Source organism: Glycine soja, chromosome 9, assembly GCF_004193775.1.
Source record: "Glycine soja cultivar W05 chromosome 9, ASM419377v2, whole genome shotgun sequence".
Classification (NCBI taxonomy): domain Eukaryota; kingdom Viridiplantae; phylum Streptophyta; class Magnoliopsida; order Fabales; family Fabaceae; genus Glycine; species Glycine soja.
In genome coordinates this window covers 36,887,351-37,122,947 of record NC_041010.1, presented here as the reverse complement: position 1 = coordinate 37,122,947, position 235,597 = coordinate 36,887,351, and the positions used below count along the sequence as shown (strand labels likewise).

The following is a 235,597-nucleotide window of genomic DNA, read 5'->3' as shown; positions in this document are numbered from 1 at the left end:
TGTTTAAATAAAAGTACAAGTTTGAAATGATGAATCAAGATTAAAGATCCACCATGCACAGTAGAAAATTTGTATTATATCTATTGCAGAACATTGCTGATGATTAGTGGAAAATACCCCATCAGTGGAAAGTAATTTGATTTATTCGTAATTTACTTATTTTGATAATTTAGCCATTCTTACTAAAGGGCCCTACTTTGGCCATGGTTCATTTGGCTTGATTTTGGAGCTACCCAAAGTGGTATGAAAGTGCTTTCATTTTCAATTTTCACTGTCCTTCAGTGAAGATTCGATAATGGCGAGTAAAAGCGATTAGGATTATGAACTATTAAGAAGGATTTTTTTTTTTCAGGTTTTCTATTTTGCCTTCTAATTATACTTAGAGTCAACACAATTCTTAATAATTAATTCAATTTTACACATTTTGCAAGGTGTTTTTATGTGGTGTGGTGGTAAAAGGAGAAGGGGAGGAGGAAATGGTGTTTTATAGACAATTCTTAATAATTAATTCAATTTTACATATTTTATATTCCCTTTGTAACAAATCTTTCAAAAAGTCACTCTCACCTTAGTGAAAGAATTTTGTTAACGTGAGGTGTGTCAACTTTGTATTAAGCAATAACAATTGCAATTCCAATTTTATGCTCTTTGTTACTTAATTTTCATAAAAAAAAATTATGGATGAGGTGAATATAGCTTCATCCTGTTGTCGTTTTTTATAATTGACCTACTTTCACAATAAGCTTCATCTTCTTTTCGAATTTCTTACTTTCATTCCTTCCAAGTTTAGCCTAATGAATTAGGCAAAAGAAAATGATGATATTACCTATCCTAAGGTTTCTTTATTAATCGAATTACAGGACTAAAGTTTGTTTTGTTTGGTTGTGGATCTAAAACTTTACATATTTTTTTTATCCGTAAAAATTAATCATAATACCAAAGTATTTAAAATATTCACACACTTTATTAAATTAATTAAGATAGATTGCATATATTTATTTATAACCAGATTCAAATATAATTATTCACTCATAAAAAATTGTCAGTCTTGTCAGAGATAATATTGCTTAAACATGTGTATAAGTTAAATGTAAGGGGTCAGAATTTTATTAAAAGTTCTACAATAAATTTGTGAACGAGATAAACCCATTGTTTGTTTTATAAATTGAAATTACACCACATTAATAAAAAGAAAATGAAGTTGCACCATCTTGCTCTTGCAGGTAAGAAGCGTTTCTCGTGTATAGTATGATGTCATGAAAAACTATACACGGAAGCAATTATTTATATGTCTTCCTTAATTTGCATGCATGCAACTGAATAATAAGTTTAAGAAAAATTGTAACATCATTAAAAATTCAAAGTATATAGCTCATTAGTTTTTCCAGTTTAGTAGAGAGTTTTAACTATTTTAAGTAAATTAATTTTGAAAATATAAAGTAACAATGCTAATTATTAGTGCAAAATCTTTTTCTTGATAAATAATCTTGTTTTAAATATGTTTTTTTTTCTCTACCAAATTTGTAAAATTTATTTTCAATCCGTAATATTTTATTTAAAACATTTTTCTCCTTAATAATTTTTTCTTATTTTTATCCCTGCTTAGACAACATTTTGAAAAGTCTAATAAAATTATTTAAATAACATTTAAAATACCAAAAAAGAATAATAAATTTATTAAAGAATAAATAATTAAAATAAATTTATTAGAGAAAAAAATAAAATTAAATTTGTTATCAAGAAACTAAAAAATATACTTAAGACAATAATAATCTTTAAAAAGTAATGTCATGATTTATCCATTTAATTATCATTAGCGTCCAGTGCTCATTCCAATGCAACTGGAGCAGCCAAACAGTGTAAGTGGATCCCACAACTGATCATTACCATTACGTGTTTCCTTTCTTCACCACTCAACATGATTCTTCTGACCCACCCAACCTAAATGTTCAGATGCATCGTAACTCACACTTTTCATCCACGTGGCTAATATTCATTGGCCCACACTCTCACCTGTTGTTGGATCGGGCAACACCATGTGCTGCTTCCACGTGTCCCGCAACCCCTGTCGTTTCGTCTAACTACTCTTGTCGTTTAATTGTGGTGTTTCAACGGCAGCACGTGCGAGTCAAGGCCTCATTAGTGAAAAATGATACACGTGCATCCACGTGGAAGACCCAGCAGCGTTGGTCGGTGTGGACATGGATTATGATTGGGATTTTGGGACCAACATACCGTGACCAAACAGGAATATCAAAAAGATTGTTGCAATAATATATGTCTTCTTTCTTTTACTACAATATTTTTCATATATTGTTGCTTAAAAGAAATATTAAAAATTAAATATTAGTGTGGATATTTTACATCGATAATACGGTTACAAAAAATAATATTTTGTTGTTTTATTATTATTATTATAACAAAATATCTAAATCAATCAACGTAGAGATATTTTTTTGTTTTTATAAGAAAAAAAGGGTGAGAAAGGATTTGTATTTCAAAAGCAATGATTTGGCACCCATTTCATAGATATTTGTTGTTAGCACGTCCTTATACTATTGAGATCTCAAAGAGATGTTATGTGATGCGGAATATAACCTGAATAGGGATATTATATAATATATATAATTTTCACGTACTTTGTAAACTTCAAACTCAAGACATTTTATTTAGAAACGTTTTTGTACGTGCCAGTATTTTTCCATCAGTTGTTTCCTTATTCTTGTTAATCGATAAGGTTGATTACTTTAATGTATATTTTATGCATGATTATATATTATGTCTTAATATTGGTCCCAGCTAGTGATAAGAAATTTGATTTCCTTTATTTAATGTCTTAGGTTCAAATATTATAAACGAAAAAAAAAAAAGCCTTGAGAAAACTGTCTCTTTAATTTTGTCTTTTTAAATAAGTTCACCTGACTCTATTCAAATAATAGTGACTATTTAAACCCACATAAACACAATCTTAACAGTAAGACAATACGGCTGTCAAAAAATAAAGTAAGACAAACGATGAAAGTTAAGCCCTTCAGCCTTTGGAAACATGTTCTTAATGACCAAAGCATGACACTAATACAATTTTTTTCAATTGATTTTTACACAACTTTTAACATTTAAAGGAAGTGATGTTATTTAATTTAGGTATTTGGCACATGGATAAACTAGCATGTCAAAAAATATTATTTGTTTTATTTTATTAAATTTATTTATTTTCAATGAAATTAAGAATTATTTTATTTTTTAAACCGAAGATATGTTTTATTCTATTGCTAAAATATTTTAAACATACAATGAAGTTCATATATATATTCCATCCTACTCTAGCACATCAAGCAAATGCTATTTTAATTCATCTTTATCTAGACCTACATACGTTCAAGCTTTCCTTTACTTAATTTGGTCACGTACCAAACCGATACATTGTTATTTAATTTAATTTGATTACTATTTATTAGTTTGGTGTCATCGTCATTAGGATCTTAGACTCTCCATAATACATTAATTAAGTATCCTTACAAGCTAAGTCGGTTATGATACTAATTCTCAGAATTTAATTACGTTTAAAATTGTTCGCCTCTTCCCAATGGTATATTCTGCTGGGATTAAACTAGTTTCTCACGCAAATTTAATTTGGTTACTATGCATAACCGAACTTGCACGCTGAAATGGAAACTGTTGAATAAATGGTAAACAAATAGATTGGTCCCTCTTGATATTCGTCAAAGAGAAATATTAATCGAAACCAACATATTGTACATAATCCCAATGTGGATAACCATATTCATATTCACACTACCTATATAAAGGTATTGAGAGAAAATCAAACATGCATGCATGTATCCCTCCCAATATATATAACATTTCTATATATCCCACAACCGAGTACATAAATATAAATTTCTTTGACACCAGACCCTTTGTCCTGCGCCTCTTGCTCCGTTTGTACCCTGCAAATATTAAAAATAGCAGCAGCAGTTCATTACAGGTCCCTCAATGCAGCATATAAAAAAAATATCAAATATTTCATCAACACTTATTATTATTACTATTATTCCTATCTTTTTCCTTCATAATTACATCATTTATCATAATTATATTTTCTGCTATATATCCTTTGTAATTCTTCCTCTTCGTGTATCATTTAGTGTTAGCTAGGTGTTAATAAATTATTCTCCTTAATTAGTATAATCACCAATTCACCATGCATGGTGAATGTTAAAATGAAAAGTTGATCCCCAATAAAATAACATCTGCATTTTAGTCTATCTTACCTCAAACTCTTCTTATACGTACTCTTTAGCTTTCTCCATTTGGTATATGACAAGTTAGTAGGTTAGTTTGACTAGATTTTTTTTTTTTGCTGACGGGGTAAGTTTTACTAGATAATGACAAGTAATATATGAATATGAATAAATAAATAAATAAAAATTAAGATTATAAAATAATAAATAAAATGAGAAGTAACAATGCAAATTAAATTAAACATAAATCTCAAACTTTTAGGAATTTGGGATTAAAATTAAAAAAAAGGTCGCAATCCATAAATTTGGGGAGTACAATTATAACATATCAAAGTAACGAATTAGACAGACCTATCAAACTTATTTTACTAATTAATCAGTGTAATTTGTGGTCTTACTCTGAGCAAGAGTATGCATCATACACTTTCCAATATGCTAACGACTGACGACAAGTAGCCAACATGGAGATTATTCTCTCAAAGCCTTTCTTCTTGCACGTCATTTTCCATATAGAATTACGACAACATTCAAGTTTGTACAGATCAAACAAAGTATAAATTGACACTTTTACGCATATTATATTTATCACTCATTCACTCTTCATCATTTATTGATTTTGATTTATGACACATCACTATTTAGAGAGAGAAAAATATAGGTATATATCATAAAACTTATGATATATAGATAAAAAGGAAATGATATATAAAAATAGAAGAATTGGCAAAATGTTTAAAATAAATAGTAATTAATATATCATTACTCGTTTGAAATTAACATTGTTTTCAAAACTGGAATGTGTGAAATATAGCTTCTCCGATCGAAAGGTGAGGAGTGGCAAAGTGAAAACCGGAACAAAAATGAGACACCAATGCTTACTATCGAAGTAACGTGCATGTTACATTGCCACACGGGGTATTGTTTGCCAAAAACAAAAAGGCTTTTCACTTTCAGTTGTATGTGCATTTTTTAAAAGCTATACACTAGTGAATAGTGATGACTGATGAGTCATAATATTCTGTATGTATATAATATACATATCATACACTTAAACGAAAAAAATACATATACATATATAATATCACATTTACAGTTTATTTGGGGTGATTATTAGTTTTAAATTTTTAAAATTTAAAACTAATTTTTAGTTTCTAATTAATTTGAGGTTTTTTTATTTCTCATTTTAAAAACATAGTGTCGTCACCTCTTATGATTTTTCTTTAAAAAGTTACAAAAACTTGTGAGACTCTTTACATAAAGTTATGATAAATGGACAAAGAGCAAGAGTATAATATAATAGAATAGAATTTTTTTTTTGGAACATGATCAAACATGAAAAAAAAACTAAATTTAATTTGTGATGAAATTAAAAATTCAAGTCCAACAATTCATTGCGTAAGTTCAACTTGTGTACTCGAGGCTATAGTGAGTTAAACTAAAAAAATCCACATATTAATTTAATTTCAGAGTCAAGCTTGACTTGTATTAATTTTTTATGGATTAAACATAGATTAAACCATAATTAAATTAGGATAAAAAGCTCACATTCAAATCATGACAAAATTTAAGCATTAAGTCTTATATTTCATAAGACGAATTCCAAATTAACTACAATAATGAATACATATTTGCAAAATTATGGCAAATTGATGTTTTCTCAATTATTCTTAAATGATTTTTTATGTGTAAGAAGTGTGCTTAAAGATAAGTGTACCTTACACAATAATATTAAATTTAAAATCTGGATATCGTACCCAACAAGAAATTAGTGTTGGTTTCCAAAAAATTAAATTCTACAAGTAGTTCAAGTGAATCTAATGCAAATGAGTTTTGTAGCCATAAAAAGTAGTAACAAAAAGCGAAAAGTTTAAGTGTGAGATTTAAGAAATAGAAAGACCTAAGGTTATAACTTCAAATATACCTTCAAGTTTTCCCCAAATTCTACTTTAATTGAACCCTAGATTAATCTTCAGCGGCTAATCATTGTCTAAAATTACTAACATGTATTGATCATCACCTAATGTAAGTCTTGTGTGTTAAACTCAGTCAGATTGAGTTTAAAAGGCTTTGATTTAATATGTGCTCAAAATTTAAAGTCTAACTCTTACATTTCAGCGAGCAAATTCAAGTCAGGTTTATCACAAGTTCAATGTAGGTCATTGGCTATAACATAGGTAGGTCATAGTGGGTTTAGATGAAAATAAACCATATTTAATTTAGACTTCTAAAATAATACTCAAGCTTGTGAAAACTCGACCATATTTTATTGTGCAGGGGTTGAAACAAGCTAGTTCATCGTATCCATTTTGTCACATTTAGCAAAGACTAAATATTAGAGATAAAAAAAGACTAGGTGAAAGTGAAAAAAAAAAAAAGATGAAAGAAAGTATCTAAAGAGACAAAGCAATTTTTGAAAACATTAAATCAGAACTAGAAAACATTTTTTTCCTAAATTTTGAAAAATGAGTTAAAATATTTTTAAAATCAATCTAAAAATCATTTCAACTCCTTCCTATCCAAACATTTCAAAATGAGTTAACTCTTGTTGTACTGTTAGCGACCTCATGTTACTTTTTTCCAATTTTATTCATATTTTTTTTTTCTTTCTGGATTGTTCTTATTGTATTTGTCTTTGTGGATGGAAATCCTCCTTTGCACACATTTGGACCTTAAAATTCAAGTTGGGGTGTCAATGAATTGATTTTGCTTTTTTAAAGGTCAAACATCAAATTTCATGATTTTTTTATTATTATAAAAGTTTCAATTTTGTTCTCTCATTTTGACGTTTAATAATTAGTCCAATGTTGGGACACAACACTAGAGATTGAAGCATATCCATTTTCATGGAGAAAATTCATATATTAGTTTTGTGCAATAACTTAAATTCCAATTCATGCATTTTCTCCTAGAACCATTGCATAAGCCACAGGTGTTTAGCTCAAAACCACACTTATCCCAACAATTTTAAAATTCTACCTTAATTCATCTCAATTTTCTTCTTCTTTGTTTCATTCATTTTTATTTCTTTCTTGCTAACTATTTCAATAAACAAATATCCAAAACAAAATGAAAGGTTTTGGGAAGAAGGATGACAAAAGGTTATAATCCTCAAACTTGTTTATGTTATGACCGTTTAAAGGCCGCAAGTGTACAATTAATTATTAATTAATTAATATCGTTTCTTTTTTGTGAATAAGGGATAATGCCCCAAGAAATTTATTAGAGACTTCCTCAAATGGAGACCAAAGCAATATTTGTCGTAACAAGAGCAAAAATAAAATTTGGCATTACATAAAAAAGTCTCCCACTATGCTGTATAATTAATACCATTTCTATGAATTTGATTGCGACCAGAAAAAATAGCACACCAATTCTATTCTAGTCGCGGCATATATATAACTTGCGAGAACTCGTAATAATAATAGTAATTATGCTATGGATATGTACCTTCTATTACATAAAAAAATTTAATTGAAATGTAGTAATTAGAATTTTATTAGAATATATTAACACTATAAAATTGTTTCACATTGTAATCTATTCAAAATGAAACTCAACTTTAGGATGTATTGGATTAAGATTTTAAAGGATTTTAAAAAACTTTTTTTCTATAAAAATATCTGATGATATTCCATCAAAACTTTTAAATGATATATAAAAATATTGTAATATTCAATCAAGATTAATAGAATATTTTAAGAAGTATAATAAAATTTGATGGTTTCAATTGAGATTTTTGACAATTTAAAAAAAATCTTATGATGTTAAAAATATATAAATTCCAATACATTTTTTTAGGATGAATTTTGATATATTTTATGTGACTTTTTAATAGAAAGTATAAATATCGCACGTACCAAACAATCTCAAAAAAATTTGAGACTTTTGTGGATTTTTTTTCCTGTTTATGCTACATTCTTCTTTCTCTCACCACACATCCCTTTCCCTCTATTGTTGCGATTTCTGAATGAACCAATAGAAACTATTGTTGTTTACTGAGAGTAACTTTGTTTTGACACAGTGAATTGCACTTACATGATGGACATCGGTTTTTCACAGTTTATACATTTCATCCTCTTTTATGCAAATTTAACATCAATTATAATATCTTCATTCAAATCCTAAATTTTCATGCTATTACATTTTATGCGGTCTTAGTTTTTGGGATGATGTTGTTGGGCGAATGCAATATCAGGATAATGCTATTAGGGGATTTTATGATATTGAAATTTTTTTATGAGATTGTATTATGTTTTAGACTTGGAAGGATTGGGTATATGCTTATGTTTTGATACGGGTGCCAATTGGAGGTGGTTCTGCTTTGTATTACAATGCTGCATATCTTGTGCTGTATTGGTTTCGGTTAATAATATTAATTTTGCTTAAAAAAATTCTAATTTTTTTTAATGACCCTCTAATTTTGAATATTTTTTAAAAGAAAATTAATAAAACTCTTTCAAATCTTACAAATTAATAAAATACTTTCAAATGTTTTAAATTCTCAACATATAAATCCATTAAAATATAAATTTAAAACTATAAAATCCTAATTATAAAACTCTTTTAAAAAAATCTGATAAGTTATAATATTCTTCAATAATCTTTTAAAATTTCTAAAACTTTTTATGTCAAAATATTTTTTTAAAATTCTAATCCAATACACCCTTTAATGATTTTATCCAATTCAAATATAATTATCTTTTGTGAAAATCACCTTTAATTTCGTATAATAAAATTAATCTCAAGCTTAGGAACTTACTCCAAATCGAAAGTCCGAAGCTTGGCCTAAGGGAGAGGAGAAGGTAGTTTATTCTTTATTAGCTAATTAGCTAGCTTCGCCTTCCTTCACACAAATAATGCTAGTTAGCCCTAAAAAAAAAAGGAGGTGTGGCAATAGCCCCAAAGAGGACATAATGAGGAGGCAATCGAAAATTTAAGCAGGATCCAAGGGAGATATGTGTGGACTCCCTCGTCCCCTCCCTCATGACTTTAATAGATCATTATACCACACTAGCATAATTTCATTGCACCATTTATTGTTCTCCTTACCTTATGGGTTCAGTAATATTACCTTAAAGCAACAACAAATTTTGAGAATGGTTTAAACGTTGGGGTAAATATATAACTTGGGTAACAAGCTAGTGACCCAAATATAGTGGTTTGTATATCTTAAATAAAAGGTTTATAGTTCAAATTTTGATTAATCTTTGAGTATGAAATACTTATTGTATGTCTATAATTTCTGACAAAGATTAATCATTCATTTTAGTAAAGATGATTTCATATTAATATCATAGTTAGACAAAAAAAATATATAACTTGGGTGGTGTACCTAAAAATGAGGACAATTTTTAACTTTTTGAAGGAAAAGCAAAGTAAAATGGAGTAAAAAAAAGTTTGAGCGCTGGAGCAGGTGATACTTTTTTTTATTATGTTTTTTTTTATCATTTGAAATGAAACTCATTTTTATTTTGATGGATAAAACCAATATTTTTTGTTGTTGTGAAAGTTATTATTTGTTAGAAGTTAGATATTTAAATATTTATAAAAGAAGACTTTTTTTCAACCCCTTTAATAGAATTCCAAATCCATTCCTAGATTTTACATATTTTTTGGTTAGACGTATTTAGAAAAAAAATAGGATTGAAGAAAATAGAGAGGATGAGTTTATCTTTTTATGGTTTTGATGAGTGGAAATGAAGAGGAATGAGAATAAAATTTATGAGACCCAATGAAAAATTAATATTCACACTAATGAACCACATGGTGGGAAGGAGGAAATACTGTCTTGATTAATTTTTGGGTTTTAAATATTTAAAAATAATTTTTTTAATAATGCAGAATAAAAAATAATTTACACTAAAAAAAAACTACTGTAATAGCAAGTTCGTATTTCTTAAGTTAAATTTTATTTTTTATAATTCGTGTATTCTTTTTAGGCTCTTTTCCATGCATTCAAATAAGTGATATTTCCATATTTTTTTTCATTTCCCTTTTTATCCATTTAAATAACATATTTTCATTCCATTTCTCTTCCATTTTTATCATTTTTATTTTTTTATTTTTTATTTAAGTATTAAATAAACAATTACATTAAATACTCGACAAGCATTATATCTAAAACATAATCACGCAATCTCTACAAAAAAAAAGAAAAGAATAAGAGTGTATGCTTGAACATCTAATAAAAGATAGATGAGAATTTAAATAAAATAAGCATGTAATGTTTAAACATTTAATTATAAAATAAGACAAATTTCACTCATATTTTTAAAAATAAATTATTAACTCAACTTTATTAATAAACACATCTTATATTCTCGTATTTTATTTATTTCCATCTATCTAACCTAATAATAACATATCAGCATTTCAGCTCTATCTTATCTTAGCTTCAACTTACATGCCATTTATTTTATGCTAACGAAGCATTAATATCAAGGCCCACTTGTGAGTCAACTGATGTAACTTGCAAGTTTATTTGAGTTACTTTATATATATTTTTCCATAATATTTTTCTATTGATTCTGTTATTACTTTATATAGAAAAGGTGTTAAATATTTTTTTTTTGACAAAAAATATTTATTTTCTTATTTATGAAGTAGAAAGATTAATTAAAAACATTATAAAAAATATAAAAGTGTTTAATTTATTTATATCTTTGGGGGAAAACCTCAGACAGCCACCAGCAACCCATTGTTTTTGCCTCGATGGTAGCAGTTATCAACTGCCAATTGTTTTAATATTTTAAAACAGTTTACAACTCCAAAAGATAGTAGTATTGTTTAGTCAATATTTAAAAGTAATCAATAATTTGAATTTTATAAATAATATAAAATAATGAAAATTTTCAAATATCTATATACTATACAGGGGATAAATAAATCGACCTAATGCCATTTCATTTTCCAACAATAGTTTGTGTGTCTCTATCTACGAGTCTATGTTAGAAGCAACGCATAACGCATATGTACGCATATAAAATAACATATACCAACATACTATAAAATAAAACACGGCAATGCTCCTATATGTTAATATTGTTCAATAATTAAAATCAAAATCCAAATACATTTTCTACTTTTGTTTTCACGGAAGGTTCTCTCTATCTGTCTCTGTTGCTCTCTTTGAAGCAAAAGTTATTGAGTCCCATTCCTTTGAAATTTTGGTTGTGCGATCTTCATCTTCACCTTCAGGGTGGTTGTGCTTCTGGGAACCTTTCAAAATCTCTGCTTTCTTGGATTTTGAGTTGAATTGAATTGCACTCTTGTGCTTTCCATTAACTTCCTCAGCTTCTTCAATTTGCCACCACTGTGCTGTTAATGGTAAAAGACCAATTAACATGTATTGAGGGTTTGGTTTTGTGGCTGATTCTGTTTGTCCTTTTTTGTTGGAAGTGATAAGTTGAAGGTTGGGAAGAGTGAGGAGAAGAAAATATGATTGCAACTTTGGAAATTGTTCTTAAAAAATGTCTCTTTTTTTTTTTTTGTGGGGGGTTGGTATCATTTTAGATTATCCCAATTGGGAAAATCAGGCCAACCAAGTTCAAGTTTGGTATTTGGGTGAAATTTGGAAATGGGTTTTTGGATATTTCATAATTTTGTGGGGATTTTCATCAAATCAATGGACCATTTTTCTCATTTGTTTCAGAAAGTTTTGAGCTTTTATTTTCGAGTTATCTTATCCATTTATGGAACATTGCCAAGTTTCTGAAGATGCTAACAGAGACACGTTGTTTCATGATTTGTTGGAACGAGGAATTAGAGATGAAATGATGATGAATGAATGCAAATATTCCTTTGTGTTTCTGCAATTGTTGCTTGTTCAGTTGTTTTTGGTTTTCTTTGGAGACCCTTTACTCACAAGAGTTTCAGCTGTTTTTTTCTCTTGAAATGTAGAATCCAATAAAAGCTTTCACTTGATGCTACTTTACCTTTAAGTGTTGTCACCGTGTAAGCATAGTGCAACCTTTTGAAGCCTTTTCTCTTGTTGTCACATTTAAACGTTGACAAGGGCACCCCTTGTCATGTCTCATGCTGTTCTTGTGATGCTGTCACTTTTAGCTCTATTTCTTTCTCAAACTCAACTCTCTACCTGTGAATTTTTTTTGCAGAGAATTCCAGAACTTTTGACTTGACCAGTCAACGGCCAGGGCAAAGGACAAGGTTCGTTGGTTAGATTAGTCTTTGGTGCTTATTTTTAGTTAAGGATTAAGATTATGAAGTTTTTTTTTTTTTGGCTTATTTAAGAAGTGGATAACAAAGAAGGAATCATTAATACTGCTGAAAACAAACCAAAAAAGGTATAAAAATAAGGCTACTGAATAAAATATTGTCAATTTTAAAATATTGTGGACAATCCCATTACATGTTAAATGTAATGGTGCTCGTGAGTAACCTACTACCACTTTTTTTGTTGGTTGGCAACTTGCCATTTAATTAGTCAGGTTAATGTCTTTTTTAGTGTTAATCTCTCAGCTTCCTTGCAAGTGTTCTCTAGAACTTTGATATAATGAATAAACATTTTTGTCATTGCCATGTATCCCCTCCCTAGCACTTTATTTCTAAGTTTGCACTGCTTGATGTCTTAGACAATAGAAACTCACTATACTCACTGAAATTGAGAATTTTGGGGTGATTCTCTTTATCTTATTTGTACCAGCATTCAGCAGATACAGTGAGCCTTTAGATATGGGCTGCGTGGTGTCAACTACGAAGGACTCTGGTGGAAATAGAAGGAGGCCAGGGAGTATTGGTGAAGTTTCAGTATATGTTCCTGGTTTGAGGATTCCTAAGCCTGTTGATTTTGCTCAATCACTTGGCAATTATTTGTCCAAGAATATAGTGGAACACCTGTCTGCTCTTAGAATGCGCATAGTTATAATGGCTGGTCAAGAAGGTCCTACAATTACAAGAACAAAAAGAAAAACTCAGCATGGTTTGTTTTAACAACAACAAAATTATTTTATGATGAATAAGTTACTCTAATTTATTGATGCATTAGCATCCTTTGATTTCTTCTGCAGGAGGTTCAATGCTGGCTGATCTTCTGCAGGCTCTTGAAGATTACTTGCCTGTTGTTCTGGGATTAGTTAAGGATGGTAAAGCTTGTGTTAGTCCATTTGTATATGATGTATGCTCTCTGCAAGACAACTATTGATTATTATTGCCTATGTTTATGGTGCAGGAAGCCATTTACAATATAAAGTACAATTTACTTGGGTGAATCAAGAGGATGACAAAGAGGTAATCAGATTTTCTTTTTAAAATCCATACATGTTTCTGGATTTGATGTGAAAGTTACTTTCTATCCTGAAGAATGCTGATTAATTTGTTCCCACAACTTCCATGATTTATCGTATGCCATGATTGGCACTCTTCACAGGAAACAACCATGTCTAATGCTTGGTATGAGGTGTTGTCAGTTTTGCATTTGATGGCAATGCTATCACTATCACAGGCTAACTTGTTACTGCTTCCAAGATCATCATCCTCTGATGGTCATCTGCCAAAAGTATCAGAAGGTTGGTATAAAATTTTGGTGTATGTCAACAAATTTGTTGCCCCATCCCTGAATCTCTCTTATTGCTTAATATATCAAACTGAAAAAAATACATTGGAATAGATTAGTTTAGACTTCAAGAACATTTCATATGTGAAGTTAATACTTTTGATATCGACTAACAGAAAGCAGACGAACCTCTGTTGATATTTTCCTTAAGGCTGCTGGGTATTTGGATTGTGCAGTCAAACATGTTCTTCCGCAGTTGCCTTTGGAACTCAGGTTTGTACATTTCTAATGTATGCTATTAATTGAATGTTGCACTTTTTTTTATGTACTCTAAGTGGCTTTCTTCATTCTTTTGATGTTTGTTACTTTGGTTCTGATCTTAGGAGAAATTTACCCGTAGACCTAGCAGAAGGAGTTCTTCGAGCACTCTGTCTACAAGCATTAGGACAGGTATTAATGTTTCTTTAATATGGGCACACTAATTGAAGTGTCTTTTGTCTACTTGTTCGTCAATGGCTAAAGATGTGTTATGGTATTCAATTAGGTGACTTAGCTTTGCCAGGGTATGTTTATGAATCTATCTCAATTGTATGCTTATGGTTTCTTTAGTATTAAAGTCCAGAGGACTGGATTACCTGGTAATAATGCTTATGATTCTTTAGTATTTTTTTATTAATGGAGAAAACAACTTTGTTCTCTCAACCCTAAAAAATATTTGGGATATACATCAAGTTGTCCTTCCAATCCTATAATTGTATTTATTTTCTTAAGAAAATGCAGGTTTTTAGCTTTCTTGGTCAATCAGATTCTACATAGGTTTCTTCTTTAAGAAAACACAGAAATTGTTTGAATAAGTAAGCAATTTTTTTTATTGCATGTTGAATATATGAATCTGAGAACAATGCATTTGACTTTCAAGTCTCTTATTACTTGCCTTTGTCCTCATAATAAAAGAAAGGACTGGATTGATAAGGGTAAAAATCTTACATTTGTTATTTTGGTATTTACAATGTATTTATTCATTTCATTGTGGGGGAAGTCAAAGTTATGAAGGGTTTAAAAAAGGGGAGCTTGTCTGATGCTTGTGGTCCTTTTTCTCAACCCATCATACGTAAATTCCTATGGATTTTATTTCAAGTAATGTAATGTGTTGTGTCACTTTTAGAATTTGTGTGATGGAATATATCTGTATGGTGAATCTTCCTGGGAGAAAAGTTCTGTGATACCGATATTGAATGGAAGCTTGGAGAAGGAAAATGTTCAATATATAGATACCTTTACTCTCTGTCAAATCTATTTGGATGTATATGCTTATTTCTTCCCTATTTTTTTTATTATCAGGGTATAGATATACAACTTGGAATGGCAATTGATAGTACCAAAGCCACTCTTGCAGTTAAGCGTAGGCTTGCATGTGAGATGGTGAAATGCTGGCAGCAGGTCTGATAACTTGTTTTGTATGGTATCTATACTTGACTGTTTTACTATTTATGTCACTGGGAATTGCTCCTTTTTATTTATTTATTTATTTGTGGTTGTATCTAACAATCCTTTCAGGATAACTCATTTCTCTTGGGATCTGTATTGTATTGATAACAGTTTTTTCCTATGACAAGTCTTTGTCTTTATTCTATATGGTCTATTTATGTGGTGTGCATTAGTAATTTAACATGGGTGCTTTTGATCAGCATACATTGAGTTGATTACATTGTTTTTTTACAGGCTCAAGATAACATTATGAATCTTCCATTAGCAAATGGTTGGGGTGAAAAACATTGTCTTTTTGTGAAATGGAAATATGTTGAAGCAAAGGTATGCCCTTTTCTCCCTAGTTATTTACTTCTATATAGTTATATGAGTGGAGATCAATTTTCTGGTTTATTGATTACCTTAAGCAAATAATAGAGATGAAAGTATAAATTGGTTCGAATAATTGATTTTCCTCTACAACTTCAAGATGAAATATGGAGTTTGTGCGCAAATTTGAGAAGCTGAGGGGATTGAATCTTTATGTCTTATGAGACCAATTTTAGCTGGAACTGGCTAAAGGGATATTTGATTGATTGTTCAAAACAGATAGGTGTTTTTGGTAATGGCTGTAGTCTGATGAAACATTTGCCATGCTGCTGCTAATTTTGAGATAGATGAGGATGATTAAATCTAAATCTTCTACTAAAGCTTTTACTATTTCTATCAACCAAGCCCAAATGCCTTTCATATTCTTGAACCATAATATTGTATCATGTTGTTGCATCTTACATTATAATTATAATTTTTTTTTATCGGCAAATGCTAGTTGTTAGTTTGTTAATTTTTGTTAGCGGGGGGATTCGAACCTGCAACCTATCCCTCCCTTCCTTTAGAATTATTTCATTATATTTTTCAGCACCATTTTATGGTTACATAATATACATGATGAGTTGCCACTCGGGAAGAAATAATATAAGTAATGATTTTCTTTTTTTGTCTACTATGAACTTCTCAAAATTTCCCCTTAATTTTTTTTTTGGGGAGGGAGGGGGGGGGGGGGGGGGGAATGCATAATGCATATTCAGATTTAAATTTTAGTCTATTGAGAGCTCATTTTGGGATTTTTTTTTTGTTGGAAGAAAATGTCATTGATTGGCTAACAGGTTGTGTCTTGGTTAATAAAATGCTTAACCAAAAGATTTAATGGTCTTTGTTTCTGGTTCTAGATTCTTATGCTATTTTGATGTAGACTTTCTTAGTGGTGAGAAACAGTGTGATTTGGATATATGAGATAAGGTATCTGCATGGTAGTTGTGGTGTGGTTGTAAATGCTCAAGTAATTTGATGTTTTTTCTTAATTTTTTTGTTTGTAATAATTGTATTTGATGGCATAAGCACCATAGGTACATATGTCTATATGTTTTCTTCTGCTTTCATCATATTCATATATAGTTTGGGAATGAGGATAGGGGATGCATTCTGCAGAAGCAAGTGATACGAAGTTGTGATATTTTTGTTCTAATGATTTACTAGGCTGCAGCATATTATTATCATGGTTTGATTCTTGATGAGGGAAATACAGAAAAATCTCATGGGATGGCTGTAGCTGCTTTGCAAGCAGCAGATGAGTATTACAAAGAAAGTAAGAAGTTGTGTGAGGCATTCAACGCAGCATCTCCATTGTCAAGGTTATCCTTTGTCTTCCTTTTTACACACTTTTATGTTTTTATTATTTTATATGTGCTCAGAAAACAGGGTTTAGCCTTCTTTAAGAACTTGCTGTACCAACAGTTAGATGTAATGTACATGTTTTCTAAATAATATAATATCATTATTAGTTGTGGTTATCTGCTGGAGCTGGGACTGGTCGTGTGATGTTTGGTTTCATGTTTTCTAAATAATATAATTCTATCTTCTTGAAATTCAGATAAATGTGAGTTAAGTTTCTAGTTTTTTGAGGCTATTCCTGGAAAAACCTTGTGTGTAGCATCCTTGTGATCTTTGCTTTCTTCTAGTATCTTGTACCTTCGAGAATTTGTTCCTTAGTTTCACCTCCGGATTACCCTTATAATGATAATTTAAGTGAAAATCGGTAAATATGCTTTAATCTCCCTTTGGATGTTGAGGATCACAACGAGAATGTGTTAATGTATGTATGGGTGACAGGATTACAATATTTTAGCAATATCTTATTGTATACTTATTTTAGGTAAAATATGTTTTAACTTTTAAATATGACTAAATTTGGTTTTTAGTCCTCTAATTTTTTCTTGTTAGATTTGATTCTTATAAATTTTAAAATTTTAGAAAATGGTTCCTATTCCCGGTGATGTGACATGTATCTCGACATACCACTTCACATGCCACCGCAAAATGGTCGCTGATGTAGCATGCCTAGATGCATGTCATGTCACTACTAGATGATGATATGGACCATTTTAAGAATTTCTCAAATTTACGAGGATTAAAACTAGCAATTTTTTTAGGGGAATTAAAACTAAATTCAGTCATACTAGAACTAAAAATGTGTTTAAGTCTTTATTTTAATAAACTTCATAGAAAATTATTGTGATTGTCAAAGAAGTATAAATCACTCCCTATTTCCTTGAAATTTAATAGCATGCCTGAGAAGGTAGAATAGTTTTAGCATATTCTAACATGTGGTGTGGTGACATAATATGCGATTATGATCTATCATTTCCTACTGTACTCCCACTTTCTTCCTTTTCCTCTTTTACTTTTTAAGAGAGAGAGAGTGATAAGTAGATTTTTTTTTTAAAATACTTTCAACTCTCCTTGTGGCCTTCGTTATTGTTTTTGAAAAACATTTATCAGCTATGGTTTATGCCTTCAACCTAGTTCATTGAGAATTATCATGACCATGGCTTTGACATATCATTTTATTTTCTATCTCTTCAAGAAGAATAATACTATTGGTGGTAATCTGCTGTATTATGGCCCATCTAACTGGCAGTCATTGGTTGCAGAAATCCCCCACCTTGGGGGACCGTGAAATATCTCTCTGAAAAAATTCCTAAGGATACTTCAAGCAAGGTGCGAATAAACCGCGATTTGTACTCTTATGAAAGGTAAACTTTCCAAAATGCACGAATAACTTGTTACTTAACTGTAATTGCTTAATTATTCTTGGTTAATGAAAAGTAGTATGATGACCAACAAAACCATATTGTGCTTTTCTTTTTATTATTACAGGATCATGGAGACAGCACCAACATTGCCTGATTTTTCATTGGCCTTGAAACCAGATGAATATCAACTTCCTCAAGTGGACTCATCTTGGAGAACAGAGAACATAAAAGTGGGACAAACTGATCCTAACCATCTCAAGGGTGACAAGTGATAAAATACAATGAATTTGCACACCTCAAAGAAATGTTGGTCTACCTGAAAAATATCAGCCAAAGGGTGTTTTTCCAATTCTTGTTAATAGAAAAAACAAATTAGTTTATTTGAACTCTTTTTCTACCTTCTGCATTTACTTTTTTTTTTTTTTTTACTTCATATATTAATTTCCTCCTTTCGCCTATAATATTTGTAAGACGCCCAGCAAATAGAGGTTCAATGTAAATTGTCCTCGGGGGAAAAGAAAGGGTCTCCTTGCCAATACCTGAATAACATCAATATAAAATTGCTATTTCATTTCATTGTAACCAAGTTTGTGTAAGGATCGTGTGTAAATGAATTGTGTGCATTGGAGAGAGAATTTTTATATTCTTTGCTATAGTATCATTTATTTTTAGTACAAGAGAAAATGAAATTTTTGCTATCCTAGGAGCAAGGTAGATTAAAAAACCGAACCATTAGGTGCGACATAATAAGATGTCATTGTTGTGGCAAAATGTCATTGATGCCATGCAATAGAAGGTAAAAAAAAAAAAACCCATTAAAAATGTCAAGTTAATTTAATAATATAGAGGATTAATCTATAACTATTAATGATGAAAATGATCTCATTTGGTGTTCATATTTTATTGGACAATTTTACTCTCAAACTACGTAAATTTCAAAATTTTCTTTTAACCTACATTAATTTTTCACTACTTTTATATATTCTGTCATTTTTTATTAACTATATTTAACTTTTTTTATTATTTAAAAAATATAGAAAGACACGGATTGTCTCTCTTTTCCTAGTTTAAAATAAAAGAAATCAGATGACTTAAAAGGTAAAAAAAAAATGTTTTATAGTACAAGAGCTATATACTTAGGGTCTAAAAGGTCTTAAAAAAACCCAACATTGGTCATTTTTATGAGTACGCATAAAAAAATAAACTTATGTATTCGGGTTAATTCAACCCATTTGGGCAGATCGATGAGTAGCCATCGTATTAGGTCTTTTCTTTTTGCAACATTTTTTTTCCCTCAATACACCCACCTTTTATTGCAATATTCAAAACACCAAAATTAATCCTTCCCCCTTTTTAAAACAAAAATCCTTCTCCTTCCCTCTCCCTTCCCCATAAGCGCCATTCTCAGCACCATGAATTTGTTTGCTCCCTGAACTATGGAAGAAGATCATTGAAACACAAACTAGGTAAGAAACATATTTGTATTTTTTAGTTGGATCATGTTTGTTTAGATGATTAGTTAGGATCAACTTTCATTTTAATCCTGGAAATTCTCACATTAATTATTAATCTCTGAAATAAAAAAATTAAAATAAGTCCTTGTATTATTTCAGTCCTTAAACAATCAAAGATTGACATTGTATTTATATGAGTGAAAATGATCTATTTAGTGGGAGAATTTATTTTCAATTTTCATGCAAAATTCCATTAAACCAAGATAGACATGAGCTGAGAATGAAATTAGTCTTTAATCTAGCCCGTTATCTTTGACCTAAAACTAAAAAAAAAAAATCAGTCCTTAAACTAATATTATCAAGTCACAACTTTTTTATATTTAAACAATACTGAGTTACGAATTTTTGAAGATCATGTAATAATAATAGGGGGGAAATTGGTCATAAAAGAAGTTTTTTTTTGGTAAATAGTCACTTTTGTCTCTGAATGTGTATTTCGTTGATAAATGCGTCCCTGAAAGATAAAAATACAAAATTTAGTCTTCGAAAGTGTAAAAAGTGCAACAAATATATCCAGTCTTTAACTTTCATTCGTCACCGTTAATGAAATAGCATACATGGCACAAATGGACGAATTTATTACTGAAATGATTGTCAATGTGGTCATGTTGCTTAAATTGGACAAAAATGTCAATAAGATATCATTTTTGGACATAAATGTTAGTAATTTTTTGTTGGACGAAAATGCCAATATTTTTTTAATAGAGAAAAATGTCAATCATTTGTTTTTGGACCTAAATGTCAGTACCATTCGATCAAAATGTCAATAAATTACTATTATTGAATGAAAATATCAATAATTTTTTATTAGACCTAAATATCAGTATGTTTCTATTGGACTAATTTGTTAGATCTAAAATTTTGTTTCATTTAAGGTTAAAATATAATTTTAGGATAAATTTTCGCCATTTTTTATACTTACAAACATAACATTACAATAATCACTTAAGAAATTATACTGGCAAATATAATTTAAAACAAACATAATAATAACTATAATATTGATCATCAACTATAATTTGTCTGTCATGATAAAAATTATCCAAAATAAGCATTCTACTAATTTACCAAAATAAACACTATAATAGTATACCAATCTTTATAATTTTTTTCAAATTATAACAATTAGTCACAATCTATTATAAATAAAAGATAAATATATCTCATATTTTACTTCAATCTTGATTATTTTATTAAGGGTGGCGAACGGAAGTCAACGCCTGCATATATTTATCGCACTTTTTACACTTTTGGGAGACTGAATTTTGTATTTTCATCTTTCAGGGATACATTTGTCAGCGAATTACACATTCAGAGATAAAACTGACTACTTACCCTATTCGAAGTTGGAAAGACTAGAAGTCAAAAAAATATTATATAACAAATATGTTCTTATGGTGACAATTAGAGATAACCGTAATCATCTTAGTATCAAATTCATTCCTATGTGTCACGTAAAATTTTATTATGTTAACGATCAAATATATTTATCATACTTTTTACATTTTTGATGGAGTGAATAAGTATTTTGGTCTCTATCTTTATATTCATTTTGCAAATTAATCCTTATCTTTTTTAAATGTAAAAAATAGTTCCTATACATAACGTTGTTAAATTTGAAAGTAACTCCTTAAACCGAGAACCAATAATTAGGTAGCAGCAAACCGAGCATACCATGTCACCATGACTATTTCTATCCCCGATTTCAAGCTTCACCAGAGTAGGCATGATGCTAAAACCCCAATCTGGATCGTCAAACATAACTAAAAACTCAGAGAAAGACATCATTGAAGTGTTCGAATCTCCACAAACCTCCATTAATTCACTAACCCCTTGGCTAGGAAGATAAACTGCCCTTAACAACTTGATGTATAAAGTGACATCAAATTTCCTAATATTAGCACCATCTTCGTTCATAGGACGCCACAAAAGTGCATCAAAGGCAACCCTTTTGAGTCTATCCGGAGGACCGCCACAAATAGGAGCAAGAATAGCAAAAAACATTCCCAGATCCAGCCTGCCTGAACCATTCTCATCCAAAACAGAAAGAATCCTCTCGTTTATGGCTTTTACAACCCCTTGAAAAGTCTCAGGCTTCAAAAAATGAGTAATCTGTGAAGAATTTCTTCCAAACTCGGCTTCCGGATGGACTTTTTAGGAACTCCACTACCAGAATCGGACACCGGCACATCACGCTCGCTCATCTCCTTCTTCAAAAGCTCCACGCTGCAACGACTCACCGAGCAACCCTTTGAAGCGCTCTGATTTGCAAGGCAGTGGCTAGCAAATGAGATGTTGCATCATGCAACTCAACCCTATTCGTCATTTTCAATGCTTCTTTCAAAGCTCTTTTGGCCTCTTCAGTCTCCCCAGCTCCTAGCAGCAACACCGCCTTGTTCAGCTGGGCTCGCCAATGGTTTGGCCACACAGCCAAAACCCTAGTATACATTTCAGAAGCCCTCTGAAACCTACCTAGGTCCATGTACAACCCACCTAAATTATAAAGCACATCAACATGACCAGGCTTCAAATCAATAGCCTTCTGAAACACCTCAATCGCCCCCTCATCCTCACCCATGGCATGCAACACCGAGGCCAAATCACAATGCGCATTAGCATAATCTGGCTTCATGAATATCGCCTCCTCCAATGCCTTCACCGCGGCCCTATACTCCCCAACACCAAAAAGAGAACTACCTAAGAGCTTCAAAGCTCTAAAATGTGTGGGACAAAGAATCACAGCCTCCCTATAATACTCAGAGGCACTCAAAACCAGTCCTTCACCCTCGAGTGCGATGTCGAGGTTGACATAAATCTGGGGTAGCAAGTAAGCCCATTGGTTCCCTCCAGCCTCAGCAGACTCAAGAGCCAAGAGGAACTCCTCCTTGGCTATGAAGCACTAACACCGACACGGACACCGGACACGACACGGACACGGACACGTAGACACCTGTAATGTCCAAAATATAGAACGTAGTACGGGTGTCGTGTTGGTGTCGGATACTGACACGGACGCGTGTCGGACACCGGACACGGCAAAAGGCTGAAGTGTCCGTGCTTCATAACTCCTTGGCCTCCTTGTACCTGCCAAGAATATACAAATAGTTCCCTGTTCTAAAATGAGGCCTCACATCCACAGGCTGCAACTCACAAGCCTTCTACCTATCTTATCATAATTTTTCAATTCAGTCTAAAAGACTTATCAAATAGATTTAGACTAAGACTTGTCATATATATATATATATATCACTAACAGTGAAAATTAGATTTTAACAATAGAGATTTATTTGTATAACAAACATAAAGATAAAGACTATTTTTTAAAATTAATTTGCAAAATGAGTATAAAATAAGGATCAAAATATTTATTCACTCATTTTGATATATTTATCAATGAATTACAAATTTAAAAACAAAAATGATTATGAGTATTTACGTAAGTTTTTTTCTTTGAAGGTCATCAAAGAAGTTGAGATAACAAAAAATGGAAAGGGTACTCACAAAAATGGAAAAACATTGAATTGACACTAGGGTTTCAAAAGGGGAACATTATCGAATCACGAAGAATCTCCAAAACTGAATAAGAAATGGGAAATTGGAGGTAATGGGTTTGCAATTAAAGAACAAAGTCGATTCCTTGGAAGCAAAACAGAGCAACAACAGAATGGAGGAGGAATAGAGGGTTGCACAAGTGGAATTGGCGAAGTAGAGGTGCAAGTGCGTCATTGATGCTATTAACAGTTTACCTTGTTCCACCAACATCATTGTCTCGTGCAGGCGAACCCTCCTCAAGTTGGCACGTGCTGAGCTCACTTTCCTCTCTCACCCCCCTTCTTCTTCTTCCGTGCCCCTCAGGTTACTCTTGTTCAATGTTGTGACATGTTTTTGTTTATAATCATGTTTTTAAATTACGTTGTTTTGATTGGTGGATATTCCTGTTGTGTGTCACTCTTTGAGTTGTCACTTGTCAGATATGGTTGTTAACTATGACCTATTTAATGGATTTGGATCCTCTGATGATGCTGAGTAACATGATATATCATAGTTATATTGGAGACAGAAAGACACAGTTTTTATTGAGGATGGACTTACCATGATTAATTATAGGACCCAATCATTATATTTAATAAAGTTGCATTTTTCTCCTTTTAACATTATGAGGTGATCTAAATTCCCACTTTAAATAAATTGCGGTCAAGTTTTTCTGGTTGTAAAAAATCTTAACATTGGAAAGTGGACAAATGTGGCTGATGTAGCCACACTTGTGATTGTGATTTGTATAGAGACCCCAAAAACCTTGACATTGCAGCTGCAATTAGGCCTTGATTTTAAAATTTGTGCCCTTGCTAAGATCATCCATTTAGAGTGTCATGAATTTACCTAATAATACTGTGTTGGCAAGAGTGCATCATAGCATTCTTCATGAAACATTTACCAGTAGTACCTATTACATTGTCTATGACTGGAAGAGTTTATTCCAACATTACTCTGATGTTGTGACTTTGTTTAACTGTATTTATTATTAAGAATTTAATCTAAATAGAGAAAAGAAAACATGCATGCCTTGTTGTGTTTGGGCCATATTTTCATCTTTAATATGAGTACTATTGGTTAGATGTAACTATTGATGTTTTGTACATTACATTACAATTTATGAACATTTCTATCTTTGAGATGAACATACCAATGTCAACATCCATCAGCCTTTCATAACTGGAGTTTCTCGAGTTTGCAAGTCAATCCCGCTCTCACGTTCAGTTAGCAGTGAGGAGAGATGTTGTTCTTCTCTTAAACACATCCATGTTGATGTGGTTTGTACCCTCAACAGGAAGCCTGTCTGGATTATAGTATCTGATAGAAATCCAGAGTACATCTCTTGCGATTGATGCTGTAAAAGTAAGGGTTTAAAGCTACGCATTGAAGAAGTCCTTGCTGCTGCCCTGTCTAACTTAACATTAAGACCTTCCTCAGTTATTCTTTTCTTTGCCAATGGGCTTGCAACCTACATTTACAACAAACTTTGAGACGAGTTTGGGGCATCTGAAATTGGGTTGGATTTCTTAGTTTTCAGTTCTGACATGTTAGAAGAAACTGAAGGTGACTGGATAAATGTTATTGCAAGATCATACAGAAATGCATGTCTTTGAAATCAACCCTGCTGATGGCAAGGATGTTGAGGGTACAAATTCTGGATGTAGTGTTCAAGGTTCAACTGTGGACTCTTCCCAATTAGAGCCTTCAGTAGGAAAAGCTGAAACTCAACCACAACTATTGGAAGAAAATGCCAGAAGTGGGGACTCCTTTCATCTTGAGCTTTCAGCAGATGAAACTGAAACTCTAGCACAGCCTACTGAAGAGAATATCAGAACAAACTTGGGCAATATGTTCTGTTCCATTCTTATGAAACTATGTTCAATGGCGAATAAAACTTCTGAATCTGCTAATCCTGGGAATCTTTTAGTTGAGACTGATCTGGTAAATTTTGATACAACATCTTTGATAGCTCTTGTATCAGGAATTAGTAATGGTGGAACAGAGAAACTTTTGGCCACTCCAGAGAGTGACATGAGGCAGCGGTTTAAGGGAAACTACGATTTTGTGATTGGTCAAGTAAGTTCTCTTATTGGGACTTTTGCCACATGCTTTGTGTATCTAACCTTTTGCATGCTTACACTCATTTGGTGGTAAAACATTTGATGAACAAGAACAATAATTTCATGTAGTTTTCATAAATTATTCTGATTGTTGTCAGCATCAACTGAACTGATTAAAGCTTTCGTCTATCTTTTGATAGATAATGTCTGAAATTCAAAACCCAATCCATATGGAATTTGGTAGAATCCTTTGTGGAAGAATGGCCTAATTTGTGAGAGTGTTCTTATGGAATTTAAGGAGTTAGTATCAATGTGTGGAGGGCCCAATGAGAAACTGAGAGCTGACAGGTTGATAAATTGTCTCAAGTGAGTTTAATCTATGTTTATCTGCAAAAAGAAAGAAAATTATTTTGTTGTTGCTAGGTTGTTAACTATGCTAAATAATCAGTTTTAGGAAATCAATTGGATGATGTTTTACTAAACTTATGCAGTTCCATTTAATGAATTTCTTTTACTGAATCTTGTATTTATATAGACGCTTGAATCAAGTGTCTGTTGATGCTATTTCTTGTCGTATTGTCAATGCCTCAAGTACTATTTGCAACATTTTGCACTGACAAGCTGGAGTATCATGACAGGGTTGTTCTTGATACTCCCTCAGAACGCATGATGGACCTCCCAACAACTAGGAAGCTGGCATTGAAAAACAAGGTTGTCTTTGGCATCGGTGACCATTGGCATGCCCCAACTTTAACCACAAATATGGCATTTGTCAGAGCTGTTTCACAGACGGGGATGTCCCTTTCTACCTTTGAACATAGACCAAGGGCCTTACCTGGTGATTAGTTGTTACATACTTTCATGAAAACAAATCTTGAGGCATTCATTTAACACACCACAAAATCAGGTACTAGAATCTATTTTCAATTAAAAGTGTTTGCCACATCTAATCATGAAAAATCTATTACATAAACAAATAAACAAATCTGTCTGGCGGCTGGTGAGTGTCTGCTTTGTTGAATGAAGGTGTAATGACAGTAATTTGGAAAAGATGAACATTATTCCTAGTAGTCAGTAGAGTAACTGCATGTTTCTGATTATGTACAAGGGTCCCTTTACTAGATGATGTTTCTCTCTTTCTGATTAGTATTTATTAAAGTTTTAGACTCCCAATGCTAGATGGCAATATTAAATTATTAATTTGTTAATGGATATATTACCATGGATAGAAGTTTGTGTCATCAATGAGCTACTTCACCTGAGTGTCACTGTGTTCAGTTTGCATATTCTGAACCTTTCCATAATCTGGCCACTATGATATTTATTGGATTGATGATCTGAAAATGTATGCTATGTGGAAGATTCAAATCCTATGGGCTACAACTTTTTTTATTTGTTGCTTCAATCATCATATATTTTACCTTACTTTTAGCAGTGTCAGTGTCAATGTAACTTGCCAGATGGTCTCTTCACATATAATTCATGATTCAACCAGGTCCAATAGAATTCCTCCTCTGAAATCCCTTATCCTCAGCCTGTCGATTGAATAATTAGGAAGTTTTAAAGGAGTCCTGCAGTTGCTGCCAATATAGTGACCAGGAAGACAAGCAACCGTAGTGTTCAACACATGCACTTGCAAATGCAGCCTTTTTGGCAGTGTTGAGTGTATTGCTAGCATAGCATGCAGTAATGGAGGATGGTACTGCACCTGCACTGTACTACCTTTTCTGATCTTGAGGAACCTGATTGAGCCCTTCTCTAAGAGGCATATACAGTGGTGGCGGTGGTGCTTCTACCTCCACATTATGGACCTGAAGTCTCTGATGTTCTGCCATGAATACAGTCAAAATTAGTGCTCTTGCTATCTCATCGTTTGTGATGGTCACACCTTCTGTGTTTAGTTCAAATGAGAATAATGTAATGTCCCTTCTCCAAGCACTGCTTCTTTATTTGACTTGTCAAGTGTGGAAATAATTTTTGGGAGGTGGGTTGAGTGAGGTTACCTTCCTCATTTATGAGAATAATTATTTTTTTTTCTTTCTTTCATCTGTTTGATATTTTTTTTGCTTTCATCTCTTTATGAGAATAAAGTTGATTTTCAAGTCAATATGTGATATTAAATTGAGACCAAGTAGATATCAATAACTCTTAAAAACACTGAAGAGTTCTGTAACTAATAAATAGGAAAAAGAAATAAGAGTACTAAAAAATATTGAAAATTGAGAAAATAGTAACGTAGTATTTATTATAAACTGAATTATTGTAGGCTGGAAGGAAAATAGACGGTGGCAAAGAAATAGCACTAAAAATATTTTTGAAAAATAAATACGGCATTCTTTTTATCATTAATATGGCATCTTTTTAGTACAACACAGAATGAGTTCTAACTGTATTGTATAAAAATAAGATCTTTGTAGTCTATAACAAGCACTTTGATGACATAATTAGGGATCTTCTACCCTTTTTCCCATAGAATTCTAGTTCCTAGCCTTCCCTTGAAAAAAAGAAAAGAGAAGTTCACAACAAGTAATAATAGTTTTGTACAATTGAGTTTGTGGTTGTTTTAGCTTAATTAGTGTTCTCAAGTTTGAATTTGGTTAAGTAATTGTGTTAAATACTTGGAAAGTGAATTTTGTCACATTCAAGTCGAACATCTCAAATTCTTAAGTTGTGGAAAAAAGAATCAAAAGTCTGGCAAGAAAAGAAAACTAAATCAAGATGGCAAAATAACTAAAGCACATTTTCCCTTCATTGGAAGTTGAACGCACCTGACTCTCACCCTAGAAGACCTATTCAAACCAAAAAGGAGTATTCTCAACAACTAAGAGGAAAATCAAATCATGGAAATCACATTACAAATTCTCACGAAAATCTCATTAGCATGCAATCCTGTATTTGTATAAAAGGAATATACGATGTTAAATCACTTTTCTTTCATTCATTCAATCCATTATCATAACTTTTGGCAATGCAAAAATCTTTAGTTAAAGAGAGCAGTGATTAGTTGCCTGCAATGGAAACCAATGCTGCCGGAGCAACTAGCAATAGCTTGTATGGGGATTTTGAACATTAAATCAAATGGCTTACAAAGGAAGGTCAACGACTCTTGAGGAGATTGCTAACTTTGCTCATCATTTATTGTCTCACCTCGACTATCTAATTGTTCAAAGTTATAATCATAATCAGATAATCCCTTCTTAACAGCACCTTCTGTATCAATGATCTTGTGTTTATTAAATTTCAGTAAATCAGTTTCTGGTTTTTCACTTATGTGCATATATGGTATCAGCACTGGATTGGGTACCTTCTTTGGTTGTCTACCTGTTTTTTGCTTGATCTCATAGTATTCTTGCCTTCCCTATCTCTCTTGCCATTTTCTCCTCTGCATTTCATTCATAAATTGTGTGGTCTGTTGGCTTTGGCTTGTTTATTTCTTAGGCTTCTTACCCTTAATGTTTGCATACTGTCATTGTCTCCCTTATTGGACTCACCTATATTTTAACCCTATTAGCTTGGTAATAAGTCCATTTCAGCATAGAATAACAAAGTTAATCATAGCTCAAGCAAAAAATAAATGACACAAGATTCTATATCCACATCAAAACCCAAGCTTGTCATTGTTGGAATTCTGAATCTTAACACACTAGAAGAGAAGTTCGATGAAACAATTGCCTTCATTACTAATACCCATTTTCATACTTCCTTAAACAATTTCACAGCCTATTGGGATTATTATTAAGTTAGAGACACTCTTTCAAATTATGAAGTCATAATAATTTACTAACATACTACATAAATCAAAATTTATGATAGTATTTTCTTACTACTAGTAATTCACATCTAATGATATTCATTCAGTTTCTCTAACAGAAGCAAATTTATTCTTCAAGAAAAAAAAATGAATCATGTTTCCCAATTAAGCACTCTAGTTCTAATACTTCTTTTCTTTTGTTACATTTATACAGATCACAATAATAAGGGCAATCAAAATCAGTTACTGTGATGTAGCAAGCCACAAGATAATTTACCTTTGACACTAATTGTGCCCCTTATATACTTTGACTCCATTGAATTTGAATCCAACTTCACAATATCATACAATGCCCACTGCCCAGCTCAATAGATGTGACCATAAAACTATACATTGTTGCTGTTGCACAGATACTGTCTGTGAAAGTTCCATGTCCACAAACCTAGCCTCTTTTAGCAACTGGTGGTTTGTGATTCCAAACTTTCTAGATCATCATCTGATTTTCTCTTGCTATAAGGATCAGTGAATTGAACATCCTCCATGCTATTTTCCTGTTTGAATATATGGATTCCAATTTTTACAGGGTGGATATAGGTATCTAAACCACATGGACCTGTAACCTTCAGATGGTTCCAGTCATTTTCGACAGGCACCTCATAGGGACTATTTCTGAATTTTATCTCTCGTAGATCAGAAAGATATGCATGGTGCATTCCTATCAGGTAATGGTGACTATAAGAGGAACATTCATTGCCATTGATGAACACCATGGGACGAAAAATTTGGTCTTACATAGGTGCAACAAGAAGACAAAGAACCTTGTCAGGGAACTTATTGCGAAACCAGAAAGAAATTGAAGGTCCCCCCTGCTTTGCTGATTGAACCACTCTGGAATCCTATCTCCTGGCAAACAAAACACAGTGTTTCCTGCCTCATGCAGTTCCTGTTAGCCATAGAGAATTCATGAGTTTACCAAAGTTAAGTACACTGTATATTATTAAATAAAATACACTTCAAACGAGATAAAACCTGATTTAGGAACATGCTTATACTTGAGGAAGTCAATGATTTACAGTTTATTGCAAAGAAATGCTTTAAGTTTGGTGGAATCCCTCTAATTTCTCGAAGATGCTTGCAATCACACACATCAAGTATCCTTAAAAATTGACATTCTTTGATGCATTCAGGAAGGATTGTGAAATTATTCTCAGCTATATATAATTCCTTCACATGAGCAAACCACGTGAAATCTATTGAAAAAAAATCATCATCCAGGTTGCAACTTAAGGTGCTAAGCTGTTTTACTTTTGAAGATACTATTGATCCCATTTTACCTTCATCCTCTTCCTGTTTTAACCATTTCCACCCTTTCAATCCCGTAGCGGAAGTATTAGTCAGTTCTGGCATCATGATAATGCTACTTGGCACCTTAACCATTGCACTGCTTGAAAAAGATAGTCGGTAATTTTGGAAGTCCGGTAAGATTTTGAAATGAAAATGGAATTTCTTTTATGGAGGATTTCAACAAATAAAGTTCCCTTATGTTTTCCATCTTTCCTAATACTTCTGGAAAACTCTCAAGACTGTAACAAAATGAAAGATCAAGTTTTTCAAGAGAGGTCAACTTGATAGGTGGAAAACTCCCAAGTTTTTTGCATCTAAAAGCACTCAATATTTTAAGTTTATCCAGAAAACCGATTGAATCGTGAACTGTAATTAAATTCAGACAACGTTCAAATGAAAATTCCTCCAAATTTGGGAGACCAGATACGTTAGGTATCTGTGTTAAGCATTTACACAGATCAAATTCAAAATTCTTAGATCCACGAACTTCTGCAAATACAGAAAAAAAAAAGGAAAAAGAAAGAAATAAGAACAGAATGAATAATCTAAAGTCAATTTATTAAATCACAAGATGAGGAAAATGTACTCTTTAAGCTTGCCTCAGCTATGGGGTAACTTGCATATGGTAAGTTTTTTTGGATGAAAATCAGATGGTAAACAATGTGAAGGATATTTCCACCTTTCTAGTACTCTCAAACTATTTGGAAGATATTTGGGACCTTTGGAAAAATTACCATTTCTAATAATAAGTGTTTTGAGGTTTTTCATTTGAAGACCTTTCTATTCCATTCTATTATTTCTTCTTTGTCAAATCCCGGTAAATCCAGACATGATTTCAATTTCACTAGTTCCCTGTTAATCCAAAAGGCGTGAATCAACCACCAACACAACACAAGTATATGTAAGACTTCAACACACATTTTTATTAGAGAATTTACTTATTATAAAGAAAAACAACAACTATGATTTGAACATATGATAGTAAAACAAGATAAATCAAGATATGAAACCAAATCACTCATTAGTCTCACCCACCTTGTTGACTTCCAAAACTTGAATTATATCTTCCGGTAACCATAGTCTACTGCGCTTCCCTGGCTCTTTTGGTGATTCCTGCCTCACAATTTCTTTACCCATCTGCTCAATCAAGTCATGTAATGTAACTCTACCATACCAACTAAGAGATTTTTCAACCAACACTCCAATATGATATTTCATGCAATCAACATAATGAGCACAAAGTATATCTTCAACCTCTGTCAAGGCATATCTATTAAAGCAACAAGCAATGTTAAGAAAAACATTCTTCTATTCTTCCTCCAAAGCATCAAAACTTACTTTAAGTATCTAAGATTTTATTATTAGGAATTCTTTTAAACTGTTTGATAGCAGATTTCCATTCTTCATGTTTTTTCCAAACAAGTTGGACCCAAAGCCAACGTAAGGCCAGAAGCATAAATTACTACATCATTCAATACCTCTTTATAACTTGGATCAACTTTTTTTGTTTCAAAAGCTTTCCATGTAATTCAATACCTTCACCTCATATGTTCTTTTAACCCCATGAAATGCTAGCAGTTGTTTGTCCGGAGAGGTGATGATGACTCTACTACCTGGACCAAACCAATCAGGTTTTCCAACAATAGCCTGTAGTTGTTTGTGCTTGTCAACATCATCTAGAATCCAGAGTACCTTCATTGAAGCTCCTTGTTCTACACTTGCTAAGTTGGCTTCCTTCCCTCCAAGTATTTCCCAAAGAAGGATGTTTTGAAGATGTTGTAACCCATGCTTGTTTGATTTTTCTCTCACATTTTGAAGAAAACACAACCCATCACAATGGTGAGCAATCAAATTATAAACTGCTAGAGCAAGTGTTGATTTTCCTATCCCACAATTCCGTCGATCCCTATCATGTGGACACAATCATCAGATCAAACATCCGAAAGCTTCTTTACTTCTAGTACTCGTGACTCTAGTCCAACTGGGTAACCTGCAACAGGTAAAGGAGCATGATTAATCTTGCTGGAGACCAACTCAACAATCCTCCCAATAAACTCGTATTCATATCCATCTCTGTTTCAAACAGAACAATTTTTAACAAGTAAAACTAATAGCCTCGTATCCGTGTTTGATACCGATGTTGCCATGGTTAACCAGCATTTCTTTTTCTCTTTAAATTTTAACATCAAATCATTAGACAATTGAAACTAAATCAAACAAAAAATGATGAAGTAAAAGATTAGTAAGCTGTGGTACCCGTGTTTGAAATGAAAACCAGACAAGTTAGCTACTTGATGCAGAGCCTTCTTCCAATTCTCCAACTTCTCCATGTTGTGGTTGAACCTTTCCTGATGCTTAGTCAATGCTTCTTCATAACTACCTTTCTGGTGCAGACATCAGAAGGATCCACGTTATAAAAAACTGGCAAAACCAACAGATTTTTCCTCTTAAAGCACTCAAGAACGTAGGCAAGTTCATCTAAGAAAAATGAGAAAGAAGCATAATTTATAGAGAGCACAGTGATGGCAATCCTGGACTCTTGAATTGCCTTCAGAAGTGCTGGTGTTATTTTCTCTCCGCTCTGAAGCTCCTCATCATCAATGAAAGTTAGATTCCCCTGTCATCAAGAGCTTTGTAGAGATTGCCAGTATAACCATGTCGTGTGTCTGAGCCTCTGAAGCCGAGGAAAACATCATAATTGAAGGAAGAGGCACATGATCGCAAAGCCAGGACGAGAAGAAAGTCTAGTATGATTTTTTTGGTAATGTGAAAGTCTACTATAATTCTGGATAGAGTGTTAGGTCACCAAAACTTGGATGAGGTTTCATTTGTTTTTTTTTCTGGCCTGCATAAAAGAAAACGATGCAATTAAGTTTGATGGTGCAATCAATAACAACAAAATATTTTGCTCAACCTCTAAAATGACCTCCCCTCTGTCAGAAATAATAATTAGAACATGAAGGAAAGTGAGTTTGTGTTAGAACTTAGTAGATAAAGTGTGTTAATTAATATGCATTATTTTCGTGTAATCACTAAGTATTTGAAGGGTTGTTCACATTATGCTCATTTATTGTGTTAACTGAAGAATCATGTTAATGACTATAAGTTGATCTCCAGTCTCTGTATTTTCTAACACCCTCGGAGTGGAATGTATATGCGTTTTGGATCCACTGACGATTTTGTATAATAAAATACCAACAGTGGATGATGCTGTATCACTTTTGGGTTTTTGAAATTAAACCAATTGGATTTGTTGATCATATCACTAGCATCAAGAAACCTTTCACGAATATATATAAAATAATTAATCTCCTTGATATTAGTTGTTCTTCTAACATGATTCTTTATCCCGATTTTGTAATTTTAATAAACTTTAATCAATGAAAGAGTGTGCGTCGAAAATATGTTGTTAGCACTTCTCATATTCATTTTTATTCTATAAATTAAAATTCTCAATTTAGAAAACACTCTTTTCTCTCCATCAATCAGACATTTTCAATATTTTTCTTTGAAAGATACATTTCACACTCTATTTTGTAATGTGCAAGATGTAACACCTTCTATCCTCATATACATATTTTATTTTAAGTACAAAATTATATAAAATGAGATTTTATTTAAGTATAAAAGAATTCATGTAGATAAAAGGTTTTTGGAGTAAAGCATGAGATAAAGTCTCACGTCGCATAAAAGTGTAAAGGTTAAGTACCATATAGAGCGTGGTGTCAGATTTTCTTATATGATAGTTCGTGGTCCACATTATTTATTCTATTTTTTTTCTTTATTTTATTATTTTATAAAAATGACTCTATTTTATTCCTTATCAAATGAATAAATAAAACATATTTTTTTAGTTTCCTTCAAACCATTATTTTAATTCTTGATTTATTTAATTATAAAAACCTCATTATTTTTTTAAAACTCTATTTATTTTTAAATAAAATATCTTTTAATTTATTATACGAAAAATAGGTAACATATCTGTCTACCATTTCAAATTAACTTTGTTTGTCTTTATATATATAATTTGATTTTCTTAACTATTTATTTGTTTTAATGTAAATATAGCTTTACATAACAATTTAAATTTTTTACCCTAAATTTATTTATATCATTAAACATATTTTTATTATAAATTTTAATTATATAAAAATAAATATTTATTACTTGCTATGCAAGACTATAATATACTCCATTAGTTATTTCACGAAAGTACTAACAACTAGTATAATAATACTTTTTGAATTAAACTAATGAGTTTATTGAATTAGCGTCAGCCTATTGTTAACAACTCAAGCTTAGTATACGACAAATGTGACGAGAGATCGTTGCCTTCAATCATTATTAGGCACCAATTTTTCAGCAAGGGCTAAAGTGTATTGCTAGGTAGAAATTGACTGTGTACAGCTATAACGTCAGATTCTTTAGCATATGACAATTTTTATAGTTGAGCAAAGACAAAAATTAGCATAGCATATTATTACTATTAGCATGATCAATATTTTGTCCTTTACAAGATGCAACTCTCACCAATGTTCAATGATAACTAGGCAAAGTAGTTTCTTCATTCTCCAGGGCATTGATTTCTTCAACAACTTTCTCTTAGAAAGAAAAAAAAAAAAGAAGAAAAAGAAGCCGCATGCATTATCTTGGCATGTGGATAACACAACGCAGACACTCCCCTTCCTTCATGAGATTGAAAGCTTTGTTAATGTCATCAAATGACAAATTGTGTGTTATGTAGTCATCAATCTGGATTTCCTGCATATTAATCATAATAATTGTACATTTTTCTTTTGTGCTAAAATCGCTGCTTGAAGGTATGCGTCTCCAATATCAAACTAAAGAAACATAATCCATGAGGAAAAAAACATATTAAGCAAGAAAATAATTCTAATAAGCAATTTAAGCTGCATTCCCAATTCCTTCCTCTGCCCCCGCCCTCTCAAAAACATCTCTTTCACAGACTTTTGACTGACTTTATAATGAAAAACAAGATTAAGTCACAAATACCAGCTATATATAGACATAACATAGCACATCACATCCCATGCTCAACTTTGTAAGCAAAGTTTTTTTTTTTTCTTGTAATAATGATAACATGAGAGAGAGAATTTTCTCAGGGTAATGCTACAACTCGCAAAAACTCATTTTTGAACCATTTGATTTACCTTTCTATCTATGGTGTCAGTTCAAAATTCAAAGCATATTTTCTGCACAAATCAACATGAAATCTAATAGTTCTTCACATTTGTTGTCTTCTCTCCTAAGTGTTTGTTCATGTAACATTACTAAATTTCTATCTTCTCTTTAGAGTTATTCTAATCACTGGCCGATAATGAACATAATTATCTTTGCGACAAAATGACATTTTTCAAATAGTCATAGAGAACCATTTATGCAGAAGGTAGACATTGCTACGTTTCAGCTTAGAGTAAAAATATATAAAGTAGTCATGTTCAGATAAGAGGAAGTATTTTGGGTACTGTTGCAGTTACCTTGTTGAGATACTTCTCTACTAATGAAGGAAGATCAGATTTAGGTTTCCATCCTCCAAATAGAGATCCTTTCAATGTTCTTCCCATTAGGAGTAGCCCATAATGAGCAGACATCTCAGGCTTCACCTTTGGCACACCAAGTGTTACAGTCAAACCCCATCCCTGTGTGAAACAAGGAAAGATAGAATGAAATTCAAGTATAATGAATAAAAGCTTTTAAATGTCAACACAAAAAATTATAGGTTTATAGAGTATTACATCACAGCATGACTGCAATGCAGTGGTTATCATATCAGTGTCACCTACACATTCAAACGAGAAATCTGCCCCACCATCAGTAATGCGCTTAATAACCTGGAAATTTTCAACATATATAAATGCTTGTTAACTTGGTATGACTTCAAAACTTTTTCTTTGTGTACATACTCACAGTTTTTGTGCTTAAGTAAAATCATATTTAACTAAATTAACATTAACAATAAATTTATGAATCACACATGTAATATTTGATCTAGCAGCATACTCTGGAAAGTCATCATCCATCAATTACAGTTACATACAATATTCTCCATAAAATAAAGTATGAAAAGTTAAATCAAATGTTTCGTAATGAGAAGATCAACCCACCTGAGCTATAGGTTCTTTGTAGGAATTCGGATCAACAACTTCAGTAACCCCAAAAGCTTTGGCTGTGGTAACAACCAACAAGACAACAATAAGTAAATCAAGGGAATAATTAAATATAAATTAAGAGTAACTTGGGAAACTGAATGTAGTACCATTTTCACACTTCTGTGGATTGTTGTCCACACCAATTATTCGAGATGCACCTCTTAGTTTGGAAGCTTGAGCAACCTAATTTAAAGGAAAGTTAATTACAATTTGGAAAATATTATCACTCATCTGTTGAGAAGCCAAGATAGATACAATTGCTTAGTCCTTGTACTTACAGATAGGCCAACAGTTCCAAGACCAAAAATCACCACAGTTGATCCTTTTGACACATCAGCAACATTCCATGCTGCACCAAGACCTAGTGTTGAAATGCAATGAGTCCCATAATCAACAAAAAATGAATAATATATCAATAACATCAAACACTAAATGGGATCTACGGCTTTGACACTGGTAACAAAAGTTCATACTAAATTCATGAGGTATAAGAAAGGGGAGAAAAATAAGTCCAGCATCTGTGTTATGCCCTATAAATTCATCAAATGCCACTTAGAACTAACAATTGCTTCAATTGCATCCAATCTTTACCTATGCCAGTCAATGGCTCTGACATCATCAAATCTAATATTAAAACATTTTACTCTATCTGGTGTTTCCTTGCCAATCATTTCTGGACCTGCTTTGGTTAATAATCCGGAAATCCAGTACTGAGTTTTGGATCATCACACATTGAGTTATAGTTTTTCCGGAAGTCCAGAAGCAGTAACAAGTCATCAATTAGCAACTCTAAACATGCTATTAAAAATCATCTTTACCACAAATTATTGGGATCAAAGTCATTCATTAGCAAACTACAAGATATTAAAGCAAATAATGCAAAACAAAAATAGATAAGGACATTTTGCAGGGTAAACCTATGTGGCAAGCATCTATGAGCCAGGTCATAAAACACTTATATGCCCTAAAATCAGTTTAAACTGTAAAGAATAGTAGAACTTTGAAAATCAATCAGCCTCAAATACGCAACAGGATTTGTCAAAATGCAAAACAACAAAAAAGAAAATCATTTTCATTTTAAGTTTTAACTAATTTAAGAGATAATCAGACCAATTCACTTGGTGGCCTGCAGCTGAGAGGATTACTTGTGATGATTTTACAATTATATATATTCCCTTTGTTTATTTGCCGAGGCCATACTGTTCCTTTGACACTCAAACTGATGAACACAGAGACAGAAATCATGCCTCCTCTAACCATTCATGGGAAATAACAAGAAACAAAAAGATTCAGACAGCTTAATGGCCATTAACCTGTTACTATCTCAAGTAATTTAAGTACATGGTTTTAAGTTTACAATGTTGATTACTGAAACTCCATTGATCTATTCCCTATTTTTAGAACTAATAATAAACAGTTGAAACGTTTACCTGCAGCAACCCCACAGCTCAGAAGACATATTTTCTCAAGAGGTGCAAGGGGGCTGACTTTCACAGCACATCCAGAATGGACTACTGTATATTCACTGAAACTTGAAACTGCACAATAATGGTAAACAGGCTTCCCTTTTAATGAGAAGCGTGTCTTCTGATCACTATGCATTAAACCCCTCCTTTCCAATCCCAAAATTTGGCAAGTGTTACTTTTTCCAGATGTGCACTGCCTGCATGACATGCATTCTCCAATGAATACTGTTAGCACATGGTCCCCCTCTTTGAATTCAGTCACTCCCTGTCCCACACTCTCAACAATCCTGCAAAAATATACCAAATATTCAATATCTACTGAGCAAATTACACCTTATGCAATGATTTAGCTAAAGTAGTGTCCTTGATGCAACAATGTATCACATTCCCATGCATAGTTTATACTTCACTCTCAGCTGATCATTGTCACTATAACTCAACTTGGCATATCAGTATTTGATCAAATTCTCATACTACCCAATTGGGTAACTCTTAAAAATACAAAAATTCTTTTTAAGAAATTCAACGAAAATAACCTAAGGATCACTAGTGATTCAATGTTGTCTTAGTCCAAAAGTACAAACTAAGAGTAGATTACCCTGATGCTTCGTGGCCAAATATGCGAGGAAATATGGCCTGCAAAAAAGCACCTTGCATTAATTGCTTAACTCCATCCAGTCATAAACTCTTAACAGAAAATACAATAATCATGATAGAAAGAAATATTCGTGACTAGACTAATCCACCACACCAGCAGCCATCATTAGCTTTTTATAAAACAGTAGCCATACTCTCGAGAACGCAACATTTAATTCAAGATTTATTAGTAAAACAATAATCAATCACATTAAACATCAAATGTTGATACTTGATAGGTATACATTGCCTAAGATCTTAGTATTGAATTACATCTCATAGAGAGTGGTTGCTGGTCACTTGTTACCCAACATATGATTCAAAAAGATCCATGGAAAGTTTTATGAAGCAAATTCTCCATTAAAGACATGATAACAAGTCAAGACTTACATGAGATTCCCAAGCGGAGAGATCACTGCGACAGAGAGAGGTGGAGACAACCTTAATCCTAATCTCCATTGGTTGGGGAGGACTCACTTCTACTTCCTCCATCACCAATGCTTCCCCAGCTCTCCATGCCACTGCAGCTGCACCATGTTCCACATGCAATTAACAAAAGCTATACGAATTAATATCCCATGTTCATCATAAAAAAATGGACAGACAGAGATATCAAAACAAGAAAATGAAAAAGGAAAAGGGTGACTGAGTTTACCTTTGCAGGTAATGACTTGAGGGGAAGACATGTTGATGAGTGAAAGAAGAATTGCAAAGTGGAAAAGAAAAGAGTGGAAGAGAACTCGAAATGGTAGTTGGTGATTGCGGTGGTTGTGGTAGGTAGAGTCTGTCAAGACACGGAGTTAGTTGGTATACTTTGGTAGGATTAAGAATGTCGTAGTAATAATGTGGATGTGGCTACTTTCGCAGCTTGCCAATGGACTGAATTTTCAAGTTTTGAGTTAAATTAATGAAAATTAGCAAAGTATTTACCGGTTTTATTTTTGGCTAAATTGTAATTTGATTCCATAATTTTCTAAATCCAGGATTAATGTAGTAACCCTGATTTTTAATTGTAAAATTTTGTTCTTCTACTGTTATATATTGACGACTTTGGTTCATCTGTTATATTATTACCTCATTATTGTGATTATTAAAATTAATAAGTTAGTTATAAATCAATTTTTTGACAAAGTAATTATAAATTAATTAAAAATTATTAATTATTAAAAAATTAATTTATAATTAATAGTGTAACTGTTAATAATTCTTCAAAATAAAATAAAAAAATAATGAAATTAGGGAAATTTAGTAATGATAAATAAATAAAAAGCTTGTGAAATTTATTAAAGTTGGGTGCAGTTTTTCCACACTCTGGCATATGAGCATATCCCTTGGATTTTGCTTATAATTTTGTTACAGCTGCTGGGGCCAAAAAAAGTTTAATCATTTTTTTAGGTACGGATCCCTAAAAACACTTTCTTTTTTGTGATTCTTTTATTATTTAACTACATAATAAATGTATTTTCGACTTTTATTTTCTTTAGTTGGTGGTCTCACTCGTTAACATTTATCAAATACTAAAAAAATAGTGCATGATTTAAATATTGTTTTTCAAACGCATCCTAAAAAGCCATTAACACAGCTTAGCTAAGTCTTGGTGAACAGAGTTCCAATTCCCAGCCAAAACTTCAGCATTCTATCCTATTAAAATGCACAATATCGCAAATTTTTGTTTGGAAGTCATCAAACCAAACCAAACTGACATGGACAGAAAATAACAAAATACTTGAGGGCTAACAAAGAAAGTATAGTTAAATTCTTGATGAATCATTTCTTCAGTAGAACATAACGAACAACACGATTGCTGCAATTATCAGGGTGCCAGAGCTTTTGATCCAAGCGGCCGATAGTGAAATTATCCGTTGCAGCTTCTAAGAAATACTCAAGAATGGCATCTGAAATCAGAAAACACCATTCAGTATTATGCTATGAATTGTGGTTCCAAAAAGGAAGAAAAAGGAATGCCATTCTTTACCATTTCGGAGTTCTCCCGCCAAAAAAATTGTTGTATTAGGTCCAGAGAGCTGCACAAGGGTCTCTAGCAGATCCAAAACATCCCCCTCACTGTACACTACATCAGATCCTAGCACTGAAAACAAGACATCATGTATTGAATCAATAAGCAATGCTAGCAAAGTATCATGTGAGACACAGGTAATTCAAACATTTAACAAGGCATACAAATCAACGGAAGAACAAGATACAATTAGCTAAAAGTCTATGATTTGAATGATGACTGTAATCACAATTCACAGCAACACAAATGACTGACATGTAAAAAGTTTTCTGATGCCTGTGGTTGAGTCTTGTTAGCTCTTAGATGTGAGAAGGCATTGGGGGAGAGAACTATTACCGAAATCCGGTGTGGGGTCAATGAGTTATGAGTTCTGAGTCAGGATCTTCTCCCCATGTGAGTTCAGTGGAGGTTACAGAACCCGTAGAGAAAAACAATGACCTCACCATCCAAAAGGCCTGCAATGTAACTAAGGAGGACAAAATAAGAAAGGTGCATCATAGAATGAGTGAGAACAAACTAAAATATAATTCCTAGCCATTTTTGCTAGACAACTTAGTTTGGATAAACTTTTGAACAAACACTTAAAGAAAAAGAAAACAAGAAGAATCAAGGAGGTAAAATGAATCAAACTTCTCCCGTGAGATAAAATCAACTTATACACAACTAATGGAGTAGCAAGATGAGGGCTCATAAAAAAATTTAGGCGAAAAAGTAGCTTTTAACCTGTGGGAGGAGAAATTTGATTGTTATTATCTCCTTCATTCATTTTATTTTCTTCTCCAGTAAGGACAAGTCGAGAATTCAAACTGTCTCTTGGTCGTAAATGCAAAAGCAAAGCTCTACTCTACTAGTTCATTAAATCCATAGGGTAAAAGCAAAAAATAATCAAGAAATTATGGACAAACTATAGCCACTTGGCATGAACAGATCAACTAGAATGAGATTGCAATTTTACTAACCCAACCCATCCACAACCAGATCCCAATTCAACAATATTGTTTCCCTGGAAAACAAGCATCCCTGAGTCAACAGAATGCTCTAGAAACTTCCCCAATACAACTCCACTGTCCCACCTCACTCCTCCAGTAACTCCAGGCGTCCCCTTAAATCAAAAGTCTAACTATGAACTGAATTCAACAATATCCAATTCATGGTATGATGGCCATTTCACCATTAAATCTGAAAACTAAAAACCAACAATTAGAAAAGGCACAAGATAAAGCAGAAGCAGTCTGAGCACTAATGTGAATTATCCATGTCAACAGAACCATTATACATAAACGATAAAAAAAAAAGCACAGAATCACACGTCTCTATCCCTCAATCACCAAAACATGCAAAAACAAATAAAACACAGCAACAAACATTACAGTTAGTCACTAATTTGAGTTAGTTTCTTCTATTAGCTGAGTTTCGTTCCTATACAACAAGTGTACATCATCCAAGATACTCCAGACACTACATATATAAATGATTACTCAATAAGTGAAATTGATCATTTTCCCCAAATTCAGAGCTTCAATAACACATGTCATGAACAAGGGCTGTTGCAAGCTTCTAACTTTAAGCAAAAACAATCAGCATCATGGTATTTTATGAAAAGGGTAATCACGTTGGGGCTAAACTCACAACCGGGTCATCAAGTTATAGCCCAAACAAGACAAGCATGATCAAAATCAAAGCTTTAATCAATAAATAACCTTTAACTAAAACAGTGAGAGAGATACCAAGGAAGAAGGGGATTGAAGAATGAAGAGAGTGGCCACAAGAGTCGAGCGAAAGTTGATAGGAAGCTTGAGAGACAAAGGCATTGGGTTTGGAAAGTGTGGGCTGCTGAATGCCCCAAAGCAGCATGGTCTCCTCCGCAGCAGATTCCTCTCAACCAACCATGGACCGAACCTCACCATCGTAAGGACCCAACTTCACCATTGGTGCCACTCGTTGTTGTTGGCCATGGTGTCCTCGCTCTCTCTGTCTCTCGGATTCAATTGGGTTTTTAATTTGGGTTTAATAATCAATTTCCTTCCCAAATTATTTTAAAATTTTCAATTTCATCCTTAAAATATTAAAAAGTTTAATTTAGTGTGTTTAAAATTGAATTAATTTGATCTCTTCCATTAAATTGGCATTGGCATTGAGGGCGTTAAGGTTTCCGGCGGTTTCATTTGCAAATAGTGTGAACTAAAAACCGCCACTAATTTTCTCTTTTTTTTCCTTTCAACCCTCCTTCCATAGTCCTCTCGCTCTTGCGCTCTCTTCCGCGCGACCATCACCAAGGCCCAAATACGCACCGCCGCGGAACCTCGGAGGGACTCCGGCACCGCCACGCTACCATGTGCCCTCCCTACCACCATCAGTGAGCCCCATCGATCCACCACCGACCTGAATTCGTTAGGTTGAAATTCGTTTATCCGATCCATACTGGAGAGCGCGGGCGTCGACGTGTGGGCAGCTAAAAACCACCCCCTCGGTTAGATATCGATCCAGTCTTGGATAAATGTAAAGGGTATGTTATGTAACTTCTGTGTAACCACCCCGATACATTGATATAGCACTAGGATTTGGAACAAATCGAATGACTAAAAATGAAGAACAGAATCCCAAACAAAAAGAGATTCTGATATGATTGATGAAGAATGCAGAGGATTACAAGCTATGAAGCACGAACACCCCGGTGTCCGGTCTCCGTGTCATGCTTCATAAATATGACACGTGACACACTCAGACTGCTAACTAATTCCATCAGCTTTCTACTATCATCTAATTTGCAATCCAATTATAGATTACAGTAATGATCCTGCATCATACATGCTTGGAGATCTCAAGATAGCCATTACATCAGTTACAAAAAATTGACTCCATAATATCACTACCCAATTGAATGCAGTTAAATGTATATAACCTAGTGCTTGACCCAAGGAGACAAATTACATTTTCACACTTGACTGCTTCTAAGCTAGGTCTCTGAAACCCTAGGTACGATCTAATTACAGGATTACACCCCAATCACTTGCCAACCCTAACACACACATCCCTTTCCTTTTCCAATTGCAACTTGCAAAACCTATTTTCCATTTCTGCTGCCAAACACCTCCCTCCCTTCTCCTTATCTTCTTCCAACTTTTTCCCTTTTGTGTGCCTTTGCCTAGCGACCATAACTCATCCCTGTCGTTGAAGACATCGTTGCATGTAAGTTGTTTTGCCTCATTTTTTTTTCATTGTCTCAATTAACCAATCTGGAACACGAGTTGTCCAAAAGAGATGTTTCATGAATGTAATAGGTATTCTAGACATGTATTCCTATATACTTATAATATGAAAATGTACTTCAAAATATCTATTCAAGAATATTACATTCCAAAACAGAAGTATTTCAAAATGCATTTTTTGATTGCGAATAATATTTTAAAATTGAAATTTCAACATAATTAAATTGGATTTGTTACTAGGATTGTGTTAAATTTTTTAGATAATGCACTGTGGTGGGGAGGGTGGGTTTGAGGGAGGTACTGTGTGTAGAACTTTAATGGAGGTTGGTGTGGAGGTTCCAAGTTTAGGGGAAACAAGGTTTAGAGAAACTTACAAAAAGAAAGTGTGATCTTGGAATATTTCAAAATTAGGAGCTGTAGGAAGTAACAGCCTGAATCGAGCCCTTGTGTTTTCTTTTTTGCTCAGCCAAAAAGAGTATTGATTCATTAAGGCAATTGCTATTTCTCACTTTCTCTCTTTGCTTATCCACTTATCTCATCGATTTGTTTTCTAAAGATAACCTCTTCTGAAAAGAATGCACTCCCTGATGGAAGTCTCGTGTCCCTAATGGAAGGCAACGAGAAGAGACAAATCAGTGTACGAAAGGACCAAACTTATTGGCATGAGAAAGATCCTCTTTTTCTACAAAGGAAGAGCCCCTAATGGACCAAAATCTGATGATGTAATAATAATGATTTTGACTTACCGTAAGAATTATGATAGAACAGTTACATGTATTTTTTTTAATAAATTATCATTTTAAATTTTCTATTCAAAACAATTGATGATGTCTCTCAAACTTATGACGGGAGTTAATGGATTGACAATGTCTTATTATGTCACCAAATAGTTGTTGTATAATAGTAGAGATAAAATCTAAAGCAAAAAATATCTTTTAAAGAATTAAAATAAAAAATATTAAATTTTATAAGAACTAAAGGGTTATTTAATTTCAATTTTTTTTAAAAAACAAAATAATAAAAGGTTATTTAAGCTCAATTTAAAAATAGAATTTGATTGGACTTGTTTTTACTAGGTTTTTTATGATTTAAAATGCACCCAAAAGTAATTATTTAAGAGAGTCCAAAAAATAATATTTAACAATGGGTTATAATTTTATATTTTAACATCATACAACACTAACAAAGTCCCAACAGGCTTTTGTTGTTTCAAATTTTTAAAGAGTGACTTACAATTGTGTAAATTTTAATGAATTTTAATTAATAAAAAAAAGTATGTTAGAGAGTGACGTCCAAACACTCCTCAAAATATAATTTGATGTATTTTGATTATTCTATTATAAGATAATATAAGCTCAAATAATTGTTCATAATCTAAAATATATTTATCTATATACAATTATTACTTCAATAATTATTAATAAATTTTATTAAAAATAGGTTTTTAAATAATTTATCATACACAAGAAAATTCAAATAAACTACAATATATTTTAAACCTACTTTGATTTTTTTTTAATTCTAACTACTACGATAATAATAATCATGGATTAGACCATTCTTTTTATTAATTCTGTTGTAAAGGTTAGACCGTTGCGAATATATATGTGTGAATACTAGTTTAGCTGAGTTCCCCTAATTAAACTTTACAACATTTTAGTTCATTATTATTTTTTATTCCATTTTGTCCCAAAAGGAAAATTGTACCAACTACCAAGTAAGGTATCTATTTAAACATCATATATTTACTAAATCAAAAAATTAAATTAGTTAGTATTCAAATAATTTTTTAATTAAAATTTGCAAATGTACTTTTAATTCAATATGCTAATATTCAAAAAATAAAATAAAAATTGAAATTTATTATTAAATAAATATACAACAAATAAATTACATAAATACAATTCAATTATTTATATACAGTAGAACTTGTATGGACAAATCTAAAATTAAACAAAAAAGTAATAAATAAATATTATATTGAGGTATTTATTTATTTATTGAGGTAATAAATTTTTTTATTCCATTTTATCCCAAAATGTACCAAGTAAGATATTTTAAAAAAAGGATAAATTACTATTTTGGTCTCTAAACATGTAAATCAATGATAATTTTATAAAAAAAAGTTTTATGTCTCCTTTATAAAAGTGAAATATATTGCCAATTAAAATACAAAAAAGTTCAAACATCTACAAAAGGTGCACAAAAGGTCGGACATGCAGAAAAAATCCACGCTCGCTGATTCATGGATAAGCCGAAATTGGCAAAGGAAGCAGCCGCCATGTTCCCTTCCCTATATATAAGACTCCAGTCTAAATAATTTGTAGCAGACAACGTTAGAGCTCGCAACTCATGACAGAGTGGGAAACTATGCTGTTGGTATGTAGGACAACCATCCTGCACAAAACTAATAGCTTTCGGCGAGTCTGACTCCACAACTATTTTACCAAAATCATACTGCCTTGCAATCTTAATACCATGATAAACACCCCAAATTTCAGCTTCATCAATTGAGCAATAATGTTCCATATCGAGCTTAACTGAAAACCCAAGCACGAATCTACCACTGTAGTCTCTGAATATACCTCCACATGCTGCAGTTTTAGAACAAGGATCGATGGCACCATCCATGTTTAGCTTCAGCCAAGGATCAACTGGGGGCCTCCACTTGAAAAGGTGATCACTACTACATGGCTGAGTATGATCCCTCATCATTAACTTGTGAGAAGGATCGGCTCTGATAAAATCTTCATAACGAATTATGATCATCATGATCATATAAATGGGCGAAGAAGCCTTTGGATCGAGCAGATCAATCTCGTTTCGAGATTCCCATATCACTTCCACTGCAAACCAGAACATAGTTGCCCAACCAACTGAAAAAGATAAATTTCTTTCCAGCCACAGTGTTACCTCATCAATATTAAAAAACGTCACTTCTAACTCCAAAGGTAACACACTTCTCCAAACGGCAGCCACCTTTGGACAATCACGAAGAGCATGCAGACATGTCTCCTCCAACGCGTCGCAGCTCAGACAAGAGGTGTTTACAGAGTTATGCCTATATCTCCTCTCAGCATTAGTACTTAAAGCTCCATCTGCAATGTTCCTCAAAAGAATTTTAATTTTTTCAGGACCAACCCAACTCCATAACCTGCAATACAATAAGACAGGTATTTTTTTTTATTAATTATATGAGCCACAACACCGCATATGAAACTTGCTTGTCCACATACCTATGATTTTTAACAAGTTGCTGTGATTCAGAACTGTTGAGAACATGGTCTAATTTTCTCTTTCTATAAGGATCGTCCAATCGAATGTCGTCCATGCTGCGTTCCTCGTCCATGAATATATGGATTCCGGTTGCTTTAACGAGTGAGGTCTCTATCAAACCTACATATGTAACCTCCACATGGTTCCATTCCTTTTCTAAAGCCACTTCAAACATATCATCAATGATACATACCCAACTTAGATCAAAGAGATATGTATGATCCAATTCCAGCATCGGATATTTAGTGTCAATTGGTTCGTACTTAAATTCTTGAAGTTTGCCATTGATGAACACCATGGGAGCGGGATAACCCATTAGATCCCAGAAATCCAGTGGTGTAATAATAAGACAAAGAACTCTGTCAGGGAACTCGTTACGAAACCAAAAAGAAGTTGAAGGCCCCCTGCTTTGCTGATTAAACCACTTTGGAATTGTTGCTCCCGTAAAGCAAAAGTCAATTTTTTCAGCGTACAGTTCCTTTTGTCAAAATTCGTAAAGAATTTATAAGTTTACTAACATTAAGTACAATATATATATATATATATATATATATATATATATTAAAAAACAAGACAATACCTTATTTAAGAACATGCTTGAACTCGAGGAAGACAAAGATATACAGTTTATTGCCTGGAGGGATGTTAATTTTGGTGGAACCCCTCTAATTTCCTGAAGATACTTGCAATTACTCACAAGAAGATAGCGTAACAATTTAAATTCTTTTATGCATTCAGGAAGGAATGTGAAATTATTGCCGGCTAGGCATAAAGTTTCCACATGAGCAAACTGTGTGAAACCTGTTGAAAAAAAATCATCATACAGGTCGCAATACTGGACATCAAATTCACCGATCTTTAATGATAATATCGAGCCCATGTTTTCTTCACCCTCTTCTGAGTTTACCCATTGCCACCCCTTGCAATTTTGAGCACTAAATTTATTCAGGTTAAACATCGTGAAAATGCTACTTTGTAACTGAAAATTTCTAAATGATAAGTTTAAATATTGCAGTCCAATAAGATTTTGAAATGAAACTGGTAATTCTTTTATGGGAAGGTCATTCAAAACAAGTCCCCGTATGTTTTCCATCTCTCCTAATATTTCTGGAAAATTCTCAAGACTGTAACAATATGAAAGTTGAAGGTTTTCAAGAGAGGTCAAGTTGAGAGGTGGAAATGTCCTCAGCTTGCTGCAACCTTCGGCACTCAATATTTTAAGTTTATTCAGAAAACCAATTGAGTCGTGAACTGTAATTAAATTGTCACATCGTTCAAATGAAAGTTCCTCCAAACTTGGGAGATGAGATACGTCAGGTATCTGTGATAAAAATTTGCACTTGTCAAACTTCAAAACCTTTATATTCCTGAACTTCTGCAAAGAAAATAAGGGGAAAAAAATAAGAACTAAATGAATAAATTTAAAGTGAATTAATTAACTATCAAGATGAGGAAAAAACTCCTCAAACTTGCCTTCTGTGAGCCATGGAATCCAATTGACGTAAAGCAACCGTCAGGTAACTTGCACACGACAAGTTTGTTTGAATTAAAATTAGACGGTAAACAATTTGAAGGATACCGGTGCCATTCCAGTGCAATCAAACTGTCTGGAAAATAATTGGGACCTTTGGAAAATTTTACATTTCTAATAATAAGTATTTTAAGATTTTTCATCTTTTTGAAGGCATTTCCGTCCCATTCTACTATAGCTTCTTTCTCGGATGAGGAGAAATCCAGACATATTATTTCAATTTTACTGGTTCCCTGTTAATGCAAGAAAGACAGGAATCAACCACAATACAAGCTATATGTAAGACATCAATTCACCTGTTTAGACAGATTTACAAATTATCACGAAAAAGTTTACTATTATGTAAAAATATGATAGACAAAACAAAATCAAGAAAGCAAAGCAACCATCCATGATTCTCACTTACGGAGTTGTCTTCTAAAACTTGAATTATATCTTTTGATAACCATAATCTCTTGCGCTTCCCTGGCTCTTTCGGGGATTCTTGCTGGTCAATTCGTCTGCCCATGTCCTGAATCAAGTCATGCATGTTAATTATACCATTCCATTTAACCACTATGAGAGATTTTTCAACCAACACCCCAATATGATATTTCATGCAATCATCATAAAAAGCGTGAAGTATAACTTCAGCCTCTGTTAATTTACATCCTTTGAAGCAACAAGCAAGGTCAAGAAAAACACTTTTCTCTTCTTCCTCCAAAGCATCAAAGCTTACTTTAAGTATTTCTAAAATTTCTTTTTTGGGAATTCTTTTGTATTTTTTTAAAGCAGATTCCCATTCTTTTATACTTTTTGTAAACAAGTTAGAACCTATTACTTCCAAAGCCAGTGGAAGGCCAGAAGCATAAGTTACTGCACGTTGCAAGACCTCCACGTAATTTGGATCAGCTTTTTCCTTTTTAAAAGCTTTCCATGTAAGTAACTGAAGAGCATCGTTCTCATCCAATTCCTTCACCTCATATGTTGTAATAACTTGATGAGGTGCTAGCAATTGTTTGTCCCGAGTTGTGATGATGATTTTGCTGCCGGGACCAAACCAATCTGGTCTACCAACAATTGCCTGTAATTGCTCGTGCTTGTCAACATCGTCTAGAATCAAGATAACCTTCTTTCCCTTAAGCCTAGACTGTATCATTGAAATTCCTTGTTGCTTACTTGTTAGGTTGATGTCCTTCTCTCCTAGTATTTTTGAAAGAAGGATTCTTTGGAGGTGTTCTAACCCATCCTTGTTTGATTTTTCTCTCACATTTTCAAGAAAACAAAAACCGTCAAACTTCTCATCAATTATTAAATTATTATAGACAGCTCGAGCAAGTGCTGATTTTCCTACCCCACCCATTCCGTGAAACCCTATCATGTGGACACCATCATCAGATCCAATATCCAAAAGCTTCCTTACTTGCCGCACTTGCCACTCTAGTCCAACTGGGTAATCCGCAACATGTAAACAAGCAGGATTAATTTCCCTAGAGACCTGCTCAACAATCTTCTCAATAAACTTGTATTCATATCCTTCTCTGTTTCAGACAAAACAAGTTTTAACAAGTTAAACGAAAAGCCTTTTGCATGTATCCGTGTCTTAATACATATATTGTCAAGTTTAACAATCATTTCTTTTCTCTTTAGATTTAACGTCAAATAACCAGACAAGTAAAAGTTAGTCCAACAGAAAATATAAAGTGAAATAGATTGGTTTGGTTGGGTACCCATCTTTGAAATGGTAGCCAGACAAGTTAGCTACTTGATGCAGAGCCATCTTCCATTTCTGCAACTTCTCCTTCTCAGCTTTGAACCTCTCCTCATGCTTAGCCAATGCCTCTTCATAACTACCATTCTGGTGACGTACGTGAGAAGGATCTACCTTATAAAAAACCGGCAAAACCAACCGACCTTTCCCCATAAGGCACTCAAGTATAGTTGCAAGTTCATGTAAACAAAATGATGAAGAAGCATAGTTAATAGAGAGCACAATGATGGCAATCTTAGACTCTTGAATTGCCTTCACAAGTGCTGGTGTTATTTCCTCTCCTCTTTGAAGACCCTCATCATCGATGAAAGTGTGGATTCCCTTGCTATGAAGAGCGCTGTAGAGATGGCCAGTAAAACCATGACGTGTGTCTTCCCCTCTGAAGCTGAGGAATACATCGTAGCTCAAGGAAGAGGAACGTGATTGCAAAGCCATGATAAGAAAACTTGGTATGATTGTGGATGGCTGCTTGTTGGGTCTCCAAAATCAAACTTAGAAGCAAATAAATATGAAATTGTTGAAGTTTTTCGCGGGCATGGTGTACATCTGGCCGATGCTGACTGAAACTTTTGGAAATTAAATACTCCTTTTTTCTCTCATAATAGGTTAATTGTTAAGCGGATGATGAACATCAGAGTTTCCGCGGAAGCTTCATATGTTTATGTTTTCTGGTCATTCACACCTTATTATTACTATGCAGTTACCGATCGACCAGAAACAGCAAGGAAGCTACCAAGTTCTTCATTATTCTGAAACAATATTCCGTCAATGCCGCGTGTGATATATTCTTGTTTAACAAGCTCTTGTCTTGGTATTTCTTTAATAAAAAAAGGAAAGTCTTTTGAACTCTTGGAAACTGAAAAGCATATTATCACATCTCCAAACACTATGACTTCAATCAAATTGAGAAAATAAATATTTGATTTTGATTAAGACTTAAAGTTTTAGGATTGTTATAATTTTAGTTTTTTAGTTAATTTAAAATCTTTCCGTTTTTAATTTATAGATCAATTATTTTTTTTAGTTTTAATAATTTTTATATTTTTTCGTATTATATATGAATTCCAGTGTTATTCTTATATTATATCTTAAAATAGTTTCAATTATGTTTAAAATAAAATATGTTTTCGTATTGTCTCTCATAATAGGTTAATTGTTACGCGGATGATGCACATCAGAGTTTCCGGTGAAGCTTCATATGTTTATGTTTTCTGGCCTGCTTAAAATAAAATAAGGCAATTAAGTTTGACAAGTAATCAATAACAATCAAATATTTTGCTCAACCTTGCAAATATGGTACCCTCATAATGGGATGTATTCGCCTTTTTGGATCCAGTGGAGACAGGGTGAGGCTATCTTCTTCAATTTAATATAGAATAGTTATATTTAAACACCCAATATTTTTAAACATCTATTCTATATTCATCATTTCTCTCTTCTTTACGTCACATCATATTTATTAGTTATTATTTTTCTCTTTTTATTTCTTTCATTACATATATAATATAAAGGTGTGAGCCACTCGATTTAGATTATGTTTGGTCAAATTCATGATCCAACTTAATCAAATTTAAACGATTAGTTTAAATCACTTTTTTAGGAGAAAAAAATGAAATTCAACTCAAACTAATTTGTCTAAACGGTTTGGGCTGAGTTAGCACATAAAAATATTTTATTCTATCTATTTTTTTATGTAATATTTTTTATAAGTTAATTTTTTTATTAAATAAATTATACACAATTATTTCTTGTTATACTTTTATTAAAAAAAATTATAATGCTATCACACTTCAATCCACTCTATAGACTTTTATCTATTTATTTGTCCATGCAGATTAGAAATTAAGTATATTATATTCGAGATAAGGAATTTCAATAAATACACCGAGGATGAGTTTCAAACATTTTTTTTTTATCAAAACCAATGAGACATCACGAGACATACTCTTTTATAAATAGATTTGAAATGTTTTTAGAAGCTCATCTGAAGTGGCTTCAATCAAGGGATGTAAGCGGGTCTGCTTGGGTTGGGTTTGATCAAACCCATGACTCAACCAATCAAACTTGAACATTGGTTTGAGTCGATTTTCTAAGAGAAAAAATGAAACTCAACCTAAGCCAGCCTATTTGTAAATAGTTTGAGTTGGATTCAGTCAACGGATCAAAACATTTAATTTTGTCTGTTCTATTTTAAAATGCAATATTTTTTATAAGCTGAAAATTTTATTAAATGAATCAAACACAACCGTTTCTTATTATATTTTTTTATTAAAAAGAAAATTTTGTTATGCTACCACATCTTAGTTGACTCCTGTTTATCTATCTATCTATCTATCCATGGGATTGGGAAATTAAGCATATCATATCCGAGATAAGGAATTTCAATAAATATAGTGAGGATGGATTTCAAATACCCTTTTCTATCAAAAACAATGAAACATTACGAGACCTACTCTTTGTAAATAAATTTAAAATATTTTTAGAAGTCCATTTGAAGTGACTTCAATCAATAAAATTTTTGTGGCTTTCATCCTTACTTAATTCAAGTTAATAAATCTATGTAATCAATAGTCAATAATATTTAATTTTTAAAAAATTTAAAAAGTATATTATATTTTATATATATTAATAAAATAATAATTTAATACAAATTAACTGGCGGATGCTAACTGAAACTTTTGGAAATTAAATACTCCTTTTTTCTCTCATAATAGGTTAATTGTTAAGCGGATGATGAACATTAGAGTTTCCGCTGAAGCTTCATATGTTTATGTTTTCTGGCCATTCACACCTTATTATTACTATGCAGTTACCGATCGACCAGAAACAGCAAAGAAGCTACCAAGTTCTTCATTATTCTGAAACAATATTCCGTCAATGCCGTTTGTGATATTCTTGTTTAACAAGCTCTTGTCTTGGTTTTTCTTTAATAAAAAAGGAAAGTCTTTTGAACTCTTGGAAACTGAAAAGCATATTATTACATCTCCAAACACTATGACTTCAATCAAATTGAGAAAATAAATATTTGATTTTGATTTAGTTTTTTAGTTAATTTTAAAATCTTTCCGTTTTTAATTTATATATAAATCAATTATTTATTTTAGTTTTAATAATTTTTATATTTTTTTCGTATTACATATGCATTCCAGTGTTAGTCTTATATTATATCTTCAAATATTTTCAATTATGTTTAAAATAAAATATGTTTTCGTATTATCTCTCATAATAGGTTAATTGTTACGCGGATGATGCACACCAGAGTTTCCGGTGAAGCTTCATATGTTTATGTTTTCTGGCCTGCTTAAAATAAAATAAGGCAATTAAGTTTGACAAGTAATCAATAACAATCAAATATTTTGCTCAACCTTGCAAATATGATACCCTCGTAATGGGATGTATTCGCCTTTTTTGGATCCACGGGAGACATGTGAGCCACTCGATTTAGATTGTCTTTGGTCAAATTCATCATTCAACTTAATTAAATTTAAATGATTAGTTTAAGTTAATTTTTTAGGAAAAAAAATGAAATTCAACCCAAATTAATTTGTCTAAACGGTTTGGATTGAGTTAACACATAAAAATATTTTATTCTATCTATTTTTTATGTAATATTTTTTATAAGTTAAAATTTTTATTAAATAAATTATACACAATTATTTCTTGTTAGACTTTTATTAAAAAAAATTATAATGCTATCACACCTCAATCCACTCCAGTGACTTTTATCTATCTATTTATCCATGGAGATTAAAAATTAAGTATATTATATCCCAGATAAGGAGTTTCAATAAATACATTGAGGATAAGTTTCAAACACTTTTTTTTTTATCAAAACCAATGAGACATTACGAGACATACTCTCTGTAAATAGATTTGAAATTTTTTTAGAAACTCATCTGAACTGACTTCAATCAAGGGATGTAAGCGGGTCGGCTTGGGTTGGGTATGATCAAACCCATGACTCAACCAATCAAACTTGAACACGTTGGTTTGAGTCGATTTTCTAAGAGAAAAAATGAAACTCAACCTAAGCCAGCCTATTTGTAAACAGTTTGAGTTGGGTTCAATCAACGGGTCAAAATATTTAATTTTATCTGTTCTTTTTTAAAATGCAATATTTTTTATAAGCTAAAAATTTTATTAAATGAATCAAAGACAATCGTTTCTCATTATATTTTTTTATTAAAAAGAAAATTTTGTTATGCTACCTCATCTGAGTTGACTCCTATTTGTCTATCTATCTATCCATGGGATTGAGAAATTAAGCATATCATATTCGAAATAAGGAGTTTCAATAAACATAGTGAGGATGGGTTTCAAATACCCTTTTTTACCAAAAACAATGGGACATTACTCTTTGAAAATAAATTTGAAATATTTTTAGAAGTCCATTTGAAGTGACTTCAATCAATAAAACCCTTGTGGCTTTGATCCTTACTTAATTCAAGTTGATAAATCTATGTAATCAATAGTCAATAATATTTAATTTTTTAAAAGTTTAAAAAGTATATTATATTTTACATATATTAATAAAATAATAATTTAATACAAATTAACTCGTCAATGGGTTTAGATATTAAAACTCGTGTCCCAATCCAAAGCTTAATTGTTTGATTGGTTTGGCTCGAGTTTGACCTAAACATAAAAATTATCCAACCCAAACTATTTGGGTTGGTTTGAGTCAATTCGGGTTCACAATTGACCGCACCCACTTACACCCCTACTTCAATCAATAAAATCCTTATTACTTTGATCCTTACTCAATTCATGTCAATAAGTCTATGTAATCAATAGCTGATATTATTTGATTTTTTAAATTTTTTTAAAAAATATATTATATATTACATATATTAATAATAATAATTTAATATAAATTACCGAGTCAACGAACCAAATCAACATGTCAGTGGATTCATATATTAAAATCCGCGACCCAATCGAAAACTCAAAGGATTTGATAAGTTTGGTTCAAGTCTAATCCAAATACAAAAAAAAAAAAATCAACCCAAATTATTTGAGTTGGTTCGGATCAATTTGGGTTCACAGGTGACTTGCACCCACTTACAAAAATTTATCAAAATAAAAATAATTTTTAATATGAAGATTAACCCAATCCAACCCGTTTTTGATTGAGTCAGGTTGAGTCGGGTATATAAAAAAATTTGTTCAAACCCAACCCAACCCAACCCGAAATTTTTTTTATCGGATTGGGTAATGAATTTAGCTAAACCCGACTCAACCAAACCCATAAACACCCCAAATGAGAGGCTTGTTAACCTAGTGATAATTGATGTGCATAAGCATATTTTGTAATTAAGGCATATAGGAATTATCAATTTTCTCCTATTTTATCGTTTCTTTTTGTGTGAATCATTAAAATTTCAGCATCCTCTAAGTTTTTGAGTATAGGTGCTTAAAATGTTAGATTTATATTGTCTTGATGGTTTTTGTTTTGTAGGAACACAAGTGAAGGATTGGAAGAGAAATTGAGGCCTGGTGATTTTTACTTAGCGCACCAAGCTTGCTTAGTGCGCTGAAGTCGCTTAGCGGGAAGATTCCGCTTAGTGTGAGAAAGTTGGTTGGAGAACTTGAAGTCACGTGAAGATGTACTTAGTGCCTAGTCACTTCGCGCTTAGTACACAACCACGCTTAACGCGAAATTGTGAAAACTTAGACCATAGTGATTTAAGTGAGAAACAAGAGAAAAAAGAGGCATTTGGAAATTTTACGAAGAAAGGAACCCTAGAGCGACTTCAAGGAGAAGAAAACACCATTGGGAGCCAGTGCCCTTCCTCCCCACCCGTCTTCCTTTCATTCCCTTTTTGTATAGTTAAGTCTCTCATGACAATGAGAGGCTAAACCACCTCATTGTTGGGAACTTTCCACCAAAATCTCTTGATGTAATGACTTTTACTATCTATTTAGTGTTATTTCCAGGTTCATTGTATCTTTTTGTGCTTATTTTCATGTATTTGGTTTGATCACCCCCATATATCCCATGTTTAGGGTTTAGGCATTGAAAAATGTTTGCAATCCTTAGAACTGGAAAGAACATCTAAATGTTTCATTGCTAGTGATAGTATGAGGCTATTAAGCTTGTGTAGGCATCTTCATTAGTAATGCAATTTAACTAATATATTTCTTAAGGGATAAAGAAAGAAATTAATGGAATTAAGCTCTCTCATGTGAGGAATCACGGTTAGAGTAAAGAAGTAGGTGTAGGTGATAATTGGGGCAATATTAAATAGAGAAAAATCAATTATATTACATCAAGAGTAATTTTGGTAGGAAAGCCCCAACATATTCAAATTTTGCATTCACGTTCACTCGCCATTCCCAATGTTTGTTTTTCTTACCTGATTGTAGTTAGAATAATGTAGTTCCTTTCAATTTCCTTTAATAACTTAAATTGCAATCATCAAACCTATTCATTAATTGTACAAAAATTGGATATACATCATTTTGAGTACAAACAAAACCCTTGTGGAATCAATACTCAGTCTTATCATTTTAAAATACTACTTGGACGAATTGGTGCACTTGTCAATGAGTTAACACCTAGTAGTTCATATGATGGTCTAAATGGAGTTAATATTCCCTAGAGTATTGATGAAATAAATCAACCAATTGTCAAAATTGAAGATGTAAGGTAGCTTCTACAATAAAAAAAGATAAAACAAAGATGAAGACGAGTTTCCTTAAACTTAAGGATGAAACTCACATGGTTAGAGCATCTACAATGCATAATTATTGATATACGTTGCTTATCATAATTTTGTGGGCCTTACAATTTCATATAGATTTAAGCATTTTAAATCAAAATTCACTCTAATGTTATGATTGCTAAAGTGGGGGCTTAATTTTTTTGTTGTTAACTAAATTAACCAATTTGGAAGATAGGGGTTGTCTGGAAGAAATGTTTTGTGAGTGTAATGGATATTCTAGATATGTATTTTTGAATACTTATTCCAGAATACCCACCACACTTATGGAACACCTCTTCGGGAGTATTATTGGTAATTTAGAAATGTATTCCAAAATACATGTTTCAGAATATTACATTCCAAAACAAAGTTATTCGATAATACATTTTTGGATTGCCAATAATATTCCAAAATTGAAATTTTAAGATAATTAAATTGGATTTGTTATTGGGATTGTGTTCAATTTTTTAGATAATACATTGTGGTGTGGAGGCTTTGAGGGAGGTACTGTGTAGAGCATTAGTGGAGGTTGGTGTGGAGGTTTCAGTTTAGGGGAAACAAGGTTTAGAGAAACTTACAAAAAGAAAGGATGATTTTGGAATATTTCAAAATTAGGAGGTGTAGATAGTAAAACAAGGTGTAGGAAGTAAAAGTCTGAATGGAGACCTTGTGTTTTTTTTTTTCTCAGCCGAAAAGAGTATTCATTAGGACAGTTGCTATTTTCATGGTCTCTCTCTTTGCTTATCCACTCATTTTTTTAATTTGTTTTCCAAAAATATCCTCTTTTAAAAAGAATGCATTCCCTAATGGAGGGTCTCGTGTCCCTAATGGAAGGCGACAAGAAGAGACAAATCAATGTACAAGATGACCAAACACATTGGCAAGACATACCCTCCCTGGAATACTACAAAGGAAGGCCCCTAATGGATCAAAAACTGATGATCTAATAACGATTTTGGCTTATCACGTTATTAAGAATTATGATAAAACAATTATATATACTTTTTTTTTAATAAACCATCATTTTAAGTTTTCTGTTCAAAATAATTGATGACAAAATAGTTAAATTTTGCAGGACTTAAAACAAAACACAAAATATATTTAAAGAACTAAAATAAAATAAAAATATCAAATTTTATAAGGATTATTTAAGCTCTTTTTTTTTTAAACAACAAAAGGATAAAAGGACGTCATTTAAGCTTAATTTGAAAATAGAATTTGATTGGACTTTTACTTCATTTTTTATTTTATTTTTTATGATTTAAAATTCACTCATTTAAGAGAGTCCAATAAATAATATGTTAACAATCGGTTATAATTTTATATTTTAACATCATACAATAGTAACAAAGTCCCAACAGCCTTTTGTTGTTTCAAATTTTTTAAAGAGTCACTTGTAATTTTGTTGCAAGCCTTGGACAGTTCAGTTATTTTTTTTTTGGGAAAAAATATAAATTATATTAAACCCAAAATGATACAATAATAAACGGGACATATCCCGCAGTTAAAGAAAATCAAAAGTCTCCATAATACAAAAAGACATATATCAAGATGTTAAAACAAATGCAACATGTGTCCTTAATTATTATTTTTTATAATTCCATTTTGTCCCAAAGGCAAATTGTACCAACTACAAAGCAAGTTATCTATTTAAACACCGTATATTTACAAAAGGTTTTATGTTAAATTTGTTTATAAAATTGAAACATATGCAGCCTGTTAATATTCATAGAATTTGTTTACAAAAAATTAAATTAGTTAGTATTCAAATAATTTTTTTATTAAAATTTGCAATTGTACTTTTAATTCACATATGCTAATATTCAAAAAATAAAATAAAAATGGAAATATATTATTAAATAAATATACAACAAATAAATTACATAAATACAATTCAATTGTTTATATATAGTACAACTTGTATGGACAAATCTAAAACTAAAGAAAAAAGTAATAAATAAATATTATATTGAGGTATTTATTTATTTAAGATGTATATCCATGCATGTTTCCGATCATTCCGAATGAAAGGTTTGCAAAAGGAGGGAGAAGCACAAAAAATCGATGCAGCCTGGTTCATGGATAAACCGTAGTTGGCAAAGGAATCAGCAGGCTGGTCAGTATGAGTGATTTGTAGCAGAGGTTAGAGCTTGCAACTCATGACACAGAGGGAAACATGAAAGAGTAGGACAACCATCCTGCACAAAACCAATAGCTTTCAGCGAGTCTAACGCCACAACAATTTTACCAAAATCATGTTGCCTTGCAATCTCATCCCTCATTGGAATGTTATGCTGCCTTAGAAATATGACCATAAACACCCTTAATATTATACTGCCTCGCAATCTTCATACCATGATAAACACCCCATATTTCAGCCTCATCATTTGAGGAACATTCCCCAAGCTTAACCCAAAACCCAAGAACAAATCTATCAAGGTAGTCTCTGAATATATCTCCGCAAGAAGCAGTACCAGAAGAGGGATATGCTTGAACTCGAGGAAGACAAGGATATGCAAGCTCTTGCCCTGAATTCTTTTTAAGTTTGGTGGAACCCCTCTAATTTCCTGAAGATGCTCACAATAACTCACATCAAGACTTCTTAAACGTTGAAATTCTTTTATGCATCCAGGAAGGAATGTGAAATTATTGCCCCGTAGACTTAAAGTTTCCACCTGAGCAAGCTGCGTGAAACTTGTTGAAAAGAAATCATTATGCAAGAGGCTACTATTGGCACTAAACTTATCTACCTTTGAAGATACTATTGAGCCTACTTTTTCCACCCCATGCAATATACAGCTTCCAATGAAAACAGTTTAGGCATCATGACAATGAAACTTGGTAACTGAACAACCCCACAATCACCCAGGCATAAACGTTCAAGTCCAATAAGATTTTGAAATGAATCTGTCTATTCTTTTACGTAAAAAAAGGTCAACCAATGCAAGACTTTTTATGTTTTCCATCTCTCCTAATATGAAAGTTTCTCAACACTAACAATATGAAAGCTTAAGGTTTTCAAGAGAGGTCAAGTTGAGAGGTGGAAATGTCCTCAACTTGCTGCAACCTTCTGCACTTGATATTAAAAGTTTATTCAGAAAAACAATTGAGTCGTGAACTGTAATTAAATTGTCACATCGTTCAAATGAAAGTTCCTCCAAATTTGGGAGATCGGATACGTCATGTATCTGTGTTAAAAATTTGCACTTGTCAAACTTCAATGGCTCACAACGTATGTTCCAGTGATAAAATTAGCTTTTTTTAGAATATCCTTTGAAGGAGGGATTAATTGTTCGAGACAAAATCCATTTCTGCAACTTCTCTGGGTCATGCTGGAACCTCCGTTCAAGCTTTGCCAATGCTTCTCAATAACTACCTTTGTGGTGTCTGGCATCAGAAGGATCGACGTTATAAAAGACCGGTATAACCAACAACCCTTTCTTCTGAGCGCAGTGAAGGATGGTGGCAAGTTCATCTAAGCAAAAGGAGGAAGAAGCATAGTTTTTAGAGAGGACAATGATGGCAATTCTGGACTCTTGAATTGCCTTGGGAAGTGCAGGTGTTATTTCGTCTCCTCTCTGAAGCTCCTCATCGTCAATGAAAGAGTGGATTCCTCTGTCATCAAGAGCTTTGTAGAGATTGCCAGTGAAACCATAGTGTGTGTCTTCCCCTCTGAAGCTGAGGAACACATCGTAGCTCAAGGAAGAGGAACATGATCGCAAAGCCATGAGAATAAAACTAAGTATGATTATGGATGGCTTGTTAATTAATTGGGTCTCCAGATTCAAACTTGACTCCTTAAAATATGAAGGTCATAAAAACATACATTAATGCGCGGACCCATCAAAATAACGTTAATTATTGTCAAAAGCAAAATCTCTGTTTTCCTCACTTTCTCAAAAGACAAATCTTTCACTGTGCATGACCGTGAAGAAAGAAGCCTTCCCATCTTAACTTAACCTAGACATATATCCGCCCGATGCACCGGATTATAAATAATTTAAAAAATATTTAAATAAATAATTTGATTCATAAAAAAATTAAAAATATAATTATTAATCATATTTTATATCATTGACGGTTAAATGAGTTTAAAAAAATTATGTATAAATTAAGATAATTTTTATTTATCCATATATTTATAAAAAAAAATAATTTAAAATTGGAGTATGACCACTCAACTAAAGCTGAGTAATGTGAATGTAAAATTAAATGTTATGCATAAATATTATAAAAATAAAGTGAAATTGACATAATAAAATACATAATGTTAAAACACATAATGTGAAATATATATAATGAAAGGAAAATAGTCAACCATAATATTAAAATACATAAAAATTATGCTAATAAAACTCTAAAAATTATTTGTTTAAATAGACTTTTTGTATTTATTTATTTTTGCTGATGACCTATTGTTGAATTTTGTTTTCTTTGATGTACTTCTTTTTAAACTTTGAAATAAGATTGACTCTTTATCATCAGAGGATGTTAGAACAGTTTGTTTATTCGCCTTTCTCCTTAATGAATTTTCTAAGATTGAATAAACTTCATTTGATGATGAAGATGTATTTTTTGACTTCTTGAATGCTTGTGGCTTGGAGCTTTTAATTTGCTTATGACGGATTTTTTTTCCACATTTTTCTTTAATGGACTTTCTTTTTCTTTTGATGATGAAGATGTATCTTTTGACTTGGATAGTTGTAGCTTTGGACTTTGAGTTGTGTCATCTTCTTTATTTGCCTTTTTTCTTAAATGGGTTTGTGAGATTTCATAAACTTCTTCATCAGATGATAAAGATGCACCTTTTGATTTGTTGGAAGATGCAAAATTGTGTTGCTACATTTGGACCTATTATTAGAATTTATGGAATTAAGGAGGTGAAATGGAATTTCATGAAGCAACATATGTAATAAGCATGTGTATACATTAACAAATATGGAGATAAATAAATTAACAAAAATATATAATGAATTTATTTGTTAAAATTAATGTATTTTAAGTTTTTGGGTGATACCTAATCAAGACTATTGTCCTACAAGACAAAGTATAGGGATGATCTACATTAGCTAAAATTACAGGTTTGTTATTACATTAGCTAAAATTTCATTTTTGATGATCTATAGTGTTTATACTCACCTTTATTATGATTCATGTCAATCTCACCAAAGGATAGAAAGTATAGGGAGCAATCATACTCTAGATCACCTTATGCATCAAGAAGCCACAATAGAAGTAAGAGTTATAGCATAAGCAGAAGTTACAGTAGGAGCTTAAGCCAAAGTCCAGGCTATTCTAGGTGATTAACTTGATAACCATGGTGGTGGATGCATGGGAAAATGCTTTAGTTTTCATATATGTATTTTGTTAGAACAAAAACAAAAAGAAAAGAGAAGGAGCATGAATACTAAGTTGCATACAACATGATCAAACATGGTCTAATGTTATGATAGTATTAATACTAATTATAAACAAAGTAACTCCTACACACTTTCGTTACACACTAATCAATTATAGTACATGTTTGAGTCCAAATTAAATTATAGACAACGTTACAAAATAATCATAAATTCACCTTTGACATAGCATATATTCCTAAAGTTACAAAATAATCATAAGTTTATTTTTGCCATAGTAATAAAAGACCAATAGGCTAAACCAACCGTTGAATATCAGCCACTCATGAAGTATCATGCCAAAATATTAAAATTAGATAATGTTAGCAAGCACACCCATGATATTGTATATTCATTTAAAAGTAACATTTATGCAATTTTTGTGTCATGCTAATCATGGTTAGGTTGTCATGGTAAAATATAATATAATGCACATTACCTTTCTATGAAAATAGGGGATAAAAAATTAACACTCAGTTGCTCACTATAGTTAAATAAATAATTTATTTGTATTATTTTTAAAAAAGAATAATTTAAACTATATCAAATAGTTACAAGATGAGAGAAGATTAATTACTTGAAACAGGTGTTCCATCAAATTATTCTCACAACTACTCTCCCTCTTTATGCTTTTGTCGTTGGCTAACCAAATGGTCAAACATCTCCAAAACCTCTGTCACGTTGATCAATTATCTTAATATTGGAAAAAGATTATGATATTTATAACCAACTCCTAGGAGTCTTTTTTTTTTTACCCGTAGGCAATGAACAATTAAGCATATCTTATTTAAGTTAAAATTTATTCATAAATTGTGAAACACATTGTTTAACTATAAAGTTGAGTTAGAAAAAAAGCCCTTGTAGATTGTAGTTGCAAGTTTGTATTAAGAGCATTCTTTTCTAAAAGAGGAAGGCGGATCTTAAGTAACCATGATTGTATAATATCGTTGGAAGAGACAAAGGTGTGTTACTACATTTGGACCTATTATTAGAATTTATGAAACATTTGTCACGTTGGTCAATTATCTTAATATTGAGAAAAAATTGTGATATTCATAACCAACTCCTTGAACTCCTGGAGGTGAAATAAAATTTCATGAAGCAACATATATAATAAGCATGTGTATACATTAACAAATATGGAGATAAATAAATTAACAAAAATATATAATGACTTTATTTGTTAAAATTAGCGTATTTTAATTTTCTGGGTGATACACGTTCAAATGTTGATATGAAGCCTTGAGTTATACCTTTGACTCTTATGCTTATTTTTCTCGAGGACCATGTTTTGTTGTTGTTAACCAAAGACTAACAATATATTTTAAAATGTCACATGTATCTCTAAAGTGAGACAATGTGATTATTTAAATAAAGGAACGTTTCGAAAGACACAAATTCATCAACCTTATTAATTAAGCCTAACAAAAGTTCACTTTCACTTAAAATTATATAAAACACTAATAGTTCAACTTTCACACAAGTGTGTGCGTGTGTGTTTGTGCTTTTGGTTTCCGACTTATAAAATGTCAATATTAAATAAGAGGACATAAATCAAACACTTATGTCTATTAGATTTGAATTTAAATTCCAATTACTAATTTGAATTTGAATTTGATACAAATTACAATTTGCATATGAAGAAATATAAATTGTTTACATACCATCATTTGGATGTACCTCTTTATTAATCTCCTTCTTCTTTCCAAGTTATATTGTGCTTTTACCGTGTCTATTATCTTTTTATATTTTTGTATCTATCTTTTGAATATTTTTTAACAGAATTATTTTTTAAACGGAAAAATCTACCCATCAGCAAAATAAATATATCACAATAGTGAAAATAAAAATCAACAATATCAAAAGTCTTACCTGTTTGTAGAACCAAAACTCAATTTTTGTATATTATAAATAGATTATCTTAATAACAATACAATGTTTGTACATTCCCCCAGAAAAGTTAGTAATTAATTGTTAGAAATAAAAATGAATGAATGTTAACTAAAAAGTAAGCTTGTAATTTTTCATATTAGTAATTAAGAATAATAAACTGTCTGTACATTCCCCCAAACTGTTTGCACTAATGTAGTGTATTAAGAAGAATAAACTGTTTATACATTCCACTAAAATTAATTAATCATATCTAAATACATATTAAGTTGTTGTTTTACTCTAAGTTAGATGCATTTATCATAAAAGCAATATTAAGTAACAGTTAATTGTTTTCCCCCTCAATTGTTACTACACATTTATATAAATATCGTATCAAAATATTAAAATCGACTGCGTAAGCAATTATTTTTTGTGATAAAGTTATTTCCCGTGATAAAATTAGCTTTTTTTAGAATATCCTTTGAAAGAGGGATTAATTGTTCGAGACAAAATCCTCTTCACGTAATCCAACGTATGTTGTTTTGTCAAAATTGGTTTTAAAATAATGTTTGTTTACTTGAAAATAAATTTTAGAAGAAAATTAAATTAAATTATAGAATAAAAAATAAAAAAGTCATACAACTATGAATCAATGATAAAAAAAATTAAGAGATTTTTAAGGTTTAATTACCATTTTAAAAAGTCATAATACCTACTCACTGATAAACATGGTAGTCGGTATGGCTGATCATGTCGATATTGCTGATGTTTCTTTCTCTAGAGGGTTTAAATTTGGGCTTTTACTGTATCAATTTTTTAATAAAAAAAGTCATAATTTAAAGAAAAAACTTACAGGACTATGACTTGTAAGTTTTAATTGTCAATTTATTTTTAGTTCCTAAAATGTAAGGAGTAAAAAGGCTCACAAAAAATTATTCTAATATCTTAAAAAATAAAAGATCAAATTGAATAAAAATACATGAAACAAATAGGTCATTTGGCCTTTTAAAATATTGATTAATTTTTCGCTTAATTAAACTTTTTGTTCCCTCCCCCAAAAGTTTCACAATCTCATAAATTTTGTCCCTCAATTTTTTATTGTTGAGTTTTCCCTCTAAATTAACACAATATTGCAAATTATGCCTTCTCATAGAAAAATTGCCACAATTAAAGGAAAAACTCCACAAAATCGTCTTAATTATGGAAATTTAAAAAATTGTCTTAATTATGGAAATTTAAAAAATTACCGCAAAATTTTTTAATTGTGGCATATATAATAATTATTATAATAATTAATAATAAAAGAAAAAAAAGTGAGGTTTGCCTCAAAATTCGACCACCAATCTTTAGGGTAATGCTATCTATATCTCCCATTTTACTTTTTAAACCTCATATTTTTTTACTTTCTGAAATCCCAAAATTACCCCCACCTTCCCCTCCAAAGCCCACATTTTCCTTTCTTGTACTCTTCCCTTTCTTTCTCTGACCTTTTCCCTTCACCCTTCCTTCTTATTTTCTTCTCCTTAAATCCATCTTGATCTTTTTTCCCCACTTTTCTCTCATCTTATAGAAACTAGTTTCAGACTTTCAGTAATATGAAAAAATTATATTTATATTAAGAAAAATAATTTCTATAATGTAATTTTAATTTTTTTAATACACTATAAAAACTAGTTTCTCTTATATAAATTATATTTTTTATCAGTGGGAAAAGAAAAGGAACAAAAGGCAACAACTACAATATGCAAGAGAAGATGCTGAGAGAATCAACTAACAATAAATCCCTCATTTGAGGAGGGCAGACACTCCACTTAGTTCTTACTTCTTATTTGAATAGATGAAGAACCTCGATGAGCAAGCCAATCCGGACATTTATTGCCATCGGGGTAGACATGCTGCAAGATGAGTTTCCATTGCTTGACCATGAAGGCTTATATTTTTAAAATTACTTTCTGTCAAATATATTTTTGTCAATTTTGTTTTTTTTAAATAGACAGACATGAAAAGTAAGAAGGGGGGTTTAAATAGAAGCTGATCCATAGTGTGTGAGCCCATTGGGTTAGTGGACTAAACAGTCAAACATGACTTAGTTGTCGGATGGTGCTAGGTGCACCCAGTATTTTTTGAAAATACCTAAACTGCCCCGGCGCCTTCTTTCTCATTTTAAAAGCTGTTTTATTTTTTAAAAGCAGCACCAGCCATTTTTGTGCAGTTCTTCTTCTTCGTTTTCTTTCTTCGGTGTGTAGTGCTTCGCCATATTTTCTTCATTTCCTTGCGATTGGTTAGGTTTGGTGAAGGTGCCAATGTTCATTGTTGCGGTGGTTAGTTCGTCGTCGACGACATACGAGATACGCATTTATGCTGAGTGTGCATGAGGTGGTCCGTAAGTCATACAAATCAATTTGATCCGTATGTTGATTTTACTTCTACGAATCAAGTTGATCCGTAGAAGCCTTACAGATCAACGAATCAACTTGATCCGTAACCTGGTTGCCGGCAAAACTACTTACTGATCAACTATTTCCTACTGCGGATCATCTTAATCCTAACCTATACCAACTACAAATGACATAAATCCCTATGCAAATCAATACTATCCTACGAAGTACACTACAAAACTAGAAATGGAAGCACAAACGCAAAAGGGACAATGCGCTTGCCTCGACGTCGATGGAGCAGCACAACAAGAAGAAGAACGCGCAAAGCCCACATGAAGAGCACCATCACCACGCGGCCAACAATGGTGAAGAAGCAAGAACCACGCCGCTAGGAACAGTCGAGGTCGCGAAAGCAAGAACCACGCGCAGAAGGAAGAAGAACACCAACTGAGGTCGCGGAAGGAAGAAGAAGACAAACAGTCCAAGTGTGGAAGAAATTTGTACTATTGAATGTACAAATTTTTTAAAAAATTGACAGGGATATTTAAGTATTTTCCGCTTAAGTGCCAGGTGCACCAAGAAGCAATAATGCTAGGTGCACCTAGCATCGCCCTTACTTGTCCAACACTGAAGGCATAGGGAGAGAGAGTTCTCGAGGAAGAAGAAAAAGAGGTGAAATATAGAGAGTGAAGAAGAAGAAATAGAGGGTTTTGGTGTTTGGTGTTTGAATCGTGAAAATGTTCAGAAACCAGTATGACACGGACGTGACGACATGGAGCCCGGCGGGGAGGCTGTTCCAGGTGGAGTACGCGATGGAGGCGGTGAAGCAGGGCTCGGCGGCGATAGGGCTCCGATCCAAGACCCACGTGGTCCTCGCATGCGTCAACAAGGCTAACTCCGAACTCTCATCGCACCAGAAGAAGATCTTCAAGGTCGACAACCACATCGGCGTCGCCATCGCCGGCCTCACAGCCGACGGCCGCGTCCTCTCCCGCTACATGCGATCCGAGTGCATCAACTATAACTACACCTACGAGTCACCGCTCCCCGTAGGGAGACTCGTCGTTCAGCTCGCCGATAAGGCTCAGGTCACCGCTCTTCCTCAATCAACTCACTCTATTTTCTTCCGCCTAGGGTTTTGTCAAAATAATAATAATATTTTTTTTGCTGACCGACAAATGTTAGTTTTTATTAGCCGCGGATGCGCGACCTCTCCCTTCACCACCACCACTAGACCAACCTTATATCTTCTAATAATAATAATAATAATTAGTCGTCGCCTGCACTTTTGTTAAAATTTCGATTTTTGGTTTATGTGATCGAACTGGTCTGGTTTGTTTGTTCAATTTTTGAAATGAATTATGAAAATGTGAGTTTAATTTTTTTGCTGCTCCACGAATTTCAAATCACAACAGGTGTAGACCGATTGATTTGAGTTTAGTTGTGATAATTGATTTTTTTTATGTAAGGTTTTGAAAAATGTCCGTCACAACAACGTCAAGGTTTTTGGGGTGTTTGAGTGCAATTGTTTGTGACTGCATTTGTATGTGAAATTCTGTGATATCGAGGAACTCAACAGAGCTGCGACTGCGATTTAAAATTGTGGTTGTGGTAGGGTTTACTATTGGGAACAATTGCGGACAAATCCAGTTGATGTGGCTGCAATTGCAGTCAGGAAGACTTAAAAAACCCGGATGTTAAGGCTGCTATTGGTTGCGGAACATTTTTAAAAACTTTTTGATGTGCTACAGATCAGTTTTGGTTCTTTGTACGGGCATTGCAACTGAGTTGTTAAATACACTAGCGAATGTTTGAATATGTGTTTTCATTCTCTAATGTGTGCTGAATTTCTATTCTTTCAAGGTTTTGAGGATGTTCTTGTATTAGAGAAGATGTTGGGTATCCATATGATTTACTGAGCATTGTAGTGAGTTAGACATAGGACGATATAGTGGCGATATAGCATAGTAGTGAAGTGAAGTGATCCTAGGCTGCTACAGAATTCAAACAGCTGAGCGGTTTTCAATTGGGATCGTTGCAGCTGGAATAGCGTCTTTTCACATACTATAGTAGTGCTACCATGATATCAGCTTCAAAACCCCCCATTTTTGCCCCTGAAACAACGTTCTTTAGGATTTTTTTTTGGGTAAAACTGTGGTTTCTCCTCTGTTTTCAAATGCATTTTTTGCTCTAGGAACATAGTAGGATTTGAAACCCTTCTTCCTTGACCATTCCATCAAAAGTTATCCCTGTTCCTTCACTTTACAGGACTAATATGTTTATCATGAATTTCCATAATTTTGGTTTCTTTTTCTGTTTGAGTATTTATGTGTAGTATAAATTATTTAGTTTGTATTATAATTTAACCCACTTCCTGTAATCTTACTATAGCATCTTCATAGCTGGCTGCTATGAGCTGCTACAAGATTGATATATATTAAATAAATGTGCTTCCTCTATTGTGGTGATTGTGGGAGAGGCCTTGGGTCCAATATCTGTTTGAAATTTGAATAGTTCATAGCACTGCCAAGGTTTCTGTTTACTGTGAGAGGAAATCCTGAAGGATGATAATATTTATGTTTACATCTTCCCAAGTTATGTATCTGTGTCGTGGTTGTTACATCATGCAAATCTATGCTGATATCACGAAGTGAAGTGGAACATAGATTATTATGTTAAAGTCAATGTAGCTTGCTTGTCAAATTCCTAGTGAGTAAGGTTGAAGTTATCATATGGTTTGAGTTCATTAAAGAAATAAAAAAATGCATTTTTGACCCAAATTTTTCTTGCTGGGGTTGATGGATCTTTCAGTAGATAGAGATAGAGAGTATGCTGAACAACATTTTTAGGAGTAGTAACCCTCTGCCTCTTTTACTTCTTTAAGGTTCTTTAATATAGTTATTGGAAACTGATATGTTCAGTTCACAATGAACAAAATATTGGATTAGCTAATTTACATTATTTTATGATATACAGTTATACTTGAGTTTTAGTTGTAGAAAGTCGAATGAATGGGGTATGGGAGGCAATGCGTTTGCTTGTATCTGCAGAATTATGTGGCAAAAGAGAATAGCAAGAAAGAATTATCTGCAAATTTTATTAGAACCTAAAAGATCTCATTCTCATCACTATTTTTGATGCAATTTTGAGTTGCAGGTTTGCACCCAGCGGTCATGGAAACGGCCTTATGGAGTTGGACTCCTGGTAGCTGGATTAGATGAATCGGGAGCTCACCTCTATTACAACTGTCCCAGTGGAAACTATTTTGAATATCAGGCTTTTGCTATTGGGTCTCGCTCTCAAGCTGCAAAGACATATTTGGAACGCAGGTTTGAGAATTTTGTGGGCTCTTCACGAGAAGATCTGATCAAAGATGCACTTATTGCAACTAGGGAGTCCTTGCAAGGTGAAAAACTCAGGAGTTCTGTGTGCACAATTGCTGTGGTTGGTGTTGGTGAGCCATTCCACATTTTGGATCAGGAAACTGTTCAACAGTTGATTGATACTTTTGAGATTGTGAAGGAGGAAGAAGCTGCTCCAGCTGAAGAAGAAGCTCAGCCAGCAGCCGAACAGGATGCTCCAACAGATCCAGGTGCTGCTGCTGCAGATCAAGGTGGTGGTGCTGCTGCTGTAGACCAAGGTGGTTCTCCTATGGACATCTGATAATTTAAAATTAAGCACTAGAGGTGTTGAATACCAATATCTAAAGACGAGTAGGTTTCATGTGCCATGGGACAAGATATTTCTTTGATGGATTTTTCTTCTTCTTAATCCTGTTTGTTTTTGCAATTCATCCATGTCTGATCATTGTACACGATTTTATAGCTGTTTGATGAACTTGAATGCATGATTTACAACAATTAATTGAAATTCAGGCTGAAAAAAATGTTGGGCAAACTCTTTAGAGACTAAGGGTTTATATATTGACATTATAAAATAGTTTTATACTATTATTTAATTATAACATATTATATATGATAAATCTGTTATATATTGACATTATATCAAGTCATATCAATGATTACTTGTGGTTGAATAATAATGTATGACCATTAAACTTGAAAGATTTAATTATTTTAAAAGAAAAAAGATTATACATTAATAATGTAAAATTTACATAATTTTACATTGTGATTACATACAAGTAAAATTTACATAATTTTACATTGTGATTACATACAAATAATATATGGGAAGTTTGTTGAAAGTAAGTCAGTCTTAAACCATGTAGAGTTGTTAAACATATAACTTTATGTGCAACGCAATTTCTTAAATTATGAAAATTTATTTATTTATTTCAAATATAATAGGGAGAGGTTCAAGGGAGGATTAACAAGGGAGGTGGATTTTTATGGAAGCCCTTAAAGGTTCTTACAGGGAAGGGAAGGTAACGAGAAAGAGAAGAAAGTAGGATACACCGGGATGGAATTGAATCGTGCATTTGTATTGTATCTTTCGTCACTTAATTTTTTATAAATTGTGTTAAGAGGATAAGCTTGAAACATCGCATGACCATAGTATGAACTTTTTTTTTTAAAAGAGTATGAACTAATATTTTAATATCAAATAAATTGAAGCTATTCTGTTGATTGAAGTTCATCAAGCAATTCCCTTATTCCTTTGGGATATGTTTCATGTTTGGAACTGTAGTTTTAAAGGGAAAAAAAAAAAGAAAGAAAGAAGAGAAGGCCAATTTGATAGTTTAAAAATAAAAGATAAAAATCTTAATAATCATATAATTCTCTTAATTTTAAAACAAAAACTTGCCTTACTCTTCCTATCCTTTTAAAATTTTACTTCCAAGCAAATCTTTAATGGTTAAAGTGTTAAACTATATATTCTTTGTCTATCTATTTCTCTACCCCAAAAAAATACTGGATATAAAATAATTTTGTTGACAAATTCTTTAATTCAAGCCATATCAACATTAATCGATGAATAATTCTAAATCAATTTTCTTACAACATCTTTCTATACAATTTTTTTACTTATAAATAGTGTAATATTGATTGTTGGAAGAACTAAATGTATGTTTCTCCTTAATAATTCATTGGTTAAATTAGTTTTTTTTTTTCTAATTCATTATATTGGTTTAATTATTTTTTTGGTTCAATTTGGTTTTTATCATTCATTTTCGTCTAATTTCCATTAAGTTTGTATTCGCGTATCCACCTAAGGGAAGAATATGTTATTTGTCACATGAATTTCAAGGTTAACATTTTTGATAGAATAAACTACAATGAATAAATTGAACTCTTTTTAAAAATTAGAAGAATAAATTAAATCAAAAAATAAAATAAAAGATTAAATTGAACCAAAATAATAAATTAAAAGAAAAAATTATTTTTTTTGGATAAGCTAGACATGACAATCACAGGAAATAGATTATCACCCGAGTCATAGCTACGGGACACATTTCTCCTTTTTCATAATTACCTCCTAGAACAAAATCAACCCTGTCCCTTTGATAAACCAGTAGATTGTTACAAAAGACACACCCTGGGGTTTGAATATCATTCAGAAAAAGAGAAATAAAATGCCCAAGATTTGTATTTGATCATCTCCAAAGCATAATCCAAATCCCAGGTTTTCCCATCAAAGATGATTCTGTTTCTGATGTTCCACAATGTTTAGACAACCACACACCAAACTGATTTCCACTCCTTGTTTTCCTTCCTTCCCAAACAGCTACAATCATGCTGAAAAAAATGTTTTTGTGGTTCCTTGTGCTGTGCAGTCTCAATACCAAGCCACGAATAGCATTGGCTCCAGACTAACGATGCGAATCTACACGTAAACAACAAGTGTTCCATGTTTTCTTCCATTTCATTACAGAATCTGTTACGATTCCACACTGCTGCAGGTTATCACATGTTGGCAATCTATCAAGTGACAATCTCCAAATGAACTCACCAACATTTTTTGGAATATAAAGCTTCCAAATATGTCGATAGAAAAGATTTTCAACAAGAGAAAGATCAAATGACACAAAATCATATGCCAATTTGACAGAGAAATCCCCTATTGAATCTCTTTTCCACAACACTTTATCGGCCTCATTATGCATCAAGTTGCCACTCCCAAGAGAACCATGCTCAACACCCCACCACTCCAAACACCAAGTCACCTTGTTGTGTAGAATTCAAGTACAATCTTTTATACTTTTTTCCCAATGGCTCATTTCCAACCCACAAATGATGCAAAAAACATAACCTCCTCCCATCACCCCACCTTCCAAGTGATATTATCATTAAACCATGATCGTTCCCTCCTAACCCCACATACATCCATAATATCCCCCCACCAAATGGATTCCATCTGAGATTGCCTCACATTTGGAGAATCAAGCACATTCCCATATTTAGTTTTAAGAACAAGGCCCCATAAAGAGCCACGGTCCACCATGAGCCTACACCTCCATTTGCAACTAAGGTAATGTTGAAATTAACAATATTTTTTATACCCAACCCTCCTAGCTCCTTTGGCCTACCAGCCAGCAACCTCTCATTTTGCTCATGCAATTTTATTCTTCCCTTCCTCCCCACCCCACAAAAATCCCTTTGTAATTTAACTAATTTTTGTGCCACCCCCACCGCAATTTTAAAAAAGGATAAAAAGAAGTGAAGAAAGGATCGAATTTATCAATGTAACCCTCCCAACAAAAGAAAGAGGTTTTTGTCTCCACTTTCCTAGTCTTTTCCTACATTTCTCCACTATTGGTTGTCATGTACTCTTACCTCCTAGAGTTTGCCCCAATTGGTATTCTAAGGTAAACAAAATAAATATCCATACACCCACAATTAAGTAAACAGGCATACCTTTGAAGAGGGGGAATTCAACACCAATCCCTCCTAAGTGACTTTTGCAGAAATTAACTTGTAAACCAGATACTAGTTCAAAGCTCCTCATCATATTTTATGCACGTGATGGGACACTTTTTTTTGTTGAAAAAAGAGCGTATCATATGCAAATTGCAAAAGGGACACTTTTTTTTGTTGAAAAACATTTATTGAAATAATAATAAGTATGTATTAGTAAAACATTAAATATAATGTTTTTAATGAAAAAAATAATTTTGTTCTTTGACTATTATTTTAAAAGATATTAATAAACAAAATCATTAATAAATTTTAAATATTTATATAAAGTGAAGAAAAAGTAAAATTAAAAAGCTAGAATTTATTAATCCTTAGATTGAATTAAATTAATTTTAAATTTAATTTTCTTTAATTGAATTTTGGGTATAACTTTAATTTTTCACTCTACACATTTACTTTAAATAATTAAAATTAAAAAATATTAAAATTATTTTAAAGTTATTTTTTTACATATTTTTATTTTTTAATTAAATATAATGTGAGAAAATTAGATTACTTTTTTTTTTCCTGTTTTTAATGGTTATCCGTTTAATTTTTTTCTTCTCTAGTTGTATGCATTGTTCACTTTCCTTATTTTCCATTGACTAATTTCAAATGTCTCTTTTAAGAATTTTTAATATGCAAAAAAATAAAAATTGAAGCATAAATAAGTTAATAAATATTTCATTATATTTAAAATATTACACATTTGCAATAATACATAACATATTAAAAGAATATATTTCAAATATAAGTATAAATATTTTTATTAGTATTATAATATTTTAAATATGACAATAGTCAAGGTGACACGATTCTTTATTCCAAAATAATTATCTTTTAATGTTGTTTTACACAAAAAATAAATGAAAATGAATAATCATTAATTAATTTTTAGATCTTGTAGTTCATCATTAATATTTAAGAGATACAAGTGAAAAAAAATAATTAACGTTACATTGAAAAATTAAAATTATAATTGCTTTGGAACAATTTTTTTCTTACACGATAATTATAGTGGGACAAATGGAGTAAAAGATTAAATATAAATGTTTGAAGACTTTTCAATGATTTAAATTGGTGTTAAATAATTTAATGTTGAATATAAAATACATTAATTAATGCAATAATAAAGACTTTTCAATGAATAATTAATAATAAATTATATTTCACTTGAGTCACTAAAAAATTAAAGAATTAATAATAAATATTTTATTATAAAGACATAAATAAATAAAAATTTTAACATTTTCCATTTAATTTTTACTTTTTACTCTTTCAACTTATTAGAAAATTCTTTATTATATTTAATTGATTAGAGGTACTTTCTAATTAATTAAATGTATTTAATACATAATATTGAATACAAATCTTGAAAAATGAATAAAAGAAATTTAAAATCTTGACTTTCAAATGTGTACATTGGTTAAATGTTTATTTTTCCTATGGTCCTATATTCAGCTATGCCTGTAAATCCATAATTTGGTCAAAGTTTCTTCTGACAAGATGACATTGGCATTTGATTGTTTTCTCGCCAGTACACCTCCTCCAACCACCGGAAATATCAATGGATCAATTATTTATCTAAAGAAATACTAAATCAAACACGCCATAATTTTTATAATAAACTCAGGCATAAGTATGATTTTACCTAATGAAGAACAGTTAGCCAACAACAGTCTTATCTTTGAAAACTTTACACTTCTCAATTAACAGTAAAGGCCCATTCGAGGTCGTTTTCTGTTTTAAAATTTTAAAAAATCAAAACCAATTTTATTTTATCAGACCACGTTTTTGTTATAAAATTACATTTTAAAACAGAAAATTGAAAACTAGTAACCATCCCGAAGGGACCTGAGAAAATCAAAGTAACCATTGAGTTTGTTATGTTTTAAAATTAAGCTAGGAATGACAAATCCTACTTGCATCAAGCTTAGATATATTCGAGGCTCAAGTATACTTGTGTGTTTCTTCCGTGGAATTTGTTAAGGCTTGCTTGCATTTATTAATTAAACCAGTACACAACTGGAACAATAGCTGCCATTTAGTGGCAAAAGATGAAATGTAAAGAAAGAAAGAAAGAAAAAGGAAACATTGAAGCAAGTAACTTTCTTTCTTTCACTGAGACTATTCATTAGTTATTTGGATATATCAGGCGTGGGAAGATCCTTTATTTGCATTTGTTTGTACATCCAGTGGCAATTCTTCAAAGTGACTTCGCCGCCAGAGAGCGAACAACAGACCTACTATTGCATGCCTATGAAGCACGGATACTCTAGTCCCTTGCTGTGTCCGGTGTCCAACACGTGTCCGTATAAGTGTCCGGTATCCACGTGTCCGTGTTGTGTCCAGTGTTGGTGTCGGTGCTTCATGGCTGCATGCGCCCACTTTGCAGCACTCTTCAAGTGACAGACCTTTGATCACTCCATACAAAAATCCACTTGCAAAAAGATCCCCTGCCCCTGTTGCATCAGTTGCCTTTGCTTCTCCTATTGCCGGGACACGTGCAATCTGACTCGTTTAAAACAAACATAATTCATAATAATGAATAGAGTTAGTACATATTTGGTTTGCAGTTGAAAAAAAAGTACTTTTGTCTCAAAAGTAATTTTTCACCTTGTTTTCAAGCATGCTCTTGATCATTCTAGCACTTATCCTAGAACACTATTCACTTGCTTTTTTCTTTTCTTTTTTTTAGTTAAGAGGGTACAACACTATTCACATGCTTGCTTGCTAAGTGTCATGAATGTAAAACTAAATTACTTTTTAATTTCTTCCTTAGTGATTTTGGATCCCAATCATCACATAAAACTGATATTGTCAAACAACTTTCGGCACTAGACTTGTTCCATGGTTATATATACTATTGTTACTAAAGCAGATTTTGAGTTTGTTATACCAACAAGAAGAAGCTTCACAACTAAATTACTTTCTAGATTTTTTCCCTAGTGATTTTGGATCACAACCATCACATCAACAGATAATGTCAAACAATTTTCTGAACTAGACTTGGTCCATGGTTATATACTATTGTTACTAAAGCAGATTTTGAGAACATCATACCAACAGGAAAGCTTCACTAGTCTAATATTCAGTCTCATATTGGAAGGAAAAAACATCATAACAAGTTCCTACTAGGTAAATTAAATCTATTGTTTGATCTAGTTAATTATGGTTTCCATCTGGAATATTAACAAAAGGGTTCAGAATTTCGAACGGTACCACTTGGCTAATAGACACATCAGAATAACTGTACAAGATATTAAAAAAAATGGAAATTGGGTGTGAAATATATTTCTCACAGATAATTTACACACCTCGTTTCCATATTTAGCAATGCATCCATTAGGACCCAGTGTTACTACGGCCCATTGGCAATATTTGGCAAGAAATTCTACAGCAGTTACTGGATCAGCATTTTGTTCGCCTCTAAATCCATTGTAAAATGACATTATGTATAAAAAACAATCAACAGATTACTTATTAAGTGAAACTAAGACAATGATGAATAACTTGAAATAATTCATACTTTGGTACCAAGCAGGGTTAAGTAAAAAAGACAATTACCGTAGAAGCTCTGTTGCCTCATCCTCATTGGCAAAGCAAAGGTCTATATTCCCAGACTCCAGTATCTTCAGAAGTGGTTGTTTGAAATTCCTAACCATCTTGCCAAAATAAGAACCATATCAGACTAGTACATAATTTACATAACTGATGCAATTATCCAAATATCAACTGATTTGTAGAAGAAGAAAATTTCCCATAATATCGATACTTAATACACAAAAAACTTGCTAGCACAAACACAAAATATGATATCATAGTTCGTAACGCAGGCGAGTTGATTCAGATCATAGTTCTTAAAGCTGAATGTCAAGTTGTGTAGAATACCTCAAAGCTGGCCAAGTCCAAGGAAACAAGAAGACCTTCCTGTTTTGCTAAAAGAATGACTGCTTTAATAACTTCCAAATTAAGTATTGCATATCTTAACACCAACCACTGAAATGTTAACATATCCTTAAACTGCGTTAGCATGCTGGTATAGTACCGACTACCGAATACAAGGCAAATTTACCCTTGTCCTATGATCCGTTTTGGTGGAATATACATGAACAATTAATTCAGTCCTAGAAACCAATGAATATAATCCCTATCATGACAGAAAGAATTAGATGAACATTACAAGAACAAATGAAGCATACGGGAGTAACAGGAAAAAAATAAAAATAAAAAGCAAAATAACCTTGGAGCCTTTAAAATCCTCTTTGGTCAATTCCTCTGCCTGCAAAAAACAGAGTAATTGTCACAAACTCACACTTATTTAACTGTGCCTATTTATGTTCCACCCAAAACATAGTCATGTACCTGAATTTTCACAGCATTAGAGAGACAGGGTCGCATGGTACGGTTTCCCAAGTCATCAACCAAACAAACACACTTTGACAAACATTTAAGTTGTTACATTTCCACTTTTGTGCAAAACATTTATTAATGAAATGAATTTTAGGACAAAACTTAAATACCTTCCTTATAGCTACTTTTAGTACTAATCACCAATTAGAACTTGAAATTTCATTTCTCTAATTTGCATAACAAAGATTTACATTAAACATCAATATAAATTACCGAGATAAAACTTCAATTCTGATTGGAAAACAACCTAGCATTTAGCAACACCAAAAACAGTTAAGAAATTGCGTCTAAATTTTATCGTAATTTTTGTGACATTGAGCAAACCTTTGTTGTGTGTCCTTTCTTCTTCTGAGTCTAGAGAGGTCAACTCCATTGGAGCTCATGTTATGGTCAAATGGTACGTATAATTTGTATTGATTGCAGAAAATAGTGTTTATAACAAACAAGGAACGGTGTTCACAACGAAATCGAAATAACTACAATGTATCAGCAAAAGGAACGAGGTGGAATCAATAACGTAGAGTCAACATTCTGCAACGATACCATCACCAATTCAGAGTAGCACTTGAAGATTAAAGGAGAGCAGAAAGGTTAAGAAAGGGTACAATGAAGAAGGAAAATATCAGGAAGGTCAAAGAAGCAATCGGGAAGAATTTTCACCTTCAACATGACCTAGAATGAGTATTCACGCAACCTTATATTCTCCCTCCTAGCGCGTGTGCTCTTTCTGACCCCCACATGCGGATCATCAACCACATGTCCTTCCTTTGTAACTGACTCGTGCCAATTTTCCCTCCTGCTTCCCACATGTTACATTACCCTCCCCTTTAAAAACAACCTTGTCCTCAAGGTTGAAGTGAGGATAACTTGCCTTAACCCAAGTCACATCCTCCCATGTATCTTCCTCAGGACCAGCAATTTCCCACTAAATTAGCACCTGTTCCACTTGGGAAGAGTCTCTCAATAACACCCTTGAATCCAATACTGCTATGGGTTGAACCATCGGACCACTTTCACCCATTGTTAATGGTAATGGTAAATAAGGCTGCTTTGAGCTACCAATGAACTTCTTCAATACAGAAATGTGAAAAACAGGATGTATACGACCTATTTCAGGCAATTTCAACTTATATGCCACTGTGCCAATTCGATCCACCACTTTAAATGGACCAAAATACTTCATTCCCAATTTCTGATTTTTTTTCTCAATGCAATCGAGTGTTGTCTATAGGGCTGTAATTTAACCAAAGCCAAATCTCCAATTTCTAATTGACAATCCCTTCTTTTTTTATCTTCATTTTGCTTCATATAATTCTGGGCTCGTAAAAGATTAGATTTCAATTGTTGTAACAAAGCATCTCGAGTAATCAAAGAATCTTGCACAGAAACTGGATCTTTCGACAAACATTCATAAGGAATAACAGATGGTGGATCCCTACCAAAAATAGCCTTAAAAGGAGACATACCAATGCTGTGATGAAAGGAAGTGTTGTACCAAAATTGAGCCCAAGGAAGCATCTCAAACTAGGCTTTAGGATGATCAAACAAAAAAAATCTCAAGTACATCTCTAGTGTCTTGTTCAACACCTCCGTTTGGCCATCCGACTGAGGATGATAAGCGAAACTCATAGCCAATGTGGTGCCCTAGGCTTTGAATAATTGGCACCAATAAAAACACGATCTTGATCTGAAACAATGGTCTTAAGAAAGCCATGCATCTTTACTATATTAACAATAAAGGCATTTGCCATAGATTTGCTGGTGAATTCAGCTTTTAATGGTATAAAATGAGCAAATTTAGATAGTCTATCAACAACAACAAGGATAGTAGAATAATCATGTGAAGATGGCAAATGCGTAATAAAGTCCATAGCAATGTCCTCCCAAATTCTTTGAGGAATTGGAAGTGGTTGTAATAAGCCAGCTGGCAGTGCTTGTTCTACCTTGGCTTGTTGGCAAATAATACACTTTCTCACAAAATCCCTTATATCTTGCTACATTTTGGGCCAATAAAATTGTTTACAAATCCTGGAAACTGATTTGGTGACTCCTTCATGACCTCTAATCTTAGAAGCATGAAACTCATGCATAATTTTCTGTTTCAATGCCTCATTCGAAGGAATCATTATCCTGCCTTTCCAAAACAACAAGCCATCATTCACTGTATATTCAGTTCCTGACACAATTTCCTCTATACATTGTTTATAAAGTGCAACCAAAATAGCATCCTCCTTCATTAATGTTGCTACTTAAGTCATCCACACTCCTACTGCTTCAGACCACGCCATAGAAAAACTTATGGACAATGCATCCGCAGGAATATTCTCCCTACCCAGCTTGTACTGAATAACAAAATCATATCCCAAAAATTTGGGTAACCATTGTTGTTGCTCAGGAGTTTGCAACCTTTGCTCTAATAATTCCTTCAAGCTTTTCTGATCAGTACGGATAATGAATTTATGGCCCAATAGGTAGTGTCTGAACTTAGCCAAAGCTTCCGTAATGGCATGAAACTCTCTAATGTAAGTAGATTGTTTTTGCATTATGGATGATAGTTTTTTTGGAAAAATAAGCTATTGGATGTTCACTCTGACTTAATATAGCCCCAATTCCAGTACCTGAAGCATCAGTCTCTAGTACAAAAGGTTCCTTGAAGTTAGGAATGGCTAAGACTGGAGCTGAAGTCATGACTTCCTTCAACTTATTAAGGGCAGTAGTGGCACTTGCAGACCACTTAAACGAGTCCTTCTTTAAAAGATTAGTTAATGGTGCTGCTATTGTAGCATAACCTTTCACAAATCTTCTATAATATCCTGTCAAGCCCAGAAATCCCCTTAATTGCTTAAGAGAATTTGGTAATGGCCAATACAAAATAGCTTGTAATTTTGTTGTCTCCATTGCTACACTAGCTCTTGATAAGTTGTGTCGCAAATAATCAATTTCTCTAACTCCAAAAGCACATTTAGAGAATCTAGCAAACAACTGATGCTGCTTCAAACTGCTCAACACAAATTCCGAATGAGACAAATGATCCTTCCATGAAAGACTAAATATAAGAATATCATCAAAGAATACCAAAACAAATCTTCTTAAAGCACCTTTGAAAATGTCATTCATCAAACTTTGAAAATTGGCTAGGGCATTGGTCAAACCAAATGGCATAACTAGCCATTCATAGTGCCCATGATGTGTTCTAAAAGCGGTTTTGTGTCTATCTTCAGAATTAAGAAGAATCTGATGATAACCGGATCTTAAATCCAGCTTGGAAAAGAAGGCTGCCCGATAAAGTTCATCAATTAATTCATCAACAGTTGGAATTGGAAAGGTGTCCTTGATAGTTATGGCATTAAGTGCTCTATAATCTGTGCATACTCTCCAAGATCCATCTTTTTTTTTTACCAAAAGAATTGGAGATGAAAAAGGACTTTTACTTGGCTGAATAATTCCTTCTTCAAGCTTACCATTCACCAATTTCTCTATTTCCTCCTTCTGGCTATGAGGGTACCCATAAGGTTTGACCTTAACAGGTTGATAACCATCCACTAAGGGAATGGATTGATCATGAGCTCGTGGAGGAGGTAATGACGTAGGAGTTCCAAACACAACACTATAAGAATGCAGAAGTAAGGCCAATTCAGGCTCCGTATCAGTGGGCAACTCCAATAAAGGAAATTGTACAGAATTGGGCTCAATTAATTGCATAGTAAAAATCTCAACAATAACATCTGTATTCAACATCCTCTTGATATGATGTAAATGAGCCTGTCCTGGAATTATATCATTCTCTCCTTGTAAGGTTGTAAATTTTCCATCATACATAAATTTCAATTGTAACTTGTCATAATCAGCTATGTGAGGATCAATAGTTTTCAATCATTTTTTAAGAGAAATGAGTGTATAATCCCAACATGGTTTGTTTATAGCCATCATCATGGTACCCAACACATGTAACTGTGATGTAAAATTCCTTCTTAATTGTGACTTTCTTTTGTTCTTTTTTTGTGTTTTTTTTTTGTGTTTGCAGAGGAAAATGCAAGGCATGAGCAACTATGCATGAGTGAACATAATATGCAAACAATGAAAATAGAATATATGCAGTCAGCAGAAAAAAAGCATGCTAAATGAGGATGTATGATAATGCAATGATTTACGCAAATGAAATGCATGAATATGATAAATAACAAATGTAGGAATGATATGTCCATCACGATGCCATGAAGAGATGCATGATGCGATCAAGGAACAAATCAGAGTAAGTTTGCTATGTGCCCCCCTAATTTAGGAAACTAATGGATAGGATCCAAAAGTCCCCTTCTAGTGACAACTCCCAAGGGTGGTTTCATGTAACTTTTACTGGCTTCTAGAGATATCATCCTCCTAGGTAATACATTGTGGCGATAGGGAATATCAGCGACAATGCATCACTAAAAGAGGAAAACTCTAGATGAGATTTCACTGTCATCAAGCGAGTTGGACACCCAACATGACCACAAATCGACCTCCACTCCTTATGGCTCACATAGACCCGGGTACAGGGCCTAATATCTCAATGTGTGTGCAAGGTGTAGGTGCCATGTGTGTGTTGAAAAAATATTTCTAACTATGAACGTAATCGATAAACAAACACACACCAAACACAACAACATGCCAAAGATTATATACAAATATGGACAAAACAAAAGATAAAAGGGAAAAAGGAAAATAAATAAAGAAGAAGTCATGATAAAAGCATTGCACACTGACTGAATAGCCTAACTCTCTAACACGCCGTTCCCCAGTGGAGTCGCCAACTATCGCAACCTACCCTTCGACGGGAGGGCGACGCAAGACTCAAAGATGCATCTTCTCATGAGGAAAATGCGTGGAGTCGCCACCAACGTTTATTTGAGGGAAAATGTTAGAAAAACCAAAAAGACGAAGGCCTGCCAATTTTGAAAATGAGGGTTCGGGAGTTGTTTACGCACGGGGAAGGTATTAGCACCCCACACGCCCGTCACAAGGGACGACAACCTTTAATCGAGTGTGCAAAACATGACTTCAAAATTATGTATTTTCCATTTTTTGTATTTTTTATGTATTTTCTCTTTTTATATTTTTTATATTTTTTGGGGTAGACAAGGTGCCCTTGCTCCTACATATCCTCAGGTGCGATGAGGAATTCAGGCCTACACAGTTCTTTAAGTCTAAAAATTTGAGTATTACATTGATTTTATGTTTTTTGAAAGATTGATTTAATTATGAGCAAAAGTCATTTAAGGCGTTGGACCTTGAAATGATGTTTTAAACTTTGAAAAGCAGGGAGAGTCGTTAAGACGTTGGTCAGAATCCTCTGCAAAAATGAAAATACAAAACTAGAGGTTTCATGAGGCTTCAAAATGTCGATGCTTCAAAATACACGAAAATACAAAAAAAAAAGTCCCTACTACAAATATTACTCAAAAGGCCCTGAAATATAAGGTTAAAACCCTATACTACTAGGGTACCCTTAACTTGTAGGATAGGGTGCCCTTAATTTGTAGGATACCCTACAAACCTAAAATGACAATATACAAGGCCCAAAAGAAGGAAAACTTATTCTAATATTTCCAAAGAAAAGTGGACCCAACCTTGGTCCATAGGCTTAGAAATCTACCCTAAGGTTCATGAGAACCATAGGGCCTTCTTTAGCCGCTCTAGCCCAATCCTCTTGGAGTATTCTATCCAATACCTTTGAGAGGTAGAATTTCATCATTGGAAGGGGTAGAGAGGTTCTGAACTGAAGAAATAGAGAAAAAAACGTAGAAGGAGAAGGCGAAGGAGAAAAGTAAAGCTGAGGCGTTAGAGAATTGTGGTCGTGGATCAATTCCTTCGTCATTTCTCTTATCAGTCTTGTGCTCTGCGCAATGATTGTTTACTTTTTTCTTAAGGATCGAGTGTAATCTTTGTACCCTTATGTATCCCTCTTGATGTTATATATGTGTTAATCTTTTCTACTCATCTATGCATCAGTAATGTTAGAAAATGATTTATATATGTTAATCTTAATAGGATACTAAGGGTATGAGCGATGAAATCCAATCCTATATTCCTTTATTATTAATTTAAGTCATTTCCATAATTTACTTATCTCCAACGTACTAAATTCCGTAATTTACGTATTTTCCGTTGTCCCCGTGATTCCGTTATTCTCCATATTTTTACTATTTCTTTTACTTTACCATCACAATTTTTGTATTTCCTTCTCAAGTTTCCTGCATCATTGTCAGGGATAGCTGCGCTAAGTCTCAAACTTGCCTACTAATTCTCGTAGGATATTCTTCCTATTCGTAATAGGCGGATATGAAGGATATATCTGACAAATAAACAAAACCAAATAAAAAAATCAATTCACAACCAAACTTCTTTTTGTCAAATACCACTTAACATCGCTTTAAGGTCCAATGCCTTAACGGTTATTTGTTTGCAATTAAAATAAATCTTTCAAAAACATAAAATCAATTCAACATACAAACATTTAGACTTAAAAAACTACGTAAGAGCAATGGCAACACCCTTGTCGATTTGGAAAAAAATATAATAATAAATAAATACAAAAGAATTCACTGCTCTTGGGAAAATAAATAATTTTGAAGTCACGTTTTTATTGCACACTCGATTAAAGGTTGTCGTTCTTTGTGACGGGCGCGTGGGGTGCTAGCACCTTCCGTATATGGAAGCAACTCCCGAACCCCTTCTTTTCAAAATTTGCAATCCTTCTTTTTGGTTTTTCTAATGTTTCCCTCAAATAAGCATTGGTGGCGACTTCCACTCGTTTTCTTCATAGAAGACAAATGGCGACTCCATTGGGAACTGACGTTTAGAGAGTCAAGTCATTTAATCAAGCGTGTGATTTCATCGTGATTTGTTATATTTTTATTTTTTGTTTTCCCTTTTCTTTAATGTGCTTTGCTTTCGTTCATTATTGTTCTCATTTCATTCTTTCATTTTGATCTCGCTTTCTTTATCCATTGCTATGATGTCACATGCATATATGTGGCTGTGTTGTTTGCTTATTGCTTTATGGGTAGAAATGACTGTTATTGAATCCTAAGGTGGACGACACCTGTTGTACTTGTCTAGGAATTTTTATGATTGTTTTGTAGGCGGGGTTCGGTAGTTATTTAGGTTGCTCCATTCACACACTTCACCTACACCTTATCACACACTTTGAGATTATAGGCCCTGTACCCAGGTCTGAGTGAGCCATTAGGGAGTGAAGGTCTAATGAGTGTCACTTTTGGACTCGTTTGACTATCGTAAACCCTCATCTAGAGTTTCCCTCACGAGTAGCGCATTGCCGCTGGTAGGTCATCTACTACCACATATGTTGCTACAAAAGGGGATGCTAGCTCTAGAGGCCGGTAAGATTTGTTTAGAGCTACCCATGCAAAGTGTCATTGAAGGTGAACCCTTAGATCTATGTCGTTAGGCTGCCAAATTAGGGATATAGAGCTTTCTTGTTCTTTGTCTTAAATTTTTCCTGCTCATACGCATTAGGTTCTCTTTCTTTGTATACAATGCATGCCGTATAAGTTAAGATTTTTGCATATCATAGTTAGTCATTCATGTCATATTCATTGCATATCTTATAGCCTCATGTTCGTATGATTCAATGCATTTTGTGCATCTTCCTCACATATATTGCTCATGCCTTGTATGTCCATATATTCTCATGATCATGCAACATTTATCCATGTGTCAAAAACATGGACATCTTTTTGCTTGATGGCGCACATCGGGTTAGCGAATGTTAGCTCATCACCTCTTAAAAAAAGGGGGGAGGGGAAGACCTTTTACAAATATTAAAAATGATGTGCACAATCAAGCGAGGAGTCTTTGTTCCCATCAAAGAGTTCATTAATCATAGCTCTGGCTCATTCATTGCAATCTTTCATTAAAATAAGAAAAGTAACCATTGTAATCAAAAGGAAAGATTGCGCTTTATGGCACCCTTACTAGATGCGTGCCAAGACGAAGATAATGAGTGAAATAGAAGAGGTGCAGGAACAAATGAAGGCCGATATGAAGGCCATGAAGGAACAAATGATAACAATGATGGAGGCGATGATGGCTATAAGGAAGATAATGGAGGTTAACATTGTTGCAGCTGTTGCTACCAGTACTGCTACTAAGAGGGACCCAACTCACCTGCCTATTTTTAAACAAGGAAGTCACCCAGTGACGGATGTGGAAGGTCAAGGAGGTGCGATGGGGGTAGCTTCATATGGGCCTCAGTACACCCAGAGCCACAATAGATCTATTTTTCCACCATATGGCCTGGCTCCTGTTAGTCGTCATTTACGATTAACTTTTGTATAGAAAAGTGTTATAAAATGTTTGTCTTTTCCATAATTTATGGTTCTTTTTGTAGGTTTGTACATATTTTTAGGTTTAGCTTAATTTTGTTTAGTAGAAATGCCCAACATTGTGAATTTAATGTGTTTCAACTTCAATTTCAGGTAAAAAGGATGAAATTTGTGAAGGCTAGCAACTGGTGTCTTGCTAAGCGAGGCTTGTGCGCTTAGCGAGAGTCATGCGCTAAGCGAGGCACTCAACCCGCTTAGCGAGTTGGGAGAATCTGGAGGAGAATCTGAGAAGCATCTATGCGCTCAGCACATCATCAGCTCACTCAACGAGACGTTTGTCTCTTTCTGCGCTAAGCGCGCCCAGTTCACTCAACAGATATTCACTAACTCGCACTAAGCGCGACTTCGAGGACATAAAGCCCTTTTTAAAGCCTGAAGTGAAGGAAAAGAGAGAGCTTGGCAGAGAGCGTGGATTAGAACGTAGAGAGCAAAACAGAGGCACAAAACAGAGCAAGGAAGCCAAAAACCTCAGCTTTCAAGAGGATTTTAGGTTTAGGAGTAATTTCTAGGTTCCTAGAGGTGGAGGAGACATCCTCACCACTGTGTAATCTGTTATTTTCTTCTTAAACCCTCATCTTGTAGCTAAAAGGTGCTGCCTTGTGATGGAAGGCTAAGTATCTCTGTTGGGAAATTCTATTGGAACTTGATGTAAATTCTTAACTATCTATTTAAAGTTATTTTATATGTTCATTGCTTCTATCTGCACTTAATTATTGCATGATTTTGGTCTGATCACCCATTGGTGTGTAAAGTTAGGATTTTTAGCATTGGAAAATATATTAATCCTTAGAACTGGGTAAAACAGGGCTAGATAACTGCATTGCTAGGCATAGAGTGTAGGGTTTTAGTTTTTTATATGCTGTGATTTTAATGTTGTTCGATTAGGCTAAGTTCGACGAGACATCCGAGAATGATGTTTAATTAGAATTAGTCCATTCACACGAGGAATCGGTGTTTGGTATTTCAGTCCTCAGCATAGAACACAGAAATAACATTAAATAGAGAAAAATATTTTAATTACATCAAGCGTTCAATAGAAGGACCTAACATTTTAATCATCTGTTTTCTCGCCCATTTTGATAAGCTTATTTGTAGTTCTTTTAGATTTACAACACATACATCTTTGATTTAATTCTTTTTACATGGCTTTATATCAATGTCTGCTTGTTGAATGAAACTTCACCAAATGACACAAGTTCCCTGAGTTTGATACTCGATTTCTTACCGTTCTATTATTACTTTAACGATTCGGTACACTTTTCGATAAAGTTCGGGACTACCCTAGATCTCGAACAACTCCCAACTATACACCACCCATGATTGTACCGGTGCCTGCCGAGAACATTACTAATCCTATCCCTGTTTGTACTAAGAATCATCCAACTCAACCCAATCAAACTCAAACCTATAACTCCAATTCTAGGGAGGAGGCACAAAAAACTCCCGTAGACCACACGATAATTGGTTTTGGGCCCCATCCAGGATATACCTTTGAAGGGCATGCATTTTTTAGTGTCCCTATGTTGAACGCTCCTAAAGCCTCTCAATAGCACCCGTTATCACAACCCTTGCATTTCATGGGGGGAGAAAGGCCTCCCGCAATATTTAAGAAGGAAAAGGTTAAGCATATGGAGGAGAGGCTACGTGCCAACGAAGGAGGGGGAAGTTAAGGTTTTGTCGACATGTTAGAGCTATGTTTAGTACCCGATGTGACTATTCTCTTGAAGTTCAAGGTTCCAGATTTTGATAAATACAAAGGGGTCGCTTGCCTTAAAAACCACCTAAGGATGTATTGTAGAAGGATGGGGGCTTATGCAAAGGATGAAAAGCTGATGATGCATTTTTTTTAGGAAAGCCTGGCTGGGGCAGCTATTACTTGGTATACTAATTTGGAACCCTCTCAGATTCGCTCTTGGAGGGATTTGATGGATGCTTTCATTAGGCAATACCAATACAACTCTGACATAGCACCAGATAGAATGCAATTGAAAATTCTGCCCAAGAGAGACAGTGAGCCATTCAAAGAATACACTCAAAGGTGGAGAGATTTGGTAGCTCAAGTAGTGCCCCCAATGATGGAGAGATAGATGATAACAATGATAAAAAACACATTGTCGATGTTTTACTATGAGAAAATGGTAGGCTACATGCCTTCGAATTTTGCAAATCTAGTGTTTGCTGGCGAGAGAATTAAAGCAGGTTTAAGGAAAGGGAAATTTAACTATGATGCTTCTGTGAATCCTGGTAATGGGGGACTCGGGAGGAGTGGCGAGAGTAAGAAGGAGGGAGAACCTCATGTGGTGGTTGCAGTTCCCGTGTGGCCAAACTTTCCACCCTTATAGTCCCATGTACTAATATCCTCCCCAGCAATATCATTACTCAGCCAATGTCAGTCTTGCCCATTACCCACCACCCTACCAACCAAGAACACCTAGTCAGCCACAAAGACCACCCCTAAATCGGCCACAACATTCATCCGCAGCACATCCAAGACCAAACATCACCCCTAATACCAACCAAAACATCAATTAGGGAAGGAATTTCCCAGAAAAGAAGCCTGTAGAATTCACCCCAATCCCGATGTCATACGCTAACTTACTCCCTTATCTGCTCAATATTGCAATGGTAGCCATAAACCCAACAAAGATTCATCAACCTCCATTTCCTCGAGGATACAACTCAAATGTGACATGTGCTTATCATGGGGGAGTTCTGGGACATTCCATTGAGCATTGTATGACCCCGAAATATAAGGTGTAAAGTTTGATTGATTTAGGCTGACTGAGATTTGAGGAGGACAGTCACTTGTGAATTCTAACATCGTCAAAAGATACTATGCATGATGTTTGGGGCAATTTGAAGGTGGTTGCTAGATATTTCCAAGGACTCATTAGGATTTTCAAGTTTATGTTATTACTGTAAACAACAGTCACAATGCTATTAGTATGGATGAATTTGATGTTTTTGTCTCTCGTTCTCCCACAATTACATTTTTTCATATTTATTTAACTTTCATTGGAATATAAATGTGCGTTGTTGGTTTGTGTTGCTCAAGTGACTTCTACTCTTGAGTTGATCTCCAAGTCTGCCCAATCAGATAATTGTGTGTTCTACATGTTTGGTAGGGGTGCCATAAGCGTTGAATAAAATTAAACAAACATTTGATTGATCATGCTTCAAATCAATAAATAATAAGTACAAACATTCATGTGACCTCATCTTATCTTTCTTAAAAGTTGTCTTTCTTAAAATGATATGTGAAGAACAAGAGTCATTTGGCTTAATCTGTCAATTGAAAATCCTTTAAATATTTCTTGTCCTTGAAAATTCTTTTTTGAGAACCTGCACAATTTCTTTCATTTGTTCTTTTCTTTCATTGCTTCTTGCTACAAGGTCGTGACAAACGACAACAATAGATGTCTCTGAACCCTATAGTGGGGCAATGACAATATCATGCATAACCTTCAAGCGAACTAGGGGGCAGATAAGAAGTTCTCACCCAGTAGGTCAAAAACTCGAAAGGGCGGCCTAGGAAAAATTTAGGGTAACAATAAAATAAGAGAAGAAAAAAATAATCAGGAGCATGTTTATAAGAGGTTTTGTCCTAAAATCCAAACTCTAAGAGTATCTAGTCAAGATTTGAAATGACACATGGTCGTGTTTCTTCATCTCAAACACTAATTTATCCCTTGATACCCCTTCCGAGCCAAAGTATAATTGTGTTCTTGAAAAAAAAACAAAATTCAGAGTAGAAACCACTGCTAAACTAGAGGGAAGAGCAATGCAAACAACACATGCATGAGGTTTACTAAGCTCTAGGTTGGGCAAGAATGATGTTAAGAGAAAAAAAAAAGCAGGAAGCAAATCTGCCAAATGCGAGCAAAGCAAAAGGAGACAAAAGATCTCCAAATTTTACAAGGAAGACATAAAAGTGTAATAAGGATTAATGTATAAGACAAATGAAGTAAAGCCCATCCCAAAAAGTTGAAATGAATAAAAGTACAAGCAAGACTCTCAAGGTTCTTACTCAATATAACCCTTAAACATTCTCTGAGCCTGTCTGATCCTTTCTTTCGTAGCCCTCTTACCCTTGATCACGTTACATGCCCAATAAAGCCCATGTGGATCAAGGAATGACTAATTTTGTGTTTAATTTTGGATTCTGGAATGGAACCCGTACACGCTTGTGATTGTTAAAAAAATATAAAAATAAAATAAAAAACAATCCTCAAGGTTTTGCACTTGCACATTTGAGAAGGAAACTCATTCGACCAGGAGCTCGTGGAAAATGCCTAAAGACAATTGTGATAGTAGGGTACATCTGATGTTAGTCGCTCATGAAGACTCCTTAGGATTCCTTTTGAATCCAAAGGTGGCCTTTGTTATATAAATTCTTTTGGGATCATCCCATGTCATCAAGTTTCAGTGGGATCGGCAGTCCCATGGCATCACTCTATGATCTTAAATCATGAAAGTTTCACTTGGTCATATACCAAAGTGTAACAATCCATTTCCATCTTTCAATGGTGCACGTGTTCGGTCCCAAAGCCTTATATTTCCTTGTTGTGTAGAATAATTGAAGCTTTTAAACAAAAAGAAAGGGACGAACCCTAGGATCAATATTTCAGTTGATTGATTAAATGTAAAATGGCTTCATTGTCGTCATCCAAAATTGTCAAGTGATTAAGTTAAACAAAATATACACTTTGAGAGAGCCTTCGAAGGGATATGCAAAAGATAGGATGAGGTTGCATGAACTATCACATCTTTCAAAAAAAGGCAGTCAATCTGTGTTTTTCACAAAAAAAAAAAAACAAACAAAAAAAATTACAAAAGAGGGAAAGAATGTCATGAGCATTGCACAGTTTTCATGATTCAAAACCTTTTGCATTGCATTGCTAGATACAAAGCCTACATTTACTGCATTTCAAGACAAAATTTGCACACCTTTGCATTCCAAAACTCATTCTCTATATCAGGCTATAAGTGCATAGATTTCTCTTTATATGTCAGTTTCCCAAATTCAATGTCCTATCTTTTGAGTTTGGGATGAGTGACCTTTTTAAAGAGTCAACCTCTTGCTTTCTTATACAGTTGAGCCCTTGGGTACTATTACCTATTATTGGCATGTTTCAACGTCCTTTGCTTTATGTTTTCACAAGACTCAACTTCCTCACCTTTATGTTTCATAGGACTCAAGGTCCTCGCCTTTATGTTTCACAGGACTCAACGTCCTCTGCCTTTATATTTCACAGGACTCAACGTCCTCTGCCTTTATGTTTCATAGGACTCAACGTCCTCGCCTTTATGTTTCATAGGACTCAACGTCCTCCGACTTTATGTTTCCTTGGACTCAACATCCTCTGTCTTTATGTTTTCATAGGACTTAACATCCTCTGTCTTTATGTTTCCATAGGTCTCAACATCCTCTGTCTTTATGTTTCCAAAGACTTTAATGTCTTCTGTTTTTATGATTTATATGACTTCAATGTCTTATGTTTTTATGCTTTTCAAAGACTTCAATGCCTTCCATTTTTATGTTTTTTAAAGACTTCAATGTCTTCTGTTTTTATGATTTTCAAAGACTTCAATGTCTTCTGTTTTTATGCTTCTTGGAGACTTCAATGTCTTCTATTTTTATGCTTTTTGGAGACTTCAATGTCTTTTGTTCTTATGCTTTTCAAAGACTTCAATGTCTTCTATTTTTTATGCTTTTCAAAGACTTCAATGTCTTCTGTTTTATGCCTTCAAGACTTCAATGTCTTTTATTATTATGATTTACAAGACTTCAATGTCTTCTGCTTTCATGATTTACAAGACTTCAATGTCTTCTATTTTTATGCTTTACAAGACTTTAATGTCTTCTATTTTTATGTTTTACAAGACTTCAATGTCTTCTATTTTTGTGATTTACAAGAATTCAATGTCTTTTGTTTTATGCCTTAGAAGACTTCATGCCTTCTGTTTTCTATGCTTTACATGACTTCAATGTAAATGTTCTCTACTTTTATGCCCTATAGGACTTCAATGTTCTCCATTTTACGTATTTTTTATATAGGACTTCAAGGTCTTTTGTTTGGTGTTATAAGACTTCAATGCACTTCTGTTTTATCAGTTTCACTATTTTGTTTTCTTTGGCGTGCGGCTTTGAATAGCAAGATCGCTCAAATGAAATTAGTGTCATTATTTTACTTATATTTTATTTTCAATAAAAGATAAGTAAAAGAGGGGCAACTATCAGATCTTAATTTCATCCGGGTATAATGCTTTTATCATTCTTGTATGGTGTTTTGATCACTACTAATCAAATTGTGGTGTTTGACACCGATACAGTGTAAGGCCAAGGGGTCGCTTAGGATTTTGATGGTTGTTTGTTAGATCTAAAAACAAAGCCACAAAGAAGGGTAAAATGATCATTTCATAGATTTTTCTAACCCTAAATTCGCTCGGGCTAGCATCCAGCTCGCTTGGGCTAAGAGAAAACTTCATCCCTAAGCAAGCCACTCGCCTGGGCGAGCTGATACCTTCAGACTTAAGCAAGCAGCTCGCTTGGGCGAGCTTCCCCTTCACCTAATGGCTTTTTCTATTAATAACCATGCAGGGGAAGGGGTAGAGAGGTTCAGAATTGAAGAAATAGAGAAAAAAACACAAAAGGAAATGGAGAAGGAGAAAAGTAAAGTCGAGGCGTTGGAGAATTGTGACCGTGGATCACTTCCTTCATCATTTCTCTTATTAGTCTTGTGCTCTGCGCGATGATTGGTTAGTTTTTTCTTAAGGATCGGGTGTAATCTTTGTAGCCTTATGTATCCCTCTTGATATTATATATGTGTTAATATTTTCTACTCATTTATGCATCAGTAATGTTAGAAAACGATTTATATATGTCAATCTTATTAGGATACTAAGGGCATGAGCGATAAAATCCAATCCTATGTTCCTTTTTATTAATTTAAGTCGTTTCCATAATTTACATATTTCCGACATACTAAATTCCATAAGTTACGTATTTTCCATTGTCCTCGTGGTTTCATTATTCTTTGTATTTTTACTATTTCTTTTACTTTACCATCACAATTTTCGTATTTCCTTCTCAAGTTTCTTGCATCATTGTCGGGGATAGCCGCGCTAAGTCTTAAACTTGCCTAGTAAATCTCCTAGGGCACTTTGTTTTCATAGTGCACGACGCTGGGTCCTGGACTCGCCTTGTGCGCTATAGGATATTCTTCCTATTCGTAATAGGTGGATACGAACGATATCCGACCAATAAACAAAACCAAATAAAAAAATTAATTCACAACCAAACTTCTTTTCGTCAAATATCACTTGAGATCGTTTCAAGGTCCAACGCCTTAACGACTCCCTCCGCTTTTCAAAATTTAAACTGACGTTTCAAGGTCCAATGCCTTAACGACTCTTTGTTTGCAATTAAAATAAATCTTTCAAAAACATAAAATCAATTCAACATACAAACATTCAGACTTAAAGAACTGCGTAGGTTTGATTTCTTTATTGCACCTGGGGATACATACGAGCAAGGGCAACACCCTTGTTGATTCAAAAAAAATAATAAATAAATACAAAAGAATTCACTACTCTTGGAAAAATAAATAATTTGGAAGTCATGTTTTTACTGCGCACTCGATTAAAGGTTGTCGTTCTTTGTGACGGGCGCGTGGGGTGTTAGCACCTTTCCTATGTGTAAACAACTCCTGAACCCCTTCTTTTCAAAATTCGCAGATATTCTTTTTGGCTTTTCTAACGCTTCCTCAAATAAGCGTTGGTGACAACTCCCACTCGTTTTCTTCATAGAAGACAAATTTCTCTTTATTTTCTAAATCGTCATCCCGTCGTTACGTAGGTTGCGACATATATGCATTAATCTTTTCTACTATTGGTAATTTCATTTTACTCATAATTCTTAATTCTATTTGATCACTAGTGTCATGAAATTGGATTTTAATTGAGACTGAAAAGTAATCTTAGAATTTGAACTGAATGATTTTACTTTAACGTTACGTTGCTAGGAATAGAGCATAACATTTTGATTGCAAAAAGCACGAGAATATAATTGTAATGCTAGGATATTTACTGCATATATGAAAGGTCGATATTTAGTAAATATTCTTGGGTTCCAAGTGCGAGGAATCGACTTGGGATAACTATGTGTGCATCAGTAATGTTAGAAAATGATTTATATATGTTAATCTTATTGGGATACTAAGGGTATGAACAATGAAATCCAATCCTATGTTTTCTTAAATTAATTCAAGTCGTTATTATTATTTTCGTAATTTACGTGTTTTCGATGCACTAAATTTCATTATTTCCATTTTTTCATAAATCCGTTATTTTTACTTTTCTTTTACTTAAAGTTGTCTTTAGTTAATCAAACCAAAACCAATAACATTTGATTAAATTTGTACATAACTATTAAACTAATAACTTTTGTCCGAATGAATTAAGTAAACTCGAGTCTCTATGGAGACGAACTTTTTATAAATATAAAACCTACAACAACAATTTGTACACTTGCCAAAAGTCTTAACAGAGACGCCAATTAGTAAATGACATAAGATCACATGTAATATGTGACAGGATCATTCCAAATTACACAAAATGGATATGGCATGGGGAATTGTCAGACATGCCTACAGTGTCTCACCCTGAGCCGGTTGATGTAGACATGGGACATCGTATGGAAGACATGATTTGCGATCTTGGGCAAGACAATTTTCTGCAAGCACATTCATCTTTATATGAGAAAATAGAAAATAATTCAAAGAAGCCTTTGTATTTCGAGTGCAGAGATTTCACAAGGTTGTCAACGGTATTAGCTTTGGTCAACTTGAAGGCATGATTTGGGTGGAGTGACAAGAGTTTCAATGAATTGCTTGTGTTATTGAAAAAATATGCTTCCTGAAGAATGCACATTGCTAAAGAAACACTACGAGGCGAAGAAGATTTTATGTCCAGTTGGAATGGAGTAACAAAAAATCCATGCATGCCCTAATGATTGCATTTTGTACAAAAATGAATTTGCAAAAATGCGTAAATACCCCACATATGAGGTATCACGGTACAAAGTGAAGGACGATGAATGTAGTGATGAAGCAACCACAAACGACAGTCGTCCAACAAATGTGTGCATTCCAATAATACCAAGGTTTAAGAGATTGTTTGCTAATAGACATGATGTAGAAAACCTTACATGGCATGCAGATGGCAAAAAAGTGATGGACTACTCTAACATCCGGCTGATTCTTCACAATGGAAAACAATCAATCGTTTGTATCCACATTTTGGGTAGAGGCCAATAAACCTAAGGCTTGGTCTTGCTTCAAACGAAATGAATCCTTTTGGTAACTTAAGCACTAACCATAGCTCATGGCCTGTTTTGCTGGTGATTTACAACCTCCCTCATTGGTTGTTGTTAGTCATTATTTACGACTAACTTTTGTATTGAATAGTTTCATTAAATTAACATCTTCCCCCCAATTTATGGTTCTTTTTGTATGAATTGTACATATTTTTATGTTTAGTTTGATTTTATTCAATAGATACTCCCATTTTGTGAATTAATGTTGATATCACTTTAGTTTCAGGCCAAAAGAAGAGAAGGTCTAGCAGCTGGTGTCTCGCTAAGCGAGGCATATGCGCTTAGCGAGTGACATCCGCTAAGCGAGGCACTCAGCTTGCTTAGCGCGTTGGGAAACCCTAGAAGAGGATCAATCACATATGCCCGCGCCCAGCGCGCCACCAGCTTGCCCAGCGAGTCGTTTGTTCCTTCTCACGCTCAGCGCGCCCAGCTTGCTAAGCCAGAATTCACTAACTCACGCAAGCTCGCTAAGCGAGCCTTTAGAATATGAAACGCCAAGGAGCCTTTAAAACATTGAAGAGGGCGTAAAAAAAGAGAGAGTAAAAAAACAGAGCAAAAGAGGAAGCTAGAACGACAGAGCCTCAGCCTCTAAGAGAGTTTAGGTTAGAGGAGTGATTTTAGGGTTCTAGAGGTTGGAGGAAACATCCTTAACCATTTGTAGCCTTTATCTTTCCTCAAAATCTATCTTTTGTCCTGAAAGTTTCTAACTTGTAATGGAAGGCTAAATCTCTTGTTGGGGAGTTCTGCTGAACCTTTGATGTAATATTCTCTTACTATCTATTTAAAGTTGTTTTTATGTGTTCATTGCTTCTATTTGTACTTATTTCTGTATGCTTGTGGCTTGATCACCCATTTGTATGCATAGTTAGGATTTTTAGTACTGGGAAGTGCTTTAAAGCCTTAGAACTTGATAGAACAGGCTAGAGAACTGTATGTCTGGGGACGGAGTGTAGTGATTTAGTTTCTATTATGTTGTAATCTTAATGCGACTCGTTTAGACTAAGTTTGTTGAGGGATCAATGACGAAGTTTAGATAGAGTTAGGCCCATTCACCCGAGGGATCTTGGTTTGGGTAATTTATTTTCAACATAAGAACACTAAGACAACGTTAAATAGAGAAAAATATTTAGCAACATCAAAGTAAGTTCAGTAGAATAACCCAATGCTTTCACTTGATTGTTTTACTTTTCAACTTTTAGATATTTTAATCCGTAGTTAATTAGACTTTTAGACAAAAACCTTACTCAATATTTACTTGCTTTATACAAATATTTGCTCATTGAACATATATTTTCTGAATGAAACAAGTTCCTTGTGATTCGATACTCAGTTCTTACCATTTTATATTACTTGTGTGACTCAGTACACTTGCTGATTAGCATCGTGGATTATTATCGAAAAAGATTATTCCCGAACAAGTTTTTGCCGCAAAACAGTTGTGCATCAAGCAAAAGTACATTATGCTTTGTATGATGATAACGGGTCCAAGGCAGCCAGGAAATGATATTGATGTGTATCTGACTCATTGATTGAAGAGTTGAGAAAATTGTGGGCAGATAGGATTGATGTGTGGGATTGGAATCTGCAGCAGACCTTCAAGTTGCGTGCAATGGTATTTTTGTACCATTAATCATTTTCTAGCATATGGGAATTTGAGTGGATACAGTGTCAAAGGACATCACACATGTCCTATCCGAGAGAAAAAATATCAGCTTCATCCAATTGAAACATGGAAAGAAGACAATATATATCAGACACTGAAGATTTCTCAAACCATATCACCCGTATCGACGATTGAAGAAAGCTTTTAATGGAAATCAAGAAAATGAAAGTGTGCCAAAACCATTAGTTGGAAAGAAGTTTATGATCAGGTGAAGGACATCGTAACTATCTTTGGGAAGACCCAAAATAAGCCATCATTTGAGACAAACATATGAAAGAAAAGGTCAATATTCTTTGATCTTCCATACTAGTCCAATCTTGATGTTAGACATTGTATAGATGTCATGCATATGGAGAAAAATAATTGTGATAGTTTAATTGACACCCTTCTAAACATTAAAGGCGAGACAAAGGATGGTTTGAAGTGTCATCAAGACTTGGTTGACATAGGTATACGAGAGCAGTTGCATTCAGTATCACAAGGTTGGCGAACGTATCTGCCCCCAGCATGTCACACAATGTCAACAGAAGAGAAGATAAGTTTTTGTGAATGTCTGCAGAGTCTAAAAGTCTCACAAGGATACTCTTCAAATATCAAGAGCCTTGTATTCGTCAATGATCTGAAATTGGTTGGTTTGAAGTCTCATGATTATCATGTGTTAACACAACAATTATTGGCTTGTGTGAGTTGAGTAGGGGTTCACGAAATCTGGAATCTGGCATGGGACAGTAGAGAGAAAATATGTTTGAGGTCTCAATGTTCTTTCTCGGAAGTCTCAATCTCACCCCTCAACAAGACTACAATGCAACTAAGGAAGAAAAATAATAAAGGTGTGTCATAAAATGAGTAAGAAGAACTAAACAATAATTCCTCGCGATTTGATAGACAACCTATACCTAACTTGGATAAAATTTTGAGCAAAACACTACAAAAAAGAATTGAGGTAAAATGAATCAAAATCTCTCTGATAAGATAAAATCAACTTAAACTTATACACTCGTGAAAAAAGAAATGTAATTGATATTATCTCCTTAATTCATTTTATTTTGTTCTCCGATAAGGACTTGTTGAGGAGCTATCCAATCTGTCTCTTATTTTAAAAAAAATGCAAAATCTCAAAGCTCCACTTTCCTATGTTATGGGTGTGAAAGAAATAATACACCAAAAAAATTTTACATAATTCATAGAACTCATACTTCTTACACTTTATTTCAATCTTTAAAAAAATCTTCTATTTCTCTTCTATGTATTAATCTAATCTAAACCAAACATATCCTAAATCCATGAACAAAAGCAAAAACTAATCAAGAAATTATGGACAAGCTATAGCCACTTGGCATGAACATATCAACTTGAATGAGATTGCAATTGTACTAATCCAACTAATCCACAACCAGATCCTAATTCAGCAAAGCATCCCTGAGTCAACAAAATCCTCTAGAACCTTCTCCAATACAATTCCACTATCCCACATCACTGCTTCATTAGTCCAGGTGCCCCCTAGATCAAAAGTCCAAAATGCCCTAAATTCAACAATAGCCAATTAATGGTATGATGGTCATTTTACCAATAAATCTTAAAACTAAAAACCAACTATTAGAAAAGACATAAGCTATAGTAGAAGCTAGAGCACTAATGTGAATTATCTATGTCAACAACAGAACCATTACACATAAATAATAAAAAAAAACAAGAATAGAATCACAAGTCTATATCCCTCAACCACCAAAGCATGCACAAACCAATCAAATACAGCAACAAACATTATAGTTAATCACTAATTTAATGAATAAGTAAGCTTTAACTAATGCAATGAGCGAGATAGCGTACCAAAGTGGAAGGGGATTGAAGAATGGAGAGAGAGTGGCCACAAGAGTCGAGTGAGAGTTGCAAGGAAGCTTGAGAGACAAAGGCTTTGGGTTTGGAAAGTGTGGGTTCCTGAACACCCCAAAGCAGCATGGTCTCCTCTGCAACAGATTCCTCATCACCAACCACCAACCGGACCTCACCACCGTAAGAACCCAACTTGACCATTTGCACCACTACTTCCTCTTCCTCTTCTTCATTGTTGTTGGCCATGGTGTGGTCACTGTGGTATGGTGTCCTGTCACTCTCTGTTTAGGATTCAATTGGGTTTTGTTATGCCCTTGTTAGGTGTTTTGGGGCATTGAAATAATGCCCTTTGTTAATTGTATTGGCAATTGCTTTATGCATCCCAATTTTTGCTTGGTGCACCTCCAAATTTTTTAATATCCCAGTCTTACCCTTTTCCCCTCTCCTCTTACTCACTCTCTTCTTCTATCCATCTCCTCTTCATCGTATCACACTTTCTCATGGTGGCGATGAGTCTAAGCCTGAGGCCGGCGTAGCGTAGGAGCTTGACAAAAGTTTGATGGTCGTCAACGAGAGAGAAGGTTGTGGAAGGGAGACACACAACTACGAAGGAGTCAAAGAGCATGGCCATTGTGAAATGAAAGCTAAGATCGAATTCAGGAATCACAATTCCAGATTTAGTGATTTGGGATACATTTGTTTTTTGGATTACTCAATCCATAATGCATACAAAGTCATTTTAGATTGAGTAATCCAGAATACAAATATATTCCAAATTACTCAATCCAGAATGAAACCATACTTTGAACCTGAATTTGAAGTGTGAGGAGGTTGTGCTAGTGATGTAGAGGCACGGAGGAAAGGATTCGTGATGGTAGCGAGAAGGTGAGGTGAAGTAAAGAGGAAGATAGAGAGAAGAAGAGAGTGAGCGAGGAGAGAAGAATAGGGTGAGGACTTTACAAATTTTGGGGGGTGCACCAAGCACACAATTGGGTGTATAAAGTAATTGTTCCAATCACCCATGGACTTAAGGATTGGAAAAATGTGATATACTTTGTCTTAATGATAAAATAGGATTTGATTGGAGTAATTTTTTTTATTTTAGGTTTGTTTTACTAATTAAAAATCCACTCAAATTTGGTTGAATCTGAATGGAAAGTAAATATTAATGTGAAATGATAATAATATATCATCTCTTTTATTTTTTTTCTAGATCAAATGTATTATTTATGGAAAGTTTTTGTTTGAGCCAAATTTTTTGTCTCGCAATTATATAATTGTGACTCAAATTTGAAATCACTGATTAAGCTAGAATAATCTCATCCGAGTTTATTCATATGTTGGATGGTATACACTATTTTAACCACACTCTTTATTATTAACTAAAATTTATTAAAACTTGTAAGAATAGTGGGACTTACTTTTAATTTAATGAGTTTTATTTATATTTTTTTAATATAATTTTAATAATTTTTTATATTAAAAATTTTAATGTAATTTTTTTAATAATTTAATGTAGAGCATGTCAAAAATGGTGCTGAGACGCTTGTTCATATGTTCTTTGGTTGTAAAAAATCGTGCAGGTTTGGTATCTTTGTTTCAAGGCCTAAATGGGAATTATCTTTTAATTTAAACTTATGTATCAACAAATTGTAAGGCATTTTATCAATCATCAGAGACAAGTTGATTTGCGTTCTTCTACTTTTCAGCACTCTCAGCTTTCTGTTGCGACTTTTCTTTGATGTCTTTCATTTCATTTATAGTTTTTTTTTTGGTTTGACTTTCCTTTCCATACCTATTTTTCAACGGTCAACACATCCTAGAATAACACAAAAGCTTGGAGCTGACTAGTTGAGGATTTGAGTCCATTCGTAAGTAGTTAGTACAGCTGCATAAATAATAGGTAATCATTATATTTGCAAAATCCACCAATTCATTGTTTGCATACCTAATTTACTTCAGTGACAACAGCCTAAAATACAAGCAAAAAATATGTAATATCAAAAGTTTATATTTGAAAGACTAGCTATACATTAATATCTCTTAATTTTAAAGATTTCATCAATATTTTTTATTTATCTCTATTTTTATTTTCTTCCTATCATATCATAAATTTTATTATATTTATAATTTTTTTTCTCTCACTAAATGTTAGATAACATTGTAAGTGTCCATGAAACATTTTCTTAGTCCAATAAGTTGAAGCCTTGTTATTACAAAGAAGAATAATTTTATTGTGTGTGTTTTTTTTATTTGTAAGAGGGTAAAGAAGTATTTTTTTAGGCCCAAATTAAAGTTGCAAGATTAGCAATAATCAAGAATTAAAATGACCAAATTATAGGTTTTATTAAAAGTCGTCTTTTTGGTGTTAAACATAATAAAAAGTTATCTTATTCAGTTATTTGGTGTAAAAATATTTGATGCAAAAAATATTACTAAAGTTTATCAATCATAGTGGGATAGGAATCACAAAGATTGAAAAGTAAAAGGACAACTCAAGTGTTTGGCTTCATATTTATATCAGAGTGAATAATTATTTCTGATAAAAACTCGGATAATATTTAAATAATTTAATCTTAATTTTAATATATTAATCACTTCTACTTATCACTTGATTGCTAAAATGCTTTTTAGATAAAAGTATTTAAATATAAGCTACATTATATCGAATTAACTTTTAACCAAAATAAAAACCATCTAAAAATTAGGTTAACAAATACTCACATAAACATACTAACAAAATGCAATAAAAATTTTCGCTTTTCTCTTTTTAGGAATGAACAATTTACTACTAATTAGCATCTAGCGTAGCTTTTTTTTTCCCCAATGATTCAGCCCAAACATATTTCGTAGTGAATTTTGAATTATTTTAATTTTTAACAAAATATTTATTTCTTGGAATATTTATATAAATATTATGATTATAAATTATTTTAAACATAAAATAAAATAAGCTTAATTGTCATACATTATCGATCAATTAAAAATTATCTTTCGAATAACATAAGTATAAAATTAAAAAAAAAATCATGATGTATGCCAATCTGATTAAATCACAGCGTAAAAACTATTTACATTGTTTATATATTTTAATTAATTTCAAATAAAATTATCTAAATACACTTTCATACTCGGAAATAGTTAGAATAAAATAATATAATGAAGTTTATCCACCCCACTAAGCAGATATATGAGCACGTAGTTTATGATATTTTTATCAGTTGTTTCCAAGTTTGCAACCATCCCAGAATTCAGAGTCAATGCAATTTGGTCGTAAAGAGTATTACCAGTCAAGATCCAACATATATGAACAATTATTTAATGGCATATATTCTACACCGCACGTAGTTCCAACCTTATACAACTGAATTCAGCTGTCATCAACGATTGTCCACTGAAAAAAATTTCAATTTGGATTCTCTAGAGTGAGCAGCGCACTACATAGATTTTTTTCCCCTCAAAATTATAACATTTGATTAAAAAATAAACCGTTAATAGCAAGATACAATACAACAAAGTCTATGCACCAAACTCATCTAAACTTTTTGTAAAAAAAAAAAAAACAACAAAATTCAACACAATTATAGATAGCTATATTCTTTAATATTTGTTCATGGGAATTAGATTTGTAATCGCATATAAAAAAATATTTTCTTAGGCAGAGATGAAATTCACTTTCATAATATCATCTGTATCACAATAGAATTGATATCAATAGGAATACTTTGACATAGAAAAATGAAAAAAAAAAAAAAAAACAAGTGATAAAATATCTATACATGAATATATATAAAAACTTTGTTGATATTATTTAATTTCTTTGGTGTACAATAATGATAAAAATAAGATTTGAACCTTAAACTTCATGCAAACTATCCAAATCTTTTTTTAATAAATCAACCTTTATAATAGTTTATTGATATTTTTTTTTATCTATAAAAATTAAATACGGTGTCAAGAATTTATAACACTTGCATCTCTGGAAATTAGATTCCCATATTACTTTAGTTATAACTCTACATTTTATTTTCTAAATTATATTAATTACATTGATTATAACACCACATTTAACCTATTATATTCTATACAACAATCCTGTGACAACTAATTAACCCACATTTCATTTTCAACACAAAATCCATTGCCTCAAATTGCTGAGAACCTATTTCCCCATCCTAAAATCCTATGTGCTAGAATTTTCACTAACTTGGCATCCTAGGGAATCCAATTTGTTAGTCATTCACTATGATTAGCAACATTCAATCTAGTTTCCTTTTCTGAACTCTTGAGAAGGGGAATAGCATCATAGTAGTGGCCAAATTTCTTCTGATCTCCATAAGCAAATGGTTCTCCTAAGCTTTTCAATATTTGTAGTGCCTCCCTCATGGAAGGCCTACTAGCAGGCAGTGTAGCAGTGCACAAGACCCCAAGTTTGAAAACAGTGCACATTTCATCTGAGTAAATGGCTTCCATGACATCTTTGTCTAGCAATTCTTCAACATTACCTCCAATAAGAACGTGACGCCAAGCCCATTCGGAAAGAGATGAGTGTTGGTCTCCATAATTTGCTTCCTTACCAGTTGTCAGTTCCAATAGGACTACCCCAAAGCTAAACACATCAATCTTTTCACTAACTCGTGTTGTTTGAACATATTCTGCAATTCAAATATGAAGAATCACATTGAGAACAAACTTGTATGCCCTTGGAGAAAAAGGAGTAAACCTCTAGTTCATGCTAAGATTATAAGTATCGCTGTGTTAGTCACTTTAGTTTCTAGCTTTACAAAACCTTCACTTTAGTCTTGAGTTTGCAAAGACAGACTAAAGTGAAAATTTTGTCAAGTCATGAACCAAATATTTCAATCTTATAATTTTAGGGACTAAAACAATGGTTTACAGGCACACACAGAATATAACTAAGCTAGAGCAATATATAATTTGTTAGTTAGGAAGCAAAAAGATTAAGCAAAAGCAAATAAAATTAGGAAACAAAAAAAATTGGCATGTCACTCACCTGGAGCAATATAGCCAAATGAGCCAATCACAGATGACATAGTGTTAAGTTCCCCTGGCTTGATTAACATCTTAGCTAGTCCAAAATCAGCAACTTTTGCATTGAATTGAGTATCCAAAAGGATGTTGCTTGCTTTTATATCTCTATGAACAACAGGTGGTGAACAGTCATGGTGCATGTAGCTCAAACCTTGAGCAATTCCAATGGCTATTTTCAACCTCTTTGGCCAATCAAGGACCACTTTACTGACTGAACCTGACTGAACCTTCTTATGCAGCCAGTTATCTAGGCTGTGATTTTCCAGATACTCATACACAAGGAGCATAGAATCCTCGTTAGAGATACAACACATCAACCTCACAATGTTGGTATGACGAATATTGCTCAGTATTCTAACTTCTGCACGGAAAGAATTCTCGAGCTTCTTGTCTAACTTTTTGTTATTCCAAATCTTTTTCACAGCAACACAGCCTGAACCAACATCAATGCGGTATACTATACCATATCCACCACTACCAATAATGTTTTGTTCTGTCATTGATGAGACAATGCTTGATTCTGTGAAATTAAGCCTCTCAAAGGAAATGAGCTTCCATGAGTTAACCAATCCTTGCTTTCTTTTTCTGTGAAATCTAATAAACAAGAGTGATGCCAAAAGGGCCAGTAACAAGGCTACTACCACCAAACTTATAACCAAACCAAAAGACCAAGATGAGCCTTTGTTTGTTCTTTGAAGGCCAGAATTGCATAAGGTAAGGTTCAGTGCTGGTGTATCAGCACAAAGACCAGAATTGCCCAAAAAGCTACTAGCAAACACAGAATTTTCAAATTCACTTGGAATCCTCCCAGTCAAATGATTAAAAGACAAATTGAGATTGGTGAGTCTAGGGGGTAGAGAAGGAACTAGGCCAGAGAATTCATTTTCTGATAGATCAAGTTGACTAAGGGCAGGTAACTGACCAATTGCATTAGGGATTTGTCCAGAGAGTTGGTTTTGGCTCAAATTTAGAGTTACTAAGGATTTCCATGATATTATATCTGATGGAAGTGCCCCACTGAGTTGGTTCTGATCAAGCAACAAGGTTGTTAACTTAGGAAGAGCCGTTAGCTTCCATGGAATACTTCCATTAAAATTGTTCTTACTTGCATCAAACACTACCAAATTAGTCCATGATGATACTCCACTTGGAATTCCACCAGAAAATTGGTTGTAACTTATCTCAAACCTTGAAATATTCCAAGATAGCCTTTCAGGAAGCACACCAGTGAACTTGTTACGGCTCACCATGAAATTTGTCAAATTGAAAGATGTCCAAAGACCACTAGGAATGTTACCAGAAAACTCATTGTTGTGAACTTTCAAATCCAGTAAACCACTGCAATTTCCTAGTAATTCTGGCAACTCACCACTCAGATTATTGTCATAAACAGACAAGCTAAGTAACATCCCATGATAGCACAAATTCTCTGGTAACTTCCCAGTGAAACCATTAGATGCAATCATAAAGGTTTGAAGCTTTGAGTAACGGCCAAAATCAGGAGGAAGAGTACCTGATAAATTGTTGAAAAACACGCGAAAATCTTTGAGAGCTGGAAGATTGCCAAAGCTTTCTGGTATCACACCTGACAAGCCATTCAAGGACAAACTCAACCATGATAACTGTTGGAGCTTTCCAAAAGCATCAGGTATTTTCCCTGTAAGATTGTTCCTTGCAAGATCAAGATAGACCAAGTTCAATGCCTCAACCACACTTGGTATCTCCCCAGAGAGACTATTTCCATAAAGAAGGAGTGAGGTCAGATTCTTCAGCAAGAACAAACCACTTGGAATTCCTCCAGCTAAGCTATTATTTGACATATCCAGCATCTCCAAGGCCACCATATCTCCAATGCTCTTTGGGATTTCCCCAACCAAATTGGTTCCATACAGATAAAACACCTTCAATTCGTTGAACTTGGTCAAGTTCCAAGGCAACTTCCATTCAGGAAACAAGAAGTTAGAGGACAAGTCCAGGTACTCAAGGTTGGACAAGCCATCAATCTCAGCAGCAACAGTGCCATTCAATAGGCAATACTGAAGCTTAAGTTGTCTCAATTGCTTCAACTTTGCAATACTAGAAGGAACATCACCATGGAAGTTGGTGGAGCCAAGGTTGAGATATTGCAAATTAGCACCCAATTTGTCAATGTCATGAGGAACCTTGCCATCAAAGTTGTTCCTTGAGAGGTCTAGGTACTCCAACTTGGAGCAGTTGTAGAGGGATGTGGGGAATTCACCAGGGATGAAGTTGAAGCTGAAGTCAAGGTGTGTGAGGTTGGTGAGGCCACAGATGAAGGTTGGTATTGTTCTGTTGATGTTGGATTGGGAGAGAGTGAGGGAAGTGACTGAGTTTGTGGTGCATGTGATCTCTGACCAAGAACAGTGAGAGGAAGTTGAATTCCAGTGGGAGAGGAATGGAGGGTCTTGGAGGTATTGCTTTATGTTAAGCAAAACTGCATGTTCTTGATCATACAAAGATTGTGAGCTTGTGTGACCAAGCAAGAAGAACAAGAGAAGAAAAATGCGACATGGAAATTTCTTACATGATTGAGCTATTGGCATTGCCATCTAGTGTGTGCAGAGAGAGAGAGAGAGGGGAATTTTCTGGGTTTGCAGTGTTAGTATGTTAATGTGCTGCAAAGTGCAAAGAGAGGAGAAGGATGATTTTGGTCAGCACTGTTGTGATGAACTTTGAATGTGTACACGGAAAAGTCAAAAATGGTTGGCTTGCTTTGAGACAATTCACACGTTACTGTACCTTATGGGTTATTTTTACATTTTTTTGCCATATTATTATATTTTGAATTCTAATAAGGAATAACTTAAGGATATAAGTTGAAAACTCAATTTCAAATAAACATGTTGTTTAATTATATGCTCCGATCTTACTGTCAAAAAAAGGTATATGTGTCCGGAGGGTCGGACTCTGATCTATAATAATGAAAGTGTGCAATAACATTTGCCCATGGCTCTAATTAAGAGATATCTGAATACCCCCCAAAAAAAGAATATTATTTGAAAATGATGAATAATTATTTTTTTTAAATGTTAAAAGTAAATAAAAAATTTGATGATAGTATACTATTTATAATGTTTTTTTTTATAAAAAGAGCTTCGTATTTTTAATAAAAAGTTATTATTTTTATTTTCGTCTAAAACAATGCCTTATGTTATTTGTTAATAATTTAATTATATATTAAGAAAAAAAATTAGAAAATTAATGTGTCATTCTAATATAAGTTTTATCAAATTTATTATTTAGTGTCACCAAGATAACGTCCTAATTTTATAAACTTTCCGTTAAAAAATTATAAACTTTGGGGAAATTCATTTAATAGTAATAAAATTATAAACTTTGGGGAAATTCATTTAATAGTAATAAAATTATAAGAAGCTTCTACGTAATAGTTATATATGATGTCAAAGTAGCAAGAACAACTTTCGATGATGGTGACGTTGACAAGAACCATCAGGTGTGAAACACAAGTCGATAATTACCAATAAAATAAAAAAATAATGGTATTTGTAGTCCTTAAAAAATAAGTTAATTTTGATTTTATTTTTCAATTTTTAAAATTATTGATTTTATTTTTTTATATTTTCAAATCATTAATTTATGTGCATTGTTAATATAATTTGTTTGGATAAATAACTATTTTAATATTAAATCAGTTTGATATTTTAAGTTGATAACAAATGATAATTTAGTTCTTTGAATTTGAATGATAGAAAATTTTGATTTAATCTTTAAATATATAAAAAAATTACAATAATTTAAAATTAAGTTATATGTCGTATTTTAAGTGATTAATTTAATATTAAGTTATATTTTTTTAAAAGATGAATTTAATAATCTCATAATTATTTGTATAACATAAATAATATGACATTCATATCATTAACATCTGACATCCACACGAGTGTTATCCTACAAATTTTGCATCCATCACTTTTTTTTGGTAAAGGTTTTAGGTTTTTTGGTACAGGTTGCATGCTTCACTTTGAGTGCTATCCAATATTATGAAATAGATTAAACAGATTAACTATAAAATATTTAAAATACTTTTTTTTAATAAATCTTTCATAAATAACTTTACATGTGTGAAAACTAAAAAAAGAAAAATTCACATTAAATTTCTCTAAAACTTTGCCGTAGACCTAGTAATTTCTAGAATTTTTTGTCATCTCTGACAATTTCATAACCTGGCTTCCTCAATGAAAAAGATATTAAGAAAAATGATTTCTTCTTTCAATAATTTAGTTTATCTATTCACCTTGCTTACGAAATTAGCTTCAAGGTTCCAATATCCCCATTAATAAATTTAGGTTAGCTACCGCACGCACAAAACTTTGAATCAAATCCAGCAGACACCAGTAATAGTTCATACGTCACATTATTATTAGGTTATATTACTCTCACACTTTATAAGTTTTAATATTTCTGTTTATATATTTTTTTAAAATTTTCAATGTATATAATTACATTAAAAATTAGGAGAATACTGTATTAAAATAATATATGGTATTATATTATTATTTAAAGTAATAACAGGTTTGTATATATAAAATTAAAAAATGAAAAATATTAAGTAAAATTTGTTAAATCTCAAAAAGTATAAATATAATTTGCCCTTATAATTATCATAATATGATAATCTAGATATCAAAGAACATAGAATTGTTTTAATTATTATTATTTCAAGTTTCTTTTGGCGTTTGGATTGCGTGATGAAATTGTTGGCATCTAGAATGTGACAAATGCTTTCATCTAACACGAAGAGAACATGATAACGGATCGAATAAAAATACTTTGTTTTCCTAAATTGTTTAACACTTGTACAATCAAAATTATTTATATCTAAAAAGGATCGTGAGAACACAACAAAAATTACACAGTAAATAACAAATATAAGAATTTAACGTGGTTTGACATCTTTTAGTCTAGGTCCATGGAACCGTCTCAAAAGTATTTCCTTATTACAAAAATGATTACAAGATTGTAACTCATCTTAAATAGTGTATCACTCCACCGAGTATCTCACTCAATGGTTACAAGAAATAATAACACTTTCACACAAAGACATCTTTCTTTCAACAAAGTGACTTTATTTCACAATCTTTCTTCTCACACACTCTCTTCATGTATGTCTTTTCCACTATTTCTTTTCTCTATTTATATTTATAGTGAAGATTGTCACTAACTATAATAAATAATTTTTCTTGGAAGTTGAAACAAAAACAACTTTTAATGCATCTATTCAAATAAGTTTCATCTAGTAAAATACAATCTTTCACTTTGTATTTAAGCAACCTAAATCTTAATGATAAAAATTCAATTCTCAATATGCATTAAATGCACCTTATCTTTTGGCTTGGAAATCTACAATTATCCCCCTCAAGCCAAAAGAGAAATATCTTTCGATTAATTTAAAAGTGAACAATTTTCCCCTCCAACGAAAGTATCTCCTAACACTTCTACAACATTAGAAAACTTCACTTTCTTCTTCACTTTGCTATCATGGTTCCTCTTCAAGGCTTGTCCATCCAAATATCAAAGGTTACCTTTATTTTTTTGTCCTCACAACACCAAGTGTCTTCTCTTGTATACATTGCATCCCCACTTTGAACCAACATACTTGTACCCTTGTGATGTCATCTCCCCAATAGAAATCATATTGACAACAACAGAAAGTATAAACCTCACATTTGAGAAAGTTTGGATAGCATCATCATGGAGCTTCATCCTCACACTCCCTATGTCTTCAACCTTCATTTTTCCACCATTCCCTAACTTGAAATGGTCGAATTCTCTATCGATTTTCAAAGTATCAAACATCTCTCGATCTCTGCAAATGTGTTTTGAGGCAGCAGAATCCATCACCCATTTTGTTTTAGCAACCTCATCGTTTGTTGCAAAAAACACATCATCTTCATCTTCAACACTTTTTACTATATTAGTTTGGGAGTTTGTTCCATCTTTGTTCATATCTCTTAATTTCTTCAAGTCCTCCTTTATTTGTTTGCACCTCACTTGCACATGACCAGTCTCACCGCAATAGTAACATTGTATGTTACTCATATCTCGTTGCAGACGCGATTGTAATTTTATTCTTCCTCTTAGCCCATCATGTTTCCTTGAATGATTCCTCCCTTGCTCAGACTCCATCACAGCTATTACATGGTGTTCATCATCAACATTTTCAATTCTCATCATTCTCTCATTTTCTCTAAGAGCGGCAGTCACCTCATCCAATTTCAAAATTGATCTTCCCACAAGTAACGTTTGAACCAAAGCTTTGAATGACCTTGGTAGTGAGGCCAACAACAATAGTGTCTGCTCCTCATCAAAGAGTTTATCATCTGTATTCATCAATTGACTTACTAGCTGATTGAACCTGTTGATGTGATCATGAAAATCTCCTCCTATCTCTATTTTGAGTTGATACAACTCCATCTTCAAACAAAGACGATTGGTTAGCGACTTTGGCGCATAGATATTCTCGAGCTTCTCCCATAAGGCCTTCGATGTTGACTCCTTCAACATGTTATGTTTTATCTCGGGAGCAAGGGCTAACCGAATCGTGCTCACAATCCTCCTTTGGATCTTAGTCCACTCGATTTCATTTATAGAAACCGACCTTTTATCTTCTAACGCCTGATCAACATCTTGCTGCACCAAACGGTCTTGAATAGTACTCTGCCAAATCATAAAATTTATTTTTTTTGTCAAACAACGGTATCTCGAACCTTTGTGTGCTCTCGACCATAGCTCTGATACTACTTTTGGGTAACCAACACTCCCACAAACAAAATTACCCACATCCACAAAGGATCGTGAGAGCACAACAAAGATTACATCGTAAAAAAAATAATAACAAACACAAGAATTTAACATGATTTGACATCTCTCGCTTACGTCTACGGAATCGTCTTAAAAGTATTTACTTATCACAAAAATGATTACAAGATTATAATCCATTCTAAATAGTGTATCACTCTATAAATCCAAGTACCCCACTCAATGATTACAATAAATGATAACACTCTTACACAAAGATACTTTTATCTCAACAAAGTGACTTTGTTTCACAACCTCTCTTCTCACACATTCTCTTTTCATGTGTGTCTTCTCCACTAATTCTCTTTTCTATTTATAGTGAAAATTTCCACCAACTATAATAAATAAGTTCTCTTGAAAGTTGAAACAAAAACAACTTCCAATGCATCAATTCAAATAAGTTTCATCTAGTAAAATGAAATCTTTCACTTTACATTTAAGTCACCTAATCTTTAGTAATAAAAATTCAATTCTTAATATGTATTAAATGCATCTTATCTTTTGACTTGAAACTCTACATAAATAAATAGTTACCTAATCTTTACTCTTTTGTTATGTCACACTAAATTAAAGTGCTAGAAAAATAATATTTCAGATAATCTGAACACAATCAAACAATGATGACAATGGAAGTGCATAAAAGTTCCCTAACCTTGTATTTGGACGGAGGGTTTGAAAATTTCTAAGAAATTTAAATATACAACATTTTAATTGTCTTGATTTAAATTCCTTTCATTTTGTAAATATTTTGTTTGGATTAAGTAATTTAATTTCTTGTATTTTAATTTCCTTGTTTGGATAAAGTAATTCAATTTCAATGAAATTCAAATTTTCATTTTTAAATATTTATTTTTTAAAAAAAGTATTGATAGCATCCCCAGCCACAGCCCCTTCTAAACGAAAATCAATTGCACCTGTTGCTTTTCCCACTTCATCTCCACCAGCTTCATCCCCCAATGCTACAACCACAACCCCTCCCGTTTCATGTCTCATGGTAGCATCTCATCCGTCTAAAGCTGCTGCTCTAGCTCCAACAACCACTCCCCCGGTGGCCACACCTCCTGCGACCACTCATTTTGCGGCTACACCTCCTATTGTGACACCTGTGAGCTCGTCGTCAGCGCTAGTTCCGGTGAGTTCTCCACCAGCGCTTGTTCCAGTGAGCTCTCCCCCTGCATTGGCACCGACAACTCCGACACTCGTGGTAGCACCCAACGCTGAGGTTCCCGCTCCCAAGTCGAAGAAGAAGATGAAGAAGAGTAAGAAGCACACTGCACCAGCACCGTCGTCGGCATTGCTTAGCCCTCTCACTCCTCCGATGGAAACTCAAGGATCAAGCCAGGATGCGTCGTCTCCTAAAAAAAAGGTGTGAGAGAGAAAACGAAAGGGCCTATAGTATGGTGTGAGAGGAGAAAAGTTCAAATTCTTACCATTATGGTGGAATTTCAATTCCTATCATTTTAGTCTATTAAAATTCTTTTAAAAAATGATGTCATTTTAAATTTTTTAAAATTCTATATCCAAACAAGTAAATTATGATAAGAGTATTTTAAATTCACTAAAAAAATAAATTGCCTTATTTAAATACCCCATCCAAACACAAAGTCAGAATTTTTCAAAAAGAAAAACTTAACGAATGCAAATATATCAAAATTTAGAATATTCATCAATTATAATAGTCTAATTCCACCAAGCATTTCTATGAAAAAATTTCGAGATAAATGCTAAATCTATCAACTACAAAAATTAATGCGAGCTGACCCATACCATACCTAATTTCTTAAGGCTTCGAAAATGAGAAACACGGTGGGTTGTTAAAGGGAACTATTGTATGCTTTCAATGATCAATTCGTATAAATTTAATAATAAAGGATATTGTCCAAATAAAAGGATAAAGGTTCCAATCAAAGTCCATTCATTTTGCTTTACAAAATTCACTTGAGTTTACGGTGTTCCCATTACTAAATTTATTTTGATAGATTCAACATTTATTAGTTTATTTTTTTTATCCAAAATAATTGAAGACAATCATGATTTACAACAAGTTAACATCATTATTCAACTAAATCTTCTTAACTAAATCCTCTTAACATATTCATTAATTTTTTATATTCATTGTTAAATATAATTAAAAAAAAAAGTAACACGCATTTATGTTCTTGCACATTTTTATCCAAATTATTGCACCATTCAACATTTTTCAATAGTTGAATAAAAAATACTTGTAATTGAAAAAATTATATTTATCTCATCTGAAAGTAAAGACTCAAATCCATGACTTGATAAACTTAAATTTATTCTACTCACTCAACCCTTTAAGACCAGCCTTCTGATTTCCTTTTCATAACATACTTTAGCAATCTAATTGGCAATATCTTAATTAAGGAGGCTTCATCTTTAGACTTTAGCAGGTAGTGTTATGTTTGTTCTATTCCTATACTCCACCATAATAATTTATTTTTATCTTAATCGTTCAAAGAGAAAATGGATCTTAATTAATCTAAAATTTAATTGAAAAATAAATAAAATCTAACTAATAATTATTTTCGTCAATAATTAAATTTAAATAAATATTTAAATAATTTAACTTTAACTTAACATATTAATCACTCACTTTACTGACACACTTATAAGCTGGAATCATGCCCATTAATTACACAAAGTTAATTGGTTAGTGCTAATTTTTTGTCCACATTAATAATGAAAATTGCGTCCCAAAAGAAATCTGTTCTGGCACGGATGTCTTATTTTGTGTGTGTGTATATATATATATATATATATATATATATATATATATATATATATATATATATATATATATATATATATATATATATATATATATATATATATATATATATATATCTTGTTTTCTTTCCTTTGAGAACAAATAAACTTTTGTTTGCTGAATGACAAGAGTTGCTACCAAATCAACATGGATCATGTGAAACAGATGTACACATTTTTTTAAAAATAGACAACATATATTGATACAAATATTAAAATAATTTTATATGAGATCCATAACATAAACATGTACACCCTCCTTTTGTACACACATAAAGAAGTCAGCATAAACAATTAAGTCAGACAATTAATTATTGTCGATCGTATGCAAACTAAGGCTAAATATTAATGAGAAACAAACTCAAAATTACCCAAAAATCTTAATGGTTTCTTTTAACTGGTTTCTGTGTCTGCAGATACTTATAATTTCTTTTAACTGGTTTCTTATGATTGTTGTATGCAGAGTCAAATTTCAAATTTAACGAGAAACAAACTCAAAATTACCCAAAAATCTTATGGTAGAAGTACATATCTTACTTACAAAATTACCCAAAAATCAAACTCAAGTTTTAGCTTTACGAAAAAACAGAAGGCCAACCTAGCAACCACATGTAACACGAAAATTCTCATTCCTCCAAACAATACTTAACATATTTGAACTTTTGACAAATTTAGACATAAACAACATCCAACACGTGACAATTTAGCCATGAATTATAAGGCTAACAAAGAATACATAAAAGCCAGCATTCCCAATTATTCAGAAACACTGAAAAAATGATATAGATTCATTAAAAGAACATTAACTAAAAAAAAAACTCGACCAGATTGTGTTTTAACAGCGCCTATCACGTTAATGAAGACAGCGATGTGAATCTATAATAACAAACACATACAAAGATGTGAGATGATTATAAACCAAACAAACAACATTAATTATTGCTCCCCTTTAGGATGAAATTGGTGACTTAGTAATCCACAACACTTTGGTTTTGTCACGATCTCCATCAGCCGCATTCAAACTCAACTTTCATTATATGCAGCAAAATCTGACAATTTCGTAACTGTGCTCACTTGCTAGAGACAACTTGCTGCCGACTCTGCATTTAGTTTTCTCATGGATTTTGTTTCCTTCCTATATATATATATGAAAGGTTCCATTTTACTTGGTTCTCACAGAATGCATAAAATTGGATATATATATATATATATATATATATATATATATATATATATATATATATATATATATATATATATATATCTTAAATGAAATGAAATATGATGTAAATAAGGATATTTGTTGTTGTTTCAAAATAAGACAATCTCTATTCCTTTTTCTTTCATTTTTGGATAGAAGACAAAAATGGCACGAGACACACAATTTTTTTTTCATTCTTTTGTCTCTTTCAACTAAATAAAAAAGAATGATTAAGAATTTCAGAGTTTTCCTTCCTAGTTCAGTCTACCCTCTCACTTTCATACATACTACTAACCAAAGCCTAATTCTCAACAACGCTGATATTTTAACCAGAAAAAATGTTGATATTTCATGTGACACCATGTATATATTTCTATCTGTTATTTTATTTTATTTTTTTCATGTATAAATGTCTCAAAAGAAAACATGGGGTGAGAGAGGCTCGAACTCTCGACCTCAGGATAACTCAGAAGCTATGAGACCTACGCGCTAGCCAACTGCGCCACCACCCCTTACATGTGTTCGTTCTGCCCTATTTTTTATTTAAATGTCATGTCGATAAAATTCAGTATCAGTGTCTTCCTATTCTCCTTCATTTGAACGAGAATTTATTTAGGAAAGATACTGGTAATTGCCTTTCCTCCTAGTTGTATTACGTATCATTCATCTCTTTTTTAAAATAATTCAACAGTTAAATTTTTATATATTACTAGTGTAAAAAAATTTATATGGTGAACTAATAATTTTATTTTATAGATATGAGTTATAAGATAAGACATTATAATACCCTCATTCTTAAACTCACACTTAAGAAAATCCGTCCCACCCTCATACATGTGTGCATGCATAGAAAATCACTTTATATATTTTTTGAAATTACCACTTACCATGATATTAATGTATAATATCAATTAATAATCATTAATTTTCATGATCATCTTTAATAAAATTTCATTTTTTAATCACATTTTTTATAATCCATAAGATTCGATCCCAATACCTTTCTCTTAAGGGACTGACCACAATTTCATCTTAGACCAACAACCCAATCAATAAGCCTCACACTAAATTAAAAAATAATAATTAAAAAATTATTGCAACTACATTGAAAAATCATTCTTAAATCATTCAAACACAAGGTTAAATTATTCAAACGTAAACCGTAGTCAAACATTAAAAACATAATCATTCTTAAGCATCAATATTTTAATTCGTATACTTGATTAAATCTAACTACAAGAACTAATTCTCCACAAGGAACAGAAAGAAATAACTTTCAAAATTAACACACCATAAGGAGCAGAAAGTTATATTTCACTGGATTAATATTTAATACACACGACAAAGACACTGATTTTGGCCGTAGGAAACTAGGCACTCGCGTTTGTCAATGTTTCTGTTAAAATTTGCATCAAGTTATCTATATATGCTACAAGCCACGACCATAATATTGGGTTCCGAATATGCAATTCCTCCAGGACCAACATCATATTTCAAGAATAAACAAAACTGGCACATTAAAATTAGATGATAGCACATACAAAACTGTTGTATCTTGGATCTGGTTGTAGAGTAATGGACTAATACTTCATTTTCTTTTCCCACCCTTCAAGACTAATCTTCATACAAGGAACTTTTTATACCTTGAACACTACAATTTAATACTTTCTCTAAATAAATCAAGCATTCTGTACTAAAAACTACAACCTACAAAGACAATGATGGAAAGAAGAGATCTACCATCAAACTACAATTACCAAATCATTCATCATCATCAGAACTATCATATGCCAGGCCCAGTAATCCCCCACTGGAGCTTTCAACCTTAGGCTTAGCTTCGGCTTCTTGTGACCCCAATGGAGCATGTTCCTCTGCTTTCTTTGATCCAGACAAAGGTTGCTCCTCCACTTTCTTTGTTCTTGGCAAAGACTGCTCTTTCTCTTTCGAAGGATCGTGATCAGGCTTACGATTTGCATCAGATCTTGGCCGCTTAGGTTTAATCTCAACAACTTTCTTCAGCAAGTCTTGCTGCCTATATCACAAAAAAACAAATACTATGAGCAACACAAGCTAGAAAAAGACAAGGAAATGCATAGAGGGATAAGAGGTATTGGAAGATTTACCTGATCCCACTTTTGGGCTTTGGCTCAACCCGAAATGCCAGTGGTACTGATGCAGGTGAAGAATCTGCTAAACTTGCAGCTCTGTATTCATTGGTTAAGGGGAAACAGAAGAATACATACAACTTAAGCACAAGCAATTGTATCAGAAAAAGTTTACCACTACCATTTAATATAGCTTTCACAAACTATGAAAAGGGGCAAATGAATAAGTTATAAAATTCCTAAATTGCATTTGGATAAATAAACTCTTTATAAGTTAATAGGATCGGAAAACCATATTCAAAATGTAACACCTGTTTAAATTTATTGAATCAAATTTCCAGACTAAAAACAATATTACAATCATAAAGCTTGAAATATATATTTCAGTCATGCTAGAAGAAAGATTCTACTCCTAATCCTACATAATTTCTTCACCAAATGTAAGATGCAAGATTCACAGCATAATTTTTAAAACTGGACCAGAATGGCTAGTTTGATTGGATTGACCATGAACCAGCCTACTGGACAGTCCAATCAAGGTCGAATAACATTAAAAGCCGGCCCTGAACATGTTAAACTGGCTGTGAACTGATCTAACCCTGTGGACTGACATGTGAACCAGCCAGGGTTTGACCAGTAGATTCACTGCAAGCTTAATGGGAGCACAGCTGAAAATATGCAATAGGGTTCAAAATCTGTGCCACACAATTAATGCATCTACCATCATACTAAGCCAGAAGTCACCTGTTAGAGGTACAAGTAAACCATTATATTAATTATATATGCTTAACACATGAAAATAATTTTGGAGATTTTTAGAAAAGGAATAAAACTTGGGCCCCATACATCAGCATGACACTACATACAATTAAACATATTTTTTATACTCAAATCTGTTTATCATAGCACATATTTAAATATTTATACAGAGTAACATTTATTTATTGTCATTTTGTAATCATTAATTTGTCATAAATTATTTCTATTATAGATTTTTTAAATATACTTTCTCATATTTTTACTTATATACTTAACATATATATGTTGTACTTTTTTATATACTATCATACTATAAAACTAACACCCCGGAGGTGCTAAAATGATCCTTGCTATGCAAAGATATGGAGGAGGGGTCATTGTATGCAGCCTTACCCTTGGATATACAAAAAGGCTGTTTCCGGATTCAAACCCATGACCAACCAGTCATCAAGGCGCAACTTTACCGCTATGCCAAGGCTCGCCCTCATATATATACTATCATACTATATTTCAGTTTTTTAAAAATCCTGGTTCAACCCATCCCAAAAACTTAACCAGTTTAGTCAGATCCAGTTACTGATTCACAGTTTCAAGCAGCATTGAGAAAATAAGACTACTCTGATCAAACATTAAGAAAAATACATGCAAGAATGAAGCAAGGTAATTGCAGTAGTAGGACATAAAAATCAGTCAAAATCAACCCAAGATGAAGAAACATGGATTGTTATGTGTCGCAATGACCACAAAAGGATATCTTAAATGCAGCAAATGCCCGTTTTTCAGTGCGACGCAGGAGGCGTTCTGCATCCTCCTCGGCTTCCATTTGCTCTTTGAGATAAAGTAGATCATCACTGTCCAAGGCTGCACATTTAAACTTTAAAAGGGAAGAAAGAAACTAAAGAAGCATGTGAAACGGAAGTGCAAGCAACACACAGACACACAAAAGCAGGGGAAAAAGAACTGTACCGCCTCGTCCATGAAGGTAACCTCCGCGCTCCCCAGCAACCTCTTGCATCTGCTTGCATCAGCCACCCAATACAGGAAGCCAATATCCCTGCCGGGGCATGTTATCAGCAAAATCCCTCAAATTGCACAAAAAATTGCTTGAAAGTTGAAAACGACATACAGAAGAATTACAAAATTCTGCTTTGCAACATTTATTAATCAGGGATGGTGAAGTTCAAAGAAACCACCTACAAAGCTATACAATTACGTACCCAATATGGATTCCTCGCTAAGGTACAAAAGTCCATCCATAACACCAAGTTTCATGCTGAGGTGTTCTGTTCATTACTAGAAATGAAGCAAACTGCTACTTCATTCTTTATTTGTTATCTGTTTAATTTTCTGCTTATTTTACTCAGAACATTATGCAAATTGCATTTACATTCTCATTTTAATATTTTTTTCTTATACTTTTAGATTTCTCTAAATGATATACCATCCCATAGACATAGAAATTTGTCGAATCCTACCTTCTGAAGGAGATATATTAGTTACATTTATCTATGAAAAATCGAGATCCTGTATCATACCATTGCTAGTAACCATAACATGCAGCATAGCTAGAAAGCTTATTCTAAAGTTGCTATCCCACTTTTCATAAAACAATAATAGAACAATCGACAATCAAAGAATAGTCTCATAAATAATCACAGAAACTGTATTTTGGGCATATCGCAAATGCATGACAGCTAATTCCAAAATACCATCAAACATTTTAAAAACAACCCTTAATTATAAGGGTTTCTTACACAAAGGATCATATATTAGATTAGCTAGAACAGCAAAATAAAGTACACTAACAAAAGGGTATCAAATTACATATTATATGAATATTAATATCCACACATAAAAACATAACGGATGGTGAATCAATGCGCTAACCTTTGCAACCATGCGTTGGAAAGTAATGTCTTCATCGTCAATCTTATCTTTCCCCTTGCCCCATTTCTTATCTGCGAAATTGAAACATACCCAGTAATCAAAATCCACGAAAAATCAAAACTTTAAACAACAACAACAACCAATTGAAAAACTTGAGAAAAAAAAAAGAATGGAATGAATAATACCTTTGGGGTCGCTGAGGTTGGTGTATTCACGAACTTCTCTTCCTGCCATGTTCAACACTTTTCTCTCTGTCTCTGCAGAATTTTGTGTACAATGAGTGGAAGCTAAGGAGAGGAGAGAAGGGAAGAGTGAGAGTCTGAATTTCCGATTTGATTCCTTAGCTGCTGCGAGCGAGAGACCCTTAAATTAAATGGGAATATATATACGACGCTTCTAGAAGATGACTGTTTCTTTTATATTTTCATCCGAAGTTTTCAAGCCCGGTCTCGTCTCACCGGGTAGAGAAAGTGGACAAGGGGATTTACTAGATATATATTAAAAAATTTAAAATTATATATGTATTTATTATATATAAATATATAATTATATTATTTGATTAAAGTATTAAAATTGATAATACAAGTTTACAAATAATAATCTAATAACATAATTACAAGTTTTTTTTTTGAAGTATTTTGTAATTCTTTTTTGTTCTTTTATGCGAAAAGGGTTTTAAAAATTGAGTTAAGTCGTCAGGTTTATTTCAAATCGATCAGATCTAACCAAGTCATCCCGAACCAGATACATAACTGATCCAATAACCAGTTTAGTTATATCATCAGATCTCGGTTGAACCAGATTTTTTATTCATACTTTCATCTCACTACATAGTAAAAACTATTTTTTTTTCTTTAAATTTTAGAGTTTAAAATGAAAGGAGTTGATTAATCGAAGTTGGATTAAAAAACAAAAATAAAAAATAAATAATTTTTCTTTTCCTATACCATGATTATTCTATAAAGAAGATATATTTGTTCAAATTGAATAAGACCGTTATAGATAATAAAAAAAATTCTTTAAATATTTAATATAATTACTTATTTTGGACTTGAACTTAAAAGTAAATGTGAGATTAACAAAGGATACATAAACATGTATATATTTGGTTAATTAAGTTTTTAATTTCTCAACTTTTTCATATAATAATTTTTAGTCCTTAAAAAAAACTTGATAACTCTTAATTATGTATTAATTTTCTGTCAATATATTTAGTCTAACATATTTTGTTTATTTTTAGTTATTTGTTTATTTGTATTATTCAAAATTAGTCTTAAATATAAAATAAATGAGTAACTAAAAATGAATTAAAAAATTTAGAAGAACCTAAAATAGTGATGGATAATTATTGGAAGACTAAATATTGTAAAAAGAATTTTGAGAGATTAAAAATTTGAATTTAAAAAAGTTAAGGTAATAAAATCTTAATTAACCTATGTATTTTTATGTTTATTATGAAAATTTTATGTAGTGAAACATGTATATGATCCTTTTATGTTAACTTCAAATGAATTTAATTTAAATATGTTGAGAATGTAATATTTATATTATTATATTCTTTTCAAATCTTTTTTTTAGGAATATTATTATCTAATCGATCATAACATTTTAGTTTACAGTGTTGTCAAAGAATAATAATTTTTTATATAAAATAATAAATATAAAAAACTAAATAACAGAGTTTTAATAAATTTAGAAACTAAAATGATATTTCATAAGTGTAGGAATTGAATTAATCAGTATTTGTAACTTGAAGGACTAAGTTAATGTATTACTTGAAAGAAAATTAATAAAAGCAAATTTGTCTGCACAATGGACTATGGAAAAAATGAATTGTTGTATGCTATACACCCTTTTATAAGTAATGTACATGTTACAATATAAACATGAAATATACATAAATTTATACATGACAACAGAAATTAAACTCTGAAACACATGTTGCTGGGAGAACTGAGAGAGTACTCAGCAAAAACAGTAGCCAGAGAAAACAATTACTGAAAATAGTGGAGAACTAGGTGGATTTTGAGGTGAACATGGTGCCATCTTTTAATCTGTTTCATTATCATGTCTTCTCATTAGACGAATTTCAAAACCATTCACCAATCGAGCAGAGGGAAAGAAGGACATCCTATCTTCTTTGATTTGTGTCCATCTGTTAATGAAAACATTCAACGAATCAGCTATGGTTAGATTTGTTAGAAAAATTATGACACACACATATATATATTTTGTAGAATAGAAAAATGTCATTAACAAATTTTCTCAACACATTCTTCATTATTATATAAAATTCATGTAGAATTCACAAACCCACATTTTTTATTGGAGCTTTATGAATATAAGTTAAGACGAGTGTTGTAGTTACTAATTTTCAACATATTTTTTTATTAGTTGAAAATTATGTAAGTCATGTTTCTTTAAATGATAATAAAGATAATTTAGAAAAGTATGTGAAAGGGAGTGCGGTTTACCTTCCTCAAAATGAGGAGTGTTTTAAATAAATTTCTTATATACTTCTAACATATTTTCTACTATTGATTAAAATTCATTATAAATTATAGAATAAGACTCATTAAGGGTGTGTTTGAATTGATGTTATTAACAAACGTATTCTCAAATTTTCACTTCAAATCAAACAAAAGCATACAAGTTATAAAATGCATTTTAAAGTTGAATCAAATACACAATAAATAAGAAGTAAGACACACCACATAAATAATAAAGAATAAAGAGGGTGTCAAAAGAATATGCTATAAAGTGTGGCATTTCTCAATCTCAAATACCAGAGAGAGAGAGAGAGAGAGGGGCATTAATTACCTGTAAGTAGTTACAAAGTAATGAAGAAAAAAAGCAATTTGGAGGCGAGCCAACTCTGCTCCTGGACAGAATCTAGCACCTCCTCCAAAGGGTGCATAGAATGAACTAGTTCTCCAATTTCTTTTTTCCTGCATTGAGAGCGTAGGAATTAAGAAAGAAATGAAATTAAACTACAAAATTACATTCAGTGTGCACCAAAATGGTATGTCGACTAACCTCATTTTCAGGTTCCATCCATCTCCAAGGATTGAAATTTAGAGCTCCACCGTATACATTCTCATCTAAATGGACTGCTGAAAGAAATGGAACCACAAAGCACCCTTTGGGAATAACAAAATCTACTCAAAAACAGATAAGTTAAGTTAGTAGACTATTGTAAAACTTCTATATATGCACATACCGTGGTTGCAATAGTAGAATTTATCAATAGTAAATAGTAATAACTATTTAATAAATAATAATGTTTCAATATTTCTTAGGATGTAAATGTAAAAGAAAAACTCTTTTAGACGAACTATGCATATCATTTACACTCAAAATTTTATACCTTGGTATTGAACGTCTTCTTTTGCTTCTCTCATTAACCAAATTGCAATGCCCCCAAGTCTTAGTGTTTCATCAATAACCTGTTAGTGGAAGCCAAAAACATGAAATGTTAACACACTATTTTCTATTATTGAATAATTGTTGTATTGCAAAATACTTCAATTCCTCACTTCTTCTCTTAGTAATTTAGAGTGAAAAGTTAATCACTTACACATTGAGTGAATGTCATTGCTTTATAATCCTGCCATGTAAGAAATTCATCTCCAGAATTACTACTCCTCAGAGAATCATGTTCATCCTGTCCAAGAGAAAATTTTGTAAAATTTAATTAAAAAAAAAAAATATTTTTCAGTTTAAATATAAAAATCTGGGAAATCACCAAAAGATAATGTTTTATGTACCAAATAAACATATAGGGAGAAAATATCAAGAATAGTTGTTATATATACCAGCAGTTGTTTCATGGCTCTAGGACATTGAGTAAGGAAATAGACTGCAAAGAGCATTGTTTTGGTGGTTGTTTCGTTTCCCGCAAAGAGAAGATTGATAATGAAGTCTGCAACAGCATCATCAGGCAAGCTTTCTTCCTCTAATAATCTTCCAAGTACACCATTACCTTCAATGGAAGCACCATTTTGTCTGTGTACCTCTATGGTCTTGTTTATCTTGCCAATGATTTTCTCCCTTCCCTGATATCCAAAGAATGAGAACTTCAATACCATTTGACTTTTTAATCCCATCTAATAAGATTATTCTTAGAATCATATGTTTTTAAAAGTAATTTCATTGCTAGATTAATGGCCTAATAACAGTATTTAATGGGACATAAGGGTACCCTGTAATAAATTTGAATATTAATTAACAATGGCAAGTTAAAATTGAGTATTTCAAGTTTCATTACTCCAATTAAGATGGTTTTTTAGTTTACTCATCCAAGGATGTGGTAATGAGAATAAAAAAATTATTTCTTTAAGTTGTTTTTGTGTGTGTGTCTGTCTATTTGTATGTATGTATGTTTGTACGCTTTTAAAAAAATTCTCATTGTACCTTCATAGCAGTGTGGTATGCATAGCCAGGGATGTTGATGGGAATGGATAAACAACCATCAACAAAGTCAGAAAACAACTGAGACATTTCATTAACTTGAGACTCACTTGAAACCCCCAATAGTTGATTAACCATCAAGTGTATAGCCACCTGAAGTGAATCATGTAAAAATATTAATTGAAAATGAGTCACTGTCACTAAATATTAATAGTAAGCTTACATACACAAGCACATCATCAGTTGAAATTACTTACCTTTCTACAAACATCCTGAAGAAGAATGACTTGGTTGTTGTTAAAATTACTCAAAGTTTGGAGCATGACCTTTTGTACATCATTCAAGAAATGGAACTTAAGCTTCTCTAGGCGCATCATGTTGGAGGCAATTCCGTGTAGTTTCCTTTGTTGATCTCCTTGCACTGTGATCACACCATTTTTACCAACCAAATCTCTGAAAGATTTTGGGTAACTTGACTTGAATAACTTTCCTTCATTTTGCATTACAAACCGGTTGAAGCTTGGATCTGCTGACACCACTGCCCATTTTCCAAATAGGCTGCATGAAAATATCTTACCATACCTGTGCCAAATGAAGGTTTCACTTATTAGATTGGTTTTCACAAACCATGTTACGGGATTTTGGAGCATTTGCAAATTATTCTCTTAAAAGCAGCTTAGTTTCCAAATAAAGGGAATTCTAAAGAACAACCTTCTTCAGAGCATTTTTCATAAGGGACAAAACTTAGTACTTAGGTTCTTTTGGTGTGGTTCTCCAATTAGAATTAGAGTTTCACCACCTATATTGACATTTAATGTAAACCTTCATTACCAAGATAAAACTCCAATTCTAATTAGAAAACAACATTAAAAGCACCTAAAGAATTGCATCTAAGTTTTGTCCTTTCATAAGGCCTATGATTGGCTTTAGACAACAAGAAATTCAGATTCAAGACATATTGTAGGAAGCTAAAATTCATTATTGGAAATGGTTAGGAGGGAGGAAAAAAGGTTTCTGCTATTCTTTATCAGACTGGCTTTTAAATCCAACAGCTTGTATAGGAGCAAACCATATATGAACATTATGATTGGATTTGTGGTTTTGGTTTGGGTCTCGGCTTGTGGCCTATCCAAGACTTCTGTTAAATAAAATTTCTCGTTTGTTGCTAAAAAAAATAAGGCCTGTGATTGGATTAATCAGCTCTTATAAACTGAGAACTCAACCTTTCAATAAATTATTATCTAACTAGTAACTTAAATTCCAAATCAACCAAACTCAACTATTTCAAAAGCTAGAATATGTAGCACTTTTGTTGTTGTGGCAAATTGATAGTAAATGTACCTTTTCACCATTTCTTCAACAAACTGAGGAGGATGAGAACTTGCAACAGCATTGTACCAATTGATGCTGTCACCAATCAAAGGCCAGCCTCTCCTTCCTGGTGGTAATCTGCATTTGCTTTTATCTTCCGTCCTTAACTTGAATTGAAATAGCTTTGCAAATATTGCAGTGGCCAGTATCACAGTGCTCATAACTAATAGCCATGATTCTGAAATATTTTCTCTCATTTTCTGTGTAGAATAAAATGGAGAGAGAAAAGCGAATCACGCCTCAACCTGCCAGAGAAAATTGAATATTCATAGTGAGGCAGACATGGCAATCATTTTCCAATGCAAATGTGAACTAATTGTAAGAAAAAAAGGAAAAGAAAAGGAGGAATTTATAAGGGGCAAACACGCCTGGCTAGTTGACCAAACTTATGAAGATCTGGTAGGGCCATGTTAAATAAATCATTTCCAGAATCTGTTTTATTAAAACAACTTTGAAACATGTAAAGATACAATGAAGTTAAATAAAATAAGTTGTGTCAGAGAACTATAAAATTCCTCATTGAACAAAGCAAAACTGTACATAAGCATATATAGAAGGGTCGAGTTCAATTGATTTGAATTTTTTTGGACAAATACAACTCCCGTGTTTATACAAATACAACCTAGTCCACTCTCTCCCATGAGGCCCACATTCACATTTCTACATGTTAATTAACTTGGTATTTTACACGAACAAATCATTCCCAGAATCTATTTTATTAAAACAAGTTTGAACATGTAAACATACACGAAAATTAAATTAAAAAAAAAAGTGGGAACAAGATCACAATCTGACAGCATTATTTGGAGAATATGAAGCAAATTTTTTGTCTTAACATGCAATCTAAAGGATAACCACAGGTCTACTACGCGGCTACCACCCCATAAGACTAACAAAATGTTTACTATATCTAAGATTTTCTGACTTTTGCATACTTTCACAAAAAAAAAAAAAAAAAAAAAAAAAAACCTCACTTCTAACAACCAAATGATAGATAAAAGGTGATGATGAAAATTAGAGAAAAAGGTGAGAAAAAATGTTGATACAAGGTGGTTAACATACCCTGCAAGAAAGAAAAGTCAAACTGCAAAGGCTCTCATTTTAATGTGTAGTCACCTTATAATTCTGCCAATGAAGTAGTAATATTCACTGCATTTAAGAACTTGAAGTGTGCTCTTTAGAACTAAGAAGCTTAGCTAGATTTGAAGAGAAGCATAGAGAAGGAGAGGGAAGAAGCTGTGTCCTGTGATGACTTCTTGTAATATTGGAATATATAAGGAAAAAAGAGTCTCTTAACTGGTCCAAATTAAAGAGTGCTTTTGGTGTGCATTTAATAGTGTCATGAACTCATCTGTTCAAATTCGTGCGCACAAAATAAGGTGCATAATCATCAACTAGTAGAGGTAGTCATCAAGAAAAGTTAGCTAGAGTTTGACTTGTCCTTTTTACGCTATGTAGTTATGTAGCAATGCATTAATCAATTTGCCATATTCCAGTGACGCAAGACACGCATTTTCTGAAGGGGGAAAAAATCATATGAGCAAATATTCTAATTAGATTGAGTATCATATTAATTGAATACTATAAATAGTAGGAAAGACCTTAAATAGGTGTGTTTCCAGCCATCTAGAATAGACATAATTGACAACCATCAACTAATGTAGGTAACTAGAAGTAGGAGCCACAACTCTACATATCTCCCACATTTAATTCTAATAAAGCGAAACAACAAATTTATCGTGCTCTATAAAATCCAAGTTTTATATATAAAAAAATCTAAGCTTTTTCGATAAATCAACTTTATAATAAAACATAATACAAAAAACAAAGCCTTTTCCCGTAAATAAGTTGGCTACATGAATCTAATAACGCCATTTTTTTGTGAAATATATCTATATACAATTATTCACTTAAGATAGAAACGATATTTATTCTCAGCTCTATAGACAATTATTCCCGTTAAGTAAGTTGGAGGAGGTGATGGAACTGCAAGGATTATAGCTGCTGAGAAGACACAAATTGAAAGGAGAAAACCAAATGGCATCATAATGCAGCAGGAAAGGGTTTTTATATGAGAAATTTGTTAGTAAGGGAGCATTCTTTAATAGTAATGAATCTTTGATTATCAAACAAATTATATTGAGAGAGATAGCACCATAAACAAGACCTTTAATATTTGAAATGATAATTTTAATTCTTAAATGTTGAAACTGATCACAATTATTTCATTAACAAAAATTCCGATTTAATCCTTAAAAGTAAAAAAAAAATTAACAATTATATCATGTTGACGTAATTATCATATTTTTATATATATATTTAGAAATCAAATAAAAAAAATTTAGAATTAAACTATCATCGATTTGCACATTTAGGACTAAAATAATTATTTTACCTAACCTCATGTAAGAAAAAAAACTAATCCATTTCGAGGAGGAAACATTCCGTTTCTTAGGTCACAATAATGGGTCTAATGGAAATGAAGAATTGGGTTATTATGGAGCCACTAAATGGACCAGTCAAAGCAGTAAAGGCTTTGAATCCTATTTTTAAGGCCTCTTTCCAGGAATGGGCACCATAAGCGATGCAGTAAATTATTTAAGCATATATAAATGTCGAAGGCTTATTGGGTGATTGATGTGCACTCAATTATTATAAAATGCCAGCAAGAGCCAGCCATGCAAACAATGCCAGTTATGTCAGCAAACTAGTGTATTTTTGCTTCAATAGAATACAAAATAATCAAAGGAGAATTATAGATACCCTTATAGCTTTATTAGCAATTAAAATTAAGATTAATTATTCGTCATTTAGTGAAAGTAAAAAATGTGACCACATATTATAGAGCTCTATCAGAGGATATAGAAATATAATGTCATGGTATTGAATTGAATGGTTAATTTTGTGTTCAAATGTGCTTACAACATGAAATTATAGAGACGAACATCTAAGTAGGAATGTGAATACAACTCTACTAACAGAATGATTTTAACCAGCTAATATAGTCCCTGTTATTAACCACTCCATTTCACTACCATTTATGATTTTTTAGTATTTAAATGTTTATTTGTTTACCACAGTCAATAATAAGCACTTATGCATTAGATATGTTTTTGGTGAGAAAACTTCATATTAATATCATGGTAAACAGAAAAAGTACTTACACATTATAATCTAATCTCTGATCTACCTAAAATATAAGTTCATTTTTATTTTTTATTTTTTATTTTTTATTTTTTATTTTTACTTGTGAGGTGTATAAGCATTAGATATGAAATCACTATTCATAACCTAGAAAGACATGAGTTTTGAAATTTGCTGCCTTTGAAAGAAGACTTTGGTTAGTAATTTGTGAGTATTTTTTTAAGTTTTAAACTCTGCCTTAATTCTAATGAGTTATTTCGATCCAATTCCCTTAAACTTTTTTATAAACAAAAGGAAATTTACAACATAACCTTAAAACCTTAAAATGTTTAAATCATGTATGCTCCCACCCCTCATCCCTGAGTTTCATTCACGCTAATCACCAATTTGATTGCAATTTCTTCCTAAGCATGTCACTCAGATGCTTTAAGAAATGGACGGTATTATAATCAGTGTAGTTAATAATAGCCACTAGTCGCACTAAATGTTTATCTAGGTTGATTTTTTTTTCCTATTGAGAGCATTCCAATTTTTATTTTTTTTGGGGGGGGGGAGGGATCTAATATGAAAAGTTTATTAGTGAACTAAACTGAGATGCCAGAACCAAATATTAAATTGACGTTGCTTTGATTTAAAACAGTTGGGAATTGGCGTTTCTTGTTTGCAAAAGCAACCACATTAATTTTATCAAACAAGCATCTTGAGTGTTGGAATATACAAATTATTAGTTATAGCTATCTTGCAATACCAGTCAGGAGTTGTCATTCTTCAATTTAATATCACAATGTTGCGGCAATGGTTCGGCTAAATGATGAAATCAGTGACGCAGTTTTGTTTACCACAAAAGAAATATAGTAGCATCCTACATGATCTGAAGTCTGAACATATACTATTCAATTCAAGCAGGCAAAGGACAACAAATATTAGCCTCATTCCCTGGCAATTTATAAATGCACACGTGTTGCAACATGTAATAATAATGATAATAATAATAGTTTCTTGCAACTAATAATTTTGTGGACTAAATAAATATTATTTTTATAATTAGAACATATGGTCACCAAGGCCAAAATTCACCCTCAAACTAAAGCTTAATTTCTCCTCTTATTTTACATCCCAAGATTTTCTGTTTCGCTTGCAATTGATCCAATTTGAGATAGATTTGATTTCTTTTCATTTTATACTTCAGCATTTGATTACTGTGGCTGTTTTGATAATCAGGGATCGATGCAGAAAAAAGATTGGTTCTTTTGGGCCAAGCACATCACCACACTCCCAAATTTCTTCATAGCAGCAATATTGCTTACAAACTCTGGTTCCATAATGCCGTAAAAAAATACATAAAATATTCAAGTAGAAGTGTATCAATCCCTAAATTTTAGTAAAATTCAAATTAAAAAATAATTTAAATTAAATTAATAATTGATACATATTTAATTACTTACTTTAGAGACAAAATATGGTGCAACTTGCAAGCCGTCATTGTGACATCAAATATAAACCATATGGGAACTTTGCAACTTGCATCCCTACATTGCGACACCAAGATAAGCCATATGGAACCTTTTCCACATGCTCCACTACCCTCCAATGTCTCCATTTCATTAGATTAATTTAATTTAGATTTGGTACCTCGTGAGTACATTAATCATTGCCTTTCTAAGGTAATGTTGCAAACTAGATATATCAATGCAGCAAAAATTTCTTCGTAAACATACCATGTTGCATCACATTATCCTTACTCAAATCCCAACGCTATAATTACATAGAAAAATAACATGTTGCATAAAAAAACCCCATAGCTATTAATAAATAATGAATACTACTACACAGTTGCAGAACTAAGTTTTATTGAACTGTCATTTCATGTGTATAAGGGATGGCAGAGAGCTAATCAAACAATACTCACCTTTACATGTAACCTGAAATGTTGTTCTCTCTAGCAGATAGCATGGAAAAAATTATTTTATATTATATAACATTATTTTATAACATATCATATATTAAACCATGCATAGCTTTACATGTCATTTATAACCTGGACACTGGGTTTGCCAGATATCAAAGTAGTTCAAATAGCGGAGAACAACAATTGGTGCTCAATGCTAATGCTTTGCAAGTCAGGACAAAATTAAGCACGTAATTTGGATGGAGGGTAATGAGTATATTTAATGATGGAAGTAAAAAGTATAATTTCAAAAACCCTACCAATTTCCTCAACTTCCGAGTCTTATTATGCATGAGAAAAAACTGCAGTCTTTGAAAACCAATCATTCTCAAGTTGGTTATTCTTCGAATGCTATCCAAAAATGCAAAAGCCTCCACATCTTTTGCACCCTTTCATCCTTCCACTCTGCTCCTCAAATTCATATATGAACATACAATCCATAAGCACAATTTGAGTATGGGAGTAAATTGCAAAATCATGCATTTTGTTTCCTTTTGTTCACAACATAATGAAACTCATTTGCATTGGGAAGCTAACTTACTGGATTGGGAATTGAAGTACTGATTTCCCCCTAGATGGGGCCAATGGAATAGAGGAGCTAGAAACTCATGTGCAAATGCCTTACATTTAAAATGAGCAGCCAGCTGGATCATAGAAGAAACTTGGCAGCAAAACCTCTCTGGAAATGTTGAAGGATAGCAAGAGAATAGAATTTGCAGGAACATGCCAGCTAATGGCAGGCCAAAAAGAGCAAGGAACATCATGAATCATATACATACCATCTGTTTGTGATGCAAAGTAACATTGAGGTTCTTAAAAGTTGCACCATACACCTTCATAAACCTTCAAGATTTTTTCCATATATTTATGATGCCAGTGGCAAATGACTTCAGATTTCCCCACAAAGTTGATTTCTGTGAACCCACTACAACACTGGTCTCCCTTTTATTAGAGCTGTTCCTGGATATTTGAGAGAATATAAGCAACCTTAATATCCTATACAATATTTCAGTTAAAATAAGTCATGAAAAGAAAGTGTAATATAAGGAAAACAATGCAAAGGCTGGAAAGATTGTTTAAACTATTATTTAATTTGGAAATTGTTTATCAATGTTTATGCACAAACAATGAGGATTGCCCATGGATATTTAACTGTTCAATTACATCTATCCTCACCGTACTGAATGCTGTATCATTCCAATGTTATTCACTAGTGTAGTGTTGGTATTTTTCAAGTGATAATGCAAATAATCATAATATTCTACTTGCTATATAAAGCAATATATTTAAAGAATATATGAAAGGACTTACATTTTGGATTCATCATACTCTAAAGACCTTTGAGATTGCTCTATTTTATGCTTTAAACTATCCACAGCATCTTGGTCATTTCTCTTGTATCTTTTCTCAAAGCTCTTCTTCACAAATGCTGAATGCTTTTCCATATCAACAAACTTGGAATCATGGCTCTGACCTTCGCTGCAACTACTTACAGATTTTTCAATAAAAGAAGCAGAAAATTGGTCTATTTCTTCTTTAAGTGGGTGCCTTTCTTGAGTAACCGAATCAGAAGAATTAGATACAGCTTCCCGACTCTTCACATCATTTGGCTCCAGGAGACTTGAATGCAAAAGCTCTCTAGACAGGTCTTCCAAGTCAGGTTGCTCCCTTCTCTCACAATCTGCTTTCTTAATGCATTTTTTCTCCACATTTTGATGATTTTCCATATGAACAAAATCATATTCATGACCCTGAGCTTTGTCATAACCAGTACCATCATTTTCACTAAATAAAGGAGAATGTTTTCTTTCCTCTTGAGAATGTTCAGGTGCAAAAGAATCAGAATAAGTAGAGACAACTTCCTCAGTCTTAATATCATTTGGCATATCGAGACTTGATGGGCAAGGCTCCTTAGAAAACTTTTCCACTGTATTACTTTCAGGTGCAATACAATGATTACTCTGTCATTAAAATGGAAGGCAAATTATTAAGTATTACAAGATAACTGCTTATTTTCTTAATATAATAAAACATATTATTCAATTAATATTAAAAATAAAATTAATAACAGTGATGATTTAGGGAGCCAGAACCAAACAGTGAAACTACAGACTAACAACATAAAAAAGAATAAGATGCAATTTTGCCAGAGTAGATCAATTAGATTTTGAACATTTTTTTAAGACAGATTTAGAACATTTATCATTCCTCTGCATTTGTTAGTGTGTGACTTGCTAATAGAATGCCTTTATTATCATTAAAAAATTTAATAATTTATAAGCACACTCTACCTATTTTGATGCTTGCTAGAGGATGAAGATAAGGTTACACAGATACAGCAGTGGCTTTAAGTCTGAAGCTTTGTAAATTTATGGTCAGTTGAGTTTAGTATGGGTTACAAATAAGAGTAAATGTATTCACAATTTTACTCTTCATCCCCTATGTTTTCCACCAGAAGAACAGACCCTTTTAGAGTAAACTAAAACAAATAAAATGTTCAAATTTCGATTAGAATTAAATATCAATCATCAGAAGCATTAGACAATAGACATTAAAAGCATCTTTTGTATCAGTAATGTAATTGCATTTTTACAAAAAAAAACTGCAAATATATAATTTATAATGATTTTACTTTTCTCTTTTGGCCTTTGAACTACAGTCAAGATATTTACACCCAAACAAGAATCAAACATAACAAGAATCGTACTCTGATCAAGTAGACCTAGGAGCACTGCTTATCTGTAACTACTATATTTACTATATTCATAACTAAAACTGAAGCTTAATGCAATGCTTACTGGTGTAGACATAATTTCAACCTCGTCAGACAACCTCCTCTCCAAATAGGAAGTCTGTGGCCCTCTCTTTTCTTCAAGATGCTCATATACAGTGTTAACACTCTCCTTGTCATCTAAAACTACTGATTGAGAATCATCTTGGACAGAGCTTTCATTTGCAATCTCAATATTACCGGACGAAACATTCACAGATTCAGTGGTAAGTAGTTTACTCTCATCAAATTGCTTTTCCACAAAAATCTTCTTCACACTGTTTGAAGAATTCATTTTAGATTTATATTCTAGCTCCTGAATGATTTCCCGGATAACATAATAACTGCCACCAACTTGTTTCTGGGTATCTGATATTCTTGGGAATTTCCCAGCATTCTCTGCTCTATAACTACAGAGAGAAACAATATTTATTCACTAACAAGTAATAAGACACAGTTCTATAGTAACAGGAGTCCATATCATTGAATAGTTAACCAGATCCATAAAAATATGAAGGTTGTATGTATTTTCCTTTCTGTCTTAAAGAACCCTTGTTGCATATCAAGGAATCAAATTAACACAAATGTGAGATAAGTAGAGATATAGGTTACTCCAGTATGCACTAAGATAGGATATCTCAAAGAATTTTCGTAAACACATTATTCTATTGTCAACCATAGACAAAAGATTAGCAATAAGCAGGACAGATCAATAGAAACAAGTATGTAGTTCAAGCATAGCCACAAGAAAAGTTAAATACATCTTCCTTTTACTAATTCCTGCTAGCCATAATTTGTTCTATTACCCCTTATAACTTGTTAGGATGCAATAATATTGTTGACATTTTCTTGTTTTAAACACGAAGCTGGATTGTTTACTTTTGAAATCCTTGTGCAATGTCTTCTTGGCCCAAAGATTAGGTTTCCAATACAAATTTGGATTTCACATATATCTTCTGAATACTCAATACAAATCATATACTAGTTACTAAAAAAGACAAAAACAAAGGGAGAAAAAAATACAATACAATACAGTTTGCCAAACTATTTTAATTCTAACTGCATGTGAAAAATAGTCAGAAAAGGTTAGGTATTCTGTCAACTTAAAAAGAAACAAAGAAATACTTGTTCACAAAAGACTCCACCATAGCTCTCCTTTCATGTCTTGGAACCCTTTTTTGACCTTTTGGGGCTTCCGGTTCCTCAGAAGGGACAGAAGCAGCGTGTGACCATCCACACTGCTGGACTTTCAATGGATCAACAGAAAAGCATACCTCATAGGATACTGTCAAACAACACAGTAGATATATAATCAAATTATTCAACAACAGAATCAAATCAATCAATATTTCAGTAGTTAGTAATGCATTAGAACCACAACTCCAAAGAAAGGCCTTGCAAAAAAGTAATTAATACTAAAAGCTAGAACCTCCAAAATGTCAAAAATACTATTCACATTGATATGCCTCACATAACACCAAAGCACTGCTTCAACAAATAAAACGTAGCAAAACTACAAGAGGTCTCAACAAATGCTTTCCCAGAAAGTAACAATCAAGAGCATTAACACAAAAGCTTAGTCGTATTTCTTTCTTTTTGTGTGTAAAATGATGGTAACAAGGTTTGAACTTACAACCTCATGCAAACTACCCAAACCTTCCACCACTAAACCGAACTCAATCCCACATATGCAACAACTACTTCAAAACCCCAAACTATTCCTCTTTCTTTAAAACACTCCTCAAACTAAATCTCTTTTAAGATCAGTATCGTTTACTGTCCCCACCCTTTTTCCAAAGTCCATCCAAGCACAGCAAACACCCAAAAACCCTAACAAACATAGGAAAAACATGACAATGTAATTGACCTAATCCCCATTCTAGTTCAATTTCTAGACAGTTGAAACTAAATCATGTCACTAAGCCTAAACTAAAAAAACAATGCAATCAATTTAATGAGCTCAATTTGATTTCTATGTCAGACCCAACAAAGCAAAAAAGAAAAAAGAAAAAAGAAAAACTTAATTCTGAATAACACAAAAACCTGAATAGAGGCGATTTGAGAAACACAACAAAGGAAGAAGATAATGAGAGGGAAGAAAGTTACAGTGGTTGGGTTTGGGAGTGAAGTTGCGATTGGAGCAAAAGGAGAGGCCTTTAGTGGTTTCGATCAGAAGCTTCTTCCTCATCTATGTGATTTACGTTGCTCTTCTGTGCTCATGCAGAGAGAGAAAGGGTTTAGGGTTTTGCGGGTTGCGTCATTCAAATTTCAAAACGCGCAGAAAATGAACATCGCTTCAGCGTTTCGCTGTTTCCGAATTCAATTGGCGTTTTCAACGCAGCAAATATTGCGAAATTACATTACTTTAACCTTTGCATTCAACGCTGTAAATATTTACTGATTACCTTAAATACACTCTTGCCTTTTATAATTTACTTATTTTTTATTTTAGTCTTTATAAATTTTTATTATTTTGACGGTTAAAAATATATTGTATTTTTTAGTTTTTTTTTAAAAAAAAATAATGACCATTTAAAAACGTTATGATTTGTAAATCAGAATCACCAATTAGATGTATAAAATAAAATAACAATGCATTGATTTTAAAAAATTAAATTGAACCTTTTAATAATAGAAAAAAATAAACAGAGGAATAAAAAATAATTTAGTCAAAAACATATTTAAAAAACTACTTTATAATAACACTTTTTACATAAACAAGAAAATATTAATATCTTTTTATAGGTCAATGTGACCTAATCCTTTACACATGCATACAAGTATATAATTTCAGGATATAACAAAAACATTTAACATAATAATAAATATGATGACAAGGTTTAAATACTTTGTATCTCTCTATTTAATTTAGGCTGTGTTTATTAAACCAAAGGAGCTAGATTTTTCCTAAAAACGATTAATACAACCACCCAAGCCTAAAAAATCATCTAAAAATATAAAAATGATGAAATTCTTGCAAACAATAAGCATAAGTGGTAGCAGGTACAATTAGTCCACAGGTAATCAGATATCAATTATCGTTCTTCTATCTCTTACTTTTGCTGTAAGTTGTTTCATAGTTGGGTTTGTTAAGGAAAAAGTTATGTATTAATAATGTAAAAAAAATTATACAGTTATTTAAATGATAAATTTATTAATTTTTAAAATAATTATCTTAAAGTAATTTAAATTATGATTTATAATTCAATATAAAATTATTTTATTTATTCTATTGTTCATTGATGTAGCTTTTTGTTTCATTTAGTTTGTGTTTTTGTGCTTTGGTCTCTTTAGTCCCTTTGAGCCAAAAAAAAAAAAGACAAATATTTGATCTAAATAAATAAATAAGAACTAAGGTTTTGAATTAATCAACATTTAATTGTTTTGTTATTTGTTTAAAATCTGTCAATGACTAAGCATCTTTCCCAACAAGGGAAAAAAACACTGGAAAATTAATGTTATATCTTGTACCGTATTATGCCTTATCGTAAAATTGATTTAAAATTCTCATATACTTACAATATGATTAAGATAAAACTAACAACAAGAAAACAAAATATACATCTTATAAAGAAAAAATCAGTAAATGTCTTAAAAGGGATAATAAAGACACTAGATTTGACATTGAAAAAAACAAATTTAAACAACTGAAAGTATAAAATGTTTTTTTTAAGTCAAGTGTAAAAAGTTCTTTAAGATTAAGACATTAATTATATCTCATAAAAAAAGAAAAAAGAAATTCGTTATAAATATTCATATAATTATTTATAAGATACAATGTAGCAAGATCCATACAACAAAACAAATGTAAACATAATAAATAGATTCTTATCTATATCCCAATTATCACTTGTGTGACACTCTTTACTTTAACATACATATAAATAAATAAAACATATAAAAATATTGATCAACAAATTCACGTGTGAAAAAGGTTTACATTCACTTCACTATTATCAAATAAGACTTATTAAAAACATATTCGACTCAAAATAAGGCTATCAAAGTTTACAAAAAATATTTTATTAAATCAGTGAGGTAAAATAAAATAAAATAACATTATGCAATTAAAATAAAAACTCATCCCCAATGCCACATCCTATTAGAGCATTATGTTCTAATATCCTCTAGCACGAGGTTCTTTAAAGTCATCCACCTAGTCATTGCTCTCACGAACACAAAGTTCAAGATCATCAGAGGATTCAAATACAAATAACACACAAGGAGTGAGTTATCACACAAAAATAACAAAATAAATAAACAAGACGTAATCAAAATAAATTATTAAAATATTTATAACATGACTCAACTTAATACAACCCATGTCACTCCATCACTTTATCTTTAAAATTCATTTTTCAATCACTAATCACATTACACATGAATCACACACTCGAGTCAAGATGCAATAACACTCATCAATTTCATAATAAATAGTTAGCAAGTGTTATGCAACAATTATACTAAGACTCAAGCCTACATGCAATGTAGTATCATGTCAGTGAAAAATCACCTTGGGGCGTTTAGAAGTACATAACAAGACACACCACACAATGGGTATGTCAGGTCACTCTCACTAAGTAAAATCATAACGTGACTGTTAATTGCTATTCATGAGTTATTATTGTATTGAAAATTTGCAAGAAAATAGCAATGTGCCTCAAATTTATGGATCTTTTTGTGGAAATTGTATATATTTTCTTTCTTGTGTGATTTTATAAAGTAGAAACTCCATTTTTTGTGACCTAATGTTAAATTCAACTCAGTTTGTAGGCCAAAGAAGAGAAGGTGCAAAAAGCTGCTGATGAACTCGCTTAGCGAGACAGATTGGCTAAGCGAGCCCCATCCGCTTAGCGAGGTAGCCAATTCGTTTAGCGGATGCAAAACCCTAGATGAGAATAAGTCAAAGATCAACGCGCAACCAGTCCGCCTAACGAGGACGTTGTCTCTTCTCGCGCTTAGCGCGTCCAAGCTCGCTTAGTGGATTTTCACTTACTCTCGCTTAGCAGGACATGCTCACTGAGCGAGCCTTCGTATGCTGAGAAGTCCAAGAGCCTTTAAAACACTGAGATTGGAGGGGAAAAAAAGACCACCAACACAACCACAGTCTAGTAAGCCATCTACCACGTGAAAAACAGAGAGAAGAAGGATTAAGAGGCTGGAGAAGACATTCTCTTTCATCTTTTTCCATTTTCTTTCACCAAAAACATTTCTTTCTTTGTTTGTTGAAGCTTTGCTTGTAATGGAAGGCTAGAACTTATTTGTTGGGGAGTAAACTACTGAAACTCTTGATGTAATGTTTTAACTATCTGTTTAGTGTTATTTTTTTGTGTTCTTTGCTTCTATCTACATTTATTTTACATGCTTGTGACTTGATCACCCATTTGTATGTTTAGTTAGGCGTTTTAGTGTTGGAAAATGCTTTAAAACCTTAGAACTTGATAGATCAAGCTAGAAATCTATGTGTGTAGGAATAGAATGCAGTGATCTAGTATATTTTACACTGTATGCTTAGTGTAACTCTTTTAGAACGAGTTTGTTGAGGAATTAAGAACAAAAGCTAAGAGAGTTAGGCTCATTCATGTGAGGAATCATGGTCTGAGTATTTTCTCGGTGTAAGAACACCAGGATAACATTAAATAGAGAAAAACTTTTTTTATACGACACGAGAAATTTCAGTAGAAAACTCCCCAACACTTTTATCTTGATATTTGTCGCATTTTACAGCTTTAAGTATTTTACTATTGACTAAGTAGTTTAATATTGTTGAAAACTAATTCACCATTAAATCTTTACTTTATTTCATAGTTAAAAAGTTTTTACATACCAAATATACATAGTTTAGGTGAAACAAATTTCCTGTGGATACGATACTCGGTCTTACCATTTTATATACTACTTGTGCGAATCGGTACACTTGCCGACGCTCAAACAGTGACCAATCAGGGTCACTCCATTTTGCGAGAATGCTCCAACCATATGGGATCAACATAGGCTTAAAGAAGCACTCAAACCGAGTGTCTTTACCCCCAAGGCCTAGACTCCGAAGAATCTGTTAAAGGAGCACTCAAACCGAGTGTCTTTACCCATGACCTCACACTCATGTTTCAAACACATATAACACATTGCGCTACAATTTAACACTGGTTTCTAACTGGGAACCTACACTTTCTCTTTAACACCGCACATAAATATTTTTTTCAATATAAACATTGGTCGGATTATTGTATAATTCACAGCTCACAACACAATTATTGTCACATCAAGTGTTAAACACACACACTTATTCATAATCAAATATCATGCCCACAATTTAACATCTCATAATATCACAATCTATTATCACATGTTTACATGTATCTCACAAATTAACACATGTTCCACTTTATACTTATACTTGATTTCAACAATAATATTATAAGCAGACACTACTCATGAGTTATACAATACTTACGACCTCACACTCGTATTTCAAACACGTTTAACACATTGCGCTACAATTTAATATTGGTTCATAACTAGAAAACCTACGTTTTCCCTTTAACACTGCGCATCAACATTTTTCTCAAGATAAACACTGGTCAGGTTATTGTATAATTCACAGCTCACAACACAAGTAATGTCACATCAAGTGTTAATCACACACTTATTCACAACTAAAACTCATGTTCACAATTTCACATCTCATTATATCACAATGAACCATCTTATATTTACGTGTATCTCACAGTTTAACACATTCAACTTTGCATTTATACTCAATCTCGATAACAATATTATAATCCCAAAGTAATATATTATTCTACAATTCATCATATATTCAATTTATCACTTATATACAATCTCAATCATAATGTCAATCTCAATATAACTATTTATTACGCTAATTTTATTCAAGACACAAACAAATTATACAAAATTATTTCTCAATCCACGGGGAGTAAAACTCCTCAAACAATTTCACATAATCATATAAGAAGAATTTCACTACAATAAACTTCCCAAAATAAATCCCAATTTGATCCTTTAAGAACCCCTACACATGTTCATTCTAACCCCAATTGCGATAAACTCATCCCTCTAAGCGGGCTCACGTGTGTATTGTGACAGTAATAGTGGCATCTCTAGCGATTTTTTGAGATTCTTCAAGTTTTTCCTCTGACTGCTCTGATAGGATTCTCAAACGTTAGAAAGAAGGAGAAGGAATTGAATCCTTCATTCTATTGTCTACGTGTGATGAGTATTTCTCCCTCCACATACGTTATTTTGTATATCCCAACGGTGAAGATGTTTGGAAATGAATCGTGAACCGCATATCAAAATTTCACGATAATCCAACGGTAAACGATTCCAGAATTGTAGTTTTACTGAGATAGTTTTTGGTTTCTACGGGAAAAGAAAAATCTACAATGCAAAGGGTATTTCTCTCAGCTTCAACATGTTTTTGTAATTTCCAACAAGGAGAATGTTCGGAAATGAGTTCCAACCCTGGTGCTCAAATTTCACGATGACCCAACGGTGAATGAGTCCTAGATCGTCGTTTTTCTGAGACGGTTTGGTGGTATGCGAAAAAAGAGAGGATTTTGGGAGGAGAAGGAAAAACGAAATTGAGAAAAAGAGGAGACGTAAAAAGTATGATCAGTCAGAAAATTGACCTAAGATGTCTCTATTATTTACTTTATTTTTTCTTTGTTTATTATTTTATAAATAAATACTCTATTTTATTTCCTATCAAATAAATAAATCAAATATTTTTTTCCCTTCAAATCATTATTTTAATAAAGTTATTTTTTTATTTATTTAAATAAAAAATCTCATATTTTTTTAAAAATTTTATTTATTTTAAATGAAAAATCTTTTTAATTTAATTCACTAAATGAAAAACGAGATGTTACATGCTGAAGTGATGGCGTGATCAAATTATTTAATTATATGGCATGCGTAGCCACTTGCGACTAATCAGTGCTTATCTTTATCTTACAAGAAACCTTTTTTTATATTTTTTTAGCTATAGCATTGCCTAAAGTCTCCACTAATTATTGGCACAGTACTCTCATAAGCTCTTTAAGCTAATTTTTAAAATATTTCATACTATTATTTTAATAGAAACCAAAAATGAATTGTGACACACGATGGAATAACTCAGTTTTAAGAAATTCCACGATTGATTTGACATCTGTTAATTATTTTTCTTTAGTTAATGTAATGCAAATGTTTTATAACTAAAATTGGTTCAGATAAATAATAATATAAATAAAAGTATGTGTCCAAAAGAGAAATATTTAAGTAATGCCAGAAATTATTATATGATTTAAAATTATGTAATCCTAATCAATATATATATATATATATATATATATATATATATATATATATATATATATATATATGATATTTTTTAATTTAAGAGAAGAAGTTAATGTGTCTGTAAAAATTAGTCAAGATTAAATAGTTTCAGATCATATAATATTTTTTTACTTTATAATATAATTTGAAATATTCTCTGTAATTTGTTAGAATTTAAAAAAAATATTAAAAGCTATAAAATTTTGAACGGAATTTATTAAATAACAGTTGAAACTTACAAAATTCAATATTTTTTAATAAATTAAAAAAATGTGTGAGAAAACATTTCTCTTCTCAAATGACCACATAACAATGACGTTTTTTTTATAGGAAATAACAATCATGTTACTCTACCTAAGTACCAACCATAACATTGAGCTACCTTTGCCAACCACCAAGAAATATGCATTTTGAATAGTGAAACAAGCAATTGGATAAAATAAGACAGGGTTAGCAACGATGAAAAATGTCCAAATTAAAGATCATTGACATTCCTTGCTTCCCACGATGTCACTACATTTAAAACAACAAACATTTCTTATTCATGAACAACTCAGTTACCAAATAAAAATGTGGAACAATGCATCATGCAGGATCCTATATAAAAGCTGTCATCTTATGTCACTATAATTAATATACTATAATAATGTTCACAAAGAAATTGGAAAACCTTGTTCAGATCGCTCCTGTGTCCTGTCCAACATTAAGTTCGGCATCTTAGCACAACTTTACTTTGTCAACATCGTCAAACTGTAAAATAATTAGAGACAAAAAGAGATTATGATATTATTCACACTGATAATACCTGGTTGGTTCAAAAATCCATGTCAACTTGTTTTTTGCAATTTTATCCACCATCATGATCTTGACATTAATTAAGGTAAGTTTTTTGATTGTTATCTTGTTTGTGTCATTCAAATTCAACATGGTCTTGTGTATTGAACTTGAGGAATACTATCCAGAAGAAAGAGATGCTTTGATGCTCATAAGGGATTCTTTGAATTCTTCTGTCAATTTGCAAGGGAATTGGACAGGCCCTCCTTGTATAGACAATCATAGTAGATGGATTGGTATCACTTGTTCAAATTGGCATGTTGTTCAAATTGTTCTTGAAGGAGTTGACCTTAGTGGTTATTTACCTCACACATTCCTTCTAAACATAACTTTCTTGAGCCAACTTGACTTCAGAAACAATGCACTTTCTGGACCACTGCCAAGCCTCAAGAATTTGATGTTTTTGGAACAAGTCCTATTATCATTCAATAACTTCTCAGGGTCAATTCCTGTGGAGTATGTTGAAATTCCTAGTCTACAAGTGTTGGAGCTGCAAGAGAATTACTTAGATGGTCAAATTCCACCCTTTGATCAACCATCATTGGCAAGTTTCAGTGTGTCATATAATCATCTGTCAGGGCCTATTCCTGAAACTTATGTGCTGCAAAGGTTCCCGGAGAGTGCATATGGTAATAACTCAGATCTTTGTGGAGAGCCATTGCATAAGTTATGTCCTATTGAACCTCCTGCCCCATCTCCTTCTGTTTTTCCTCCAATCCCAGCATTGAAGCCAAATAAGAAGAGGTTTGAAGCATGGATTGTCGCTTTGATTGGTGGTGCAGCTGCACTGTTTCTTCTTTCTCTGATCATTATTATTGCTTTCATGCTTCGTAAAAGGCGAACATATGGAAAAGAATCAACAAGAAATGATTCAGCAGGTAAGAATTATCTTATACATGTCAATTCCACCATTCATTTTTTCTAACCGATTATTGCAATGCTATTTATGCAAAATTTCTAGGATAAAAAAAATGTGACAAAATATTTGTCTAATAAATTTAGAATGTCATAACTTTATAACTCATTAAGAAAATGCAGTTTTCATGCTGATTCAGGATTTCTAAATGTTTTTAATTTTTTGTATATATTTCATATAGGGTATGTTTTTGGGGCATGGGCAAAGAAGATGGTGTCTTATGCTGGGAACGGTGATGCTTCTGAAAGATTAGGCAGATTGGAATTTTCCAACAAGAAATTGCCAGTTTTTGACTTGGATGATTTATTGAGGGCATCAGCAGAAGTGCTAGGAAGAGGGAACTTAGGCATTACATACAAAGCAACACTTGAAACAGGAACTGTTGTTGCAGTGAAGAGACTTAACCACATGAATGAAGTGAGCAAGAAGGAATTTATCCAGCAGATGCAATTGCTTGGCCAGATGAAGCATGAAAATCTAGTAGAAATAATCTCCTTTTATTTTTCAGAGGAGCAAAAGTTGATAATTTATGAATTTACCTCTGATGGCACTTTGTTTGAACTCCTACATGGTTGGTTCTGAATTCTGATTCTTTCCTTCCTTAAACAACACAACTAACTCAATACACTAACATTAATTCATAATCTGTTGGTGCTAGAGGGTAGAGGAATTGGAAGAATGCCACTTGATTGGACCACAAGACTTTCAATGATCAAAGACATAGCAAAGGGTCTAGTTTTCCTTCATCACTCTTTGCCTCAACACAGGGTTCCTCATGCCAACCTCAAATCATCCAATGTCCTAATCCATCAAGATAGTAAAGGTTACCATTGCAAGCTCACAGACTGTGGTTTCTTGCCTCTTCTCCAAGCCAAACAGAATGCAGAAAAACTAGCCATAAGGAGGTCACCGGAATTTGTTAAAGGGAAGAAACTGACACACAAAGCTGATGTCTATTGCTTTGGCATCATTATGCTAGAGATTATAACTGGCAGAATACCTGGTCATATCTTAGGTGAAATTGAGGAAACAACCAATGATCTTTCTGATTGGGTAAGAACTGTAGTGAACAATGATTGGTCCACAGATATATTGGATTTAGAAATACTAGCAGAGAAAGAAGGGCATGATGCAATGCTGAAGCTGACAGAGTTAGCTCTAGAGTGTACAGATATGACTCCAGAGAAACGGCCTAAAATGAATGTAGTATTGGTGAGAATAGAAGAGATAGAGCAAATGAGAAAAGAGAATGACTAAAACAAATTTATGTCACTGCAGCAGGATCTATTATTGTCTTGCATGAAGTGCACCCCTAGAATTTCATTGTATTAATCTGAACACTAAATTCATATGACACATCATCCAAGTCAGAAATGTCTTAACAATTGCATATAACAAATGTGTACGGAAAACATTCTTTTCAGAAGGGATAAAAATCTCTTTGATATTGAGAAATGATTATTTCCATTGCTTTTTTCTTCTTCTATTTTATGTTTGTTATTATTTCGATTTACTTTGTTATTTAATTAAGCCAATGACGTTGTGTAATTTATGTAGTAAACTTCATGTAGTAGGATAAAATTTTGTTGTTGCTGTATGATTTGACTTTAGAAGACAGTTATGACACACTAGTAAGGATTATAACATCTGGTGATATGTACAAATAGAAAGAGTATTTTATTCACAGTTTTGGGATGAAAATATGCCTTATTCTAATAAAAATCATCTAGGATCACCTTTCCAGATGTACTTCTGTTTTTTCCACTTTGCTTCAACTATTTCCAGATTTTGGTACCTCAGAATATCCCAGTTAAGTTGAGCTATTTATTGAATGAAAGTATGTTTATCCTCTCCATTAGACAGATTCAGGAGAAGTGGATCATAGATGGTCAATTAAGCATTTGAGTTTGAAGAGAAAGGGGTAATTTCTAATAGTTAATAAATGTAATATTTGTTAAATTCAAACTTAAAAGTTAAAACAATAGTTATTAAGTATAGTTGTCCAACAATTATATATAAGTTTTACTCCAATTAATCAATAACTGAAGCAAAAAAGAGTAAATTGCATAACATCGATACTTCCTGAGGTTTCATCAATTTTTTTCTCAAATATCTCTCATTTTTCTTCTTTTTCACTAATTCTTCTTAATTGTTTAAAAAATATTATATCATGTATGCTATAAGAAAAGTTGAGGTAAAAGTTAAAGAATTAAATGCTACATGAAATTTAAAAACATTAATAAGATGGAAGTGTAATTTACTAAAAATAATGTCATAATTAACCAAACTCGAGAACTTGTCAGAGAATATGATGAACATGAATTGGGCCAAAGATATTGGGCTAGTCAAGCTTCTTCACATGGGGTACTCTCCACAAGCAAAGTTAGGCTTGTGCACGTCCACCTCATCCACAGGAATAGTTTGCAGATTGCAGCCTCTGCTTTCGACAGGTTGAGTAAGATGCAAAGCCACATAATGAAAGACGAAGAAAAATATAGGACATAATTTCTTAGTAATTATATAATTAATAAGTAAAATTTATTAAATTCTACATGTTTTGATATAACTATAAACATATTCAATGTTTATATTTAATAATACAAAAATAAAATGTAATTGTTTTTGCATTATGTAACATTAATAAAAGTAACTCAAACTTCAATACACGAGTCAGACAAAGCCTCTTAAACCGCAACCGCAAGGCATAGCTTGCAGCTACACTTTGGTTTTTGTCCTGTTAAGAAAATCAGGATCAACATAAAAACACTGCATTCAAACACAGGTGATTGTTGATGTAGATGTGTGTAGGAAATAAAGAATGACTCAAAATTGTAATAAGCAGCCAACACATACCAACACCACCACGTGTAAACCATGTAACATTTCACGTACCTAGGTGTCTCAGCTAAGTTCAACACCTAGTTTCCCCATATAAGCACAATCACTCCACTTTTCAACCATGCAAAAAGTGCCCTCATTTTAGCTTTCTCTTCCTTCATAATTTCTCACCTTTCAAATCTCCATTCAGCTTCATTTTCTGCATAGAAAAAACCCTTTTCTGGAGAAAGAATATAGTCTTCAGCTGGACAAGGATCATTCATCTTGAAAGAAGAGTTTGTGTGTGACAATCTTTATAGTTCTAAGGAGGGTGCAAGAGAGAACTGAATTTGCTGTGATGGCAACTCGTAGATATGCTTTTGGAAGAGCTGATGAGGCCACTCATCCAGACTCCATGAGGGCCACTTTGGCTGAATTTGTTTCCACTTTCATCTTTGTCTTTGCTGGAGAAGGCTCTGGCCTTGCTTTGGGTCTGTACATATATTCACAATCTTGGTTCATACTTCACGTAAAAAGTGCTTTGAAATTTTTTTTATTGTATGTTTCTAGTCATACACTCATACTCATACATTACTACATTACTAGTATAAACCCCAGACACCTGACACTGTCTTCGGTTGTCTTCGGTTCCTATGAACCAAAAAAAATACATTACTAGGCATAATCTTGGATTATCTAATGCATACATATGCTATGAATATGTATTAGTTTTTTGGTGTGTATATGTGAGGGTGATTATTATTTGTGTGGTTTCTCTTTGTTGCAGTTAAAATTTACCAGGATTCAGCTTTCTCAGCTGGTGAATTGTTGGCAGTTGCACTTGCACATGGATTTGCTCTATTTGCTGCTGTTTCTGCAAGCATGCATGTATCAGGTGGCCATGTCAACCCAGCTGTGACATTTGGTGCTCTCATTGGAGGCAGAATTTCTGTTCTCCGTGCCGTATACTACTGGATTGCTCAAATTCTAGGTGCTATAGTGGCTGCCCTCGTTCTCAGGCTTGTCACTAATAACATGGTAAACTATATATTCCACTTCTTCAAAAACAGTATACAAAACATTCTCCGATACATTAAGGATGATGAATACAAAGAGTTAATTATATATGTGACATGTAAATTTAACAGGATTAAGATACTCTTTTGCTCCTTGAGTCAGTTTCACTTTGTTCTCCTAATTTTAAAAAAAAAACACTTAATTTCAGAATTTTTGTTAAACCAAGTTAGTTCTTCATGAGTTTACCATACTAACTTGATTAAGGGCCTGTGTGGATACGATGTATAAGTGTTTTTGGGAACTTCTCTACTAGAAATATAAAGTTTTTTTTTCTAGAAATATAAAGTTTTTTTTTCTAGAAATATAAAAAGCTCTCAAAAACTGTCAAAGGACTTCTATCCTTCAAATAGATTCCAACTTGGTTATATGGTTTATTAATTGCATAACTTGTACAATCTTTTTAATGGAGACATGATAAAATAAAATAAAAAATTGGACTTTTCAATTAAAACTGATGTGTTGTTGCGGTTGCTTGTTGTAGAGACCATCAGGGTTCCACGTGGGACAAGGTGTTGGAGTAGGGCACATGCTTATACTTGAGATAGTCATGACATTTGGGCTAATGTACACTGTGTATGGTACTGCAATTGATCCCAAAAGAGGTGCTGTTAGCAATATTGCACCTTTGGCAATTGGACTCATTGTTGGGGCAAACATCCTTGTTGGTGGACCATTTGATGGAGCATGCATGAACCCTGCTCTGGCTTTTGGGCCTTCCTTAGTGGGCTGGAGATGGCACCAGCACTGGATCTTCTGGGTGGGTCCACTGATTGGGGCAGCACTAGCAGCACTGGTCTATGAATATGTTGTGATCCCAACTGAACCCCCTCATCAACACCAACCTTTGGCTCCTGAAGATTACTAGTTGCTTCCACTAGTTGTATCAAAATATGAGTGTTATTAATAGCTTTTTGTGTATCTAAATATAAGGGTATGCTTGTGTTTTCTTTTGTTTTTGCAACCACCCTTTTGCTTGAGTGGCCACTAGGCTCCTGCATGTGCATTTTTATTTTTCTTGTTTTGGGGTCACAACTGCCAAAGCCTAGTTGAGTGTGTAGCTGTTGTATTTTGTCTTCTACACATATTGAATAAAATGTGTGAAACCCTATTTTGTATAGGGATGCTACATCAGATTCGAGTCCGTTGCATGTAAACACTAGTATGCTAAAAGTAACGAATAGATCATTTAAGGGGGGAAACAAATAAAAGGATGTAAAAGATAATAATGCAACCATTCAAGATAATAGTATATCCAAGAAGTAAAAAAAATTCAAGATAGCCTTTCTATTAGATTGATTTGTTTGTTGAGAATTTGGAGTAAATTTTATAAAATATCAAATGAGCATCAAAACACATAAAGAATATTTGGATTTACAGGAATATTTGGATTCACAGGGAGATTGATCAACACGTGGTTATGGTCCTCATTTTTCTCATCCATGTTTTTCTAATTTTCTCACTGATGTATCTGATCACTTTATTTTCAGATAACAGTCGTATTGTTATGTGATATACCTAACGGTTATTATCTACATCCTAAAAATTAGGGATTATCTACATCTTGAAAATTAGGGATTAATTTTCTATGATGGATAGATATAAGCTAAACTCTATAAATAACATAGAGTTCTCAGTTTAAACATATCCTTAAATTTAATACCCATTGTATCGTTGGAAAGTGTTAAAGGGATGGAAGTATTTTGTGTCTTCAAGTCTTCAAAAATGCTGCTTGGAGAGCAATGTTAAGAGGTTAGTGATCCTATTTAATTATGTGATCTGTTTGAACATGTGATATGTTTACAGTTTTATTTCACATTTGGTATCACAACTATTTAACACACCATTTTCAACAATAATAGACTTAAATAATGAATTATTTGAGTGTTTTTTTTATTTGTAGAAATTGAATACGGTAATATTTACGCATCTTTTCAATTAATTGAGCTATATTCCTTGATTTGAATGTGTTAATATTTATTGAATAACTCAAAGAAATAAGTTTTGCAATATAAATTAAATTCTTGGAGAACTGAGGAATATTAATCAAAATTTATTGATGATTCATCTAGAAATCGGATGCGTCCACATGTGATAATTGTTGGCATGTGTAGACTTACTTTGCTTTTTGAATTGAATAATGTCTTTTATATTCTTGAGTTCTCAGAAAATTTATTTTAGCTTAAATACGTTAGAGATTTTTAAAATATACTCGAACTTTGCAATTAATTCCTGAAAAAATTTTGTTTCTCGTTGGATCCTGAAATTTTCAAAGTTTTGTGGAAAATTTCTGTCGTTAGTCTCCGTCAAAATTGTGATGCCATGTCCATTAGTTGAACACATTAGCGATACTGATAATTGTTATGCTTATGTAATTTGAATATTTAAATCACATAGCAATTATCTAATTTTCCTTTTTTTTATTGCTTCTTTTGTGTTAAAACATTAGGAATTTAGCTTCTTCTAAGTTTTTGTCCAATAAATGTTAAAGTGAGTTCATTTGTGTTTTGGGGTGTATTTTTTGTAGTATTACACAACAGGAGGCCTAGAAAAGGGTTAAAGAACTGGAGCAGTGCGCTCAGCACGTCAACAACCGCTCAGCGCGAGGAGCCAACTTGGAGGCCAGGCTTAGCACATCTTTGGCGACTTAACGTGCATCTGGTAGCTTAGCCCGCATCTGGCGGCTCAGCGCGCATCTGACAGTGTAGCGCACGGTCACTTATGCCAGTTGGACTCTGCATATGCGCTTAGCGAGCACATGTAGACTTAGCGCACAGTCAATGTCAAAAAATATGACTGTGCTGTGTTTTAAAGGGAAAAATAGGGAGAAATCAGGATAGTTCTTCTTTGGAACCAAAATAAGGAGCGAAGGCACAGAGAGAAAAGGGAGAACCCATTCACTTGGGAACCATTTCCTCCATTTTCTTCAAATTTCTTCCATACCTATTGTTTCCTTTTTGTATTAGTAAGTCTTGCATGACAATGAGAGGCTAAACCACCCATTGTTGGGAGCTCAGTGTTAGTCGTTATTTACGACTAACTTTTGTATTGAATAGTTACATGAAATTAACATCTTTTCCCCAATTTATGGTTTTTTTTTTATAGGAAGTGTACATATTTTCATGTTTAGTTTGATTTTATATAGTAGATACTCCCATTTTGTGAATTGATGTTGAAATCACTTCAATTTCAGGCTAAAAGAAGAGAAGGCTCAAGTAGCTGGTGTCTCGCTAAGCGAGGCATGCAGCTCGCTTAGCGTGCTGGGAAACTCTAAAAGAGGATCAGTTAGAGATGTGCTCGCCCAGCGCGCCGCAAGCTTGTCCAACGAGTCGTTTGTCTCTTCTCGCGCTTAACGCGCCCAGCTCACTAAGTCAAAATTCACTTACTCTTGGTTAGCGAACCAATCTCGCTAAGCGAGCCTTCAGAATCTGAAACGTTAAGGAGCCTTTAAAACACTGAAGTTGGCAGAAACTAAAGAGGGGAGTTGAAAAATAGAGCCAAGGGAGAAGCTAGAGCGACAAAAACGAAGCCACCAAGAGAGTCTAGGTTAGAGGAGTAAGATTAGGTTTGTAGAGGTTGAAGGAGACATCCTCAACCATTTTTAACCATTTTCTTCCCTCAAAATATATCCTTTGTATTGAAAGCTCATTACTTGTAATGGAAGGCTAAATCTCTTGGTTGGGAAGTTCTGTTGAATCTTTGATGTAATATTCTTTCACTATCTATTTAATGTTGTTTTTATGTGTTCATTGCTTCTATCCAACTTATTTTTACATGCTTGTGGCTTGATCACCCATTTGTATGTATAGTTAGGATTTTAAGCATTGGAAAGTGCTTTAAATCCTTAGAACTTGATAGAGCAAGCTAGAAAACTGTTCATTTTAACCCCAATTGCGATAAACGTATCACTTACCTCTAAGCGGGCTCACGTGTGTAGTCCAGTAGTGATAGCGACATCTCTAGCGATTCCCTAAGATTCCTCAAGCTTTTCCTCTGGTTGTTTTGCTAGGATTTCCAAGTTTTATAGAGAAGGATAATGGATTGAAGTCTTCATTTCATTGTCTCCTTGCGAGGAATATTTCTCTCATCACAACGGTGGGAATGTGCGAAAATGAGTTCCAATTCAAATTTCAGGACAATCCAACGATTAACGAGTTTGGAATTGTAGTTTTAGAGCAGGTTTTAGTGTACGCCTGAAAAAGAGAAGATTTTGGGAAAAGGAAAAGGAAAAATGAATTTGAGAGGAAGGAAGAAAGAATATATATACGTATCGTAAATATAAAAACTGATCTAATATATTTTTATTTATAGCTAGATACTTTCCTTGGACCATCATTTTTTATTAAACTTCTATAACACGTCTTGCATTTGAATTATGGAAGGATTATTAAATTGAAATTTAATTTGTTTTTCCTTTATGCACACATGGTCTAATTCTTTTCTCCCTCTGTATGCATGCATATGCATACTTGTTAGTTGTAATTCATGACTAACTTTTGTATTGAATAGTTATATAAAATTAGCATCTTTCCTCCAATTTATGGTTCTTTTTGTAGGAATTGTACATATTTTCTCATTTATTATGATTTTATATAGTAGATACTTCCATTTTATGAATTAATGTTGAAACCACTTCAATTTCAAGCTAAGTGAGGTATATGCGCTTAGCGAGTGGCATCCGCTAAGCGAGGCATGCAGCTCGCTTAGCATGCTGGAAAACCCTAGAAGAGGATCAGTCAGAGATGTGCTTGCCCAGCGCGTCGCAAGCTTGCCCAGCGAGTTGTTTGTCTCTTCTCGCGCTCAGCGCGCCCAGCTCGTTAAGTCAAAATTCATTTACTCTCACTTAATGAGCCAATCTTGCTAAGCGAGCCTTCAGTAGCTGAAACGTTCAAGTAGCCTTTAAAACACTGAAGTTGGCGGAAACTAAGGAGAGGAGTCGAAAAACAAAGTAAAGAGAAAAGCTAGAGCAACAGAAACTGAGCCACCAAGAGAGTTTAGGTTAGAGAAGTGAGATTAGGGTTTTAGAGGTTGAAGGAGACATTCTCAACCTTCCTTAGCCATTTTCCTTCACTTAAGCTCTGTTCTTCCTAGTATTGTAAGCTTATTTCTTGTAATGGAAGGCTAAACCTCTTGGTTGGGAAGTTCTGTTGAACCATTGATGTAACATTCTTTCACTATCTATTTAATGTTGTTTTTATGTGTTCATTGCTTTTATCTATGCTTATTTTTACATGTTTGTGGCTTGATCACCCATTTGTATGTATAGTTAGGATTTCTAGCATTGGGAAGTGCTTTAAAGCCTTAGAACTTGGAAGAGCAAGCTAGAAAGGTGTATGTCTAGGAATGAAGTGCAACGATCTAGTCCATATTATGATGTAGACTTATGCAACTCTTTTAGGCTGAGTTTGTTAAGGGATCAAGGACGAGATTTTAAAGAGAGTTAGGCTCATTCACTCGAAGGATCTTGGTTTGGATAATTTTTCAGTATAAGAACACTAGGATAACATTAAATAGAGAAAAATACATAACAACATCAACGAAAATTCAGTAGAACGACCTGACGCTTCTTACTTGACTGTTTTTACTTCTCAAACCTTAGATATTTAGTTTGCATTTAAATAGATTTTAGAACAAAAACAAAATCCCAACTTGATATTTACTTGCTTTTAGTTTATACAAACGTTTGCTCACTGACCATACAGTGCTGAGTGAAACAAATTCCATGTGAATATGATACTCAATCTTACCATTTTATACTGCTTGTGCGAATCAATACACTTGCCTACATCCGTGAAAAATAATGCTTACCGAAAGAACAACATAATATGCACATGTCCCGCATGTACAAATTATTTTATTCAACCTAAACCACTAGCATTTGTTATTTTATTATTTACTTTATTTTTTATTTTATAAAGAGAAATTCTATTTTATTTTCTATTAATTAAATAAATAAAATATTTTTTTATTTTCTAAGAATATATATTTATTTTATTTAACTTAGCACTATTATTTTAATTAATAAAATTATTTTATTTATTTATTTGATTACAAAAAAATTATTATTTTTTTAAAATTTTATTTATTTTTAAATAAAATCATTTTTAATTTATTTTACGAAAAAAATAGGTATTACAAAGATTATGAAAGAGGGTGAGACATAAAGGGTTAAACTTAAAACTCACCACCATAAGCACAAAATGCTGACTAAAAGAAAAATAAACACTTTATATTATATAAATATATGACAAAGATCTTAATCCATCACACAAATGCCACTAAGATAAACAAATGGCAAAAGGGTAGCTGATAATTAGCTCAGAACAGGAAAACCAAGCTCAAATTTGGGCCGTGAAGAATTACATAGGAAACATCGAAAAAGTGCCCAAAATCAAAAGATCATGAGAAACATGTATACAAAAGGGGAAAAAAAATTAATTTGACGATGAATTGATGATGGGCCACGTCACAGATGTGATTTATGTTTAGGATATTGTGTTACTTTCATTGGACTAGAATCTAGATTAGACGTTCGTACATCATTTTTCTCGAAAACAGATTTTTTTAAAGGCTACCATTTTTATTTTTTTTTGTGTAAAGTTGTAAGATTAAGTGTTATTTACTGAAGACAAAAGTGTTATTAATTATTCATTTTATTAATTTAACCAGTTAATTAATCATGATTCTTTGAAGAAAAAAACTCTTTAATTTATTTTATGATTCTCCTTCTTATAGTCTTTATCTTTACATAAATAAAATAATATTTTTTACATAAATAAAATAATATTTAATTCTCACTTTTTTAAGATATTTGATTCTCACTTTTTTTAAGCCTACGCATCTTTCTTGTTCAAAGTTCTCATGCATAAAAAAATGAAAGATTATTTTTTCTTATTAAACAATTTAGGGAATTTCTCAAAACTTCTGTCTCTAAATGGATATTTGCAAAAGACTTTTATTGAAAAAAAATTGAAGAAAAGAAATGAAATTCTTATCTTGTTTGGCATTTGATTTTTCTCCATGAACCCAGAACAATACATATTATGTCACAATAATATATATATATATATATATATATATATATATATATATATATATATATATATATATATATATATATATATATATATATATATATATATATATCAAGGCAGCAAGAACTTACCATAAAAATCAAGTTTGCACATAGTTTTTTTCTCTTGCAATTTTCCAGACAAGCTTAAGAATTTGGGGCCCAACAAGAACAGGAGTGTGCCTCTTCATTGTTTTATGGGCACTACTATTCTCCTATTTATAAAACATATTTTTTCCTAGTATATATAAAAATATTCAAAATTTATTTCTGTAAAAAAAATCACATTTTATATTGATTATATACATAACCGAGATAAAAGTGAAACATTTATATCAGTTATATATTTAATCAATATAAAAAGTTATCATCATAGGTTTAAATTTATTTGAATTTATGTTCAAATCAAAAAACAATACATTCTAATTTTATAAAAATGAAAAACATACTAAAAATTTTAACTCTATTTTTATATTTGTGAAAATAAAAAACATATTTTAGCTTTGGTCAAAGTGAAAAAACAAAAATACCTTTTATATTGAAAAACACATTTTCGTTGATTATGTGTACATTCATTGTGTTATTTTTTATAACATAAAAAAAATATACAGCTAAACTTATTTTCGTTGTATAATTCATTCTATATACATGTTAGTTTTAAAAATTAGGAATAAATCAAGTTAATTACCAATTACTATTTTTTTACCTTGATTCATTCATAATTAACTAATTTCTAAAAATTCACTATGATTAACACAAGTGATAATAACTTTGTCTCTTAATCAAGTGGTCTAAGATTTGAATCTTAGTTAATCTTTGAGTATAAAATAAATCGTGTTAAAAGAGAAATTTTCACTTTGTATATCTTCAAGGTCCCTGACAAAGATTTGTCACTATTTTCTATGGGAACAACTTCATATTTATATTATAATTAAAAAAAAACTAATTTCCAAAATTTAAAATTTCCTTGATTCATCCGAATAATTATGATACTATTAAAAAAATTAAAAGGTATTAAAAAAGAGATTTGATTCATTCGTAATTAATTTGATTATAATTAAAAATAACATAATTTGATTAGACATCATGTTTGATTGAGGGAGAGAGGAGGGAGTGTGAGGGATTTTAATGCAGGGGAGGAAAAACACCTATTTTTTGTTTTGTTTGCAATGAAAGAAAAAAATTTAAAAAATTAATTTTTATTTTTTTATCCTTATAATTTTAAATTTTAAAATACAAATATAAGTATTTTAGTCATTACACTTAAAATATGTTAAATCTCCTCTCCTCTTCTCTAAATTTCTCACCATTAGAGGAAAGAAAAATTTTAATGCCGAAGAATTTAACTTCGACAATTACTTCTTGCACCTCTAAAATTACTTCCTCCACCTTTTTAAGCTTTTGAAAAGACTATTCTAAGATGCAAAATTATATTTCAGGCTAACCTTTCCAAAATGTAAAATTTTACATACATTCTCAATTAAGGACGGGAAATAAAAATGGAGGTGCAGTAAACAATTGTTTTTAACTTCCCTTTAATTATTCTCCTCCATTTTACCAAATAGTTTCTTCCGTCCCAAAATAGTTTTCATCCATCCTATGTTGTTTTATACAAATTAAGTATATAAAAAATAATTTTATAAATTTAATCTTATATCATTATTAATTTATAGATTTTAACATTTATCATTAATGTTATAAGAAATATAAATAAAAAATAATTAATATTATATTAAAAATTAAAATAATAATTATCTTGAGATAAAAAAAAATTACACATCAATTATAATTATAATGTAAAGGAGGAAGTGCTATTTAAAGTTTGAGATCCAATATTCTCTACTAGTCAGCCAGTGTTAAATTCTAGATTAGATCACACAATTACTAAGCATTTATCCTTTGTTGGTCCACTCCTCGAATTCTGGCCTTTGTTCAAAAGTCTCACAACACAATTAATCTGGCCAATCTTGCATGTGCCCTCCACATCTTAGATCATCTTTAAATGCTTATGCTTCTGGTCCATGCCTCAGGTTTGAAACGAAGATATATTCGCAAGACATTGGTATAAAAGGCTGACACTAAATTTCTAGTTCAGTGTTCCAGATTTATAAATTGTCTATAGTAGGAGTATTATTTTTTTATCATATAATAAAACTATATATTTTCAAACATTGAGATCACTCTGCAGTTTTAAAAATAAATCCAGAGAATGTATATATCCCTATCCAATGTCCAATTTCAATCCAATCCCATTACATATAAAATGTTCTAGTTGTAGCAAAAACATATCACGTCAACATAATAAAGGCAAAAGAATGCACGTACGTCATGGCCAAATAACGGGGGCACACATGCAATATTCATGGACAGAACAATATAACAATGAGAAATGCTATTTGTATAGTATACTATTATATATACAATAATTAAATTTCATAACTAAGAAAGAGACAAAAAAATTAGAGATGTAATAAATCTTATGATAAAAAGAGATAAACACAAAAAGGTGTTAGTGGTTTATAAATTGTTAGAGTTATTATAAAATAGCACAATTTTATGTGTCATGTATTGCTAAAAACTTTGAACATGTCGCCTACAAAGTTTGATAAAAATGTGGGAAAAGGCATAACATTAACAGAACCATGACTTTTGCAACCATGAGCGTTTTCATGGTGATGATGAATGATAAACTTATACAAACTAAATGAATAATAACAAGAGCACAGAAACATGATGCTGGCATTTACCAAACGACAAGCAACTCAGTATAACGCGTACGCTCTCAATTGATAGCAATTAGCTGACTCACGTTAATTAGGATATATCTATAGCAAGGCCCCAAGTAATGGCTTCCCATTTTCCAACTCAAAAAAAAAAAAAAAACAAAAAAAATCTACAAGCATTTCATTCACAAAATTCTATAATTAATTTTATATAAAATTTAGTTGGACACCCGTACATATCTCATTCCTATCAGTTATCACATGACATTTTGTTATGGTGCCATCATTATCAATACGATTCTTATATGATTAAGTATTTTTTTACTTTGATTTTTTTTTTCTTTTGAAAGTGCTATACATATTAGTAAGAAAGACACAATATATCTATATATGTAAGATTTCATCTTAAGACTAGTAGTTGAGGTAAACTTTTCAACTCGAATAATGCTATTTAGTATAAAACATGATGGAGGCACAAAAGGTTAGGAACATGGAATATTAATGTCATGTTTTTAAACAAATATTGATTAATAAATTAGAAAAATGTAACATGAGATTTGACCGAAATCATTCTCCACAAATGCTTATTGTCCAAAAACATATTATAAGAAAAATATTAGAAACACACTATCTCATATACTCTTAAATATTAGTTTGTTATGTTCACGAAATTAAGCATTATTTTAGTGAATTGTTTTACCAAATTTATTTATTTGTTTTGTAAATATACTTTACAATAATAGCATTGGAGGGAGCATGATTAAATTAAAGAGGCATTGATTATAGAGAAAGGTGAGAGACATGCTTGATATGTTAAATAGAAGATGTACACCTTGATATCTTGGATTTCATAGGGAAAACAGAAGGTTATAGGTTAAAGAGTCACACAACTTTGGGTTCCTCTGAGAAGTTTACTGCTTTGAGAGAGCCTCCTAAATTTGCTAAAAATAAGGACAGATGGCACAAAATTATTTAAATTGTGTTAGCATTGTTGTTTCAGATAGAGATAATGAAGAATTGGCTCATGCGTTTGTTGTGACTAGTAAAAAATAAACAGAACAAACAAAACGCTTGAAGAAGACAAAGTAAAAGGGAGAGTGTCTATGGAAGGATGCGTAAATAACAAGCCTTACAAATGCAATTGTCATACCATTTTTTTTTTAACTGCGACAATTGCCATACCATTAAAATTGTATCTAACAATCTTGAACCCATAATTAAATTAAGGATTAGAAAATTTAAAACGTTACTTTAACCTACATTTTTTTAGGAGAGTTTAGTAATATGAAAAAAATGAAATATTACAAAAAATAAGTTATTAGGTTTTTGTCTTATAATTTATTTTTTATGTTCAATTAAGTCTTTTAATTTTTAAAATTAATTTAATTTGATCTTGACATCTGAAATAAAATGAGGGCATTAAGGACATGCTAATGTCATTACATTTTATGATGATTTAAAATTGTCATCTTCATTTTTTTAATACCATCAATCTAATTATCACATAAAGAATAAATTAAATATGAATAGAGAGTAACTGAAATGAGAAATTAAAAAAAAAATACTTTGAAATTAAAGCTTGAGGTCAAGGGCATCAATTCATAAGTACATGATTGCAAAACAGCTAATACTTTTCTTGATTCTTGCTGTATAAAATTAACATTTCTTTCTTGTTTCTATCATACAAGACAGGAAAAAGTCCAAAAGTGATATACCGATAGTAACATTATTTTTATATTATACACTGCGTAGGAAGAACTGTATATTTTAAATTTTCATGATAAACTGATTTTGTGATTTTTCAATTCCAACAATGTTGGTACGAAATTGTTTTTCAATGATTTGATCTGATTTCTTGTTTTCATCTATATTGAGAATAGGATACAGCAAAGCAGGGATGGATTCAAGCGGACAAGCTAGTTTATGATGCTTGAAACTATTAAAATAATGATACTTTGTGACAGTTTTCTGAATTATAAAAATTATAGAAGATTAAAGATTCAATTATATTTTTTTTGTAATTTAATCAAGAACCTAATTATTTTTTCTTAAAAAATTCAAATCTACTAATGTATTAAATCTATATAAAAAAAACTGTATAATATTGTCCTAGTGATTGTAAAATGTACACCAATCACGTTCTTTGTGGTGAAAAACATATTTTCTTTAAAAAATACGAATTAAGAATAAAAAATACAAATTATAAATAAAAAATATTTTCTTGTAAAATGTACTTATATCAATGTATTTAGGATGATTTTTTAGTATTCAATCATAACTGTACTAATTTTTTTATATGATTTTTTTATTACACAAGCACGTGTGAGAGAGACAGGGTACGTGAATGCCTGATTAGTGATTACGATGCATAAAGAAATTTTTCAAAACTTAAATTAGGTTATTAAAATTTATAATTGGGTTTAAAGTCAGTTCAAGCCTGTTTAATATTTATTAAAATAAACACACTAGATCAAACATTTAATAGATAAACTTAGGTAATTCACAAATAATTCAACTAATCAATATCTCTGGATAAGAATATCGAGTAGTGTAAAGCTTATAGGTGTTTGTAGATACATTAACTGGGTTTAGCCAAGTTTATCAACATGAATTAATTTTAACTTGTATAAAAAGTCTGATACAATTTAACTTTAAATTTATTTTATTTTCTTCTCTTACAGATACTTATAGATTAGTTCATTAAAATTTATTTGGTCTTAAAAGAGTGTTAGAAATATGACTTCTAGTTGTATGAATTTTTAAACATAAATAATATTAGTAATAACTAATTAATTTATAGCAGTAAACCTGCAATAAGCTTTATCGCTACAAAAAACACATAATTTTTATCATCACAATTATATAATTGTAAATACACTATTTATGTATTTTCTCTCCCGCACACGAGATTATTATGCACAAGAGTGAATCCAAATCATAAAGTAAGGATGAATTCAGATGTTCTCTCCTGCTTCTCCGGCGGGATTAAGTGCATTATATTCTCTTTTCCCCTCAGTTGTTATACAATAAGCAATTGAATGATTAAATAATGTTTGAATTTCAGCTGAAAGGTTTGAATATATTTTAATTATCAAAAACAACTATTTTTCTTATTCTTCATTTTAAGCATTAGAATTAATTTGTAAAAGAATTTTCTCAATTTTAATCTAAACACAGTTTATAAATGTTTTGCGAAATATTGATCGGACAGAAATATGTGAGAACTTAAACGTATTCGAGGTTGACTAGTAGATATTATTATATACCTATACGAGACAGGTTGATCCATTAAAAGAAGTTAGATCTAATACAAGGAGTTAGTTCTTCCTAACGACAAACCAAAATTTAAATTTTTATTGTGAGAAATATATATATTTAATGTTAAACAATAATTATCTAGAACATATTTTTTTCTAAAAGAAAATGATGTAAGAAACCAAAAAAGAATTAGACAAGCTGGTCCATTATGAATTTAAAAAAAGACAAGCTGGTCCATTGCACCAAACCTCACTTCCACTCTCATTGCTCTATAAATTGCAAGTTACTCTTCCAATATTGCACAATAAATTGCACGATACTCTTGCTAGTTCACAAAGCTAGCTATAGCTGCTACCTCTTATTGGCTTTTTTGTCTTACTGTTTCAATAACAGTAAGCTCTAAGCCACCGCCAAGTTTCATTTCCTTCTTTAATTTCCTCCCTTTCTACCTTGTTGTTATTCTTCTTCACCTTGGTTACCCTGCCCTACCCAAAAGTTCAATATCTTTTTTGCAGCGTCAATACCCTCCAAATTCCAATAAAGATATACACACACACATTTATATGTTCATATAGTATATGGTATACAACATGGTCATTCAATATTCATCAAATTGGAGCTGCAATTTATCCATGATGGCAAGGCTTGCCTTGTGCCTCCTTGTGATGTTGAGCAATAATGCAAGTTCTTCATCTGCTCGTTTATTGTTCAATAGAACAAGAGGAGGGTTCACGATCATGCCTAAAGAAGTACATAGGAGAAACCTGCTTGATAATGGACTTGGCCATACACCCCCCATGGGGTAAGCCTCTTTTTCTCTTCACTTTTCCCACCAAACTTGCCTATTTTCTTTTTTCTTTGTCCCCCTAGCTTTTGCATATATATAATTAACATGCTCAAATAATTGAAATACTATTTGGCATGAGAGTGTGATAGTCTAATATTGATGCACGTGCATGGTCTCAAATAATTAATCTTGGTTAATTATTGTGTGGTCAAAGTTTAGATGCAACTTTAAGGTATTTTTGGTGTCGTTCTTCGATTAGAATAAAATTTTTTATTGTGCGAATTATTAAGATGAAACTAAAATTCTGATTAAATATTAATATTAAAAATACTTATGAAATTATATCTAAGTCTTCTCACTGTATGCATCAATATATTAATTGAAGAGAATACTTATCTTCAATTCAAGTTTACCATTTAGGGGATAATAGGGAAATTGGGAAGGAATTTAAGAGAGCTATTTGAAATGGGACTAATTCTTTTCAATAAAAACAAATTATATAAAACAATAAACAATAATATTATATGTCTTATCTTGATCTGATTCTTCATACATATCAATCAATGATTTATGATGGCACCGTCAAGTCCTCCCCACTACATCCAATTTACTTAATCATGAATGGCACAAGATGATGTGAGTGCTCCCACGGTATGTCCATTGTGGTGGCATTATTTGTCTTGTAATTGATTAAGCTGCAATTATGATTCTTGTTTGGGGTTTGTGGAATTTTTCGTTACTTGTTGAGCTTTCACCGACTTGTTGGCAATTGGCAAGATGAAAAGGACATTTGGTGACTTTATTGCATCAATTGCACAAAATATTAAGGTTCAAGAGGAGTTGTTATAGTAGCATTTGATAGTTTTACCTAAGCCACTTATAGGAAATAAAAACAAACCCTGGGTTTGGTTCTTGTTCCATCTTTATTTATTGCATTCACCAATATTCAAGAATCCATATCTTAAAATCATCAATAGATATAAATAAATAAATAATTTAGGAGTTGTATATATGATGGTGTGGAAATAGATCTCACAAGCATTCACGTGCAAGTTCCTCCAAGGATTAATTATTTCATAATGTTACTTATATTTTCTACTTATTGTAGTGGCAACATCCATGATCCATGTATTAATGGTCCTTGATTGAGCTTTCAACTCATAATTGAGTTCTCAATTGACCCTCCAACCACTTCTTATGGTTAGGGTAGGCCAATAAAAAGTTAATGATTTTCTTGTTATTATTGAAGGACTTTTCTAATTAAACGATCTTATCTTCAACTTTTAGGCCGAATTTCAGTGACAACTATATAATGCTTATTTGATAAATCAGCAAAAATATAAAGTTTATAGCCGTAATGTACAAGTAATGTGATAATTTGAATAGTCACGTAATTTTGCTATCTATTTTTCATTTATTTTGCCACTATTATATGATTTATTCTTCATTTCATCTCTAGTAGAAAGATTTGTTGTCTTGTTGTATACAGCCATCTTATCCAAAAGAAGCAATAGTGGGATAAATTATTTATTTATGAATTTTCATTATATTAGATAAATGTTATGTTGGACAAGATATTTTAATTAATTTTTAATTTTTTTCACTAGTTGAAAAGTTTATTTGATTATTTGATAAACAAAATTTTTTAATAACTTCTTGGTAGTTTCTAGAATTTTTTGAAACACTACTTATATCACGTTTTTTAAAACATTAATTTCTAACTTTTAATTTTTTATATTTTCTTTCATTCTTGATATATTTATTGATTTCCTTGTTACATTTATTAAAATAAATCATGGTATTCTTATTTTTTGTCATTTTATACTTTTCAGTTAATTTTATTAAACACTTATAATTTAATAAACTAATTTTTAACTTTCAACTTTCAGTTAATTTTTTAACTTCCAACTAATTTTTCAGATTTCAACTAACTTTCAGTTAACTTTGCTTAACATAACCAAAAGCAAACCTTGTATTTGCCTAAAGCCAACAAGAAATGAGAATTGAACAAGGAACTTTCATTATTGTATGAGCCCTTGAACCGTTGTGCCGAGTGTGCATACATTCGACTCATCAAATTATTTAGGTTTCAAATAATTAGTGTTTAATGTAAAAAGTTTTGAAATTGATATATAGAAATATGTTTGATTTTTAACTTGTGATGGAAGCTCAGGTCTACACCCATAAAAGTTTGATTTTGGAAGCCCATACTATTGAGTGTTGAATTAATGTTTTGACTTCTTTATTTATTTTACACTTAATGTTTTGACTTGGAAGGCTATTTTTGTAACCATAAAAATAACATACATAAAGTGATGTTTAAAAAAAAAACCTATGATTTCATTAGTGATGAAAGTAAATGCACAATGACCAATTACTGATTATAAAATTCAGATGGAATAGCTGGAACCATTTTGCCTGCAATATTAAAGAAGACTTAATTCGAGAAACAGGTAACTTAACTATTACTACATGAATTTGGAATATACAAAAAAAAAAAAAAAACTATTTAGATTGCTAGACATATTCTTGCCAATATTTGTTGTGTTATATCTCTTCATAATGCAGCCGATGCTATGGTGTCAACTGGCCTTGCTGCTCTAGGTTACCAATATATTAACATAGGTAGGACATTTTGTATTGTTATTGTAGTCATTAATAGTATAAAATTATGCTTATTTATGCATTGAAATACTAATTTATTATTTTTCTATAAATTTTTAGATGATTGTTGGGGAGAGCTTAACCGAGACTCAAAGGTAAAATTGCATATCAAAATATAATATCTTCTTTCTGTGATATTTAATTTGGCTAATGTAAAATTGTGGCAGGGCAATTTGGTTCCCAAAGCCTCAACATTTCCTTCCGGAATGAAGGCACTAGCTGATTATGTTCATAAAAATGGTTTGAAGTTGGGGATATATTCTGATGCAGGGTATGTCATATGTTAAACTTAAACTTTGATTTTTGTATATTTATGATTATTCAACCATTTTTTTTATCTGTGACAATTTATCTGCAGAAATCAAACGTGCAGTAAAACTATGCCTGGATCACTTGGACATGAAGAACAAGATGCAAAAACATTTGCTTCCTGGGTAACATGCATTCATTTCAAAGTCATTTTTCATTTATATCAACATATATCCTATGTAACTAATTTTATTAACATCTACTTTCAATGTTACTTTAGGGGATTGACTACTTGAAGTATGATAACTGTGAGAATAACAATATAAGCCCCAAAGAAAGGTATTTGTGACCTTCAAGTGCACACAAACAATTAATTACATGCTTCTAAAATCTAGGAATTGATACATTTTGTGACACAGGTACCCTCCAATGAGTGAAGCTTTGGCAAACACTGGAAGGCCAATTTTCTTCTCTTTGTGTGAATGGTGAGCCAGATTGGTGATCATGTTTCACATACATTATGCTGATAAACTTCACTATTTCATTGAGGAATTTATATAGCTAGAAGAAAGTATAACTAATTAGAATTTCATCTCCTCTACTATTCCTCTAAGCCAGAAAATTTACTTTTTTTTTAACTATTAATTGCTTTCTCAAACACAGGGGATCAGAAGATCCAGCAACTTGGGCCAAAAGTGTGGGAAATAGTTGGAGAACAACAGGAGACATTGAAGATAAGTGGGATAGGTAAGCATGCGTGGTATGATATATAAATTTATATATCTTCAATGTCAATATAAGATGAATCTAATTTGAGGAATTTCATTATCTTGTTTGCATCACATTCATGCTTTATTGAACACTTGACAAAGTCACTGGAGCTTATTTGAACCAACATGATGAGTAAGTTGAGTTTATTTTCTACACATTCTCTGTGTAAAAAAATTGACTCTGTCAACTAATCAAAAGAATTTTGTTGATAAGACATTTAAGGTAATTATTGTAAAAATTAACAAACTTATTATACATGACAGTTTATGATTATATAACAGTGTAAAACCCTTTACATTATCTGTGCACACATTATTTATTAAGTTATGAAGAGTATCGCTTTTAAGGAAATCATTTTCTTGCATCATTATGTTTCATATATTCATTTTCAACATCGGAAACTTATAATATTTTCTCCACAGTATGATATCTCGTGCAGATCTAAATGACAAATGGGCTTCTTATGCTGGACCTGGAGGATGGAATGGTAATCATTCTCACCACTCACTAGTTTTGGACATAGTTATCAATCTCAGATTGCTTAGTACTTAAATAAAAATTAGCTCTTCAACTAAAATAAGTAAATAAATAAGAAATAGGTCCATGTATAATTCCTATTTACTACATCATATTAAAGAAACTAAAGTTCACATTTTCATTTTTTGGTGTATAGATCCTGACATGCTAGAAGTTGGAAATGGAGGCATGACAACAGAAGAATATCGTGCTCATTTCAGCATATGGTCATTAGCTAAGGTAATTAAGTTGCAACAAAAACTTAGCACGTGCTGCTTAGGCATTTCCATATAATAATGTATTTTGCACATTAAGTACATTTCTTCTGTGTATATAGGCTCCTTTGTTGATTGGTTGTGACATTAGAGCACTGGATGCCACCACAAAAGAATTGCTAAGCAACAAAGAAGTTATTGCAGTTAATCAAGGCATGGACAGACTAAATTAACCTTCTTATCTTTTCTTAAACAGAGAATGCTTTTAAAATTAATAACCCTATGATATTGCAGACAAGCTTGGAGTTCAAGGAAAGAAGGTGAAAAGTACTAATGATTTAGAGGTAACAACCTTTCCCTTTCAGTGTTTCTTTTCTAGTAAAACTGGGGATAAAGTTGTCAGCATCTTCCTTTATAATGATATTCCATGTTTTCACATAACTACAAAACTTTGATGCTGGCACCAGCCTAGTTTTCAAGTGTTATTGCCTTATCATATAAAAATAAAGTAGATACTAACAAATATGTACTTGAAGTGAAAATCACTTGTGTCTTCAGTGATTTAGTGACCAAATTTAGTGACAAAAATTGTTTTTCTTCACTAATACTGTGGTCACAACAATTTCTGAGGTAAATTTTAAAAAATTCAATATAAATTGTTCTGTTACTAATTTTAATTTTTCTTGTATGTCATATTACTCAATAGAACTTCTTAAAAGTAAGCTAGTGTTGCAGGTTTGGGCAGGTCCTCTCAGTAATAACAAGGTAGCAGTGATCTTATGGAATAGAAGTTCATCCAAAGCAAAAGTTACTGCATCCTGGTCTGACATAGGCCTGAAACCTGGAACTTCAGTTGAAGCAAGAGATTTATGGGCGGTGAGATACTTAGTTTGACTTATTTGGTTCCTTTTCTTTACAATGCAAAGCATCTAAAAATGCTTATGTGTTATCGTTTTGACAATTTGTTTTGAATTTTGCAGCATTCAACACAATCATCTGTTTCGGGAGAAATATCTGCTGAATTAGATTCACATGCTTGTAAGATGTATGTCGTCACTCCTAACTAAGCTGTTAATTTCTTGAGGCAGAAAAGGAGGTAAAAACAGAAGTCAGGAGAAACAAATGCATTGGCAATAGTTGGATGTTCCATAGAAGGAAAAAGAAATCAATAGGATATTTATTTATCAATAGGAAATATAGAAAGATATGTATACGTTGTTTAGCTCCGAAGGTTTCCATTTTAAATTATACATTGTCATTGAGATCTACTTGATTTCAATATAATATGCATTTCATATCCCTAATTCCTGTTAATCTGGTATCAAGCATGGACTGAAAGGAAGTACATAGAATATTTTCTATATATAGATATATGGTTGACATTTTTATCTATCTAGTGATTCTAATGTTGTAGTGTGCATATTTGGCATTGTGCTTGAAGAAAATATGGATAATTTTTTCTATGTCCTTATGGTAAACTAAATTTGAAAGGATCCTTTGAAAAGTAATTGAAGACTTGAGGTTCAGCAATATACTACAATCAAATTCAACCAGATCGGTGCTAAAATTGAACTATCTCCAACAAATTGGTTTTATAATCTCTCGTTTATATATTATTAAATCTGTCCAACAAAGAGACTAAGTCTTAATAATTTTGACTAAAATCTAATTTTCGTTTCCCTATTTTTTTAAATTAAAGATTTTAGTTTTCCTATTTTTTAATTGAGACATTTTGTTCTCAATTTTTAAAAAATCCACAAATTTTGTCTTATTTTTTTATTTAAACATTTTGTCCCTCACTTATTAAAAAATCTACAATTTTAGTTTTCTTTCTCAATTTTAAACTTGACTATGTACTTTTTTTATTTATTTTTTTAATAAGTTAAGTTTGTTAGCAATTAAATAATTAAAAAAATGTGTCATATGAATAATAAATAGACATGTGTCAGTCAAGGTTTATAAAGTATATAGATTAACATTTAAAATTGATCACAAGGATCAAAATTACAAATTTTTTAAAAGTGGAGACAAAATGTCTCAATTAAAAAATGGAAAACTAAAATTGTGACTTTTTAAAAGTGAAGATGAAATATCTCAATTAAATTATAGGAGGACTTAAATCACAAATTTTAGAAAATAGGGGACAAAAATTGCATTTTGGCCAAATTTTTTCTCATCCAACCATTAATATACATATTATTGTATTGTTATTGGTATGAAACATTAATGAGGCGATGGCTAATCTACATCGAGTAACTTAACTAATAACATGTAGTAGTGTATCTTCTCACAATCACGTTTTTTCAATTATACCAACAATTTGTTGATATTTTATATTATTATTTAATCATAATTATTATGATAAATTTATTTATTTTTACAATAATTGTATTAATAGTTATACTGATTACAATCTCTAATTGACAGTGTAATTAGAAAACTGAAATTAGACTCTATTATTAATAAATAGTTATAACTCCACAAATCATAGGCACAAACAAATATTTATATAGTAGTCACCATGACTTGCATTGAAGTAAGTTGAGTTTGAGTAATCAACAAAAACAAAGAATTGAAACATCGGCATTTGGTATTGGCTTCATGCATGGAAGCTTCCTTTCCAGGGTCGTTCAAGATGTAAGACAAATTAGATATCAACCTAAGGCCAAAAAAAAAAAAAATTTAGGCCCCTAAAATTTTTTTATTACTAACTATTAACAAATTTTAACTGATCAAAATAAAATAATTTAGAATCTCTCTCTTCCCTAAAAATTAGTCAATCAATATCATCTTTTTAAAAACTAACCAATATCACAATTAATGTTATTTAAAGTATTTTATTTATCTCAAAAAAGTAAATCCCTATTAACTTTCCTTTAATCCATCTTAATTCCCTAACTAACGTATCTCACTCTCCAGACTCCATTATTCACGTTTTTTCATCTTCTCATCTTCTATTCATAAAAAAATCTATTCTTCTCCTTCCCTTAAATGAAACCTATTGTCTATTGATCAAACTTTGTCTCCGCAGCTCAACCTCTCTGGATTTGACATCGTTTGGATTCTGAACGGCTATAAACCGCATACATCCCGATGTCCCGCGTACGGAGCCTTTCATCTCCATCCTAGTGGATTGGTGGAACGATTCATTTCACGGGCATGACTCTGGGTACACAGCAATACAACACGTATCACATAGCACCCTTGCGCCTGACACAACATCTAAACAACAAAATCTCTGTCTGTTTCCAATTCCAGGTTCTATCGTTCTGTTCATCGATCATCATTTTCTATATTTATTTTAGAGTTTAGTGTATTTAGATTTCTTTAATATTTAGTTAATTTTTTTATTTTGATTATTTACAAAAAGAAAATGTCAAATAGAAAGTATGAATCTGGTTATGAAAAATTGAAGAAAAAACGAAACGTTAAAAAGCTAATTGAATCTCAATGTGGTGTCCTTGATAAATTTGTTATTCATAAAAATGACGCAAAAGCAAGTTCAATAGGTGAAAATGTGATAGAACAACCACTGATAGATCATACTAACAACGAGAAAAATGTTATAGAACAACCACCTATAGATAATACTGGCAACGGTGTAGAACAACCACCTAGAGATGATACTGACAATGGTGAAAACGTGATAGAACAACCACCTATAAATAATACTGACAACACAAATAGTCATAATTTCAATCAAGAACTAGAAGACAATATTTTAGAAATAGGAGTAGAAGGGAATGTTGAGCATAATAACACTTCTAGTGAAGTACCTACAAATATTTATGACCCAGGACTATAGAAAAATATTGATGGAAAATTTAGAGATTTAATGATAGAAAAGGGTCCTATCAGACATGACAATTTTCAATATCCAAAAGATGAAAATAATAGATATTTCTATTCATCATGTTATCAACGAACACTGTCAAATGGAGAAAAACATGATAGAAGATGACTAGTTTATTCTAAAGATTTAGACAAAATGTATTGTTTTTGCTGTAAGTTATTTGGTTCAACAAATGTTAGTCAACTAGCAAATGAAGGGACTAAAGATTGGAAGAATCTTGGTTCCAAACTTAAGAGTCATGGAACAAATCGTGAACATATAATTAATATGACCAAGTGGATTGAACTAGAAAAGAGATTGACAACAAAACAAACAATTGATAAGCATATACAAGAACAAATTAACAAAGAAAAGGAACATTGGGAAAAGGTTCTACTTAGGATTATAGCTATAGTCAAATATCTTTCTAAAAATAATCTTGCTTTTCGTGGAACAAATGAAAAGATATATGAAAAAGGTAATGGTAATTTTTTGAGTTTGATTGAGATGCTTGCGGAATTTGATCCAATTATGCAAGAACATGTTAGGCGCATAAAAAGTAATGAAACTCGTAATCATTTCTTGAGTAATACCATACAAAACGAGCTTATAGAAATGATAGTCTTCCAAGTTAAAAAGTCAATCATAGAGAAAGTTAAAGATGCAAAATATTTTTTTGTTATTCTTGATTGTACTCCTGATGTAAGTCATCAAGAACAAATGACTCTTATCTTGAGATGCGTTGATACTTCTAAATCTCCAATTAAAATCAAGGAGTATTTCTTAGAATTTTTAAAAGTTGATGACACATCAGGAAAAGGTCTTTTTAATGAGCTTGTTAATGTTTTAAAAAAAAAATATGGCCTTAATATTGATGATATAAGGGGACAAGGTTATGATAATGGTTCCAACATGAAGGGTAAAAATCAAGGAGTGCAAAGAAGATTATTAGACATAAATCCTAGAGCATTTTATACATCGTGTGAGTGTCATAACTTGAACTTAGTTTTATGTGATATGGCTAGTTCGTCTCCTAGAGCTATTTCTTTTTTTGGAGTTCTACAATGTATTTATTCTTTGTTTGCTTCATCTACCAAACGGTGGAAAATTTTGCAAGATAATGTATCTAAATTTTCTGTTAAATCATTATCTCAAACTCGTTGGGAAAGTAGAATAGAAAGTGTCAAAGCTATTAAGTTTCAAGCTCCAAAGGTAAGAGATGCTTTGACTGAATTATCAAAAAATTGTGAAGATCCTAAATTAAAAGTGAAGTCATGTCATTAGCAACTCATGAACTTAAAGATTTTGAATTTTTATTAGGAATGAATATTTGGTATGATATTTTGTTTGCTGTCAATTCTGTTAGCAAGATTCTACAATCAAAAGATATGCATATAGATGTTGAATAGATCATTTAAAAGGTCTTATCACTTATTTAAAACATTATAGGGAAAACGGGTTTGCATTGGCTTTAGAATCCACAGAAAAAATGGCTATCGAAATGGATATAGAGCCAAAATTTCGTGAAAAACATAAAATTCATAGAAAACCTCATTTTAATGAAAAAATTAGTAATGAGATCACACATTCACCTGAAGAATCTTTTCGTATTGAGTATTTTTTATACATATTAGATCAATCAATTAATTCTATTGAGACACGATTTGAACAATTTTTACAATATGAGACTATTTTTGGTTTTTTATTTGATTCCCAAAAAAATTAAAGCTTTAGATGAGGATGAATTGAAAAAATATTGTAGTAATCTTGAAATTTTTTTAAGGTTTAATGAATACTGATATTGATGGTCTTGATTTATTTTCAGAATTGAAAGTATTAAGAGAAGTGTTAAGAGAAGAAATTAGCACATCAATAGAAGTATTGAATTATATTAAAATTTTAGATTCTTTTCTAAATGTTTACATTGCATATAGAATTTTATTGACAATCCGTATAACAATTGCTACTACTGAAAGAAGTTTTTCAAAATTAAAATTGCTTAAATCATATCTAAAATCAACAATGTTACAAGATAGATTGAATGAGTTAGTTATTTTATCTATTGAAAGTGAAGTGTTACAATTGATTGATTATAAAACTCTGATAAATGATTTTGCAACTAAAAAAACTACAAGATTAATATAAAAATTGATATTTTATATAATATACTAAGTCTCTTTAAAATTCTTGTAAAAAAAAAGACCCTTTTTAACATCCCCAAAATGTCTTTACGCCTGTTACTTTCCTTGGTAGCACCAAACAAGAGAAACAAAGATGGCTACAAACTGAGAAGAAGTAAATGTCATTCTGAAGGTCACTCTACCTATGGAACTTGATGATTCGAGACTCTACCAATAATGGCTTCTTCACACAAACTTTAAACATATACAGAGTGTGCCATGGCAACAACCTCACCTACCCTTTGCTTCTCAAGGCCTGTGCTAACCTCCCTTCCATTCAACATGGCACAATGCTTCATGGGCATGTCCTCAAATTTGGGTTCCAAGCAGACACCTTTGTTCAAACTTCCCTTGTTGGCATGTACTCAAAATGTTCCCATGTTGCATCTACACGACAGGTGTTCGATGAAATGCCACAAAGAAGTGTTGTCTCGTGGAACGCCATGGTTTCAGCTTACTCTCGCGGGTCTTTGATGGACCAGGCATTGACCCTCCTGAAAGAAATATGGGTTCTTGGTTTTGAGCCGACTGCTTCCACATTTGTTTCGATTTTGTCGGGTTATTCCAACTTGGATTCTTTCGGGTTTCATTTGTTGGGGAAGTCGATACACTACTGCTTGATCAAACTTGGGATTGTGTATTTGGAGGTCTCCCTGGCCTACTCACTGATGGGTATGTATGTCCAGTTTTGCCTAATGGATGAAGCAAGGAAATTTTTGACTTGATGGATGAGAAGTCAATAATTTCTTGGACAACTATGATAGGGGGTTATGTGAAAATTGGGCATGTTGTGGAAGCATTTGGTTTATTTAATCAAATGCAACATAAGAGTATTGACGTAGACTTTGTTGTGTTTCTAAATCTTATTTCTAGTTGCATACAAGTAGGAGAGCTTTTGTTAGCTTCATCTGTTCACTCGTTTGTACTTAAATGCGGGTGTGGTGAAGAGGATTCCATTGAAAATTTGCTTATTACTATGTATGCAAAATGTGTTAATCTTACATCTGCCAGAAGTATATTTGATCTGATCATTGAAAAGAGCATGTTATCATGCACATCAATGATTGCAGGAATGTCCATTCAGGTCATACAGGGGAAGCACTGGATCTGTTTAGAAGTATGATAAGGACTGATATTAGACCAAATGGAGCAACCCTTGCAACTGTTTTATCAGCTTGTGCTGCTTTGGGATCACTCAGCATTGGGCAAGAGATTGAAGAGTACATTTTTCTAAGCGGGTTGGAATCGGAACAACAAGTCCAAATGTCTCTCATACACATGTACTCCAAATGTGGGAGCATCATGAAAGCTAGAGAAGTATCTGAAAGGGTGACAGATAAAGATTTAACTGTTTGGACTTCCATGATAAATAGTTATGCAATCCATGGGATGGGGAATGAGGCTATCAGCCTCTTTCACAAAATGACTACTGCAGAAGGGATAATGCCATTGCCAGATGCCATTGCTTACACTAGTGTTTTGCTGGCCTGTAGCCATTCTGGATTGGTAGAAGAGCGACTGAAGTACTTCAAAAGTATGCAAAAGGATTTTGAAATAGCTCCTACAGTAGAACATTGTACCTGTTTGATCGATCTTCTTGGTCGAGTCAGCCAGCTTCACTTAGCTTTAGATGCAATTCAGGGTATGCCACCAGAAGTCCAAGCTCAAGCTTGGGGTCCATTGTTTGATGCTTGTGGGATTCATGGCAATGTAGAGCTTGGGGAGATTGCAACTGTTAGGTTATTAGACAGTAGTCCTGGAAGTTCCGAAAGTTATGTATTAATGGCTAACTTGTATGCCTCTTTGGGCAAGTGGAAGGAGGCACATATGATGAGAAATTTGATAGATGGTAAAGGATTGGTTAAAGAATGTGGCTGGAGCCAAGTTGAGGTCAGTGGTAGCTAATAGCTGTCATACATTTGCTGTCGGAAATCAATCACCGGTTGCTTATAAGACACTAGAAGATCTAGATTTTACTCTTCAAGAAGGCAGATATACAGCAGAAATAGAATTGTTGCAGCTGGTTGTGTCAATAGTAATTTCCATATCCAGCATTAGAAGAACATGATATGGAGTTCAACTCCATAACTAATGACTAGGAATTTATAATGCAAGATCATCATGCGGTTGCATTTTGAATATGGTTCTTATCACCGTCAGGACTTCAGTCGAAGTTGTGATTTCCTTCTGTTTCACCTTTTCTACCCTGATTCTCTATAATAGAGCAGTTATTTCTTACCCTTGACCAGGAAACGTGTTTACCAATGATTTTAATATAGATTACTCTACATGTAAATCAACCTCTTTACTAACTATAAATGATTTAAATTAAAACATCAGATTTTTATTGTCCTTTCTGCCACATTCTTAATGATTACATGCAGTTATTGCAACAGATTTATACATCATTTTTACACTGAGAAGCTAAGGGTAGATAACCAACTTGATTAAAATCACAACCATATCCATCTTCCTTGCATAAATTTTTTGTTGGTCACCAACTGGCTTTGATTATTCTCAGTAACATTATTGCAGTTACCAAATATTGGTCAAGCATAGCTCATGATATCAAGCTTCATTATGATTGTCTCATTCATGTTGAGATACCTTCTACCCTGACATACATATAAATAAGAAAAACATATAAAAATACGGAATTAACTAAAATGATTTTATTTTAAGCATAAAAGAGTTCATGTGGGTAAAAATGTCACATTCGCTTTACTATTACCAAATAAAACTTTTTAAAAACATATCCGGATCAGAATAAGGCCGTCAAAGTTTACAAAATAAATATTGTTAAATAGTGGAATAAAATAAAGTAAAATAATATCATGCAATTGAAATAAAAACTCATGTCTTAATGTCACATTCTATCAAAGCATTGTGTCCCAGCGTTCTCTAACACGAGATGCTTTAAAGTCATTCACCTAGTCATCTGCTGTCACGAACACCAGGTTCGAGATCATCACAGGATCCAAACACAAACAACACACAGGGAGTGAGTTGTTACATTTCTAAATAAAATACAGATAAACAAAGACATAATCAATATAAATTGTAGAAGTATTTATAACATAATTCAACTTAATACAATTCACGTTACTTCACTACTTTATCATTTAAAATTTATTTTTCAGTCACCAATCATGTTACACATGGATCACACACTCGAGTCAAGACATAACAACACTAATCAATTTCATAATAAACAATTCACAGGAATTACGCAACAATTATACTAAGACTCAAACCTATATACAATGTGGTACCATGTTAGTGAAAAACAACACCAGGGCACTTAAGAGTACATAACAAGACACGCCACACAATGAGTATGTCAGGTCACTCTCACTAAGTAAAATCATAAGGTGATCAGTCAGGGTCATTTTGTTTTGCGAGAATGTTCCAATCATATGGGATCAACATAAGCTTAAAGGAATACTCAAACCAAGTGTATTTACCCCCAATGTCTAGACTCCAAAGAATCCGTTAGGGTCTCACCTTCCTAAACTTTTTCATGTAAACATTGCTCATGAATTATACAATACTCATGACCTCATACTTGTTTTCAAACACATTTAACACATTGCGTTACAATTTAACACCTCAGGTTCCTAACTTGGAACCCTACACTTTTCTTTTAACACCTTGCGCATTTACATTTTTCTCAAGATAAACACCAATCAGGTTATTAAATAATTCACAACTCACAACACAAGTAATTGAAACATCAAGTATTAACCACACACTTATTCACAATCATATTGTTGATTGCAATGACCCGTGAAGCTGTCAAATTATCCTTTTAAGTTTCCTAATTTGTAGGCAATAAAGAGTCAAATAATTTGCTAGAATTAGAATATTCGATTCCCTTTTTTGTGGCATCTGTTTTGCCAATCAATAACATATTTTATGGGATTCTAATTTTCTTATTACTGTATAAATGCATGTTGTGATATTCAATAAAAATACAACCTTCTGCAGTTCAATATCTTTCTTTTGTTCTTGCTACAACCCTATACATCTTTCTAAATAACCAACACATACCATATGACCACAATTTAACATCTCACAATGTCATAATTCATTATCACATGTTTATGTGTATCTCGCAAATTAACACATGTTCAACTTTGCACTTATATTCAATCTCAATAAAAATGTTATAATCTCAAAGCAACATGTTATCACAATTGAGCACATACTCAATTTATCACTTATACACAATTTCATGATCCCAATATTACAATTTATCACGCTAATCTAGTAAATCTTATCCAAAACACAAAAAAATTATATAGGAATGTTTCTCACAACATGGGGAGTAAAATCCCTCAATAAATTTCACATAATCATACAGAAAGAATTACAATACAATAAACATTCCAAAATAAACTTCAATTTGATCCTCTAAGGATCACGTGTGTAGTCCAGTAGTGATAGCGGCGTCTCTAGTGGTTCCCTAAGATTCTTCAAGTTTTTTCTCTGTTTGCTCTGTTAGGGTTTCCAAGAGTTAAAGAGGATGAGAAGAGATTGGAGCATCCAGTTCACTGTCTGTATGCGATGATAATTTCTCCCTCCACACACATTATTTTGCAAATCACAATGGTGAGATGTGTCAAATTGCATTTCAAACATGGTGTCCAAATTTCACAATGATCCAATGGTTAACAAGTCCAGGATCGTAGTTTTACTGGAATAGATTTGGGTGTATTCGGAAAAAACAAAGAGCTATGTGTGAAACTGAGTTCCAAACCTGGTATTCAAATTTCACGACAATTAAACGATTAACCAGTTCGGGATTGTTGTTTTAGTAAGACAAGTTTGAGTGTAAGCGGGAAAAAGAGAGGATCTTGAAAGAGAAAGAAGGGAATTGAGAGAAAGAAAAAGCGTGAAAACTAGAAAACTAACCTAATATATCTTTATTTATAACTAGGATACTCAAGGCTTCTTTATTTTATCAATTTATAAAAAGAAACTTTATTTTACTCTATCAAATAAATAAATAAAATATTTTTTTCTAAGAACATATATTTATTTTATTTACCTTTAAACAATTATTTAAATTAATAAAATTATTTTTCCTTATTTATTTAATTATAAAAACCTCATTATTTTTCTAAAATTCTATTTATTTTTAAATTTTTTTAATTTATTTAAAAAAATGGAGTGTTACACATGTGTAGCTATGTAAGTCGTCATTTCTGTTTTCATTTCTCAAAAAGGATATCACTATAAATAAACATTTGAGAAGTCAATTAGGAAGCCAGACTTGCAATGCTTGCCTGCTTGCACTTGATAATAGCAACTAAAAAGAGCAAATTTAAAGACAAAGACGTGTAGAATAATCTCTTCCTAGTTCATACTATTTCTACTATCCACTTGATAGTTCATAGTTAATTGCAGCTGGTTAGTTAACAAATGCATTAATAGAAATTCATGTAAAATAATGAAATGAAATATTCCTCAAATGAGAGTAACTATAAATCTGTATATCATTTCTCTGTCACGAGATTATTTGTACACATCAATTAAATGAGTTTTCTATTATACCCTGTGACAATTGCAAATTTACAAGTGGATTACGTCAGTGTTGTGGAACTCCCGTGGAACGAAATGAAAGTATTTTCTGTGATGTATATATCTAGTTCCATATGATCTTCTAAGCCCCTAAAAAATATACAACTCATCAATGAAACAATACCTAATACCCCACATTTTTATTTATGAATGGTACTAATGTCTGCAATAGTAAAAAATCAGTAACAAATTTGTAACCATTCTGACATTTACTTTGTTTATATTTCTCATGGTCCTCTTATCTTCTCAACAATGTGCCGACTCTTTCTTCCAATTTCTCACTCATCCTCTTTTTCAAATCAAGAATTCTTTCCCTTTTTCCAATTTTCCTTGGCCTTGAATCATCCTGTTCAATTGAACTATATTGTTTATCCATCACCACGTTTCTGGGAGGTGATTCACTCACAGAAATATCCCCCATCTTCTCTTCACTAGCTTCATTAGTATTGTCATTCTGCAATGAAGTAGTTCTAAGTTCTTGCAAATCTCTAGTTTCTTGTGGTTTGTCATTCTCTAACAGAGGTCTTGTCAGTTCTTCCGAACTTTTGCTGCTCCTTAATGTTACTGAACTAGAGGAAATTGGTGGAAGTGCCACAGAATCTGATTTCCTAGCTGGTTCCTGACTAGATTTGGTACACTTTGGCGGTTTATGTTGTTTGAGTTCTGGACCATCACCACTTAAGGTCCTTGCACTAGCTTTCAATCCACCACAAGGTTGATTATTGGTATCAACTGAGGTTGAAATCTCGTTCCCCGATTCTGGGTGGATCCATATGAACGGAGCGACATTCCTAGGAACCCAATCATCCTTTTCGGCTAGCATCCATGGAATGCATATGCTTTCACAATTTGGGAGCACTAAAGTTTCCCGGATCGCTGCCTGCAGGAGAAAAATAAAATCAAGTTTAGGGTTTAGGGAAAGATATTCTAATCATTTCTTAAAGATACAAAAGAGAGGGCTTCAATTGAGTACTAGAATAGATACAACAGAGAGGATGAGCACCATGTGCTCAAAATCCAAAATACAGCAAAAGAAATCACAGTAATTGTGATATTTGAGACATTGGTCTACAGGTCTAGGTGTTCACTCATGGATTTAACTGATCCAAAATTAGTGTAGTAGGTTACACGGAATCATATATTCACTAAAACTTATGGACAGTGTTATTTGCTGGAAAACAGATAGAGAGAACCAATTGTATCAAGGAAGAAATATTAACAAGAATTCTATGGCCACATACTTGAGAGAATGGAAGTCATTAAAAAGAAGGAAAAAAATGGGCACTTGAAAGGAGGGTCACTTGAACTGACAAAAAGAGCATAAATAATTTTTCCTTATATTATTTCCCAATGAAATTCTCCTCTTTGAACATAATTACCAATATTGGTATATATGATTTATTTGTTTATTGATTAAACAAATAGGACATGTTAATGAACACAATAAACCTTGAAAACCTCAAACAACATCTGCAGGGAAATAGTAATTGTTCATCAACATCCTTTCATAACCAAATGAGAAGAGAACTATCATACCTTGAGTCGATTGACCAGGAACAAAGCTATGTGTGAATTAGTTATCTTGTGTTCTCCAACAAATGATTCCAAGCTGAAGTCTATATCAGGCATAAATGTGAAACCAAACCACAATTGATCAGACGGAGGTGGCTTTATCTGCAACCGCAATGTCCCTTTGAGGGATGCTATCCTTATTGCCAAAGAGAGAGGAACCTTTTTGATAATGAATAATGCGTTAATTTGAGAATAACACAGCTTAAGCTATTTATAACTGAATGGATAGATAAAATAGCATAACATCTACACATTATCAAATATAAAATAGTACAACATTTATGTATTATCAAATAAGTAAATGTGTCTCCATGTGCATCTATTGACATGAAAACGCTCAAAGACAAGATTCACATTATGCTCCTTCTGGTAGCATATTGTTAGAGATGGAAAAAGAAACCTCATGCTTTACCTAAAGGAGGCGTTTGTTTCAAGTTATCAAGAAATATTCTCATGAATATGGACTTGAGAATATCGCATTCTCATGTTTGCTACAAGTTTTGTAAAAACGTTCCCAAGAATAGTTGATTCCCAGGAATATGAAAATACACATGGGGTTATGTTACTTATTATTTCCATGCTAAGAGGTGGGTATTGGCATTCCCATGAGAATAGAAGTTATTCTCTACAATAACTACCCACCCCACTTCTTTCTTCACATTTCTTATTTCACTTTTTTTTCTAGAATTCTTCTTAATGACAACCAAACATGTTCATGGAATAATATTCCCAAGCATAACATTCCTAGGAATATAATCCCAACGAATACAATTTTATAACTTGAAACAAACACCTCCAAAGGCTTACATTTTTGAGAGTGATTTAGAGTTCAATCCTTGTTGGCACAATTATTTTAGCCCAACCATTCTTTTAATAAAAAGTTGGATTTTAGCACAAGGTAGGTGAGCCTGTGCATTGTCCTTCAGTGCCACAAGGTCGTGAGAAGGGGTATTATAAAAATCATTTAGGATCCGTTTGGTAGAGTGAAAAGAAATGGAAAGAAAGTGAATTGAGATAAAGGTTTTGAATTAAAATAGAGTGTAAAAGTGTGGGTCCCACCTCATTTTACTGTTCAGTTCTCCCCTTTTCCACTCTCTTTCTCTACAAACGAACACACCCTTACGTATCTTCTCCTAAAAGCTGAAGCTTTTGGTGGAGTTTAATCAAATATATAAATTATTGTGATTAAATATAAAACATCAACTCCAGTTAAACAATTGCATATTGATTACTGACCTCCCTTTCTTCCAGTTTAGAGTAGCATCGCCTTACGGGACGAAGTATGAACTTATGCCAACATGCTAATACCCATAAAAGTTCACCATATAATAAATTTTCTATGTGTGCCAAACAGAGTCCCTACCATAAGAACCCATGCAGTCCGAAATTCTACAGCAATAATTTGCAGAGGAACACTATTGTGAATAAGCCATGGTAAAAAAGGAGAGCAAAGCATAATCCTCCTACAGGATTTGACAAGGCATATATGCAGACATCACATCTAGTTTCACATCATACAAAGATCTCCTTTGAGATTAAGTTTTCATTGGAAAAAAAATATCATGGGATATTATGTTTCTAGAAAAAAATTACAAACAGGAGTTTGTCTGACAAAATTATAATAGGAAAGGCCAGTGTAATATACAAAATGAAATGGGATCTATGCATGGGTTTGGAAAACCTCGGCAGGAGGTTACTGTAACTTACCTAAAAGTGAAGTTATTGGCTTATTGCCCACCAACAGAATAGAACCAAACAAGATTGTGCACCAAAATATATACACGACAACAGAAATTAAACAAGAATTTAACAAACTATCATCAAACAACAAAGGCAAAGCAAGTTTATATTTCTTTAACCCTGGAGAGAAACAATATAATGTAGAGAAACACACTTCATACAAGCACTACCACACTACATAATAATATAACAGATTCTTAATAATGAAAGAACAGCAGAAAAATGCAGTGGGAAAAAACCAACTGTAAAATGAGAGAAAATATAGAGGGAAAATAGACTAAAACCGTGTGTCTAAGAGACCTTATGGAGCGTGATATAGACAGGTAGTATTGATTACACATAATTATAGGATATTCAGTTTCCTCTAAATCCGATATCATATCCTATCAAACCATTATACATTAAATTCCCGATTCTCAACAGCAACCAATTGAAAAGGAAAAATAGGGAACAATAACAAGATGCTACCTGTGAAACTTGCTTGGCAACAGAATTTAACATAGACTTCCATCTTGATCCTTGAGTTGAGGAAGATGTACTGTGCTTAAAGCTCTTGGACATATCTGCAAAGGGCAGATTGTCAATAAGAATGCTTATGTTGGAGATCTCACTCGAATAGTAATATGATCAAAATAGTGTATATAAGTGGGAGGCAACCCTTACCGATGAGCTAGCTTTTGAGGTTAAATTATGTCCAAACCCAAATTCTAAGAGCATTATATAACAATATCTAGATACAAGAAGAACTTATAATCCTGCAACTCACGCACACAAATTATTTTTGGAAATTCATCATCTCTAGGAGAAAAGCAGAACTAGAAAAGGCTGATAGGTATCCTCTAGGGAAAAAAAAAAAAAACCTTTCAAAAACCATACTGTTTCATTTTCAATCCAATAAATGTACAAAAAAGATATAATCTTGTAAGAAGGCACCATAGTCCACAGGTACTAGGTAGAGATACTATAGGAATTTGGAAGGCACCTTCCATCAACTAGTTTGTCAAGTCTCAAAATTAAAACTACATTAAATATGCATGGACAGAAAGTGGTGTGAGTGACCTCAGGTGACTAACTAATTGGACATCCTATGAAGCAGCCAAACAAGATGTCAAGATAAAAATAACATCCTCCTTTATTGATGATGTAGAAATTGTAGTCCAAGAACAGCCAAAAGAAGTTTCATTATATTTATAGGAAATGTCCAAAACTTTCAAATACTAAGTCTTCCAAAAGCTAAGTTATTAGAGTGAGGCCCATGAATGATTTTAGTATTCAAATATGCCACATGGACAAGAGCCATTTGGACTTGAGGTGTGGATAACACACACTCAAAAGCTCACTTTATCTTGTGTACAAATAAAATTTAATATAAGGAATGGGAAAGACAAGGATTGAACTCCTGATCATTTGCTTATAAAGGATTCAATACCATGTCAAAGATCTACTATTTTAAAAGCCTATTACTATGTTAGATGGAGGTCTGTAAATGGTTTTATACCTTGAACATAAACTATTACTATGGTCCTCGTTAATTCCATTTTTATGGGGGAAAATCCAGTATAATGTCAACAAAACATTACAGAGAAAATGCATAAATAATTGGATTTGTTTGGACTAATGTACTGACCAATGTTCCACTCACCATCTCCTTTTGGCTCTAGTAAATCATTCATCCCTTCTGCAAGATTCAATTGCTCACCCAAATATTCAAATCCTTCAAGAAGATCTGATGGGACAGCGCCAACATTGCTTGACTCTGGATTTGAGTCCTCTGTCCCCCTTTCATGCTCTAGTTCACGTACTTCAAGCCTTGTTTCAATCTCTAATAATGCACCACCAGAATATTCAATGTCAAACTCTAAGGCACACACCTCACTCATTTCCATTGGAAGAACCCTCATTCGAATGATACAGGGTGGAACATTCCCCATGTTGATATCTGTACAGATTACTTCACCTACATAACTGGGAGTTCTCATATTTGCCAATGTCCTCTGTAAAAATAACAGAAAAGACCAACAGTTATCTTATAGAAACCAAAAACAAAATGAGGTTTTCTGAAGGGTGTTCTTGTAAATAAACTCTCTCTGAGAGAGAGAGGAGATCAAGTTACTCCAAGAATCACTAAAAGAAAATGAAAGGTGGAGATGAGTAACTCTTTTAAAGTTACTCATGGACTAACTGGATCACTCCTCATACACACACAAACACGCACACACAAACATTTATCACATAAAAATCAATAATCACAGCAATGGGGTTTGCTGCATGGAAGCGGGGAAGGCCAGCAGGGAAATTGTAAAGAACATTTTGAAATAATGTCCCCCTCATTCTTCCAAAGAGAAATTAATCTTTCTGGTGCTTTTTTCATCCATTCATCACAAAAAATTAAAAATAACTCTGAAAATGGCACTGTTGCCACTTTGTCTGGTTGATCTAGTTCTAGTCAGATACAGTAGGACTTTCACATTGGCTAAAGTAACAAACTAAAACTAGATGTATTTAAAAGGTAAATCTTTTCAATATTCTTAATGTGTTAAGCTTAAAAATATAATTCAGCTTGTATGAATCCACTTGACTACTTGACATTTTGGAACAACTAGCAAAGGAAAAGTTTGCTAGAAAGATATAATATCCTTCATCCAGTTATGAACAAGCTAGTTTTATCAATTTAAAAACTAGAAATTGATGATGATGCAAAATAATTCGTGTCTCCCAATGTTAAACATAATTAAACAGACTCAAAATAAAATGCATAATTCATATCATCATATGGAAAAAATTGTTACCTGAATCCTTTCTTGGATGGATTTCTTCATTCGCACATTTCCTTTGACATCGAAAAAGAGTCGAGAAACCAACAAATTCCAACATAGTGTTCCTTCATCAGTACCTAACTTTTCATCAGCATCCGAACAGACAGAGAATTGACTCTGGCTTCCTGAATGAGGTAAGGTTGAAGATGATGGTGCGGAATTGTCTAACAAGGGACTTTTCAGATGGTTTGCTGCTGCAGCAGATTTCATCAAACCAGTGGCTAATACTGCATCTTGACAAGCACGAAGCTTCTCAGTGTTCTTTCTTTCTTCACGGCCTGACAATGAAGTCCAAGCTGATTTATTTTCCACACCAACTCGGGAACTTTTTTTTGTAAGTTTTTTCAAAAATTGACGAACCTTTGAGGAACTACCATCAGGCTTACTAGCCTTTTCTATTGTCTCAGCACTTGATCCTACGGATGGTTTCACGAGAGAATGATATTCAGTATTTAATGATGTCAAATAACTATGAAACTCTTCTTGCAACTGGGCAAACCACTCATGCTTTTCTTTATTATCAGAAGAAGCCAGACGGAGGGCCTTACACCATGCTTCTTTCTCACATGCAGTCTCAAGATATATGCAAAAAGTCTTGCTTCCATGGTAGATCACAGAGGTCTTGGCTTCCACTTTGATGGGGAACTTTTTCGCCCTATAGGATTCATTACATTGAAGCACCTAATTTCTTCAGTAAATAAGCAAGAATATAAAAATTAAAAATATATCTATCCATTATCATTTGAAGTATGAAACCCATAAGCCAAGAAATAACAGGTTACTTCATTAGGATGTATGCAGGGCATAAAGGAATTGAGACTTCTCCATTTTGAATTTAATGTCAGGAGAAGTTCAAAAGAAACCCATGTTCAACAATTTTTTAAACTGTGAATCATGTGTGGAATCAAAAATGATGTGCATTTCACTATGTATCCCACTGAAAGGATAAAAAAACTTGTTGTACAAGAGAAACTATGAGTCTAGCATAATCAATTTTATAATCATGATTTCTGCAAATTGTAGCACTGCTCCAGTTGATAGCAGTGATTTGACGTGTATTATACCTTTGTACTGAAATAAATTCTATACCAACTACAGCATCTACACAGTTCCTATAGTTCAGAATAAGATATTGGCTAGACCAAGTCTAATACAACTAGGACAAACCCAACCCAGTAACACTCTAACACAACAACAATTCAAACTCGAACATTCTGAATTACTTCCCCTCAAATTGAATCTCACTTCTCAGCTCGTAACATGTAAACACACTTATCAACAAAAGAAGGCAGCTTCAAAAACACAATGGACACCACAAACCATAAAGTGAAGTCATATAATGCAGGCAGCTAATTCAAAAGGAACCAAACCACCACCACCCTGGAAGTTTATAAGGTTGGCTTGGTGGTAAAAGGAGAAGGGAGGGAGGGAAAGGTTGTGGGTTCCATTCTCCCCGCTAACAAAAAACTAACAATTAACAACTAACATTTGCCCATCAAAAAAATAGTCTTATTATCCTATTAAGAGAGTTTGGATTCATGGATCACGATCACATGACATCATTAGACTCGTTAAAAAGATCAAATTCTCTCAACCAAACCAACACCACACACCAAAATAAGAAACAAAAGAGTGGTTCCCTCCCACTTAACAGTTCACATTACCATTTTTTTGAAGGAAGACTTGTAGCTGAAACAGCTTCCACTAAGCAACCCTTAAGCTGAATGGTGGTGTGAAAGCCATCAGCATCTGTAAGCACAAGTGATTGCCCATTGATTTTCCCATACTTCCTAACAGGAGTCACCTCCAACACTTCCTTTTTCCTCTTCAGCTCCTTTGACGACTGTTTCTCCACCCAAAATTTTGAAACCTTGTCAGGCTCCAAAACCCAAACCACGCCCTAAAGAGACAACAACAACAACAAAAAAGCCAAACCCAAACACATGAACAAATTAGAAATCTATAATAAACAAACAACAAAATCAAAAAACAGACACCATTGGGAACCAGAAAGCCACCTCCTTTTTTAGCAATTGTTGTTGGGGATGATCACTTTGAGCACTACCCAGTTGCGTTTTCGACGCGATTTTGGCTTGGTCTTTGCTGATCTTGCTTTGCAATCGCTTTATCACCCACAAAAATCCCAGAGCTTCGGCAGCTACAACCGCCGCCACCCCAAGAAGAAACCCGAGGAGAATCAAAGCGAAAACAAGAACCATTTCACCCCCCCAATTGTTCAAATTTTCTCGAATCAGGGGAAATGGGAACGAACCAAAGTGAGCAAAACGAGACCGACCCAGATGAGGGAACCGAAGAAAAAGCGGGAGAAAGAGATGCCCAGATGCTCAAAATGGAAGCTTCCGAAAGAATCTGATGCCAAACACAGTGGCAAGCAATGATCACTTTTCTTCGTTAACGGTTAAGAGCGAGAAATAAAAAAAAGAGAGAGAAAGAAAGCGCGTTGTGTTGTGTATGTTTTGTTTGGAGCGAATGGAACAACAAAGGGAAACGTGAGTGAAGGGATTTTTCACTAGTTAAAAATGGGGGTTTTGTTTTGTATTTTCAGAATTTGCGTTGTATGTTTATGCATGCAGAGAAATAAAGATAACAGAAGAGTGGGAGTTGAAGAAACTAATAATGTGGGTCACGACTTTATAAGTTTATGGGCACCAAATGAATTCTTGATTATTATTCGTCACGCATGGGACGTGTGATTGAAGGATCGTGTGATAGATTATGTGTGATCATAATATTTGTCTTTTGGCCACGGGTTTTAACTATATTTGATTCGGGTTTTGTTTGTTTGATTATGGATGACTATCACATGCTTTGGATCTAAACACGGTTCAGTTCCCTCTTCTGGGGACGGGATGTTTGATTTCACCAAAAATTTGGGAATAATTTTAAAATGAAAATGTTATGTATGGATACTAAATAGTAAGTACTATTTATTATATGGTATAATAGATAATACAATGTTATTTACTTAATAGAAGAATTTGAAAAGTATAGAGGAAGAGTATATAAATTATGTTTTCCGTTCAACAAAATTAAATAAAAACCTAATTGGTAGGGATTTAAGTGAGTGTGAATCATTCAGGAATTTAAATAGACTCAAATTAATTCAAACACTATTGGATAATTTTTATGTTTGGATCAGATTCAAATCTTGTTAAATTTTGGATTAGTCACGGATTTTAATGTTTGAACTCGTTGATCCGTTAATTTGTATTAAATTATTATTATTATATGTAATATATAATATATATTTTTAAATTTAAAAAATCAAATAACATTAACTATTGATTACATAGATTTATCGACTTGAATTAAGTTTCAAGATCAAAGCGACTAGGATTTTATTCATTGAAGCCACTTCAAATGGACTTCTAAGAATATTTTAGATTTATTTACCAAGAGTAGGTCACAATTTCTTATTGGTTTTGGTAGAAAAAATTGTTTGAAATTCATTCTCATCATACTTATCAAAATTCCTTATCTCGAATATGGTATGTTTAATTTATCATCTCTCGTGGATGGACAAATAAATAGATGAGTTAGTTGAGTAAAATGGTGTAACAACATCACAAAACTTTCTTTTTAATAAAAAATATAACAAGAAACAACTCTGTCTAATTTATTTAATAAAAAATTTAACTTACTAAAAAATATTGCGTTAAAAAAATAGACAAAATTAAATGTTTTGACATGTGAATCCAACCCAACTCAAATCGTTTATAGATGGATTGATTTGGATTGAATTTCTTTTTTTTCCTAGAAAATCGATCCAAATCAACGGGTTCAAATTTGATTGGATTGGGTCACAGGTTTGACCAAACTAACCGACCCACCTACTCTCTTACTAGTTGGTAGTTAACAATGGGAAACGGATACCTAAAAGCTAAAAAAATTAATTTATTAAATTATTTGTGTTGAGTAAAATTAATTATTCAAATAACTAAAAAATATAAAATGAAAAAAAAATTATAATTTATTTAAAAAGGTTATTCAAAAAATTTGATAAATAAATTAAGGGTATAAAGGAAAGAAAATATAAAAAAAATTAAAGGTTAACATTTTAAAAAAATCCTACTTCAATTAGCGTTTTAAAAAATATTATAAGCTAATGAAATTTTATTAAAAAGATATTTATTTACCAAACAATTAAACAAATTTTTAATTAATAAAATAAGTTAAAAACTAACTAAAATATCTTATCAAATATAATAATAATTATCCTTTTCAAAATTTCCCATTAGCTTATAATGAATGTGATGATGGATATGATTTGCCCAAAAGGCTTTGGCCTGTAGAAATATGTTAAGTCTATAAGTCTTGAGAGATGAGAGTCTGTATAAGAATTTTTTACAATGATTTTTTTTTACTCGATTTATGTGAAAAGTATTTCCCTTTTGAGAGAAAATTTACCCATGTTGTTATTTCCAGAATTGTGAAATTTCCTCTCCGCAATTTTATTAATAAAAAAAATGAGTATGATTTGAAATCTTGATATTCATATTTTAAAAATAGCATTCATACTTTAACTTTAAAGTATATTTAGTTAGTGTTATTTTAAGTATTGATCCCTCAATGAAAAAAAAAAAAAGAGTTTTAGTTCCTATCCCCACATTTTTGTTGAATATTGATTCTTAAAGTTAACTCCATGAATGGTGTGGCTAACATGGTTGTAGTGTTTGGAAATTAACTAGGTGGTTCCTATAAATGATATGATCATGAGAAACGGGATTTTTTTTAACCCCTGAAACTTTATAAACTTTTTATTTTAATCCCTGTTAAAACACTAAAACTGAGAGAGAGAGAGAGAGAGAGAAAATTAAAGAATACAAATAAGAACGGAACAAAAATTTAGGAACATTAACCAATAAAAAAAAATTCAAAGGCTAAAAAAAATTCAAAAAATTTATGCACTAAAAACATATTCCATACAAGTTATATTACTTTAAGAATTAGTTTATGTATTGAAAAATCATATCATTACTCTACATTTTTATCACAAGGCTTTTTAATCAATGTGTCTAAAATGAATGTCTAAAGAATAATGTCTCAAACTTGGATCGAATAGCCATTTCAACTGGTTTGACTCGTGAAATATCTCTATTAATAAACTTATTCTATTTAATATCAATTTAACTTCTTAAAAACATCTTTTAATTGTTTAACGAATTATTTATTTTTAGATGCAGTTATTTTTTTTCATTAGAGATAATCTACGTGTCATGTTAGATTATTTAAAATGAAGCTTTGATTGTTTATATAAGCAACAATTGCTTATGAGTAAAACAAATTATCATTTGAGTAAAATATATATAAATTATTTAATTATGATGTGACATTGTAAAAATTAATTAACATAAAATAAATAAATCAAAATAAATTAGTTAAATTTCTCTTTCGATATTTATATTTTGAATTTTTTATTCATCATCGTTATAATAAAGAATACTTTTACGCGAATGTAAAACGATTTGTGAGAATAATAATCATACTTTCCCTATTCAATATATATTACTATAAAAGTAAAACATAACTTTTCCATACATGAATAAAACCAAAATAACTAAAATACTTCTAAAGGAATGATTAACAATTTACAAATATAAATACCACACTTTCTCTATCAAATAAATATAAATATTCTAGTAAGTACGAGATATAAGATATAGCCTTTTCACATATGCACCAAGCCGAATAACTCAAATCACTTTTGGTAAAAGAACAAGTATGAAACAACTAAAAAAACAATGAAATTCCAACTTCAACCATATAATGACAGTGACAATCATCATGCGCATTCGGAAAAGAGACAAAATGCACAGGTAAGGAATATATGCATTATAATCAACAAAATTGGAGAATAAAGTAAACTATATATTTATCTAAGCAACGTAAAAAATATGGAGAAAAACTCAGATTTGGTTCTCCAAAATGACATGCGTTATTGTATTACTCAATACTCATTTAATATTTCAAATCGTTTTTTAAGGCCGATATTTCCAATCGTTATTGTATTAGTTATGTACAAAAAACACGTTATTATTATTAGTTATTCAAAGTTTTATCACTAAAATCGTTGTTTTTTTTTCTCCGTCTCAAAAATTTAATCTATGCCCCGTGAAGATATTTTTAACCATCACTTTAATTTATCTTTTTTGTATAAAAAAATAAAAATATGTGGTGATATTAAGGGACTAATTTAGCATAAAATTCTTGAAAAAATAATACGATGACTATTTGAATTTTTGAGGGACTAAGTTAATGATTAAAGTTTCTGAAAGACTAATTAATGTGTAAATTTAAATCGAGGATAGCGATATGAGGCATACGATAGGTTGACGTAGAATTTCAATTACATATATATACTCTCCACCACAATATAGCCATCTTAAGAATTACCTAACCACCAAGAGTTCTCGTTGTAAGAGATTCTCTTCAGTTTATATGGGTTGGTGAACAAAAACTTAGGCACACCTTCTATTCACAAAATATTATACCTAGATTCACAATGACCACTAATTTTGTGAAGGCTGTATTTAGTTTAAAGTTAGAAAATACTTTTACAAATTTTAATTTATAATTGTGATTTTTAATATAAAATGAAAAAAGAAAAAGTGAATACTTTAAGAGTAAAAATATTTTTTTTTTACTCTCTTAACTAAAATGCAAAAATGCAGACTCCAAATTATTATATGAAACAGTCAAACAGACAAACAAGCCATAGGTGAGTGGCTTATGGGCCACATCTTGTCCAATAACGTAGTGCCCTTTCCTTAAAACCTCGTGAACATGAGCAAGACATCTCTTATTGATTTCTATAGATCTTATTACTCATCTTGTCATGGTTTGATATTTGAGAAATTTACGTCAACAAAATCCACGCGCATATCTCCATAATCCTACTCACAGGGACGTCTCAATGATCCTGCTCACAGGGATTAATGTTTCCTACCAATTTAACAATGACCTTACTAGGGGCCAACATGTTCTAGCCCGAATCAATGACATGATGAATCTAAACTAAATCAAAGTAAAATATTCAGATTGATTCGGATCATCAATTTGGTTTAAATTTTAAAATTACGAACTCGGTATCATCAGTTCAGTTATCAAATTTGAGCATATAAAATTTGAACCATGCTGAAATCATACTATTTTAGAAATTTTTATTTTTAAGTAGTATAATTTTATAATTCTACTATTTTATGTTGTGTAATTCCATACTTCTTACTTTTTTCTCTATTATGATTTTCCTTTTTTATATAATTTTACATTTTTATCAAATTGAATTAGTTCGGTTCGAGTAATCAATTGTTTTTGAAAAATTTAGCCACCCCTAAACCTGATCTTTTGAATCCTTGTGCTATAAGAAGGGTTGTTTTCCTTCTTTTTTTACTCATTAGAAAAAGCCTTACGCCATGGTCAAAAGATCGGATGTTTTTCTCTTCTTTTTTTTTGGGGGGGTTAACTTTATGAATGGTTTGTTTATCTGGGATTGAAAATTGGAAAAGAATAGAACTACAAATTCTTATTTACAACTAGCAAGTGCAGCACTTTATGCAAAAAAAAAAAAAAACTGTTAAAGTGGTTGAACCAATAGTTCAATATTGGTTTTACATAAAGAAATTTACCAGCTATGTTTTCTGCTCTTGGCGCACGCCATAACAATGATGCTAGATTGGGTCCCATTCTTGTTAAGCTTATCCAAAACGACACTAAATAGCTTCTGCCCATAAGATTAAAAAGAAGTACCAAAATATACAAAATTTAACTTGAGGACAAGTTTGGAAAGAAAAAAAAAAAAGGTCTATATTACAAAATATCATAGTTTAGTTACCTAGAGCAAACTGTGATAATCTTACTAAAAAAAGTACTATAAAGGTCTATAGTACAAAACATATCATAGTTTAGTTACCTAGAGCAAACTGTTGTAATTTTACTAAAATAAAGTACTACTAAAAAAATGGAAGGTAAAAAAAAAACTCACCCCCATTAACAAAACTTTACATTGCATGGGGTTATACACTCTTTTTCAGATATAAACTCTTGAGTTTCTGAATGTTTCCAGAAATTCTCCAAGGGGAACCTTTTTTCCTTAGCCGGTGTCAGAGTTCAAAGCTAAACAAAGGGGCAGTCAGTGAATTGAAAGATGGACATGGTGATGTCTCTACTCAGCCAATTTACAAGGTGTTGTTGTGTAATGTGAAAAAGTTGAAGTCATGGTGATGGACATTGAGCTGTTTCAACCATGAGTCTGCTGCACTGTACAGATAGGATATCTTTTCATTGTCATAAGGTTCAGGGTTTAGCCAAATGTCTCCTTGCATTTTGTAAGTTGCTAGCCCGAATGGAAGGAGAGAGACATGGCCACTGTTCTTTTCCTTGCATTTCTCTCCTTGGATGGAGCAATGTGGATCATTCCCTATGTCAATGTCATCACACTCCATTGCACAATCTGCATACACACAATAGAGATAATGTCAAGTTTTCAGAAGGAATGAGATCAAGGCCAGCTTTACAAGAAATTATGTCAACCAAACCACAGTGTAATTAATGCTCATTTAGTCTCTTTTTCATTATGCAGTATACCAAAACACATTAAAAAAATGTATACCAATGTTTTCTATTGGTAACAACAAAAACAAAAGTTTTATCCTAATAGGTGAAGTTGACTACATAGGCCACACAAAGCCATTTGACTTGTTAAAGACCAAATTAAAAAAATGTATACCAATGTTTTCTACTGACAAGACAAATGAAATAGTGGGTAACACTTACCTCTTGACATAGATTTTAGAAAGAAATAATGTGTAAAGGATATCAGATGAAAGTCTCAATACTTATGCATCATGCATGCTTATCTAATGGCCGAAAACTCATGCAGATAAACAGACTGTAAAATATTAGATTGAAAATCCATTAATACCGTACTCTAATATCCTTTATTCAAGTAAAATTTGGATTAATGTAATTGAATGTCACTCGTGATGTTCATTACTTCAGGGGTGATTAATGAGAAAACCTAGCAAACCTCAAAAGATTTGAATTTGATCTATGACTGAACAATTTGCCACTACCTCCTAAGAAATAGCAAGAACTACAACTAATTTGATCTGTTTCTTCATTTTCCAGAAAAGAAAATATTGATTAGAAAAAAATTACATTAAGATACCTTCGAAAGATGATGACAATGTATGGTAAGTGAGGAAGCATGCTTCCAAGTCCTTTTCAGTGTTCCGGCATGGGACAGTATAAATTGGGTACCTATTCAATTATGAAAAGTCAGTATAACATCTCTACCATGGAAACTAACATAGCCTAGTCATCTTACAATAAAAAAGATACAGAAACTATGAATTAAAAAGTGTATTCCTCTAACCAATTTATATCATGGTAGCTATAGACTTCGTCTTGTCTATCAAATCACAGACATAAGATCAACTTTGTCTTCATTACAAGACCAACAACAAAAGCCTTATCTTACTAGATGAGGGAAGTTACATAAACCACACAATGCTATTTAGCTTAGTTAAAGACCAAATCTTCAAAGATATATTTACAAAAATAAAATGGTTTTAGAGACAATGTAAACAGTTCACATATTTCATACAGGAAAAAAAATTACATGTAACAAGAGCAACAAACTATGCTCACCAAGAAACAGCCATCCAACTTGCTGGGGAAAGATCCACACTCTTCAATGTTAATAATGCCGGGTGACTTCGAGCTAACTCGTCTATCTGAAACAAGAAACAATCAAAAGTGATGTATTTATTGTGAGTGTAACATACAGACAAAAATTATTAACATTGAGAAGAGGTGCTGAAAAGTGAATACTACTTGACAATAAAAGAATACCTTCTCCGCAAGTGGAACCCTCGAGTAAGGTGAAGCCATCTCAGTATACTGCAAGTAAAGGCAGCCAAGCTTGTTATCCCTTAGCCATGAACCCTCCTGGTCACAGCTTGAATCCTCAGAAACAGCATCCTCCCAAGCTTTGCTGGAATTGTTACTTAATGATCTAGATAGGTTATCACTTGAACTATCCTCACTCCATGAATCACTTTCAAATTCAACTCCATCACTATCCTCTCTCCGATTGCTACAAAACAAAAAAGGGGAAGATCATTTAGACCATTTTGTTTACATATTTAGTATATAAGCACACATGACAAGGTATTGTTTCCAACGTACCGAGAAGCGACAACAGACTTGTTGGTGTAGATTTGGATAGCAGATAGATATGGAACATAGTACTGAGTCACGGTATCACCATCCTCCAACATCACAGGAGTACCAGCACCATATGCGCTCCATTCATAATAGCAGTCCCAAAGATCTTGCAGAGTGAAGTATTCAATTGTGTCCTTACCAAGAGGCTGCCAGAGGGGATTTAGATCACTAAAGCAGCTCTGCAAATTACATGATAAAAGCAGAGAAAATTAAGGAAACAAATCACCATGTTAATGGTCCCTCTCCCTTCTAATACAATGAATAGCAATATTTCTTAATTGCATTAAAAACCAGAAAGAAAAAAAAAGCACATTAAATCACATCCAGCACTAACACAACTTCACTTTCTCTCATCACCTAACTATAAACAAAAATAGTTTATTACAAGAGGACAAATAATGCAAGAGTAAATACACTGATAATGTAAATGGTTATTACATTGTTATCCAATTACAAATTGTCATGTTTTGGTAAATTTGTTAACTCTTACAATAACTACCATAAAAGTCACAGCAACAAAAATTTTTTATTGATTGGCAATGGTAAAAAAATTACAGTAATAGAGCATATAAATTAAACTCATAATCCAATGTTACCCATTTGTGTCCAATATTGCAAAAAGAGGTTATTTGTTAGAAACTGAGTTAAAATGCAAGAAACACATTCCTGAATTCATCTACAATGCTGTTTTAACTACCAATTAGTAAAAGATAAAAGTTTAGGCTAAGGGAATATGTTAAAAATAGGAATAGTTGACAAAAAAAAGTCATTAACCACTATAAACAGTAACAAATTAAAAAGCAAAACTGCTAGCAGCAGCTAGTATATTCCACAACATTGCTTTTTTGTTTCCTTCACTTGCCAAATTTTGAACAGCCATAAAGCATTGACTGATTCTCTAAACAACAGATGCTGATAGAAAAATCACATAATGAATGACATTGTAATGTCGTACCAAAAAAGCAAGCAAATAGGAAACCCCAGAGGACCCATTTTTCTCCATAATAGGTTGCCACAAAAAAATGAATGATAGTAATACTAGGATCAACATTTTATTCACTGGACCACCAATCAAAACTAGTGGCCTGTGCCCACAAAATGCAATGACCAATTTCCCCATCACACACGACACAAAAGGTGAACTCTAAGCCGCCAGAGATACATACAGTAATCTCATTAAAGAATATTTTATGGTTTATCTTGAAAGTTTGGCCCTTGTCCTTTGAACCACAGGCCAAGAGAAGAAGAAAGTAGAAACCTTTAATTTCTCTCCAAATCAGATCTAGTATCATAGTTTCCCCATAAAACCACTTTGACTAAGAACAATTACTTATTATTCACTATTATCCATGCCTTAATCAAACAAAAAACCCACAGATTTCCCTCAAAGCAAAAATATCACAGATTTACAGATTTTTTAGGATTTTTTTCCATTCATTGAATTGGTACTCTGACTGAAATTTGTCAAGTCAAAAAATAATTGGAATTAAAAAACTGTGGTCTCACCCTATCCTTCCTATTTCAGATTTTTTTTTTAATTTTCTACCAAAGAATGATTGGATTTGGTGTAAGTACGTGTTATCAAATTTGAATCTTACAAGCAAGGTGTATTAAACTTACCTAATTAGTTATTAACTTTCCATTTTTTTCAAACAGGTTTGCAGAGAGGATAATGGGTAATGTCTCACATCCACGTAAGAAGACAAATCACACAAGTGGTGTATAATAATTAATGCAATTTTGTAAGTTGAGAAACAAAAAAATAAAAACGCCTTATATTTATTTTTCTAAATCAAGAAAAATAAACGAGGGTTTTAGGTAAATAACAAAAAAACAATAAAATGTCTTTTTCCCCGACTAAGAAAACTTTGGTGTCAATATCAACCATGGGTTATTAAACATTTATTTATTTTATTTATAATAATAATTGAAAAAATGAAACGTGGAGGGAGATTTTTCAAAAGGCATCCAATGGATATTCCCTACACAGGACAAAAAGGCTTCGTATCTTTACGACACCGTTTCAGAGTTTTCATTATTAACATTAACTTATTAATGTCTCCTCTCACCAGTGACAGATCCCTTCAACGCCACAAATGCACAATCACAGTCCCACAGAGAAAACGAAAATGAAAGACAAGCAAATAAACAAAGTTAATAAAAATAATAATAATAATAATAATAATTCAAATAGAATAAAACAAATGGCTATTTATTATTAAAGGAACCATAACTCATTTGACATTAACATATTATCATTGAATTTGGTTATTAATTTGAGATAAACATTTTATTTAAAATCAAAATTTAAATTTTTTTTAATCAACAGTTATGATTATATTTTCTCTTTTAAAGTATATTCTGAAAGAAGTTAAATTCATTAATATATTTAATGAGAGTTGACAAATAGAAAGATATTCACGTAGTATTCAACGAATTTTTAAACATTTGAACACTCAAAAGAAGAGAAGAAAAAAAGTAACCGCGACTCATTTTATTATTTTTAAATAGAATAAATCCAAACTATCTTAACTGATCATGTTAATAATTTTCGAAATTACTACTGTATTAGAAAAAGTATTATTTAACATTTTTATGTCATTAAGATATTAAATGTATATTTAATTTTTATTTAATCTTTTATATATTAATTATTAATTGCGATAGGATACGACAAAAATTTACTAGAAAGCTAATAGTTTGTCTAAAACAACAATTGTACAAAAAAATCAACAATAAAATCTTAAAAAATTTGATCCACCAAAAAACAAATCAAAACAAATTTGACTGATTAAAAAAAATCTTAACAAATTTCGACAAAAACCATATTATTTTGTGCTATGCCTGAGTAGCATTAGCCCATGAAAACTTTTTTGAACAACAATACAAGAAAGAGTTAAAAAAGAAAAGGTACGGATATTCTCATTTATTATTTGATATCAGACATTAAAAGAACACAAGAGCACACGTTTAATTTTTTTTCATATCCACCTTCCGTATTCCCAACTTGAATTACTTTATTTCAATTTTTTATAATACTAGTAATTACTTCCTCTCGAATACTCATAAATGTGCGTAACAGGTACAAATATTCTAAGAACGGAAAAATCAAAATCAGAATATATGCAGATAATAATAAGTTAAAGAAATAAAATATTTACTGAAACTAAAATAATAAAAAATAATGTATATCCACTTATCAACTAGTCAAAAAAATTCCATAAATATCATAATATATAGAATTTTTAAAGCAATTATCAAGTAAATTAGTAAAACTGCCTTATATAACAATTTCTAATTGAATTGAATGATATAATATACAAAGTCAATATACAGGCCATTTACTCAAATCAAAATAAGGGATGTTATTTAAAAGAGAAAATAAATTATACATTAATATTGGACAAAATATAATTTTAATTGATTCACAATATAAAAAAAATATTACACGGATAATGCATAATAACTATAAAAATGTTTGACCCTGTAATCATTCATAAAGATAAATACGAGGGAAAAAGGAAACAATGAAAATCGAACAAAGATCCAAAAAAATATTCTATTTATTGTGTATGGGATTTGCAGGAATTAGAAAAATAAAAATTAAACAACCACAACAAAACAAACAAACAAACGCACCGTCCGATGAATCGGAACAAAGAGAATCAACCCAGAGAGACAAATAGAAGTACTTGAACACGAACCAAAAAAATAAATTAACCAAAAAAAAGAAGAGAAAATTAAAATAAATAAAATGGAATACCTTGGGTAGAATCTGAGAAGGAACATGAGGACTGACACATTGAAGAAAGCGTTCCAGGTTCGAAGGAGAACTTGCGGAGCAACATGTGAATGAAGAGGTTGTGAAGGATGAGGAAGAGGTGGTGGAAGAGGGCATTGTCGTTTCTCAGAGATTTTCCCGAGAAAGTGATGGAAAATTTTCTCAAAAAACCCACAAGAGAGTGATTGAGCAAATGGGTTTAAATGCCTTTTCTTTTTTGTATATATAGGAAGCTCTCAAGTCTCTCTCATTATGTAGAGTGTATCATATAAGGGACTAAAGATCATGTTTTTTTTTTTTTTAATATGGGTAAGTAGGATAGGATGTGGTTTAATCAATCTAAGATTTTATTTTTCGGGGGGAAGAACTTTGCTACTCTCCTTATAGGAAGAGATTTGAAACATTTCATCATGGATTTGATGGGGTGGGGGTATCAAGAAGAAAGGTTGATTAAAATTGCAAATGGGAAAATAAGAAAAGGGAGGGGGTAAAAGGGGATGGTAATAATAATTGCTAATGGAGAGAAAGAAGCAAATGGACCAAGTGCACCTACTGAATATTTTAAGCTAGGAAATGCAAGGAAATAATTGACCCTTCTGGGTTTTTTAAATGCTTCAGTTTGATAAAGGTGGAGGATATTTTGGTGACCCAAATTGGAGTTGAAGAAGAAGAAGAAGATGAACAAATGTAACTCCTTTTTGGTGTATGTTTTTTTTGGTGTTGTTGAAGATGAAGCGCTTAATCAGTTACTCAATTAATTGGAAGATAAGAGAAACGGATTTTGGGGCCTTTTATTTTTGCTGATTTTGTTTTTGGACAAAAGTGACATAGAAAGAGAAGATTTATAGAGAGAGTGAGAGAGAGAGAGAGAGAGAGAGAGAGAGTGTCTGTTTGAAATTGAAAGAGAAAAAAAAAAAAAGTGAATGAAGAAAGAGAAGGGAAGCTATGTGATGGCGCGTCGCGGTGGCGAAGGAGAGAGAGTTCGCTTCGCCGCGTGTTAAGGCAAAAGTGTTGTCAGAGGCTGTTTTTATTTTTATGTGTATTATTATGTATGTCCTACACAACACTTTTTTTTAGCTAAAATAAAATGTTTATTTCACATAAATTATTAATATTAATCTCTTCAGAAAATAAAATTATTATTTATTGCATCTCAAATTTTAAAATATATAGTATTGATTATGTTATTAAATATTATCTTATATATTTTGAAGATTTAAGATTTGATCAAGCAATTAATTATGTTATTAAATATTATCTTATATTATTTAATTTCATTGAATACTTTTAATATAATTATTAATTGGGTTATTAATTTTAATATCTCTTAATTTTCAATTTATTTATTTATTTAATTTGGTGACAGGTTGTTTTTGTCCTTATCTTCAAGTTTTTGTTCTTAACTCTGCTTCAGATTCTTTTATTTTTTTAGTTTTTGAATTTAAATTGTATAGAGTTTTCTATCAATAATTGGGTTGCAACATGGAACACGTGTCGAATATCTTTTAGGATAACGTAACTAATACTGGGGTTTAGGATTTATTTGTGCAGAAACAAGTTATATTAGCTGGAGTATTTTAATTTGGCTGTGTTCTCAGTAAGGAACATGCGTCATCATGCTGTAAAAATGTAACGTTACAATTAAACCTCATGAGTAATAAAATAAATAAATAAATAAATAAAATACATTTGCTGGTTTAATCAACGTACAGAAATCAACGTCTGATGATGATGGTTTGTTTTTCAATCCAATATACCAGCTGAATTATTATTATTACAAGTAGAAAGAATTTTATATTATTAATTAATAAAAATTACTTTTTATATGAATTTTATGATAATAATAACATTAAAGCTCTATAAACTGAGAATATATATATTATTTGAAAAAAAATAGGTTATGTAGTAATTGTGAAAAAAAAATTAGACCGTTATCATAATTTATTATATAATATAAATTTATTGATTTTTATAATAATTATCTTAAAAATCATATTAATATTGATTTTTGATTGATTAATATTTTAAAATAATTTTTTAATTTTTACAATAATTATTTTAACTCATACAAACATCTATTTTTCATTTTAAATCAAGAGTTTAATGTTTTAAATAGTTTTATAATATTATTCAATCATAAAATATTATTTGAATTATTTTAAAATAATTATTTTAAAATTTAATAAATTTATTATATATAATAATATTGTGATTAGATAACTGTGAAAAAATAAATTCAATGTCACTATATAACTATTTTTCTCTTAAATTAAAGGAGTCATTCAAAAGTCATAAGTCATTGCCTTTGATATTTAAGTTATTATAGTAAACTCTTAAGTTGATAATTCAAAATACTGTATAATTATGTTAGCTATTAAGAACTTAGTTTATTATTTTAATTTTTAAAAAAAACTAAAATCTTATTTTATTGGTTGTTCAATCACCAAACACACCTACATCTATGAATTTAGGTTGTTATAATTCAATTATAGTTTTCGGGTTCAAGGGCTGAGCACATAATTGTGTTAAATAATAAAGAAATTTTTTTCATACTTATAATAATTTTATCCAATTTGAATAGGATTATTTTTAATAAAGGATATTTTTAATAAAGGATACTTATGGTTTAGATAAAAATAATATATTAATCTTTCAATAGCATTGTTAATAAAGTAATTTTTTAACATTATTTTATTACTAAATGAGTTTTTAAGATAGTTTTATTAAAAATAAATATAATAATATCTTGAACCTTTTTTTAAGCAAATATCATGAACTTTTTTAAAGACTAATTTAATGATAAAAATTAAATGACTAATATAATAATATTTTAAGATTTTCAAGAGTTATTTAATAATTAAAATTATTCAGTGTAACGTGAAAATGCATAGGAATGTTAGAAAATAACTCGAGACTTTATTTTCTATATGCGTTTCATGAGTTAAATTTATCTGACTTAAAACATCCTGTAGAAAACAGAGAATAATATAAGAGAGAAAAATACCTATAATTGGTAAAGTAAAAAGTTGTATATAATTATTCAATCATAATGATAAATTTTTTAATTGTTAAAATAATTATTTTAAAATAATCCAAAGATAATTATAAATATTAAATTCATAACATAATATAGAAATATTTATAAAAATTATTATTTAATAATATAAAATATTTAATACGAAAAATCGACTCTATTCATAAATACTTGGTATGATATTTATAGAGTCACAATCATCCATTTTAGTAGAGATGTATAGTGAACATGATTTTATAATTAAAGACAATTGTTTAAATAATTCTATTAATGATATGAATTAATGAATAACCGGTATATTTTTTCTGATCTCAAATATAAGAAAAAAAATAGTTTCTTAATCTTAAATATAAAATAAAACCAATTAATTTTACTTTCATTTAATTAAGATTTTAGTTTTAATGATTTTTTTTATACTAAGTTTGAATGAATGGTAACTTGAAAAAATTTAGTTTTTAATTAAAATTAATATAATTAAATATAATTAAACTTTTTTAGTTAGTGTAAATTAATTTATTTTATATTTGAGACCAAAAGGAGTAATTAACATGATTTTTAATAATTTAAGTTGAAGATACTATTAATACTTATTCTGGTTATTATTATAATGTTTAAATTAAAAGTGTGGTGTAATTATTTTTATAAGGTCTAATTAAAATGTTTATTATATTAATCAATTTTTCCAAAAATTATTTTTTTAAAAAGTCAATTTTAGAATAATGTAACAATAAAACAAAAGAAGCATAACTCATTAATTTTTTTCTGGTTCTTTTCACACTTCACATGAATAGTTCTGAAAAATAATAGTACTAATTAAGGTTTAATTTTATATTCTTGACTAAATTTATTGAGTTTTTAGTTAATCGAATATTATAATAAGTAACCTAAAAAGTATTTTTTTTATTCAAAGATATTATTGATATTTATCCGAAAATAATTGCTTTCATAAAGTGAACTTTGACTTTTGTCATTTTGGAAAAAATTTGCTTTAACCATTATCCCATCTCGAGAAATAGTTTTCTTTAACTATTTGAAAATAATAATAAGGTTATTGCTCAGCAGTATTTTTATGATATTAGTTAAAAATATTGGTTAAAGAATTAAAATAAAATTATTTATTATGAAAATCACTAGAAAGTAAAAAAAAAAAAAACTTAATTTTTCGTCTTCTATTAAAAATATTTATACTTTTTAAGTTCTTCATGGATATCCTAAAAATATGAGTTAACATTTTATCTATTATTATTATCATTATTAAGATAATTATTATAAAAAAATTATATATATAATAATTTATGATGAAATAACATTATATAACTTCTTTACATTAAAAATACATATTCTATTCATTTACAAAAGGATGTAACCTTGCATTTAACTTTTTTTAGTTAAGGTATAATTTTCATTTTAAAATAAAGGAGTCATTCAAAATGTGAAAAGTCATCTCCTAATTTGATATCTAAGTTTAAAGTCAATTCTTAATTTCATCATTTATTAACATATTTGTTGGGTTATATATTATAATATTATTGTGAAATATTTATTTACTTTTATTAATAATTAATTTATGTTAAAAAATCAATTTCATCATCTTTAATAGAGTTTCATCTCTTTTGTAAAATAAATAAATAAATAAATAGAACTTCATCTCTCGACCACGTTTTAAGCTACATATAATTTAGTAGCTTTCTAAAAACTTTGTTCTTTAATTTACTTTTTGAAAAATCTTAAATCTTACCTTATTAGTCTTTTAATAGTTTTATTATTACAAAATAACTATTTTAACATTTTATGTATTACTAAATAATACTTTAAAACATTTTTATAAAAAAAATATAGAAACATCTTAAAAATTTTAAGGACTAATTTATTTGGTAGCAAAATTTAAATAACTAATATTATTGAAATTATTGACAGAGTAACGTGAAAATGCATATAATTTTATAAAATAACTCAAGAGTTTATTTTTATATGCGTTTCAAGAGTTCAGTTTATCCCTCTAAAAAAAGAGTTCAGTTTATAATATACTCACTTAAAAAAAATACTGTTGAAAACAGAGAATAATGTAATATAAAAATATCCATAAGAAGTTATTTAGAATATATCGACAGAGTTTAAATGTTTTTATATTATCATTTAATTTCAAAAATTTTATATATAATTTATTAATTTTTATAATAATTACTTTAAAATTATAGTGATGTTTTTTTTATTAATTAGTAATGCAAAAGTGTTTATATTATGAGAATTGAACTCTATTCATAAATACTCTATTCACAAGATAAACTTTTTTATTTTATGCTGTTTGGTGGTGATTAATGTATAATACAAATAATTTTATATTATATCTTGTTTAATGCATTTATATACTAGATAAAATAATATAAATTTTATTATAATATCCTTTATATTGTATATGTTTAATTTGTACTAAGAAAAGATACAGAATAAGATTTTAAAATTTTTTAAACTATTTTATTATTTAACATTAAATTTAATATCATGCTTTACTAATATGTATAATTTATTGATATTGTGATATATTTTAAAGCATTATTTTAGACTTATTGTTATAAAAAAAAATACAATTTATTAATTATGTTTATATATTTTTAACTATATCTTATAAGTATCATATTATAAACTAAAAAATAATTCGTAATAAATTAACAAAATACATAAATAAACTAATAATAATTGATCATATGTTATAACTAAAAATATGTCACAATCATACAATACAATGTTATTAAAAATATAAAATCTTATTAAGATAATTTTTGGTAATAAGTAAATTCAAGTTTTCTTAATTATTAAATATCAAAGGAGATGATAGTGCACTTGGAGGGAAAGTACGGTGCGGGGGAGCATATCGAAATGATGTCAGATTGAGAGTCACAAGTGAGGTTCATGGAGTCAAAGTTGTTGATGGTGCGGACGATGGTTTGAAGGAGCGTGGTGATGAGTTTGCCAGAGGGGGGGAGGGCATGAAGGTCAGACCAAGAGAGGAACTAAGGGAGGATGTGGTAGTGAAGGATGTCGACAAGGGCAATCGGGGAGAGGTGGTCTTCGGCAATGAGGTAGGTGTTGCGAACAGCGAAAATAGAGAAGGAGGAGCGGTTCAAGAGATCGGTGGGGAAGGGCGTGGCAAAGGCGAGAAGGAGGTGAATTGAGAGAGCTCTCACACGGTAGAAAGGAGGGCGGTGAGGTTATTAATGTTTGGAGAAGAAGGTGCATATGAAAAAAATAAAAAATGCATAGAATAATAAAAAGTCAAAAAATAAGGATAATATTGTATGTTTACTCTTGTTAGACACGAGACAAAAAATTATATTGGATTTAGTGAGTTACAAATTTTTAGGTATTTTTGTCTAATCCATCATTCTTTATTTTGTATAATCGTTGAGTTATTTTTTAAATCAAACTTTGAATAAATATTTTTATGATGTTCAGTCCCTTCTTTTTTAGCGAATTAAACACACCTTAGTATGATATTTATAACATCACAATCATGTGTTTTCTTAGAGATGTACAATGAACATGATTCTATATTTATTTAATGAGGAATTTTTTAATAATGGTATTTATGGCAGAAATTAATGAGTAATTTACATACCTAAATGTTTTTAATATTTTAATTTGAAGGTATTATTTATATTCATCCAAGAGTAATTGCTTTCATAAAAGGATACTTATGTGATTTTAGAAGAAAAAAAATCTTCTTTAATCATTATTCCAAACCCCAGAAATAGTTCTCTTTAACTATGTGAGAATAATTAGTCCAGGATCAAATTATATATTTGTTTATATCTTAATTCCCTTATATTACTATGTAAGTCATAACTCAAGTTTATTACTACCATAATGGACTAATATCAATTTGTAGGAAGTATTTATTATTTAAAAATATTGATTAATCTTTATCAAAACCGTAAAGACACACAATATAAATACAGTATCCTTCCAGTGTGGTTTATCTAATGTATGCTAATGATATTTAAAACGAGTATATTTCACTCCAACATTATTTGATAGTCATGTTCTCACATAAAGAAGGATGCTTATCTGAGTCAAACTCTCTCTATATATACTTCCAACAATGAAACAAAGGAAAAGGGGAGTAATATAGTCATATGATACAAAATAGACTCTTAACATGGACAGTTGGAATTTTATAATAACGGAGGATTAAGATTTAGAATAACTTTAAAGATAGGTTCTTGGAGTAAGCGGATCTTTCCGTACTCACCATCCATTTTTTGTCTCATTTTCATTAGTTTCTTCAACTTTCTTCTAAAAATTCCTAGAATGAAATTACAGACTGAGGCCAAAACAGACAGAAGGATGGCCCATCTGTAATTATGGTGAAGCAGAAAAACTCAGGAAGAATTCAGCATCTTATACCTTCCATGTAGATTTTGAATCTCCTGTTTTGGCTGACCTAAGCATTTCATGTAACAATCCTACAGAAAATTTCACAACAGAGAAATTAAACGAGATGATCAGATCAGAAAGCAATTAATCATGGTTAACTTTTAAGCAATTTACTGTTAAAATGTTAAAGGGAAGAAAAAGAAAATACAAAAGTATGCAATTCTTGCAAAGGAATTAGCCACTTCAACTATTCAAAACATGTTTTAAACTTTCAATGTCCATCTGCTTATGAGGAGTTAGCCACTTGCAAAGGAATTAACTATTGCAGAGTTTGATGACTATACTGTCTTTCTATAAATATATGTTCTTGAGGGGGGAGGGGGGGTGATGCATGATGAAAGTTAAAGAAACTAATGAAAATGAGACATTATTAGTGGATTTTAAAATATAGTCAATTAGTCATATGATACATAATAGACTATCAAGATAGTTTGTATCAAATTTTATCAAAATTAAACGACAGTAAATAGGTAATAAGATAATTCATATTGTAGTGTATTTTAAAAAAATTAAATTATTTTATTTTGAATCTATATAAATGAAGTAATAATAATTTTAGATTAATATGAAATTTTATATATATGATCTGTGTGAAAATAACTTTGAATTTAATGATAGATTATAAGAAAATATCATCCAATTAAAAACTATTAAATAATATAATAATTGTTTAAATTAGATCAAGTTATATCAGTATAATTTGATCACTTCTTCTCTTTTATTTATATATATATATATATATATATTATTGAAATATTTTCTTTAACCAAATTTATTCGATCGATCATAATTTATAAATGTCAAGGGTCTAAAACAAAAAATAATACTAATATGCTCGAGTAGTGTTACAAATTTAAATAGTTACATCAATATTAAATTTAAATTAATTTAATAAAAATATATTTATTGCGTTGCATTTCTCTACATGTTGGTTATTGTTTTAAGTGAACACACAATTTATTTAAAATTTCTTTTACGTTGCTAACAAAATTTATTCCAGTCTCTTCACCCAAAGCATTTGTCACGTGTGTTCCTTGACTTGTTGCTCACTTGCTCTTACTCTTGGGTCATCTATAATGAAAGATATTTAATGAGTTTCTTAAGATTTTTTTTTTTTTGAACAAATCTAATTGATATTGTGGGTTCTTTAAATTTTGACATTAATATCTTATATAAACAACACATTTCCAAAATTTCTTAAAAATAAAAAATAATTTAATATACGATAAAATATTCAAAATGACTAACTTAAATTTTGGCCATTTAAAATATCCTTAGACTTTACCCTCTTAAATCTTAACAAGAGAGCTATCATTTCTCTCTCTGACTCCTAACGTCAACCAACGTGTTTTTTTAAGCTCTCATTTATTTAATGCATTGAATAAATAGACAAAACAATGCTCAAATCTTCCTCAATGATCACTCGTAGGGGTGTTTGTGATTGATTAACTTTTGGATCTTATCTGAGGTAAAAATATCAGTATTTCATTTGCTCATAAAAAAATTGCTTTGCTTTCGATAATTGGTATACAAAATATCACATTTGAATTAATTTAATTTACTTTTTATGATTCAGATTGTATCGGTTGTTTTGGTTTTTATCTTACTTTTTACGGAGACAATCACTTATGTTTTGGTTAATAAAAAAATAATGAAGTAAATCTATAAAGAAGAGTCTTGGGTTAATACATAAAATTATTTACTACCTCACGATTCTAAAGAGACTCAAAGCTTTAGGTTTTCTGTGTTGTTTCCGAAGGTGGTTTGCCCTTGAGAGAGTTCTAAGAGGGATATCTTAGGTTTTATAGGGTGTGTGATCTAGAGAGTAATTAGAGTGAACAATGAAAAACGTGTAACATCCTTTACCCAAACCATGTTATTAAATAAAATATTACAGAAATAGGATATAATTTTTTGTTGCGGAATAAATGATAAGTTTAATCAAAAAGTCTAAGTTGATTGAATACGTGAGTATTGTAATTCCTTATATCATGTTTAATTATTATATATAAAAAAAATATGAATTTAAAACTTTAATAACCATGCAGTACAAAGGCATCACATATATCCTCATAATAAACTCAAACTTCATTAAATACTATAATAACAAATAAAAGGTATCGATCGTCAATGATGATAAATTATATATAAAAAAAAAGGTATATATCCACCCACACTTAATTGTCTTACAAGTCCTTTTTTAAAGTACCTTACAAGTCCTTAAAATATCATCGAATTATGAAATAAAACCACTAGTATAATAATTGAGTCCCGATGTCATAACATACCAGCACTTTACAAATCCAAAAATAAAATTAAAAGATATAAACGAAGGCCTATGCTTCCTCTCTAGCACACCGTTTCTTGGTCCTGCTGGATATCACTATATACACAAGGAAACACAAAACAAAGGAAGTAAAATACATTTCACTACATGCTCGTGGTATCAAAATAGAGGCAAATAATAACAGTAACATAAACACACAAATTTAAAAAACTTTTTAAGGAATGTTAAGTATTTGCCAAATATCTTTTTTGAAAATAATATTCCTAATCCACTCTTAGTAACCTTCTCTAAAATAATATTCTTCACATGTTTGCGTGTGTTTGTGAATTGTCATTATTATTATTTTGAAAAACATTAATAACACATTTTTTTATCATTACATGAAATATCACTACATGAAATATCAAATGTATATAAGTTAGACCTACTAAATAATTTGAATCTCATTCTTTATTTAATAGGATTTACATAAATTTTCTCTGCATTAACAAAATTTGACAAAATTTTACTTTCAAACTCATATTTCTTAATAATTAATTCTTATAATAATTATAAATAAATTAAATTATGATAATAATAATAATAATAATAAAAGTAACTTGGCGAATTGGGTTTCACAAAATAAGTCAGTTGGGAATTTTTTTTATTGTGTAAATAATTTTTAAGTTTCTCTATTTTCAGTTAAGTTAATTTGGTCTTAATCTTTGTATTTTGAAATTGATAAATTTAGTTCCTGTATTTCTGAAAGCAAAACAATACTAACGATATTATGAGTGACAGAGTGAGGAACTAATTTCACAAATTTCCATAAATATAAGGACAAGATTCATTAATTTAAATAAAAACAATGGCTAAAACTAAATTTAAAAAAATAGAAAAAATAAAAAAATTAATTTTCTCATTTGTTTTAGTTTCCAGCAAATCGAATCACAAAGGGATCAACACAACATCAAACAAAATAATAGAATAAGAACACATTTTAAAACAAAAATAGAAAAATCTAAAATACATTTTTCTCATTTTCTTAGTTTCCGTAAATCTAGTCACGAAGAGATCACCACTATACAAACAACAACAAAATGATAGAATAAGAACACAAAAAAAGTGGACGTCAGATTGACTGGGATTGGTACCATACGGAGCAAACAAACAGCTCACCGCTCACTCTCGTCTAATTAAACCCTTTAGTATGTACTAACTCTTTCCCCCCTTTAGCATTTCGTGAACCTGCTACGAAAAGAAAAAAAGAAAAAAAAGAATAATAATAACAAAATAATTTAAATGAGAGATAAAAAGAATGCGGAAAAGGAGAGAGGAAACTAGGAAGTGTTGCAGCCCGTGTTTTACCTTGAATGGGGAATATATTGATTTTTTTATTCATAGATATGTAACTGATTTTAATAAATTAGTGATGTTTAGATAAAAATGGTTAAAAATGGATTAGTTATCTTTAGAAAATAGGTTTTTACATTGATGATGAAGGACTTTTAACCTTAGTTATTAATCGATGTTGAAATTATCAACATTAAAGTATCAATATTAACATTCATTGTTTAAAAACCGATGTTATTTTAGTCGAAAATAACATCAAGTTTTTTTCTCACCAATATCAATTTTTAGAAAAATCAATGTTGTAAGTAAATAACAACATTGATTTTTCTAAAAATTGATGTTATTTTTTGGTTCTTTTTAATATCTTATCTATTTTTTTTAATTACTAACATGTAATTATTTATATCATAACTTATCATTTAAAGTTGTAAAAAACTCATAAAATAAGTCATGCAGTAAAAGTTATAAACAAAGTATATCATACACCAAGAGTAGTTATAAACATTATAAACAAAATATAGCACAAATGTGTTCAAGATGTTTCAACATTTGTCACAAAATATATCACCAAGACTTATAAACAAAAATTTACATATTGATAATAATAAAGTAGTAATGTATTTTAATTACAAACAAATCCAAAATAAAAAAAAAAAGTTAGAAGTTACATCTCGGAACTCAAATATAATTTGAGTTTCAACTTGCAAATTTTGTGATTGCCCAAAATCCCTTCATCTATTTCCAATTTTTGCAGACTTCCTCAAATGATTATAAACTATCATACATTCCATAGTCATTTCCAAGTTTAAATGGGTGAATCCTACCGCTTTCATAAATGAGTACATGGTACTCGACACATCCTCAAATTAACATTAAATTCATATTATATATGTATATGATTTTGAAATTTGACATACAAAGAAGTGCTTAATTACTCATTAAACTGTTGCAAGTCACTTTGTACTTAGTCAACAAGACTTTAAAAGTGATTGGGTTAGGAACTTTGTGGTACAAGAAGTGTCATTCAGGGTGCTTTTGAAGATGACGAGGAGGAAAACATTATGCCCAAAGTGGGTCAAGGTCACTTGATGATTTCCAGTGAGTCCGTAGAAATCTCTGAGTTTTGTCCATCCAGTTAGTAGAGCTGAGCTCACCAGATCTTGGTTGTATGTAACATAGTGCATGTTGCCACTAGAGTTTAGTAGATGTCAAGTATATTCTAGTTCATCCTTTCATTTTACCACAAATGAGCTACTGACTTCACTATAAGACTATATTTAACAAGTAAAATAATATAAACAAATGTATTATATCATGTCATGTTTATTTGAGAATAGTCTTGAAATTTCTAACATGATCCATAACATGAACAATGTTGAACATTTCCTCAGTTTTTTAGTTAATCTTCATCATTATGTTAGTCATTTCCTTTTAGTTCTGTTGATCTTCATCTATCGTTTCTAAACTTCATTTACAATATAAACATGACATTAACAATATGCTACCAATAAATCTGCAAAGCAACAATATGATACTAGAGGAACCAGAATCATGCAAACAAACAATAATAAGGCCTACACTATTGAAAACAACCAAAATCAAAACCTTGCAAAAAACCAAAACACCAATAAATTTGTAAAACAAACAAAATAGACCAAAACACCAATAAAAGGCCTCCACTGTTTGTTTTGCAGTATGACTTAGATACTTGGGAAGACCTACACTGTCGAAAACAACCAAAAACACAAACAAAAGGCTACATTGTCGAAAACAACCAAAACACCAATAAATATGCAAAACCACAACCAAAACAATGATTTCACTATCGAAAAAAGCTTTCCTAGGACTATTTGACATTAAAACTCATGAACGCTTGCAATAATTATACACTACTTCTTTCACACTCATAGTAAAATTTCATAAATTTACACTGCAGAACGAGGAAGATACACACAATCCATAAAACTTTGAGAGAAAAATATATCGTGAGAGCGAGAGTGAGAGTAACACCTAGACTGTGAGCGAGATTGACACTGAGAGTGGTTTCACCGTGAAAGAGACTGACCGCGAGCTAGATGATTGTGAGCATGAGTGGCACCGTGAGTGACAGTGACGACAATGGTTTTAACACTGCGAGAGTGAGAGTGACAGTAACAAAGGGTTCGTGAGGGAGACAAGTAACAAAGCGATTGCGTGAGGGAGACGAGTGAACTGCCAGAAGCGCGAAAAATATTATAAATAGGACAATACAACGTCGATTTTTTTCTTCCAAAAACCGATGTTAACAAACTCACGTTAACATCAGTTCTTAGGAGAACCGATATTAACGAAGTCACATTATTTACGATTATGCCACCGCATTTTCATTTACATCAGTTTACTATAAAACCGATGTTATTCCAACGATGTTAAAAGTAAATTTTCTAGTAGTGTTTGATTTCTATTGTTGCAACAATTTAGCATTTGAATCCTTATAGTTTAAAACATAATAATTTGATCATTATAATTATAATTGTTTTTAATACTTTTGATTTTCATTGTCAAAAGTTATCTAATGTCGTTAATGTTGAAAATCCTTCAACAACTTGTGATATAGTCAAATTGAATTATGAAGTGGGGGATAATTCTTACTTTATAAGCTAATTTTGTAGAGTTGAATTAGGTTCATAACTCATATTCTAAGATATTATTATAGTCTATCTTAATTAGATCCATTAATGGGTCACCTATCATATTATTGATACACTAAACCCAAAAGTGTTGGTGGTGTGAGATGGTGTATAGTTAAGGCCTTGATACAATATATAAGTGAAGAACAATTTCCATTTTACCAGCCAACATTGTAGGGACATGTTAGGCCACTCATTATTAGGTTGTTATTAAACATCCAACAAATTTCCAGCCACATAAGCTTCACGTTTGAGATGTCAGTCCTAGTGTGAGGAAAGTTTGTTAGAGATTTCGACTAATTATATAACCAAAAAAGAGTATATAAGTGGGAGATAATCTGCATCTTATAAGTCAGTTTGTATGGTTGAGTTAAGCTTAAAGTCACATTGTAAGATGGTATCAAAGCCTATTATAGATCCATTAATGGGTCACTTATCATATTATTCACACATAAAGTCCAAAAAGATTATCGAACTGCTATGAGACTATTGTTGGACCACTTGCAGATGTTCAATCTAACAAACTTTATGCTAAAGATGTTCAGTCCTCAGCACTCAAACTCACATTCTAAGAGTTAGATCTAAGTCTTTTAAAAATGTTACAAAACTAAATTTGGAAGTTGTTAGAAGGAAATGAAACCTTTGGTGACAAAGGGAAGATGGAAAAATAAACTTTATATGACCAAAAGAATCTAAACGTGATTTTCAAATTTGTAGTAGTTTTAAAAAATCAAAACTTAATGGTATTGGACGACTTTAGACAAAAATGACCAAAAGAATTAAACAAAAATTTACAACTATAAAGATTAAAAAGAAAAATTCTCTCAACTATAGAGATCAAAAGGCTAATTAAACCCGATTCATTTATATGAATTTTTGTTTTGATTCTCTTAAAAAAATTATTTATTTGTGTTTGTTATTATTTTTTTAATTTTCATATTAGTTATTGATATACATCCTTATTCATTTAATTAAGGCTTAATGTCACTTTTGTTCCATTATGTTTTATAGTTGTTTTACTTGGGTAAATTTTAAAAGTTTTATTTTGGTTCTTTAAGTTTTTGAAATATATTGTTTTGATCTTTTTTTTCAATTTTTCATTAGAAATGTTAGTATTTTGTTAATTTTTAAATTAAAAAAAAGGACTAAAATGATACATTTCTAAAACATAAAAGACTAGAATGAAACTTTTAAAATTTAATGTACCACAGTGAAATAACTATAAAACATAATGGATCAAAAGTGACATTAAACATTTTAAAATAATTAACTTTACATAGTGGTGACTAAAAACCGCCACTATCTTTATGTTATTTTCTTAAAAAAATAACTAAAAAAATCATCATGTCCTCCAAACTCTTGCAAATTTGAAAAGATAAAAAATGCAACACCACATAGATTGAATGACGTTGTAGATGCAATTGCCTTTGGTGTTTTGATGATGATCATGATGATATGATAAAATTGATGCAAATGGGCTTTTCAAGATTAAATTCAAGACAATACTTCAAGATTACAAGTCACAACATCAAGATGATCACTAGTAAATTAGGAAGGGAATTCCTAATTGAATTAGCAAAAGGTTTGGCCAAGTAATTTAAATTAAAAAGTGTTTTTCAAAGGTTTTACTCTCTGGTAATCGATTACCAGAGGATGTAATCGATTACCAGTGGCCAAATATATTTTATAACAGCTACTAAAATTTGAATTCGAAATTTTAGACTGTGTAATCGATTACACAATTTTGGTAATCGATTACCAGCAGTTAATAAACGTTTTTATTCAAATTTTAAAAGCTGTAATCGATTACACAATTACTGTAATCGATTACCAGACAGGATTTTCAGAAAAATAATTCTAAGAGTCACAACTTTTCAAAGGCTTTATTCATGACCACCAATGGTCTATATATATGTGACTTAAACACGAATTTGCTCAGAGTTTTTCACAACAACAAGTGTTTATCCTCTCAAAGAGCAAAATCATTTTATCCTCTTAAGAATTCCTTGGCCAATTCAATTGTAATTCATTAAGGAATTATTTGAGTGCTCAATCTGTAAAATCTATCTCTTTCTAGAGAGATTTATTCTTCTTCTTCTCCTCATTCTCTAAGGGATTAAGAGACCGTGAGTCTCTTGTTGTAAAGGAATTCTAAACACAAAGGAAGGATTGTCCTTGTGTATTTAGAACTTGTAAAAGGAATTTACAAGATAGTGGAACTCTCAAGCGGGTTGCTTGGGGACTGAACGTAGACACAAGGGTGTGGTCGAACCAGTATAAATCTGAGTTTGCATTTTCTCTTCCCTTAATCTCCTTTATTTATTATTGCTTTATATTCATATTCAAATTGTTTTATTTGAATCAATATTTAAGAAGATTGTCATTAAGGGAATTCATAACTTGAATAAAAAGTGAAATAAATTTTTTAATTGGGGAAGTAGTTTGGAATATCTTAATTCAACCCCCCCTTCTTAAGATATCTGAGGCCACTTGTCTAATAGACGTCAACACATAATCTCACTGGAACCACTGAAAATTTTTATACTCGTAACTGAAAAATCAAAACCTTTCATACAACCATGCTATTGGAAATACAAGAAGCACATGAGATCAAAGTAAGAGTTCTCTCTTCGACGAAAGACAAAAACATGACTCTAACTCGCCATTTAACTCAAATTTGAACGAGGAAGTCATAATGTGACTCTTTGTGTGGTCTACAAGAAGGACCTCCACTATCGTGCACGATTGAGTCGGACAAGTAGAGAATTTTTCATTTGACATCTAAAACTAGGTCAGGCGAAGACAAGCAACGCAAAGATGGGTCGAATTATGCGTTATATTAGAAGATGATTTTGATTGGCCCGATCGGTCAAATCTCATCCACAATTGGGTGTTGTCAGTCTTCCTTGCCTTTGTCAACGCACTGCTATCGACGGCGACGATGAGACGATTGTTGTCATTAGGTGAGATGACAATTCCAATCATGTAGGGAGGTTGTGGTGGAGACGGAAGCAGGGGCAAGATAACGGTCTTTTTGGATTGACGGCGGGAGTAAAGCAACAAAAAGAGAAAGAGGTCATACCCATTTTGATTGCGAATAATTGGTGAATGAAATTATTATAATTATTAAATGATTAATAATAATAATAATAATAATAATAATAATAATAATATTATTATTATTATTATTATTATTATTATTATTATTATTATTATTATAGTATAGTGATCATTTTTAGTCATCACTATGTTAACTTAACTATTTTAAAATTTAAAACACGGACACAAATTTTTCTAAAGAAAATTTGAAAAAAAGATCAAAATGATACATTTCGAAAACATAAATGACAAAAATAAAAACATAATAGACCATAAGTAACATTAAATCATTTTAAAATTTAGAAGTTAATATAACACTAACGTTTCTAATAGAAAATTGAAAAAAAAGAGTTAAAATGATACATTTAGAAAACTTAATGTATTACAATGAAACTTTTAAAATTTAATGTACCAAAATAAAATAAGTGTGAAATATAATGAGTAAAAGTGATATTAAGTCTTTAATTAATTGTACAAGTTACTATAAAATTATAATTTTATATATATTTTTTTTTACATCGAAAGATTTTTATTTGAACGGATAGATTAAAAATGTAATTAAATCTAAAATTAACAATATACAAAGAGAATGAAATTTTATGAGAATCAGTGAGAAGAATTAATATTAATATTTTTTTGAAGAAAAACAAATATAAATAATTACATCTAACAAAAAAATGATTAAGACTATAACTTAAACATTAATCATTCATTCATTTTATTTTTTATCAGCCAAATAAATAATATATTAAAATAAAAGATAAAGGACACAAGGTACACCCAACCCTTACAATACATACATATACATTTACAACTGGAATTTTTGTAACTCAAATATATCCTCTATCCTACTGAAAACAAATGATAAAATGAAACCCACAATATAAATATATATAAAAAATAATTTGTTTGAAATTTAGGACTTTAGATGTTTGAAAACTTCAAATTTGAAGAAGATAAAATGCATATCTTGTTATTATTTTTTTGTTTGGATCCAACTTAGTTGACATATATTATAACTTTGGCACCTTTTGTAGTATTGCTGTCATATGCAGCATATTATCCCGTGCTTTGTGTTTTGGGGGCTTGTGTAGCTTGGAATCATTGTTAATTTTGTAAGATTCTGATCTCGTGTACTTTTGCCTGGGTACACCTTGTACTCAAGCTTTATACTCAATAAAATGATCTTTTAGCCTTAAAAAAAAACCCTATAACACCTTTTCCAGCAAATTATCATCTAATAACCTCGTAATTTTCTTTTGTATAGATTATAACTAACAGAGACGATTTCTTGAATTGGTACCTAAGAGTAAAATTTAGCGATTAAATAGTTACAGTCTCTAAATCGCTAGCATATATATATATATTTTTTTTTGTTTTTTGTTTATCATGATTGTTGCATATGATTGTTCTTAATTGGACCTAAATTGACGTACAAAGAATTGGGCACCCTCCAAAGTTTGTGAAAATGATGCACAGTTATTGGTCCAAATGTGAACCGGCCCGCATTGAAGTTATTGTGCATTATTATTATGAATAGAAAAAGAAAGGCTTACATTGTTTCAGTTCTCTATTATAAATGGAAAAAGACATTTGGACACTCAAATGCCTTTTGATACCTAGAGAGAAAATAAAAAATGAAAAAAATATAGGTATGATAGATAATATGAAGTGATAAAAAGAAAAAAGATATAAAAAAATAAGAAGCGTTGATATAATGTTTAAAAAATGAGTATTCAAATATCATCATTCATTATAAATTAACGTTTTCATTTCTCAATCACAAAGATGCTTTATTGTTTAGTACATTTGGATATGTCTTAGATTATGAAAGTAAATGATCACTCTTAATGATTTGTTTATAATCTTTTTCACCACCATGAAATTTAAAACCAAACTCAAAATTTATAAAATACTCAAGTCTATAATAAGTTGAGTTGATTTGAACTAGATTATTTATTTTTGGCTTACCAAAAAATGAGTTGGGTTGTATTAACTCATTTTTAACTTCAACTTATCCTTTAAAAAAAAAACTACAACTTATGATGAGTCAATGTGAATGGATCAGGTTAGCTTATTTTGACATCTTTATGTGAGTATTTGACAACTAATCTGAATTTCTAGGTGTCAAAAGTCATACAATATAATAAAATTTGTATATATATATCATCCAATTTTGACTCTATTGGGAGTTAACTTTTCTTAAATAACCTTTGGACTCAAAGTTTCAAAGTCAAGTCAATAACTTTAACCTTTACATCTAAACATCTAATTATATACTGACAAGGTTAAAAAAGTTGTTATCCATTATGATTAGAAAACACAATTTGGTCCTGCCCATGGTGTCCAATTTTGACAAGAATCGTAACCTTTCTTATTTTCCTGTTCCTCTAATGCGAAAAATATAAGATTATGTTAATAATTAGCAATATCATTAATTATTGCAACTATTTTTAAAATTATATTTTTATAAAATAAGAATTAAAAAAACTCTTATTTATTTAAATTTAGAGGGGATTTTGATAAACTTAAATAAACTCAAACCAGTGCATAAGATTAAAAAATAATAAAATTGAAATATTAATGTAACTTCCTCTATTGACTATTTTGTTTATTTGTAAAAATAATTAAATAAATATTATATTTTTCCTACTATCTAAGTTAATATTTTAATATCTGTATTTGCAATTGTATTTGAACTAAGTTAAAGTAATAAAAAATCATATTAATTATTTTTTTAAATATCATAGATAGATAAATTAAAAATAAGTGTGTAAGAATTTAAAATAAAATTAGTAAGCTCAAATATTGAAAATTTCGGGTAATAAAAAAAACTCAGGAATTATTGTACGTTTAAGAATATTTATTTGAGAGTAATTTAAATAATTAGATAAATGTAAAGTCAAATTAGTAATTTGTGCATAAGATTACGAAAAACAGAAAGGATGGTTATATTATTGTTTTCGTACTCTCACTGGATCTCTCATTAGGGAAGCCGAAGTATGGACTATAGGATTTGGGAGTTGCTATTAGCATTGCTTAAATTATTATTGGCACTACCTATGTGGGTGCCTTTTAGTTATATCCCAAAATTACCCCTTGGATGGAAATACAATACAATCATATTTTCGTTGCCTATATGGGGGTGAAAATATCAAATAAAAATGGGAATATGATTTTGTTGTTCAAGTGTACAATGGAATGGTGTACAACTAAATCGTGTTTTCATTGTTATTTAGGGGGTAAAAAAAATTAAAACAACAAAACTACAATTTTGTTACATGGTGTATAACATAATCATATTTCCTTTGTTGGTTGAGCATCAACACAAATTCATCCCCATCCCAAACCCACCATCCCAATCACACACAAATTCACTAACAACCAAATTTTAAATCCCAACACCAAATTCAAAAATCCTAAAAAATGATACCTTTACCTAGATTCACACCCTTGCACATATCTGGTTGTGAGAAAAAAACAAGTGAGGAAATAGGGAGGCATGAAGGACATTGCCCAGATCTGCGTGAAGGACGTTTGCCCATATCTATTTACATATGGATGGTGGGGTGAGTTGCATGAAGGAATATGTAGGAAGAAGGTGGGAGGGATGCATAAAGGAAGAACCAAGATGACCATGGGGTTTGGATCTAAGGAGGGAAGGGTGCGGGGGAGGGTGATTTTGGATCTAGGCTGGGATGGGGGAGATGTTTTGGATCTGATGAGAAGGAAAATGGGGTGTAGGAATTTAATGAGTAGGTAAAAGAGGGATTTCACAGAAAATGGTATGCCAATAGCAAATCTGATAGTGGAAATAATTGTTTCATAGGATTTTTGTTCTTGGGCTTTAAGCCCCTTTTTCTCATAAAGAAAGTAGTCTATATGATTTAATGGTCACTATATGATTTAAGGGGTTGCTATTTTGACCCCCAAATTCTATGAAATGACCAACTTACCTTCCTCCCTTTCCTACCCCCTTTCTCTCTCCTTCCTGTCTGGCACTTTCCTCTATTTGGTTGGACACCCCATCCCCTCTCCCTTGTTCTTTGTCTCTTATGAGTTATAGGTTTTTTTTTATCTAATGTATTATGTGTTGAAGATTTGCATTTTATCTTAATATGACACAATAAAATTATAATTCTGTTATTTTTTTGACCAGAGAATAGTGAAATCATCATTCCATTAGTATCTAAATTCAAACACTAACAGGATCATGCGTACATTCCATTACTTTTTTTTTTTTTATCGCAAATATATTTAAACGGAATCATGATTTAATGGTCCTTAAAGTACAATCTGCTGAAATATTGTCTTAGACTCGTAGACCAAAAATCTATAACTTCTCCCCATTTTGCTTTACCTTACCTATCTACCCTTTTGAAAAAATAATAAGTGAAGACGATTGTTCACTCTCAACAATAAAGTCGACAAGTCAAAATGTACGCATCAGTAATTATAATGTTACCCTCCTTCATTTTCAAGCTTTATGAGCCATTACAAGTGAACTTATTACAAATGAACTAAGAATACGATGAATGAATTTATCACGTTTTGCTAGCTAACGTACAACCAGACATATTCAGCAATTTATCTACTCATCACTATTGCTTATATTGATAAACTAATTCCAATTAATCATCACAACTAGTTAAGCTCAAATATGACCTTATGCTTTACTAGTTAATTTCTTTGCTATACCTAACTCACGTGTTGAAGGTATGGTGGTCCGTATATACAAAGGCCTATGGCCATATAGCATGTGGCGTGCTTCTCAGTTCTCACCTCAACTTTGACTCTCAAGTGCGTTCAGATATAAAATATTGGACCTTGCACAAATAAAAATAAATATAACTAATTAAAATGTTAATATTGTTAGCGTTGAATTTCTATGCATTTTTAGTGTAATTTTTTTACACTATAAATCAATTAGAAATTGTTACTTTGACTTTTAAAATGTTTATTGTAAAAATCACCAGGCTTAATATGTATTATAATAGGCTGTAATTGAGTGACAATGTATTTATATATATATATATATATATATATATATATATATATATATATTATTAACACAGAGACTATTTAATCACTCATATTATCAGGTGAGTTTTACATAAATTTTACTAAATAAGAGGCGAGAAATACATGATTTAACGGTTACTCTATAATGAAAAAAACAATATCTTTAAGGTGTGTTCATGCAACTAGAAACGAGTCTTGTTATAATTAATACTTTTCTTATAAAATAATAATAATAAAAAAAAGGAATTATGGCGGTACTAGAATTCAACTTCTTTTCACAGCCATTACATGTATCTAATCTACATCGCATTCTTTTCCTTCTTATCTGTCATTAATAGCCTTTAATCAATTCTCCACTCCCAACTCCTTCCAAACTTAAGATTTAAAAAAATAAAATACTTGCATAAGAATGGAGGCTCCTCATTAGGGCCAGCTTGTAACCAAATGACAATGATGGCCATTCGTTCATTCATCAATACAACTCAGTATTAATTGGTCCCACCCTTGAGCTCACGTGGATACCCTTCTCTCAATCAATCTAATCTTTCCACCATTGCTAGTTTTGCTTACCAATAAAGAAAGGGTTTGGTTCGGCTTCACAGGGCATGCCAAATTAATTAGGCCCATGTTCCTGCACATCATATTTGAATGTCACATAGGGTGAAGAAATAAATAGGATGTTAGCTATACATTTTTTAAATATTATTTCTAATATATATATATATATATATATATATATATATATATTATTAATTAAAATTACTTATAAGATTTGTTAAATAAACAGGCAGACATAAAAAGTTATGTAATTTTTTCACAAAATTTAGTCCATAACAAAGAATATGTTAAAAAATATATTAAAAGACAGTATTACTATCAACATGGTCTAATAAATAACCGAGTTTCTTAAATATACTGATTAATATTTGACTACTTGACTATATGTATAAAGATAATTTTGTTATGAGAGGAAACTCTACTTAGATAATCTCTGTCTCTCTCGATAAATTAGTCTTACCACTTCTGTTTCTAAGGATACTTTGTTTTTTTGTTATTTTTTCTTTTTTAAAAGACGGTATTTTAACATTTTTTTTATAAAATGAAATGGGAATGGAAGAATAGATAGAGGGTCACTCGGAAAAGTTGAAAAACACACACACATACACACAATATGAACGAATTCCCCCCCCCCCCCCCCAAACATACATACAAAAATTAATTAAATACTAAAATATACATATTCTTCCATTATTTATTAAAACATACATGTTTATTATTTACAGTGTAAATTTGGATTTCCAAACTTGAATTTACAACATGTTTCTCCAAAATTGTTGTGAAAACCAGTTGAGAATTTGGATTTCCAAACTTGAATTTACAACATGTTTCTCCAAAATTGTTGTGAAAACCAGTTGAGATTTCGGGTCCTTCTAACCTGAATTTTTAACGTAATTTTTATTTTTAAGAAAATTAATCTTTTAATAGATTTTAAAACAATATAAAGACATGTAAAAAAAAAATCATCAACAAAACAAAAATTAAACTTAAAAAAAATTCACAACATGTTCAAGTGCCATAAGTTTACAATTTATTTAAGTACCTACATGATAACTAAAAAATTATATGATAATATTTTCTAATTTTATTAATTCCATTTATTTATATTATTTTTAAATATATTAAAAAAATATTTTTTCTTTAAAATAAAATTTCATGTTGAGAATTCAGGTTGGAGGAATTCGAATTCTCAATGGGATTTAGTAAAATTTTTGAAAAAAATAGTATAAATTCGGATCTTTCTAACTTAAATTTACACTATGAACAGTAAATATGTATATTTTGGTAAATAATAGAAAAATATGTATGTTTTGATATTTAATTAATTTATTATGTATGTTTTGGAAAAAAATTCCAATATGAACACATACTCCTTCTCAGGGTTAAATGGGGGTCGGTTTGCCATTAAATGTAGCTACCAACAACTAGCTGCACAAATTAATTGCTTCCATATAGTAATGGCCTGAAACTTATAGCTTGCTGCTCTCTAAATATTTGCTTTGAGAATTGGGCTCTCCCAAACAACGAGTAGCATAGCATGTAGTATTAGCAGCAGCATATGTTGTTGTTTGTGGTCATCCCTTACAGCAGTGTTGATCAGAAGAAGACTATATAATAGCCTTTGCTCCAATCACTTCCTCTTGTTCATGCCATAAACTAAACCCTTTCTACAGTTACAAATCTATGCTACTCCACAAAGACTCTTTTTGCATGAGACATCCTCTCTCTTAAAAAACCCCTTCTTCAGTCAAACCTCCCCAATCATACTTTTACCATTTCACCACTCACACTTTTCTCTCCCTCTTATAATAACAACAACTTCCTCATATATACACTTACTCTCCTTCAATAGGGTAACTTTTTCAATTTGGTTGCTACCCTTTTGTTCTCTTTTGGACTATATATTGTATATTGAAGCCTAAAAGGTTTTGAAGAAAAAAAAAAGTGATGAGAAACTCTGAAGCACCAACACATGGTGGCATGATGGAGATAGAAGCAACAACAAGGCCTTCAGGGAATGGTTCGACAACAACCCTACCAGGGTTGAGTCCTCTGAGTGAGACCCTTTGGAGGGAGAAGGCCAACACTGCAGAGATCATTGGTGATGTCTCAGCAAGGCTCACATGGAAGGATCTGACTGTGATGGTAACTCTCAGCAACGGTGAGACACAGAATGTTTTGGAGGGTCTAACTGGTTATGCTGAACCAGGAACCTTCACTGCTCTCATGGGACCCTCTGGCTCAGGAAAATCTACTCTTCTTGATGCACTTTCTAGTCGTTTAGCTGCAAATGCCTTCCTTTCAGGCACCATCCTCCTCAATGGGCGCAAAGCAAAACTCTCTTTTGGCACTGCCGTGAGTCTTCCCCCCTTTTTTTGCCTTAACAAGTTACTATATGTGGTCTTTGGTAGCTAGATATGCGTTAAAATATATATAGGAGTTTCATTTAATACTCTTAGATATATTTTTAAAAAATGGTTTCGTTAATCAGTGGCCTAAAGGGAAAAAGATCATAGATAATATAATTTATTCTCTAAAAAAAAATTCTACTACTTTAAGTTTATTAACTGATGTCTTTAAAATACTGACTAACATTTACCCTTAAAAATGGAAACTTTATGTATCATGCGAAATTTGAGGATTTTGATGTTGTTACTCAGAAAGTTTCTTTTTGTTGCTTTCTTTGTGTGTCCACACTTGTTCAATTATTGACCCAAAAAACAACTAAATCTAAGCTCTTTGGATTTTCTGGGAACCATAACAACATAAGTTTTTTTTAAATGATAGATTTCTAATTTCAAGAATGGATCAAAATGTTTCATTCTCTTCTGGCTATGTACTAAATGCTCTATACTAATTAAATGCTACCTGTCCGTGTCTATGCTTGATTGGAAGAATATAAAGTTAGTTGGTGATAGCGCTTAATGTTACTTTCGTCATCTTTGTTCACTTTAAGATGTGTTTGGTTTTTGAACTTTTTGAGAGTAACTATGGTCTATGGTTTGTCTTAATTATATATGCCTAATAGACTATTCCATATGTTATGTTTGCACATTTAAGCATATTATAAACTTCTCATGCTACTTTTGCCAAATGGTACATAATTTGTTCCTAACTTGGTTCATTATGTGATGTAAACATAATTAATTAGGCCTATGTGACACAAGATGACAACTTGATCGGTACCCTAACGGTGAGAGAAACGATATCATATTCAGCTCGTTTGCGTTTGCCGGATAACATGCCATGGGCAGATAAACGTGCTTTGGTTGAGAGCACCATTGTGGCAATGGGGCTCCAAGATTGTGCTGACACAGTGATTGGAAATTGGCACTTGCGTGGGATCAGTGGTGGGGAGAAGAGAAGGGTCAGCATTGCCTTGGAAATCTTGATGAGGCCAAGGTTGCTTTTCCTTGATGAGCCAACCAGTGGACTTGACAGGTTGTTAGATATATATCACTTTATGTGCATTTAATTCCCTTGTCCTAAGTGATCCCACGTATACTATTTATATTTAATTATATAACTACTAGTACCATATGTGTGTGTAATTGTGCTTCATAACTGTGCCTTTGTAGTGATTGACATTTATATAGCAAAAAGCATAGTCATGTACGTTTAATCTTAATTTCTCCCCCTAACTGCAGCTTTTCCTATATGGGTTTTCCTTCTGGTCTAATTTTAAATAGAAAATATTATGTATAATAGTTTAATTTCAGTATACTGTTTGTGAAAAATATTTTTATTTGATAATCTGCGGTCATGTCATTTAATAAATTTGAAAATGTCAAATTTTACATGTAAATTTGCATAGTATCTCTTTAAAAAAAAATAGTTTTTTTGTTACAAAAAATTACTACGATAATTTTTTAAAATAAAGTTATCCTTATTAAAAGAGTTAGATTGTGGTAGTAAATTCATTTAAATATGTAGGTGGGATACTAATAAATGAGAATAGTATTGGAAAATAATAATTCATATACTTTCTTAAGTTTTTTTTAGAGTGATAAATATTTTGAAACAAATAAAAATAATAAAAAATGAGAGATTTTTTTTATATAATTTTTTACAAGAGAAAGATGTTTTAAACATGTCCTAAAATACACAGTAAAGTAAAAACCATTTTGATAGAAGGAGCGGTTCAGTAAGTGGATAGGTTAGCGAATTCTCTTTAGAAGTATTTTGTCTTTTCTGCTGTTACGTTTGGGAAGCTATTAATTGATGTATGCTTGTCTTGTAGGTGTTTCTAATTTCTATCTGCACATAATAATAAACTTTCTACTAGTATATATTTGGGGAAAGGAAAAACGTGCTGCAATAAATAACGGGCCGTGCACTGTCTCTTTACATTATTCATCTTAGAAATTCTTATTATCTCTGTAAAATAAAATGTACAAACAAATACATTTTTTTTAAATGAATTTGGAAGTTATGCCTTCGTCTTTTTGCTCTTCTACATAGTCACAACATCAATTTGTGTGCACTCTCTAAAGGGAGATTACAATATTCTATAAATAATACTATCTTTTTTCATAAACAATTGCAGAGGTACTAATTTTTGTGTTGAAGAATCAAATTTGTAAAGTGGAAACATGTCTTTTTTGCTGAACTCATTTTTTTTGGAATTTTGTGTTTTGTGGCAGTGCTTCAGCTTTCTTTGTGACTCAGACCCTACGTGCCTTGGCAAGGGATGGAAGAACCGTGATAGCCTCTATTCATCAACCAAGCAGTGAAGTGTTTGAGCTATTTGACCAATTATACTTGCTCTCTAGTGGCAAAACTGTTTATTTTGGGCAAGCTTCAGAGGCATATGAGGTTCAACTCACTTCTCACTTTTTTCTCTTTTTGCAATGTTTCTTAAATGTACCATGACTGTAAAGAAATGGAGCCTTTTTTGTGATTCTTGCAAGTGATTTTGTCTGCAGTTCTTTGCACAAGCTGGCTTTCCATGTCCTGCTTTGAGGAACCCTTCTGATCACTTCCTCAGGTGCATCAATTCTGACTTTGACAAAGTCAAGGCCACCCTTAAAGGGTCCATGAAACTCAGGGTATTCATCTTTTCTGTTTTATGACTCTCAATTTTGCAGCACTATATATATAGTCATTAATTAGTAGTCATTTATTTACTCTCCTTAAAAATGTACCTTTTTTTTCAATTGTAATTTGTAAATCTCTTTCCAAAAATTTTTAAAGCAGGCTTTTTGCAAGGTGTTGGGGGTTATTTATATTTTATTTTTAAATATTATTATTATTATTAGTTATGTTATGGCAACATTAATTTCAATATTTTAGTTTGTGCTTTTCATCAATTTATTTTATAACTACATAAGCCTTTGCTAACATTTTGTTTGAACCTTGATTTCTAGTTTGAGGGAAGTGATGATCCTTTGGACAGGATCACTACTGCGGAAGCTATCAGAACTCTTATTGACTTCTACCGCACTTCTCAGCACTCTTATGCTGCAAGACAAAAAGTGGACGAGATATCCAGAGTTGTAAGTGCTTTTCAATGGTAACTCATTAAAGAAAAATAACCAAACTTAAGAATGATGCAATTGAGTGCATTATATATATCCTCCTTTTTTTGTTCATTTTCTGGAGTCAATTCTCCAATGTTGTGATCTTAAGAATGTTGCATTCTGCAGAAAGGAACTGTGCTTGAAGCTGGAGGAAGTGAGGCTAGTTTTCTGATGCAGTCGTACACCTTAACCAAACGTTCCTTCATCAACATGTCAAGGGACTTTGGCTACTACTGGCTTAGGCTTGTTATCTACATTGTGGTCACTGTTTGTATTGGAACCATTTATTTGAATGTGGGGACAGGCTACAACTCTATTCTGGTACTTCTATTTATTAACTTGAAAGCAATTTGAAGTTGTTATAAATGGATCAGTTTGGCAATAAATTTGTCTTTCTTGGTGTTCATGTGTTTTCTTTCTTTTTGTTTTTCCAGGCTAGAGGTTCTTGTGCATCTTTTGTCTTTGGTTTTGTCACCTTCATGTCAATTGGTGGATTCCCTTCATTTGTTGAAGACATGAAGGTAAATGTTTCGTGGCCCCTATACAATCACTAATCACAATCCTTATTATACTCAGCACAGTGTAGTAGAAAATCTGACATTTTCTATTTCAATCATAGGTTTTCCAAAGGGAGAGGCTTAATGGCCACTATGGTGTCACTTCATTTGTCATCAGCAACACATTATCTGCAATGCCCTTCCTGATTTTAATCACCTTTCTCTCAGGAACCATTTGTTACTTCATGGTTCGCCTACACCCTGGCTTCTGGCATTACCTCTTCTTTGTGTTGTGCCTTTACGCCAGTGTCACAGTGGTTGAAAGCTTAATGATGGCAATTGCTAGCATTGTCCCCAACTTCCTCATGGGCATCATTATTGGAGCAGGAATTCAGGTATGCGTGTTCCTCCCCATAATCTAAGCACATGTACATTAAATTACGCACATCCAAAACATTAACATGTTTTAAACTGACAAAATTTAGATTCGGTTTCATTAGTGCTTTTAGTACTATTCTCTAAACCTCTAATTAGAATTAGAGTTTCACCTCAGTAATCTGCGGTGGCATTTAATGAAATCTTTCGTTACTCAGATTACTGAGGTAAAACTTCAATTCTGATTGCTGAACAATACTAAAAACACTTGAACTACATCTAAGTTTTGTCTTTTATCAATTGTCAGAGTACTAATTGCATGGCATGTTGCATAATCAGTTAAAACTAAGGAATGAAAATTGTGTGTTTATCTCTCTAGATTTTCACAAATATTGATAACTCTTCACCTATTTAACACCTATGAATAGAGAGAGAGACACACAATTTTCATGTGACAATATCATGTGAAAATTCAATCCGAGGATTCATTTTGTAAAACCTTTGAGCTTAATTTGCTCATTAATATGTAAAATAATCCAGTTGATCATACATTCGTACCTTACTAAATTGATTTTCCCCCCTTCTATTTTTCAAATTTCAGGGCATATTCATGTTGGTCTCAGGCTACTTTAGGCTCCCACATGATATTCCAAAGCCAGTGTGGCGCTACCCAATGTCATACATCAGTTTCCACTTCTGGGCACTACAGGTAATACGTACACATAGAACTAGCACACCTCAATTCTTGAAAGCCAAGCATGTGCATCTAACTTTGATGATTCAAAAACAAACAATGGAAAACTCTTTCAGGGTCAGTACCAGAACGATTTGCGCGGCTTGGTATTCGACAACCAGACACCGGACCTTCCGAAGATACCGGGCGAATACATCTTGGAGAAAGTGTTCCAAATTGATGTCAACAGATCAAAGTGGATAAACCTGAGTGTGATCTTCAGCATGATTGTGATCTACCGCATCATTTTCTTCATCATGATCAAAGTCAACGAGGATGTTACGCCTTGGGTGAGAGGGTACCTTGCTAGGAGGAGAATGCAGCAGAAGAGTGGAGCACAGAACACTACTATTGCACCTGATGTTCTCACTCAGTCACCATCTCTCAGAACCTATGTTTCCACTCAAACAAAATGAAGGCATCAAAGTTTGACTCAAATAATGAAGCTTTCATTATCAAGTAGGGATTAGACAAATATATATATAACTTAAAATTCTTCTTCTTATTTTTATACATTCTTGGTCTTTAACAATGTTGACATATACTCCAGAACTTCCCTAAGAATGGGATGAGTAATATGAAACTCTGGAGTGTTTTATTATTAAGTCTTCAACGCCCACTGTTCATAATTCTTTCTTAATCCCTAGTATATGTTTCAATGTCCTCCAAGACTCTTAGTATCAAAAGAGGAAAAAATATTTTATTTATAACAAAAAATTTAGGTGGGTTAAATTTCGGGGTTCACAAAGATCAGAACAAGTCTTAGGACTAAAAAAAATATTTTCAGAGATAATTACATATTATTCTCACCAACAAGATTCTTATGTATGCCAATCAAATTTACTTCTTTTTGAGATATGAATTAATTACTTTCTAACTGAATCAATCTTTTTTAAAAAAAAAAACTATTTTTGTGCCAGGAAAGGTTTACCCTCTTCATATGTCTAGAAGCACCATAATCTATGTGTTGGGTACCAGTGAACAAGGGCGTCATAGTCAAGCTTTTAATATTTAGTAAGGAATCACTAGCGAACTTAATAGCACATCTGACCTCAAAATGTTAAGACATTAAATATATGAGTATTTGTTACTTGTACGTTACTCAATATATTCATTTCTATCTTTTTTTTTTTATAAAAAAAACATATTCATTTCTATTTGATGTGAAATTTCTTATTTGCACGTGTAAGGTGTACCCCAAACAATCTCTACGGCACATCGTGGGTAGTCATTATCATCATTGTAATCTTAGACTACTCTAGGTTGTGTTTTTTTTTACATGAAAATTTGGGTGAAGAGGATATTTTCATTCTTTAAACTTTATTCTAATTCATAACCGTCTTCAAGCATTAGCTATTGCCAGATCAATACTATTAACACACTGCTTGACCTTTTCTAGCATTTATTTGTTATCTTTTATAAGTAAAAATTGAGATGTGAATTCTTAAGGTATCATCTAAACCTTTGAACTTTTATTAAGGTTTAATTATCCTTATAATTATCATAATTTTTTCTTTTAGTTCGTATAATTTAAAACATTCTATTTTAGTTTATACTATTACAATTTTTTACCCTTTTTGTTCTTGTTGTTAAGTATGGATTAATATTTAAAATGAATATGGGGTGATTCATTTAATTCACGTTAATCTAAAGTAACATTAGGCAAATTTGGACTACGAAGATGAAAAGCACAAAATTATAGGATTAAAAATAAACTAAAATTAAAAAAAATGTGAATTTACATAAAGTAAATTTACATTAAAAAAATATGGGTAACATAATTTTACGCATTCTAATAATTTTTTTAATTTCTTATCAAGTGATCTAAGAACATCGATTAACATTTATCATTCATATTATATTAGAGTATTTTTTTTATAGGATTTTAAAACTTAAGATCTAGTTCTTATGCAGTCTCGCAATTAAAACAATTGCCATGACAATTTTTAATATCAGAACCCTTTGTTTATACAAACATTATTTTTAACCTTATGGAGTAATAATTGATGAGATAATTGCAGGCCGCCAAATGTAAGTTAGAGAACTTTACCACAACTGCAACATTAAAGATGCTGTTAAAAAAGCTGAGTTGGCTTATTAAATATTTGAGTGACATTCAACTAAACACATGTGTTCAGAAGGACCAAATTAATTAATCAAAAATTGGATCAACCATTTTGGCCAAACTGAGCTAACACTTAATTCTCCCTCCTTTCTTTGTCTTCATTCAACTAAATGTAAGCCAACTTGTCCCTTGCCGTTGCATTCCCCCTCTGATTGTCACTTGTTAACATCACAACAACCATAATAATGGCAGTATCCACCCTCCTTTAGCCACATCCATCATAATAATAATAATAATAATACCATGCATGTCCACCCTCCTTTAGCCACATCCATAATAATAATAATAATAATAATACCATGCATGTACTAATGTACATGTCTGTTCTATAATATTCTCTCTTTTTCTCTTCCTGTACCTAACATTTTTAGTAGAGAAAAAAAAAATAAAAAATACCTTTATATATGAATTGACAATTCATAAGATTCATGTTATAAAGTTAATGGTTCATGCAAGTCTTGAACCTATGACTTTCACATTATTAACATGATGCTTTAACCAACTAAACTAATAGACTAATTATGTTAAAAAATAATTAACATCGTTATATATAATGCTAATATTTCTAATATATATTTAATATACGTATAAGTTTACATAACAAATTTCGAGACCTAAATGGACCATATGAATTGTCAATCTGTATGGATTCATACGGATTGACCTTATGGATTGTCAATCCGTAGGTTATATGAAGAAAAGAAAAAAAAAGAAGGAATGAAAAAGAAGAAGTAAAAAAAGGATAAAGTTAATTTTTTTAAAAATATATTAGGTGTAAAAACATTTAAATGGTGTTGGAAGAATAACCTTTGTTTTACTTGTTGTAGTTGGATCCGGCTCAGCTCAATCTTTTTGCTTCTCATTTACTGTTTTTTTGTTTTGTTGAGTTGTTTAAGGCTGAGCTCAGACTCCTGTGTTCCTCTGCTGGACTGGTGATATAAACTGGGCTCAACCCAACTTTTGCTTGCATCCTCGTTGGAGGGCCTGAGTGATTTTGTTGTTGACTTTTATTAGTAATTTTCTATATCGACCCCCATTTTTTTTTCTAAGTATACTTTCATTTATGTTTTTATTATTTTCATTATCATATATACAATTTATATCCTTAATTTTGATACATAACAATTATTTCAGATGCAATTTCTGGAACAATGTTTTGTTTTCATACTTTTCAGAATACTTTTTTTAATATTTCAGAAAATATTTTTTGGAATACTATTTTTTTGTTCTAGAAAGTACTTTTTAAAATGTTAAAAAAAGTATTCAAAAAAATTCAAGCAAAACTGGGTCCATTAAAAACCCTATATATAAAGGAAAATTGTACGATAGTGAAATAATTGAAGTGGAGAGAACATATAACTGATATCAATCCTTCAATTTAGACAACTCTAAAAGGTACTCCGCTACAGTAACATAGACAAATTTAAGATCTAGTCATACGATGTTACATATATAAAATAAGAGGCATTAATAGTGTTATGTGAGTGGACAAAAATAAAACAAGGAAGAAAACTAGTTTGAAGGATGAAAAAATCTTAATGCTAGAATAAAAGACCAAGAAAGAGAGGAATAAAGGTAAACAAGAGCAAGAGATCAAAGGGGGATGATGGAAGTGTGAGAGAGAGGGGAGAGGGGGGGAGTGGGATGAAAAAGAGGGGAGGTGTGTTGTTGCTGTAAATGAAAGAGAAAGCGTGCAAGGAAGAGAATAAAGTTTGAATCGGAAATGTTAAGTAATTTGATTCTAAAAAGGAAGAGGTGTGTACTTAACAAAAAAAGAGTGAATATAGTAATAGCCCTTTCATTATTGTTGCAGGGCTTGGACCTTTTTTTCTTCTTTCAAATGTACAAGACAAATTTAATAATTTCAATGATAATTAATATGTTCAAAACTATTTATTTATTACTAATTTAAATTATAATATAATTTACATTTACCTATTTAAAAGTATTTATTCATTATAAATTTTATTTATAAATAAACATTTATTTTTTGTTCCTCTAAAAAAACATTTATTTTGTGTAACACACATACTAAAAATAGTAGTTGATAATAATTTTTTAATTAAAAATCGTGGTGAAGATATATTATTAGAATATTAATAATGCATTACAATATATAGATTAATTTTATGTTACTAATAATTCCACCCTTCGTTCAACTCAAAACCTGCGCAAAGGGTTCAAGAGCAAAGCTGTTTGATAAAGATAACAAGCCACAGGTACAAGATCGACAGTATCTTAAGTTCCATTTCTATGTGTATATTTATTTTGTTTTGTTTTTTTTATCCATCAATCAATGTTAGTTGTTAATTTTTGATAAAATATTAATGGGAGGAATTCAAACCCAAATCTAGCTCTTCTCCTTTTCTTCCTTTAATAATCAAGTCAACTTTATTAGTTATATTGACAAAATTAACTGAAAAGTTAACTGAAAATTTTAAACTGAAAGTTAAAAAATTAATTTATTAAATTAAAAGTGTTAGATAAAATTAAGTGTTGAACTAGATGAAAAAGTATAAAATGATAAAACAATAATAAAATCATGATTTATTTTTAAAAATAAAAAATAAAATAAATAAATAAATGAAGGATAAAAGTGAAAGAAAATATAAAAAGTTAGAAGTTAATATTTAAAAAAATATTATTTCAAGTAACATTTCAAAAAATGTTAGAAGTTATTGAAAAATTATTAAAAAAACTTATTTATGGAACAAATAAATGAGCTTTTCAACTAGTAAAAAATATTAAAAATTAATTAAAATACCTTACCGAAAATAATCATAATAATATTTTTTTAAATTTTTTATTATATCTATACAATTTTTTAATAATAATATTTTTATTACCCACTTAATGAAATACTATAATTTAAGATTTGGCTTATCCAAGTTAGTGAAGTTACACTGCATTTTAATTTGCATTGTAAATATTATTTGCCTTTTCATGATCTACTAATTTATTATTTTAAATTTTTTATTTTTTTTAAAATATTATAAAACAATTTTTTAAAAAATCGTCTTATAAATTCTACTTTGAAAGATAACTTTTGGAAGAATTATTTTAAAATCCTCAATTTTTTTTTAAAAAGACATTTCAAGATAATTTTCTGAAAAATCATATTAAAAAGTTTACTTTTTAAGATAATTTTTAGAAAAATCATTTTAAAATCCTCAATTTTTATTTTTTTTAAAATAATGTATTTTAAGACAATTTTTTTAAAAATTATCTTAAAAAATCAAATTTCTAAAAAAAAAACATTATAAAATGTTTGCTACGCAAACCGATATAAAAATCAAATTTTTAAGATGGTTTAAAATCATAATAAAAAGTCAAATACTTTCTATGATGATGAATAAAAAGACAATAAAAAACTATTATAAAAATTGTTCAATAATCGATATAAAAAGTATATTTTGTAATAATGTCATTAAAATGACAAAGTTGGATGCTATCTGATTTCTTTCTAAAAATTATCTGGTAGTTGTAGTTTTTCATTCCTGATTATATGATTTGAACAAGTCTTACATGAAAGCCGCCATCAAGAAACACCATGACAAAGGTGGTTATACTAAGAAGGTAACTTTTACTTTTATTGCTTAGTTTTGTTCCCAATCAATCAATCGTAGATTCCCGTGTTTTAATTTGTTCCTGATCTTTTTAAACATTCTTATCAGTGATTCATATACATGTGCCCATGGTTTAATTTGATAATTTTGAATGACAATGTTATGATTTAATTTTTAATTAATTGATTTAATTAATTAAATTTCCAAATTGTGTGTCTTGTTTAGTTATTGCCATTTTGGTAATGTTTTTTTTTTTAAATAAAAATTCAAAATGATCAACCAACCGCTTAGTGTCCATATGGCACCGAAAGAATTGGAATTGATGGAGAGCTAACGTCATTACTTCATCAAGGTCGGGGAGAGGTGATGGACATATGCAGAGACTTCAATGCCCAAATCAATAAGTTAGTAATTAATGACTATAGAAGAAAAAAAATATTTATTTTACAAAAAAACCAAGTGTAAGATATACCTTTAATTTACAAGGCTACATAAAAAAGAGGAACAAACATAAATCTCTCCCAATAATCTCGGAATTTAAAGCAGAGAATCACAAATATTTCATGAATCTTATTAATTAGTATTTTTAGAATATTAATTATAAAATTAAAAAAATATAATGTAAAAATCATTAAAAAAAATATAAGAAGAATCATGAATTAATATTTTGTCTTTCAATAAAAATATTTCTACATACCTTAAGTTTGTTAACTAGGACCCTAACGATACTAGTTAGCATTTATTATATTTTATAACCACCTCCGAGAGCCTTCCCCATCCGAATTTAAAGTCAGGTCCCGTAAATACCATTGGCCCTAGCATATCCCCCTAACGAATAGTCTATCACAAAAAGTAACAAACCCCCACTAATCATTAACATATAATAAAAACAATCCCCAATACACGCATCAAAATTTCGGATACGTACATGGAAAAGAGAATGTAGATGAGGAAGATGAGGGAAGGTGTATGTATAAAAATTTGAAAGCTATATTGAAGAATATTCAAGTTTCATATTGTATAAAAATATAATCAAATTAAAATATATAAATAAAAGACAACTCTTATTCCTTGAGTTTGAGGTTGAATTAAACCTCTCACATTCATTTTAAAAAACTTCATTTTAAGAAGCTGACATGTTTTGCTTATTGTCAAGTGGTTGTTGGGGGAGAAAATCACGTCAAATGCTTCCTTACAGGCAAGACTCATACCAATTTATTAAATGTTCTCATAAAGTATAAGAGAATTTAATTTCTCTGATAAAAAAATATTCTTAAAAAATAGTTCATGTCCAAGAAGAGTGGTGGCTCATTAGGTTAGTAGGAAAGGGTTGTGTTCGACTCCATGGTGAAACTTAACAATTTTAAACCAATATGCCAATCAAAATTTAATAAATTAATGATTAATATTTATTGATAAAAAAATAACATGATTAGATTTAATCACATGTGACAAGGAATATACCATGTTTAAGAGAATATTTGGCTTAATTTTTCCATAAGTATTTTTAGAAAAAAAAAAGTAAGAATAACAAATTAATAATTTTTCAATAAGTTAAAATTAATTTATGTATTATATATAAATTAATTTGTAAAATTTTTTATATATTAATTTTTCTAAAAAATGATTTGTCAATTATTTATTTTAATGTGTTAATTTATTTTTAGGTATTTATAAAAAATGAATTTTATTTATTTATTTGCTATATCTTTTCTATATATAGAATATAGAATTCTTTTTTAATAATAATAATAATAATAATAATAATAATAATAATAATAATAATAATAATAATAATAATAATAATAATAATAATATTTGTAAAATATGTATTTTAATATCCATACAATATAAACCCATGCATGCGCATTTTTATTCGAAAAACTATATATTAAATCCTAAAGATATTTTACGTGTCACTCAATTTCTATTCTAAGTCTTCATCCAAATTAAATATCTCGTGATAGAAACCAAAACATTGTGGTTTCTAACATCCTTCACTTTCTTATAATTCAAATTTAGTTGTCAATATAATATAATTTCCGCAAAACAATGTGATAAGATATGTTAGTGGATCGCCTTTAAGATTAGCCAAAATGTGGAATTATTCTAAGTTGCCAATATTTACCGGTCACTTTGGTGCTCCACCATATTGGGGTGACTTCTTACAACTTTGGTAAGGTAGTCCTACTCTTTTTATTAGAATATGAATCTTTCTATATTGTAATTGAAATGCTTTTGTAAAGTACTGCACCACAGATATGAAGATATGATGTTTCGTGTGATTCGTGCGCCAATTCTCGTACTAAATTGCACTATTGTTACCTGAAAATCTTGATTGCAGTTGGGCTGATGATCTCCATCATGCATGCACCTTAACTTAATATTCAATTTATTCATAAAATTATAGTGTACAGCAGCACCATTTTAAGAACATCCACATAACACAGTTAAATTAACTTTTCAGCGTAGAATTTTTCTTTCGAATCCAAGACTTCCTTCAAGTGAAATTAAGCATGTCTCACTTGAATTAATCAACCATATCTTGATGTGTACACCATTTCTATGTACATTAATTTTATACCAATATTGATGTATTAATAACCCTATTATGAGAGTTGATATAACTAA

At 31.7% G+C, this 235,597-nt stretch overlaps 17 protein-coding genes, 1 long non-coding RNA gene, 1 other non-coding gene and 3 pseudogenes across 29 annotated transcripts; 9 read left to right on the top strand and 13 right to left on the bottom strand.

The window, feature by feature from the left end:
• Nucleotides 1-11,285: 11,285 nt before the first annotated feature.
• On the top strand, nucleotides 11,286-18,963 carry LOC114425535. 2 transcript variants are annotated; one of them, XM_028392480.1, is made up of 13 exons: nucleotides 11,286-11,570; nucleotides 12,359-12,410; nucleotides 12,907-13,182; nucleotides 13,271-13,345; nucleotides 13,432-13,490; nucleotides 13,630-13,768; nucleotides 13,932-14,028; nucleotides 14,139-14,205; nucleotides 15,097-15,195; nucleotides 15,478-15,567; nucleotides 16,759-16,913; nucleotides 18,213-18,314; nucleotides 18,439-18,963. In XM_028392480.1, exons 3-13 carry the CDS (start codon nucleotides 12,936-12,938, stop codon nucleotides 18,584-18,586), a joined length of 1,278 nt encoding a protein of 425 aa, XP_028248281.1. In that variant the 5' UTR covers nucleotides 11,286-11,570; nucleotides 12,359-12,410; nucleotides 12,907-12,935; the 3' UTR covers nucleotides 18,587-18,963. The 2 variants fall into 2 exon arrangements, with proteins under 2 accessions (XP_028248281.1, XP_028248282.1); XM_028392481.1 differs by lacking the exon at nucleotides 11,286-11,570 and adding an exon at nucleotides 11,658-12,197.
• Nucleotides 18,964-21,367: 2,404 nt separating this feature from the next.
• On the bottom strand, nucleotides 21,368-23,554 carry LOC114368443 (annotated as a pseudogene).
• On the top strand, nucleotides 23,263-27,524 carry LOC114425612 (annotated as a pseudogene).
• Nucleotides 27,525-29,246: 1,722 nt separating this feature from the next.
• Nucleotides 29,247-33,316, bottom strand: LOC114368441 (annotated as a pseudogene).
• Nucleotides 33,317-34,964: 1,648 nt separating this feature from the next.
• LOC114425553 (alcohol dehydrogenase-like 6) lies at nucleotides 34,965-39,619 on the bottom strand. Its single transcript, XM_028392497.1, has 10 exons — nucleotides 39,445-39,619; nucleotides 39,180-39,316; nucleotides 38,752-38,789; nucleotides 38,118-38,440; nucleotides 36,966-37,048; nucleotides 36,795-36,870; nucleotides 36,643-36,704; nucleotides 36,274-36,369; nucleotides 36,016-36,177; nucleotides 34,965-35,278 (listed from the first exon to the last, which is right to left on the bottom strand). Exons 1-10 carry the CDS (start codon nucleotides 39,473-39,475, stop codon nucleotides 35,162-35,164), a joined length of 1,125 nt encoding a protein of 374 aa, XP_028248298.1. The 5' UTR covers nucleotides 39,476-39,619; the 3' UTR covers nucleotides 34,965-35,161.
• A 685-nt stretch (nucleotides 39,620-40,304) lies between these two features.
• LOC114368440 (protein N-lysine methyltransferase METTL21A-like) lies at nucleotides 40,305-99,694 on the bottom strand. Its single transcript, XM_028325715.1, is given in 6 exon segments — nucleotides 40,305-40,684; nucleotides 40,765-40,878; nucleotides 41,143-41,173; nucleotides 41,175-41,291; nucleotides 41,738-41,908; nucleotides 99,446-99,694. Coding segments are annotated over 6 exon segments (810 nt in total). The 3' UTR covers nucleotides 40,305-40,556.
• LOC114368675 (TMV resistance protein N-like) lies at nucleotides 46,102-51,343 on the bottom strand. 2 transcript variants are annotated; one of them, XM_028325902.1, is made up of 6 exons: nucleotides 50,532-51,342; nucleotides 49,229-50,342; nucleotides 48,765-49,055; nucleotides 47,872-48,666; nucleotides 47,252-47,769; nucleotides 46,104-47,169 (listed from the first exon to the last, which is right to left on the bottom strand). In XM_028325902.1, the coding sequence occupies exons 1-6, from the start codon at nucleotides 51,005-51,007 to the stop codon at nucleotides 46,197-46,199; spliced, it is 4,167 nt and encodes a 1,388-aa protein (XP_028181703.1). In that variant the 5' UTR covers nucleotides 51,008-51,342; the 3' UTR covers nucleotides 46,104-46,196. The 2 variants fall into 2 exon arrangements, with proteins under 2 accessions (XP_028181704.1, XP_028181703.1); XM_028325903.1 differs by lacking the exon at nucleotides 48,765-49,055 and having other exon boundaries at nucleotides 46,102-47,169; nucleotides 50,532-51,343.
• LOC114368677 (proteasome subunit alpha type-1-B-like) lies at nucleotides 67,542-70,826 on the top strand. The gene is made up of 2 exons (XM_028325904.1): nucleotides 67,542-68,010; nucleotides 70,079-70,826. Exons 1-2 carry the CDS (start codon nucleotides 67,660-67,662, stop codon nucleotides 70,583-70,585), a joined length of 858 nt encoding a protein of 285 aa, XP_028181705.1. The 5' UTR covers nucleotides 67,542-67,659; the 3' UTR covers nucleotides 70,586-70,826.
• Nucleotides 75,640-77,201, bottom strand: LOC114368678. The gene is made up of 2 exons (XR_003657384.1): nucleotides 77,097-77,201; nucleotides 75,640-76,290 (listed from the first exon to the last, which is right to left on the bottom strand). It is a non-coding gene; the product is annotated as an uncharacterized LOC114368678 (long non-coding RNA).
• Nucleotides 99,695-103,426: 3,732 nt separating the features above from the next.
• On the bottom strand, nucleotides 103,427-107,215 carry LOC114425419 (receptor-like protein kinase HSL1). Its single transcript, XM_028392343.1, has 2 exons — nucleotides 104,463-107,215; nucleotides 103,427-104,103 (listed from the first exon to the last, which is right to left on the bottom strand). Exons 1-2 carry the CDS (start codon nucleotides 107,068-107,070, stop codon nucleotides 103,685-103,687), a joined length of 3,027 nt encoding a protein of 1,008 aa, XP_028248144.1. The 5' UTR covers nucleotides 107,071-107,215; the 3' UTR covers nucleotides 103,427-103,684.
• A 5,116-nt stretch (nucleotides 107,216-112,331) lies between these two features.
• Nucleotides 112,332-112,712, top strand: LOC114368439 (lysine-rich arabinogalactan protein 18-like). The gene has a single exon (XM_028325714.1). It carries the CDS (start codon nucleotides 112,332-112,334, stop codon nucleotides 112,710-112,712), a length of 381 nt encoding a protein of 126 aa, XP_028181515.1.
• Nucleotides 112,713-115,755: 3,043 nt separating this feature from the next.
• Nucleotides 115,756-115,840, bottom strand: TRNAM-CAU. Its single transcript is given in 2 exon segments — nucleotides 115,756-115,791; nucleotides 115,803-115,840. It is a non-coding gene; the product is annotated as a tRNA-Met (tRNA).
• Nucleotides 115,841-116,779: 939 nt separating this feature from the next.
• LOC114425232 lies at nucleotides 116,780-120,518 on the bottom strand. 2 transcript variants are annotated; one of them, XM_028392060.1, is made up of 6 exons: nucleotides 120,265-120,518; nucleotides 120,080-120,150; nucleotides 119,159-119,207; nucleotides 118,947-119,053; nucleotides 117,452-117,534; nucleotides 116,780-117,360 (listed from the first exon to the last, which is right to left on the bottom strand). In XM_028392060.1, exons 1-6 carry the CDS (start codon nucleotides 120,311-120,313, stop codon nucleotides 117,090-117,092), a joined length of 630 nt encoding a protein of 209 aa, XP_028247861.1. In that variant the 5' UTR covers nucleotides 120,314-120,518; the 3' UTR covers nucleotides 116,780-117,089. The 2 variants fall into 2 exon arrangements, with proteins under 2 accessions (XP_028247861.1, XP_028247862.1); XM_028392061.1 differs by having other exon boundaries at nucleotides 119,159-119,246; nucleotides 120,265-120,517.
• Nucleotides 120,519-121,869: 1,351 nt separating this feature from the next.
• On the bottom strand, nucleotides 121,870-127,186 carry LOC114367206 (abietadienol/abietadienal oxidase-like). Of its 3 annotated transcripts, none has more exons than XM_028324343.1 (10): nucleotides 126,923-127,186; nucleotides 125,831-126,105; nucleotides 124,747-125,071; nucleotides 124,493-124,642; nucleotides 123,895-124,134; nucleotides 123,657-123,743; nucleotides 123,447-123,525; nucleotides 123,116-123,237; nucleotides 122,900-123,027; nucleotides 121,870-122,234 (listed from the first exon to the last, which is right to left on the bottom strand). In XM_028324343.1, exons 2-10 carry the CDS (start codon nucleotides 126,055-126,057, stop codon nucleotides 122,129-122,131), a joined length of 1,464 nt encoding a protein of 487 aa, XP_028180144.1. In that variant the 5' UTR covers nucleotides 126,058-126,105; nucleotides 126,923-127,186; the 3' UTR covers nucleotides 121,870-122,128. The 3 variants fall into 3 exon arrangements, with proteins under 3 accessions (XP_028180144.1, XP_028180146.1, XP_028180145.1); XM_028324345.1 differs by having other exon boundaries at nucleotides 126,977-127,186; XM_028324344.1 differs by lacking the exon at nucleotides 126,923-127,186 and having other exon boundaries at nucleotides 125,831-126,343.
• A 3,166-nt stretch (nucleotides 127,187-130,352) lies between these two features.
• Nucleotides 130,353-136,090, bottom strand: LOC114425738. Of its 4 annotated transcripts, XR_003669273.1 has the most exons (6): nucleotides 135,766-136,089; nucleotides 134,848-135,007; nucleotides 133,751-134,132; nucleotides 132,264-132,913; nucleotides 131,494-131,912; nucleotides 130,353-131,357 (listed from the first exon to the last, which is right to left on the bottom strand). XR_003669273.1 is itself a non-coding variant. In XM_028392690.1 (5 exons), exons 1-5 carry the CDS (start codon nucleotides 135,908-135,910, stop codon nucleotides 131,798-131,800), a joined length of 1,431 nt encoding a protein of 476 aa, XP_028248491.1. In that variant the 5' UTR covers nucleotides 135,911-136,090; the 3' UTR covers nucleotides 130,353-131,797. The 4 variants fall into 4 exon arrangements, 3 of the variants coding, with proteins under 3 accessions (XP_028248491.1, XP_028248490.1, XP_028248492.1); XM_028392690.1 differs by having other exon boundaries at nucleotides 130,353-131,912; nucleotides 133,772-134,132; nucleotides 135,766-136,090; XM_028392689.1 differs by having other exon boundaries at nucleotides 130,353-131,912.
• Nucleotides 136,091-142,728: 6,638 nt separating this feature from the next.
• Nucleotides 142,729-145,304, top strand: LOC114367362 (probable leucine-rich repeat receptor-like protein kinase At1g68400). Its single transcript, XM_028324527.1, has 3 exons — nucleotides 142,729-143,780; nucleotides 144,000-144,389; nucleotides 144,477-145,304. The coding sequence occupies exons 1-3, from the start codon at nucleotides 142,928-142,930 to the stop codon at nucleotides 145,073-145,075; spliced, it is 1,842 nt and encodes a 613-aa protein (XP_028180328.1). The 5' UTR covers nucleotides 142,729-142,927; the 3' UTR covers nucleotides 145,076-145,304.
• A 1,461-nt stretch (nucleotides 145,305-146,765) lies between these two features.
• Nucleotides 146,766-148,843, top strand: LOC114367193 (probable aquaporin TIP-type alpha). Its single transcript, XM_028324327.1, has 3 exons — nucleotides 146,766-147,126; nucleotides 147,423-147,673; nucleotides 148,194-148,843. The coding sequence occupies exons 1-3, from the start codon at nucleotides 146,994-146,996 to the stop codon at nucleotides 148,575-148,577; spliced, it is 768 nt and encodes a 255-aa protein (XP_028180128.1). The 5' UTR covers nucleotides 146,766-146,993; the 3' UTR covers nucleotides 148,578-148,843.
• Nucleotides 148,844-161,056: 12,213 nt separating this feature from the next.
• On the top strand, nucleotides 161,057-167,356 carry LOC114368711 (alpha-galactosidase-like). Its single transcript, XM_028325945.1, has 15 exons — nucleotides 161,057-161,564; nucleotides 163,944-164,002; nucleotides 164,118-164,174; nucleotides 164,274-164,308; nucleotides 164,381-164,484; nucleotides 164,572-164,647; nucleotides 164,743-164,801; nucleotides 164,882-164,947; nucleotides 165,126-165,209; nucleotides 165,656-165,720; nucleotides 165,907-165,989; nucleotides 166,087-166,177; nucleotides 166,259-166,308; nucleotides 166,700-166,840; nucleotides 166,945-167,356. Exons 1-15 carry the CDS (start codon nucleotides 161,341-161,343, stop codon nucleotides 167,029-167,031), a joined length of 1,281 nt encoding a protein of 426 aa, XP_028181746.1. The 5' UTR covers nucleotides 161,057-161,340; the 3' UTR covers nucleotides 167,032-167,356.
• Nucleotides 167,357-172,063: 4,707 nt separating this feature from the next.
• On the top strand, nucleotides 172,064-174,256 carry LOC114368438 (pentatricopeptide repeat-containing protein At3g46790, chloroplastic-like). Its single transcript, XM_028325713.1, has 2 exons — nucleotides 172,064-172,695; nucleotides 173,012-174,256. The coding sequence occupies exons 1-2, from the start codon at nucleotides 172,132-172,134 to the stop codon at nucleotides 173,879-173,881; spliced, it is 1,434 nt and encodes a 477-aa protein (XP_028181514.1). The 5' UTR covers nucleotides 172,064-172,131; the 3' UTR covers nucleotides 173,882-174,256.
• A 3,185-nt stretch (nucleotides 174,257-177,441) lies between these two features.
• Nucleotides 177,442-186,395, bottom strand: LOC114368672. Of its 2 annotated transcripts, none has more exons than XM_028325899.1 (7): nucleotides 185,706-186,395; nucleotides 185,352-185,587; nucleotides 183,661-184,342; nucleotides 182,499-182,865; nucleotides 181,340-181,434; nucleotides 179,096-179,290; nucleotides 177,442-178,439 (listed from the first exon to the last, which is right to left on the bottom strand). In XM_028325899.1, the coding sequence occupies exons 1-7, from the start codon at nucleotides 185,904-185,906 to the stop codon at nucleotides 177,798-177,800; spliced, it is 2,418 nt and encodes an 805-aa protein (XP_028181700.1). In that variant the 5' UTR covers nucleotides 185,907-186,395; the 3' UTR covers nucleotides 177,442-177,797. The 2 variants fall into 2 exon arrangements, with proteins under 2 accessions (XP_028181700.1, XP_028181701.1); XM_028325900.1 differs by having other exon boundaries at nucleotides 182,514-182,865; nucleotides 185,706-186,393.
• Nucleotides 186,396-191,409: 5,014 nt separating this feature from the next.
• On the bottom strand, nucleotides 191,410-198,588 carry LOC114368671. 2 transcript variants are annotated; one of them, XM_028325898.1, is made up of 6 exons: nucleotides 197,699-198,588; nucleotides 193,897-194,114; nucleotides 193,561-193,804; nucleotides 193,357-193,442; nucleotides 192,875-192,966; nucleotides 191,410-192,157 (listed from the first exon to the last, which is right to left on the bottom strand). In XM_028325898.1, exons 1-6 carry the CDS (start codon nucleotides 197,831-197,833, stop codon nucleotides 191,883-191,885), a joined length of 1,050 nt encoding a protein of 349 aa, XP_028181699.1. In that variant the 5' UTR covers nucleotides 197,834-198,588; the 3' UTR covers nucleotides 191,410-191,882. The 2 variants fall into 2 exon arrangements, with proteins under 2 accessions (XP_028181699.1, XP_028181698.1); XM_028325897.1 differs by lacking the exon at nucleotides 197,699-198,588 and adding an exon at nucleotides 194,891-195,411.
• Nucleotides 198,589-221,630: 23,042 nt separating this feature from the next.
• On the top strand, nucleotides 221,631-227,915 carry LOC114368670 (ABC transporter G family member 11-like). The gene is made up of 10 exons (XM_028325896.1): nucleotides 221,631-222,506; nucleotides 223,303-223,592; nucleotides 224,795-224,966; nucleotides 225,077-225,199; nucleotides 225,518-225,646; nucleotides 225,797-225,991; nucleotides 226,105-226,191; nucleotides 226,290-226,562; nucleotides 227,144-227,251; nucleotides 227,353-227,915. Exons 1-10 carry the CDS (start codon nucleotides 222,099-222,101, stop codon nucleotides 227,689-227,691), a joined length of 2,124 nt encoding a protein of 707 aa, XP_028181697.1. The 5' UTR covers nucleotides 221,631-222,098; the 3' UTR covers nucleotides 227,692-227,915.
• The last annotated feature ends 7,682 nt before the right edge of the window (nucleotides 227,916-235,597 follow it).

Excerpts from the sequence above, each read along its gene's own strand:
- LOC114368439 (XM_028325714.1), top strand. The coding sequence starts at position 112,332 with ATGGTAGCATCTCATCCGTCTAAAGCTGCTGCTCTAGCTCCAACAACC.
- LOC114368675 (XM_028325902.1), bottom strand. The coding sequence starts at position 51,007 with ATGGCTTTGCAATCACGTTCCTCTTCCTTGAGCTACGATGTATTCCTC. Across the intron at positions 48,667-48,764 it reads GATTCCATGGCTCACAGAAG|AAGTTCAGGAATATAAAGGT; the intron begins GCAAGTTTGAGG and ends TTTTCTTTGCAG. Across the intron at positions 47,170-47,251 it reads CAACTTGTTAAAAATCATAG|GTTATGGAGTTGGGTTGGTC; the intron begins GTATGTGGACAA and ends ATTGTATTGCAG.
- LOC114425419 (XM_028392343.1), bottom strand. The coding sequence starts at position 107,070 with ATGGCAATGCCAATAGCTCAATCATGTAAGAAATTTCCATGTCGCATT. Across the intron at positions 104,104-104,462 it reads ATTTGGCTATATTGCTCCAG|AATATGTTCAAACAACACGA; the intron begins GTGAGTGACATG and ends TTTGAATTGCAG.
- LOC114368671 (XM_028325897.1), bottom strand. The coding sequence starts at position 195,055 with ATGGGGAAATTGGTCATTGCATTTTGTGGGCACAGGCCACTAGTTTTG. Across the intron at positions 194,115-194,890 it reads CCTATTTGCTTGCTTTTTTG|AGCTGCTTTAGTGATCTAAA; the intron begins GTACGACATTAC and ends TGTAATTTGCAG. Across the intron at positions 192,967-193,356 it reads AGTTGGATGGCTGTTTCTTG|GTACCCAATTTATACTGTCC; the intron begins GTGAGCATAGTT and ends ATAATTGAATAG.
- LOC114425232 (XM_028392060.1), bottom strand. The coding sequence starts at position 120,313 with ATGGCAGGAAGAGAAGTTCGTGAATACACCAACCTCAGCGACCCCAAA. Across the intron at positions 119,208-120,079 it reads TCCAACGCATGGTTGCAAAG|ATGCAAGAGGTTGCTGGGGA; the intron begins GTTAGCGCATTG and ends TGATGCAAGCAG. Across the intron at positions 119,054-119,158 it reads TTACCTTCATGGACGAGGCG|CCTTGGACAGTGATGATCTA; the intron begins GTACAGTTCTTT and ends TTAAATGTGCAG.
- LOC114368438 (XM_028325713.1), top strand. The coding sequence starts at position 172,132 with ATGATTCGAGACTCTACCAATAATGGCTTCTTCACACAAACTTTAAAC. Across the intron at positions 172,696-173,011 it reads ATGAAGCAAGGAAATTTTTG|AAAGAGCATGTTATCATGCA; the intron begins ACTTGATGGATG and ends TCTGATCATTGA.
- LOC114368672 (XM_028325899.1), bottom strand. The coding sequence starts at position 185,906 with ATGGTTCTTGTTTTCGCTTTGATTCTCCTCGGGTTTCTTCTTGGGGTG. Across the intron at positions 181,435-182,498 it reads AGATGGTGAGTGGAACATTG|ATATGTCCAAGAGCTTTAAG; the intron begins GTCAGTACATTA and ends TGCCCTTTGCAG. Across the intron at positions 178,440-179,095 it reads TCCTGGTCAATCGACTCAAG|GCAGCGATCCGGGAAACTTT; the intron begins GTATGATAGTTC and ends TTTCTCCTGCAG.
- LOC114425535 (XM_028392480.1), top strand. The coding sequence starts at position 12,936 with ATGGGCTGCGTGGTGTCAACTACGAAGGACTCTGGTGGAAATAGAAGG. Across the intron at positions 13,491-13,629 it reads ATCAAGAGGATGACAAAGAG|GAAACAACCATGTCTAATGC; the intron begins GTAATCAGATTT and ends CACTCTTCACAG. Across the intron at positions 13,769-13,931 it reads TCTGCCAAAAGTATCAGAAG|AAAGCAGACGAACCTCTGTT; the intron begins GTTGGTATAAAA and ends ATCGACTAACAG.
- LOC114368670 (XM_028325896.1), top strand. The coding sequence starts at position 222,099 with ATGAGAAACTCTGAAGCACCAACACATGGTGGCATGATGGAGATAGAA. Across the intron at positions 225,647-225,796 it reads TGGACGAGATATCCAGAGTT|AAAGGAACTGTGCTTGAAGC; the intron begins GTAAGTGCTTTT and ends TGCATTCTGCAG. Across the intron at positions 225,992-226,104 it reads CAGGCTACAACTCTATTCTG|GCTAGAGGTTCTTGTGCATC; the intron begins GTACTTCTATTT and ends TTGTTTTTCCAG.
- LOC114425738 (XM_028392689.1), bottom strand. The coding sequence starts at position 135,910 with ATGAGGAAGAAGCTTCTGATCGAAACCACTAAAGGCCTCTCCTTTTGC. Across the intron at positions 134,133-134,847 it reads GTGGAGTCTTTTGTGAACAA|TTATAGAGCAGAGAATGCTG; the intron begins GTATTTCTTTGT and ends TTCTCTCTGTAG. Across the intron at positions 132,914-133,750 it reads TTGAAATTATGTCTACACCA|AGTAATCATTGTATTGCACC; the intron begins GTAAGCATTGCA and ends TTTTAATGACAG.
- LOC114425553 (XM_028392497.1), bottom strand. The coding sequence starts at position 39,475 with ATGTCTTCCCCTCAAGTCATTACCTGCAAAG. Across the intron at positions 36,871-36,965 it reads TTGGAACTGTTGGCCTATCT|GTTGCTCAAGCTTCCAAACT; the intron begins GTAAGTACAAGG and ends CCTTTAAATTAG. Across the intron at positions 36,370-36,642 it reads ACAAAGAACCTATAGCTCAG|GTTATTAAGCGCATTACTGA; the intron begins GTGGGTTGATCT and ends GAAAATTTCCAG.
- LOC114368711 (XM_028325945.1), top strand. The coding sequence starts at position 161,341 with ATGGTATACAACATGGTCATTCAATATTCATCAAATTGGAGCTGCAAT. Across the intron at positions 164,003-164,117 it reads AGACTTAATTCGAGAAACAG|CCGATGCTATGGTGTCAACT; the intron begins GTAACTTAACTA and ends TTCATAATGCAG. Across the intron at positions 164,648-164,742 it reads CAAAAACATTTGCTTCCTGG|GGGATTGACTACTTGAAGTA; the intron begins GTAACATGCATT and ends ATGTTACTTTAG.
- LOC114367206 (XM_028324343.1), bottom strand. The coding sequence starts at position 126,057 with ATGAGAGAAAATATTTCAGAATCATGGCTATTAGTTATGAGCACTGTG. Across the intron at positions 124,135-124,492 it reads CATACCACACTGCTATGAAG|GGAAGGGAGAAAATCATTGG; the intron begins GTACAATGAGAA and ends TTTGGATATCAG. Across the intron at positions 123,028-123,115 it reads GGATGGAACCTGAAAATGAG|GAAAAAAGAAATTGGAGAAC; the intron begins GTTAGTCGACAT and ends CTCTCAATGCAG.
- LOC114367362 (XM_028324527.1), top strand. The coding sequence starts at position 142,928 with ATGATCTTGACATTAATTAAGGTAAGTTTTTTGATTGTTATCTTGTTT. Across the intron at positions 143,781-143,999 it reads AACAAGAAATGATTCAGCAG|GGTATGTTTTTGGGGCATGG; the intron begins GTAAGAATTATC and ends TATTTCATATAG. Across the intron at positions 144,390-144,476 it reads TTTGTTTGAACTCCTACATG|AGGGTAGAGGAATTGGAAGA; the intron begins GTTGGTTCTGAA and ends TGTTGGTGCTAG.
- LOC114367193 (XM_028324327.1), top strand. The coding sequence starts at position 146,994 with ATGGCAACTCGTAGATATGCTTTTGGAAGAGCTGATGAGGCCACTCAT. Across the intron at positions 147,127-147,422 it reads AGGCTCTGGCCTTGCTTTGG|TTAAAATTTACCAGGATTCA; the intron begins GTCTGTACATAT and ends TCTTTGTTGCAG. Across the intron at positions 147,674-148,193 it reads GGCTTGTCACTAATAACATG|AGACCATCAGGGTTCCACGT; the intron begins GTAAACTATATA and ends TGCTTGTTGTAG.
- LOC114368677 (XM_028325904.1), top strand. The coding sequence starts at position 67,660 with ATGTTCAGAAACCAGTATGACACGGACGTGACGACATGGAGCCCGGCG. Across the intron at positions 68,011-70,078 it reads AGCTCGCCGATAAGGCTCAG|GTTTGCACCCAGCGGTCATG; the intron begins GTCACCGCTCTT and ends TTTGAGTTGCAG.